Genomic DNA, 288,358 nt, shown 5'->3' on the forward strand with positions numbered 1-288,358 from the left:
TGAGTTTTTCAACTTTACCCTGTGGGTTTTGAAAAATTCTAGATTTCCACAGAAACATTGAGAACATTTAATCTTGTTCTTCCTCAAGTTTTTCTATGTGAAAAAAAAATGCGGAAGTCGAAGAACATTGCAAATCAATGTAACGTATTGTCGAACACCTTTACGAAACATTTGTCAATGTAACGTAAAGGTGTTCTCTCAATTAATAAATGCAATTTTTTCTCGTAGAGAGTATTGAAAAAAAAAATAAATTCATTATTTTTGTCAAATGAAACATTACACACAAAGCAAAAAGCCATAGGAGCAAACGTTCCCAAAATAATCCGTGGTCCTGTTCTTGCTAATCAATGTATGAAACAAAACAACCGAACAGTGCCATAGAAAGCTAAATTATTCGGTTTTTCTTTGTTAGCCCTAGTTGTAGGTAGATTTTCTCAATGACAAGGAAAAGTTTTTTCACCATCAAGCAATTTACAATTTAAGGAATAGAAATCAGACATTTCAAAGTTTGCATAAAAATTTCAATCTTAGAACGCCAGCTCCAGCACACCTCAGTTAGGCAAACCAGTTTCAACATCTTTGATCTGTCCGCAATAAAAAGGTTCTTTCCGAACACTCGTTTACTGCACAGAGTTCAACATAGCTTTCTCAGAAGATGCTAGAGTGTTGGAAGGTTTTATTAGTATTGTCTCGGATCTTTTCCGTTTGTGCCCCCCCCCCCCCCCCCCAGTACTTTATGCCCCCCCCCCCCCCCCGTTAGCACGCGTCATCACATAGTAAATCATTAGTAAAAATATTGCACGTGCGTCGGGGGGGGGGTCCAAATTATATGTGCCCACTAAGCTGGGGGGGGGGGGGGGAGGCACAAACGGAAAAGATCCGTATTGTCAATAATCAAGCTAAATTTTAAAATTTTACGAAACTCTTTTTTGTTTTTGTTAATGTAACTGATTTTTTCCCGCAGAATCTATAAATACGGATATTCAACACGGATAAATCAGTTTTGCAAAATTCAAAGCATTCCAATTTTTTCTGCTGCTAAAAATTGATCTTCTTATGAATCATATTTTTCTTTTCGTGAATCTCAATTTGTTTTATTCATTGACTAGCTCCTAGAATTATCTTATTTTCAGTGCACGGCGACGTTTTACAATTTTTATACAACTCAAATGGCCTCAAAGATCTTTCGGAAAAGCTGTTCCAGTTTCGTTGTAAATCTTGTTGTTTTTCTTTTACTTTTAAAAATCACGAAATAAAATTTATTTCCATCATTTGTTATGTTTTAACAATAGTTAACTGCACTACGAAAATTTCCGAAACTCGTGAAAAACGTATTGATCAACAATAACAATAAAAAGGAAACATTTTTTATGCAAATTGTTCAAAAGATGTGCCAAGATTGATCCACCAAAAACGTGCCGAAACAACGATGGTTTGGTCACGTCGAAAATTTCTTTGATTATATTCGTTCTTATCGTTTTAACTCGATTACCCCAAAAGATCAGCCGCTGACCAATCCGATTGGTTAGAAAAATTGGCCCAATCGTTCTTTTTCGTTCATGGCCGCAGCAAGATCCTGCAGGCAGGTCCTGCCGTCACGTGACTTCATAAAATCCTGAAATACTACGAGCAACACTCGGAAGCCTGAGTGCGTTTACGAGTCACCCATTGGCCAAGGAACTTAAGAATTATCGTTAGAGAAAGTTCTCAGTTAAAGAGCGATGCTCGGTATGATCGGTACGTGTATTTGCAAGAAGATCCTAATATATGCATTTTTCAAGCCGATTCCGAGTCATGATAACAATGCATTATCTTATGCATAAATGACCAAAATTTTGTTGTAATTTTCAGTCTAATTCCAGGTCACGAGATGTTTTAAAAATAATATAGAATGTTCTCAACGCCAAGTGCATCGGTGCAAACTCAGCTCACAATATACGTATGCTTCACTCACTTTTTTCATCATGAATAATTGGGAAGCTTTTCTGTCTATCGAGGTTTAATTCGTTTGAAAAGAATCTCAGAGAAGAAAACAATTGATAAAATGCGAGCAAGCGCTAGATATGCTGGGATACCAAAATAATGAACGAAAAACCATGCCAAAGCCAACGTGATCAGCCAACCTCTTCAATGTAAGAATATTGACTATTATGGTGGCGCCGGTGCTCGCGTTCAGTATTGTCCCGGGCCCAGGATTTACCCATAATTACACTCTTCCACTCTTTTCCCCACTATTTAAGCGAGTGGAAATTGCTTTACATCCTTATTCTCGCTTAATAACGGTGGAATACAGGTGGACACCTTGGTCCGGAGTAAGAACGAACACAAAATTTTGACGATATTGTTGTTTAAGCAGCGATTAAATGACTGACGCTCGACGCTAGAAGTGCTCACAATAGTCTGAGCAGAAGAAACACGAACTGTATTGCAACAAATTGTAGTAGGATATGAAGCAGCGTCAAAAAGGCGAGATTTCTGATGGCTTTTATAATGGCTTGCTTATCACTCCTCGAAACCAAAAGAAGTATCTCCCCCAGTAGGCTCTTTGATCCTCACTCTTTCATGCAAAACTGTAAATGAACCAACATCTCTTGTGTTTTCTTGTTCGCTCTTCTGGATTAAGGTTGGCTTCTCGGAAAGAATTCCAATGGTTAACTTATATGTTTAACTGTTAATAACATAATGGGAATTCAATATGTCAATAAACATTTCACCACTAAAAACCGCAAATCACAGTACAATTTTTTGCGGTGAATTTTTGTAAAATTTGCGTTTTTTAGCGGGAAAATTTTTACTTTCACCGATTCCTCTTGTTAGAAATGAATTATGCTTTTTCATAAAATGAACATAAATATTTTAGCGCTAAAAATCACTAATATTAAAATCACCAATAAAAACCGCAGATTTTTCATCAAAATTTGCACGAAAATTTCACCTAAACACTTGACTACTTTACCGTCATAATTTACGGTCATAAATTTCGTACAGTGAATTAACTTTTTCATTTTTTTTATTAAAAAAGAGGCAGCGTCCCTACTAATTAGGCTGAACCGTTTGGTTCACATTAACTCTTTAATTTCACAAAAAAATACCTTAATAAACATAAATTTGGCCTTAAAGTGTAGAAAATTCCGACAAAGAAAGATTTGTCTTTCGGTTATTCTTTTGCAGCTCAACCCCACAAAATAGCAAAATGGACTGTGTAATTTGGTGATGTGCATGGCCTCATAGATTCTGCCAAGGTCGACAACAGAGCTCAAAAAAGTTATTAAGTTAAATTTTAAATTAAAATTAGATCTGAAAAAAAAACAAAAATAGCACGTATTTAAGATACCTACCTATACGAAAAGATAAAACAAAAAATTAGACTAGCTAAAAATTTTTTACTTTATCTGAATATGATTAGATCTTAGATCCGTATCCCGGACATGACTGTCTATTTTCATCAACATGTCATGAGAACCGAGTTCATCAGATGGAGGTCAGTGATTGTTAGAATTAATTTTCAGTAGGTGGGAGAATTCAACTTTGGACATCTGATCGATAGGTCAATAAGATAATGATAGCGCCAAGTCAAAATTAGAAGTTTAATATCGTGGCCATTACTTGCCAGTATTCTGGCCAGTATCATGGCGTATCCAGATAGCAAACGAGTTCGTCAGGTAAGTTTTCTGAAACGTTAATAAGAATAACTTCTAAGTTTCTTGGCTTTCTCTCGAAACCAATACATTTTATGTAAATATTTGGGAATGGCTTTCCCAAATCTATCTGGTTGTGTTCTATTTCTTGTTGATGATCTTGAAGGCTCTGTCTGATGATTAAGCTTGCGGTTGCTCTACATTTGATGTTGCTGCAGAAGCTTCTTCTTGAAGTAAAGGTCCCAAATCTGTGTTCAGAACATGTGGTTCTGATTGGGGAATGGTTTTCTCCACTGATGGTTGAGTGTTCACGTTGTCCTCATCTAGGCTCGCAATTTGATTGTCGGTCACAAGTATAGTTGAGTTTTCAGGTTGTATGAAAGATGTGTTTAAGCCCTTTCTATTGATAAATATTGCAGGAACCGTCTTCATATTTTCATTGGCCTTAGAATGGGTTCACACAACTCAAGATCTGATATTGTTGATAGCCTCACTCTTCGTCCCAGAAGTAACTCTGCTGGAGTTTTTCCCATCGTCTTTAAAGTGTTGCCATGTGTCATCAGTGCCCTTTGCGGGAAAGCCCCAAATGAAAGAGTTAGATTGTGACCCTGCGCATGAAGTGCCCGCATTATTGTCTGAACTGCTCTTTCAGCAAGTCCATTAGCTCTTGGATGACAGACGTGTTATTTCATTTTCCTAATTTCCAGTGATTCACTTCACCATTCAAGATCACTACATCGAAACTCCGGACCATTGTCAGATTCTAACGTTTAAGGTATTGCGAATCTTGTAACGATTAAACTGAGATATGATTTAACTGTTTCTAATGTTATACTTCCAGTGGGGAAAGCTTCTATGCAACTTGAAACCGCAACAACAATTACTAATATTTTTCCTTGATCCTTAACATGTACGCGCGGAGCTGTTCCCAAGCGCCAACCTCTGATCACGTAGAGCCTGTTTTTACCAGTATAGGCCTGTTTGTTTGACAATTCTTACAACTATTTAAAAATGTTGAACGTTTTGGGTAATTCCAGGCCACCATGCTCCCTTTATGACCAGTGCTTTGATTACATTCTTCTCAGTATGTGTCTCATGTGCTTTTGCTAAAATCAAAAACTTGAGTAAAACGGAAAGAAAGAAAGCAAAACAAATGCTGTTGATTGCGAAGCACACCGATCTATGTCAGATTCGTCTTTGCCGAAATCCATTCAATTCAAAGCATCTGCGTGGGGTATCTGCACTCCTGGTGTCTACTTCAGTTTGAAGTCAAAGCCCATTTGAGCTTTCGCCCATCATGTAATTCTAGCTGATGCTGTATTCGGTGCTAAGAGATATTTGAGTGGTTTGGGGTCTTTCTGCAGGGTAAATCGTCTCCCATAAAAATTTTGTTTCAATCTAATGACCACAGAGAAATTTGCTTTTGCTTCCCGTGCTATTTTTGAGTGATTTCACTTAGCTGGAGTCATTTTCCTCGCGGTATATTTTGCTGGATATCCGTCGTTCGAAAAGAGCCGGCCAACTTCTTTTTCTGAGGCCTGAGTAGTTACTATGGCTCCTTTCTGTAAACTGGCTGTACAAGCGGTCAGCAAATAATTCGCTTTTTATGTGACAGCATTTTAGTTGTAAAACCGGAAATCATTCTTCACTAGAAATTTGGTTTTCGAAATATGTTTTGGTTTGCGAAATTTCTTTTTAAGAATTTACCCAAAACCTTCATCAAAAGCAAAAACTTTTTAACCACTGAAGAGCTTGCAAACGCGTTTGCTGACTTTTGAAATGTAAGCTCTCAATTCTTTTCCGGTTTTGCTTTAATACAGGTAATTGCTTTAGTACCAGTAGTCTAAGTTTTGCTTCAATGTCCTTCAATCTAATCAATGAATTTCATTGTCAAAAACATTTCCTCGGGATTGGTAAGTGTTCTGAATTTTTCGAATTCACAACGAAAACATAGTTTTGTTCCCCTACACCTTGCATTACGACAGAATTTTAGCCTTCTCTGCAGTTACTACACTCTCTTTCGGAGAAATATATTTTTTTTGGATTTTTGATTACCTTAAACGGAGTGTCTGGAGACGTCTTAGGATCAATTCAGCTCGTAATTTTAAAAACAGCCTTTGTCGGCACATACTAAAAAAGAGTTTCGCTAGTTTTAGGTCCATTGAGGTACGGTTTGGGTTGATTTTGTCCTCTTTCTTCCCTGCGCAACATTTCGCCTCAAATGACATCATCCATGTAGTAAAAGATTCAGCACTCTATCGATCCAAGTTTCTTGATGTTCTTCCCGGGCCGAGGTGTCACCGCCATTCAACGCAAAATTATGTAAGATCAGCGGTGAATTAGACTAGCTAAAATATTTTACTTTATCTGAATATGATTAGATCTTAGATCCGTATCCCGGACATGACTGTCTATTTTGATCAACATTTCATGAGAACCGAGTTCATCAGATGGAGGTCAGTGGTTGTTAGAATTAATTTTCAGTAGGTGGGAGAATTCAACTTTTGACATCTGATTGATAGGTCAATAAGATAATGATAGCGCCAAGTCAAAATTAGAAGTTTAATATCGTGGCCATTACTTGCCAGTATTCTGGCCAGTATCATGGCGTATCCAGATAGCAAACGAGTTCGTCAGGTAAGTTTTCTGAAACGTTAATAAGAATAACTTCTAAGTTTCTTGGCTTTCTCTCGAAACCATTACATTTCCCTCAATTTTATGTAAATTTTTGGGAAAGGCTTTTTGGGAAAACCAAATCTATCTGGTTGTGTTCTATTTCTTGTTGATGATCTTGAAGGCTCTGTCTGATGATTAAGCTTGTGGTTGCTCTACATTCGATGTTGCTGCAGAAGTCTCTTCTTGAAGTAAAGGTTCCAAATCTGTGTTCAGAACATGTGGTTCTGATTGAGGAATGGTTTTCTCCACTGATGGTTGAGTGTTCACGTTTTCCTCATCTAGGCTCGCAATTTGATAGTCGATCACAAGTATAGTTGAGTTTTCAGTTTGTATGAAAGATGTGTTTAAGCCCTTTCTATTGATAAATATTGCAGGAACCGTCTTTATATTTTCATTGGCCATAGAATGGGTTCACACAACTCAAGATCTGCTATTGTTGATAGCCTCACTCTTCGTCCCAGAAGTAACTCTGCTGGAGTTTTTCCCATCGTCTTTAAAGTGTTGCGATGTGTCATCAGTGCCCTTTACGGGAGAGCCCCAAATGAAAGATTTAGATTGTGACCCTGCGCATCAAGTGCCCGCATTATTGTCTGAACTGCTCTTTCAGCAAGTCCATTAGCTCTTGGATGACAGACGTGTGATTCCATTTCTCTAATTTCCAGTGATTCACATCACTATTCAAGATCACTACATCGAAACTCCGGACCATTGTCAGATTCTAACGTTTAAGGTATTGCGAATCTTGTAACGATTAAACTGAGATATGATTTAACTGTTTCTAATGTTATACTTCTAGTGGGGAAAGCTTCTATGCAACTTGAAACCGCAACAACATTTACTAAGATTTTTCCTTGATCCTTAACATGTACGCGCGGAGCCGTTCCCAAGCGTCAACCTCTGATCACGTAGAGCCTGTTTTTACCAGTATAGGCCTGTTTGTTTGACAATTCTTACAACTATTTAAAAATGTTGAACGTTTTGGGTAATTCCAGGCCACCATGCTACCTTTATGACCAGTGCTTTGATTGCATTCTTCTCAGTATGTGTCTCATGTGCTTTTGCAAAAATCAAAAACTTGAGTAAAACGGAAAGAAAGAAAGCAAAACAAATGTTGATTTCGAAGCACACCGATCTATGTCAGATTCGTCTTTGCCAAAATCCATTCAGCTCAAAGCATCTGCGTGGGGTATCTGCACTCCTGGTGTCTACTTCAGTTTGAAGTCAAAGCCCATTAGACCTTTCGCCCATCATGTAATTCTAGCTGATGCTGTATTCGGTGCTAAGAGATATTTGAGTGGTTTGGGGTCTTTTTGTAGGGTAAATCGACTCCCATGAAAAATTTGTTTCAATCTAATGACCACAGAGAAATTTGTTTTTTTTTGCTTCCCGTGCTATGTTTGAGTGATTTCACTTAGTTGGAGTCATTTTCTTCGCGGTATATTTTGCTGGATGTCCGTCGTTCGAAAAGAGCCGGCCAACTGCTTTTTCTGAGGCCTGAGTAGTTACTATGGCACCTTTTTGTAAACTGGCTGTACAAGCGGTCAGCAAATAATTCGCTTTTTATATGATATCATTTTAGTTGTAAAATCGGAATTCATTCTTCACTAGAACTTTGGTTTTCGAAATATCTTTTGGTTTGCGAAATTTCTTTTTAAGAGTTTACCCAAAATCTTCTTCAAAAGCAAAAACTTTAACCACTGCAGAGCTTGCAAAAGCCATTGCTGACGTTTGAAATGTAAGCTCTCAATTCTTTTCCGGTTTTGCTTTAATACAGGTAATTGCCTTAGTACCAGTAGTCTAAGTTTTGCTTCAATGTCCTTCAATCTAATCAATGAATTTCATTGTCAAAAACACTTTTGGGATTGGTAAGTGTTTTGATTTTTTCGAATTCACAACGAAAACATAGTTTTATTCCCCTACACCTTGCATTACGACAGAATTTTAGCCTTCTCTGCAGTTACTACACTATCTCTCGGAGAAATATATTTTGTGGATTTTTGATGCCCTTAAACGGAGTGTCTTGAGGCGTCTTAGGATCAGTTCAGCTCGTAATTTTAAAAATAGCCTTTTTCGGCACATACTAAAAAGAGTTTCGCTAGCTTTAGTTCCATTGAGGTACGGTTTGGGTTGATTTTGTCCTCTTTCTTCCCTGCGCAACATTTCGCCTCAAATGACATCATCAATGTAGTAAAAGATTCAGCACTCTATAGATCCAAGTTTCTTGATGTTCTTCCCGGGCCGAGGTGTCACCTCCATTGATCGCAAACTTATGTAAAATCAGCGGTGAATACGGACAATTTTGTAAGAAAAGCGGTGAATGCGGTGAAATTACATAAATCATGCGGTGAATGCGGTGAAAAAAAGCTTAATTACCTGGTAGGGGTGAAATTACATAAATTCATCGCTTTGAAAAAAAGTGTCCCAATTATGTAAGATAAGCGTTGAATGCGGTGAAATTACATAAATTCACCGTTTAACTTAGTGGTGAACTTACATAAAATCACCGCTTGGAAAAAAGTTAAAATTTTGTGAGAACAGCAGTGAATGCGGTGAAATTACATAAATTCACCGCTTTACTTAGTGGTGAACTTACTTAAATTCACAGCTTAGAAAAACGTGTTAAAATTTTGTGAGAACAGCAGTGAATGCGATGAAATTACATGAATGCGTGTGAGAAGAACACTTTTTTTCAGCCCAAGTTCAGCACAATTTCAGCGCTTTTGAGCAAATGGAAAAACAAAAAAATTTCAGCACAAATTTCATACAAAGTTTTAGCGCAAATTCAGCACATCCGTAGAAAAATTTAAACGTTTTGATAAAATCAGAGTGTTTGTTATGGAGCACAGTACTGCGCCGTACTGCACCGTATATTTTTGCCAGAATAATCCTTTATTTTTGCCTAAAAAACTAAAAATTTTGGAACTTGAACATGCTTAAACTCGCATTTAGACAGATTTTCCGGAAAAAATATTTTTGAATTCACAATTTCATTTTTGCCTTATTTGTGTGGCGGAATAAAAAGGCCGTGAAGTAAGGAATTAATACGAACAAAATAAGTGAAAGTGACTTAAGTATTGAAAACTATTTGAGAGCCATTTTTCGGCGAAAGAAGTAAAGTTTTCGAGTTCGCAGTTTTAATTTCGCTTACTTCGTGCGGGAGTTTAAAAAATCTGTGGTGACAGAATAAAACAAAAAAATAGAGAAACTTTATTAAACTGTGGAAAATATTTTTAGACTGATTTTCCAGAAAACTTAAAAAGAATAAATTGTTTTTCGATCTCTGAAACCAATGCTCGTATTCGTGATCGCAGCTTTGCCATTTGTCCAATTTTCGCGTGGAAATTTTTTTGTCCTTGGGATCTTTTTTGCGAGCTTTGAAACATTTCCAAAAAATTCTTTAAAAAATTTTGCTATACGGATCGGCGTGCCCTCGCATCATTAAACAAAGACAGTAGAACCAGAAATAGGTAGATGTAGGTAGATTACAGTGATTAAGGAGGGGGGGGGGGGGAGGGGGCACACTTTATAGAACACTAACCTGGGGGCTATAATGAGATAGACCCAGAAATTTTTCTATCGGCAGAAATAGCACTTCAATGTCCTTCAGCAGATAGCACCTACTTCGCGAGTGAGCGGCCGTGCTTGAGAATCTCTAAACTACTACAACTTTTACGTGCAAACCAACTTCATCCAACAACTAGACCGTAGTTTGAATACATAACCATACATGGACCGTAAATCTCAACGAGAAAATCAATGCAGCAGAACAAACGACCAAAACTTCTACTATTTTTCTGGGAAACAATGGCATATACTTCTGGTCTCAACCCTCGAAATTGAGGGTTGAGATGCAGCAGAAGACAGCTCTGTATATTTCCCAGCGGAATCAATTTGACAAATTTTAGTTAATGTTGATAATGATGTCTATGTGGGCGAACTTAAGAATAGCTTTCACATTTAATTCATCTCAAATCATTAGACTCTATTCAGTACTGATTATCACTAACGATTCATATTCAGAAAATATATTGGGATAATTGTTTAACAGCTGGATATTTTTTTTTCTGTATCTTTCTGTCCAGGTCATAATTTTTCACAACAGGGAAATTGTGATCCATATAGATATCCGCTCCCCATTCCTTCACATTTCTCGTGCAGCAAATTAACAAAAATTAACAAACAAAATCTGGTTTAAGTTTATTTGCAGGTTATATATAGATTGAGCTTGCCTGTTTTTTAGTTGCCGTATTTTACCGAGCAATTCACAGTAAGTTATTTAAGTATACCCCCCATTTTTAAAAACTTATTGTTTCATACTCAATTTATTTTAGTTTCACTCGAACGGCTACAATAAAAAAAATTTGTATTAAAACAATAGAAGACGCTAAAGTTGAAACTTAGTTCCGCGTGAAAAAATTGTGCCACGATTAACTCCTGAATGATTGTGTTTGTAGTATACTAGTACCATGGCACTCATTTGTTGTTAGCAATCTTAGCTCAATCTTAGTTTGGTAATCCAAAACACAAATTTGATATTCTGTAGTTATAAATTTTCATATTCAATTTTAACTTTGTTATGACTCCCTCATGTTCTTGAACTGATCTCTTGTCTGATAACTCATACAAAATTCCATTTGCTTCGATTTTTTGAAACTTGTTATGCCATGCAATTTTCATTTGTTCATTTCGTAGTCTACGATCTCTCTCACTTTGCGCCGTACTATTCTCCACGTCTTCTTTGTAAAGTAGAGCTCAGCAGGGACGGTGATTTTGTCAGGGGGTGCTAATCGTAGTATGTCAATTGAGATACTTTCCTTTGACAGTATTGCCAACTTCAAAACGATCCTCCATCGCTCCCATCACAATGGGGGTTCCAGAGTTGGTCGTTCCCAAAACGGCTCTAACCCGAGAAGGGCTCGTTCTTTGGGTACTGACTGCGCCATGTGATACCTTAGTTCATAAGTTATACAATTGAAGAGCGGATGCTTGTCTGAGTTTCTAATATTGGATTGGAGGCACGAATCCACTATAAAATGTATAGCTTCAGATTACAGCTTTCAAATCTTCTATGGAATGGTATTACGATTGCAACTCTATTTTATGGTTAGGGAATGCTGACGTGATTCCACTAACAATCTATTCTCAGTCCAAAACATGAGATTTTGATGAGCAACTGAATTTAAGACTAATATGAGGAAGAGTGAAATTACTAGAATTAACAAAAATGGGATGCATGAACATATATGATTACATGACTTTAGTCGGAGGTGAAACTTTCTTCAGTGAACAGTTAAAAGTTAACGGATGAACAGGATGGTTTATGAGGGTCAATAATTAAGTACAAATTTTCATTCATCTAAAATGTATATATCTCATATCCATGAATTCGACAAAATTTGAGAACTATACGTGTTATCAAATTTGAAGTATGACATAATATAAATAACATATTTACTGGTAATGATAAATATTAAACTAGGGAGCAATGAGTGAAACAATTGTACTAAACTGGAAAAATAACATAACTAATTTTAGAGCTGGAAACGCGGTGCTTTTCCAAGCTTCAGAATTGAAGGAACAATTTAAAGGCATTTAGAGAAGAAATAAACTGAACATACAATTTTTAACAGCAAACGTGGCACGAATGAATGAAATAAAATTGAAGCAACAAACGATTAATGTTAACAATGGCATTGGACTAAAATGTACAAAGATAACAGCAAATCTATCACGAATGAGTGATGCATAAAACCGAGACAACAAAATTGAAATTAAATTAATTAAATTAAGTTAAATCGATTGTTAAATCTTTGAAGTGATTTACATTTGGTTTTCCGCATCAAAAACATTAGTCGAATTCGCGGGTCCGATGAACTGCCCACTGGTAATTCGAAAGATGTCTCTACAATTGGGGGTTGTGAAGCCTCCTCTTGAATAATTGTCGCTATGATGGGATTAGTTATTCGTTGGCGTTTTGGGATTGGTGCAGCTTCCTGGTCACTCATCAAACGAACCGAATTTTCAAAACCATATTAGTCAGGGGCACGTCGATTAAGTTTTACTTTGGATGTTGAAGGGCTAGAAGTTGATAAAGCAGCGGAAGTATTGGCAGTCGCGGACGGTTTGCGGCTTTGACTTGTGAATGGCTGAGGCTTAGCTTCCGGCTGCGAATTGCTTTGGAGATGTTGCAGTTTTCGGAGGAAACACCGGAAGTTTTATCGGCTTGTCGATAGCAAATTTTAACGTCACCGCACTGCTTTTTTTCAATTCCTTCGAATGGAAGGCGATTTTCTCCTCCGTCGTTTTATCATACGGCAGGGGGCGTCTTTGAGCGTATTGCCACAAAACAGTATTGAGCTCAGCTTTTGTGCCAAACATGGCCATATCGCTGTTTCGTACTTTGACCTCAGGAACACCGGGTTCTTTGATTACCGTAGTACTCCCGGGCGCCAACGTATCCCACAAGTCTGAGGTCTCTCTTTGATCTTTTGGTCAATTTTCTTGGCAATTTAAGTTCAAGAGAAGTCTCAGATCTTAACAGACTTGTTCTTGTCGCTACTGTATCTGCGTCCTGCATCCACTTGTGCTTTATTCATAGCTCCTTCGATGATAAGTTGCTCCTCTCGCCCGTCACCCATCCATTATCATCGAAGTAGTCCTCAACAGGGACAGTATCAGCATCTAAATAATGATTGAAGATGTTTTCATATGAGCGATTTGGTGATTTCGGAACTGTGCTTATATTGCTAAGTGGCGTGTTTGCTTTCCTCCCAAAATGTGCTTGGAATGGTCTTACATTTGGAGTCTTTTGATTGCATATACGTAATTGAGACACTTGACTTTATTGCTTCCTTAATTGTGGTTTTATTAGTTCTCTTTACTAATTTCATGCAGCTTAGTCTGCGTTTAACAGTTTGTATCAAACGTTCTAGTAATTCAATGGCTCTATGATCGTTTGGAGGTGCTGTAACAATGTAAATATTAATGTTTTTACAGAAACTTTCAATTTTATTACCTATTGAGCATCGTGCTTGATCTATCCTAATATTTCGAGGAACTCCCATGAATTTGAATATAGTCATCTAACAATTTTACTAAATTAGGTTCATTTGTTTTGTCAAATACTTCTAAGGCTGGGTATTTTGAAAAACGATCAATACATGCGAGAAAGTGTATATCTTGGTCTTTTTCACTTGTAATCGGTCCGCCAAAATCTATTTGATTTTCTTCGTTAGGTTAAGAGCAGCTTACATGTGCATGCCAATTCGAAGCTGGAATTATTCGTTTAATATTCTTTTCAAATTCCGTACACAGTTTGCACTTCGCAGCCCTATTCAGGATTTCGCGGTGCATATACGACCAAAACGCATACTGGCCAAGGGTAACCATCCCCAACCTTCGGGAATGTGTCAAGTGCAGAGACTCCAGTATGGCCTCCTGGATTGAGTTGAGTACTGCTACCCGTTCGTCCACTCATACACAACCAGACATGACGTGAAGGTCGCACCAGAATGAAAGGAGATAAAGATTTAAATCGTTGCTCATCCCTTTGTAGAATGCAATAACGTACCTGTACCTATTTCAGTACGGCGTCCTCGCTAGTGGGAACTGCCAAAAATCCCTAGAACATACAATTTTTAACAGCAAACGTGGCACGAATGAATGAAATAAAATTGAGGCAACAAACGATTAATGTTAACAATGGCATTGGACTAAAATGTACAAAGATAACAGCAAATCTATCACGAATGAGTGATGCATAAAACCGAGACAACAAAATTGAAATTAAATTAATTAAATTAAGTTAAATCGATTGTTAAATCTTTGAAGTGATTTACATTTGGTTTTCCGCATCAAAAACATTAGTCGAATTCGCGGGTCCGATGAACTGCCCACTGGTAATTCGAAAGATGTCTCTACAATTGGGGGTTGTGAAGCCTCCTCTTGAATAATTGTCGCTATGATGGGATTAGTTATTCGTTGGCGTTTTGGGATTGGTGCAGCTTCCTGGTCACTCATCAAACGAACCGAATTTTCAAAACCATATTAGTCAGGGGCACGTCGATTAAGTTTTACTTTGGATGTTGAAGGGCTAGAAGTTGATAAAGCAGCGGAAGTATTGGCAGTCGCGGACGGTTTGCGGCTTTGACTTGTGAATGGCTGAGGCTTAGCTTCCGGCTGCGAATTGCTTTGGAGATGTTGCAGTTTTCGGAGGAAACACCGGAAGTTTTATCGGCTTGTCGATAGCAAATTTTAACGTCACCGCACTGCTTTTTTTCAATTGCTTCGAATGGAAGGCGATTTTCTCCTCCGTCGTTTTATCATACGGCAGGGGGCGTCTTTGAGCGTATTGCCACAAAACAGTATTGAGCTCAGCTTTTGTGCCAAACTTGGCTATATCGCTGTTTCGTACTTTGACCTCAGGAACGCCGGGTTCTTTGATTACCGTAGTACTCCCGGGCGCCAACGTATCCCACAAGTCTGAGGTCTCTCTTTGATCTTTTGGTCAATTTTCTTGGCAATTTAAGTTCAAGAGAAGTCTCAGATCAAGGAATGGGGTTGGAGAGATTCGAAAGGTGTCTGAAGCGGGACACAGACTTGTTCTTGTCGCTATTGTATCTGCGTCCCGCATCCACTTGTGCTTTATTCATAGCTTCTTCGATGATAAGTTGCTCCTCTCGCCCGTCACCCATCCATTATCATCGAAGTAGTCCTCAACAGGGACAGTATCAGCATCTAAATAATGATTTAAGATGTTTTCATATGAGCGATTTGGTGATTTCGGAACTGTGCTTATATTGCTAAGTGGCGTGTTTGCTTTCCTCCCAAAATGTGCTTGGAATGGTCTTACATTTGGAGTCTTTTGATTGCATATACGTAATTGAGACACTTGACTTTATTGCTTCTTTAATTGTGGTTTTATTAGTTCTATTAGCTAATTTCATGCAGCTTAGTCTGCGTTTAACAGTTTGTATCAAACGTTCTAGTAATTCAATGGCTCTATGATCGTTTGGAGGTGCTGTAACAATGTTATTATTAATGTTTTTACAGAAACTTTCAATTTTATTACCTATTGAGCATCGTGCTTGATCTATCCTAATATTTCGAGGAACTCCATGAATTTGAATATAGTCATCTAACAATTTTTAGTAAATTAGGTTCATTTGTTTTGTCAAATACTTCTACGGCTGGGTATTTTGAAAAACGATCAATACATGCGAGAAAGTGTATATCTTGGTCTTTTTCACTTGTAATCGGTCCGCCAAAATCTATTTGATTTTCTTCGTTAGGTTAAGAGCAGCTTACATGTGCATGCCAATTCGAAGCTGGAATTATTCGTTTAATATTCTTTTCAAATTCCGTACACGGTTTGCACTTCGCAGCCCTATTCAGGATTTCGCGGTGCATATACGACCAAAACGCATACTGGCCAAGGGTAACCATCCCCAACCTTCCGGAATGTGTCAAGTGCAGAGACTCCGGTATGGCCTCCTGGATTGAGTTCAGTACTGCTACCCGTTCGTCCACCCATACACAACCAGACCTGACATGAAGGTCGCACCAGAATTAAAGGAGATAAAGATTTAAATCGTTGCTCATCCCCTTGTAGAATGCAATAACGTACCTGTACCTATTTCAGTACGGCGTCCTCGCTAGTGAGAACTGCCAAAAATCCCTAGGTAAATAGTTCAGTCACGTTGTTCTCGAACACCTCTTCTTTCGACAGTTCGAGATTGGGTGTGGTGAGCCCATCATTAGATGATCTCGTTGAGTTTACTGATCTCGTTGAGTTTATTGGTGTTCGACTGGAAAATTACCCGTCCAGTGGCTGCAGAGGGATTTTGTGATGATATGTTTGATGCGCTCATGATTGAACTATTAGTAGCTTGGATATGTGCTACGTTTGCAGTATTAAAGGGAAGCAACTGATTCGTACGGTATTTAAGGCAGAAAGCATTTTGGAATTGTTTATTTGCTGAGCACTTGAGACACGTGTGGAATGTGTGTGATTACTGCGCTGTGATGTGATTGATAGCTTGTTGGTTTGGTACTTATATAAATTGCTGCAATCGCCTCACGAATGCAGGTAATTGTTGCAACCGCAAATTCCTCTTAATGTTTGTTTGTAACTTTTGCATTTTGATTTGGTTGTCAAAAAATGTAATCTATCAATCCAATTTTCGCGCCTTGTAAATGTTCAATGTTGAAATCAAATGGGAATAGTCGATCTACCCAACGTGTAAGTCAACTGTTTTAAGATTGGTTGGTTCTATGTTGTTTCATGATCGATAATAATGCTATACAATCAGTGATGACAGTAGACGATTTTCCAAACAAATAATATTTTTGAAATATTCAACAGACCACACCACTCCAAACAATTTCAATTCATTAACACTATACCGTTCCTATTTTGAATTAAGGTATCGTGACGCAAATGCAACTGCATGCCAACCTGTTGGTGATCACTCTTCTAATGCAGCCCCGAATTCAGCTCTAGAAGCATCGCATTTGATGCGGGTTTCCAAGTGTGGATTATAGTGTGTATTTTCTTTGGCGTTTGCTACTTTATTAAGTGTATTTCAAGCTCATTCTTCCATTCGAATTTAGTGTTCTTTTTAGGAAGTGGTCGAAGTGGGTGACATAACGGGGAAAAATGATTAGGTATGAACTTACCTAAGCAGTGAAGAGAACCTAAAAATTAGCGTAGTTGTTTCAAATTTTAGGTGCTGTTAGATTTAAGATTGCTGAAGTTTTAGTCTCTAGTGGTGCAATTGCAGATTGGCTAAGTTTATATCCCAACCTTTCTATTTTTGTTTTGGCACTAAGGTAGATTTCTTCTCAAATTATCTTCATCGTTTTTTCAAACATTTATAGACTAACTGTAAATGATCTTCCTTATGTCACCAACTAACTATGATAGTACCGTCTAGGAAACGATGTGTATTGTGAAGTCCAACTAAAGTGTAATCCATTATTTCAAGGAATGCTGCCGGCAAGTCAGTGAGTCCATAAAAACCCGTAATGAAACGATCTGCCGGTGCATTCACCACTATCAATATTAAAGTTGCAATGGCTAGAGAATTCCGTGTCTAAGTTTAATTGACTGCATGCGTACTTCAAATCCAGTGTTGAAAGGTACCCAGTTTCATTTGATGCAATTGTCTTTATATTTTATTGTATAGTGTCAATTAAATTATCAATATTAGGCATTTGATATTTATTTTTGTGTATTGATTTATTCAGTATTTTTAAATCTAGTGCTAGTTTAACGGTTTTATCTTTTAACGGTTATAACATTTTGGTGTTTTTCGTCTAATAATTTTTTAAGTTCAGCATTTACGAAAGTTTGAAGATTTATAGGAACTCGCCTTCCTTTTTGATGTGTGGGTGTGAATTGTTTATGAAATGTAGATTCAACTGTGTGTTTGTGAGGTTTACCGATTCTGAAGATGAGACTGGGGAAATTAAAGGCTAATTGTTTCTTGATTGAGCATAGGTTTTGATCAATGTTTATTGTTTTTTTTTCGATTCTGTTGGAGAAAACTCAAGTTGTGGAAACAGATCCCGGCCAATTATATGTCTGTGACTATCTTCATCGACGGTATCGTTCACATTTGTAGCTAACTAATCGTTAAATTTCACTGTAGTACTGACTACATCAATTGTCGTGATTTTCTCATTGGAGAATGTATTGAGGTCTTGGAATGGCGGTGGCTGTGTCCAGTAGCTTTCATTACTGTTCATTACCCCCGCGTTTGCTACTTTCACTTATTATAAAGCAAACGCTCCCGGAATCCTCTAATGCTTTTGATTCCGTGTTTACGAACTGAATATGCATGTTGACTGGCCCTTTTTCTCTCAGACTGTCCCTATCTGAGATGACTGCTAAAGATGTCGTCGAAGTCGTCGTATTCTGAGTCGTAATTTACGTCGTATATACTGTGTTGTCGTATAATCGCCTCATTTTTGTTCACCTGTTCCTCGCAGTTGCAGATGTGCCGATTATTGCAGCATCTGACGATGCTTCGTCGACATTGTTGACTGTTGGCTTGGGTTTTAGTTGTTTTTTTCTCTTGCGACAAACTTTTGCAAAAAGATTTGTGACTCCACAAATTTTGCAGTTCTTCCCGTGCTGGGCAATTTTGACGAAGACTAGCTGACGAAGCATATCCACAATCTGTACAAATTCTAAGTTTGAAGTTATTGGTCGTTGTTGGTCTGGGTCTTTTCCAGGAGTTTTGAATGCTATTAACAGATGCATTCGCGAGTTGATTTGAGATAGTATATGCCGCAGCTCCCGATATTTTCAGTTGGCGTTGGATAACCATTTTGATGTTTATTGCTATTTCCTAAGCTTTCTTGGTCGTCCTTGTCGCTTAACATTTCTAGTTGTATCTCTCCGTCTTGCATATTAGCAATAAAGACATCGCGGATTATAGGTTCCTCAGGACTGCCTAGGTCAGAGTTTAGGGAAAGTTCTCGGAGACATCCGTACAAATTTTCTACCGCTTTTTCTTTGAGTTGTTGTCGTGTAAGGAATGTGTGTCGGTCAAATATGATCCTTTGTATAGTGAAGACATTATGTAGACTGTCTTAGAGATCTTTCGTGGAAATCTGAATGATTTGCACTGTTGGTTCTTGAGGACCATAAATCCGTCGGCCTTCCGTGCCTAAACTAAGGTATGTAATTTAGACGGCTTTGTTATCGCAAAATTCCTTTTGCTGCGATTTTCTGACACTTGTTATGCCATGCGTTTTTGATTTGTTCATTTCGTATTCTACGATCTCTCTCACTCGCCGTACTATTGTCCCTGTCTTATTTGAAAAGTAGGGCTCAGTAGGGACGGTGACTTTGTCAGGGGGTGCTTCTCGTAGTATGTCAATTAGGATGCCTTCCTTTGTCAGTATTGCCAACTTAAAAACGATCGTCCATCGCTCCCATCACAATGGGGGTTCCAGAGTTGGTCGTTCCCAAAACAGCTCTATCCCGGGTATACAATTGAAGAGCAGATGCTTGTCTGAGTTTCTAATATTGGATTGGAGGCACGAATCCACTATAAAATGTATAGCTTGGGATTACAGCTTTCAAATTTTCTATGGAATGGTGTTACGATTCCAACTCTATTTTATGGTTATGGAATGCTGACGCGGTTCCACTAACAATCTATTCTCAGTCCAAAACAGGAGGTTTTGATGAGCAACTGAATTTAAGAATAATATGAGTAAGAGTGAAATTACTAGAATTAGCAGAAGTGGGAGGTATGAACATATATGAATAAATGACTTTTTAGTCGGAGGTAAAAAATTTTTTCAGTGAACAGTTAAAAGCTAACGGATGAACAGGATGGTTTATGAGGGTCAACAATTTAGTACATATATTCAATCATCTATTATGAATATATCACACCCTCTTCTCTGCTCAATTTCGCCACGCGAATGAGGTAGAAAAATTCTATTTAAAAAAAACATTCCGCCAAAGGGTCAGTCGCGCAAAAAAGTTGGCAATTTTGCATTGCAAAATTCACGAAAAACTGACAGAAAACAGTTTAATCTCAGGTACAAAACTACAAGCAGTTCCACCGCGAGAAAGACGTTATTCATCGTACTGAAACTGGAGCCGATTATGCATCAAATGCTGTGATACATAATCTTCTATTAATTTCAGAATTTATCTGAAGGATAAATGTGACAGAATACTTTGCATCTAGTTTAATGAACATTGATTAACTTAAGTCATTTGCTGTAACTCGTGAGTTTGTTAGTTTTTATGGTACCCTCTAATCACCCCGCATGTATTGAACAGAAATTTCTGTCGGAAATTGCAGGGAACAAGCTACGTCTGTTCATGTGTATATGAGTGAAATTTTTTGACTACTTAAAATTTATGCTTTCCTTATCTTTTTCAAGTCGAGATCGCCACGTCATTTTTCTTGCTAACCGGATTCAAAATATAACTGAACTCAGTTAGGATTGAATCGCCCAGCGATTCAAGCCTCTAAAGTTGTTTTCGTACTCGCAAACGGAATACTTGAAATCAGAATCAACGAATTTATGGTTGCTGTTATGGAGCAGTCACATGGCGGAAACAAGGTGAAAACACCTTTTTCGATACCACTTTTTGGGAAAGATCTTCAAACAGAGCCCCTATTGCTATCGGAAAAATACAGATGCAGATGAAAAAGATTTCCCAGGTTGAGGTCGCGCTCGAAATCACCTCTGATCAGACCGTCCCAGACAAGTGGGACCTCTGATCAGACCGTCCCAGACAAGTGGGACCTCTGATCAGACCGTCCCAGACCGAAGTGACCTCTGATCAGACGAGTATGCGCTCGAAAATCATTGTGCGCTCGAAGTGCGCTCGAAGCCGCCTCTGACCAGACGAGTTCCAGACCGAAGTGACCCCTGATCAGACAAGTTCCAGACCATTGTCCAGACGAGTTCCAGACCATTGTCCAGACTAAAGTGCGCTCGGAATATTGTCCCAGACTAAAGTGCGCTCGAAATCACCTCTGATCAGAGAATTTTCTCTTTCATTTTCTCTTTCATAGACATGATAAAGTTGAAAATATTCTAAAAGAGGTATACTTTGAAGGATTCTATTTCGGCTCCAGTGCAAACAACTTTCTGTTTCCTCAATACAGTCTGTCCCCGACTGTCAATTTTTTCTCCATGACTAGTGTAACAGTCCATTGATTTTCAGCTTCTAAGCAACTGTAAACGATCAAACTTGGAGACAAATTGTCTTGAAGTACAGACAGTGCTATCTTTTCCAATCGACGGTTGTTCATGGATCAGCCAGTAGAAGAAGAATTGGGCCTTCTTCCTTGCACAATGTTTTTTTTCTGTTTTGTTGGGCAAGTTGTTGAATGCAATTCACAAATTGGGGTCTCCCGATAGAAACTCAAATGTTCAATTTTGGGGCATAACAAATCCTCAAGGTTTGTAACTTTTCTTTGAAGCAGTTTTTGCAACGTATCAGTTTTCTCTACACCCTTCGCATAAAAATCTGATAGAAGAAATCGAAGCACTACACTCTGAAGAACTTTTTGTAGATAGCAAGATGGGTAATCTCGCTTCTCCCAATCCAAACCATGAAGATACTTTGAAACCCACTGATAAGATTTTTCTTCACTCAAAGTAAGAGAATTGAATGAGTACGGAGGTGAGAATGAAAATGTATCCGTTTATTTAATGCAAGTTATGGCTAGCTCTTTCAAAATAAAACCAGATATTTTGCTTCGAAGGCCTTCAAAGTCAAGAACAACCACTTGCAGTCAACATTCCAATCGATTGAATAAACGGTTTTTGAAAGTCTAAGTATAAACAAAAAGCAATACCAGTCACATGACCAACATATTCATTTGTGACTGGACAGGGTAAAACGTATGACTAACCGGGTCCGTTTCAACCGTAATCATGAACAAAACCACAAGCGTCGTGAAGTATAGCATGCAAACGCAAAACTTTGAATTTTTTGAAATGAACGACTAACAAACAATTGTCAATCCCGATCAATCCACATGCAATTTCCAAATCGAGGTCAGGATCCAAATACAAACAAGTTGCTAAAAAACAAAAATCTTTCACCGCATTATGAATATTATTTTTGTATTCTTGTATATCTCGTGAACCCCATTCTAATCCACCGTAGCAATTGTTGTCATTGTGCACTATTTCAGAAATGATTATTTCTAGACAGTAACCCATTTCCCTTAATCTTTTTCAGCCAAATCTTAGTAATAATTCCCTCAACGTAGGGGGAAATGTTTGGTTAATAATTTGGCTGTCTTTGCATGTAGATGTTATGGTTGTCCCTGCAAGTAAAAGGTTGGGTTGTCCTATCCCATGGAAAAGGTTGGGTTGTCATTGCGCATGTAAAAGGTTGGGTTGTCCTTGCCAATGCAAAAGGTTGGAGTGTCCTCAGGACAACCCTATCTCTTACATGGGAGGACAACACCCCACCCCCCCGTCTTCCATGGTGTAAACGTTACTACTAACGTCAATTACTACTTATAATTTTTTTTACATTTTTTGGGTGTCCTTTACTGAAAATTTTAGCGTTGCAATTTTTAGGAGACGTTTCTTTTATGCAGTTTGAATATTTAGCTGACTAGATTGCACTGCAATTACTATTTTCGAAAAACAATCGGGAGTTTGCATCGCGTTTCCCAATTCTGATCATTTAAATTTTATTTCCTTACAGAAATAGTTGCATGAAGATCGCTTCGCTAATGCCTACTTAGCGTTCTAGTTGCTAATTTGAAGAGAGCGATCGATTAAGATAATAAATAGAACAAACAAACTTCTGCAAAAGAAGTAACAAGTTGATCACAGGGTACAGCAAAGTACTAAAAAGATTACATAGGGATCAGACAATATCCTGTTTATATATATGAACTGATTTTGAAAATCAGGATCAAAATGAAATTAAAATGAACTAAAAACTTAAAATTGAACTAAAATACGATATGACTTAAAGTTCCAACATCATATTCGTATAATAGTTTCTAGGAATAATCTGCACTGTATTTGTATATTCAACTTAGGTCGCTTTTAATTTGTCCGTAAAAACTTAATATGTAATTTTCTAGTAACTTTTTCAGACAGAATTAGACCCCTATTTCACTCCTAATAACAGGCAGCAATTTAACTGCTTGAAATTGCTAGTTTTGAGGTTTTCCTCTCGGGAAGTTGCATGCACGGGTTACAAGTGTTTTTTGCGTTGTCCTCAGAACTTCAAACTGCCGTGCAGTCGATATTGACAAAACTACTCAGCCAAATCCAGAGACACATAGGAGGCTTTTAAAAAAATATTAAAAGCTCGAATAAACTTATTGAATTTTCCTTTTTCGGTGTTTTGTAAAACCTCTGCGTATCTATGTATATGAACAGATTTTAAAAACCAAGATCAAAATCAAATGAAAATGAACTACAAGACTAAAAACCAAAAGTGAACTAAAATACGATGTAAAACTATTGTTCCAAAATTATATGCGTATGATATTCCCCCTTATGTGAGGAAATGAAAATGTAAAATATAAATAAAAAAAGCAAATTAGTAAGTATTCACGGTTATAGTATTTTTATTATTTTAATAGATAACCAGTTTTTTTGTGTTTTATGACATCTTCACATTGTTTGGCATCGTAAACCGTCATTTCCCTTTCGCTTAGGATGTTGGGGTGCTGATCGCACTTCCATTGCTTGCTAGGATTGCGAGGGGAGCAAGTACCAATAAAAGTTGGACTGGTGTCATTATATCCTTCCGCGCTAGGGATGTTTTCAACAGTTGGTTGTGTTTGTTGGTTGGTTTTGAGATTGTTGATGGCTACCTCTCTTGTTTTGATGTTTGCCTCGTCTGATAGACGATTAGGAACCTGAAGTGTCGCTTGCTGTGACTGAACTTTACGTTTTCTCAGTATCGGGGTTGCTAGCGGCGCAGATGACGATGAGGCTGTCGGTTGAGTAGGTGTCGTTGCCATTGGTGGACAAAAATTAAGTATTTGAGTTGGATGTGGCCATTTTTGGAAAGCTTCATCATATTTTGGGTTCCGTTTTCGAATCTTCAATTTTTTCCTCTGGCAAAAATACTGGAAGTTGAAATGTAGGAGCGGAAGAAGAAACAATACTGACGTCATCTGCTTGCATCCCAGATCGTTTTTTTTCTTCCCAAATTCTTTTTGAGCAGGTTTTTCTTGTGGTTTGCTATTTTCTGCTCCAGAGATTTTCCATTAAGTTTGGGTGGACCTCTATCTGCATTTGGGCTATATTGTTGATTTCACTCTTTAGTTCCAAACTTGGCTATATCAGTATTTTTAACGCAAAATTCTGCCTTATTGGGCTCTTTGATGAAGCTCGTAGTGGGACTTACTTTTCCAACTGTACTTCAGGGCGCAGGCACTTCGTAGAGGTCATCTAATTTTCGTTTCTGTCTACGATTTGTATTAGTTTTTCCAGCGATTTTAATTTGAATACCTCTTTGTTCTGGGAATTAGGCGGGAAAAGGCACCTGACCAAAATAGAGGATTCTCCTCGTCTTGTATTTGAGCCCGACTTTCGTGGGCTTTGGCAGTTGCGGTGCAAAATGCCCTTCTTAACCTCAACATCGCTGCACATGCCAGTATTTGCTCATTGTTCGTCAGAGTAATGATCGTCCGGGTATAGTAACTTCATCTAAATATTGTTGAATTATTTCATTATAACTAAGGTGTTTAGTATCTGGTTTTGTTGCTATTTTAGAAATTGCTGCATTTCCCTTTCTGCCAAAGAGTCCCTCAATTGTGATTTTCTGCGTTTGGTTCTTTAAACTTGATTAATGATGACCATTTGCTACGCGGAATCAATGGTTTTAATTTTATACCAATATCTGCGCATGCTTTGCACTTGCTAGTCTTTGCTAGTATATCGCGGTTAATACACGGAAAACAAATATTCTGTGCTAATATAGTGAGCACAGAAGCAAATATATAGTGAGGGCTTTGCAACACTGTGTGGGTGTGCGGAATAGACATGATAAAGTTGAAAATATTCTAAAAGAGGTATACTTTGAAGGATTCTATTTCGGCTCCAGTGCAAACAACTTTCTGTTTCCTCAATACAGTCTGTCCCCGACTGTCAATTTTTTCTCCATGACTAGTGTAACAGTCCATTGATTTTCAGCTTCTAAGCAACTGTAAACGATCAAACTTGGAGACAAATTGTCTTGAAGTACAGACAGTGCTATCTTTTCCAATCGACGGTTGTTCATGGATCAGCCAGTAGAAGAAGAATTGGGCCTTCTTCCTTGCACAATGTTTTTTTTCTGTTTTGTTGGGCAAGTTGTTGAATGCAATTCACAAATTGGGGTCTCCCGATAGAAACTCAAATGTTCAATTTTGGGGCATAACAAATCCTCAAGGTTTGTAACTTTTCTTTGAAGCAGTTTTTGCAACGTATCAGTTTTCTCTACACCCTTCGCATAAAAATCTGATAGAAGAAATCGAAGCACTACACTCTGAAGAACTTTTTGTAGATAGCAAGATGGGTAATCTCGCTTCTCCCAATCCAAACCATGAAGATACTTTGAAACCCACTGATAAGATTTTTCTTCACTCAAAGTAAGAGAATTGAATGAGTACGGAGGTGAGAATGAAAATGTATCCGTTTATTTAATGCAAGTTATGGCTAGCTCTTTCAAAATAAAACCAGATATTTTGCTTCGAAGGCCTTCAAAGTCAAGAACAACCACTTGCAGTCAACATTCCAATCGATTGAATAAACGGTTTTTGAACGTCTAAGTATAAACAAAAAGCAATACCAGTCACATGACCAACATATTCATTTGTGACTGGACAGGGTAAAACGTATGACTAACCGGGTCCGTTTCAACCGTAATCATGAACAAAACCACAAGCGTCGTGAAGTATAGCATGCAAACGCAAAACTTTGAATTTTTTGAAATGAACGACTAACAAACAATTGTCAATCCCGATCAATCCACATGCAATTTCCAAATCGAGGTCAGGATCCAAATACAAACAAGTTGCTAAAAAACAAAAATCTTTCACCGCATTATGAATATTATTTTTGTATTCTTGTATATCTCGTGAACCCCATTCTAATCCACCGTAGCAATTGTTGTCATTGTGCACTATTTCAGAAATGATTATTTCTAGACAGTAACCCATTTCCCTTAATCTTTTTCAGCCAAATCTTAGTAATAATTCCCTCAACGTAGGGGGAAATGTTTGGTTAATAATTTGGCTGTCTTTGCATGTAGATGTTATGGTTGTCCCTGCAAGTAAAAGGTTGGGTTGTCCTATCCCATGGAAAAGGTTGGGTTGTCATTGCGCATGTAAAAGGTTGGGTTGTCCTTGCCAATGCAAAAGGTTGGAGTGTCCTCAGGACAACCCTATCTCTTACATGGGAGGACAACACCCCACCCCCCCCCCCCCCCCCGTCTTCCATGGTGTAAACGTTACTACTAACGTCAATTACTACTTATAATTTTTTTTACATTTTTTGGGTGTCCTTTACTGAAAATTTTAGCGTTGCAATTTTTAGGAGACGTTTCTTTTATGCAGTTTGAATATTTAGCTGACTAGATTGCACTGCAATTACTATTTTCGAAAAACAATCGGGAGTTTGCATCGCGTTTCCCAATTCTGATCATTTAAATTTTATTTCCTTACAGAAATAGTTGCATGAAGATCGCTTCGCTAATGCCTACTTAGCGTTCTAGTTGCTAATTTGAAGAGAGCGATCGATTAAGATAATAAATAGAACAAACAAACTTCTGCAAAAGAAGTAACAAGTTGATCACAGGGTACAGCAAAGTACTAAAAAGATTACATAGGGATCAGACAATATCCTGTTTATATATATGAACTGATTTTGAAAATCAGGATCAAAATGAAATTAAAATGAACTAAAAACTTAAAATTGAACTAAAATACGATATGACTTAAAGTTCCAACATCATATTCGTATAATAGTTTCTAGGAATAATCTGCACTGTATTTGTATATTCAACTTAGGTCGCTTTTAATTTGTCCGTAAAAACTTAATATGTAATTTTCTAGTAACTTTTTCAGACAGAATTAGACCCCTATTTCACTCCTAATAACAGGCAGCAATTTAACTGCTTGAAATTGCTAGTTTTGAGGTTTTCCTCTCGGGAAGTTGCATGCACGGGTTACAAGTGTTTTTTGCGTTGTCCTCAGAACTTCAAACTGCCGTGCAGTCGATATTGACAAAACTACTCAGCCAAATCCAGAGACACATAGGAGGCTTTTAAAAAAATATTAAAAGCTCGAATAAACTTATTGAATTTTCCTTTTTCGGTGTTTTGTAAAACCTCTGCGTATCTATGTATATGAACAGATTTTAAAAACCAAGATCAAAATCAAATGAAAATGAACTACAAGACTAAAAACCAAAAGTGAACTAAAATACGATGTAAAACTATTGTTCCAAAATTATATGCGTATGATATTCCCCCTTATGTGAGGAAATGAAAATGTAAAATATAAATAAAAAAAGCAAATTAGTAAGTATTCACGGTTATAGTATTTTTATTATTTTAATAGATAACCAGTTTTTTTGTGTTTTATGACATCTTCACATTGTTTGGCATCGTAAACCGTCATTTCCCTTTCGCTTAGGATGTTGGGGTGCGGATCGCACTTCCATTGCTTGCTAGGATTGCGAGGGGAGCAAGTACCAATAAAAGTTGGACTGGTGTCATTATATCCTTCCGCGCTAGGGATGTTTTCAACAGTTGGTTGTGTTTGTTGGTTGGTTTTGAGATTGTTGATGGCTACCTCTCTTGTTTTGATGTTTGCCTCGTCTGATAGACGATTAGGAACCTGAAGTGTCGCTTGCTGTGACTGAACTTTACGTTTTCTCAGTATCGGGGTTGCTAGCGGCGCAGATGACGATGAGGCTGTCGGTTGAGTAGGTGTCGTTGCCAATGGTGGACAAAAATTAAGTATTTGAGTTGGATGTGGCCATTTTTGGAAAGCTTCATCATATTTTGGGTTCCGTTTTCGAATCTTCAATTTTTTCCTCTGGCAAAAATACTGGAAGTTGAAATGTAGGAGCGGAAGAAGAAACAATACTGACGTCATCTGCTTGCATCCCAGATCGTTTTTTTTCTTCCCAAATTCTTTTTGAGCAGGTTTTTCTTGTGGTTTGCTATTTTCTGCTCCAGAGATTTTCCATTAAGTTTGGGTGGACCTCTATCTGCATTTGGGCTATATTGTTGATTTCACTCTTTAGTTCCAAACTTGGCTATATCAGTATTTTTAACGCAAAATTCTGCCTTATTGGGCTCTTTGATGAAGCTCGTAGTGGGACTTACTTTTCCAACTGTACTTCAGGGCGCAGGCACTTCGTAGAGGTCATCTAATTTTCGTTTCTGTCTACGATTTGTATTAGTTTTTCCAGCGATTTTAATTTGAATACCTCTTTGTTCTGGGAATTAGGCGGGAAAAGGCACCTGACCAAAATAGAGGATTCTCCTCGTCTTGTATTTGAGCCCGACTTTCGTGGGCTTTGGCAGTTGCGGTGCAAAATGCCCTTCTTAACCTCAACATCGCTGCACATGCCAGTATTTGCTCATTGTTCGTCAGAGTAATGATCGTCCGGGTATAGTAACTTCATCTAAATATTGTTGAATTATTTCATTATAACTAAGGTGTTTAGTATCTGGTTTTGTTGCTATTTTAGAAATTGCTGCATTTCCCTTTCTGCCAAAGAGTCCCTCAATTGTGATTTTCTGCGTTTGGTTCTTTAAACTTGATTAATGATGACCATTTGCTACGCGGAATCAATGGTTTTAATTTTATACCAATATCTGCGCATGCTTTGCACTTGCTAGTCTTTGCTAGTATATCGCGGTGAATACACGGAAAACAAATATTCTGTGCTAATATAGTGAGCACAGAAGCAAATATATAGTGAGGGCTTTGCAACACTGTGTGGGTGTGCGGAATATATGTCTTCCAGCACAGCTTTCTCTATGACCTTCGGTATTGCAATGCGCTCGCGAAGGCAGAGAAATCAATTCTTCACGCTCATATCCGTCGACAATGAGTGTATGTGTGAACTAATTTCTTCGAGGCGGGTTTCGCCATTGCGAATGACGCAATCTCTCACCTCCTTCACGATTGCATCTTTTCCACTGAGTATGGCAAGAAGTTTCTTACTGAAGAATTTGTTGATTGTTTTGGTTAGGCGTTGGTCTTTAGCGGCTTCTAGTGTTGGTAGAAAGTGTAGCATCTATGGAAGAGTTGTTGGTAACGGGAGTTGTATTTCCTGTAGAGTTGTCCGCTGTGACTGAACGTTCCTTATTCTCAGTATTTGGGTTGCTAGCGGCGCAAATGACGATGAGGCTGTCGGTTGAGTAGGTGTCGTTGCCATATGTGGGCAAAAATTAAGCATTTGGGTTAGATGCGGCCTTTTTTGGAAAGCTTCATCATATTTTGGGTTGCGTTTTCGAATCTTCAATTTTATCCTCTGGCAAAAATACTGGAAGTTGAAATGTAGGAGCGGAAGAAGAAACAATACTGACGTCATCTGCTTGCGTCCCAGATCGTTTTTTTTCTTCCCAAATTATTTTGAGCAGGTTTTTCTTGTGGTTTGCTATTTTCTGCTCCAGAGATTTTTCATTAAGTTTGGGTGGACCTCTATCTGCATTTGGGCTATATTGTTGATTTCACTCTTTAGTTCCAAACTTGGCTATATCAATATTTTTAACGCAAAGTTCTGCCTTTTTGGGCTCTTTGATGAAGCTCGTAGTGGGACTTACTTTTCCAACTGTACTTCCGGGCGCAGGCACTTCGTAGAGGTCATCTAATTTTCGTTTCTGTCTACGATTTGTATTAGTTTTTCCAGCGATTTTAATTTGAATACCTCTTTGTTCTGGGAATAAGGCGGGAAAAGGCACCTGACTAAAATAGAGGATTCTCATCGTCTTGTATTTGAGCCCGACTTTCGTGGGCTTTGGCATTTGCGGTGCAAATGCCCCTCTTAACCTCAACATCGCTGCACATGCCAGTATTTGCTCATTGTTTGTCAGAGTTATGATCGTCCGGGTATAGTAACTTCATCTAAATATTGTTGAATTATTTCATTATAACTAAGGTGTTTAGTATCTGGTTTTGTTGCTATTTTAGAAATTGCTGCATTTCACTTTCTGCCAAAGAGTCCCTCAATTGTGATTTTCTGCGTTTGGTTCTTTAAACTTGATTAATGATGACCATTTGCTACGCGGAATCACTGGTTTTAATTTTATACCAATATCTGCGCATGCTTTGCACTTGCTAGTCTTTGCTAGTATATCGCGGTTAATACACGGAAAACAAATATTCTGTGCTAATATAGTGAGCACAGAAGCAAATATATAGTGAGGGCTTTGCAAAACTGTGTGGGTGTGCGGAATATATGTCTTCCAGCACAGCTTTCTCTATGACCTTCGGTATTGCAATGGGCTCGCGAAGGCAAGAAATCAATTCTTCACGCTCATATCCGTCGACAATGAGTGTATGTGTGAACTAATTTCTTCGAGGCAGGTTTCGCCATTGCGAATGACGCAATCTCTCACCTCCTTCACGATTGCATCTTTTCCACTGAGTATGGCAAGAAGTTTCTTACTGAAGAATTTGTTGATTGTTTTGGTTAGGCGTTGGTCTTTAGCGGCTTCTAGTGTTGGTAGAAAGTGTAGTATCTGTGGAAGAGTTGTTGGTAACGGGAGTTGTATTTCTTGGAGAGTTGTCCGCTGTGACTGAACGTTACTTATTCTCAGTATTGGGGTTGCTAGCGGCGCAAATGACGATGAGGCTGTCGGTTGAGTAGGTGTCGTTGCCATATGTGGGCAAAAATTAAGCATTTGGGTTAGATGTGGCCTTTTTTGGAAAGTTTCATCATATTTTGGGTTGCTTTTTCGAATCTTCAATTTATCCTCTGGCAAAAATACTGGAAGTTGAAATGTAGGAGCGGAAGAAGAAACAATACTGACGTCATCTGCTTGCATCCCAGATCGTTTTTTTTCTTCCCAAATTCTTTTTGAGCAGGTTTTTTTTGTGGTTTGCTATTTTCAGCTCCAGATATTTTTCATTAAGTTTGGGTGGACCTCTATCTGCATTTGGGCTATATTGTTGATTTCACTCTTTAGTTCCAAACTTGGCTATATCAGAATTTTTAACGCAAAGTTCTGCCTTATTGGGCTCTTTGATGAAGCTCGTAGTGGGACTTACTTTTCCAACTGTACTTCCGGGCGCAGGCACTTCGTAGAGGTCATCTAATTTTCCTTTCTGTCTACGATTTGTATTAGTTTTTCCAGCGATTTTAATTTGAATACCTCTTTGTTCTGGGAATTAGGCGGGAAAAGGCACCTGACCAAAATAGAGGATTCTCATCGTCTTGTATTTGAGCCCGACTTTCGTGGGCTTTGGCATTTGCGGTGCAAATGCCCTTCTTAACCTCAACATCGCTGCACATGCCAGTTTTTGCTCATTGTTTGTCAGAGTTATGATCGTCCGGGTATAGTAACTTCATCTAAATATTGTTGAATTATTTCATTATAACTAAGGTGTTTAGTATCTGGTTTTGTTGCTATTTTAGAAATTGCTGCATTTCACTTTCTGCCAAAGAGTCCCTCAATTGTGATTTTCTGCGTTTGGTTCTTTAAACTTGATTAATGATGACCATTTGCTACGCGGAATCACTGGTTTTAATTTTATACCAATATCTGCGCATGCTTTGCACTTGCTAGTCTTTGCTAGTATATCGCGGTGAATACACGGAAAACAAATATTCTGTGCTAATATAGTGAGCACAGAAGCAAATATATAGTGAGGGCTTTGCAAAACTGTGTGGGTGTGCGGAATATATGTCTTCCAGCACAGCTTTCTCTATGACCTTCGGTATTGCAATGCGCTCGCGAAGGCAGAGAAATCAATTCTTCACGCTCATATCCGTCGACAATGAGTGTATGTGTGAACTAATTTCTTCGAGGCGGGTTTCGCCATTGCGAATGACGCAATCTCTCACCTCCTTCACGATTGCATCTTTTCCACTGAGTATGGCAAGAAGTTTCTTACTGAAGAATTTGTTGATTGTTTTGGTTAGGCGTTGGTCTTTAGCGGCTTCTAGTGTTGGTAGAAAGTGTAGTATCTGTGGAAGAGTTGTTGGTAACGGGAGTTGTATTTCTTGGAGTGTTGTCCGCTGTGACTGAACGTTACTTATTCTCAGTATTGGGGTTGCTAGCGGCGCAAATGACGATGAGGCTGTCGGTTGTGTAGGTGTCGTTGCCATATGTGGGCAAAAATTAAGCATTTGGGTTAGATGTGGCCTTTTTGGAAAGCTTCATCATATTTTGGGTTGCGTTTTCGAATCTTCAATTTTATCCTCTGGCAAAAATACTGGAAGTTGAAATGTAGGAGCGGAAGAAGAAACAATACTGACGTCATCTGCTTGCGTCCCAGATCGTTTTTTTTCTTCCCAAATTCTTTTTGAGCAGGTTTTTCTTGTGGTTTGCTATTTTCTGCTCCAGAGATTTTTCATTAAGTTTGGGTGGACCTCTATCTGCATTTGGGCTATATTGTTGATTTCACTCATCAGTTTCAAACTTGGCTATATCGGAATTTTTAATGCGAAGTTCTGAATTATTGGGCTCTTTGATGAAGCTCGTAGTGGAACTTACTTTTCCAAATGTACTTCCGCGCGCAGGCACTTCGTAGAGGTCATCTAATTTTTTTCTACGAATTATATTCATTTTTCCAGCCATTTTAATTTGAATACTTCTTTGTTCTGGGAATTAGGCGGGAAAAAGCCCCTGACCAGAATAGACGATTCTCATCGTCTTGTATTTGAGCCTGACGTTCGTGGGCTTTGGCGTTTGCGGTACAAATTCCCTTCTTAACCTCAACATCGCTGCACATGCCAGTATCTGCCCATTGTTCGTCAGTGAGGTATGATCGTCCGGGTATAGTAACTTCATCTAAATATTGTTGAATTATTTCATTATAACTAAGGTGTTTAGTATCTGGTTTTGTTGCTATTTTAGAAATTGCTGCATTTCACTTTCTGCCAAAGAGTCCCTCAATTTTGATTTTCTGCGTTTGGTTCTTTAAATTTGATTAATGATGAATATTTGCTACGCGGAATCACATGTTTCAAATTCTTACCAATATCTGCGCATTCTTTGCACTTGCTAGTCTTTGCCAGTATATCGCGGTGAATATATGGAAAACAAATATTCTGTGCTAATACAGCGAGTACCGAAGCAAATATATAGTGAGGGCATTGCAAAACTGTCTGGGTGTGCGGAATATATGTCTTCCAGCACATATTTCTCTATGACCTTCGGTATTGCAATGCGCTCGCTAAGGCAGAGAAATAAATTCTTCACGCTCATATCCATCGACAATGAGTGCATGCGTGAACTAATTTCATCGAGGCGGGTTTTGTCATTGCGAAGGACGCAATCTCTCACCTAATTCACAATTGCATCTTTTCCACTGAGTATGGCAAGAAGTTTCTTACTGAAGAACTTGTTGATTGTTTTGGTAAGGCGCTGGTCTTTAGCGGCATCTAGTGTTGGTAGAAGGTGTAGTATCTGTGGAAGAGTTGTTGGTCACGGGAGTTGTATTTGTTGGAGAGTTGTCCGCTGTGACAGAACGTTACGTTTTCTCAGTATCGGGGTTGCTAGCGGCGCAGATGACGATGAGGCTGTCGGTTGAGTAGGTGGTGATACCATTGGTGGGCAAAAATTAAGCATTTGGGTTAGATGTGGCCTTTTTTGGAAAGCTTCATCATATTTTGGGAAATAATTTGGGATTTCATCATAGATTGTTAAAAGACTGTCTGATTTTTGAAATAGTTGCTACCACGAAATGTTTGTCGTACTTGGATATTTTACTCGGTTTTGCAATTGGGTTGCAAGAAATAAAGTCATTTAAACCCAATTATGCTCCTGAATTGTGTTTAATGGTGAAACTGGATGGAAGAAATCTATCAATCCACCATGAAAGTCTATTAAAGTAGGAATTGTTTGATGTATGTTCTTTAAGTATAGAAAATTCACAGATCACCGCACACAATTATCTATCCTTAAAGAACACACATCAAACAAATCTTTCAATAGTAGACTTTCACGGTGGATTGATAGATTTCTTCCATAGAGTTTTCCAAAATATATTTTGTTTCTTAGATATTAAAAAAGTCAGTACCGGAACAGAATCCGAACAGCTTAATTATGTGACCAAATGCCTAAAAAAGTTGAATATTGGCAACTTAGGTATCAACTTACAAAAATATCAGTTTTAAAAACCTGAAATTAAGGGGCGTGGGCATAAATTCATTCAAACAGGGATTTTGCGACTCGAATCCAAAACAGCATTTATTTTAGCAATTTTTCCCCAAACCAAATATCCTCAAGCGATTACGATCTTTCCTGGGATCCGTACGTTATTTTAGCAATTTCATACAAAAACTGTTACCGCTCTATCGTCCACTAAGACTTTTGTTGAAAAAATCTAACAAATCTGTCTGCGCGAAAAATCATACAAGACACTTCAACGTGATTAACTTCAAGTCAAGATTGCACAAAGTACGGCAAATAGTCATTATAATACCCAGTTAGACGTTCGAGTCTCGGAGGTAATGTTTCAAGATCTGAACTCGGTGCGTCATTAGAGCAAAACACAACAGATGGGGGGAAATCAATTGCAGTTGCCTCTCATTTCCTATATAACACTAAATAAAGTTACAAAGTTAATGAATTAGAACTTTTGGGTATAATATGGTGCATCCACTAATTATTGTTTTTACAGGAAAGACTTTAGAGTATTCACAGATCATCGCGCAAAATTATCTAAAGTCTATGCTGTATAAATATTATTTAGCCGATGGACCATAATATTCCCAAAACTTTTAAATCATTAAATCTAACTTTCTTCAGTGTTACTTAGGAAACGAGAGACAACTGTAATTGATTCTCCCCCATCTGATGTGTTTTGCTCTAATGACGCACCAAGTCCAGATCTTCAAGCATCACATTTTACTCCAACGTCTAACTGGGGATTATCATGACAATTTGCCGTATTTTGTGCAATTTTGCTCGAATCACGTTGAAGTGTTTTGTAAGATTTTCAGCCCAGAAAGATTTGTTAGATTATTTCAACAAATGTCTTAGATGATGATAAGGTGATGCCATATTCTGTATGAAATTGCTAATATAATGTACGGATCCAAGGAAAGATCGTAATCGCTTGAGGCTATTTGGGGAAGAATTGCTAAAATAAATGCTGTTTTGGATTCGAGTCGCGAAATCCCGGTTTGAATGAATTTATGCACCCAAATTGATACCCAAGTTGCCAATTTTCAACTTTTTTAGGCATTTAGTCACATAACTAAGCTGTTGGGATTCTGATCCGGTGCTGACTATTATAACACCATCTATGAAAGAAAATGTGTTTTGGAGAACTATACGTTCGCAGTCCATTGCCTTCTGGAATTCTGCTGGCATATCAGATAAACCGTAGAACTCGGTTTTAAAACTTAAGGTTATTGTTGATTCTCCAGAAATGATATTAACACTGCAGTGTTTAGCTGTATCACTATTTAAGTGTAATTAACTATATGCGTATTTTAAGTCTATGGTTGAACAATATCTTTGTTAATCATTTTGTGATTCTGTTAAATGTTGTGTTATTGAATAAATTACCATTTCTATGTTGGGCATTTACTATTTATTTTCATGAATGGATTTACTTAACACTTTAGAATCTAGTGCTAAACTTTTTGAGCATTATGTTTTTAAGATGATTAAAATTAGGTAAAAAATTTCTTCAGAACAGTTGTATAGATTATCAATGTGACCTTCTTTTTACAGTCTTTTCAGTTCTTCAGTAATTCTGGGTTGTAGATTGGAAGGTGTGGACCATTCGGTGCGTTGCAGTGTACTTTTGATGAAACTTCCATTTACGGATGTGTCTTCGATAATCAAGTTCTAGAAAGTAGCTAGGGAAACTGCGACGCGATTGCCTGCTTATTAGAATTAAGATAGAATTAAGATGTATATCAATAACTCATTTAGCCTTTGTTGCCTGGTGCTGTACTTCTGAAAGTCCGACGCTTTCGATGATGTCCATTCCTATGATGTTTTTGTAACCATAGTCCACCAGTGTTAAGAGATATGCCCAGTTATTGTATGTGACATGTTTTCAATTTCTCGATGACTTTGATGGGATTGTCACAAAAACTTTTTAAAACTTTTTCATCCGTAGTTTTGATCCATCAAGCTGTGGCAGTGCTTGCGAGCATGTTATCTGCAAGGCTTTTGGTGATTATGCTGCAAACGCTAACAGAATCAATCATTGACGTAGAGTAGATGTTGCCCAATTGCATTTTTGCGATGAGGCTCTAGTTGGTTTGCTGTTTCAATTGAAATGGCTTTAATGTACTGTTGTATGTAGAATTGTACATTGATCGTATAGTTCTCTATAGATTCTGATATAGCTGGCCGATTCTTCCTCGTCATCTTTTTCAGTAGTTTCAATTTAGTTTACGTTCATTTCATGTGGTGGTAGTGTTCGTGTTTGAGTCCGTTTTGGCTGTCTGCACATCTTTGCAAAAAATTTTAAAATCCCAGAATTGTACAGTTTTGTCATTTGCGGGTCAATATTTGCTGTGGTTGTTAATCCAACGTTGTCCACAGTTGCGACAGTTATTAGTATTGCAATTTTGGTTAGAGGTATTTGCGTTGCAATTGTAATTCTGTCGTTGTAGGCAGAAATTTGTGTTGAAATTTCGACTTTAATCATTAACAATGTTGTTTAGATTGCTTATTATCCCAGTTTTGATGATCTTTTCTCAATTTTGCGCACCCATTTTTCTATGAAGGGCTATTTCCGAAGCTTAAGAAGGTGTTACAGGTTCTTTGGGAATTTCCTTTCGCGTATCATAGCCCAGCATATTGAGAAAGAAAAATGAGCTGTCACGATTAATGAGGATAGTTTCATCTTCTAAGCTACAGCTTTCCGCTTGCTCTATTAAGCGTCCGTAGAAACTTTTAACTGATTCGCCTTCTGGTTGTTTGGAGATTAAAATACAAATCTATCATAGGTGATGTTGCGTGCTTTGGTTGGTGAAGGAACCTTCCATTGCTTTCCACAAGTTTTTCATGGATTCTTTTCACTCAGGAAGAGTGGATGTTTCCTTTTCAATGTGGCGTCCATTAGTTTCTATATAAAGGTATAGGGGACATGTGTTGTTCTGGTCGCAAATTTCTCATGGTTTATCGCCCCTGAGTATTCCAATCTCCTCAATTTTCGTACATCGGTTCTGCCAGTTTACTTTGAGTTGTTGATTTCCTACTTTATGATCGCGTTCTGTTGTTTGCGTTTGATTTTCAATGGGTTCTCCGTAGGTTGGTTCTGGTGGGAAGTCAACTCCTGCAGGTGGGCCATTCAATACATTTCCCAAATGGATGCCTTCTTTTGCCAGAAGTGAAAGTTTCCAATGTTGAGTCCATTTCCCTCACGATAGGGGTGGGGTGGGGTGACTGTAGACTTCTCCCAAAAACGGTTGATGTGATGTGTAGCCGTGTTATACGGGAGACCATTGCTGACTGAGCCATGTTATGCAGTTTAATTATTTAGTTATATTATAATTATAATTATTATGTAATTATTTAGTGTAATTATTTAGCACAGCAATTACTGTATTCGAAACTCAAGCGGGAGTTTCGCTCACGTTTGCAAATTCTGATTATTTGATTTTTGTTTCACTACAACTTAAATTGAAGATAGCTTCCCAAATGACTACTTAGCGTTCTAGTTACTATTTTGAAAAGCAATTGATTAAGATTGAATTATCAACTTATTTGCAACAAGATGCTATTCGAACCGTTAAATTTTAGGACACAGATATGAAAATCAAACCAAAAATCAAAACTTTTGACAGTATTCTATACAACTGTGCCTAAAGTCTGAGGTTCCAAAATTTCTTCTTCAGAGATTTTTAATAACGTCTTTTTATTCGTCATTGGATATATAAAAAACAGATGGTGCACTAGACAACAGGAAAAAACAAGAAAGGTACAAACCAAAAGAAAGGATTGGTATGTTCTGAGGTTTTTAAATTAAAATTGGCACCATCTTATTTGTAAGGATTGTATTTGTCATCAATATATCGAAAACTAAAAAGGGCTGAAAATAGTAAAAAAAACAAAATCTTTTCATCTTGTTTTTTTTATATCAGTTTCACAAGAAATACTAACTGTAATAAAATAAACTGGAAAAGTTCAATTGAGATTTATGGACAGGTTAAAAAATCCCGGACAGGAATAAAATAATCTTTTAAAAGAGCAAAAAAAACTGTACACCATATTTTCTTTATTGCAAATGGACAAAAGTACCTGTATTTTTTGTTGAGTAAATTGACCTAAAGACCCATGATTAGAAATGGAAACGCTTTTTTACTAGCCAATTGAGTAGCCCTTGGCTGCTTTAGGGAGCGTTATTTTGTAGGTTGAAAATCTTCCCGTTGGCAGCACATCCAATGGAAATTCCTCTTGTGCTAATTGCAACTAAAAACAAGTAATTAGACCAAAAAATTGTTCCAAAGAAGAGCATACATTTTCTTTCAAATGTTTAGAAGTGACCAAAATAAGATTTCTTCCAAGATACATTTTTTAAATGAACCTCAGAAATCACATTGGCCGCAACATGGATGATATTTAGGAGAGCAATTTTAAATCAAAATCTCTAATTTTCAAATTTATATTGGATGCTTCGTTATATTTCTCAGAATAAATCGACTGTTACGGGTTAGCTATACTGCCTTTAGCGCTCAATAATTTAATGGAAAAGTAACTGACAACAAAAACCGATGAAGAATCTGATAAAAATCATTACGAATTGCGGCTCCAAAACAACTACTGGCAAAAAACTTTCGACACATTTTGTTCTCATTCAATAACCAAATGTCAATTGAGAGAAGAGGCGACAAACTAGTTCATATAGAGAAAACCGACAAAGGAAAATAATAAAGGATAGTGCCGAAAAGAAAAAAGTTCGACAGAACCTTTGAACAAAATTACTGTGTGTTCAGGCACTTGCCCACCCAACACCTGCCAAAAACTTATTCAAAAAATGAAAAAAAAACGAAAGGAAAACGGAAAAATTAAATTTGCAATATTTATTTCAGTGAGTGCCCTCACTGACCTTAAAAGCCGTCTTTTGGGAGCAAAATCTATAAAATATACCCAAAACTAAAAATTTAACAAGAAACTATAGAGAGACGCTTAAAATGAGCAAAATTTCTAAGAAAAACAGACAAAAATTGTCCAACATTTGTTTAATTTTACTCAATTATCTTTTTTAAAAAACACCTCAAAATCAAAAACAATTATGTCGCAAAGTCAACCAAAACCCCTAAAACATCTAATCCGAACTATAGGATCCACAAATTCTTTATAAATTTGAAGAATACAAAAACTGCTAAAAAATCGTACATGGCACAATGGTAAAAATACCTCAAATTTGAATCTAAAACAAACATCAATTTTTGATTCAGATGGTTTAAAAAAGCTTTCAAACGCAATATTACTAGTTTGGGTAAACAATACAAACATGTTTGACTGAAAAAAATGGAGTTTAAACTAAAAAACTGCTTTGAAAATGCCGCATGTAATGAAAAAACTCACTGGATAACGTTTTTCACACGTACTTCCCGCTTTTTCTCTCAAACATATAGCATAAACAGATAGCCAATCTTTTTTTCAACTCTTCAGCAATTTCACCTAAACAATTTTATCGTATTTCATCTTTTATTTCCAATACACTGCAACAAATTTACCGATAAAAAAGACGCTCCACCAATACTCTTCGGGTCATTAAAACGGAAAACCATTAAGCTTCTTCCAGTCTTAAAAACAGATCACCATAACTCCTTTTTGCGTGCTAAAAAAGTGTGCGCCTAAATACTAGCCGTTCAGAGCCTGACGGCGGCTATTAATAATATACCTGGCAGATTGCCGGAACATAGCCGCAATAGACGCTTGTGGCCTTCCAAGGAGTTGAAAAACTAAAAAAAATAAGATAGACAGATTGACCACCAGTCCTTCAATAGACCACTAGACTTTTTGTGTTATATTTGGACTGCCATTTTTATGTGAGACATACGCCCTATATAGAAAGCCCTAATAGAGCTTTTTCAAAACTAATATTCCAAATCAAACAATCAAGACTCTAATACTCAAGAATTAGGGCATATATGTTTCACTCCTTAGAGAGCACAGTATTGATCTTTTACTATTAAATATTCATAAAATTTAAAGTTCATTAAGTGAGTTCAGAAGTCATTTTTTAGTGAGGTAATTCAAGCAATTGACCTAAAAGCAAAACAAAAGACGTCACGCACAAAAACTTTAACTGTCAAGCAAGAGAAGTCATTGAAATTGAAAGTCAATGGTAGCAAGAATCATCGATGGAGACGACGAATTATAAAACATAGCAGGACAAGTCTTGGTGTACAGTTCAAAGAATTTTCATTGACTAAACAAAAAACTAGGCCTAGAATGAACTATGAATGGATTGGGAAAACCATTTAGAAAACCACTCCAAAAAATTGAAAAAACAGTACAAATAAAAGTGAAATAGCTGCTTGTGAACAAAAAACCAGTACCGTGAACGCGAATTTTTGTTCAAACACTGTTTTTTCACTCTATTAGAGCGATAAAACTGCACGCCCTAAAACCACTCTCTTTTTGGCTATACTTCCTGTTTCAGCGTGACCAAAATCAATACTCCAATGTGACTTCAAAAATCATGAAAATATGTGAACAGATCTTGAAAAAAGACAGCGCCCCAATACAATTGAAATTCCTGGAATTGTAAAAAAACCACGATGTCCCCAATAATAGCCGCAATCGCTTCGCGGCTATTAAATATACCAACCTTCTTCCATGAGACATTATTCTATTCCAACTTGTGTCCAGAAGAGGTGGAAAATCGGTTCTTCTTCTTCCACTACTACAAAAAACCTGATTTTTAAGTTTATTTATACATTAAATCATTCAAAAACAATAAGACCATTAGGCATTTCCATACATTAGAAGATATATTTGCATCAACCATGCAAATTATTTTTTATGTAAGAACAATATTACTATATTTGGATCTTTTCAGTTAATGACACCAAGATATTATGACTCCAGTTTGCAGTTTCTTTGTACTGCAGTATATCACGTGTTACTTAGAGTACGGAAACACGCGCCAGTCCGTTTTAACATTCCAGATCTCTGAAGTTCCAGATTCCAAATTGCCAGATTTTCCTATATACAGAACCTGCTTTTGAAGCATGTTGATTTCGTATTTCAAGCAAGGTTACGTGACGCTGCTAAAATCACTTTGAAAATCTGACTATCATGTCGAACGGCTACGCGGTCAGGTTTTCTCAGTGACTTCCTCAGCGTCACGTAATCTATGCTTATATTATGTATATGCTCAGTACAGGACGGGTTCACTGGAAAAGATCGCAATATCAACTGTATTTTATCGCAATATCAACATAATTTATCAAGCAGTCATGCTTTTCACTTTCTCCGCAACGGCTTTTGTCACTTCAGTACCAAGTAGCGTCTCGAACTCTGGCTTGTCGGTCAAATTCTCACAAATAAAAGATTGCATAGCTCTTTTCTCTTCATCTACAGTGACTTTGGAATAGAAATTGATAATAATCTGCAGCAGTTGTGAATTTAAGTTGACCAAATGGTGTGGTACATCTGCTTGTGATGCTAGTTTCACATCCATTCGCACATTCGCCACCACACTTTCTACAAATAATTCGCAACTTTTTTCTGGTAAATGAATGATCACTTCAAACACTTGCAGAGCAGGCACCAAAACCATCAGTTCCCATGAAAAAACTCTGACGGTGGATTGGATATTAGGCGAAAACTCGGGTCTTTCCCATTATACGCCCGCATTATAGCTTAGTCGTTAGATAATCTATAGCCCCCCCCCACTCCATCATGGTAATTATACCATAATCGGGGGCAATAATTTCATGGTGGGGCGGACTATAATGGGAAAGACCCGAAAACTCTATTAGAGACTCATCGACAAAGAGACCTCATTAGGCGGAAGTTTTCTTCCAAAATTAATCGCCAATTAGGCGAAAAACGCGCGGGGGTTAAAAGAGCGTAATTACTTGTACACGCAGATCGGGAGCAAGCAGTTAAAAAAAAGAAAACATTGAATTCCAAAATGTTACACACCTTAAAAGTGTCAACAAAATGGCAATGTACAAACTCTAAAATACATAAAACAATAAGAATATATTTTATTTACAACGTTTGGAATACTAAAAACATTTAAAAAAATTATATTGGATAATTAGGAAATTAAAAACAATGAAAGCTTAAAAAAGGTCCCTCAACAAATCTCTGTACTCCAGTGCCTTTGGGTCCTTCAGATATTCCTTGAAATAGAATTCTTTCAAAAAACCTTTGATGTTTTTAACCTTATCAAGTTTTTGTCTTTGTTCATATGGAACTTCATTGTACAATTTCATGGCTTGCAGCATCAATGATTTATCGAGGAATTCCGAATTACTTTTCATAGCCAGATAAATTTTTCCCGTTCTCGCATTTTGCTTACAATTGGAAGTTTGCAATTCATTGTTGTTACTAAAAGCTGGTAATTGTTTCCTAACATATTTCATGAAAAATACCATACATCGATATTTGAGAAGAATTTCAACAGGAATGATTCTGTTTTTTATTTTTAAATCAGTCGAGCGATCAAACTTTTTTCTTTTGAAACACACTTTTATTCCCCAATTAAATTGTTTTTCTAATGTTATCATGAGATTTTTTCTGATACCAACAAGCATAAGAGATGAGTATTGAATGTGACTTAAAACAATCCGTTCAATAGTGTTACTCTGGTTTTTATAGGAAAACAGTTCCTTATATCTTTCAAGATTTTGATGCTGCACGCCATTCTGGAGAGTATTCTTTTGATCTTTTCTTTAAAGTTTAATTTGTTGTCTAGTATTATTCCTAGATATCTTACCGACGACGATTCTCCTATGTTCACATCGTTAACCTTGAGATGATACGGAGTTCGTGCTTTTTTTGATGGAGCAAACACGAAATATTCAGTCTTCTTATTGTTCATCATTAATTGATGTGATTGGAAGTAATAACATAGTTTTTCAATATTTTTTTCCAAATAACTTCTAGCTATTTTTTCATTAGTATGAGAAGAATAGAGGAAAGTGTCAACGGCGTACTGGATTACTTGACAATTGTCACTATCAATAACTCTATGAAGATCATTCACATAAATGTTAAACAATATTGGTCCTAATACTGTCCCTTGTGCCACTCCTATGTTAAGTAAAATCCAGTCGGACCCATTTCCCGAGAAAACTACTTTTTGAGTTCTGTCTTTCAAATATGATCTAATCAATTGTGTAGATGTTCCGTCGAATCCTGAACATTTCAATTTTTCTATTAGTATTTCGTGTGAGATTGAGTCAAATGCTTTTGAGAGATCGAGGAATGCTCCACAAACTGTATTCTTTTTATCCATTTCAGTTCTTACATATTCCGTACATTGTAGTATGGCATCTGTTGTGGACACTTTTTTTCTATATCCAAATTGTTTAGGTGACAGCGATTTATTTGAGATCAAATACTCATTAATTTGGTTACTTATAACTTGCTCAAGAATTTTTTGCCAAGGCGCCGGTTACTGATATTGGACGATAGTTGGTGGGATCTTCTGGGTTTCCTTTTTTATAAAGAGGTGAGACCAAAGCTTTTTTGAGGTCAGTCAGAAAAGAAGACTCAGAAATAAACTCATTTATCAGAAAACAGAGAGGCTCCGCAAGGACCGATTGGGCATCTTTCAACGCCCATGCGGGAATTTGTGAAGGACCCAAAGGTTTGTTCACATTCAAACATTTTATTAAATCATGGACTTCTTTGCAAGTAACATATTTGAAGAAGAATCTATTTGCATTTCCCGTATCAGCTGAGAACAATGTTTTATCAAATTTTTTTCTTTCGCCAAAGTATTCCCCCAAAACTGAAAACTTGAAGTTCAAAAGGTTTGCAATGTCTTTTCCGTTCGTAATAAGATCACCGAAGCTGTTACGCAGAGTGTCTATTACAATTCGTTGTTTTTCATTGTTCCTAACTTCTTGTATAAATTTCCAGCGACTTTTTTCTGTGTTCAGAGAAATAAAGTCTTTTAACAAGGAAGCTTCATTTTCTGATTTGAAATTTTTTCCAGATAGGAACTTATTTCTATTCAGGAAAATTTTCGGTTTGTCATTCCTCATAAAACAAGATTTCAATGGTGCATGCACATTTATTGCTTGCTCGACTACGATACAAAATTGCAACATCATTTCGTTAGCATTTTGTGACATCCAGAAAAGACTCCAATCTGAACTCCGAATATATTCCTGGAAATTTTCTTTAGAATAGTTCTTTTTGTCGAAAAAAGTTTTTTTGATTGGCATTTGTTTCATCATCATTTTTTCGTCTAATATAGCAACTGTTCCGTAATGGTCACTATTCAAGATGCTCTCTGTAACAAAACATTTTTTGAAGTTTTCCGTGATGATATAATCAATCAGTGCAGTCTTATTGACACTCTGTCTTGTCCCTATATTTGTGTTACATGACACCAACCGGTACGGAATAAATAGCGTTTCTAATTTTCGTTTTTCGTTCTTATTGTAATCAATATTGTAATCGCCCATTAAAATTATTCGTTTGTTCTCAGCTGCAGCACAGTCAATTCCCAGAGCCAGTTCTGACAGAAACATTTCAGAAAGGTGTTTGGTCGGGCAGTACGAAATATTTATCAAATACTTTTTTTTATTGAACTGACATTCTACCCAGATGCTTTCGAAACGGGATTCCGAGACGGTGGTAAGATCTGAACGTTCTTTAGGTTTAAATGATCTAGGTATATAGAGCAGCAGACCACCTCCACTTGTTTTGTAATGTAATGAAAGATTCCTATCTTTTCTGAAACATTGAAAATTTTCACTGCGTACTTCCCAAAAACGGATATCGTCATTCATTTTGAGCCATGTTTCTGTAAAGCCAAAAATTGTGTTTTTTCCCAAATCATCCATTAATTGCTTCAAGGTAGAGTTCTGACAAACAATACTTCTACAATTGAGGGAGAAAATCTTTACATTATTCTTAAAAGACGCGCCTACTGTTTTAACACACTCAGCATATTTCAGAACTGGCCCTGGGTTTTCTACATCTCCACATTGAATCATGATAGAAGCCTTAACTATTAAGACAAAACAAATATTTAATACACGGGAAAAAGAAATTGTAATTAAATTAAAAGCCGTTCCCGGTGTTCTATTGTTTAACACGAAAAGTGGCACCTCATGAAAATTGTCGTACACCAATTCACTTGAAGACAGAGTTCGTGAAGATAAAATAAGTAGAATAATGAGACTGATTCTCCATTTCCATGAAGTGCCTTCCCTAAACATCGATATCAAATTTGAAAAAAAAAGCAATACATCATCTCGCGTTACTATACGAATTATTAAAAATGATTATTTCCCCTGGTGTAGTAATAGGTTTGGTTGAAAGGTTTGCGTTGAAAAGAATGAAATTTATTTCTATTAAACGATTGGTTGAAACTGCGATTGTATTGAGCGTTTGCAATAATATTGTTTGATGTGAGAAGAAAGTGTCCTAAAACTGCATTCTTTAAAAAAGGTACTCCCTGCTGGTAATTAAAATGTAAATCATCATAAAACAGATAGTTGTAGTGGGGTAGTTTCATCATCATTTGATGAATAGGTAATAATTTCAAATTCATATTATTAGCGGAGTTTGCATAAATTTCAAGTTTTTTGTTGAAAGCAGATATTCGTTCATTAGCAACAGAGTTATAATTTGATGACTTGATTGGTGGGATTTCCATTAGCACTAGAGATTTGGGTTTAAATTTGTGAGACACTACTTCAACTAATTCAATGTATTCATTGAAAAGGTCGTTCACATCACGATGTTTTTGTTTTAAAATCGAATTGGTTCCATCTTGCAAAACAACAGTTTTAAGTTCTTTCTCGGGATATTTTTCTAGAACAGCTATCTTTTCTTTTGTTGTTGAACCTCTATATACGTGAATGCAGATGTCTTGCGGTATTGAATTATCATTGACCAAATTCTTAACCAAACTACTTCCAAGTAATAAATTCTCCGTGTTTTCTGGAATACTAAAAGTTGGAAACGTTCTCACCTTGTATTCGTTAATTAAATTATGTGGTACTTCCTGATCTTTTTTGTATGTTGCCTGATCACCGTCCTGTCTGCTTTCTTTGATGTAAACGCTGCATTGTATAACATAATTTTTCATAAGGTCATCTTTTTCTTCAACTTTTTTGAAAAGGTCAACATAAATTTGATAAAGTTCGCATTTAGAGAGATTCTCGAAGAATTGGAGGGATAGCATTGCGGTAGAAATGTACAATTTGTTTATTTACAGATGGAACAATATTAACAATAAGGGTATAATTCGTAAAAGCAGGCGAAATAATGTATCTAATCTAAGCAAAAATCATCTTTTTAAAACATGGAGGTTAAAAGAGCAATTCGAGTTAAAACGTAGAAGCAACTGTACAGTAAAATGAAACGTTCGCTGAAATTTCGCCCAAATTTTGCCTTCAGATAGCCCGCTATCATTGAGTTTTCGAAGTAACAGAAATGAATGAAAACAATACACTTGGAATTGTCCCATCCAAAAGACACGGTATATTTAATTTATCTTCACGTTTTCAGTCTTTCGTCTTACCGAAGCGTAATAACCGGTTGCTCCAGGTGACTTACAAAAATTCTAGTGCAATTTTTTCAAGAAATCAATACAATTCGGAGTGCCCTCATAATAAAAAGGCAGATATTTTTCCACCCGGAGCCAAAAAAGTTATTTCGGGAAACTGGGCAAAAACTTACGATAATCGAGATTTTCTCCAAAAACGACGAAGTGTAATATTTACGATATGAATTACGAAAACTCTTCTTTGCAATGATACTTTTAAAGACTGCAGCAAGACCTCTCAGGCAAATTTATACGATTATCGATGTTATCTTTGATTTTTAAAATGACAGTTATATGGGCTTTATTATCCGAAAAATCTGACTCACTTTATGGTCTATTGCAAAAAAAAGTAGGAATTTAGTGAAAATAGTTCTGTACACACAGAAACTTAGTGATTATCAAAATTGGACTCATGTCTCCAATTATGCTGAGCTATAGAGCACTGATCATTACGGTTGTTATTTCCATGTTACTAAAGCTTTATATGGAAAATTCAAGTTCTTGGTTGGGTCGTCGCTTGTGAATACAGCAAACCTTTTAAACATTTATCACCAAATTTCCAGTATCGCATTTTCCATCTTGAAAACATCATTTCATACTATCACTTTTTCAAAACCTTTGGTTTATGTCGCATGATTTTGATAAATCACCGCACTGCTGAAAAAACGTCTTGATTACATTAAAATTTTCGGATTCGAAAATTGGTATCCTTTGTGAATTGGAATGTCTAGAATCGTGCCCCAACTTTACGAACCACGAAAAAGTTGACAGTCTTTTTGGATCAGAAAAAAATGCAAATAATCCTTCTATTTGGATCGCTATTCAGGAACTGAAGAAACAAGAAACAAATACGGAATGTCTCGGAAAAAATTGCGGAAAATCACAAAAAAATGAACAAGATCCTGCCCGCCACAAAAAAGATTTGGAGATCCTCGTACGCTAAAACGTTGAAACTCGAAACTTATGAGCAATGTTCAATAAACTTATTAACATATTGGAAGAGCGTTACTATTATTCGTCAAGACTTCGAATAATTGTTGCTGCTTGAGTGTTCATATTACTGTTCTCACCGATGTCAACCTCTTGTTTGTTAAACATTTTTGCCCAATTACCACAATTTAACTGTTTGCCTATCGAGTTTTCGGCTAATATCCTACACCCCAGTTTGATAAGTGAGCAAGCAACAACAACGAAAGAACAGGTAGTGATTTGAGCTAGCAAAAAGTTATTTTGTTGAGTTGATTAATCGAGTCTGCATCAGTTCCCTATTATAACATTATATTGTCTGACAGCTATAATAAACATACACCGACAAATGTCGGAAGAATTGCTCTTGAACGACAGGCGAGGCAATTTAATTCAGGGGCTGTAGCCTAGATCAATTTTTCTTCATGGGTGCAAAAAACCTTTCCCCCGCCGGGATTCGAACAGCTGACCTCCCGAATCTCAATACTCCTGTTCGAGTCGTAAAAACCTGTAGAATCTCAATACTCCTCTTCGAGTCGTAAAAAAAGACACACACGTTTACAATAATTGCTATGAACTTCGTTCAAGAGCAATTAATAAAAGTCCACAACTAACCTGCAACAACTCCGATAACCTTTTGAATTTGTTCGAACGTAAAAACCATTTTTTCGAAATAAGCACCATTTGTTAGCATTGCCAGGGCCACAACTGCTTCATTCATCATAACGTATGACCCGTGCAACAACATCGATGAAATACTTATCGCTGATTGGCTGAAAATCACCAGCACAGACGAATCTGTTTGTCCACTAGACGCGAAATTAGCACTTGATAGAAGCACCGCTAGCAATCGATTAGATTCGTTTTTGATGTGTTCGATCGGAACATCCGTGGAAGTTTCCACAATCTTCTCAAAAAACGATTTCACACTAACACTTCTATTTTGAACTAAATCGTTGAGCAATCTTTGATTTAAGCTTTCGGTTGTTGACGAGGCACACTGGCCAGCAGCTGAAATTAGGCGAAGATTTTGAAGCACTTGGAAGTAATTTTTTGTATCCATCGGAGGCGTTTTTATAGCGCATTGTACCAAAGCATCGCAAATAGCCACGTCTTCTGAGATCACCTTTTTTGTTGATTGAGCAACCAAAAAATTCTTCAATGACAATAACGCAGAAGATTTCAAAACTAGATAGTCTTTTTCACGTTCAGAGCCACGCTCAACATTTCTATAATCAACTTCAAGCGATAGCAAAACAGGTGCTATGTATATGTACATAAGTCCAAGTTGAAAACATTTCTCGACGCTTTTTTCGTCATAAGCCAGATTACCAATAAGTAAACAAGCAGATGCTTTTACATAAACAGAATAACTGTGTGATTGCATTGAGCTAAGAAGACTTTCCAATGATCCGTCAGATGAATTTAGAATTGATTCGGCAACTGTTTTGTTCATGGAAAGTCCTATGATGATGTTGCATGCAGTCGAGTACAACTGTTCACTGTCTTCTCCAAGGTCATCTGGTGTAGCAAGAAGAACTTTGGCGCAAATTGGAATGGTACCCTTTTGGTGGAGCCTAAAATAATATTTGTAGACCTCCTTTGTCTTTATCATCCCAATGATGTCTGATCAATTTTATCATTCGATTTATTATTTCAACATAGAGATTTTTTAATTCGCAAATCTTATATTTGTTCCGACCCCTCTTGTGGGGGAAGGAACTATATACTCAAATGGGTTTTTTTTTGTTCCGTGAATTTTGGCCGATCGATATATTCGTCGTAGAGAGTTGAGACTGGTATCACCAGAGAGCTTGTCCAGCGTAGAATATGGAATTAAAAAGATTTTTTTAATTTTCGTTTTTTACAGGAAGTTATCGAGGTTTGAATTTTGAGAAAATAGAGTGAATTCCGGTGAGATTTTATTCACATTTTCCGGAATTTTTGAATAAAACTTCGCCAATTTTGCTTAAATTTGTTTTTTTTTAAAAAAAAGTTGTTGATCTTTATTTGTAAAGAGAAAAAAACATTGTAAGTTACTTTTATTAATTTTTTTGTCGAAAAAAGCTGGCTAAAAATTTCAAAATTAACTTTTTCATCAAAAACAGCACGAAATAAGTTTTTTTAGTCCAGTTTGATTAATATTACAGGAATTACAGACCCAAACACCACTAACACAATCTTTATAGACTCAAAAAGGGGCTTTTTTCCTTCAAATTCTGCTGAAAATGCTCTGTAATAAAAACTTTGCCGTTTTTTGCTAAATTTATTCGTTGATTATCAAAAACGCAGCATTTATTTTTGATTTTTTAACTAACAAAATATCAATATCTATAACATTCGAATAATTAAGTGTTCCTTACGACCAAATAGCATTAGCAGGGCAAGTTTGGACGAATCTTGAAATAGAATAATCCAAAAATATTTCGGATTGTAAACTGTCGATCTTTTTTATTAAAAAAATTTGATCTTTTCTACATTAATTAAATAACAGAACATTTCAAACTAAAGCTCACTAATGATAGATCCAATTGGCTTCCAAATTAGCTCCACATTTTTGCATATAGTTCATTACTTGAAAGCTTCTGGTCCTTTTATGGTCCTTTTAAAATACTTTTAAAAGTATTTTATTTTTTAAGTAAATAATGACTTATTGAAATTTAGCTCCATTTTTCTCTTAATTTGGTCAACTTGTAGCTTATTGCCTGCAATGAGAGAATGCTTTTTCTTTCTATTGAAATCAAATTCAATGTCTATTGCGGTTTTACGCCTTAAGTTATGGTTTTCTGGCTTTGATACTACTAGAATTCACATTCTTTTTTAACTTAAATGTTTTTGCCCATTTTTCACGTTTTCTAGTTTTGTCACATTATCACGTTATTAACAGTTCACATGTAAAATTATTGACTTTCAAAATAAGGCAAAATTGATAATCTTAAAATCCTTTAAGATATAGATTATGATTTTAAAGTCTTCGACACTACTTTCTCGAAGAACTTATTTGAATTTTTTTAAAATTTTTTCGTTAACTGTCGGTTTTACTTTGTCTTTTTAGTCGTATGAAATTTCCTGTTCATTGAGCTGGTTTCATTGGTATTTAATAGAAGAATTGATTAGCCAATATTCTGATATTGGTAGATAGCTGATGGCTTTCATGACTCTGAAAACAATTGTTTTCCAATCTTAAAAAAAAACAACACTTTTAAACTTCGCAATTCTGTTCCTTTTATTGTCTGTTTGTTATCTAGTCTCGTTAATTACACGCTAAATGTGTCAAATTTGTTGCAAAGGAAGGCTTCAGAAGAGATTGGTGTCACACAACCTAATATTTTGTAAGAATTCATTGACTTAACTGGCTTCGACACGGAAAATAAAGTAAACTAATTTTTGATTTTTGTCATGTTTGACGTTCTTTTTGCAGACGTAAGACATATTCTGGATAATTGCAATTCTCAAGGGCTTCCTTTCGAAGAATAGACAAAACTTTTTTTATTTCGTTCTGCAATAAATGGCGTTCATGTCTTCGAAATTTTTTTTTCGAAAAAAAATTAAAGTGTTACTTAATTTCGCATTTTTTTCATTTTTGTCTACTTGCTGTTTGGCATCATTTATGAGAGGTCACATAATACAGTATCGGTGCTCGCAAAACGTGTAATGGAACATATTTTGATGGAATGGCTTTACGGTTTCGAAAGCTTTTTCTGCCAAGTTTTAATTGATTTTTTGTTCGTTGTCTATTTGTTGTTCTTTTTGTAACCGCATAAAAAGTTGAATATCAACAATTCTTAATCCCTTCTATAGAAGCATTGGTAATTGTTCACCTATGGGATATTTTCATTGATTTCTAATGGTTTTCATTACTTTGAAGTTAATTGATTTAAAAAAATTAAGCGAATTTTTCAACTTTACTGTTTTTGTTGTTTATTGTCTAATTGTTACCAAGCCTTTTAATTGAGTTCTCCCATATCTTTTCTGGTGAATTACAAGTTATTTTGATTAATATCAGTTTTATCTTACGCTATTTTGACTTTGTTATAAAATTTTGTTTTTTAAACCGGATATGAAGTTTTTGATGTAATGAATTTTTGCTGTTGTTGTTTGATTTTGCTGTTCGTCTTGACTCGCTTTCTTAATTTTTGCACATACTATCAATCTAATGCACCATTTTTACTCCACCACTGAGTTAATTGCTTTCGAGGCTATGTTTTCTTTCATACACCAATTTTTTTAAACGTACTTGAATGAGTTTTTCTATGTTCCTCATTTGGTAGACAATCATGCCAAAATTGTGGATGAGCGGGGTCGGAACCTTATGTGCGATCGCACATAACCGAGTCGCCTTGTTGGTCTTAAATTTACTTGAGGCTATCACGCGATCTCGGCCAAGCCGGTAGCACTACATTTTTGAAAATGAAGCAGAACTTTAGTTTCGAGAATCGCTCTTTTCACGCTCCCAATTGTTCCGGAAGATTTTAAAATGTAACATTCTGATTTGATAATTTGATTGTTCTTAATAATCACAAAGATTTATTTAGGAATTTCTTCGACGCCAAAATGACATGCACCCTATCTTCTTTCAGACTTACTAAGGATCAACTAACTCACTTTTCATGTCCGATTTCATCTTCCATCAACAACGTTTCAATCACATTGAGGAGCGCTGTCCGATCGTCAACATCAAATTCCTCCTCACTGTTAGTCGCGTCCGTCAATCCACCCACAGTCTGCAAAACCCATTCAACACTCGAGTCGTCCTCCATCAGCAATCTTCTTCCCTCTTTGAAGTCAAGCATACGACTCAAAACCGCAAAGCCACACATTCTAACTTTATCAACATTCTGCCAAGAGTGACTTTGCAAATGGCGTAAAATTTTGATTGTAGCTGTGATAACCGATGCGCTGTTTGGAGATGTAGGAACAGGAATTGAGGACGCGAAGTCTTCTGTCTCTATTAATAGATTCTGCAGACTTCCGAAGCACACACAAATCAGATCTATCTGTGATTCTGCATTAGCTGAAAAGATATTTAAGTTTGCTGCAGACCAATGAATTGATAACTGAAAGCAAGGTAAATAGCTCGAGAAATATACAACAAATTTCCATTAGCTTGTGAGAATTAACTAAAGCCTTTTTGCGCGGAAAAACAATATCAATTATTGGAAACCAAAAAGGCCAGACATCTCTTCCTGAAATTATTTGGGATACAATTCAGCGCCATATCGAAGAAAATATCGGTTTATGGAAAATATGAATTCATGGGCATTTCAAAGTTGATAACAGTAGAAATTGTGCAATTTCTCTTAGAAACAAGGCGGCTCGTTAATGTGCGTTCGCACATGATGTTCCGACCCGAGCTCATCTACATTTTTTACTCAACCAAATGAAGAGATAACAAAAATAGATGTTTCAATTTAAAAAAAATGCTACATTTTAAGTTGATTAAACAAACTAAATTCTGCCTCGATGAAATAGCAATCCTAGGTTTCATTCATGTGACATCAATAACTCATCACAATAAGTCGTATGGCAAAGAAAACTACATCAAAACCACGAAACTTTTGAGAAAACCCATAGTATCAAAGTCAAAAAATTCTACAGCTTTCAACGGAAGGCATTTAATACGCTAAATTATGCCTAGATGATGTGACAACTAGGATGTTTGTCATTCAAAATTTATCAATAAGACACTACAACAAGTCATTCACTATGAAAACAACAACAAAAACAGGCAAAATCCAAAAGTTCGGTAGAAAATTGAGAGAAGAAAGTGTCGAAGCTATTTAAACCATAAGCTTTTTTCTCTGAAAACTTTTTCAACGATCCATTGATCGTCTTCAGTAAGCCAATGGGAGCTATCAATATTAGGATCATAATGTAAAACGATTTCAAAAGGAGCCAAAGTCTTAACATCCATTAAACTCAAAAGCTTTCATAGGAATTGAATGAATACGCTCAGCTATGCCACAATGTGAAAACAAGGTTGTTTATGATGCCTAGATAATCAATAAGACATCACAATATGTCTTATGACTATGAAAAAAACCAACAAATACAGGCAAAAACCAAAATTTCTTTAGAAAAACGGGAGAAGAAAGTGTTGAAGCCATTTAAACCATATTTTTTTCTCAGAAAGTTTTATCTATGATACTTTGGACGTCTTCACTAAAGGATGCCGTGAAGACGATCAATATTAAGATGACGTGATAAGATTTCAAAATGAACCAATAAAACGAAATGTCCAAAAAATTTTTTAAAAATTTGAAATCTTGTGGCATTGAAGACGTATAACCAATAGTTATTTGATAAAGCCGCCAATGAGATTAACTCATGTTGCAGTGGTATGAAGGAGTTCAATCCTGTTTTTACTGAGACGAACTTACAGTTCATAAAAATAAGTATGATTTACTAATTTTAAAAAACTTTCGAAAATTTATTTTCAAAGTCTTAACAGCCATTAGCTGTCCAGTTACAGCACTAGATAGGTTCACTTAGTGCTCATTAGCAAATCTATTGCACCTTTAGTCAACAAGTTTATGCCATAGGATTATAAAACCTTAGTAACACCCTCAAAAAATAAATCCAAATTTCATTTGAAATTACGAAATTTGAGATACGAGTCCAAAAAAAGACATGAGCGATCCCTTCGAAACCAATTTTTGTTCATTGGGCTTCATTTGATCGTAAAAGAGGTTTGTCATTAACGGAATTTCGATATTAAAAGTGTCTAGTAGTCTCTAGGTGACTTGAAAAAACATAAAAATTGCAAAATTTTCTAAAAAAAAGAGCTCCCAAACCTAATTCGAATTTTTTTATATATTAAACTTCCCTCTAAGACTAGAACTAGTCTTTTTTATCTCCTTTCGTCTATTAAAAACCTAAAATTGATTTACTTTTTGGCGTGAAATCTAGTTTTGAGTTAAATTTTTTCGTAGAAAAAACGTTATTTCGAACGAAAATTACGGTAAAAGTGAACCAAATATCCAGTGTTCACATGAAACTTTAAACCTCGATAACTCCTCGAAAAAAACGAAATTCAAAAAAATCTTTTTAATTCCGAATTCTACGCTGGACGAGCTTTTTAATGATACCACGCACATTTCTCTACGATGAATATATCGGTCGGCCAAAATTCACGGAACAAAAAAAAACCCATTTGAGTATATAGTTCCTCCCCCCCACAAGTGGGGTCGGAACAATAAAGACTTACAAATGAAATTCGCTGTGCTTACCTATACTGGCCAGTTTTGACTCATCGCACGCAAACTCTACTATCCAACTAGCTATGATCGGAATGTTGTGTTGGAGAGATGACTGCACTTCCAGATAATTGTAGGACAAGTTAGCCAAGCAGCGCAGAAGCGGACTCAATTCAGTTATATTTGATATCCAATCACTTGATGATCGAAGTTGTTCAACTATTTCTTGTAGATATCTGTCGATTGGCAGATGAAGCTTTTCTTGTTGACAAATTCCCCTGTAAAACTAAAACAACAACTTGAACTGGAAGATGTTCAATTGAATCGTCGAATCAATTTAACGTCCAATATTCCGACCTGATCTGAGGAACTCATTATTCTGATCTCAAGTGAGATCAGAAAAATAATAATGGACCAGATTTCTTCATATTAATATTGATCCGCCGAAATATCAATCGAGGGCAGAGCAGATTGTTACTGCAAGAAAGTTTTTTGAATTCCTTTTTCTGGGCTAACCAATACTATTAATCAATACCAATAACCAATACCAAAAACTAAACACGTAATATAAATAGCCACAGTAAAAGAAACAGGCGGCAGATTACCGGAATAGCTGCGAAAGAATAGACTTGCGTGCTGTATGATAGAGATAGAAACATACAGATATAAGTTGAAAAAGTTATCGACGCCGCTCAAAAAACTATGTAAAAACATTCAGAGATCAATTAATAAAGCTTGTTAAAACTCATTGCTCAGAAGCCTTTTCATTAGGGACCTTTTTATTACAAATATGAGTTCCTTTGACCTTAAACTAATTCAAAATAAACTTGAGTTTTAGAGTGTAAATTAATTTTTATTGAGTGAGTTAAGTCACGTATGATCAGAATCTAATCACGCAAATGAGCTGAAAAAACGTTGGCTAAATGACGTCACGCGCGCAAATGCCGTAAGTGAGAGGAAGAAGTCATTCAGAAAATTTGACGTTTTCAGCTTTGCTGTGTGAAATATAAAGAGAAAAAGAGCGTCAGACGACGAAACAAAAAACATAGCAGGACCAGTCCTGACGTACAATTCAAAGAATTTTCATTGACTAAACAACAAACTAGACCTAGAACGGATGAGTGAATTGGGAAAACAATTTCGAAAAAAAACAAGATAAAACAAAAAAAAATCAAAATCAATGTCAAAATGCCGCATGAGAACAAAAAACCACCAGCGAGAAAGCGAATTTTTGTCCCAACACCATTTTCTCACTCTACTTTAAAATTACAGCGAAAAAACTTCACGCCGCAAAATCATCGCTTTTTCGCTCCACTCCCTGTTTCGGCGTGACCAAAATCACTACTACAATTTGACTTCAAAAATCATGAAAATATGTGTACAGATCTTAAAAAAAAGACAGTGCCCCAACACAATGCAAATTCTTTGAATTGTAAAAAACCAAGAGCACCGCAATATAGCTCCGCTCAGCTTACAGCTTTGCAGCTATAATAAAATTTGAAAACGAAAAAGACGAAAGAGATTAGAGAAGGAAGAAAGAATACTATGACAGGTAGATTCATTTACTATAGATACTGTGCATATTTTTAAAAACTGTATGAAGCCTTCTTCGATCGTTATCAACTCGATATCCACAATCACAAAAGCTAAACAGAAAACATTTCATCAATTTCAACGTGTTCATTTACACTCGGCGAATTAATATCAATGGGTGGGATCCTCTAACCATCAGTAAATGCTGATGTTTAATACAAAACATCAGAGCGCTCAAAATACAAAACTATCAAAACGAAACCACATGCATATCACTATATACTAACGCCAAATTTGAATACATAAGATCAGAACAAAAGACTTGGACCAGCTTTGTTCCAATTAGGAACTCAATTACTGTTGTCCGTACCTCATATCTGCAGAGGAGAGCAACAGTTTGGAATACTTGATACTCAAACTGTCCTCCACTACTTCCAGATGCAAGCTGCTCCAAACACACTTTTAAGCTGGCCTTCATCAACTCCGCCAAATTCTGATCTGCTGGTGGAAAAGTTGATTGATCTTTCAGAGCTCCCTCGACACTCGTCCACGTGTCGTCAGGCATAGGCGTTTTCCCATTCGAAGAATTCAAAAGCTGCTTAAGAGTTACTAACAGTGAATCCATCATATTGTTCTGATCCAATTGAAGATCAGATAACTCAGTCAAAATCAACTATACATTTCAACCTAGAAAACGAAAAATACTCAAAAATCAAATCATGCAAAAATGAATTGCAGGAAATTCAATTAGCGGCAGAAAAAAATTGCATTAACTGACAAGCTGACTCAAATAGTTCTAACTAGCACTATTCTGAAGAAAAACTCGGAAATTATATCAGCAAAACCTTTCATGACCCATCATTTGAAGAAGCTCTGATATTGGTGTATAAAATTCGCTTAAAATATTTACAGTAAACAATGATAATTTGATCCGGAAAGAAAAAAAACTTGTAATAATTCATTTTAACAATATTTCTGTATTTCCTTCTAAATATCTAGTAGGTCCTTTTTGCTCCTTCATTTCAATGCAGCAACCTTCAAATACAATACGCTTCAACTCAGGCGCAATTGAAATCCATTCAGTGACAAAAGTGTGATCAATTTCAGGACAGAAACTGAAATATAATTCTTGCAAACTTGAAATTAATGTCAACATCTGGACCATATTCCGATTGCTTAAATTTTTACAATTTGAGAGACGCAACCTGAGCAGATGACAAACATTCGATCTTCTGCGTGTCAACGTAAAAGCCATCATCATATTGTAAACATTCTCCTTGAATACAGAGCTGGCTGAGAATGAGAAATCCTCCAAAAAGAGCATAGCACCAAAAGATTTGAACGCGAAAATAGTAAAATTCGTCGACCGGTTTATCGTTAATTTCTTCAGATTTTTACAAGCTGATATAGTTTCTGCATCTAGATCGTCCAAGTGGAATGATCCGAGTTCTAACTCGATTAATTTGAGAGCTATTGGTTCTAATGTAAAGGTAAGCATTCGTGGAGAACAGTTGAACATGAGTGACACTTTTGTGATGCCGATAATCGTTGAAAAATTAGGCTCCATTGCTCTTTCGGTGATCTCTGCAAAAGAGTCGCAGATTAATTCTACTTTATCTTTTTCCTTTAATCAGCTCCTGTTGCGACAAAAAAAAACCAAGTGCATAATTTTGGGTGATATAATTTGTGAACCCCCGATGAGCTATAGAAATAAATAACAGTTGCAGAAAATTAAACTTAGCCGGAAAATAGCAACTGTTGACCCGCTTGGCGCACATTAAGATTGAAACAGAAAAAGAAAAAATAGCCGGCGATGCCGGAAAAGAGCCGCGATAGACACTTGTGGCCTTCCATGCATAGAAGCAACTAAAGAAATAAGATAGACAGATCGACCACCAGTCCTTTAATAGACAACCAGACTTTTTGTGTTAGATTCGGACTGTCAATTTTATGACACAAACGGTCTATAAGGAAAAAGCCCTAAAAGAGCTTTTTCAAAATTGATAATCAAGAATTAGGGCATATAAGTTTGGCACTACTTAGATGCACACTATTCACCTTTAACCATGATGTTCATAAAATTTAAAGTTCACTAAGCGGGTTCAGGAGTCTTTTTTGAGTGAGGTAAGTCAAGCAATTGACCTAAAAGCAGCACAAATGAAGTCACGCACACAAACTTTAACTGCAAAGCAGAAGAAGTCACTGAAGTCATTGAAAAAAATCAATTCCAAGAAGTCAGGTTGTAAGAATCATCGATTGAGATGACGAATTAAAAAACATAGCAGGACAAGTCCCCAAACACAATTCCAAGAATTGAATGAAAACTTAGAAGTACTCCACCAGACCAGCAGATCAATTGAACAATGCCATCCAAAACACAAACAAAATCATCTCGAAAAATTAAACAATCAAACAAACTAAACAAAAATATACTCATTGCTAAAACTATTGAAGCTTTTACACCTAAGGCAAAATTTGATCCCTTTAAATATAACTATTTCAAAAATTTGTTCAAAATAATTTTTTGTTTTCTAAATCGGTTTAGTATTATATCCGCAATACCTGAAACAAATTCCTGGCCCCTGAAGACCGATTAACTCGAAAAAATTTTTAAAAATGGCAAATATTTAATAACTTACCATCAAACCTTGGAACCTGGCTACCCAGGTAAGAAAACTGAATAAAAGACAAATGTTTTGTTCAAAAAATCTGAAAAAAAAATGCAAATTTACCTGGCTACTCTGGTAAGAAAGACTGAATAAAAGACAAATGTTTTGATCAAAAAATTTGAAAAATCAAAAATTTCTAAAATTCGAATACTTAAACTGTTGAAATCAGATCCATTGAAACTAACAACCATTCAGCAACTTTCATCAGACCGTTTAATAGGTTTTCTGGCACTTGAGAGTGGACAAACAAAAATTGACAAAAACCTTAAAAAAAATTGCAGATTTTATCAAAAAAATGCTAAATTTTAGATATTGAAATGTTGAAAAACAATCCATTATTACTAGAAAGAATGCAGTACCCTATTATCAAACCTGTAAGGAGATTCCCTGGCCCCTGAAGCTGGGAAAACTCGAAAAAACTTGAAAAAAATTGCAAAAATTAGTATCATTTTGCGTGTTTGCAGTACCAAAACATATAGCACATAAAATGGTCATAACAATTAATTTTGTCTCACAAAAGCCCTTCATCAACTTTTAAAAACTTCAAGCTAAGACTAATCAAACAAAAACCTCTTAACACTCGAGAGAGTACTAAAGCCCACCTCGAGCCTCTAACAAAACTTAATGCCCGCTGGGCTTTACCGTTTATCCCGTTTTGAAAGATCAAAGTCATTGAAAAAATGTGTGAACACATCTTAAAAAATAAACACAGCGCCCCAATACAATTCAAATTCTTTGAATTGTACAAAAACACGATGTCCCCAATAATAGCCGGTATCGCTTCAAGGCTATTAAAAATAAGAGATAGAAATTAACAATATTTTTCTAAGTGTCAAAAAATTTTTATTTGGTGTACAAATTCTGCATATTCGTTTAGACTCGAAAATTACACTTAATGGAGCTTCTAAACTGAACGCTATTAAGCATAGTACTAATGACAGCTAGCAATCGCTTGAATGAACATTGTAACCTAATGCACTATGACTTAATGACCGGGCTTTATATGCTTATCCTGTTTCTTTTAATCTGTTGATTTTGATCTTTTGAACTTGACCGTTTTCGCTAAATTGTGTACTTCAATGCGTGAGAGAATTTAAAATCCATTCAGTTGAAACAGTGAGTGAAGTAAGTGAGAAGTCAAGCGTGAAAATCGCGACTTATGTAAAACTTAAAACGTGATCAAAAGGTAAAGCGAAAACAACAGCAGGACATGTCCTGACGTACAATTCAAAGAATTTTCATTGACTAAACAAAAAACTAGACATAGAACGGACTATTAGTGCATTGGGAAAAACGATATTGAAAAAAACAAAGCAGATCAAAAGAAATAAAAAAAGAAAACCAAAGTGAAATGCCGCATGTGAACAAAACACCACTAGCGAGAAATGGAAATTTGGTTCAAACAAAACAACTAGGCATAGAATGAACTATGAATGGATTAGGAAAACCATTTAGAAAAAAAATCAGATCCTAAAAATCGAAAAAAAACAGTAAAAAAATAAAGTGAAATTGCCGCATATGAACAAAAACCTACTAACGAGAAAACGAATTTTCGTTCAAACACCGTTTTCTCACTCTACTTTAAAATTAGAGTGAAAAAATTTCGCTCCGCAAAACTACTCGCTTTTTCGTTCTTCCTGTTTCTGCGTGACCAAAATCACTACTCTAATTTGACTTCAAAAATCATAAAAATGTGTGAACAGATCTTTTAAAAAAAGAAACAGCGCCCCAATACAATTCAAATTCTTATAATTGTAAAAAAAAGGACAGCGCCTAAACAGTAGCCGTTGAGAGGCTGACGGCGGCTATTAATAAAATCAGAGAACAATGTTACGCTTTTTTTCTTGCCACTGATGCTGGAGGGTGGGATATTAGGAGAAAGTTCGATTAGGCGAAACTATAAAGTATCTAAAAAGAAAGCTTCCCTAACAATTGACTTTACACCCTACTAGCTTACAAAAACGCAGTCAAATGTTGTCTTAATTGCAAAGCATTTGCAACACTTCAGTTTAGATCCCTATCAATTGCTACAATATTTTGCTCGAAATTTTCTACACCTCATAGTTCTCAACTATTTAAAATGAAGCAATAAAATTGCTGTCATTTTCTCCACTCCTTCCTTTGTAACTTCTAACGAATTAATTTCCCGGATATTAGGTTTGCAGAGCTGATGAGTTTTTTTAATAAAGTAAATTTTACAAGCACTTGATTAATTGGTTTTAAGGTAAAGCCAATAGTACACTAGTCACAGAGTCACGGGATTTTTGAAGTGTCGTCCATAACGTCTATGAAGGTTTTATAATAGGCTTTCACCTAAAATTCACAAATTAGTTAAATTTTTACTTATGTAATTGACATCGACTAACTGAACTTTGGCTAAAGATCGTACGCTCCACTGATGCTATGAATTGGCGGGCAAAACAGTCTAAACATACCCGGCAGATTGCCGGAAAATAGCCGCCGTTGATTCCAATAAGCACGATTGGGATTGAAAGAATAGAAGATATTGAAAAAAACAAGATTTTTGTACAAAAACATTTTTTAAGTCCGATTTATTTTGATGGCAATTCGTAGTTGAAGATAACGTACTTCTGTTTCTTAGAGAGAGGCTACAGGGGCTACTATCAATACCAATAAGCATTAGAGACGGTAACTAAGACTTATAGTAACGACGTTCAAATAGCGGGCATCTAAAATTGGGCTTTATGGGTTTATCCCGTTTCTACTTCTGACTTCAATTTTTTATACTGACTCTGTTCATTTTGAATTGCTTTGCTGAGCAACTGATGTTCAAAATCACTTTTAGCAGAATGAGAGAAGAGAGAAACTAGTCTAGAGAAGTCAAAAAGATATCACGCAAAATGTTGAAAAAGCGGCAAAATGAGGTAAAGCGAAAAATTTTTTTATTCGACGAAGTAAAAAAAAAAATAGGAGCGCTATAATAGCCGGCTGAGAAGATGAGGCGGCTATTAATCAACTAAAAAGTGGCGTAAGTTATGCAACTGTCGTAACCGAAACGAAAAAAGGCTCAAAACATTATCTTACGGTTGCTATCACCTTGTTGAAACTATCCAACAACTCGGCTTTGACTCTGAGTTTGATAAATTTCCGATGGCGACAAGAACCGTGTGCTGTTATAAATGGAGCTAGCAATTCTAGCCAAATGATCGTTTAGCAGAAAGAAAAAATTGAATTCTAGCCAAACGCTTGAAATTCACTGGCCAAACAATCTGATTGGTTGAATAAAGGACCTCAATTATAACAAATGGCGATTGAAACCAGTCGTCATTATTTGTTCATCTATGCGGTCGGGTTGTTTTGTTCACTCGTGCGACCAAGGATATCCAAATGACGATTGTTTTTCCCATACACTCGTGCGACCAAGGATATCTATGCGTTATGCTATTTTAATAAAACTTGAAATTTAATTGCTGCATTTGAAACTGACCAATGGAATTGGGGGGATTAATTGGCTTGATTTCTCATTTTTTTCTCATTCTATTGGAAGCCCTTTCGGCTAGATCGTCCTCTTCCATTACTCATCAATTAACTCTCATAGCAAAATCAACAGTTGCATAACTTACAGGTGAAACACACTACGGTACCAAAAAGCTAGTACATCTGAAGATTTTCTAAAGAGCAATACAAATACCAAATATTATAACATTTTGAGCTCATATTTGTTCTCTAATAACGCGCCAATACGCCTTTAGCCTTTTTAAGGTCTAGCAGACGGTTTGTATAGTTTTCATGCATGTTTCTCACGACGTCTGCCTTAATTTCGTTCCAAACTATACATTACCGTACATCGGTAACAAACTTTTTTCGATTTTTTTTGACAATTTAGAGGGTCTTGTGCTCGATTTTTGGGGATCGAAATTGTTATTTTTCAAGTAACGTTTGTATGCATACTCTGCAGTGGAGCTTGATTACAAGCTGAGTTGCTTTTGTACTTTAGATCATGAAAATCTGACATCTCGTAGCGTATCAACTAGGCAAACGGTCAATGAACAAAGCGGTTTAACCATCTTTTCTGTTTAAGCGGAGAAAGTGAGAATGAAATTTCTCTTAAAACTTTAAATTTCACACCCTTTTTCACGCTTTAGCGCAAATCATGCTTATGAAGGACGAATCATGCTTTAAAAGCAGAAATTATGCTATACGTAGCTTTTTGGTACCATAGTGTAAATTGTTTGTGCCCAGTCAAAGTCCACACTGCGAAAAACTGAATCAGTGGTGAAAAACACTACTTTGGTATTAGACTATCGTTTCCCGTCTCCCGTTTCTCGCAACTGTTGCTATATGAAGTGGTGAGAAAAGATTGACGGAAAAATATTGTTCAATAAACAGCGGTGTGGGAAAAATATCGTTCAATAAACAGCGGTGTGGTGTATACTGTTTTCATGTTAACCAGAGCTGATTTAATACATTACCACAGGGGGGGGGTTGATATCCCTTTCTAAAAATTATTCAACAACCCAGCCTCTCCCAGGAGTTCGATAACTTCTCGATGGCATTATTCATGTATAACAACCTATTGCCGTTTTGTCACGCGACTGTAATTCTTCACGTCTGTAACCAATTATATTGTCGTTAAATTTTTAAGCTACAGAAAAATCGAGCGAGGCAAACACGTACAATAGCTTTCAACCAAAATTGAAGACAAAAACTAAGCTTGGGGCATACTAGATCCCAGATATTATACATAACTAACTGATAGCTGTCAATTGAGGAAAACTTTGCCCAATTTGAAACCAAATCTCTTCTTCCTCATCTCTCTGATTTGTAACAAAATCAAATGTTAACTCTCTGATACTTAGACAAACAGCGCTTAGTTTCACAACTGTTTCTACAGAAATGCTCTTCAATTCCAATTTCATAACATTCGGCAAAATTGCTGGCATTGTTGAGAACAACGAATCAACGGAATAAACAAAGTTTTTCCAAGCTATGGACACTACTCTTTCGCTACGTTCGGATAAAAACGATTTTAAGGTAACTAGACACGCGGCATAACCAAGTAATGGTTTCGCTGAAATCTTGATATCTGTCCAATTTTCGTCCACCAAATCTTTTAAATACGTGCAGCAGCTTCTCGCGTGTAATTTGTCAGAGTAGTCCAGAAAGTTGATTATTTCGCATTGGATATGATAAGGCAGTAAAAATAAGAAACAATTGCAATTAGAGTTCTCCGTTTCTGCTTCTGCCATCACAATTCGTCAGAGGTGTATTCAAACTAACTTTCATCCATAACTTAAAAAATGGAAATTTAGAATCAAAGAAGATGGTATGGTATTTGTGCCCACTCATTCGATATCAACAAAACTTAAAACCCTAGGAACTTGTAAAAATTAAACTTGTTAAAAATCTGCAAAGGAGAATAATGTAGGTTGTGTTCTAATAACAATGATAGTTTTTCAGAGCCCTATAATTGAGTGCCATAGTACATCAAATAAAAAACATAGCCGGAAGAATTCCGGAATCAACTCGAATCTTCGGAACCTCACAAACAACACAATAATTGAAGCAAAAACCAATTTCTTTTAATTGAAACATTTATTCTTTGCCTCGCCACATTTAATCAAAACAGAGTAAAAACTGTCATAACGAGAAAAATTTGAGCATTGACATCATTCATACAAGCTTACATAAAAAACAATAAAGACATCATCAAGAAACCGTATAAATGAAACTGCACAGCTTCATTTATATGGTAATGAAGCAAAAATAACAACGAAATCTTGATATCGCAAAATTTAGTATTATTAGATATCTAGTGAAGTATCTGTAACACTAAAAATGCCAAAATTTTTAGGGTCCTTAAATACTGATAGAATCACAAAACTAACCTGGTATAAACGAAAAACTTAGTCAATTGATCTTGCTGCAAAGCCGCAATTGATCTTGCAGTCCAAAAAACACGTTGGGAAAACAAAAGGCAGATTAAGTTCTGAGAAACTGAAAAATTTTCAAAAAACCTAATTTAGGACTCAGGCAAACATTTAATTTCTTTCTTTGGCGTCACAGTAATTAGGACAAAAATAAGATCTACTTCTCTCTTGTTGGATATAGACAGCACGAATACACACTACGGCAAAACCTTTTAAAAGTTCTTGCAGAAAATCCTCAGTGCTACATTAGTTTAAACGAAACGAAACCAAACCAACAAAAAAATCGAATACAAATGCTGAACCATGTAAAATTTTTCTGTAAAATGAAAAAAATAGCGGGCTAAAAAACAAAAAATAAGAGGCAAAAAAACTAGTAGTCTTAGAAGAATGCAAGAATGAGACATGCTAGAGTATGGAGAACACGGACATATTGTTAAAAAAACAAAGAAACAAAACCACTAATTCGAAATTTTCGAAAATTTAAATGCAATACCAAATCATTAATTGGCATTTATGGCTTTAAATACATGAAATAAATGAAAATTCGAAACACTAAATTACTTCGATTAAATTGTCGTCAAAATATTGTTAAAACCGCAAAACAAGAAGTATTGAATTTCAAAGACTTAACGCCAAAAAATATATAACACGAATAATTTTTCAGAGCCCTATAATTGAGTGCCATAGTACATCAAATAAAAAACATAGCCGGAAGAATTCCGGAATCAACTCGAATCTTCGGAACCTCACAAACAACACAATAATTGAAGCAAAAACCAATTTCTTTTAATTGAAACATTTATTCTTTGCCTCGCCACATTTAATCAAAACAGAGTAAAAACTGTCATAACGAGAAAAATTTGAGCATTGACATCATTCATACAAGCTTACATAAAAAACAATAAAGACATCATCAAGAAACCGTATAAATGAAACTGCACAGCTTCATTTATATGGTAATGAAGCAAAAATAACAACGAAATCTTGATATCGCAAAATTTAGTATTATTAGATATCTAGTGAAGTATCTGTAACACTAAAAATGCCAAAATTTTTAGGGTCCTTAAATACTGATAGAATCACAAAACTAACCTGGTATAAACGAAAAACTTAGTCAATTGATCTTGCAAAGCCGCAATTGATCTTGCTGTCCAAAAAACACGTTGGGAAAACAAAAGGCAGATTAAGTTCTGAGAAACTGAAAAATTTTCAAAAAACCTAATTTAGGACTCAGGCAAACATTTAATTTCTTTCTTTGGCGTCACAGTAATTAGGACAAAAATAAGATCTACTTCTCTCTTGTTGGATATAGACAGCACGAATACACACTACGGCAAAACCTTTTAAAAGTTCTTGCAGAAAATCCTCAGTGCTACATTAGTTTAAACGAAACGAAACCAAACCAACAAAAAAATCGAATACAAATGCTGAACCATGTAAAATTTTTCTGTAAAATGAAAAAAATAGCGGGCTAAAAAACAAAAAATAAGAGGCAAAAAAACTAGTAGTCTTAGAAGAATGCAAGAATGAGACATGCTAGAGTATGGAGAACACGGACATATTGTTAAAAAAACAAAGAAACAAAACCACTAATTCGAAATTTTCGAAAATTTAAATGCAATACCAAATCATTAATTGGCATTTATGGCTTTAAATACATGAAATAAATGAAAATTCGAAACACTAAATTACTTCGATTAAATTGTCGTCAAAATATTGTTAAAACCGCAAAACAAGAAGTATTGAATTTCAAAGACTTAACGCCAAAAAATATATAACACGAAACAAAGCCTTGAGGGTGCAAAAAAAACACTAACAGTTAAACCATAAATAAACGAAAAACTTGGGAAAATTGGACACAAATAACCAAAATCGGACAAGTATATGTGAAATTTTATAATGTAGCCGGCAGATTGCCAGAAAACCATTGACTCGCTTGATACACATCGGGATTGAAACAGGAAAAAAAGAAGAGATAAATTGACTGATTTTTTTCTGTTTTTTTTTTTCAGAGTCCAAAAGTGATCTAATTTGGCGTGCAGTTTCAGTTGGATTCTAAACCTATACTTTATTCAGCTTCTAGACTGAAAGCTAATAAGCTTAATACCAATGTCAGCTAGCAAACACTAATGTACTTTGATAATCTAGATCTCAATGACTTAATGGTGGGACTTTATCGGTTTATCCCGTCTCTTTTGATTTTGATCTTTTGACTTTGACAGTATTCACCACAAAGCGTAATTTGCCTAGTTAAATGCGTGAAAGAATTTAAAATCCATTCAGTTGAAACAGTGCGTGAAGTAAGTCCGACGACAAACGTGAAAATCATGACTAATGTAGAACGAAAAACGTAATCAAATGGTAAAGCGAATTAAAAAAACAACTCTCGTTCTGGAGAATTTTTTAGACAAGCCACTGTAAATGGCGGCCTTATTCTTTCGCTACGAAACGAAAACATAGCCGGAAGATTGTCGGAAAAAAGCCTCCGTTGACGCACATCCGGATTGAATCGGAAAAAAAAAGAAGAGATAGAAATTGACAAAAAATTTTCCTAATTTTCAAAAAACTGTTATAATTCAATGTGCAGTTTCAGTTAGATTCTAAACCTATACTTAATTCAGCTTCTAAACTGACGGGTATTAAGCTTAATACTAATATCAGCTAGCAATCGCTCTAGTGACCTTTGATAACCTAATGCAATATGACTTAATGACCGGGCTTTATCGGTTTATCCCGTTCCTTTTGACTTCGATTTTGATACTTTGACATTGACCATATTGACTACAATGCGTAATTCAATGCTTGAAAGAATTTAAAATCTATTTAGTTGAAAAAGTGAGCGAGGCAAGTCAGCAGTCAAACGTGAAAATTGTGACTTATGTAAAACGAAAAACGTGATCAAAATTTAAAGCGAATTAAAAAAAGGAGAGCGCCTAAATAATAGCCATTGAGAGGCTGAGGGCTGCTATTAAAGACACAATTACTTCAGTTAAAAAAGGAGCGCACATCATGATTTGTTAGCGGGACGTTACCATGCATACTTTTTAATGAAAAATTGTCCGCTCAAAGATCCAAGAAGAGAGAAACAGGAAAAATCCGACAATTAACAAAAAATGAAAAACATAAGACAACTTCGCATTTGAAAGGCACTATTAGGCTCCAAAAACATTTTAAATCAATTTCAGAAAGTGCCATATCAATGCAGCATTGGTCAAAAATAACTTCTATCAACAAACAAACAATAAAAAACTTGCGATTTTAATATATACAAACCATTTTCGTTCTGTTCAAATTGTCCAGTAACACATCTGCAAGACCTAAAAAACATTCATTAGCCCTAAAGGAACAATAAACTCTTCCAAATGAAAAATTCTCAAAATTTGAAAACAATCCAGCACTTGACCGAAATGTTGCTGCAAATCAAGATATTAATATCTTCAGAACCATCCTATTGTCTCCAGAAACAATACAGCAACCCCATTTCAAGCCTAGAAAAAGCTTCACTAGACATTTCAAGCCTAGAAAAAGTTTCAAAGAATGATAAACTCGGAAAACGAAAACAACTTTCAAAAACTTTGAAATAAATAGCAAATTCTTTCAAGAAATTGCTAAAATTCTTGATAAAATGTTCAAAAAACAATTTCATTGCCACTAGAAACTATGCAGTACACTATTAATAAAGCCTAGAGGAGGTTACCTGCCACTTGTTTCAGAAAAGAAAAAACCTTGAAAAAAACTGCAAATTCTATCAAAAAATTGTTTAAACTCGTGATAAATATCCATTAAGCCATTTTTAAGACTTATAAACGATTCATTGGCCGAAAGAGATAGGAAAACTTGAAAAAATGACAAAAATTTTTAGAAAATTTGAAAACTGCAAAATTTACTAAAACTTTTTGTAATTAAGTTTGCATTACCAAAATTTATACCTCAGAACAGTTATGAATAGCATTTAAAGTTTGCACAAGACCACTAGCAGCTTAGGCAATTGTCAATTGAAGTCCTGCTAAAAAAACCAAAAAAAATAGACTTTCCCAGCAACTTCAGTACAATTAACACCTTAAAGACAACTAAAGCTAGCTGAGGGCCTCTATTTCAACTTAATGCCCGGCGAGCTTTACCTACGAAACCCTTTTCGAAAGCTAAAAGTCATCAGAAAAATGCGTGAAAGCATCTTAAAAAAGACAGTACACCAATATAACCGAAGTACTCTGGATTGCAAAAACAGGACCGCTATAGTAGCCGGCTGAGAAACTGAGAGCGGCTATTAATAATGAAACTTGCATAGAGAACTAAAAAGATTTCACGCAAAATGATGTCACACATTATCAAAACATTTTGCTCGCTGGTCAAAAATTTTTTCACACTTTTTCTCGCTCTCTCTCAAAAATGCTGCAAGAACTGAAAATCACTCGCTCTTCTCTCTGTCCTTCAAATCGTTCAGCCGTTTGAACTAAAAGATTAGTTTTCACGTGCGGCATTGACCTTTACATCCTGTTTTAAATAGAATGCAAAAAATTATCGATAAAAAATAAGACGCTCCATCAATACTCCTCTTCGAGTTGTAAAAAACCAAGAGAAGGCCAGTAACATCCCCAGCTTCCGCTTTGCGGCTATTAAAAATATTGACAGGAAAAACGGACACAAAAGAGGAACAAAAGCAACAAAAATATCACATAATGTCTGCTAGCTACCAACAATTTGATACACGCCAATAAAACACTAAAACTGTAGCCAAAACCTTTGGTTAGAAAAAATGTGTTCAAAATTTAAAGAACTGCTCTCCGAGTACCAAACGTAAACAAAAAAATACTAGCTCCAAAAAACTTTTCTCACACCTTTTGCCCCTCTCTCAGGAAGAAGCATGATCAATTCTTTTCACGTGCGGTATTTCCTGCTCCAAATACACTTCAGCTAAAACGCAATCTTTTGAGCTCTTGCCTTCCACACATCAGCCGCGTCTAATAAAGATTCGTTTCGACAAGAATTTATTCATCATTTTGTATTCAAAAGATCTTTGGATTTCACATAATAGCCTTATCCGATAAGGATTCGTTGCAACAGGAATCTATTCATCATTCTGTATTCAAAATTATTAAAAATTCACATGCAACCTGAATACTCAAAGTTTAGCGAAGATGCAACTAATATTTACAATAACAGAGACAACATAATATTATAAGCGACGTTTATAAGATTGACATGACAAGCAATTAAATATTACAAATTCACAATAGATATTGACAACGCCATTCAAAATAGGATTTGATCGTGATCATGACTTTCTCGGCCTGCAGTGCTTGAAGGTACACTGCAAGCTGGGCTTCTCCTAGGATGTGTTGATTGCTATCGATTACTTCAAATGGGTTCATCAATGGCAATTTCAGTGAAGTCTCCTAAATCAGCGCCTGAGTCAACACAGCACACTAGTGTCTTCATATTTTTAAACCGAATTGATCTGAATTTTGAACAGAAATTTTCTTTCTCAATCATACTGTGAACTATGGTCGAGCCCAAATTCAGCAGGAAAAATGAATATGAGGTTATACTTTCTTTCTCCGCTCCACAAAATTTTTTATTGAATTACATACATGTATACTAGATAAGAGCGATTGCAGAGACAAAAGAGTCAACATAATAGCAACGGGACAGTGTCCGCGGTTATTAAGTGGTTAAGAGGGCAAATCAAAATAATCCCAAGCATAACACTTACCCGTTTTCAGCTCGACTTGTTCTTGTCCGTTGAAGGTTGATGCAGTTGTCAGATGATGAGGAGGATGATGTCCATTGCTTAATTGGGAATGGGGAGGTGAGATTGAGGGGGGCTCATTGACTACCAATTTGGGTTCCACTGTCATTCCGTCAATTATGCTGTGTGATATGTCTGTAGTTGTCAGCAGGTCGTCATCTTCGTCATCAATCGTGTGCCTATCCAAGGCATTATTCCTGTTAATAAATTTCTATTTTGAGAAAAATCATTGCATAAGGAAAACAATAACCGACTAACGTCGGATGAATTGCTCTCGAACGACAGGACGGGAAATTTAATTCAGGGGGTGTCGTATAGAACTTTTTATGGCTCCAAAAAAATTGACACCAGAGGGAAATCTCACCCTCCCCGATGGTAGTCTGCTACCTTAACCACTCAGCTCTACTGGCATTGCATTCGACTCACTTACAGTCGGCTCTATTTCAGCCAGACTTAATAACTGAATAAGAGCAATTTAGATCAGACACAAAAATCATTGTTCCGACCCCACTTGTGGGGGGGAGGAACTATATACTCAAATGGGTTTTTTTTTGTTCCGTGAATTTTGGCCGACCGATATATTCATTGTAGAGAAATGTGCGTGGTATCATTAAAAAGCTCGTCCAGCGTAGAATTCGAAATTAAAAAGATTTTTTTGAATTTCGTTTTTTTCGAGGAGTTATCGAGGTTTAGTGAACACGAGGTTTAGTTCACATCGAAGTTTCATGTGAACACTGGATATTTGGTTCACTTTTGTTCACTTTTACCGTAATTTTCGTTCGAATTAACGTTTTTTCTACGAAAAATTTAATTCAAAAGTAGATTTCACGCCAAAAAAAATCAATTTTAGGTTTTTAATAGACGAAAGGAGATAATAAAGACTAGTTCTAGTCTTAGAGGGAAGTTTAATATATAAAAAAAATTCGAATTAGGTTTGGGAGCTCTTTTTTTAGAAAATTTTGCAATTTTTTTGTTTTTTCAAGTCACCTAGAGACTACTAGACACTTTTAATATCGAAGTTCCGTTAATGACAAACCTTTTTTACGATCAAATGAAGCCCAATGAACAAAAAATTTGTTTCGAAGGGATCGCTCGTTTTTTTTTTGGACTCGTATCTCAAATTTCGTAATTTCAAATGAAATTTTGATTTATTTTTTCAGGTTTTACTAAAGTTTTATAATCCTATGGCATAAACTTGTTGACTAAAGGTGCAATAGACTTGCTAATGAGCATTAAGTGAACCTATCTAGTGCTGTGAGTGGACAGCTAATGGCTCTTAAGACTTTGAAAATAAATTTTCGAAAGTTTTTTTAAAATTAGTAAATCATAAACTTATTCTTGTGAACTGTAAGTTCGTCTCAGTAAAAACAGGATTGAACTCCTTCATACCACTGCAACATAAGTTAATCTTATTGGCGGCTTTATCAAATAACTATTGGTTATACGTCTTCAATGCCACAAGATTTCAAATTTTTTTAAAAATTTTTTGACATTTCGTTTTATTGGTTCATTTTGAAATCTTATCACGTCATCCTAATATTGATGGCTACATCTTCATGTAGTGAACACGTCCAAAGGATCCAAGATAAAACTTTCTGAGAAAAAAATATGGTTTAAATGGCTTCAACACTTTCTCCCATTTTTCTAAAGAAATTTTGGTTTTTGCCCGTATTTGTTGTTTTTTTTTCATAGTCATAAGACATATTGTGATGTCTCATTGATTACCTAGGCATAATAAACATCCTTGTATTCACATCGTGGCATAGCTGAGCTTATTCATTGAATTCCTATGAAAGCTTTTGAGTTTAATGGCTGTTAAGACTTAAAATATTTTTTTATTTTTTTTAACATAAATCAATCTTAAGCTTATTTTCGTGGATTGTAAGTCAGTCTCGGTAATGACAGAACCGCTTTTTTTCTACATCAGCAACAATTTATCTAGTTAGCGGTTTTATCTTCTAACTATTGGTTTTTTTTACTTCGGTGCACGAGTTTTCATAATTTTTATAATTTTTGGATTTTTTTGGTAATTTTGGTTCCTTTTGAAATCGTATTACGTTATCCTAATGTTGATAGCTCCCATTGGCTTAGACGTTCAATGGATCGTTGAAAAAGTTTTGAGAGAAAAAAGCTTATGGTTTTAATAGCTTCGACACTTTCTTCTCTCAATTTTCTACCGAACTTTTGGATTTTGCCTGTTTTTGTTGTTCTTTTCATAGTCAATGACTTGTTGTAATGTCTTATTGATAAATTTTGAATGACAAACATCCTAGTCGTCACATCATCTAGGCATAATTTAGCGTATTAAATGCCTTCCGTTGAAAGCTGTAGAATTTTTTGACTTTGATACTAGGGGTTTTCTCAAAATTTTCGTGGTTTTGATGTATTTTTCTTTGCCATACGACTTATTGTGATGAGTTATTGATGTCACATTAATGAAACCTATGATTGCTATTTCATCGAGGCAGAATTTAGTGTGTTTAATTAACTTAAAATGTAGCACTTTTTTTAAATTCAAACATCTATTTTTGTTATCTCTTCATTTGGTTGACAATTAAGTCAAAAATGTAGATGAGCTCGGGTCGGAACATCATGTGCGAACGCACATTAACGAGCCGCCTTGTTAAATCAAAAGTCACTAAAGAGGGAAAGAATGTTCTCGAACAAAACTGCTGACACTTGTGAATGAGAAAATTAGATCACGCAAAATGAAAAAGTGAAGGGCGTAAAAGTCACTCGAAAAGTCAAAACGGCCATGGAAATAGTTTCCATAAAAAGACCAAAACGTTTTCAATAATTGCTTCAAACTTCGATCAAGAGCAATAAAAAAATTTTCAAAAGTACTCAACGTCAACGTCAAAAACATTAAAAGATGTGATCATACATTCTTGTCGCTGAAAAAATCATAATTAAAATAAAAAATTAAACTACTTCATTCGCAAAGCATTGTTGCATTATGATTTAAAGAAAAAGCATACACGGAAAAGCATACACAGCAGAGTGCCAGGAATAGGCCGCCACTGATTTTCATGCACCCCATATTCATTGAAACAAGAACAGAAATGATTGCAACAAAATAATAAAAATGAGTACCATTTTGATTGCACTTCGTAGTTAGGAACAATACTGTTTCTTAATGAGAGAATACAAAAACTAGTGTCAATAGAAATAAGCATTAGACCTGAATTAGCGAAAAGCATTGGACCTGAATTAGCGCAAAAACCGTGCATATAGATCTAGACTAAATAGTTTATCTCGCATCTAAGTGTGAGTCCGCAATTTTTTTAAAACGTTATTTCCTAAACATGTGCTGATGTCAAGCACTTCGAAAGAAAAATGCGAACAATGACAATAGCCTAGCAAAGTCAAAAAAATTCAATTCAATTTGACCCAAAAGCGTCAAAACTAGGTAACATGAAACAAAATCAGTCTGAGGAAGTACAGAAAAACAGGAGCGCGATAACACTCGGCAACGAAGATTACGATGGCTATTAAAAGAGACAGCAAGGATCAAAACAAAAGGCTTTTTAAACAATTTTGAATTCGAATTCTATCTTTTTTTCTATTAAAATTCTAACACCAATGACTGAGGGGGTCAAAATTTAAAAAACAGTCTTTCACACCCTCTAACTGTCACACCTCAAGACAATTACGTAATCCAATACTTAGAGACTAGGAAGGCTGCAAGAGGGCCACTCGGTCACGCAATGCCCTCTGAGCGCTATCTGTTTATCTTGTTTTTGAGGACGAGATGATGTAGGTCATACCAATGAAAGTCACTCATACAAATGAAAAGACGTCGCAGAGCTGCTGTAACTGGAGTCACCAAAAGAGTCACAATTGGACTTCTTGACGCCGCAAACAAAAATAGGGAAGACGACAAATTACAAGAACATAGCTGGCAGATTGCCAGAAAATAGCCGCAAAAGCTTTGTAGATCTGCAGTCTCAAAAAAACAGTAAAGACAGACCAAATAATCAGTCTTTTCATTGAAAGCTGAGATGTTATATTTTGATTAGGGATCTGTATAAGTTATTGCTGACTCTATTAGGTGCTTTCAAATAAACGCCATTTATGGTGACCCACTTTCACTTGATCTTATCTGTTTGAATTAAAATAAATAAAAGTCAATTTCAGAGTCAGGAAGTCATTTTTGAGAGAGAGGTAAGTCACGTGTGACCAACAATTTAATAGCGCCAATGAACAAAAAAACTCGGTCCACAGAGAGCGGAAAAGGACTTCACACATGGGTTTCAGTTCAAATTGCACGAATGAGTGAACAAAAATTGATTGTGACCTCATATGTTCGTAACAAAAATCTTGACGAAATAAGAAAACCAAGGGTAGGCCAATAATAGGCACAGCTATCGCTGTGAGCCTATTAAACATAGCTGACCAATTCCTGACTAAAATCCAATGAATTGAAATCCTAACCACCTGAAAATCTTGTCACAATCTTTGATGACGAATAAAGCACATGACTCATAAAACTACCACCCCCCCCCCCCCACACACACACACACACACGCACACACCCAAACACATACACACACACGCACGCACGCATATACGCACACAAACACACACACCCACACAAACACACGCGTCAACAGAACACAAGGAACAACCAAAAAAGTCAAAACGGATTCAATAATATTTCATGAACCTACATAGCGACAGTGTCAAAAATATAACCGTCCAACTCAGGACATTAAATATGTTTCTTTAACGTTATTCGAAAGCCCATCGGACATATCACTAAACATAGCCGTCAGACAGCCGGAAAATCAACGCCATTGACGAAAATCGGGATTGAAACCCCGTTTGAGAGTATTTACAACAAGTCCTGTTCCTTTAAACATACAAACAAAAACCCAAATAAATGAAAATATTTTGGTTTTGTCATAATATGAAACATAACCGACTAACGTCAGAAGAATTGCTCTAAACAACTAGTGAGAGCTCAAATCTACTGCAGCCTGGTTCAGTATGGGGGGTTAGAGTTACAAAATTTAGCAAGGACTTCAATGCCGACGTTAGAGGTTATTATATGTCACTATAAACATTAACAAAAATTGAATAAAAAAATTAACTAATTTTGGCATTTTCCACTTGACTTTCAGTATGAAATGCCACCACATGAGTTCAACTGCTGACATTTGTAAAAGAGAGGATTTATATCATTGTTACCAAAAAAATAATGAAGTGAAAGTCACTCCAAAAGTCAAAGCGAAATTTTGCATAAAATACCAAAACACGAATTGCGTCAAACTGGGTTCAAGAGCAATTAAGAAGTTTTTAAAAAGTAGTCAACGTCATCTTCCAAGTCAATAAAAGATGTAATTTTGATCGCCAACAACCATAATCAAAATAAAAAAAAACTTTAAAGATTTCCACTAGCGGCAAAATTACAATTAAAGACAAGCCTCAAAAATGATCTAAAATTACCCGAAACGAACGGTCCTAAGGTAAAAAACGTTAGACATTAAATGAAACGAATAATAGGATTACATTTAACAAGAGTGCAAAGACAATTTCTTGAATGATGTAAGTCATACCAATGAAAGTCACTCATACAAATGAAAAGACGTCGCAGAGCAGCTGTAGCTGGAGTCACCAAAAGAGTCACATTTGGATTTCTTGATGCCGTGAACAAAAAAGGGAAGACAAATTACGAGAACATAGCTTGCAGAATGCCAGAAGCCAGCCGCAATAGCTTCGTAGAACTGCAAAAAAAAGTGAAAAAAGACAGACCAAAAAAAGTCTTCATTGAAAGCTGAGACGTTAAATTTTGATAAGGAATCTGTATAATTTATAGCTGACCAAATAAAAAAAACAAGAGAAGGCCAACAACAGCCCCAGCTATCGCTGTGTGGCTATTAAACATAGCTGACCAATTCCTGACTACAATCCAAAGAATTGAAATCCTAACAACCTGAAAACCTTTTTTGTCACAGTCTTTGATGACGAATGAAGCACATGACTCAAAAAACTACCACCCCCTCCCCCGATACACACCCAAACACACACGCAAGCACACACACACAGACACCCACAAACACACGCGTCAACAGAACAAGAGGAGCAACCAATACAGCCAAACTGGATTCAATAATATTTCATGAATCTACATAGCGATAGTGTCAAAAATATAATCTACCAACTCGGAACATTAAATATGTTTCTTTAACGTTATTGGAAAACCTATTAGGCCTATCATTAAACATAGCCGGCAGACAGCCGGAAAATCAACGCCATTGACGCAAATCGGGATTGAAACCCCGTTTGAGAGTATTTACAACAAGTCCTGTTCCTTTAAACAAACAAACAAAAACCCAAATAAATGAAGAACTTTTGGTTTTGGCATAATATGAAACATAACCGACTAACGTCAGAAGAATTGCTCTAAACAACTAGTGAGAGCTCAAATCTACTGCAGCCTGGTTCAGTATGGGGGGTTATAGTTACAAAATTTACTAAGGACTTCAATAAAGACGTTAGAGGTTATTATATGCCACTATAACCACTAAAATTGAATTAAGAAAATTTAACTAATTTTGGCATTTTCCACTTGACTTTCAGTATGAAATGCCATCACTTGAGTTCAACTGCTGACACTTGTAAAAGAGAGGATTTATATCATTGTTACCAAAAAATTAAGGAAGTAAAAGTCACTCCAAAAGTCAAAGCGGTCAAACAAAAATTTTGCAAAAAAACCAAAACACGAATTGCGTCAAACTTGGTTCAAGAGCAATTAAGAAGTTTTTAAAAAGTAGTCAACGTCATCTTCCAAGTCAACAAAAGACGTAATTTTTGTCGCCAACAACCATAATCAAAATCAGAAAAAAACTTAAAGATTTCCACTAGCGGCAAAATTACAAAGTTACAACTAAATACAAGCCTCAAAAATGATCTAAAATTACCCGAAACGAACGGTCCTAAGGTAAAAAAAAACGTTAGACATTAAATGAACCGAATAATAGGATTACATTTAACAAGAGTGCAAAGAAAATTTCTTGAATGATGTAAGTCATACCAATGAAAGTCACTCATACAAATAAAAAGACGTCGCAGAGCAGCTGTAGCTGGAGTCACCAAAAGAGTCACATTTGGATTTCTTGACGCCGTGAACAAAAAAAGGGAAGACGACAATATACAAGAACATAGCTTGAAGATTGCCAGAAACCAGCCGCAATAGCTTCGTAGATCTGCAGTCTCAAAAAAAGTGAAAAAAAGGCAGACCAAAAAAAGTCTTTTCATTGAAAGCTGAGACGTTAAATTTTGATAAGGAATCTGTATTATTTACAGCTGACCAAATAAAAAAACAAGAGATGGCCAATAATAGCCCCAGCTATCGCCGTGTGGCTATTAAACATAGCTGACCAATTCCTGACTACAAAAAATTGAAATCCCTAACAACCTGAAAACCTTTTTTGTCAGTCTTTGATGACTAATGAAGCACATGACTAAAAAATCTAACATCCCCTCCCCCCCACACACACTCAAACACACACACACGCGCGCGCGCGCAAGCACGCACACACACACAGACACCCACAAACACACGCTACAACAGAACACAAGGAGCAACCAATACAGCCAAACTGGATTCAATAATATTTCATGAAACTACATAACGACAGTGTCAAAAATATAATCTACCAACTCGGAACATTAAATATCTTTCTTTAACGTTATTCGAAAACCCATTAGGCCTATCATTAAACATAGCCGGCAGATAGCCACAAAATCGCCTCCATTGACGCAAATCGGGGTTGAAACCGAAAGAGTTCTTATTCGGTGTGGAGTTTCAGTTAGAATCTAAAACTATACTTAATTCAGCTTATAGTCTGAAAGCTGTGAAACTTAGGCTAGTAATCGCTCTAATCAACTTTGATAACCAAATGCACTATGACTTAATGACCGGGCTTTATCGGTTTATCCCGTTTCTTTTGATTTCGCTCTTTTGATTTGACTGTATTCACTACAATGCGTGAAAGAAATTAAAATCCATTCAGTTGCTTGATTATGGAGCCAGTTTCCTTGATTATTGATTATTGAGTCAATAAGTTCTGTCATTCATTTGGCCAAGTGGCAAGACAACAAAAATTAGCATTCAAGAGACAGAAAAGTAATCGTAGAAATCAAATTACCGCATGTAAAAAGTTTGCACTCAAAAATCAAAAATCTGCTCTTAGAACAACTTCACAATCCATTTTAGAAGCAATTTGAAAATCTACGCTTCGAACTTTTTCGCTCCCATTAAGACAGACCTCAGCGCGCGCTAAATTTCTAAGGACAATTTGACTTCTCATTGACAACAAAGTAAAAAATGTGTGAACAGATCTATGAAAAAATACAACGCGCCCCAATAAAATCCAAATCCTATGGGATACAAAAACCCTGATGAGAATAATAAAGTAGTAAAGGAAAGTGACTAGAACCTCAACGGGGGGACGAACAATTTTTGCAATGCACATCTACAACGGGGTGGGACACTTTATAGGTTGCAAAAATTGTCCCCCTCTTTTTTTGACCAAAAATGGAAAACTTTTCGGTTTATTTTAACTTTGTTCAATGTGTTTACAAGCTTGACCCAGTTTTTGTTACGACTAACTGTTTGCTGCGGGGTCTGTTCGTTTGTTTAGAACACTGATATAAATTAGGCACTGCTATTGCTAGCATTGCGATTACATGTTTTGTGTATGATAAAAGTATTCAGATCCAGTTTTTCATATTTGAGAATTTACCGCTAATGGGCGTCGACACTTGCAAAAAATTTTGAAAAATGGGGTTGAAAAACTTTTGCGTTTTTTTGGCTTTAATCAATGTAAAAATGTGTGAAACATGTTTTTTGAGTAAAAAAAGTTGTCGGAAAAATTTTTTAAAATTTTGAAATTTTTGCCCTATAGGAGATCAGAACGTATAAAAATTTTTGAAAAATGGGGTCGAAAAAATTTTTTGCGTTTTTTTAGCTTTAATCAATGTAAAAATGTGTGAAACATGTTTTTTGATTAAAAAAATTGTCGGAAAAAATTTTTCAAATTTTGAAATTGTTGCCCTATAGGAGATCAGAACTTGTAAAAACTTTTGAAAAATGGGGTCGAAAAATTTTTTTGCGTTTTTTCGGCTTCAATCAACGTAAAAATGTTTGAAACATGTTTTTTGATTAAAAAAAGTTGTCAGAAAAAATTTTTCAAATTTTGAAATTGTTGCCCTATAGGAGATCAGAACTTGTAAAAATTTTTGAAAAATGGGGTCGAAAAATTTTTTTGTGTTTTTTTGGCGTTAATAAATGTAAAAATGTGTGAAAAATGTTTTTTGATTAAAAAAAGTTGTCCGAGAAAATTTTTCAAATTTTGAAATTTTTGCCCTATAGGAGATCAGAACTTGTAAAAACTTTTGAAAAATGGGGTCGAAAAATTTTTTTGCGTTTTTTCGGCTTTAATCAATGTGAAATTGTGTGAAACATGTTTTTTAATAAAAAAAAAGTTGTCGGAAAAAATTCTTTCAAAAATTGAAATTTTTGCCCTATAGGGGGGACAAAAACTTGTAAAAATTTTTGAAAAATGGGGTCAAAAACTTTTTTTTTGTGTTTGGTTTGAATCAATGCAAATAGTTGTGAAACACGTTTTGTGAGTGATAAAAGTGGTCAGAAAAGATTTTATTGGAAATCGAATTTTTGTCCTATAGGACAAGAACTTATAAAATTTTTTAGAGAAATAGGGTCCAAAATCTTTGTTGATATTCTGTCTCTATTAGATGTGATACGGTGTTAATCATGTTTTGTGCATCAACCACACCCCAACCAACACGCCCAACCCACCAACACCCGACCACACCCCAACCAACACGCCCAACCCACCAACACCCAACCACACCCCAACCGACACCCCCAACCCACGAACACACACGTCCAACCCACCAACACACATGCCCAACCCACACGGCCAGCCAACACACACACACACACAAACACCCAACCAAGCTTCAACCCAGACGCCAAACCCATCACTGCATATCAAGCAAAATAGTTGTATATTACATAGCCACAATAATGGGCTAAAAATTATTCTTTATACAAATTTTGTGCATAAGCACCGTCATATTCTAGATTATATGAAAGTACATATGCACAAAAATATGCAAAAAGCCAAGAGGAATAACATGAACGAACCAACCTTACACTTGGAGATAAATTGCTTTGAAAGTTCTGTCATTCATTTGGCCAAGTGGCAAGACAACAAAAATTAGCATTCAAGAGACAGAAAAGTAATCGTAGAAATCAAATTACCGCATGTAAAAAGTTTGCACTCAAAAATCAAAAATCTGCTCTTAGAACAACTTCACAATCCATTTTAGAAGCAATTTGAAAATCTACGCTTCGAACTTTTTCGCTCCCATTAAGACAGACCTCAGCGCGCGCTAAATTTCTAAGGACAATTTGACTTCTCATTGACAACAAAGTAAAAAATGTGTGAACAGATCTATGAAAAAATACAACGCGCCCCAATAAAATCCAAATCCTATGGGATACAAAAACCCTGATGAGAATAATAAAGTAGTAAAGGAAAGTGACTAGAACCTCAACGGGGGGACGAACAATTTTTGCAATGCACATCTACAACGGGGTGGGACACTTTATAGGTTGCAAAAATTGTCCCCCTCTTTTTTTGACCAAAAATGGAAAACTTTTCGGTTTATTTTAACTTTGTTCAATGTGTTTACAAGCTTGACCCAGTTTTTGTTACGACTAACTGTTTGCTGCGGGGTCTGTTTGTTTGTTTAGAACAGTGATATAAATAAAGCACTGCTATTGCTTGGACAATTTTTGGAACGCCCGTCTACTACGGGGTGGGACACTTCCAAAAATTTTATAGATTGCAAAAATTGTCCCCCCCTTTTTTTAACCGAAAATGGAAAACTTTTCGGTTGATTTTAACTTTGTTCAATTTGTTTACAAGCTTGACCCAGTTTTTGTTACGACTAACTGTTTGCTGCGGGGTCTGTTTGTTTGTTTAGAACAGTGATATAAATTAGGCACTGCTATTGCTAGCATTGCGATTACATGTTTTGTGTATGATAAAAGTATTCAGATCCAACTTTTCATATTTGAGAATTTACCGCTAATGGGCGTCGACACTTGCAAAAAATTTTGAAAAATGGGGTTGAAAAACTTTTGCGTTTTTTTGGCTTTAATCAATGTAAAAATGTGTGAAACATGTTTTTTGAGTAAAAGTTGTCGGAAAAAATTTTTTCAAATTTTGAAATTTTTGCCCTATAGGAGATCAGAACTTGTAAAAATTTGTGAAAAATGGGGTCGAAAAAGTTTTTTGCGTTTTTTCGGCTTTAATCAACGTAAAAATGTGTGAAACATGTTTTTTGATTAAAAAAAGTTGTCCGAAAAAATTTTTCAAATTTTGAAATTGTTGCCCTATAGGAGATCAGAACTTGTAAAAATTTTTGAAAAATGGGGTCGAAAAATTTTTTTGTGTTTTTTTGGCGTTAATAAATGTAAAAATGTGTGAAACATGTTTTTTGATTAAAAAAAGTTGTCCGAAAAAATTTTTCAAATTTTGAAATTTTTGCCCTATAGGAGATCAGAACTTGTAAAAACTTTTGAAAAATGGGGTCGAAAAATTTTTTTGCGTTTTTTCGGCTTTAATCAACGTAAAAATGTTTGAAACATGTTTTTTGATTAAAAAAAGTTGTCCGAAAAAATTTTTCAAATTTTGAAATTTTTGCCCTATAGGAGATCAGAACTTGTAAAAACTTTTGAAAAATGGGGTCGAAAAATTTTTTTGCGTTTTTTCGGCTTTAATCAATGTGAAATTGTGTGAAACATGTTTTTTTAATAAAAAAAAAGTTGTCGAAAAAAATTCTTTCAAAAATTGAAATTTTTGCCCTATAGGGGGGACAAAAACTTGTAAAAATTTTTGAAAAATGGGGTCAAAAACTTTTTTTTGTGTTTGGTTTGAATCAATGCAAATAGTTGTGAAACACGTTTTGTGAGTGATAAAAGTGGTCAGAAAAGATTTTATTGGAAATCGAATTTTTGTCCTATAGGACAAGAACTTATAAAATTTTTTAGAGAAATAGGGTCCAAAATCTTTGTTGATATTCTGTCTCTATTAGATGTGATACGGTGTTAATCATGTTTTGTGCATCAACCACACCCCAACCAACACGCCCAACCCACCAACACCCGACCACACCCCAACCAACACGCCCAACCCCCCAACACCCAACCACACCCCAACCGACACCCCCAACCCACGAACACACACGTCCAACCCACCAACACACATGCCCAACCCACACGGCCAGCCAACACACACACACACACAAACACCCAACCAAGCTTCAACCCACACGCCAAACCCATCACTGCATATCAAGCAAAATAATTGTATATTACATAGCCACAATAATGGGCTAAAAATTATTCTTTATACAAATTTTGTGCATAAGCACCGTCATATTCTAGATTATATGAAAGTACATATGCACAAAAATATGCAAAAAGCCAAGAGGAATAACATGAACGAACCAACCTTACACTTGGAGATAAATTGCTTTGAAAGTTCTGTCATTCATTTGGCCAAGTGGCAAGACAACAAAAATTAGCATTCAAGAGACAGAAAAGTAATCGTAGAAATCAAATTACCGCATGTAAAAAGTTTGCACTCAAAAATCGAAAATCTGCTCTTAGAACAACTTCACAATCCATTTTAGAAGCAATTTGAAAATCTACGCTTCGAACTTTTTCGCTCCCATTAAGACAGACCTCAGCGCGCGCTAAATTTCTAAGGACAATTTGACTTCTCATTGACAACAAAGTAAAAAATGTGTGAACAGATCTATGAAAAAATACAACGCGCCCCAATAAAATCCAAATCCTATGGGATACAAAAACCCTGATGAGAATAATAAAGTAGTAAAGGAAAGTGACTAGAACCTCAACGGGGGGACGAACAATTTTTGCAATGCACATCTACAACGGGGTGGGACACTTTATAGGTTGCAAAAATTGTCCCCCTCTTTTTTTGACCAAAAATGGAAAACTTTTCGGTTTATTTTAACTTTGTTCAATGTGTTTACAAGCTTGACCCAGTTTTTGTTACGACTAACTGTTTGCTGCGGGGTCTGTTTGTTTGTTTAGAACAGTGATATAAATAAAGCACTGCTATTGCTTGGACAATTTTTGGAACGCCCGTCTACTACGGGGTGGGACACTTCCAAAAATTTTATAGATTGCAAAAATTGTCCCCCCTTTTTTTAACCGAAAATGGAAAACTTTTCGGTTGATTTTAACTTTGTTCAATTTGTTTACAAGCTTGACCCAGTTTTTGTTACGACTAACTGTTTGCTGCGGGGTCTGTTTGTTTGTTTAGAACAGTGATATAAATTAGGCACTGCTATTGCTAGCATTGCGATTACATGTTTTGTGTATGATAAAAGTATTCAGATCCAACTTTTCATATTTGAGAATTTACCGCTAATGGGCGTCGACACTTGCAAAAAATTTTGAAAAATGGGGTTGAAAAACTTTTGCGTTTTTTTGGCTTTAATCAATGTAAAAATGTGTGAAACATGTTTTTTGAGTAAAAAAGGTTGTCCGAAAAATTTTTTTAGGTTTTTTCGGCTTTAATCAACGTAAAACTGTTTGAAACATGTTTTTTGAGTAAAAGTTGTCGGAAAAAATTTTTTCAAATTTTGAAATTTTTGCCCTATAGGAGATCAGAACTTGTAAAAATTTGTGAAAAATGGGGTCGAAAAAGTTTTTTGCGTTTTTTCGGCTTTAATCAACGTAAAAATGTGTGAAACATGTTTTTTGATTAAAAAATTTGTTGGAAAAAATTTTTCAAATTTTGAAATTGTTGCCCTATAGTAGATCAGAACTTGTAAAAACTTTTGAAAAATGGGGTCGAAAAATTTTTTTGCGTTTTTTCGGCTTTAATCAACGTAAAAATGTTTGAAACATGTTTTTTGATTAAAAAAAGTTGTCCGAAAAAATTTTTCAAATTTTGAAATTGTTGCCCTATAGGAGATCAGAATTTGTAAAAATTTTTGAAAAATGGGGTCGAAAAATTTTTTTGTGTTTTTTGGCGTTAATCAATGTAAAAATGTGTGAAACATGTTTTTTGATTAAAAGTTGTCCGAAAAAATTTTTCAAATTTTGACATTTTTGCCCTATAGGAGATCAGAACTTAAAAAAATTTTGCGTTTTTTCGGCTCTAATCAACGTAAAAATGTTTGAAACATGTTTTTTGATTAAAAAAAATTGTCCGAAAAAATTTTTCAAATTTTGAAATTTTTGCCCTATAGGAGATCAGAACTTGTAAAAACTTTTGAAAAATGGGGTCGAAAAATTTTTTTGCGTTTTTTCGGCTTTAATCAATGTGAAATTGTGTGAAACATGTTTTTTTAATAAAAAAAAAGTTGTCGAAAAAAATTCTTTCAAAAATTGAAATTTTTGCCCTATAGGGGGGACAAAAACTTAAAAATTTTTGAAAAATGGGGTCAAAAATTTTTTTTGTGTTTTTTGGTTTGAATCAATGCAAATAGTTGTGAAACACGTTTTGTGAGTGATAAAAGTGCTCAGAAAAGATTTTATTGGAAATCGAATTTTTGTCCTATAGGAGGACAAGAACTTATAAAATTTTTTTGAGAAATAGGGTCCAAAATCTTTGTTGATATTTTGCCTCTATTAGATGTGATACGGTGTTAATCTTGTTTTGTGCATCAACCACACCCCAACCAACACGCCCAATCCACCAACACCCGACCACACCCCAACCAACACGCCCAACCGACCAACACGCCCAACCCACCAACACCCAACCACACCCCAACCGACACCCCCAACCCACGAACACACACGTCCAACCCACCAACACACATGCCCAACCCACACGCCCAGCCAACACACACACACACACAAACACCCAACCAAGCTTCAACCCACACGCCAAACCCATCACTACATATCAAGCAAAAAAATTGTATATTACATAGCCACAATAATGGGCTAAAAATTATTCTTTATACAAATTTTGTGCATAAGCACCGTCATATTCTAGATTATATGAAAGTACATATGCACAAAAATATGCAAAAAGCCCAGAGGAATAACATGAACGAACCAACCTTGCACTTGGAGATAAATTGCTTCCAATCTGACTTTTTGATAACTGAAAGATATGAATATATAAACTTTTATATATCACGCTCAATCTTGTTCATCAGTTTGTGTGTTTCGCAAATAAACGTGCACACATCAGTGCTCTAACGTTTGTTTTTAAATGGCACAGCCAATCAGTTGTCATTAAATAAAACATTTCAACTCTAATGCAAACAATTACATATGCATGCATACATGCATGCATACATACACACTTACATACGTACATACATACTTACATACACACACACATACATACATACATACATACATACATACATACATACATACAAACATACATACATACATACATACGTACATACGTACGTACATACATCCAAAGGTACGTGTGAACAAAAAAAATAATGTTTGAGCGATTTTATGTACATATGTACTTCTATATGGGGATTATATGGAAGTACATGTGCACAAAAATAAACGAAAACTCAAAAACAAAAGAAGAAAACTAGCCTTTTGTATGAACGAAAGCTGTTCAATAGATGTTGGTTTGACAAATGAACAATTTTAATATGGATAGACAGGCAAGACTGAAAGCTGGTTAATAAATGTTGTTTTGACAAATGAAATTAACACTATTTACAAATATATACTTAGGTATCACGCTCGAACATGTTCATGACAACTAGTCACTCGGATATCTGAGACATGAAAATTGACCAATCAGAAAGTAGTATTTCCCATGGGCGGTCGTAGCCAATCACAGACAGGCAATTGAACTAATCTTAACTATAGTCAACGCATTTAGTTTAAGTTAAAAAATGAAAACAATTCAAACAAAAGACATTGAGCTTATTCAAGAGAAATTAGTAGTACTGAGAGGTGACTTCAATTATACTCATATTCCGCATCGACAGTTATACTTTCTTGCAGCCTGTTTATTTTTTGATCCTGAAATTGACGTAGAGATAGCCTTAAAGTTGAGACCCTTTGGTGGTTTGATTGGAAATAATAATTCACGCTTAGACTCCCTACTAAAATACAGCAAAGTTTTGAGACTTCACGCAGCTTTACACGACGCAGCAGGTTTTATTAAAGATTGCAAAGATATAGGTCCCGGATATGTTTATGCCTTCCGCTACTCTCCAATAAACAATTGTTTATTTGGTCATTTGACTGGATTACTATTTATCTTATCCGTTAAAATTTTTCACCCACGTTTGTTTCATGGTTTGGAATGCTAGAAAATTTTGCAGCAAAAAACATTGTTGTTATTGACCTTGAAGGATTCAACTTGAAGTCTCTTGGGTTCGTTGTTAAGGAACTCAGTATATGTACAAGTTATACGGATACAATATTCTTCAAAGCTCCCGTTAAATTCACAGAACTTCCAGCTAACGATCGCTTCAGAGTTCTCTGGTTGACGCGAAAGTTACACGGTCTTGATTGGGACGAAGGTGAAATACCATACAGTGACCTCAAAACTATTTGTCTGGGTATCAGTTTTAGATTCATCCGAAACATCTTCTTTGCCAAAGGTATCGAAAAGTGTGAGCTCCTTAGCAAACTCATACACAAAACAGTCTACAACTTAGAGGATTTATTTTGTCCCAGGATTTCGGAGATCTCACCACCAGAAGCAGTCAACTCTTGCAATCTTCACACAAATTTATGTAATAAAGAACCGGTGTCTAATCCTTGTGCCGAACGAAAAGCCAAAACTTTTGCGCGTGGCTCAAAAGCGATGCAGAGGGAGGAGTCAGCTACTTTGACATTATACCTGTCAGAAAGTTTGAAGATTTTTACCTGTGTTACTCCCCTCGATGATCAGCCTATAGTTATTTTCCACAGAACACGCGACCCCTGCATACCCCCACAAAACAATTGTTCTTCTGATCAACAGCAGAAAGGATCAAACTTCTTAAATAAGCCCAACATCTCAGAGCAGCACCACTATAACTCGTTATACAGTACAGCTGTTAAACGTTATTTTGCAACAATTAGTCTATCACCAGACGAGCTTGATAGCTTTAGAGCATTTCTTCCTGTTGTCGATAATTTCTATCAGTTTCAACTTTACTTGAGCAACAAGCAGAGAGCGAGAGAACATCAAAAATAATTCAGCTATGGATATGAGCAACCATCTAAAGAAAACTATTCAACCTCAAAAAGGGCAGCGCTCCCTCGCTGGAAACTATGGGCGGACAGAAAAGTACCTCCATTTAAAGTTCAAAAAAGACAATCTGAACTTGAACTATGCCTTTGTGAAATGCCCGAAGAACTGAGAGCTTATGTAATAGAACATCCCGAAGTTTTAAAAGTTTTCAAACAACCATCCCTCGGTGAACATGACTCAGTATCAGTGTGTTATAAACTAGAAATCAGAAGTCATATTAAAAGTTTTAATTTGTTTGAATTTTGGTATATGAAACAGTTGCCTGTTGAACATTCCGAGTAACTTTTTTAGGCTCTATTTGTATTGTAACTTTTATAATTTAATCTTAAAGAAAACAAAAATTTTCATAATGACTGAGGGACGAGACAGATGCCGGTATAAGTAATTTAGGTTTTGATGTCAACAATAAGGAACGACCACCCTGGCGATGCTGTTCAAATTCTTCAGTTCCGAGGTCAGAAGTTATTTTCTTTGTTCAGGTTAGCATTTTAGTGTTGATGATCATTCTCTGCTTTACCATGCTTTTCTTATTATCAGAAAGCTGTGAAGAGAAATCAATTTGGATTGCACTATTATCAAGTTTAGTTGGTTACATTTTACCTAACCCCAAGCTATGAACAAAATTATTCTTACCTATGATAGATTATTCATGTCAGTTGTGGGACCAAGTGGTTCAGGCAAAACAGAGCTGATATTTCGCATGCTTCAAGGTCACACATTTTATCCCCGCTTTCAAAAAACGTTTTACTTTTACAAAGAGTTACAACCATTGTTCAGAGACATACAACAAACCATTCCACAAATTGAGTTTATCAAATACTCTGGCTTAGAAATAACAAAACATCTTTCCAATTGTTTGTTAATATACGATGATTCATGCGAAGAAATTTTTAACGACAGAGAGTTCGTCAAAATAGCTACATCCGGACGTCATCGTAGAATTCACGTAATTTATGTAAAGCATAACTTGTACCAGCAAAGCAAGTGGTCGAGAACAATTGATCTTAATACCACGCATATCATATTATTCAAATCACTGCGAGTCATTCAACAAATCGAATATCTTGGAAAACAGTTGAATTGTCTGCAATTGATTAAAGAAGCTTATAAACTAGCAACTGCCGAACCTTACGGACATTTAGTAATCGACCTTGATCCAAAAACCAGTCAAGGTCTGCGCTTCTCATCAAAGATCATTGGACCAGATCCTTCAATTTTTTACATTCCTGCACAATAAGCAGTTATCACACCAATTACGAATGAAAAGGAAACATTTGCTTATGCTCAAGCAATGGGCAAATAGCACAAACAAGAAATCCAACCTTGAATTCAAATTAGATAGAGACAGCGACTTCATTCGGTTTCTGAGTGATTGTGTGATGAACGTATTCTCTGGAGTTGTTCCAGTCAATAAAAAAGAATTTAAAAAATTTGAAAAAACTCTGCGCACACTTTTGAACAGAAAAGTAGGGAAAACTGAACGGTTAAAACTGATTCAATCTCCCTCAGGTACCAGTCTCATCCAACTCATAGCAAATCCGTGCGTTGAATATCTAGAACAAAATGCATACTGAAGAGTTTGTGTTAATACCTAAACAGATGTATACAAGAGAGCAACCTCATATTTCTCAATTACTCAGCAACAAAAATATTCACAACCCCGCCAAGCAGATATCGCTTCTCCAAAGAAACAAGTCACCATCAGCTCCCCCTGCATCGCAACAGGATACAGAGCAACAAACTGACGCTTCAATGGATGATAGAAGTACAATAAACGAATCTATGGAAAAATCATTTACGACAGACAACATATCAACTACCAGACAAGGAGTGCTGAATGATATTAGAATCTTGAAAGGGATAAAATTTGAAAGAGCGAATAAAATACTGGAGATAATAGAGGGATCCGATTCTGTGTCTTTGGACTCATCAAAGAGATTGCTTATCAGAGGTTCAAATACTGAAGTTCTTGTTGCTACTTTTCTTTACAATCTACAGCAAACCACTTATAAAAATTCTTTCGAACATTTCAATGTATTAGCGCTTCTCAATATTGGTCCACATTTGACTTGTAACACATACGCCAAAAAGTTTCCAAATTTATCTTCTGAAGAGAAACTGCAATTTTTGGAATATGAGTCAGACAAGGAAGTTGATTCAAAATCCCGCAGAAAAAAGCAAAAGCTTCTGACAACGACGAGGGAAGCTTTGAAGAGGCAGAAGAAATCAAACCAACCAATCTCTGGGAAAATTACTTCCTTTCAAGCTAAACAGTTAGACAAATTGTACACGAAAGGCAGTGCTGCATTTGGTAGCATTGCTAATTTAAAGAAAGCTAGTGGTTTTACCAGAGGCAAAATTGTTCGCTATCTTCAGTCTAAAGCCCCCTACACGAAATACAAAAAACTCAGAAAAAGTTTCCCCCGACTAAAAGCTGTTGCATACAGAATAAACGAAATCTGGTCTGTCGACGTTGCGTATATGGATAAATTAGCCCAATACAACAATGGCGTAAAATATTTGTTAGTGGCTGTGGATATTTTATCGCGTTACTCACGAGTTCAACCAATGAAAGCTACTGCTCGGCAAACGTTTTGCTTACATTTGCAACTGAAAGCTACTTCTGAGCAAACAGTGGGCCTCTAGTCTCGCAGACCGTTGTGCCAATAACAGAGATTCAACTGTTTACCTGCTTTCCTGCTTTTTGTTTGCTCAGTGCAGGTAGGTCAGTCTGCAGGGTTATTTGTTTACCCCAGTTTTGTTTTATCACTAGTATCGCGTACTAGTATCTGCTGAAAATTGTTTACTGATTTTTTGTCATGATATGAAAATACCCAAGCTTCAGCTGGTTTTAATTCTACACTTTTTACTTTTGTTTATTTGTTTAATACAATCTTTCATCCACTTGTTTGTTCAATGTCTGAATTTTTCTGCAACGCTTAATTCCTTCCAAACATTCATGCTATGTTTGATGCTGAGATGAATCATTAGTGAAAATTAAATTAAGAACTAATTTAAAGAAGTAAACACAAAGTTCATACGTTGAAACACAGTAATCAGCCAAAAATAAAAAGTTCAATATGTACAATGAGTTTGACGAAAGTTTGTTTTGTTTAGAGCCGAGATAACTTGATCACCTTCTTGACTGGAGCGTAACACTGATTTAACGGAGGAGTTTCCTCGATGCTAACGTCATCCGAAAAGTTATTGGAAAGTAAAGGGAGACTTTTTTCAGGAGTTTTCATGTCACTAGGCGATTGAGATTGATCGAAACTCCAAAAATCTGATATCTGCTCAACTTCTTCTAGCTGTCCTAGTTGATTTTCCCAAATTTCAATGCACTCATGATCGTAGTCTGCAAAAAGTTTTCTTGTTCGCTTTGTCAATTTTTTGACATCCTGCTTTTTTGTTTGAATGGGAGTAATACATCCATAATATCGATGAGCATATGGAGACTCTTCTTGTCTTGGTGATTTTCCTGGCGTTTTTGTAAGATGAAATAAATCGTTTTGTTTTGTGTATTCAAGTATGGGTTCAATGTATTTAACTGGAACAATAAAGCTGTTTTCTGTGTGCCATAATTGAGTCTTGTCATCAAAGCTTTCCTTCACAAGGACAATATTTTTGAAGTTGTGACACATTCGCACAAGGGTTCTAGTACCTCGCTCACTTGTTTTTGCAATTTCTAAATATTCAGCAGCCATATTGCAGGTGACGGATAAACAATTGAGATGATTTTACTGATTTTCCGGATTTAAGCGGTAACAAAGCAAAGTTTTCTTTCGAAGGAAAGTTTTATAAAGACTTAACAGCAGAGTCTAAAACCAATTCTGAGAAAAAGAGAAATGAAAACTTGTTTTTATATGGTATGGAACTGAATGGAAAAGCAGGATGAAAGCAAATTCTAGAAGAAGGTTAAGTAACAAAAGACTTGCAGTAATGTAATAAGGAGCCAAAGAACTAAAGAATTTTCACAAAACTTATATTGAACAACAAGAGAGAACAATGGCGGAAAGATTGAAAAAATTGTTGCAGACCGATTTGTTTATTTGACTTAATCATTTCATCATTATTCCGTCATGTCTATAAATAGAATTATGTCATATTGACCTAAGTTGAATTGGGGTGCTCTCGGGAAATATAAATAGACTCGAGGAGGCGAGCTAATTTATCCATTGCTAATGAAAATTTGTCAGTTTTTAGATTTAAAGGTCGGGACTTGTAAAACTGTTTTCCGCTATGGCCTTTATAATGCTTGGCCCGGCGATGTTGCATTAGTGAATGGAAATTTTTAAATTGCCTTGGACTATTTGGACATTGAATGGGTCTTGATTCAGCAGGGTATATTTTTTCCGATCTTTTGAATTTCATATTTCGTATAAACGTCATAGCTGATATAGAGGAGTATAAATTTGTTTACACGCTAGGGTGGGTGGGTTTGTTTGCTCAGCTGTTATCTTGTCTAGACATGTTGGCGTGGGGTTTGAAATTGTTTACATTCCAATAAACAGTAACTTATTAGTCATTCATCATTTCAGATTACTTTGATACAGTTTGTCTCAATATATGCAACATTATGGGTAATGTTTTGTCGAAGGATGCTGAGTACAGCGACTTTCATTTGGATCTCTCGCTCAATAAAAAACGGCTTGTTAGGGCTGCTGTTAAGAATTATCATACCACTGGCACCTATTTATCCTTGAAATTGTTCAAACGTGATAGTGAACAGGTCGACTGGGATTTCAATCAAAAAATTACACTTTCGGCGCCAGAGTTTCGGTTGATATGTCAGAACATAGAAAAACTAGAACAAATGCTTGATCAACCAGTTGGCTTGATCGACTCACTTCTAAAACCGGATTCAACTGATGACTCGAAGCGTCCAGCAAAACGGGCTGGCAAAACACCGACTCAGCGCCAAAAGAAGATACCAAAAACATCTGTAATAGTCAATGAGGAATCGGAATAATTTATATTAAACCTTTTGCTTCCTGTCATTGTGTATGCATTCATAGTTAGTTCATTAGCTTTTTCTTTTTTGTTCGTTATGGTTGAGGCAATGTATGAGAACAGTCCCGAATATTTCAAGAAATTTCAAAAACGTTTCAAGTACAATATTTGTGAGACGGAACCAAAACTTGAACACACAACAATTGAAAATTATGCATATGGTTATCATTCATCTGCAACAGTTATCGAAGGTTGTACATTTGGCTCCAATCATTATCATGTTATGTATGAATTTGGTTCGCAGGATGATAATTTATTCGATTCTCTTTATGTACCCGCGGTGATACCGTGTCTCGTTAACTGTTTCAAATTACTTATTCAGCCTACGCAAAAAGACTTTGTTAAACGCGGTGAAATAATTTCACGACTTCATGTTGCTGTTGAGTACCTTTCAAAATCAACTTCTTCTTCAGTTACCAAGAACCAGAAACAACTTCCAGCACCTTTGAGTGAGGCAACAGCAAAATCTATTAGTACTTTTACGGCCAACAAACGTTCTTCTACAGTCCCTGATGTAACTATAAAACGATTTTGCTAGCTTATGCTAGGTGAACACTCCTCGACCCTATCAGATAATGGATATTCTGCTTAGTGGCCATGGGAGTTTTGTGCGAGAATCCTCAAACTCTTTCATAACCTTTCAATTTTGTAAAAATTGATCTTCAAAAAGTGTTGTTGTTTGAAATTTAAATTAAATTTTACTTCATATGTTTTACAAAAGCTAGCAACTCTAAATCATTTACATCAGGTATAAATGGAACTTTCTCACTATAAAAATAATGAACAATGTATATGCAAAAAAAACCACAAAGCTGGGAGACTGAGGATTGCAATGGAGACTGAATGTCTCTTCTATCTTCCATGATATCCATCATTATCTCCAAGTCTTCACACTGTTGTAAACGGTTGAAAATATCCTTGTAGGTAGTCAATGGTAGAGCCAATGGATTCGCAAAATATATTATTGGGTATGCATATCGTTTAGCTAACACTACCCAGTGGGTTCCAATAGAGTTGGATCGTGATGCATTAACAATAATAAATGTGTTGGTCTGCAAGTTCAGAGGATAATTATCAGCAGCATAAACCCCCCTGTATTTGAATTTGAGGTGTTTACACTTTTTCACTTGAAGATGAATTTGATCTTCGTCCATTAGTATGTGATCATGGGAAGAGCGTTTTTAGATGCGTTTCTTGCAGAGTCAATGTAGATCGTAGAGGTATTTTCCCCCAGAAAAAATATTTCAACGTTATGAGCTAACGCTGCATCGAACTTGAGTTCGACAGACAATGAGGAATTTGTGAGCTCTGGATGAATGAAGTCATGAGTTGCCTCTTGAGTGCTGGTCAGATCAAATACCATTATATTATGGTTTGCGAACTCACTCAGAGGTATTCCATGGCCATTTTCTACATAAGCTAATGCACTCATTGAATTGTAGTACAACCTCTTGTTGTCAGTTGTTGACATTGGAGTTCCAGCCGTGGCAAAACCATTTCGATAAATGGTTATCTCTCGAACCAAATTTTTGATAATGGAATGGATTAGCGGTATTGGTACCGATGAATGCTGTACCAACGCATAATGCAACAATGACTCTTCTGATTGGCTCTTTAGTGAAAATATCCTCATGTTTCCAGCTTTGTTGGCCTGTTGTAGCCAAAAATGTTTTGGTAATTACTTCATTGTATCGGTAAATTGCCGGAGTTTTCAATAATGTCTTCTCAATTGCACCTACAACATTATCTGATACCGTCATTTTCCTGACAAATAAATCAGCCTCATCTATTTTAACCTTGTAGTGTTTCGCGGGGTCCTCACTAATGACGGCAAAGTCATCGTGAGATGTTCTCATTGAAAAGCGTAAGGTAACTCCACTAACCAAATCTTTCTCACATGAAAAGAAATCAACCGCCAACTTTCCAGATAACGTTATGCGTGCGGATTGTCGCACTGTTCTTTTTCTTATATCTGATATTGCTGTTGGAATAGTGCCCGGGTTTTCCTCATACTCGTAACCCTGACATTTTAGCCAGGTTTTCTTTGCGTCTGTACCGTGAGAGAATTCAGTTTCTATGAAACTTTTGTGTGCATAGTGTCCATTAGCTGTTGAAATTTTGATACCATTTGCAGAAACAGTACAGTCGGCGAAAAGTGAATGAAGGATATTATTAGCAAAATATGGAAGATCACTGGCATTAGCATCACCAGCTGTGTAGCGCAAATCCGTTCCATCTGTTTGAAGTATTCCACACTTGATCTCCAGGTAAATTTTTTGCAAGTCAATAAAATTGTTGCGATCACCAACAACTTCAATCTCCAATGATGATCCTGAGGGCGAATAAAGCGGTCCTGTTTTTTGCTCGAATGATTGATCAAATGTTACCAGCAAAGGTGGTTTTTCAAATAAGTCTAGAGAACTGTGAGTAGCTTCAGATGGTATTACAATATTAGTTCGCATTTTTCACTCGCGAGAAAAAATCCAGACGACTCCTTTTTGGACGGGGTTTTTGAGAAATGATTCTTCTGGTTGAGATTTTTCGTTTTTGGTTTGAGCGAGGTCTCGTGTATTGTCGTCTTTTTCGTCTAATTATTTTACGACCTGATGCAATACGTGATTGAAGTGATCCACCTATTTGTTTGCGAGCTGTTTTAGCGGCTACTGTACTTTTCAGTGCTTGTTTTGCTGACTTTCTTTTGGTTGCAACTTCTACTAACTCTGGTGCTCCCTGAACTAATAAAACACGACCAATCTTTTTCGCTGCGGGCCAGAGAAATTTGCGTGCTAATGGCAGAGCAACTCTTCCAATACCTGCAGCAAGCGCTCCACAACCACTGCCTCTTTGTCTGTAGTGTCCGGAAAAATGCGGCATTGATTGAGATGCTTGTTTGCTGTAGTATGTCTCCATATCAAAAAAAATTTTAAACTGGTATTATTGGTAAAAATTCCCATTGATGCATTCGATATCAAATCAATAGTAAATTCTTTATTAATACTCATGTTCAGTCTTCGACAGGAAGGACGTTCACTTGGACTAATTCTGGTTCATAAAATTTACCTTCAATTATAACGTTGTTTGCGTCTATAAGGTTGTATGTTGGTGGACTAAGGGTGGCAACCTTGGAATACTGTGAAGACTTCGTCTGTGTAATTTTGTTTTTAACCTTTCCTAAATGTTTCGTCTGGCTTTGCAATCTGAACCAGGTCTCCTTCTTCGTAATTTGGCTTGTACTTTTTTGTGCTAATTGCTAGGGATATTAGAAACGGTTCATGTTTTTTGAAAGTTTTATTAGGCGCAAGTTGGGTAACACGATTAACACGACTGTTTATAGTATTTACAAACTGGGGCAATTGCTTAATATACGTCCAAGTCCCAATTTTCCTCCAGGTATTTGTGAATAATGTTTTTGAGCGATCGAATATTCCTCTCAGCAAATGCCGACTTGGTTTCGTTTTCGGTTGTATATAAATGAATCTCCTTCTTTTCACAAAATTTTTTGAATTCACCTTTAAACTCGGATCCCTTGTCTGTCCAAACTCTTTCTGGTTTTTTCTGTTTGATCATTTTTTGAACGCTTCAACAGCGTCTTTTGCATATGAAGCCTTCATTGGTTGCACTCTAAGGTATCGCGATAAAACATCAACAGCCACCAGTAAATATTTGACTCCGTTGTTGTGTTGGGCAATTTTATCCATATACGCCACATCGACAGACCAGATTTCGTTTATTCTGTATGCAACAGCTTTTAGTCTCAAGTTTTTCTGAATTGTCTGTATTTTGTGTATGGGGCTTTCGACTGAAGGTATTGAACCACTTTGGATCTTGGTAAACCACTGGCTTTCTTCAAATTAGCTATGCTACCAAAAGCTGCACTACCTTTTGTGTATAATTTGTTCAATTGTTTAACGTGAGAGGAAGTAATTTGTCCATGAGCTAGACGGTTGGATTTCGTCTTTTGCATCTTCAAAGCTTCCCTCATCGTCGCCAGAAGCTTTTGATTCTTCTGTTCTCGAGACTCCTGATTCTTCGTTTTCTGGTTCATCCTCAAACAACTGTAACTTTTCGTTTAGTGATAAGGCAAGAAATTTTTTTGCGTATGTATTACAAGTTAATTGTGAACTGATATCTAGAAAGGTCAGGTCTTGATGTCTGATCAAGCGATAGAGATTCTGACTCTTCTATTTTTTCCAATATTATGCTCGCTTTTTCAAACTTTTTTCTGTCAAGGTGTTTAATATCTCTCAAAACTCGCTCACTGATTTCAGTTGAAATTGTTGTATCAATTTTGTCATCTCTAGTCTCATTCAACTCATCTTTGATATTCTCCAAAATATTATCGGTCTGCTGTTGCGTGTCTTGTTGCGTGGTAGAAGGTGCTGGTGGAGACTTGCTTCTTTGCAACAGTGATATTTGTTTTGCTTTCTCTCGGACATTTTTATTGTTGAGAAGTTGAGCAATTTGAGGTTGTTCATTCGCAAAAATTTGACGAGGAATTAGCACAAACTCTTCAGTGTGCATTTTGCTCCAGAAAAGCAATACAAGGTAACGCAATCAGTTTAATTAGACGAATTCCAGAATCTGATCGAAAAATTTTGATTCTCACTTTTTTCAACTCGCCTGTCTGCAAGTTTACGTAGTGGTTTCTCGAATTTTTTTAATTCAACTTTATTGATTGGTACAACCCCAGAGAGTACGTTCATCACACAGTCACTCAAGAACCAAATGAAATCGCCCTGATGTAATATTTCTATTTGAGCCGTGTTCTCATTCCTCTTATTTGCCCATTGCTTGAGCATAAGCAAATGTTTCTTTTTCATATGTAATTGTTGTAATGACTGCTTCAGGGGACGAAATGTAAAAAATAGAAGGATCCGGTCCAATTAGTTGCGATGAAAACCGTAAACCCTAACTGGTTTTTGGGTCGAGATCAATCATCAAATGTCCAAAGGGCTCCGCAGTTGCTAGTTTGTATGCTTCTTTTATCAGTTGGAGACAATTCAACTGTTTTCCAAGATATTCAGTTTGTTGAATGTCACGAAGCGACTTGAATAATATTATGTGTGTTGTATTCAGATCAATAGTTCTGGACCATTTGCTTTGATGGAACAAATTATGCTTGACGTATATAACATGTAATTTGCGATGACGTCGTGAGGTAGCTATTTTTACAAATTCTTTATCGTTGAAGACTTCTTCACATGAATCGTCATAGATAAGTAGACAATGCGATAGATTTTTTGTTATATCAAAGCCTGAGTACTTTAGAAACTCAATCCCTGGTATAACTCGTTGCATATCTTTGAAAAGTGGTTGGAACTCTTTGTAAAAATAATAAATTTTTTCAAAGCTTCGATAAAAGGTCGAACCTTTTAGCATTCGAAATAAGAGTTCTGTTTTACCACTACCACTTGGTCGTACAATAGACATGAATACCCTGTCATGTGTAAGAATAATTTTGTTCATAGTTTGGGATCAGGTAAAATCAGGTAAAATGTAACCAACTAAACTCGATAAGAGAGCAATCCAAATTGATTTCTCTTCACAGCTTTCTGATAATAGAAAGAGCATAGAGAAGCAAAGAATGATCATTAAGACAATGATACTAACTTGAACAAAAAATATTACTTCGGACCTTGGTACTGTTGAATTTGAACAACGCCATGGGGGCCTCTCTTTGTTGTTCACATCAAATACTAAATTACTGATACCGGCGTCAGCCTCGTCCCTTTGATTCATTGGAGAAAAAAATCAATTGAAAAGTGAATTGAAACAAGAATGATATTAAATGTTTTTGAATTTTTTGAATTATTCACTGGGCAACTGTTTCATGTACCAGAACTCAAATAAATTGAAACCTTTAATATGACTTTATCTCTAGTTTATAACAAACTGTTGATGAGTCATTTTCCTCGAACGATGGTTTTCAACTTCGGGGTGCTCCAAGACATATAACCGCAACTCATTCGGCATCTCATTAGGTGATAGCTCACGTTCTGGTGGTGATTTTTTCAATCTAAATTGAGGAACTTTTTTGTCCGCCCATTGCTTCCAACGTGGGATTCGCTGCTCTTTGGGGGACTGCATAGGCTTCGGGTTTGTTTTGTTCATAGCCATAATTGAACTGATTCCGATGTTCTCGAGCTCTCTGTTTATTTTTTACGTACAGTTGGAAATGATAGAAATTATCTATCACTGGCAGGAAAGCCCTAAAGCTGTCTAGCTCGTCGGGAGAAAGAGTAATGGTTGCAAAATAACGTTTTTCTGCTGCGCTATAAAGCGGGTTGTAACGCGGTTGTTGTTCTGTGTTTGGGTTATTGTTGAGATAGTTCGTTCGGTTCTGTTGATCACTTGAAAAATTATTCTGTATTGGTGGAGAGGGATCCTGAACTCTGTTGAATATTACAATCGGCTGATCGTCAAGTGGAGTCAAGCAAGTGAATATCTTCAAGTTGTCTGACAGATAAGTTGTTAAGGTGGCCGTGTCTTCTCTGTGCATCACTTTGTGTCCACTGTGAAAATATTCTTGCTTTACGTTCCGCGCAGTGATTTGATAATTGATCGTTTGTTGAACGAAAGTTTGAATGATGATAACAGGAACTTGTTCTTCTGATATTATCTCTGAGATTCGGGGACAATTTAGATCCTCCAGATTATAAACAGGTTTTTGTAAAGGTATATCACCTTCGTCCCAATCAAGGCCGTGTAGGTTATTGGTCAGCCAAATAACAGTTTGTCTATCGTGTGTGGGTAAATCAGCGAATTTAAGCGGCGGTTTGAAAAATATTGTATCGTTGCAACTGGAACACAAACTGAGTTCTTTTATAATGAATCCAAGTGACTTGAGTTTGAAACCTTCGAGATCGAGGACAATAATATTTGTGTTTTTGCTGCCAAAATTTTCTAGCATTCCAATTCACGAAACAATTGTGAATGAAAAATTTTCACTGATAGAATGAATAATATTCCTGTCAGGTGTCCAAAAAGACAATTGTTTACTGGTGAGTAACGGAAAGCGTAAACATATCCAGGGCCTTTGTTTCGGCAATCTTTTATAAATCCAGCGGCGTCATGTAATGCAGCATGAAGTCGTAGCACTTTGCTCCGTTTCAATAAAGGATCTAGTCATGAATTATCAACTCCAACGAAACCACCATAGGGTCTAAATTTAAGTGCTATTTCTCCGTCAACTTCTGGATCTAACAAAGAACAAGCAGCTACGAAATATAAATGTCGATAAGATATGTGTGTTTAATTTATGTTACCTCTCAGTGATAAAACTTTCTCATGAATGAGCTTGATGTCTTTTGTTCCTATTGTGTTCATTATTTACTGTTTACTGAACGTGAGCGTTTAGAGTTTTTGTTTATAAATCTTTCAGTTCTGATTGATTGTCAACTTGTTTTTCTTGAAATCTGTATGTATGTATGTATGTATGTATGTATGTATGTATGTATGTATGTATGTATGTATATATATGTATGTATGTATGTATGTATGTATGTATGTATGCATGTATGCATGTATGCATGTATGCATGTATGCATGTATGCATGTATGTATGTATGTATGTATGTATGTATGTATGTATGTATGTATGTATGTATGTATGTATGTATGTATGTATGTATGTATGTATGTATGTATGTATGTATGTATGTATGTATGTATGTATGTATGTATGTATGTATGTATGTATGTATGTATGTATGTATGTATGTATGTATGTATGTATGTATGTATGTATGTATGTATGTATGTATGTATGTATGTATGTATGTATGTATGTATGTATGTATGTATGTATGTATGTATGTATGTATGTATGTATGTATGTATGTATGTATGTATGTATGTATGTATGTATGTATGTATGTATGTATGTATGTATGTATGTATGTATGTATGTATGTATGTATGTATGTATGTATGTATGTATGTATGTATGTATGTATGTATGTATGTATGTATGTATGTATGTATGTATGTATGTATGTATGTATGTATGTATGTATGTATGTATGTATGTATGTATGTATGTATGTATGTATGTATGTATGTATGTATGTATGTATGTATGTATGTATGTATGTATGTATGTATGTATGTATGTATGTATGTATGTATGTATGTATGCATGTATGTATGTATGTATGTATGTATGTATGTATGTATGTATGTATGTATGTATGTATGTATGTATGTATGTATATATGTATGTATATATGTATGTATGTATGTTTGTGTGTGTAATATTATATATATATATATATATATATATATCAAAAAGTTTCCATTTATGGTCAAAAAACATGGGGGACAATTTTTGCAATCGATAAAATTTTTCGAAGTGTCCCACCCCGTTGTAGATGTGCGTTGCAAAAATTGTCCCCCCCCCTCGTTGAGGTTCTAGTCACTTTCGAAGTGTCCCACCCCGTTGTAGATGTGCGTTGCAAAAATTGTCCGTCCCCCCCCCCCCCCCCCCCGTTGAGGTTCTAGTCACTTTCGAAGTGTCCCACCCCGTTGTAGATGTGCGTTGCAAAAATTGTCCGTCCCCCCCCCCCCCGTTGAGGTTCTAGTCACTTTCCTTTACTACTAATAGAGCCTCGCTTTCGCTAAGCGGCTATCAATCAGTCATTGTTCCGTACATACATCGCGTGACACATATAAAACCCAATAAAAGATTGAAATGCAAACAAAAATAGATTTCTTACATATTATTGCCATTAATTAATCTTCCAGGCGTTTGCGCTGTGTGGTTGTTGAAGTCCACTATAGGTATTCGCGAATGCGGATGAGAGTTTCCTCTGTCGCTGGAGTCATCCGGGAAGTCTTCGTCTCCATTGAGAAGCAGTCCCGACTCGGGCTCACAGTCGGCAACAGGGAAAGAGTTGCCATTGCCAAGGCTGGAAACAATATTACATTTCACTGAACATGAAATTGTTTATTTGTTCTTTCACTTCGCTGATTTTTATTTTCGTTCATTTATTTAAGACGCACTATAGTACAGTTGTTGACTGCCGAATTTCTCTGCTGATCACTTATAGCAGTGTTCTTTCAACCAGATTAATTATTAAATACACCGTTTCAGATAACAAAAATAGATCTTTCTTATTTTGCGTTTACAATGGTATACAACCCAAAAATGTCGGAAAAACCAATAGCCGGAGACAGAAAAATGAAAACTGATACTGAACAGAGTCTTTTCAAATTCAAACACAGAGTCTTTTCAAATTCAAACTTTTCAAATTCAAACTGATACTGAACAGAGTCTTTTCAAATTCAAACAGTTTTATCTGTGCAATAGTCATCACTTCATTCACCAACCAAGATCATCATTAACTAATGTACAGAGAGGTGGAGGGGTAGGTATTTGGGTTCCCAAATAGTTTGAAGTAAAAATGAGAAATGATTTGAACACAATCAATAGAAGTTTTTTTGAGTCAGTGTGGATTGAAATTGGTAAGCCTTTAACACAAAAACTACTCATTAATGTAGCATACTGCCCCAATGTAAATCTCTCTAACTTTTTTCTGGATAAAATGACTGTAGAAATCCCAAATGTGTATTCGTATACAGATAATCTAATTTTATTAGGAGATTACAATATAAACTTGTTAGGCACAAAAGGTAGACAGTCACTTGATATTTTCACAGCAAACAATGGGCTATGTTACGTTAATGAAACGGAGGCAACATGGACAAATGGTGAAAAATATTCGTTAATTGATCACTGCTTTATCTCGAAGAACCAAATTTTTGAAGCCAGAGTTCTAGAGTCGACTCTTGGAGTTGATCAACTCACAATAGTATATCAGTCATCATTAAAAATAGATCACAGTGATAAGAAAAGGCAGTTTTTGATACGTAATACCAAGAAATATTCAAGATCAAATTTCAATCGTGACATTGCGCTGCAAGATTGGTCGCCTATGTACCAGATAAATGAGCCGAACGAAATGTTTTTAAAATTTATCGAAATTTTTGAAAATATACTGAGTTGTCATGCACCCTTGAAGTTGGTAGAAAGTAGTACCAAAAAACAACAAAAGCAGTGGTTGACAAAAGAATTACGTGGTCTCATAAATGAAAAACACCATCTCTTTAATGCGTGGAAGAAAAACCCAAAATCAGAGATTTATAACATTTACAAATCTTTACGCAATTCAGTGAATAGAAAACTGAAAAAAGCTGCAGGTGATTACATAAAGAATTTTTTCCAGCAGCTACAAACTTCAAGAGAACAATGGAAATTCATCAAAAACGGGATCAATTCCAACAGCCAAATAGAAAAAATTGACAAATTAAGGGAAGATAGTCATTTTGTTGAGGATGACAGAGAGATTGCCAATGTTCTTAATAATTGTTTTGCGAGACTAGGATTATACAAAGGCAAAGACGTTGCTCCAAATTGTTCTTCCCTAACATTTGATGGACCGGAATTTAGCTTCCGACCAGTCACCAGAAAAGAATTGTGTAATGTTATTGATAATCTACCTAAGCATAAATCTCCCGGACCGGGCTATATACCAGCATGGGCGCTAAAAGATAGTAAACTGTCTATTGGAACTCATTTACAATTTGTCGTCAATGAATGCATAAACAAAAACACGTTTCCTAATATTTTGAAAACAGCGCATGTTACACCTGTCTATAAGAAGGGAGACCGACGAGAACCAGAAAACTATCGACCCATATCAGTCACACCAACTCTAGCAAAAAATTTTGAGCGATTACTACTTGACCAACTAACTCACCACCTAACTCTTAATGGTCTGATTAACAAGAATCAATTCGGCTTTCAAAAGCAAAAGTCCTGTCTCGATAATATCATTTCATTAACTGAAAAGATAAACCAATGCGTTGACGAAAACGAAATTGTTGTCACACTCTTTTTAGACTTAGCAAAGGCTTTCAACTCAATATCTATAGATGTTTTTATGAACAAAATAAGAAGGTATGGAATTGGAGAAAATGCAAGAATCTTATTAAACTCTTTCCTTTGTGATAGAAAACAGTGTGTAAAAAATGGGATAGCAAAATCAGATTGGGTTGTCATAAATCACGGTGTTCCTCAGGGAACTGTCTTAGGGCCTCTAATTTTTATATTTTATGTCAACGATTTCAGTGAAGCTGTATCAACGAATTGTGATGTATTACAGTTTGCCGATGATACAGCAATTCTATGTCATGCAAAGAATGAAGCAAATTTGCAGCTAATAGCTGAAGATACATTAAACAAGACAGATCAATATATGAAACAAAACAGGTTAACTTTGAATGAGAAAAAAACGGAGTTAATGGTGTTCAGGAATGAAAAATTGCCGATCATTGAAACTGTCGATTTCAAGGGACACCGATTGGAAGCATCTGAAAAATGTAGATATTTAGGTGTAATAATTGATAGGGAACTGACATACCAAAATCAACTAAATAAGGTTATCAGTAAAATGGCTTCAGCAATCAGATCATTATATTTGGTTCGTTATCAGGTACCGCTAAAAACAAGAATAAATCTTTTTAAATCACTAGTTTTGTCTCATTTAGATTCAAAATTTACCATCTTACTCTATTGACAGAATTAACAAACAGATAAACTGGGGAATAAAAGTTTGCTTTATGAAAACCAAATACGATACTGCCAGAGATCTACTTCTGGAGACTAAAATTCTTCCAGCAGAGCTCCAAATAACATGGGTGTCTTTAAATATGTTTTTCAATATCCTCCAACAAACAAGAAATCGCTCTAATAAACATTTCAGATTTTTAGAAAACGTGCCTATTATTGTAAACAAACGAACCCATAACCTTTTCTTAGAACAAAAATGTAAGTCAAAATGGAGTAATGGTTCAATTGTTCGTAACTTTATTCGAAAATGGAACACACTTCCAATTACAATTAGAAAAGAAACGTCGAAGACCAAATTTAAACAAAAAGTTACAGCGGAAATGCTTAAACGACACGAAAGAGTTCCAATAGACAGAAGGGTTGCAGGATTTAAACATATTTTTTATTAAATTATTTTACGAAAACCGAACCTTAGTTTGTTATAAATTAGAAAAAAATAATGTTTGATTAATAAATTTCTAACATGTAACATTAACCAAGTGGTTAGTTTAATTTACATGTTTCCAGATTAAAAAAAAACATCACGAATATAACCAAATAGTTTAATGTCAATCCATAAAAATTAAAATTCCATGGTATCATTTGAAAAACTGAAACGAATATTCATTTTGGCTGTTCGTTCTTATACGTAGAAGCATGACATAAATGGTCCCAATTTTCTGTTAAATGGAATATTTTCATGCTGCCTTCTCAAAAACTCCGTCAAAATATGTTTATAAATTATCACAAATCCCGTTAATCTTATGCGACATGTTAAGCTAACACATTTTGGACGCTTTTCCACAAGACCGATCTATCGCGATATTTTTCTTTTTGTTTCCCCCAAAACGAGTTGTATTGTTCCTCTGTTCCACTCAATTTGCAAGCTGCTAGAACTTTTTTCCTGAAACTTACTGAAGTCCCTAGTGCAAATGTCTTTAAGGAGCTTTAAAAATCTGAACTTTTAAGATTCCTTGATGAGGTAAAATACCAATTTCGAGTCGAAAATGATCACATTTTCTGCGCAACTAAAAATCTTTTATGCTCATTTATTTATCAATTTATATGCCGTAACTTTTAGGCAAAAAAATTTGCAAAAACTATTGAAACAAAGATGAGGGCACATTTGATCTGAACATATGCAACCTCGTTCTCAGCGGGATATGAAATCTGACAAGGCATATAGAGCGAATATCTATCACCGACCATAACCCGCAGGATAATGTTTGCACATGAGTTTCAATTGTCCATTAGGATTCATGAGGACGTTCTAAATATCTACAGCTCTGAACAGATTCTTATCTATCACCGACCATAATCCGCAGGACAATGTTTGCACATGGGTTTCAATTGTCCATTAGGATTCATGAGGACGTTCTAAATATCTACAGTTCTGAATAGATTCTTATAGCGTTATTTTTTGCATAAAACATTTGATTTTGCTTCTTTGCTTGTTAAAATAAAACAGTTCTCTCTTATCAACCTTTAATGTTAACTGATGTTCTTGCAAATAAAGATCTATCTTTAAACAAACTTATTCAATTTCTTCAGAAATGATTTCTGATGTCAATAATTTCAAAAAAATACTAGTATGGAACGCAAAAGAAAGAATATTATAGCAATCTTTTGCACGTTCCCGAGAAGTCGTTTACAAATATGAGAAAAATTAGAGGTCCTAAAACTGTGTGCCTGGGGCAAAGCACTGCAATCTGTCGGTCATAAAAGAACATAGAGCACCTGACCTTAAACAAACCGACTAGCGTCGGAAGAACTGCTCTTGAACGACAGGCGGATAAAAAAACTTTTACCCGTCGGGATTCGAACAACTGACCTCCCGATCCTTAACCAGATGCACTGACCACTCGGAGATCACGCCTTGTTTTTGCTTTGCTGCAACCGACTTTATATTAGCAACAAGCTTTACTTCGGAGTGAGAGCAAGAGATCACTCAAAAATGAAGACCGAACGCGTGAAAAAGTCACTTGAGAAATCAAAGAATGTTCCAGAAGAAAAACGCAAAATGGTCAAGCGAACAAATTGCATAAAAAAGACCAACATGTTTACAAACAAACCCGGCAGATTGCCGGAAAATAGCCGCCGTTGAGTCCCAAAACCAAGATTGGGATTGAAAGAATGATTTCTGTACAAAAAATTCTGAAGTGCCAACTATTTCGATGTCGTTTTAGAGCTGAATCTACTCCTGTTTCGTAGTGAGACCACACAAGGGCTGGTAGCAATACCAATAAGTATTAGAGATGGTAACTAAGAACAAAGCTTGAGTAATTGGCAGCTAAAATTGGGCGCTGTGGGTTTATCTCGTTTCTATTTCTGATTTCTTTTTTGATATTGACTCTGTTCATTTTGAATTGCTTTGTAACTGCTGTCTAAAAACACTTTTAGTAGCATGAGAGGAGTAAACTAGCCTAGAGAAGTCAAAAAGATTTCACGCAAAACGTTGAACAAGCTGTGAACTAAGGTAAAGCAAAAAATTTTTTTTTCGACGAAAAAAAACAGCAGGACAAGTCCTGGCGTACCAATCAAAGAATTTTCATTGACCTAACAAAAATCTAGACCTAGAACAGACATGACTGAATTGGAAAAACCATTTCTAAATAATCATTTCAAAAAAATTTAAAAACGAAAAATCAACGCCAAAATGACGCAAGTCAACAAAAAACCACTAGCGAGAAGTGGAAATTTGGTTCAAACAAAAAACTAGGCCTAGAAAGAACTATGAATGCATGGGGAAAACCATTTTTAAAAAATCCAATCCAAAAAATTGAAAAAAAAAACAGTAAAAATCAAAGTGAAATTGCCGCATGTGAACAAAAAAACCAATAGCGAGAAAGCAAAATTTTGTTCAAACTCCATTTTCTCACTCTAATTAAAATTAGAGCAAAAAAGTTTTAGGATGCAAAAACCACACGTTTTGTCACTCCATTTCCTGCTTCGCCGTGACCAAAATCACTACACCAATTTTACTTCAAAAATCATGAAAATGTGTGAAAAAAAAGACAGCGCCCCAATACAATTCAAATTCTTTGAATTGTAAAAACTCTTTGAATTGTAAAAATAATAGGATCAATATATTAGCCGGCTGAGAAGCTGAGGCGGCTATTAAACATAACTGACGAAACGTCGGAAGCATTGCTCTCGAACGACTAGTGGGAGCCCTGATCAATTGCAGCCTGCTTCAGTCGGGGAGGGGGGTGGAAGGGTTAGGGAGGGAGGGAGGGAGGGAGGGAGGGAGGGAGGGGGAGCCTAAATGGGACTAAAAAATTCAATAGTGGGCTTCAAATAACCACATTAGAGGTCAAAATATACCACTATTAAGATTTAAAGCAAAAAATGGCACCAGTTTAGGCGCACTTTTCATTTGACTTTTAGTATTAAATTGCCGCCAATTGAATTCAGCTGCTTGAAATTGTGATTGAGAGAGAATTTTAGACCACGCGAAACGCAAAAAGTCAAGGGCGTAAAAGTCACTCGAAAAGTCAAAATTGTCCAGCAAAAATTTTGCATCAAAAAAGACACACGTTTACAAAAATTGCTATGAACTTCGTTCACGAGCAATTCAAAACTAAAATACTCTGATTTATGCGGAAAAAGACTTATGCTTAAGGGATTTCACAGCTTTTGCAGGATCCACGAAAATGGCTGCAATATCTATCAATTTTCTCAATTCGTTTAGATATAGTACAGCATCTGTTCACAATTTTTGTTTAGAAAACCAAATTGTTCTCTCTCTCTCTCTCTCTCTCTCTCTCTCTCTCTCTCTCTCTCTCGCTGCGTAACAGACTGCTTTCTGCTCAACAGACTGTTTTGGTTAAGATATTCCATTTTGATTAAAAGCAGTCTCTCAAAACAGTTTGGCAAAGTATGTATGGCTGAAATAGGGCATTAATCGTTCAGGATGGCTGTTGCTCCCTTGTTGTGGATAGGTGTGACATGTTCGTGTTCATGAACACCAAAGACATTTTTGGATGAAACTTTTTTAAAAAAATTGCAAATACTTTCCAATTGGATATTTTCCTGCTTTCACTGACAAAGCATTAACAAATCTTGTGCCCTGTCAGTTTTGGTTTGGTTGTTTTGTAGATGGCGAATAAGCAAGAGCACTACGCCTTTTATAGCTGCATGACAAAGAACCGAACAAAAGGTAGTCAAAACTCAGAGGTTAATTTGCAGATGAAATTTTATATTCATCGAAACACTCAAACTCCAGAAAAAAGTGCTGCTTGGACTTAACAGATTCAACAGTCTATTAAATTTCGCCGATCCACGATGGCGGGAGAGTATGAATATTTTCTAATGTTTTTGTTCGGTCTACGGCGGTTTCACATTACTATGCTAATTTAAACACATTTCAGCTTATTTCTGTTCAGAGGCATTAAAAATTAAATTAATGGTCAATGTTTATTATTCGCTCTCAAATGAAGTTTGTAGTAATTAATTAAAAGTCTACTCAGACATAAGTCACTCTAATCACAAAACATAGGCTACTCACTTGTTGTTTAGTGTCTATTTTCTTATTGAGTTCATTTTGATCTGCATTTTTCCCCGATTTCCTTCATGGTACTCAATCTTAAACCGAATTCAGGTTTATCATAGACATATAAATGCTACTAATGAAAACAACTATCGAGTTAACATTGATACGGAAAATACCAGAAGAAAATATACACAACTTCAGTGATATAGAGTCTTCATCTCAGTTTTTTTTTTAATTAAAAAGGACTGTGTAGTTTCAATCACATAGTGCTTCGACAAAATGAGTTCCAAGTCAGTCACAAACCATGCTAACTTCAATGATATCGAAGTATCAGGAACAAACGAACGCTTGACCAATATCTTGAAGAACGATAACTACAGGTGCTTAAAGGCAACCAACTAATATCGCATGAATTTCTCTCAAACATGTGAGGGTTTAATTGTAGATTGAGTCTGTTAACTGCACCCTGTATACTCTCAGAGGGTATTTGAACTATCTTATTAAAGCCTGCAATGGATAAAAAAGAACATAGACTGCCAATTGTCGGAAAAACCACGGTTGAGGCCACTAACAGGCGTTGGGATTGAAAGTTAAAAAAAATTTTAAAAAATGACAACTCAGTTCAAGTGTCTTAAAGTGTTCTAATTTCTACAGCACTTTCCTTAGATTAGATAAATATGGCGAATCTTTTAGGTCTGAGAACAAACATACCCGGCAGATTGCCGGAAAATAGCCGCCGTTGATTCCCATAACTTTATTGGTATTAAAAGAAAAGAAAATATCAACAAAAATTGATTTCTGTATAAAAACATTTTTAAGTGCGATTTATTTTGATGTCATTTCGTAATTGAACATACTCCTGTCTCTCAGTGAGAGGCTACAGGGTCTAGTATCAATACCAATAAGCATTATAGATAGTAACTAAAACTTATGAGAACAAAGTTCAAGTACCGGGCATCTAAAAATGGGCTTTATGGGTTTATCCCGTTTCTATTTCTGACTTTGATTTTTTTATACTAACTCTCTTCATTTTGAATTGCTTTGCTGAGCAGCTGCTGTTTAAAAGGACTTTGAGCAGAATGCCAGAAGAGTGAAACTAGCCAAGAGAAGTCAAAAAGATTTCATGCAAAATTTCGAAAAAGCGGCAAAATACGTAAAGCGAAAAGTTCGACGAAGTAAAAACCAAAGTGAAATGGCCGCATGTGAACAAAAAACCACTAGCGAAAAAGCGAATTTTTGTTCAAACACCATTTTCTCACTCTACTTTAAATTTAGAGCGAAAAAATTTCACGCCGCAAAGCCACTCGCTTTTTCGCTCCACTTCCTGTTTCGGCGTGACCAAAATCACTACTCCAATTTGACTTCAAAAATCATGGAAATGTGTGAACAGATCTTAAAACGACAGCGCCCCAATACAATTCAAATTCTTTGAATAGTAAAAATAGGAGCGCTATAATAGCCGGCTGATAAGATGAAGGCGGCTATTAACAACCTTAATACCAATTAGCTGTATACTTTAAGGAACTTTGATAACTTGACGCACAAAGCCTTTATCAAGTCTTAGCGCCCCGGTTCTATTGGTTTATTCCGTTTCTTCTTATTCTGTTTTTTGACATTAAATATTTTCGAGAAAATTCACCGAGAACTCTACAGTCCATTCATCCATTCAGTTGAAAAAGGTGAGGTAAGTTAGAAGTGAAACGTGAGAGTCGTGACTTACGTAAAACGAAAAACGTGATCGAAAAGTTAAACGAATTGAAAAACATAGCTAGTCGAATACCGGGGACGACTCGAAGAATTGTGCAACACAATCTCTAAACTTATCTCACCTTCATAAGAAATATTTTTTTAAAAAGTGGTAAAAAACAAAAAAAATAAATGCATGGTAATAGTATTTAAGTGCATGGTAATAGTAGTAACTTTTTCTTTTCTAAAAAAACAACTCAATTTTTAATTCAGTGGTTTGGTGTCGGGCCGGGGTTACATCGGTGGAGATTAAGAGAGGTTTGGGGCTTATGTAGTTGGGTGAGAAGGGGCAGTAGGTGGGGGAGGTGATTAAGTGAGACCTGGTGTGAGGAGTGATTTGGAGGGAATTAATGGGGGGCTGATCTGACGCAGGGGAGGTATTTGTAGTTTGGATAGGAAGTTTGGATAAGGACAGTTTTGGAAAGAAAACTGCTAAACATGACCCTTCGACCTTGACTATTGCGAGCAGTTCCTAATTGCTATGTATTGGTATATAAGCTACCGTTAAAAATTGATGTTCGGAAACAGAAGTGATCGTTCTAAATCAGAAGTCAATAGTTCAATAAAACAAAAGTCAAAAATTCAAGCCATGGACAATCTTGCTGGACAAACTCTATAACAAAGTGATAGACATTTTATCTGTGGGGTAAATCTCAGACTACTTGAGCAGGGGGATAATATCAGTACAGAAAACTTGTCAAAAGATACCAAGGTTCAAAAAATAGCAGTAAATAAAAATGGAACCCCATTCGGACTTCTGTAATTAATTTCAAGGTAAGCAGTCACCAATTGAGTTCAGGTGAATAAAATTGTAAATTTTGCCAGATTACCCGAAAATAGCCACAATGCGATCAAAACAGATACGAAGATACAGACTGACAGCATTTTTTCAAAGTGTAAAAAAATCTTTACACAAATATACACAATTCACCTTCAAAACTGACGGCAATTAAACGCGATTTTAAAAAATCTTTTCTGCATTAATAAAACATACCCGGCAGATTGCCAGAAAATAGCCACTATTGATTGCCATAACCCAGATTGCGATTGAAAGAACAGAAAAAATGGAAAAAACTGAAGTGAGAAAACTTTTTAGTGCCAACAATTTTTTTATTCATTTTGTTGTTAGACATACTCATGTTTATTAATGGGATGATACAGGGATGATACTTCATTTTAGATTGCTATGCTGAACAACTGTTGTTTTGAAATCACTTTGAGCAGAATGTGCAAACAATGCAGCTAGCCTAGAAGTCAAAACGATTTCACGCAAAATGTCGAAAAGCAGAAAAGTGAGGTCCAGCGAAACAAATTTTTATTCGACGAAAAAAAAAACAGACACAAGAATTCCGGAAACGACTCAAAGTAAATAAATTAGCAAGTCTAACAGCCCTTATGAACATCCTCCATTATGCTGAACATTGGAAAAGAAAATACTAAATATTAAAACAGGAAAGATAGCATAAGTATTTGGCAAAAACTGATAGAGTATCTGATAAGACCAATTTAATTTGCCATTGAAAAACTTTATCTCAAGAAACCACATCGTGATATAGTTCAATGCAAAAACATGATACTAATGGGCAAATAATCTAAGAAAATCTGCTTATAAAGAGAACACCCGAGGCAAGGGAAAGATACCGGACCAAACCAAAAAATATTCTCTATAAAATCCTCTAACAATAATCACTAGAAAACCCTAAAATGCAAATTCCCAATAATTATTAGGAGAAAAATTAATTCATCTTCGGTCAGCCAGCTAATGATTGGCAAAGAAAAACTAAACAACGAAAAATGCAAAGAACAGACAACTAAAAAATAATTTTGTAGAATTTATTTCAGTGAAAAGGGCTCTGTCTGGCCTTCGAGTGTCTTAACAAGCGGTATTCAACAACAGCTGTCAATTGAATTTCTTCTGCTACATCAGTAATGCATCCCATAATCGGCAAAGTACAACAATTGCGAAAAACACAAAGATAAAAAAAAGCCAGAAAATAAATTTTGTATGATTTATTTCTGTGAGAACTACAATGTCTACTTTCTAATTGTCACTTCATAGTATCAACACCTGAAGAATAGCTCTTCGATTAAAAAGTTGATCAAGAGAAACTACAGAGAGAAGCAAAAAATCAGAAGAAATGGGCAAAAACTTAAAAAAAATAAGACGAAAATCAGCACAAATTTACGCAATTTTCTTTAACAAAACAACCGAAAACTAAAACTCATCAAAATTCAAGACGCCCAAAACTTCTGGAACACTTAACCTCAACCACAGAACTTCAAAATGCTACAAAAAAAGAAACGCCTCTGACTGAAAAAGTTGGGAGTTGAAACTAAAAAACCGCTTTGAAAAAGCAGCACGTGATCAAAAATTTCGCACGCTTTCCGAAAATTTTTTCACACCTACTTTTCTCGCTCTCGCTCTCGCTCTCTCTCTCTCTCTCTCTCTCTCTCTCTCTCTCTCAAAACGCTATATGTACAGCAAACGAATCTTTTCTTTGCTCTTCAGCAATTTGACGTTAAAAAATAGTTTTCACGCATTTCACTTCCTGTTTCAAATACACTCCGGCAAAATTACCTATCAAAAAAGACACTCCACCAATACTCCTCTTCGAGGAGTCCCAAAAATTAGGAGCGCAATAATAGCCTGCTGAGGAAATGAGTGCGGCTAATAAAAAAATCATTCCAAACATAGTTTTTAAAAATGCCGGATAATAGCCGCCATTAGTCCCCGACGTCCCCTGCATAGGATCCCATTAAGTCATACAAAAAGTGAGAAGCAATATTTTTATAGTCAAGTCTATTGACATTTAAATAAATAATCTCCCAAGCCAAACCTGTAAGAGCATACCTCGTGAAAACAGGCAGCAGCCAATATCTCTTCTTGGTTCCAAATACTTGCACAAAGTTATTCTTCCAACCAATGCCGAAGCCACGCTTTTTCTCCTCGTCCACAGCATGCATAAAAACTGGAAGTCGGAAGCTTTCGATCGTAGTTTTGTTGTTCATCAGCAAATAGATATGATAGCATAAAAGAGACATAACGCCTAGTATAAACATTGCAGCAACTAGACCCAGGAATATAACTTGCATTCGGTGACTTAGAGAGATTTCAGCTTTGCTATGAAGCTGCCAATATTTTATAAAAAAGGGGAGGTCGGTGAGCGATACGTAGAAACAGTAGACTGTAGCGTAGAATAGAAATAGGATAAAGAATTTGTAGTTTGAGAATCCGACGCAGTTGTTCACCCAGGGACAGTGATGGTCCATCTTCAGAACACACTTTCTGCATATTGAGCAGTGATGGCACCTGTCTGGCTTGATAAGTGTGCAAGGCTTGCAGTACCTCACGTCTAAATATCACACGCACACATTTCTTTTAACATTTCCCAATAAAATTTGCAAGCAATTATGAGAGCAGAAAATAATATTAGTACATCTGCAAAATTAGTAGTTTTCATTTGCAGCTCTCCACAAAATCACAGCCTTTTAAAGTATATTTTATATTTACTGTAATGGGAGCTATCCAGCCAGGGCATGAAAATGGGAAAAAATCTGGAATTATACTGCTAAATGCCAACTTAAACTAGCGCAAACAAGTTTATTTTGCTGAAAACAATTTTGGCCTAATTTTTTTTTAAAAAAATAACGACTCATTCGCATCAAACCAGTTGCTATCAAATGATCGGTGCGAGAGGATTTCGATTGTAGCCTGCTTAAGATAGAGGGAGGCGTAGGGGAGGACAAGGCCAGATCATCATCAAGATCTCCATTTTTTCGGATGCATACTGTTTACTATGCCCATCCAGGTAACAATAAAAAACCCACTTCAGCTCTCAAATCTAGACGAAAATTGGAGATAAGAATGTCAAAAACTTTGAATATACCCATCAGACTGCATTGAGAGCATTAGTCTTAATAGTCACCTCAAAACCAAACACTAAACTGAACAAAAATGAATCTATTCAGTTGCGTTCTGGATGCAACTAACCCAGGTTAATCTGTCGGCACATAACAGGCAAATTGCTAGCAGCCTTTTGCAGCACCACCTTCTCCTCCTGCTCAGTCTCACAACTGGTCAGTTGTTCCAGCAGCTGGAGAGAGAGGAAAAAACGTTTCTCTGGAGTGCCAGGATTCTGGAATATTGTACTGGCATATGACCACACAAACAGTACAAATGAGATGTGATAGAAGACCAGGTAGAGTACTGAAACACAAACAAACATAAACCAACAAATGTCGGAAGAATAGCTCTTGAACGACAGGCGAGGCAATTTATTTCATGGTTTTTTATAGATCAATTTTTCTTTATGGGTGCAAAAAACCTCGACCCGCACTAACCACTGCGCTACGAGTCACTTAATCTACCTATGCTGCAACCGATTTTATATTAGCAAAAAGCTTTACTTCGGAGCACTACAGATCACTCAAAAATGATAAGGACAGCGTGAAAAAGTCACTTGAGAAGTCAAAGAATGTTCTAGAAGAAAAGCGCAAAATTGTCAAGCGAAAATTTGCATAAAAAAGGACACACTAAAATACAACAACTGAAAGGATATTTCCACGAAAATAGATCACATACGAAGCTAGTGTTATCTTCTCCAGCAGCAACAAGGCTCAAGGTTTTTTGCCAAAACTGTGCATTGATTCCTCTGTCTTTTCTTGAGGAACAAATGCAAACCTTGGGAAACCACTTCGTTTTCACAGTCGAAACAAATTTCCTTTAAAATTTATCGTAAAATTTATCTATGGACTTTAATAGTAGTTTATATATAAGCGATTGCTGCGCTGGAACACAAGTGAAAATTCCTGATGTAATTGCAAATAATATCACAATGCAATTAACTTTTGTCGATTGGTTGATGTTATAACCTAATTTTTATTTATCATCTCATGGGCAGATCTCAAGAGGGTCACCTGACCCCGTATATTTGTCCTCTCCATTATTTTGTTGTTGAAATTATTGTAAACTGTTCTGATCTTATCATAAAGGAGAAATTCTTTCTTTTCCTAAAGAGCTCATATAAACTCCAAATTGTTTTGTCACTGATAATTGCGCTTCTAAGTCCCAATAAATAAAAATTAAAACAATGAAATTTTGCAAAAGCGTCACTCTATTTAATATAGATTGGCAAAGAATTTTCAGCTTTGAAAAATGCCCCATCTCGCAATGTATAAATCTTAGATGTTTGAAATTTTCGACTTTGGCATTTAAAAAACTGCTTTGAAATTTAGTGGCACTGGACATTTGACAGATTCTAACCTCTTTGCAGCACGTCGTCGATGGCATCTGAAACATAATACACATTCAATACTCAAAAAAGATACATGTGAAAAATGAGAGCTTTTCAGTTAACATTTCAACTAATATTGCATTAAATTAAAAGTTCAGAAGTAGTGATAAGACTTTCATGAGTTGCAATTTATCACCGAAGTTTCCACAATCTGGGCACAATATGCCCACCCACAAGTTCGTGCCAAAATTAAAGCATTACAGCCTTCGAGCGTGGACTGAAAGGTTGCAAATAAATAGAAGCCGCAAAAAAGGATTGATAACTATCATAAAAAGGGGCAAATAATCAAGAGACCAAAAAGTATCTCTAAAGAAAAAACCGAACTCTTGAGTTGAGTTGAAGATCTTCACTTAATCGAGACAATTTGAAAATTATGGATCGCATAAAGAACTAATTTTGAATGTACCAATTGATTACTGTACCGTGAAGAGTTGCAGAGGAGGCGAAGCCACTAATCAATGAGGCATTAAAGGTAGTTCTCTAATTGCTTTAGATCACCTATTAAAATAATGCTCTGACTACTCAAGCAGCCATTTTTTGGTCACTGATAAGGAAAACGGTTGCAAAAAAGTGCTCTGCTGAACAACGAATATGTTGAAACAACAAATTCAACTACACAATGAAAGTAAAACATAGCTGGCAGATTGCTCGAAAATAGCGACGATAGCTTTGCAGACTCACAAAGATAGCAAAAAAACAGACCAAAAATGAAACTTCTTATGATTAAGGCTGCGATGTCATATTATGATAAAGAATCTTAAAACTTATTACTGCTTCTATTAGCTTCTCTTAAATAACCTTCAATTAGAATGACACACTCACTTGACCTTATCTTGAATTAAAGCAAATGACCAAAAAACACGCTCCTTTAAGAGTAAAAAATGACGCACGCAATTCAGTCGAAATTGCATGAACGAATGAACAAAAAGAAGATTTGAAGTGATTGTGAAGTCATAAGGTCGTAACAGAAAACTTGACGACGAAATAAAGAACAGAGCAGGACAAGTACTGGCACAATTCAAAGAATTTTCTTTGACTAAACCAAAAATTAGACATAGAATGAACAAAAAATGGATAAAAATAGCGATAATCAAATTCAAGTTGCCGCATATGAACAAAAAATCACAATTATACTTTCAAATTGGAACGAAGAAAAATCACGCCGCAAAACAACTCGCTTTTTCGCTCTACTTCCTTTTTCGGTGTGACCAAAATCACTTCAACAACTTGATTTCCAAAGTCATGAAGTGTGAACAGCTTTAAAACATAGTCGAAAAAATTCCGGAAACAAATCAAAGAATTCTCTCCGCACAAGAGGCCCACAAGAATATCTAATTCTGAAAAATTGAAAAACTGCAAATTAAAAAAAGTTGCAGGTCACCATTTTCTGTTAAACTTGGCAATAAAATCACCTTCATACCAACAAATCTATACTCAATTGGTAGCTAAAACGCCTTCAGGTAATAGTAGAATAGTACTCTTTCCATTTCCCGAAAAAAAAAAGCAAAAAACCAAACAAAGCACGAAAAGTGGCCAAAATGGCATAGAAATCCGCAAAATAGTAGAAAAACTTTAAAACTGCTTTAAACTCTTATTAATTACTAAAAACACCCAAAACACGGTCAAAACAACCCTAAAATCATTATAGTCCATTCGAACCGATTAACCAAAAAAAAAAACAGTTAAAAAGCTGTTTGAAACAGTCGCAGGTGATCAAAAACTTTTGCTCGCTTAGAGAAAACTGTTTCACACATCAATGTCTCGCTCTCTCAAAATCAGCAATATGAACAAAAAAACCACTCTCTTTTCGCTCCACTCTACAATTTTGTCCAAAACAAACCACTCCAAATTTTTTCATGGGTTTCATCTTCCAAAATTTACTACAAAAATTACAAAAGATTTCTCCAATACTCCTTTTCGTCAGCGCCCTAATACAATTCAATTTCTTTGAATTGTAAAAAAAACCAAGGGATGGCCAATAACAGACCCAGCTATCGCTTTGCGGCTATTTATAAAAGATAAACATTGCACAATTTTTTGAAGAACCATAGGATGGTCACCTCAGAATCAATCAAAACAGTGAAAAAGCGTTTTTTCATAAAAGCAGTTAGCTTCTTGAAGTCTGCCTGTTAATATTACAAGAATCGTAAGCTATTACCAAAGACTAATAATTATTGAAGACATAACATTGGAAAAACGATTACTTTATTCGATCTCAACTCCTAAATCGCTCAAGCCTCAATTTTCCCTTTCATTTAGTTACGCAGCACTGCATTGTTAACCATTCTAAATTATGTTGAAAATTTTCGCTCATTAAGCTGATAGGTCAATCACAGAATATCCAAAATTTGCCGCAGATTTGAAATATCCATTAACTTTTATTTGAGATTATTTTGGTGAAAATTTATTTCTCCATGAATTTGGACAAAATTTATGGAGACGTTCAGCCCTCACATAGATCACTTTATGTCAGAGTTTTCCGAAGAACTTGCTTACACACGCCCTAAGAAAAGCATTAAGCACTATGAACTAAGCACTTCAATTTGATGTCGATGTTCAGAGAGGTAAGACGCCCATCACTAAAAATGGATGCAAATTCCGCGAGAAGCTAGCAAAATTAACCAAACAATTTTTTAATCAGCCATTTATCAAGTGAAAAAAAAAATCAAATTATACCCAAAGGCTACCATTGAAGACGGCTGAAACAGCAGCTTTATTATTCACCGCATGCGTTTTGCTTAATGTTGCGGAAAATAAACGCATCGAATTTCTCAAGAAAACCGAGTAAACTTCTCGGGAGATACAGGTCAATTGTTGCTTGCTCTGGCGACTGACGTACCTTAAAATGCTGATATTAATTTACTCAAGGCTGAAGACTACTATGATGTACTAAACACTTTGAATGAGAGCGAGGTCGAATCGATCGGTCGAGAAAACGATCAGGCAAAAATGGAGTTACCAAAAACAAGAAGTATTAAAACTTCAAAAATTGAACGAGACGAGTGCAAGTTATTATACAGAGAAACTTAGATATAAAGCTAAAAATGAAAACAATGACGACACATGAAACTCAGCTGATGAGCTGTAGAAACAATCAAACGTTGCTGTTTTCAGCCATTCATAAATGATCAAACAGGACGACCTAAAAAACTCCATGAGATTACTGCGCGGCAGATATCGCATAAAAAACTGCTGCTTGGAAGTTTTAAAGCGCGATGAAATTGTCGCAAGAATTTTTCGTCCCACCGATAAAATATGAAAACCAACAATATGACAAACAATATGAAAAATCAACAATAGCTTCTGCAATCGCTACACGGTTATAATATTAAAACTTCATTGTGTTGAATTTCGACTCAATATTCGATTTAGCTTTTGTTTTGATATTTAATCAAGAGCTGGGCATTGAAAAGCCATGTTAATCCAGTATCTAAACACCTTTAATCATTCAAGCATCAATTATGCATTTCTAATCAAAACAGGAAGAAATTTGTGCTGCGTTTGCAAATTATAATGAAATTATATTCGTAAAGAGCGCAAGAAATTGCCCCCCCCCATCATAAACAATTTTGCGCTTCAAGGCTTCTTTATGATCTTCCAATAAACGCTTACCTCTAACTTTCTCTTAACCGTTTGTACAATGTGATAGAACAAATTTGGTAATTTCATTAAAATCACTTAAATTATTGATAAATATAAAGTAATAAACATTAATTACGTTTTGATCAAAGTTCGTCTTTTAGAATATCAAATTCCGTCTCTGTTGCTCTTCGCATATCATCCTGCCCCTCAGAGCCCGCTGTCTGTGGCTTAATGACTGTCTTCTTTACTTTCCTTTTTCTCTTTTTAGTCAAGGCTTCGTACGCTCTTGTAATATCCACCATTCTCGAATTGAATTCAGCGATCTTATCTTGATCTTTCTCGCCCCCGTGTTTGTCGGGGTGGTACTTCTTCGCCAATTCACGATACCGTGCCGTAATCTGTTCATCAGTCGCTCCCCACTCTAGCCCCAAAATCATGTACGACTGGGTATCTTCCATGACCCTGAATCCGTTCACTTGAGTCCGCATTTCGCTTAAGAACTTATACAAGTCCGCTTTCATCTCCTGGAACACTTGCCAGTAACTGAACTGTTGTCGCTGCTTGGGTGAAAGGGGTTCCCGATCAAAATACTCAGCAACTATGTCCCGCAAATACAACCGTTCCCCTTCTTTTGTCACAACACTGACATTGTAGTACAGCATTGATCCCCATAACGCCGAGTACAGTAATATACCAAAAATCACAGCAATTAATTTCAATAATGATGCATCCTTCGGAATTACTGTCTTTCTAAAAGACCGTTTCCAGTAACTCAGAACAGTCGAAAACAGGGCACAATAACTAGTCATATCTGGGTTTAAGGGTAAAAACAAGGACGGTGCGAATCCTCCTAACGAAGCCCAGTACAAGGAGACGGTCTCATAGCCAATATTACCAACTAGATAATTTCCAAATGCCACAGAACACGGAACTACGAGGATCCAGACATATCTGTGCTCGTTCATGTTCAGACCAAAACAGTTTTCCGGGATCGCAAATTGCGCCAAGTACCCATAAAACATGGCGCATGATAACATTCCAAGAAATCTTGTTCCTCTAAACTCTGGCTGCCTATATTGCTTTCTTTCCAGAATAAAACTTTTGACAAACTTCGGGTCTAAATTTGCCTGCTTGACGTAAGATGGGATTTTCCACAAATCCCTGATGAAGGCAACTACAAACCCGCCCCCTGTAGTCCAGTAGGCAAAACCTTGATTGATTCTGCCCAGGTAAAAGTGGTGAAGCCCGGCGATTCCTCCCAGAAGCCAATATAAGTAAGCAATGAACAGTTTCTTATTTTTCCGTTTGACAGTCGCGCCTTTTTCAACTAAACCTGATTCGAATTTCTCTTCCGGTTTGTTCACATCGTTTCTAGTCTGTTCGTTGTCATTAGCCATTTTGGTGAAAGATTTCAATCGCATTAAATAATTAAAAATTATTAAAACAGAGGATAAACGTATAGAATGATATAACTAAGATTCAGTGAGAAAGAACGGCACAAATCGTCATAAAGATAACTGCAGTGCACGTTTTCTGTAAGGCTATATATCACAAAATTGAAGATGCATAAAAAGCAGGTGTTTTCTGTCCACCTGGAAGTGATTCACCCACGCTGCGGTTTGGAACTTAACGTGCATGCTCGTTTTAATTTTTTATTATCATTGTTCGCCATCCGAATTCCCCCATCTTGCATGCGTGCATTTATTGTTTTAAAAACAACTATATTTCGATTTTTCGCTATTAACTGTAAAAATTTGTAACATTTCTGGCATTTCGCAACAGAACACAAGTTGTGTCATCTATAGTTATATTAACCTAGATCGTAACACAATTGCAATTCGGCTGCCACATTTTTATGCAGTCTTGTCTCTCAATTTTAAAAGGCTAGGTCTAAAAAGGGTGTCCCGCTTTTTCACGCCTATTCATTTAACCCCCTGTCATTTAACCCCGATTTATTGACCCCTCTATCATTTCACCCCTCTATCATTTCACCCCTGAATCATTTAACCCCGATTTTAATCTTTCTATAAAACAAGGATTATTAAATTAGCAATATAATCATTTGGCCATGCCTTGCGGGCGGCCATGGCCATGCCTCAGCGGCCCGTGGGACTTGACATGAAACTATCACAACCGAACGTGGGATTAATTTATCCACTTAATTATGAGAAAACATGCCTCTAATGTCGACTGCTAATTGGCGGGATGAAATGATACAAGGGTGAAATGATATAGGGGTGAATAAATCGGGGTTAAATGATAGGGGGTTAATGAATAGGGGTGAAAAGAAGTAAAACCCTAAAAAGTGCAACTCCTCCGAAATTTTTACACAGTCAGCGACCTTAAATACAATTAGCTCAAAGTAATCGGGAGTCTTTCCTATTATAAGGCCCAGATCTGGTGTTGTTACCGTAAGGGGGCTAAAGTTCTATGTCCAACAAAGTGACAGTGGGTACTACACTGGGAAAACGGAAATCCCAGTCATGTACTTTAACTTTCCATTTCTTCAGATATTAGGGGGCTCTTCTGATATTGCTGGTCAGGTTCTCAGATGACTCACTTGATATAGAGCATAGCATAGAATATAGTTTCCAAATCCAGAAACAAATAACAAGTCAAATTACTCAGATTTGATGCAATCGAGAGCTGTTAATTCTGACCCTTATAGTTGGCAAAATCTAAACCATGAAAACAAGAAAACTTTGGTTTGGCACAAGTTTTTGGACAAGATAAAAAGGAGAAATTTCTAAAAAAATAACAGTTATTGCCGCAAATTATAAGGGTCCACAACAATCAAAGGCAACAATCAAAGGTTGAAAGTGAATGCAATACATCTAAACCACTTTGAACGGACATGTGGTTGGTCTCAAACGCAACACCACGCAAAAAATTTAGACTAAATGATTGAAACATAACCGGCTAACTTCGGGCGAATTGCTCTCAAACGACTGGCGCTTTGTACGGTTTAGTGAGGCTTGCTTTAATTGCATACCTTGGGTATAGAAAGAAGAGAGGCTCTAAGAGCCCTTAATGACCTCCAGGCGCTACATGTTTATCCCGTTTTTGAGGACGAAAAATCAAACAAGCCAAAAATTGCATAAAAAGACCACAGGAGTAAAATAATTGCTGCAAAAAGATTCCTGAAATCGAACTGAAAAATGTTACCAAACAACAGGCATTGATTTACCACTGATTTTTAACACCAAAACGTGCAATCTGGAAAAAATACGCTGAAAAAAAATTGAGATACATTGATTTTGGTTAAGCAGTCAGGAACAAATAAAAATGGAGAGAATTGCCAAAAAAGATAGAATAAAACTTCAGATTATCAACACTAGTGTCTTTAGCACACATTAGCAAATGGCGCTTTAACAAATCCTGATTTCTTCAACATCTACTTATTGTAACACTGTTCCATTTTATTCGAAGCAAAAACTAAAAAATGTATATTTTTAAAGAATTGTGACAGAACTATTCGTTTCTTCAAGGGCAGAAACCTTCCGATGAGCAATTTATGCTAGTAAGATAAAGACTCAAAATTCAAAGTTTTCAACAAATTATCGAAAAGTTTAATAAAAATTTTTGAAAATGAATACAATGATTCGACGGCATTCCAGAAGCAACCAAGAATCAACTAAGAATCGACGGCATTCCAGAAGCAAACAAAGATGGGCCTAATAAACCTGCGATCGAACAAAAATCCGATAACATCGAAGCTGTACTGGAAGTTCCGGAATAAATCGCAAAAATTGAGAACATTCGCCGACTTGGAAAGCACGACCCGAACCGCACGCGATCACGAACAATGTTGGTTACCCTCAAAAACATCTGGAATTTACAAAAAATTCTCGCGAAGTCCAAAACTTTGAAGAGTTTTGAGGCATGGAGAGTGTTTCTTTTCCCGGGCCTGAATGCAAAAGATCAGTATCTCCAGAGACGCATCCTCAAAAAACGATGAGAATTCATGACGAAGCCAGAGTACGCTAACAAATCGAGCATAATCAAGATAGTCAATCTAGAACTATTTGTTGACGGAGTCGAAGTGAAGGACCTGAGCTCTGGAGAGACTCCAGATGTCTGCCTAGAGAAAAAACGTCAAATTCTTAGCTACTATGTGAGAAGACTCATGAACACCCGAAGAAGAGTACCTTGCAAATTTTATTTCACTGAACACATTTGACATTCTTTATTTATGCGAAACCTGGTTTGACAGTAGTTTTAAAGACGGGGAGCTTTTCTTACCTGATTATCACTTCGTTAAAAGTGAAAGAGATCGTGGACAACATGGAGGAGTCCTCATTGGAATTCGCTTTTCAATTTACTTCGAAATTACATTCCCTGAGAACAAGAACGTCAGCGGCTGCTGTTTCGCTGCGGTTCACACCACCTGTGAAACCTCTTATTATTCTTTGTGTCTATAATCCTGCACGCAACTCAAATTACCTCTGGTCCTCCATCCTCTTTCGTTCTCTTCTTAGCACACTTTCTTCTAGTGTTCCCATTATCCTTGCTGGGGACATTAACTTATCAACAGTCAACTGGTACGAAACGTTGAGCATCAGCGCATACGAGCAAGAGTGTGTTGATATCTGTCTAGATTGCAATCTCACTCAAACCAGAAACTAACGCATTCTTGACGTATGCTTATCAAATAGCCCATGAATTATCGTATCAGTCAGCACATATCCGTCACCAATCCTGGATGACAGCCAATGTCAGATCAGGAACCGCTCTTTATCCACGCCATGATGTCCAATGGCTCACACAGAAGGACACCTAGAAGCCTCTAAATTCAAGAAGACGGACAAAGAGGGTATCCTGAAAGCACTGACAGAAGATCCATTCATTCTATACTGTCGGAAAAACCCTGCGCTGATGGTTCAACATTGGCGCGAATGGCTAGAACCCAAACTCGAAAACTTTGTCCCTAGAAAAACTGCATATCGGTCATCAATGCCTCACTGGACTACTCCAACCACTTCCAACGTCATCAGAAGGCTCAAAGCCGCAGAAACCCGAGCTGAGAAAGGCGTAATAACAGAAGGGCAGAAATACAAACTCGCGCAGCTAAAAGCTGATGTTGAGCGCATGTCTCAGGAGGATCTAGCTGAATATCAGGACAATCTTTTTGCCGGACGTTCAACAGAGAAAATCTTCAAACATCTAAAGCGAGTCAAAGGGGCACCTATTCTACCGCCTGTAATGAAAGTAGCAGACCAAAAAACCAGAACAGCGCTGAAAAAGGCCAAGATGTTCAATGAGTACTTCATCTCAGTGTACAACCCAAGAGGCACTTGTGAAACTGAGAAACTCCAACATTCACTAGTGTGTGACTTTGACACAAGAACTGAGAAAGTATGCGTAATACTAAGAGAGCTCGACATCACTAAGGCAACAGGTCTTGACGGCATCCCCCATGTTTCCTGCGCGGTTGCACGGAAGGGTTAGCCAAGCCGCTGTCCTTCATCTTCAGAAAAGCAAAAGAGACCGGCAAATTCCCTTAATGCATTAACCCACTGCACAAGGAAGGAGCCAAGGACATGGTCGCTAACTACCACCCAATTGCTTTGTTATCTTGAATCAGCAAACTTTTCGAGAAATGCATTTACGACAAACTACTCGAAATCGTTGAACCCGACAACTCCGAGTGTCAGTTCGGATTTCGAGGAGGTAGAGCATCCGTACTCCAGCTTCGACAAAGTGGATCACTCCAACCTAGCAGCAAAACTTCAAGCTCTAGGAGTCAGTGGTCGATTGCTCAAAATAATTGAAAGCTACTTATACGATCGAAGACAATTTGTTCAAATCGACGACGCCAAGTCATGAGAAAAGAAAAGTGACCAGTGGTGTACCCTAAAGCTCTAGATTAGGACAGCTCTCCTTCTTGGTGTACATATACGATCTTACCAAGCTATCAATGATTTGTTCGTGTGTTCCTTATGGCAGACGACAACAAGCTCTTAGCCAGCGGGGTTTCCCTTCAACGATCCCTGGCGAACCTGGAGAATTGGTCACTAGCCAACAAAATGGAGTTTTACCCAAGTATAACCAAGATAGTGATATTCTCGGAGCTGCAACCCAAATACAAGCTCTGCAACGAGTCAATCGGCGCGGTGAATAGTCACCGGGACTTGGGCCTCATAGTTACAGCAAAACGGTCATTGTTGTAACACATATCCAGAAGGCTTGGCAAGGAATACGGATCCCTCAATCTGCTTAAGAGGAACGTCTCCACCAAGCAGAAAGTTATTGCGAAGCTCAACCTGTAAAAAAGCACAGTCGTCGCTGTCATCAGCTACGCATCGCCCTGGTGGTACGCTTCAAGAGACGACATGAGGAAGTGAGAACTAGTTCAGCGTCGCGCGACGAAATGAATTCTGCCAACCATCACTGACTACAAAGAGCGCTTAGTCTTTCTGGAGGTTCTCCCAATTCCACTTTAACTTCAAATGCTGGACGTTCTCACATTGACTAAGATATGCAATGGAGCATATGATCTCTGTTGGGAGGACTTCATATCTCTGAAGGAAGGACCCAGACGAGGAAATATAAAAATTCCGAGTTGCAGAAAACCACGATTTGAGTCATCCCACAACGAATTTTTTGCTCGCACAAGACTGTTATCATTTCTTCCATTTATTGACATTACAAGTCCTATTGGGCTGAAACCATCGTTACTTCGAATGTTCTGGCAATACTTCACTGAAAACTTCAGCGAAAACAACCTTTGTTCATGGAGAATTGCTTGCAGATGCCAAAAATGTATTGGCTGAAAAACTCATTAACTTTTAGTTCGGGACGAGAGTCCCCTCAACATGTTGTTGTAAATTCAAATTATTATTATTTTTATTATTCAGCTCAAAAAACAATATTTTAAACGTGAACTGCTTGAAAATGTCGTTGAAATCCCTTTAAGAACGTTAATGATACCAGTTTTGTTGCTCTTGGGGTGGGTAGAGAATTTTCGATTTTTGGAGAAAACAGCCGCTCTCGCATATATATTCCGCCATTTCTAAGTTAATCTTGAAAAAAACAGTTTTCAGAAAAAATTTAATAGAAAAGAAAATGATCTTACAAAAGCACAATTCGATTGTGTAAGCGTAGTATGACCAGAGGACAACCGATGAGATGAAAATAACGGGGATCCATCTAAAGGCATCAGCTACACACAGAACACAACACCAGAGCCATGTCATGCACGTGCTGCGCCCTTTCTTCTCTCCCTGCATAGTTTTTAATGGTGGTTTAATTAAGATAGGCGCCTTGTTGAAAACCCTGGACTCTTCATTGGCTTTCAAGCAGTGATTGTTCGAATATCATTTAATCTGAAAATTATCACTACTAACAAATAATCCGCTTGAATTTTGATTTTAAAAGGCGTCCTTGTTACACTTTATCAATATATAAATAACAAAAAATTTGCAAGCAGTACAAATAAAGGATCTAATCTGTTCAATAAATTAAAAACTAAACTATTAAATAATAACTAGGGAGAAACAGAATAGATCTCCAATAAATTAAAAACTAAACTATTAAATAATAACCGACTAACGTCGGGCGAATTGCTCTCAAACGACCAGCGAGCGGTTGACTTCATCAGCAGCTAGCCACGGTTTAGTGAGGTCAGTTTTAGCTTGATTTGACTCAAAAACTTTTAGTTTCCTAGCCTTCTTAGTAAAAAAAATCAATTACAAAACTAATATTATAAAAATTTGCAAAATATTGCATAATTTTTAAAAAGCTTCCAGATGTTGCAGTGAAAAATGTTCAAAACTATTTTTTGTCTCTGAAGTTATGCCAGGTAATCCATCTGAAAGACTTGAAAAGCTTCGTTGGCCAGTAATGATCGCTAAACTCAGAAAAGGACAAAAATATTCAAAAAATTTGAAAACAATCGCAAAATTTAACAAAATCCTGCTCAAATTCAACATTCACAAACATTCCATTGCCTCAAGAGACTATCCAGTATCCCTATTTTAATCTTTAAATAGTTTCACTGGGTCATCGAGATCCATAAACTTGGAAAATGATAAAAACTTTCCGAAATATTGAAAAAACTAAATTTTATCAAAAAATTGCTAAAGCTGGAGTCATTGAAATAATGACAACCTATCCATTAACTCTAGAAACTACGCAATAGCTTATCATCAAGCTTTGGACGAGGTCCCTAGGACCCTGGTGCAGGAAAAAATGATAAAAAATTCAAAAAGATTTAAAAAAAAAACTTGAAAAAAAATCGCTAAAATCTGTCATATTAAAAAAAATGATAGCTATCCCACGAAAAATAAAATATTTTCAGTAACTTTATATCAAAAACTGAAAGACGTTTTCTGGCCCCTGCGTCTGCGAAGACGCGGATAATGAAAAATAAATGTCAAAAATTGAAAAAATTTGCACGTTTTGTCAAAAAAATCGTCATTTTAAAATGTTGAAACCATGCCACCAAAATTGACATTTACAAAAAGCTTGATTTTTCAAAAAGCTTGAAAATTTTCAAAAAGCTTGAAAAAATTGTGAAAATTAGTATAAAATTGCGTGTTTTTAGCGATCAGTTGTTCGAACGTAGCCACGGGGGGGGGGGGGTGGGTGGGGTGGACAGCGGGAGCGGGGCTGATGGGGGAGGGAGGGGGTGGGCAACAGTGGGGTGAAGGGGGCAACAGCGCGGTGGGGGACAATAGTGGGGGGGGGGGGTAAACAACGGGGGTGTCTTTAACCTCTAAGAACCGCCCTTCACACCATAAGTATAAGACTCCAAAACTGTTTGAGCTGAAACAGAGCTGAAAGGCTCTAGGAGCACTTAATGCCCGCTGGGCGCTACCTGTTTATGCCGTTTTTGAGGACGAAAAGTCAAAAGCGTCAGACGAAAAATCGGTCAAGCGAAAAAAAGACAGGACTAATATAATTGCTACAAACTTCGTTTGAGAGCAATTAATTATTCCCCCTTATATGTGGCATAGTTCTTGTCAGTCTCCCAAAGCTTCACCTTATGCAGCATACGATCAGTTCCATCTTCCTGCATTCGTGATTTCAATTGCTTCCAAATGTACACAACCATGTTTTCCACAGTACTTGGTCGATCTTTGAAATATTCCACGTCTAGGTCAACGTTTTTGTGGTCGAGGTTCTCAAAAACTGCATCTTTTATATATCGTTTTAAGTCTTCCAAATTCATCACCATCCCAGTCTTTGATTCCACAGTCGACTTTAAAGTAACTTCAACCTGCGCACAATATTGTATTGTTATCGTTCTTCAATTAACAAATCAAAGCAAAAAAAAGCAACCTTATAATTGTGTCCATGAAAATTAGCATGATTGCATTTGCCGTAAAACGCTTTGTTTTCATCCTTTGACAAATGCACTGAATTCAAACGATGAGCGGACGAAAAACAATCTTGTCTGGTAAATGAGACTACAGGCGCCATTTATAAATCTGTAACGTAGAAAAGGGGTTTTTACCCACCAAATTATAACCCCGTGCTATCATAGGCGCCGCCCGTGCGCAATGCTCTGTCGTTGGCTAATTGAGCGCGGTACTTGTTTAAAATGCAATGTTAAGTTAAATTATTATAGATCACTATGAAAAGTTGGTTTAAATAAATTCAGAGTTAGTTGTTGTTGGGGATTTTCAGGTTGTCCTGAGGGGATTTCTCCCTGTTGTTGGATTAGAATCTTGACCACTGATCTCGGCACAGGTGACTTTACAATTCGGGTTTTTACAACAATCCAAATTAAGAAATCCACGTCATTTCCGATGATATTGACAATCCGGCTCAATCGGTAAAAAGAACTCGTGTCGGGCTCTTTCGGTTCTGACCTTTTTGAGGTTAACGAATAGATTTTTTCTCTATTCTGTGTCACGGTTGAGGTTAGCTCTCTGAGGTAGGTTTGGTGTTCAATGAATGAAAATCTTCGCATTGGTTGGTACCCAATATCAGTTCTATCATCGTGGTAAATTAACCAAGTCAACAAAGATATGTCAGTACCGTTGATTTGGCTCGAAGCCCCAGCTTTGTCCAATCAAAGGCCTATTTTCTTTTCTGACACCTATCAACCTAGTGTCAGCCATAAATCCTGTTGAAAATCAAGTTTTAAACTAAATCTTTAACCTTGAAACCCAAGGTTTTTAGTATATTTTTTATATACGTGTGACACATACTACCCGTCTCTTAACAATAATAGAGTGTACCATTCACTCAAAGTCAAACAATATTTTCACTCACAGATCTTGTTATATGAAGGTTACACGAAAAGTTTGTAGTTTCATATGGAAATTCTGGGCTTTTCCCATTATAGCCCCCCATGAAAATATAGCCCCCCATTATGGCATATTTACTATGATGGGGGGGCTATAGGTTATCTGACCACTAAGCTGGGGGCGCTATAATGGGAAAGACCCGAAAGTTTAATTATGAGTTTTCGTCGTTCATAACTTTTTCTTTTTCTGCCTCGTCAAGTCCGAACATGTTGTACGCTTTTCGTGCCGCATCATAAGTCAGAATTTGATATGCCTGGTTGATTGGCTTGAAGAACTCTTTGCCTCCATCAGCATCAGTGTGCGTTTTGTGGTAATTTTTCTTGATCTGATCTTTTGAATCAGAACTTTTTGTCGACAAAATCTCATTTAGCGAAGCAGCCCGGTTCAGAATGTTTTTCTTCCGAATCTCGAATAAACCTTTCTCGGTGGCCTTTGTTTTGGCATTTTCAATTCTAGGAGAAAACTTTTGTCGATCAAAGGCAGAATCTTTTCCGGCATTCGTTGGCCAAATACTGGTTGTAGTGTACCAGCTGCTCAAGCTCTGACCGCAATGGCTCATTCATTTTGTCCGTTTTTTCGATGGTTCGCCTTTTTTAGCAGCATTGCCTTTGAAATTGGCCAACTCTTGCTTCAATACCTCAATGGATTGCTCCTGATGAGCATTTCTGGCTGATGCTGCCTTTAAATTTTCTCGTTACGACTCACACTTGGCGCTCCATTTCCCCAATACTTCTTTTGTCGCTTCTGTGGTCTTGTTGCAAAGGTTATCCAGTTCGTGTCAAAGCTTGACGAGGTCTTTTTGAAGTGAGGAGTTAGTACTCTTCATTTTCTCTAATTTCGAGCATTGGTTTTGCAGTTCCACTTCAGTCTGCATAGCACGCGACCGAATATTGGCGATTGCCAGAAATTATAGCGTTTTCATTTTCCGAGTCCGCGACAGACATGATTCCAGTCGGTACACACCCGGTGAAGTTTCGGAAATAACTTTCCACATTTTTGGCATGTAAAACACATATTGAACAATCTAGGGGATTGCGTTGGACGCTATATTGATTAAAAGCCCGTTTTGCTTCTTAAGTTTCTCAATAATTTCAATCGTGAACTTAAGATCTTTCCTGTTTTTGGACTTGAATTCAAGAAAACTTTTCTGTTTTTTCTTCTCTAACTCGAGTTGTTTTCTTGTCTTTTTTCTCTTCTGTTTATTGTTTTGCTCTCAAACTTGAGACGTTACCGTTTTTTGGTCTTGGTCTTGAGCTCAAAACAAAACTTTTTTGGTTCTATTGTTCTTCTTTGGTCTAGAACTCGAGAAATTGTGTTTTTTTCCATTTTTTGATCTTGAACTCAAGACAACTTTTTTTGGTCTCGAACTCGAGACATTCTCTCCTTTTTGATCTTGAATTAAGGGCAACTTCTTTTCTCTTTCCTTCTTTTATTTTTTTTAAAACACTGACTCTTTTAAGGACTCTTTTTCTTCAATCATTTTCTTTTGTTCCCGGCGTTCATTCATTAATTTGAGTAAATGATTATACATACGTTTTCCCATTACGGAGTCAAGATTCCGCAACAGTTGTTGCTAAGACGCTCCATTAATAACTAATCCTAAATAGAAGAACAATTAATGAAAATTTTTTACAATTTGAAAATTAAAGTGGACTGTTAATGCTGACACAGCAATGTCCTTCGCTTTTAACCAAATTTATAAGCTTTTGGTTTTCAGTTCCATAAAATGGTTATTTCAATTGCCAGAAAAATTTTCCCTCCGTTCTAGTGAATAAAATTTTTATGACTGTATTTTTCATCCGAATCTGTGAATGCTTCCTGACTGATAATTTCTCTACTATAACGGCGAATTAATCAGTCAAGTTGACTCTGTTTTAAGCCAGATGTGGAGACAGAGCTTCGATGCAAGTTTTCGTCACTTACATTTAAGTTACTATTCACCGACCACTGATATATCTCACGATTGAACTTCTTCAGCAATTCTTCGTATTGTTGAAAACTGTCGTCTTCTAGTTTGACAACGTTTGATTACAGCGGGTTGCATGCAGCGGTTGTGTAAATATGATACAAATTTTGTTCTTCCCTGCAAAAACGAAGTTTAGTTATTGTTGCTCCCAACTTCAAACATTTATGAACAAATAAAACAGATCCTGTTCTTTCAACTTGAGTTCATTGCTTGAGGAGCGTTTCTGATGGACCAACAATGTTTTTTGACGTTTCAATCATTGTAAGAATTTTCAGTCTTTGGATTTCAACGTTCTAATAAATCTGTTTCAATTGTATCATCATCGATTGAGCTTTTCAAATACTTTTTCGATATTCTTCTTTTCCTCAACTGTTTTTCGTTTGACCCGAGGCTAAGGCGTTAATGGTTTTTTGCGTGTTTTATGCTTTTTCATTCGATCATAATGGGCCATAATAGCCTTTCGCGTATTTTTATTTTCTACCTTGAAATTCATATGGTTTATAATTTCAACTAATGATGTATGGTCGTCTGTGGAAAAAAGTAAATTTTCTAAATTTTCTTGTTTATCCTTATTTAACGTTGGGTCAAAAGTAACACTTCTGCTCCAACTTTATAGCTTGGTCCATACCTACTGCGATCTTAAAAGGTCTTCTGTTGTTCTTAATCTACATCTATGAATTGTCGCATCAACTGATGCGTTTCTTGTGGTTTCCGTTTCATTGTGAAAACATAGTCACTTGGTGTTGCATCTATTGCGGTCTATGTTGTGCTATAGATTCAGTCTAAAAGTAGCGAGAACGGAAAACCCAGTAACACCTACGCTGGGTTGTATTTTTTACACTATGGACTGATGTTCGATAGGTCATCATCGAGAAGGGTAGAAATTTGATCCACTCATGTTGGTATTGGACTATGTATTGGGAGAGACGTTCTTGATTGTTCGATTTGTGCTTTGATTCATCGCGTTCCCTTGTGGGTAGTAGGAAGTTGTTGATTTCCTCTAAATTCCTATTTCACTGCAAAAACTACGAAATAAATTTGACATAAAGTTCGGGCCTAGGTCACTCTTTAGGTAAACAGGACAGCCAAATCTCACTATCCAGATTTCAAAAAACGCTCTTGACACAGTTTTTGTCTCTTGAATGGGTAAAGCTGCGGCTTTGTACCACTAACTAAATTGATCGCCAATAAACAAATTGTAATTGTTTTATTGAGACTCAGAAAGAAGACATGATATCAAGCCAATGTCATTGCCAAAATCTTTGCAAAATCATTGCCAAAATGAATAACTAGGTTTCCATTTTGTGTGTGAATGCTGAGTTTTATGGCTATTGTCTCTCCTTTTTAGGCCCACGTCACAGATTTCTATCCAATTTTTTACGTACCCTCTCATGCACGGTTAAAAAACGTTTCACCAGCCCTTTTAGAATGTTTTCTCAATCGCAAAGTGACCCGCGCTAGGAGAGTCATGCGCGTTGGACAATCTCTGCAATGGTACAAGCATTTGGTAAACAGTCTCAAAGTTAGGTCCTGTTTGGTGTTTACTATATAAAACTCTTTCTATGAGACAAACATTTGTATACTGAACGCAGCAATTCCATAATTTTTTGAATGCTCCATTTTTCATTTGCCGTGGTTCCGGTGTTTTTTGTTTAGAACCCAGGAGTACAGGTTTTTGAGTACTATGCCATTTTGCAGCGAATCTCGCATTTCTACTCTCTGCAATTTGTCCAACTGCTAAACTCGACTACCATAATTGGCATTGTTTTGCTCTGCGGCCATCGCAATAGGGCTAACAAAAGCTCTTTGTTCATCATATTCTGTGTTTATGCGCAACCCACAGTCAGCGTGTGGGATTTGTTTGCCCGCTCTATGCCTAATTTCAAAATTAAATTGTCCATGTTTTTCTATCCATCATGCATCCGTCTGGTTCTTGAAAACCATAGATCCGGACAAGAGCCCAGTGGTCCGTTATAAGTGTTGACCAAGAAAAAAAAACTTTAAAATGTTGCGTAAAATGAACGATTGCGAACAATTCCCACTTAGTTGCTAAATAATTCGCTTAATTTTACTCAGCGTTTTGCTTGTATATGCAATAACTCCATCCTCAGTTCCTTGTTTTTGGTTAAGAATTGCACCATTGCCTGTCAGCAAAGCATCCGTAGTTAATGCAAACGGAACCTTATCACTTGATATTCTAGAACTGGGGCATCCAGAAGCTGCTTCTTTATGTCGGTTACCGCACTTTTGAACTCTGGACTCCATTCAAAATTTTTTGACTAATTCGGTATCCTGTTATAAAGTTCTCCTGTTTTTCGGACACCCGGAATAATTTTTTGAAAATAGCCCACAAGGCCTAAAAAGGACCTGACGTCTTTCAGGGAGGATGTTTCTTTCAATCTGTTTACCGCTCTTACCTTCTCTGAGTCGAACTCGACTCCATTTTTTTTGATATCACGTGCCCCAGGAAGCTGACAAAAATTTAGAATAATCTGCATTTTGACTTAATCTTTATTCCATTTTCCGCTAAACCTTGGAAAACTAGTTCTAATCGTTTCAAATGTTCGTCAAAATTTCTTTCGAAGACCCTAACGTCATCTAGATACAATAGAGTCATTTTGTAAAAAAGGCCAGAAAAAACTAACTCCATTAATTTTTGAAAAGGTCCTGGGGCAGACACCTATCCCATAGGAAGTCTTTTTTTACTTAGAGAGGACCAGAGGCGTTTTAAAAACTGTTAAATTCTGACTTTCTTCCTCGAGTACCCTCTGGAGGTGCCCAGACAAGAGATATATGTTCGAAAAAAAACATGTTTCCTTCCAGTTAATCAATAACCTCATTAGTTTTTGGTAAAGGCCAGCATATCTTTTCTATTTCTTTGTTCAGATCATGATAGTCTATAACCAAGCAGTAGGTTCCATCCTTTTTGCTACAAGTAATGATAGTGCTTCTCAATCGGAATGTGTTGGTTCAATTAAGTTGTCTCGTTCCAAGTGTTCAACATTTTTTTCATGGCTTTTCTTTTTTTCAAAGCTCAGGTTGCCATATTTACGTCTGAATGGCACAGCATCCTTTTTAAATTTATTTTATGATAAATTCGGTCGCAAAATCTCATATCATTCGAATTTCGCGAAAATAATACTTCATATATTGTGCAAAGAGACGTCATTTTTGTCATTTCCTTACAAGGCAAACTCATTGAATTTGCGTTCACATGCTTCTCAAAATCAAACTCATCTCTATGTTTTGTATTTTTGTCAAGGCTATTTTGCTGTACTCTTGAAACTTTTACAATGTTTTCCGCGTATTATTCTTTTTTTTATATGCAATATTTCTATCCTCAGTTCCTTGTTTTTGGTTAGAAATTGCTCCATTGCCTGTCACCAAAGCATCCGTAGTTAATGCATACGGATCCGTATCATTTAAATATTAAAAACTGGGGCATCCACATGCTTCTCAAAATCGAATTCATCTCTATGATTTGTATTAATGTCAAAGCTATTTTGCGGTACTCTTGAAACTTTTACAATGTTTTCCAGCGTATTATTTTCTGGGGTTCAAAGTACAGTCAAAATTATATAAGAATTCCAGGCCCAATAATTAAGGGCTTATTTCAATTTTGGTCACTAGAAACTCACCTGTTACCTCAGGTGTAATATTTGAAGTTGGACTTGAATAGCTGTTCACCCATTTACAGGCATTTTTCCAATGTTGGCAGCTATTATATTTTTGTTGCACACTATAATCTGGCTCGGTTCTCACAGTTGCTGGTAGAGTGTGGCGCTTAAATGATTAACACTTCTTCCAAAATCCATTAAGGCCATTATCAGTTTGCCAGTTATCACCATTTTGCCAAACAAGGCCTCCACTGGGCAGTTTCTGCAACACAAATTTTTTTTGGTAGCTAAATGAAAATGAAGCCCTGCCATCTTCAGCTAGTTCTCGTCCAAATACGGGTTTTTTTGTTTGAAACGACTTAGACTCCCACTTTCAAAACAATTCTTGCATCCTTTAGATGCATAGTTTCGCTGGCCGCAGCGACGACATTTCTCTCTCTCTCAAAACTCACCGCTGTCTTTGACTGCTCGGCACGACTCTCGTACAAGCAATCTCGGCTTCTGTTCTCGTCTCCTGGTGTTGGCGATTGCGCTCTACTGTCGTAGTTGTTTACTTTATTATTAGAGCTGCTTCTGTTATAGCTATTATAGTTTCTATTTTCAACTCCAGTTTCTCATACTTCCGCGCAGAAGCTTTTTTGGCCTCGCTCCTTGCGATGAAAACTTTTGATTATCTTGACTGTTAGATTGATCAGTCTGCAATCGTAGCACTAAATCATTAATTGAAAAAGCTAGATGGGTGTCTTCATTCGGCTGGATGGCAGAAACCGCGGCTTTTTGTACTCCTCTGTAATTTTTGTGACTGCTTCAATATGTAGTGTTCTTTCTAAGGCTTTGTCTAAAGTCATGTCCGCGGCACACAAGTTCTTTCTCAGGTCGAGTTGCACCTGAATCTTTTCTATGTCTTCGAAGAATCCCCTCAGAATGAGATGTTATCTCATTGGACTCTTGGGCAAACTTGTTCAAGGCTAAAGTTTGCAAATCACCGCAAAAATTTGTTAACTTTTCACCCAGCTGCTGGACTCTCCTCGCTCGCCTCCCCAGGAAAACTGCAGGTTTCTCATTATAAAGTTGCCTGAGAGCTTTTACGGTCTCATCATTTCTCTTCCTTGTGTCCTCCAAAAGTGTACGATAGAAGTCAAGAGCCCATTTTGTAGCCTCAACGCAAAATAATGGGGCTGTTCATCAATTCTGGTTTCGGCGGCGTTTGATGTTTCTTTTCTTTGCCACTTCTGAAGTTGTGACAAGAACTCAATTATGTAACACATCTTTCAAATTCACTTGATCCCGTAAAAAGCGCCGGTAGCAGCGTTTTGAGGTCTGTCTCGCAATCCGCCATCCCTGTTTTCTTTAAAAGCTGCTGTTGTTCAAACTATTTCAGTAATTTTGCTCGAAATCCGTATTAATTGTTTGACACTCTAACTCAGCAGCCTTAAATTTTATTGATACTGTATGTTTATTGGGAAAAAAAATCATAAAACTTAAACTTCACTGATAAATTTTCAGTGAAATTATGTCGAATTCAAATACGCTTGATTTTGAACATTATTTTGTTATCGACAAATATATGTACGACCCGATTTACTCTATTCGAAATTTAAGGGAGGACTCACTTGAAAATTCGATGAGGGCAATGTAGAACCCCGACACCATGTCCAAAGTTTCTTTTTCGGTTCGTGATGTTAAGACGTCAGACTCGTGTCAAAAGATGATTTTCAAACAAAAAATAAAGATTTTTTGGAAATCAGTACAACGCTCAATATTAATGGGTGGTAGTTTTGTATTTACTTTATATCTCTGTCGCCACTATGGTAGACTCACGTGCGCAATGATCTTTGTCTTGGGCTAATTGAGCGTGGTACTTATTTAAAACAAGAAGTTTGATTGGTACCCAGTATCAGTTCTATCATCGTTTTAATATAACCAAATCAACAATGATACGTCATTTTCGTTGATTTGGCTCGAAACCCAAATTTTGTCTAAGCAGAAGTCTATTTTCTTTTCTGACACCTATCAACCTTGTGTCAGCCGTAAATCAGGCAATTAATCAAGTTTTAAATTAAACCTTTAATCTTGAAACCCAAAATTTTGGTACTTTTTTGATATACGTGTGACAATCACACTATTAGAGAAAATGTAAACCAAAACAGAGAATTCTTGAAAACAAACAACTAATGGCAATAGTAGATGAGTCAAACCAACAGCTCTGCTTCTTTAACGATAGCTCCCATAGAAATATTAGCAATTTCTTGTCGTTTAAGTGCCCTAGGATCTTGAATGCACAGGATGGAGCTCCTTAGGAGTGCGGAGCTGATTTTGTCATTAGATGTAACATCTCAGCACAGCTGTTATCTTTCTGAGCAGAAATCTTTAATATCAGTTGTTTCAGCTCTTTTCAAGCTAATAGGCCAGCTTCACCAGGTCTGCATGCGAAGACAAGTGGACAAGAAGTTGCTTTCTCGATGTCAATTATTCGTTCATATTTGTTCTTATCAAATTCTGTAAATTCTAGTTTTGCATCATTACCAGTTTTTGATTTAGGAGCACTTTTCACCTGGTTACAGCTCAAGATGAGGTATGATCTCAAAAACATGACAGTGGTCACTTAACAGATTCAAAGGAGTCGTGAATTTCTTTATGTCTCATGTGGGTGTATGATCCTTTCATACAAAGGAGGGCATGTGCCACGGTGAAATTTTCATTGCATTAGCCTGGAATCTTTCGTGGGTCCCAACGATAGCGAAAGGAAATGTCATCACTAAATTCGCTTTTAGTAAGTAATAATAATTACACAAGACTTAGGGAATGCGCAGGAAAAGTTTTTAATTTCCCAAATCAAATTCAAATTTATTAATCACTTCAGTTTGAGTTTTTTGATGTTTCTACAATCAGCACATTTTCATATCAGTTGCCAAGAACACATATCCTTCTCGTGGAAACTGAAGTTGAAATAGCCCAGATACGCTTTCGAATATTTTGTTTTATATTTACAAAACTTGGCCGTATCCGCACCGAAATACTGTCCAAAGAAATCAGCCATTTTCGTTACGTCAAAATGAAATTGCGTCAGTGGCATAGAAGAAGAAGACGATGTTATTTCCTTTGATGTTGACACATTGTGAACAAGAAACAAATTATAATTGTTAAGTGAGAACCCTCATTGGGAGCCAAAATATGCTTGAAAGACCAGAGAATTTTTGAGAGACCCAATCACGTAAAGATTATGTTGATTACGTCTTTATAATTTTTTTGACTTCATCCTAAGAATGATTTGTTTGTGATCGCTGGCGCGAAACCGCTTGAAATCCACAGCTAGGATTCCACTGCTTATCACTTTTTTGATTAGAGTAGTTTTTCTGAAAGTCAGCGAATTTGTCTGGATTTGATGTCTTATGCTCGGCGCAACGTAAAATCCTAGACTCGAAACTCGGGTGTCATTGTCTTTTCCCACGAATAATTCATTCAGAGAATTTAACGTAATTTCTTACCTCGCTACTTTCATACACAATTTGATGAGTTTATCGATATAAACTTCGTACATATCTGGAATTTGATGACTGGTAAAGAGTTCGTCGGTTGATTCTCTGGGCGACATGAAGTTAATCAATCTGAGAATTTGCTTCTGTAATAATTGAATATGTTCCAGTGATCATCATGATTTACATCTTTAAATAATTATGCCATAGTGAGCGATGGTTTGAAAGTACGCTCTGTTGCATCTCCAGAGTATAGTTTTCTCTACAATACTTCTAGCTCTTACTACAACTGATGAATGGTTTATCAATTTGTTTCTAACCCTTTTGATTTGGTCCTCGATATGCAATTTATGAAAGAGTTAGTTTATGATCAGCGTCGGTAGAACACCTAGAACAATGCGTAGGTATAGGTATCCGTTTGACGCTGGCGGAAATATTTAACTTTCATTGATGGTTACAACATTCTTTTCGGAGCCCAGAAAAAGGACCAATTGGGTTTTTCCAACTTTCAAGGCTAGTTTATTTTGTTCTAACCCGTATGGTATGTCTCCAACTTCTGTGTTAGGAGTTTCTTGCTTTAGTTATCACGCTTATACAAAAAACTAGAGAACCGATAAGGAATCAACTTCCCATTAAATATAGGTAAATCGATTTTACTTATGATAAAGATAAACAGTACTGATCCTCAGATAGAGCTTTGAGGTAAACAACCGTTGATTAATTTAAACGTTTAAACGATTAATTTAAAATTGTTCCACGCAATTGGACCACTTGTATCTTTTCGGAGAGGGATGATTTAAACCAGTCCTGACAAACACCACGTACTCCAAATCTTTAACAAAATAAGAAATTCTTGTTGATGGTTTCAAACGCTTTCCTGAGAACAACCAAGATGCAACTGAAACAATGACCTTGATTATGCCTATTATTTCTTATTAATTCTGCAAGTGCCATAATAGTGCTGTACTTCGGTCTAAATCCAAATAGTTCTGGGTACAAAAAATTGTTTTTTTTTCATTAAACTGAGAAGCCTGCGCAGAACAAATCTTTCAAAGATTTTACATAGCTTGGTAAAATCCAGACTGACCTATAATTATCAAAGGAGGATTTATTGCTTTTTTATGTAGTGGGTAAACAATTGAAGTTTAATGGAGCTGTGGAAGTTTATTGCAGTTCGCATTGAAAGACTGATCACATCTGCCAGAGGATTGAGGAGAATGACAGGACTTAGTTTGGAGGATGGAGGATGCCCCATGACTTAGTTTTAAAATCTTTGCTGAAAATGTATCTATGCCTGCTGCTTTATTTTCATTCAACAATTTTATCCCGTCGGATAATTCGAAAACAGTAGCACCGAAGAAGAACAAAGAAAGATTATTCCATTTCTTTGAATGGAGAACTTTTTCGAATTGGTTTGAATTCAAGGACCTGCAAAACTCTGCTACCATTGAAATGAATTTGCTATTGAACATGTGTACAATGTACTTTACATCTGTTATCATAAAACCTTTGTCATCCTCTAAAGGTATCTTCTCTTTCCTTTTTGTGCATCCCGTGATTTCGCTGAGATCTGTGTAAAATATCTTTGATGCTACTTTTTCATTGCCTAGGTTGTCAGCAAATATCGTTCGTATTCAATTCGCTCTTAATTTTGAGTTGATATCAAGCTTTCTTATAAGATAAATTATTAGCATTGGAGAGGGCTATAATGAAGTTTTTAATTAATTCTGTAACGACCATTGGTAAAAAAAATGCTCAAAGAAAAATGGTATCTCTCCTATTATAGCCCCCAATATGGTACACTTGGCATGATGGGGGACTAAAGGTCATCTGACAACCAGGCGATAACGGGAAAAACGCAACAAATTTTTCTTTCTTGTTCCAGTCCCCATTTTACATTGCAATCAATTGACTGCGATGTTATGAATGTCGAACAGGGGGAGGGGCAGACTTTCTACTAAGGCAGAACTGCTGAATGACAAAACCCGGCTCGAGTCGGCAAAGAACATTTCAACCTTCGATAAAGATAATTAGGATCCCCAAATGTTTTTATTGAACCCTTTACGACCCCCACCTGGGCTGACCAACCAGAGCTTTACAGTACTGAACCATTGTAAACCCATAGACTGTACATAGCCATTTTTACACTTGTACATATTATGTTCAAGTCAAAATTTAGACTGATTAGTCTACTTTTCAGAGGAAAATTGGTATTCTGTTTTTAGCCTGATTTTGATCTGTCCATTTCTATTTTCATAAAATTATCAGCTTAATTAACATTATTGTATACCTCTTGTCAACCTGAAACCATTCCGTTCTAAACCTGTTTCTGCTCTGATTGTCAGCCTAAAATACACTGTTTTTAATTTGTTTCAGCACTGATTGTCGGTCACAACACAGGCAAATTCACACCATTCTGCATCAAATCACAGGCATGTTCACACCATTCTGCACCACACCACAGGCATAATCCCACCATTCTGCATCACACCACAGGCATATCCCACCACACACACAGACACACACATGCACATACACATGCACACATGCACCACACACACATGCACACACAAAGAGGCACACACACGCTCACGCGCGCGCGCACTGCGAAAGATTAAAAACAAGGTATTTTAGGCTGACAACATTTGCTAATTGAATAGACGATGTGAATAAACACGTGAAGTGACCGGGGACATTGTGAAAACACCTGTAAAGTGACCCGGGATATCGTGAATACACCTGTAAAGTGACCCGAGACATCGTAAATACACCTGTAAAGTGACCCGGAAAATCGTAAATACAACTGTAAAGTGACCCGGGATATCGTGAATACACCTGTAAAGTGACCCGAGACATGGTGAATACACCTGTAAAGTGACCCGAGACATCGTGAATATACCTGTGAAGTGACCCGGGACATCGTGAATACACCTGTAAAGTGACCCGGGATATCGTGAATACACCTGTAAAGTGAACCGAGACATCGTGAATACACCTGTAAAGTGACACGGGAAATCGTAAATACACCTGTAAAGTGACCCGTGATATCGTGAATACACCTGTAAGGTGACCCAAGACATCGTAAATACACCTGTAAAGTGACCCGGGACGTCGTGAGTACACCTGTTAACTGACGGGGAAGGTCGAGAATATACCCGCTCTGGTTAAACAATTATGCGAACGCACCCCGAACGCTCCCCGAACGCACCCCGAACACACCCCAAACGCGCCACAGACGGATTTCGAAATATCCAGTATCAGTGAAGGTAGCAGTATGCACACAGTATGTAGTATGTATGTAGCTGTTTTAACTGGTAACGTGTCGTTACAGCTAAATGCATGCATTTTGCATTCACTTTGCATGCTTTTCTGACATGCTCAGCATGTTTCAATATGTTCAAATTTTTTACACTACTAATTTTACACTGAAATTATTCTGAACAGTCTTAATAGCTGTTTGTTTTTTTTAGGCATGATGACCAAATTTTTTTTATAAATAAGCTGTCTCAGTACTGGTTTTACAAGATAATATGGAGATACTCACGTTCAGAACTGAAATACTCTGGGTGGTAAGTCCGTGCACAAAGAAACTATGTTTTGTTATATAGCGTATGTATGGCGGCTGGAAGAAGCAAGAGTTATACGCCAATTAAAGGACGGCACAATAGCTGCACATTATCCGATGTTTATGGTTGTTGTTGTTGTTGTTGTTGTTGTGGTTTTTGTGACTTTCTTCGCAGAGTTATTAGTCCCAGTCTTCAGGTTTTTTAATTATTATCCATTTATTTCTACAGAGATGGTAATCACTGAACGTTTGCCATGTGCAAGTGTTCTTTTCAGAGCAACTTTTATTAACTAAATGCCACATGATTGCTATTGTTCTAATTTTCATACATCCAAAACACCAGATTAGTCTTAAATGATTGCAACTACAGAACCTATTATTAAATCGGCATCAATGTTGAAGCATAAGCTATTGCTAAGAGATAATTGCTATTAAACAAAACAACCGATGACCAACAAGTTAGGGTATAATTTAAACAGATTATCCGAGACATCCTATCGACCATCATCACGCTTCCTCTGCGTTTCAAAATTAATCACTTGAAATATCAGACTCACTTTGCAAATCCACACTTTGTTCAAGTTCAACTTCGGCCAATTGAAGCAGTGGCCTTGTTTACAAAAATTTTGTTCATTTTTAAGTACTTTCAGCAAATTTCACTATAAACCAACAAGTAGTTGCAGAACAGCTCTTAATTTATCAATTTGAATACATGAATTCCCTAAATTTGTCTACAGCTCAGTTCGCTCCATCTTTTAGACGACCTTAAAGTCATTTAGTCATGAGGAAGGAAATAAGAATTGACAAAAATGACAATAGGTTACACTGTTGGCGTATGCATAAAATCACTTCCTGGTCAATAAAAAATCTGTTCTTTTGACAGAAATCAACCTTAGGAAGTCTATCAACAAAATCATAATACATGCTAGCATCAGACGAGAAAGTAAAACAAAAGAGAAAAAGCGTCACAAAAAAAACAACTAGTGACGAAAGTAGAGGAGTCAATTTGACAGCGTCCCTTCTTCAACCACAGTTTCTATTGAAGTATCAACAATTTCGCTCCGCCTAAGCGTCCTTGACTCACGAATCATAATCATCATCATCGTTTTACCATTACGCGCCACAAATGTCACACAGAAACGCACTCACATGCAGCCGGTGCTGAGCAGTTTCTTTGGCAATGGTGAACAACTCCTCCTGCCACTTTTTGTGAGACCTTCTTGGGGGCTTGAGGTGTTGTTTCAGTTCTTTGCCCACAATGGTTCTCCAGTGGTTGCTTCCAGGAAGGCCCCTTGACGAGCTCAAAGTTGACGTTAGGGAGACAGTCCTCAGGCATTCTAAGAACGTGAGCCAGTCAGCTCAAGCGTCTACGTTGTATGGAGCTGTCGAGGTTCTCCAAGAAATCTTTGCCGCCCCCTCTTATCGAAACCCATCAAACTTTTCACCTCTTAGGTGCGGAGCGACCAGGTTTCGCAGGAGTAGAGAAGCACAATGATGAAACAAGCGTTGAAGATTTTGATCTTCAAGGAGCGCGGAATGTTTTTCGAGCACCAGAACTTGTCGAGGTTCATGTAACTCTGAATGGGTTGGTCTCTGCGGGATTTCTTTTCTTGGGCTAATTCGCCGTTTAGTTTGATCGAGCTCCCCAGACAAGTGAAAAGTTTGACCAGATTGAGTTGGGCGCAGTTGCAGGATAGGATGACGTCCTCTTGGTTGCAGCAAAATGCAGTGTTCTCTACGCTAATTTTCAGGCCACAGGACTTCGCATCAATTCTAAGGGCATCAAGAAGTATTGGGATGTCACCAATGTTGTCATCGATTAATGAGATATCATCAGCGTAATCTAGATCTGCCATGCTTGTATAGTCCAGACTGATACCAAACTTAACAGTTTAAGGCGCGGAGATCATGATATTGTCGATGATTAAGTTGAGAAGAAAAGAGGCTAAAAGCGACCCACTAATGCAGAGGATGGAACTCCTTAGGAGAGCCAAGGTAATTTTTGTCTTTTAATACTTTTTGCCAGGGGAATTTAAGGAGCACTTCTTTTCAACTTATATGTAAATGACTTCCCAGATCAGGTAAATTTTTGCAGTATGCGGATGAATGCTTATTGATTCATGGTCATAAGAACTCTGATAATGTTTCAAACTCTCAGCAGGAAATCATCAAAAATTGGAAATTATTTTTGTATCAATAGGCTATACTTGAATGCCCAAAAACAGATTTATTGTTTTGCAAGGTTACCCACCATTTACAAACTTGAAAGGGCTTTCAAGATCAAAGAATAATGAAAAGGTTTTTAGTTTGTTCTGATAATCAAACTCCTATAAGCAACCTATTCCAATCAAAAGGAACAGCAAAATTGAATGGTCGTGGCCCAAATGCAATCTTGAAATTTGAAATATTCAAATGTCTAGTCAACGTATCATTTCGTAAAAATAATGCTCAAACCCGAAGTTTTCCACGGATGGTGAACCAGACAGTGACCAAAAAGCAGAACTTTTAGAAGAGAGGTTGTTTCATGGTAGTCAATGAAACTGTTTTTTATAATTTGCTGTTGGTGAACCAGTTGGCAGCTATAAAAAAAGAGGACATGCTGATTTCATTATAAGTTGTAATTTCTGTATACTATACACAGGTAGTCTATAGTACAGTGAGATGCAGTAATCTAGCCGCAAGAGAATCACTAACCGAACTAACTCAATCAATGACTCTCAGTCAACTCTATCTCTGATGAAATAAATTTTTGGCACCAAAAAATAACATCTAGTTTGGAACACCCAGAACTAACTTGTTTCGTATATGAAATTCTTGAATCTAAGTCAAAGCCCAACGAAGCAACATTGTTAGAAAAGTTGTCGTCTGCTGGAAGCGCAATATCGTTATTTAAGATATTTTTTCTATTAATAATCATGTAATATGTTTTATTCGAGTTGGATTGGAGTTAAGCAACACTGAACCACTTTTGCAGGATCGTAACTATCAAATCAGAAGCCCCCTGACTAATCAAAGCATGGTAAACAAAATTTATTAGTGTCATTGGCATAAAAATGATAATTGACATCAAGACGTTCAAACAGAACTTCCAGAGCAACAAGATATCATGAAAAAAGAACGCGTCCTAGATCAGATTTTTGAAGAATTATTCTCGGCATCGAATATTCACCATCACTTTTTGAAATCTTCTGCTCAGATAACTATTTAAAAAGCCAAGCACTTTATCTTTGAAACCCAAACTTGTTACAGGAATTGGAAGTAATTCCTGATCGGGGGAGTCAAAGGCAGCTGATAGATCATGTCCAAAATAAAACTGCTGAATGAGTTATCTAAATTGAGGAGCAAGTCATTCGTCACCTAACAAGGACTGTTTCTGTAGGAAAAAATTTCCTATAGGCACTTTGGTATTTACTAAATAGACTGTTCTTTTCAAAGTGTTCAAGCATTTGCATAAAAACCAAGCATTCTAAAAGATTTGAAATGTAATTTAGGTTTGAGACAAGTCAATAATTTGAATAAGTTTTTTATCAAAATTTGCTTTCTTCAAGTGGGGCTTGGCGATGGCCATTTTAAAGGACTGGGGAAACATCCCGTCATCAACGAAAAATTAGAATGTATCAGGTGGTCGAGAAAACAATAAACCGGAGATGAATCCTGAAGTGTGTTCATGTACAGAAATGAAAAACTTATCAGTAAAGTATCGTTTTCGCTTTATCAGTATACTTTCAAAACTTTCGCTTGTCTTTGATTACTGTAGCCTCGCATTTGTTGTGATGCCTTGTACCCTAGCAATATTGAAAAATTCTATTGTCTGAAGTTGGGATTTCTAGGAAACGCACCACTTCTCTGCAGTTGCTGTTATTCTTAAATCATGTTTAGGATAACTTTGACACAGGGTCGACCACTTACTGTTGCTATCTTGATTTTATCAAGGCGTTTGACAAAGTGCCCCATTGTCATCACCTGTAAAATACGAAACTTCAGCGTTGGCAAAATCAAACTCAGGTTTTAATCGTCCTGTCTCTTTGATCGTTAAAAATATGTAAACACCAGTGAAATTGTCAGTGACTTCTTTCCAGTTACCAGTGGTGTGCTCACGGCTCCGTCTTGGGGCCCTTTTTAACCGTTTACTTGAAATTTTTTAAAAAGTTCTCTTCTTCTCATCTATGCTGATGACAGCAGGCTCGTCAACAATGATATTGAGATTTAAAGCAACTACAATTGGATATCAGCAGTTGTTCTGACGGAAAAGACTCTAACCACATAATTTTTTATACAAAAACGAAGCGCTTCTCCTGTCGGTGAATGAAAAACTAATAACTCTCATATTGATATTGGTAGCAAAAGCATTTCGTCTTCAAACAATTGTGAAGATCTCGGAATTTTCATCTGGTCTAACCTACATCGGACGTATCATACATGCAAGAAATTTTCGACTTTTGGCTTCAAATTTTTCAAAATAGAGCGGACTCTTTTGTTCAATCTGAACACCGAAGTCAAGGTCAATCTCTACAGATTTTTTTTCCTCCCTGTTTTACTTTAGTCGTACGAGGTATGGTATCCTAACAAAAGGGATCTCAAAAAATAGGAAAAATTTCAACCTCTTGTTCTAAAGTAGATCAGTTCTGAGTCATCCCAGGAAGAGCGTTTTTTGAAAACAAAGCTTCTTCCGGTATCAATTGTGCTGAAATTAAAAGATATTTTTTGTATTCAACAAACTGCTGAATGATAGTTTTGGCGTTTTCAAATGGGACGAGGTGCGTTTGAAACTCTTTCTCGGATACAGGCTAACAAAAAAACTTTCGACGCCTTTCAAATTCCCAGATCCAACCTGTAAACCATTGCCACTAAATTTTGATTCGATCATGTAAATATGCTAACTTCATTCAACTGTAAACTCACTTCGCATCATTATGAGACCTACCCTGATTAAAAAGTGTGCTAAATATGAGTTCCTGAAGCTGTTTTCAAATTAGTGGAATTGCTGTACTTCCTTTTTTAGATTTTAACTTTGTTTTCAAGTACACAATGTACTAATTAAGATTTTTATTATTACTACTACAATTACTACTATTACTACTACTGTTTGAACACTTAAATTCCATGAGAAATAAAGGAACAATGACAATAAGTACAAACAAGTTAATAGAATGCATATAAGTTTGAGCTTATCTGGGTTTATTTAATCCAGGAAATGCTGTTCGACAAAACTGTTGAAGCGGGATTTAGACTCTCTTTTCGCTTTCTGTCGTAAGTTGATGCAGCTCATGTTGTTCCTTGAGCAATCTTCTTCAAGTTGATCCATCCACGTCTTGCGTTGACCCCCTGGAGCTCGTTTAGCATATCGATATTTTTCTGTCGGCTCCCAGGTGAAGGCTCGGAGCGCTAGACGATCGTCGTCCATCCTCAGGATATGGCCAAACCATTTCAGCCGTTTAATCATGATCATTGCAGAAAGTGTCGACATACGTGATCTAGCTAGTACTTCTTCATTTGTCACCCCCTCCAGATATGAAAAACATAGTATCCTTTGCAGACAACTGGTGTGAAAGCTCTCAAGTTTCCGTTGCGTTGATTTATTCATGGTCCACGTTTCAGAGCTATATAAGACCACTGATAACACGAGAGCTCTGTATAACTTGCATTTGAGGGGAATACTAAGTTGTTTGCTCTTCCAAAGATTCTGAAAGCTCGCAAATCGCTGTCTCCCTTCCGCCAGCTTGACACTGATTTCCTTTAGGTCACCATGTTGCAAGCTCACGAAAGAACCGGGATACTTGAAAGCTTCTACATTTTCGAACTCCACTCCATCTCAATCGTGGACACTGCAAGAGAAAATGCGAGATCTTCCAGCCTTTTCTCTGCCGCAGTATCGTGACTCATGAATTCGTCGGCCTTTCCCAGTTGCGAATTTCCTAGTGCACTTCTGACAAGTGAGGCTTTTCTCTAGCCCAACAGACTTTGACGCGCTGTCTTCGACCCTCTTCGAATCCTTAGACTTGCAGAATCTGGCTTCATGCACTTTGCAGCCTCTTGCAGTGTCGAAGCGACGTTTACAACCTGAACATACACAACTATCGTCATCAGAGACCGCAGATGATCTTTTATTCGCCGTAGACACTAGATCAGCAGCCACTGACCTCTCGTCGCTGCTAACTGTCACAAGCTCAGCCTCCGCTGAACTCTTCAGTCTCAGTTTCTCACCAGCTAGTGTCTCGAACCAGCCCGCATTCTTCTTCTTGCCCACCAGCACCTCTCTGCCAATGAGTAGTCGGGATTGGTTTTCGGCCTCAATGAGAGTCCCAAAACAGCCTTTGCGGTTTCCTGTAAGAACTTCCACGTTCCTTTGAGCAATGGGTACACTGGCTCCGGGTTTTTCGCATTTAACACCCATATTCTTTGTCTTCCCAACATTGATCATTAGGCCAACAGCCTCGGCTAAAGATTCAATTCTATGTAGATTTGCTTGAACTTCGGAATCAGAGACGCCCAATAGGGCAACATCATCGGCGAAGTCAAGATCAGCAACACAGCGTCCAGTGTCGATTCCTCCTTGAACTGAATTAGCCAACACATAGTTTATCACAAGGCCAAAGAGAATAGGCGACCATACATCACCCTGGCGAACACCAGTTTTTACGTCGAACATCTGGCCCTTCTCGCCCTCTGTCTTGATGCAGCACTTGAAGCCTTCGTAACTGTTGCGGATGACATTCACCACTTTTTGTGGGAGCCCATAATTTTTCATTATCTTGTACATCATCTCGCGGTCCACCGAATCGAATGCAGCGCGGAAGTCAATGAAACAAAAACTGACGTCCAATTGGAAGGCCATGCATTTCTCTAGTATTTGCCTCAACGCAAACAATTGGTCAGTGCAGCCCCTGCTTTTTCGGAATCCGCATTGTTCTTCTCTGAGCACTTGATCAAGTGCATCTTTGCATCTATTCAGGATGATTGACGCAAAAACTTTTCCAGGTACCGAGAGCAGTGAGATTCCGCGATAGTTCCCACACTCAGATCTTTTTCCTTTGCTTTTGTATAGCGGGACAACTTCTGCTAACTTCCAGTCTTGTGGAAGATTTTCTTCAGTCCAGCACTTGTTGACAATGTCCCAAAGCCATTCAGCGATTCCAATATGCGACTTTAGCATTTCGGCAGAAATATCGTCTGGTCCACTTGCTTTACCGTTTTTCAGTTTACGCACGGCATTTAGAACCTCATCAAACCGAATTGGACCTAGGTCTATTTCAAGACTCTCGGATGCTTCCACTATGCTCAATACAGAATTGCCGCATGTCGTGGTTGGATTTAACAGATGCTTAAAGTGCTCGGTCCAACGTTCCAACCTTTCTTCTTTTGTTTTCAGAGGCTCGCCTGTGGTTGAAACTAGTTTACTTGTATGAGGACTCCACTTCCGGCATAACAGTTTTGACTCCCCAAACACTTCTTTCAGGTCACCTTTGTCTGAGTGATCTTGTATTGTTTCACTTTTGTCTTTCAGCCACTGTCTTTTGTCAGATCTTAACGCTTTTCGTACTTCTTTGCAGCAGTTAGAGAACACTAGCAGCGCCTCCGCGCTACTATGCTTCCTCAACTGTAACTCGGCCCGTTTCCTAACCAAAGCCAGCGTTTCAACTGTAATCCAGGGTTTGTGCACACGCTTTTCGGGGATGAGTAGTTTTGTTGCCGCTGCATTAAGAGCCGTTCGAAAATTTGCCCAAGATTGTTCTACGTCTTCAACAATATCGCTCTCATCAAGATAGCGTTTCACTTCTGCGCAGAAAGCTTCACGCGTGACTTCATCGCGCAACTTGGTAGAGCAGACTTTCGGTTGACTGCGTGGCTTATGTGCCACTACTTTGAATCGCACTTCGGCAATGACCATTTCGTGATCGGTGAGAGTGGTCTTTCCCCTCCTTGTCCTAACGTTGTGCAAACAACTCCTGTGCCTCGAACCGAATAAGATATGATCTAACATCTTCTTTCGCATCTGTTGGTCAGGTGGGTTAAATGTATACCGGTGCACTTACCGGTGTCGAAAACAGGTTCCACCAATCAACAGGTCATGATAGACACAAAAGGGCAACAATTTTTCTGAGTTATCATTCTCCTCGCCCATTCCAAAGGGGCCTCGGCAAGGCATGTTGACATCTGATTGTTGACCAGGTTCCGCATTGAAGTCTCCGACGAGGCAGACTCTCTCCCTTTGTTTGAAACTGGATACCAAGCTGCTCAACTGATTCCAAAAATTGTCTTTCGCTAAGTCGTCAGCTTCATTTGTGGGCGCATAACACACAATCACAACAAGGTTAGCTCGTCTCTGAGCTGCAAACTTCACATAAGCCATTCGCTCACTAACGGCAACTTGCTCAATTAAGCTACCGGCAAGTCTTTTCGTCACTGCAATACCAACTCCTCCTTGTCTCGCTTTTGCAGTCGATAGCCAGGAGTCAGTGAGGAAGAGCTTGTGGTCGCCAAGATCTATTTCCTGCTCCTCCAGTCTCGTTTCTTGCACTCCCAGAACGTCCAACTTGTACTTCTTCAGGTCCATTTTCAGGCTTTCCAGTGAACCTGATTGAGCCAGTGTCCTGACATTGAGGGTTCCAATTCTGAGATTATTCCACGGGAGATTCTTTGCACCCCTTACCCGGGACTCGGGGCCATTTGTGTTTGAACTCATTGCATTGGGTTTTAAGGCTAATATACAACTAGTCGCGCCACCAACTAGAGGACCCTTGCCTCGTTAGCTCGGTGGTACTATGCATCTGCCCTGCGGGCAGCTGCTGCACCACTTACCACGGGGACACCGCGGGGAGGGGAGGTTGGATTTTGCCGCGGGGAGGGGAGGTTGGATTTTACTACTACTTCTACTACTACTACTACTACTACGACTACTACTACTAATACTACTACTAGTACTACTACTACTACTACTACTACTACTACTACTACTACTACTACTACTACTACTACTACTACTACTACTACTACTACTACTACTAGTACTACTACTATTACTACTACTACTACTACTACTACTACTACTACTACTACTACTACTACTACTACTACTACTACTACTACTACTACTACTACTACTGCTACTACTACTACTACTACTACTACTACTACTACTACTACTACTACTACTACTACTACTACTACTACTACTAATACTACTACTACTACTACTACTACTACTACTACTACTACTACTACTACTACTACTACTACCACCACTACTGTTTGAACACTTAAATTCCATAAAGAAATAAAGGAACAATGGCAATAAGTACAAACAAGTTAATAGAATGCATATAGGTTTGAGCTTATTTGCGTTTATTTAATCCAGGAAATGCTGTTCGACAAAACTGTTGAAGCGGGATTTAGACTCTCTTTTCGCTTTCTGTCGTAAGATGATGTAGCTCATGTTGTTCCTTGAGCAATCTTCTTCAAGTTGGTCCAGCCACGTCTTGCTTTGACCCCCTGGAGCTCGTTTAGCTAAACGATATTTTTCTGTCGGCTCCCAGGTGAAAGTTTGAAGCGCTAGACGATCGCCATTCATCCTCAGGACATGGCCAAACCATTTCAACCGTTTAATCTTGATCATTGCAGAAAGTGTCGACATACGTGATCTAGCCAGTACTTCTTCATAGTATCATAGAAAAACATAGTATCCTTCGCAGACAGCTGGTGTGAAAGCTTTCAAGTTTCCGTTGCGGTGATTTATTCATGGTCCACGTTTCAGAGCTATATAAGACCACTGATAACACGAGAGCTCTGTATAACTTGCATTTGAGGGGAATACTAAGTTGTTTGCTCTTCCAAAGCTTCTGAAAGCTCGCAAATCGCTGTCTCCCTTCCGCCAGCTTGACACTGATTTCCTTTAGGTCACCATGTTGCAAGCTCACGAAAGAACCGGGATACTTGAAAGCTTCTACATTTTCGAACTCCACTCCATCTCGATCTTGGACATTGCAAGAGAAAATGCGAGGCCTTCCAGCCTTTTCTCTGCCGCAGTATCGTGACTCATGAATTCGTCGGCCTTTCCCAGTTGCGAATTTCCTAGTGCACTTCTGACAAGTGAGGCTTTTCTCTAGCCCAACAGACTTTGACGCGCTGTCTTCGACCCTCTTCGAATCCTTAGACTTGCAGAATCTGGCTTCATGCACTTTGCAGTCTCTTGCAGTGTCGAAGCGACGTTTACAACCTGAACATACACAACTATCGTCATCAGAGACCGCAGATGATCTTTTATTCGCCGTAGACACTAGATCAGCAGCCACTGACCTCTCGTCGCTGCTAACTGTCACAAGCTCAGCCTCCGCTGAACTCTTCAGTCTCAGTTTCTCACCAGCTAGTGTCTCGAACCAGCCCGCATTCTTCTTCTTGCCCACCAGCACCTCTCTGCCAATGAGTAGTCGGGATTGGTTTTCGGCCTCAATGAGAGTCCCAAAACGGCCTTTGCGGTTTCCTGTAAGAACTTCCACGTTCCTTTGAGCAATGGGTACACTGGCTCCGGGTTTTTCGCATTTAACACCCATATTCTTTGTCTTCCCAACATTGATCATTAGGCCAACATCATCGGCGAAATCAAGATCAGCAACACAGCGTCCAATGTCGATTCCTCCTTGAACTGAATTAGCCAACACATAGTTTATCACAATGTCAAAGAGAATAGGCGACCATACATCGCCCTGGCGAACACCAGTTTTTACGTCGAACATCTGGCCCTTCTTGCCCTCTGCCTTGACGCAGCACTTTCTACTGCTGCTACTACTACTACTGCTGCTGCTACTACTACTACAACTACTACTACTACTATAGCTAATAGTACTGTAACTACTACTACTACTACTACTACTACTACTAGTACTACTACTACTACTACTACTACTACTACTACTACTACTACTACTACTACTACTACTACTACTACTACTACTACTACTACTACTGTTTCAACACTTTAATTCCAAATATGAAATAAAGGCACGGTTGGCAACAAATACAAACAAAACAAGAAGAGTTATTTGTTTGGTTATTCTGTGAAGTGCTGTACGACGAAATTGTTGAAGGCATTCTTTGACCCGGCTGCTGCTTTCTCCTGCAATCTGGTGAACGATACTTTGTTTCGTACACAGTCTCCTTCGATTTGACTCATCCACGTTTTCCGTTGCCCCCCAGGAGCGCGTCTAGCATGGACGTATTGATCGGGCGGGTCCCAATCGAAGGCACTGCGGTCTAATCTTCCTGGTTCCATTCTCTGGATGTGTCCGTACCATTTTATCCGTTTGAGCATGATCATCGTGGATAGTTGGGGCATTCGTGATCTTGACATAATTTCTTCGTTCGTTGTTTTCTCCAGATATGACACACGTAGAATTCTCCGAAGACAACCACAGTGGAAACTCTCAAGTTTTCTCTCCATTAATTTCGAAAGAGTCCAAGTCTCTGAGCTGTACAGCACGGCTGATAAAACGAGTGCTTTGTACAAATTGCACTTGAGGTGCACGCTGAGCTGCTTGCTCTTCCAGAGATTTTGGAAGTTAGCAAACCGTTGTCTACCTTCTGCAAGTTTGCAATTGACTTCCTGCAGGTCTCCATGCTTGAGGCTGACATATGATCCGAGATACTTGAACGCTTCTATGTTTTCAAATTCGTTTCCGAGAACATCTTGTACTACTACTACTACTACTACTACTACTACTACTACTACTACTACTACTACTACTACTACTACTACTACTACTACTACTACTACTACTACTACTACTACTACTACTACTACTACTACTACTACTACTACTACTACTACTACTATTACCACTACTCCTACTACTACTACTACTACTACTACTACTACTACTACTACTACTACTACTACTACTACTAGTACTACTACTACTACTACTACTACTACTACTACTACTACTGCTACTACTACTACTACTACTACTACTACTACTACTACTACTACTACTACTACTACTACTACTACTACTACTACTACTACTACTTCTACTACTACTACTACTACTACTACTACTACTACTACTACTACTACTACTACTACTACTACTACTAGTAATACTACTACTACTAAAACTACTACTACTACTACAATAACTACTACTGAAACAAAGAACAAGCTGTATGAAACGCTGCTAATGGCAATAAAATTGACAGAGAGATTCTGATTTGGGAAGAAAATCTCTGATAGGTTCATTTGACTTTCAGAAGTTTTGTTTAATCAAATATCAAGATACGCAGCAGTAATAATTATGGGGTAGAATATGGTTCCATTTTCCTTGGTAACAGAATCTTCAAATGTTGCAGATAAGGCGGCGTGACACTTCTTACTGCGCTTACTTTGCAAGGATGCATAGGCTCAAGCATTTTTTAAAATGAAAATCTGTAATTTTGGACTATATCTTGTTTCATTTTTTGTATTGTGAGTAAAATCGTTTGAAAAAATTGCAGCGCGCTATTGGCAAAACTAAAAGAAATGGCAAATCAGAAAAAAATTGCAGTAAAGCCTCAGTTGTGTAAAAATACCCAGTTTTGATCAAGAGGAGAATTTTTGTTTAATGGATTGCTAATAATTTGTTTAGAATTAATTTAACACATTGCTAATAATATGTTAGAAAAATTTGCAGGAAACGTTTAATAAACTCCTACATTTATTTTGGCCATTCCCATTCAAAAATCTTGGTCTTGCGGTTGCATTGCTTAGACAAAATCATGAAATTCACGGAGCAGTTTTTATTTTAGCAAGACTTGGAAACGATGTAACTGCCAACTTTAAAAAAAGTTAACATCACATTTCTTTTTGTAATTTTCTGCAGTAGATGCAAATCCATTCACATTGGATACTAAAAAAATCATTGTGACTGTCAGTTGAAGGTTCTTCTATGATTATAGTTTTGATAATAATATTAAAAAGATAATAGTAATACTAAAAGTAGTATTAATCAAAATTTTAGTATTAATAATAATTATTATTATAATAATAATAATAATAATAATAATAATAATAATAATAAGATTAATAATAATAATAATGATAACAATAATAATAATAATAATAATAATAATAATAATAATAATAAAAATTGTAATAATAATTTTAATAATCATAATAATAACAACAAAAATAATAAAAATAATAAAAATAATAACAAAATTTATAACAGTATTATTATAATAATGAGAATAAAAAATTGAGAACCTCCGAGAAGAGCTGCAACTAAGAAACTACATGTACTACTAATAAACACTTATATCTAATTGTTATATAATAAAACTTTGTAAATGTGCTTCACTTAGACGTTTTCTCATGTGTTGCTATCCTACTAGTGATTAGTCTGATACATAACCGGTTGGTCTCTACCAAAGTGTGAAAACGCAGACGATAAAAGGCGCGTTAAAAAAATGCCCCCTGGGCTAAAGGAGAGTAATTAAACGTTTACAACGTTAGCTTTTTCTCAATCAGGATTGAGTTGAGTATAGCAAACCAAAAAAATTTTACTCCAAGAGATTTCATACGCCATCGCCAAATCGCGCAGTCCAGAAAATCTCCAATTGGAGGGCACCTGTTCCAGGAATCAGGAGAAAATCACAAAACATAATGGCGAACATGACTTGCAAAATTCAAGAATGCATTCATGGCCCAACCTAATATAGAAGTAGACAAACCACTGCGTCTAAAGCTGTCACGCAAAGTTCTAACCTACAATGCCAACACGAAAAGATGCCTTCCAGACCGAAACAGACAACAGAGCAAGACAAAAAGAGCGGAGGAATGTGAAACGCCGAAGGGATTGGAAAAACGAATGTAAAGGGATAGGGTCGAAAGTACCTCTTGTCGACAGAATCCCATGGTATGAGGCAGACCTAAGTTAAAAAAGACATCATATATCTATCACTGCAATCAAAAGCATGACTCAGCTTCCCCCACAGAGACCCACATACAATTGACAGATGCACAACAAATGAACTTGTCCATCAACTCAACTTCATCTCCAATAGACCTGGAAACATCACTTTTGACAGATTCCTACTGTTTAAATCCCAGCATCAATCTAATGAAAACCTAGGAACGTTTTACAGGCCAACGGGAAGGAAATTCTAAGAGCCAACACTAACTCCAGTTTGAATCTTGCGAGCTTCATGCGTCAAATTGGACAACCCCTACAAACCGTTGCCAAAGGAAGAGAAATCGAACCCTGTTGGAATTGTGCAAAACTCCTTCATTCTAAATCATCTGTGAAAATTGCCCAGCTGGAAATTCAATTCGCTTAGCTGCAAACAACACGGATTTTTGCCATAGTTTGAAAAGCCCAAATGCACTAACGGCTTTGCCAACAATGGCAATCATAAGGCCAAATCCAACAACGAAACAACACAAACAATCCACAACAGAACATACAATAAAATCAAATACGCCGTGTACGCCTTATCAAAGACTCCACTTTCAAGAGCTAACAGAAACAGAAGATGGCAGAGAGGCCTTAATTGAAGACACCGAAGCTGAAAATACGCACAGAAGACTAAGCAAAGGTAAACCAAATTAAACCACAGCTTTCAATGAAGAGCTAAACTCGAAAATCAATAAAGACAAAGCAAGCGAATTATGGGTCGACAAAACATCCAAAAACAAACAAATCTACTGGTTTGCAGACACAAAGCACAAAAAAGCTTCGACTGGCAACAAACCAGCCCGTAACTGCATCAAAATTGTCTCAGATTCCTCGGTTCAAACTAATAGTGTAAAATGGACACTGAGGAATTATCCAAAATTGTTCTGCAGATTAAACCGATCAAAAATCTTATAGCCAGACCAACAATGAGAGAACAATTCACTCCGGCCGACAAATAGGTAGAAGAATCCGTCTCCACCTACTAGAAAAAGTAGAAAACAAAACCTAAAAATTAACCAAAGAAGAAAAAACTATAACACTTGTACATTGTTCTGGCAAACATTTCATAAGTTCAGTAGCCACTGCGGTTAAAGGTGATAAAAAGTGTACTGGATTTATTTAAATAAAATAGCACTGGATTTAAAGTTATTTAACGATGCAATTCACAAAAATAAATACCAAATGCAATGCATCAAACAACTCACAGATGAAGTAGCAACGTAAATTTCCGAAGGAAAGAAAAAATTGTCAATTTTTTTCAAAAACAGAACTCAAATATGCTTACAGTCAAATTCCTTTGGACCACATTATATAAAATTACTGTAATATCAGCATTCTAGGATGTAAGACAAGAGGCGCGTACAGATCTGTAAATGGCTTCTATGGTCTCAAGCAAACTTTCTCAAGCACCCAACCACTACCATTAGAAGCAATTTTTGTTAGCACTATCATCTTCTCGACTATAGTCCAGGTATCGCTGCCAAATTCCTGATTACGGGTGTCATGAGCGAATTTGCATAAATCTCTATAAGCTCATCTTCCTGATCTTCGTTTTGACCCGGTTTTCAGAGTTGAAGATGAGCACTAAAATGAAATTTGTGATTCTTGTGAGGGTTCTTGTTCTAAAAGCAAATCGCTTTCTGATTTATGTTGGAGCATGAACTCAGCAAGGTTTGTGTTGGCTTGTGTTGTTGATAGCAGTAGGTGGTAGCTCTGAAGGGTACCATTAAAAGCAGTTTCAGCCTGAGCTTGAGTGGGTTGGAATTGATTGCCAAAGACAGGTGAAGACTGCAAAAAACTCATTTGCTGAGCAAATAGTCAGGTGTCGTTAAAGCCCATATAGCAGGACCGACAGCAACTTGTAAATTTTTGATGCCAAGTCTTCATGTGTTCTTCCACTTCAGAAAGTTTTCTACAGGTGAACGAACAAATACAACAGGTAAAGGATGGTGAACCTACTTTGTCAGGATGGAAGCGATGCTCATGGCAGGATTGATTTCCACTGTTAGCAAAAATTGCTGAACAATATTTACAATTGAAAACGATAGTTGAAAAACTCAAGATTCAAAAGTTAGCAGAGATAATAACAACTTTTGTAAACGTGTAACTCAAATTCAAATGGCGACATTCTTTCTATTCCACACGAGGCTCATATAAAAAGCGCGTAATTCAAACTTTCAAAATTTTCGAATTTGATTGGATAATAGGAACGGGCGTCTTATAGTTTATCCCGCATTAGTCAACTTCTATGAACATATCAATTTTTGGTGAACTAAAAGTAGCGCTTGACTTTACGTTTCCCACTGAACAACACTGACATGATGAAAGCTTTTAGGTCAAGTCAAAGTAATTTTTCATGAACTATTAATGACCTTGCAATCAAGTGTTTTCATCCTTGTTGGGGGAAGCTCTAATGACATAAACGAAGAGAAAACATTTGTGTTTCAACCCTTTATGTGTAATATTAGACTTCAGTAGCGTACCTAAAACGAAAACTTTGATTTGATTTCCTCAATTTTAAAAATCAATTATTTGAATTATTAAAAATATTCCAAAAACATCGTTTTTTGTCCACTTTGTTAATTTTTAAGTAAAAGAGATGCTTGCGATGGTTAGGATGGACAGTTTCTTTATTGTCACGGTGTTTAAACAGCTCATAAATCAACAGCCGTTTTTCGGCCCTTACCTTTATGGTGCTGATTAGCTGTTTAATATTTGGCAATTATCTCATGAAGGATTGCGTATTGCGCTTTTTTGTAGTGCAATACGCAATCTGTTGGAGCCGAATTTTTTGGGGTAATAGATTATCATGAAAAACAAAATTTTGTTTTGTTTTTTTTCAAATTTTTAGAAAAAATGTGGTTATTTTTCTATCAGATCGATAGTTCACAAAAACCACTCGGTGATGGCGTCCAAGTTTTGAGTTTTCGTACCGTCGAAAAAGTTTTATTAGTCAACAAAACGAGGAAATCACAATTTTCGTTTAAAAAATCCATTCTTTTTTCCTCTTTTTTGCTGAAAAATGATGTTTTTTAACTACTTTTAACTTTTTAGACTAACACTTGAACTTTTTAACTTTTTAACTTTTTTCACTAACACTTGAAGGTATACCCAACAGGAACGCTTTTATATTACCAGCAAAACAAGAACAATTTGATCAATAACGTTTTTTGTTTTAAAAGGAATTTATGCATTTGTTTTAAGGTTTTGTCCTAATTTATTTTTGCATTTTAATCGCTTTCTCAGCAAATTTTCTCTCAAACACTCAGAAGCTTGGTTGCTTCCTGTTTTATATTACCTTCTGGAAATGTTTGCACATGTCGATTTTGGAAGTTTGCAAGTTTTCTAGTTAAAATTATTGTTTACGTGACACAAGTGAACATGTTTGAACATGTCCATTTTTGTAAGATTCTAATTTTTAAGTCTGCAAGCTATAAAAAGATTAAAAGAAGAGTGTCAATTACGAGCTATCTACAACAGCCAGTACCAATACACACCAAATTGCAAAAGCCGAGCCATTGGGTGTCTTGAAATCGGATGAAATTGTTTGCTGCTGTGTTGTCTGAAAGTTTGAATCAGATAAAATATTGACATCAACCTGACTTGAACTTTCCAAATTGTAACAGATCTTGTTCTTCCTCTGGAAATCCTCAAAGAGTGATGAGCTTGGGGTTGCAGTAACGGTTGGGTTTGGATCCACAGCAAGAGTTGTTGGAAAACTGACTGAAACACTTGGTGGCTGACTGTCCGGTTTGGTGATGATTTGACACCCCACATATCACTCAAATTTTCTTGGGTTTGATATGTGCCGAGTTGATTCTCGAATAACGGCACACAACCGCAGTCGTATTTGTACAAGATAGGAATCACTTCTTCAGGCAAGGTTTCTTCAGGTGAAAGCATCTGTGGCATAGTTCTTGGTGGTAAATTTCCTCCAGAATTAACGATACTGCTTTTAGACGGCTCCGTTTTTTCCGGTAGGGCAGCAATAACGTTAATAAACAGCTTCGGTATCAAACAATGCTGCTAAATCTACCACAAATCGTTTTTTTCCAAACTATTCTTGGTAAACAAGAGTTCTCTCAAAAGAAATAGTAGACTCCGAAAGAATTTTCACAGTTTCGTTTTCAAGTTCGTTTCAATAGTTAACTTTTAGGTATGTGCAAAAGAGAGCAATGAACACAAGTACAAATATATGTCGCAACATGTGTTTAATTGAAACAAAGTTCGCTTTTTTTAAGACCAAACATATGATTGGAGCATAGACGTTAGTCACAACTAGTTGCATAATAAATCTCTCCTTGTATATAGCATGTGGTTTTTATTAGGCGCACTGTAGTTTCTTTACAGAGGACTTTGTTTTCACATCTACTTTTTATTGGTTTGTATGTAAATTCTGTGTGTGGTCTCTGCACTATACTATCTAGGATCACATCTGTTCTAAATTAACTGTGTTGATAAATTTATTGGTTTATATACAAAACACATGTACCTGTTATCTTTGTTCGCAAGCAGGTTCACGTAACTAATGGTTTGTAGAAGTATGGTTTTATTTCACTATAATCTCAAGTTACATACGTATAAAAATCTAAAATGAACAGTCTCAAGTACGCCGTGGGGCGTGGTTGAGACTGTATTTACCAATCACTTGGAATAAATTTAAAAAATGATGACACTGGTTTGATCCCAACTTGCCGCGCATCCTAATTTTGTAGTTATTAACATTATGTTGACTGGATGTGATAAAACAAGTTGCCCACCACGTCTTTTACTTCTTGAAAAGACACTCAGTTTCGATATTCCTGTTTCGACATTTCACAAACTGAAAAGCGTTTGGTCAGGGTAACTTTAAAAATTTGCGAAAGAACCGGAACATATGTTCTAAAGTTGTTGAAGAAAGCGGCGAAGGATCACAAATTCGAACATAGAGTTTTGTTAATTTAATTTGGAAGAGTTTGGAAATTTTGTCAAAAAAAACTGAAAAAATACGTGAAGCTGCAACGCAGGATTCCCCATCAAAACCAGCCCCAGTAAAGAAGAGAAACTTGATCAGTGTAGTAAACATGATGGAGGCAATGTTTGAGCGCTCCCCCTACTTTTTCAAAAGAATTCAAAAACAGTTCAAGTTTTTAATTGTTGACGAAAAGCCAAGATTAACAGCATTGAATAACTATGCTGTTTCATCATTTTGATTTTGAATTTTGTTAGTTACCAACTGACCATTTTCACGTTCTGATTGAGAATGCAATCGATGTTGAGACCATGAAGCCAATCAGAACTTTTGCGGTTCCCTGTCTCTTCACTACTTTCAGACACTTTTTTTCAACTTCAACGAGTAAGGAGTTTAAAGGAGATACATTTTAAAAATTACAGCTTTCAGTTGACTTTAACAACAGATCTGGAGACAAAATTGATACCGCAAATGTACGCAAGCAATTCCTTTTCAACAGCGGCAACAAAACTACCAAAATCAACAGCAGACGGTTTTGAGTCAGTGTTGCCTTTTCTATCAATAATATCATTAAATACAAAACATGGTCCTATTATAAAAATTGAACTGCGGTGAAGAAACAATTGATTTTGCGTTATGATTTTGTTTGCGGCGGATGGGAGAGGTGAATGGTTTTTTGGAGTCCTTTGGCAGTGAACTTTGTTCCATCCGTGTCGTAAAAAAGTAAATTGAGTGAAAAACAAGATTTTGAAGTAAAAATACGAATACCTGGAAGAATTGGGGTAACTGAATTTTGTAAGCGGAAGTAAACAAATGACTGAAATAACTTCAAGAATATCCTGGATATATCAAGCCAAAGAATATTATGTAAAAAACGAGAAAAATGTGAACAAAAGACTTCGTAGGCAGTAGGAACTTATAAAAGACTCCGTTTATCAGATGAAAATGGAGTCCTCATAATGACGTAATAATTATATCGTTTCTATTTTCAGTAAAATCACATGAGTTCTCCATAAAAAGTGCCGTGGGGATGAGTATAGCGAGAGATAAAAGTGACTTGTCTTACTCTTAGTATTTATATTGAAGAGCACCTGTAGTTCCAGAAAAGAGTATTTGGATAAAATGATTGACTCTCATCATTATCATTTGAATTTTCTTCGATCGGAGGTAGAATAAGGTCTTCAAAATAGGGCAAATTGAATTGGCTTCTAATTTTTTAGAAAATGAGCCAGCATGTTTGGCATGTTTGGAGAACAGGTTTTCTACTCAACAAACACCGTAGTGATTTCAGTCACGGGAGTACGGGAACAAAATACTTTTATTGTCTTTCAACGGGTAAAACTCTTGTTCTTTTCAAATTTTTCCAATGTTTTGAAATGAAGTTGGGAGAGAAAGCAGTGAATTGTTGACTTCTTTTTGGCCAGGTGGAGGTTATGATTTCTACCTGTACATATCCTTCGGAAGTGTGAAGCCAATAGTCTGTCTTTTTATTATTACACTACTGCAATCTACATCAAATGATAATTCCAATTTGTTATCGGTTAATACTGTTTTGAATTTTGATGCTTCGATGTTAGGAGCGTAATCTAAGCGTGAGTGAAGTGTTAAGAAGTGTAAAGAAAAGATGTTGAGCGAAGTAAAGGAAGAATTGGAGCATTTTGCATATTTCAGACCACTTATGTTGAGCTCAGATAAAACACAAATTGAATCGATTTTGTTTCTCAGGATCAACAAAATCAAAAATCAAATTTGACCGATTATATGATTGGATAAAGAAAAGCAAGAATTGGTTGTTTTCAAAATGAAATTAATTTCCTATTTGACAATTGGGAAACAAAAAGTTCAGTTTAAAGCGACACAGTAAAATGAAATTCTAAAAAAGAAATTAAACAAAAATACTTTGAAAAATTCAAAAAGTGGAAAATGGAAAAGAAGAAAAATTAAATAACCCAATTTTTATAGAAAACTTTATGTCGAAAACGACATTTTTCAATCAATTTTTATCTAAGTTAAACAATATTTTAAAAATTTAATTGAACAAAAATCGCTTCAAGACATCAAAAACTAAAAATCTGAAAAATCTATTGTTTCGTTTGTAAAAAATGAAAACACCAATTAATTGTTTAGAATTTTATCTAAAAAGCGCCAGTTTTTAACCATTTCTGCGCATTTAAATGAGAAAAAACCACATTCTAAAATTTTAATTGAACTAAAAATTGCTTAAAAACATCGAAAGTTAATAAATCGAAAAACGAAAATAATCAAACGAACATTTTTGGGGAAAAAATTTAAGTTAAGAACGACAATTTCGCATCAAAATTTATTCAAAAGAAAGAAAATTGTAAAAGCGGAAAATGAAATAAAGCAAAAAATCTGTGACTAATAGTTTAATCATGCGATCTTGCAAAGAAATGAGTCATCCTATCTAATTCATCATAAAAAACATTATCTTCGTAATACCCTTCGAGTGAACAACTTGGGTATTGTGCTGTGCGGTACGTCTTTGCAAAACACGTAAGCCGTTCTTAATTTTCAATGAGTCATATTAATTTTTCATTGAAGGGTTATCTTGACAATCTTCTTTGTGTGAACAGCTTTGGTATCATGCTGTGAGTTTAGTGTTTTGAAATTGTTATTAGTTAAGTGTAAAATAGGAACGGTTGATTGACTAATTTGTTTTTAAGGGATTAGCATGGTAATTCTTTTCTTGTGAACAGCTTGGGTATCATGCTGTGAGGTACATCTTTGGAAATTGACATTATTAAAGTAAAATATGGGAAAAGTAAATGACCTTACTAATTTGTTACTAAGAGATGATCTTGCTAATCACCTTCGTGGGAACAGCTTGGTTATCATGCTGAGGTGTTAGTCTTTGGAATTTGACATTAGTAAACTGTAAAATGGGAAAGTTAAATGATATTACAATTTTGTTACTAAGAGATTATCTTGCTAACCCCTTTCGTGTGAAGAGCTTGAGTATCATGCTGTCAGGTACATTTTTGAAAGTCTTTAAGCCATACGTAAGTTTAATAAATTCGTCCTATCTCATTCAACAATAAAACGCTACCTAACTAATCCCTTTCGTGTGAAGAGCTTGAATAAGTCGTACGTTACTGTACATGAGTCCTTTTAAAATATTATTAAAGGTTTATTTGCTCATTGTTTTTGTGTCAACAGCCTGAGTACCATGCTGTGAGGTTTTCTTTGGATTTTAGGGGAGTATGGGCTGTCTGATGTTAAAACATAGGTATATCTTTTTACCCCCTGTCCTGGTCACGATATACTATTGTCCGCTAAACTGGAAAACGATTCCCTCGAGATGATATGTCACACATGGCAAACATTTATATGTGGGCACCAAAAGAAAGCACAATCCTGCATCTGTTTTGTGATCGTGTGAAAACTGGTTGTTGTCTCTCAGAACAGAATTTCTTTGAAAATTCGGTTTTCCTTTTTCACAAAAATTGTTCCTCATTCGTTAAAATGAACAAGTTATGTCCAACGGTTCTCATTTCAAAATTGAAAAGCTAAATTAGGATTTGCTCTCCCCTAACTCTGATTGAATATTGGCTAACCCGGGGACATTCCAGCACAGCACTACGTCAAAATAAAGCGTTTTGTATTCTTCAAAACCATTAACAAGTTAATAATGCTAAAAACAGAACCAGCTGAGAAAAATGTAAAACAAAAAAAAATACAGCATTAGAAAACAAACAACTAACGGCAAAAATAGATGAGTCAAACTAACATCCTCCCTTCTTCAACCACAGCTCCCATTGAAGCATTATCAATTTTGCGACGCCTAAATGTCCGTGAGCCTCGAATGCAGAGGATGAGTGGGGATGAGTATAGCGAGAGATAAAAGTGACTTGTCTTACTCTTAGTATTTATATTGAAGAGCACCTGTAGTTCCAGAAAAGAGTATTTGGATAAAATGATTGACTCTCATCATTATCATTTGAATTTTCTTCGATCGGAGGTAGAATAAGGTCTTCAAAATAGGGCAAATTGAATTGGCTTCTAATTTTTTAGAAAATGAGCCAGCATGTTTGGCATGTTTGGAGAACAGGTTTTCTACTCAACAAACACCGTAGTGATTTCAGTCACGGGAGTACGGGAACAAAATACTTTTATTGTCTTTCAACGGGTAAAACTCTTGTTCTTTTCAAATTTTTCCAATGTTTTGAAATGAAGTTGGGAGAGAAAGCAGTGAATTGTTGACTTCTTTTTGGCCAGGTGGAGGTTATGATTTCTACCTGTACATATCCTTCGGAAGTGTGAAGCCAGTAGTCTGTCTTTTTATTATTACACTACTGCAATCTACATCAAATGATAATTCCAATTTGTTATCGGTTAATACTGTTTTGAATTTTGATGCTTCGATGTTAGGAGCGTAATCTAAGCGTGAGTGAAGTGTTAAGAAGTGTAAAGAAAAGATGTTGAGCGAAGTAAAGGAAGAATTGGAGCATTTTGCATATTTCAGACCACTTATGTTGAGCTCAGATAAAACACAAATTGAATCGATTTTGTTTCTCAGGATCAACAAAATCAAAAATCAAATTTGACCGATTATATGATTGGATAAAGAAAAGCAAGAATTGGTTGTTTTCAAAATGAAATTAATTTCCTATTTGACAATTGGGAAACAAAAAGTTCAGTTTAAAGCGACACAGTAAAATGAAATTCTAAAAAAGAAATTAAACAAAAATACTTTGAAAAATTCAAAAAGTGGAAAATGGAAAAGAAGAAAAATTAAATAACCCAATTTTTATAGAAAACTTTATGTCGAAAACGACATTTTTCAATCAATTTTTATCTAAGTTAAACAATATTTTAAAAATTTAATTGAACAAAAATCGCTTCAAGACATCAAAAACTAAAAATCTGAAAAATCTATTGTTTCGTTTGTAAAAAATGAAAACACCAATTAATTGTTTAGAATTTTATCTAAAAAGCGCCAGTTTTTAACCATTTCTGCGCATTTAAATGAGAAAAAACCACATTCTAAAATTTTAATTGAACTAAAAATTGCTTAAAAACATCGAAAGTTAATAAATCGAAAAACGAAAATAATCAAACGAACATTTTTGGGGAAAAAATTTAAGTTAAGAACGACAATTTCGCATCAAAATTTATTCAAAAGAAAGAAAATTGTAAAAGCGAAAAATGAAATAAAGCAAAAAATCTGTGACTAATAGTTTAATCATGCGATCTTGCAAAGAAATGAGTCATCCTATCTAATTCATCATAAAAAACATTATCTTCGTAATACCCTTCGAGTGAACAACTTGGGTATTGTGCTGTGCGGTACGTCTTTGCAAAACACGTAAGCCGTTCTTAATTTTCAATGAGTCATATTAATTTTTCATTGAAGGGTTATCTTGACAATCTTCTTTGTGTGAACAGCTTTGGTATCATGCTGTGAGTTTAGTGTTTTGAAATTGTTATTAGTTAAGTGTAAAATAGGAACGGTTGAATGACTAATTTGTTTTTAAGGGATTAGCATGGTAATTCTTTTCTTGTGAACAGCTTGGGTATCATGCTGTGAGGTACATCTTTGGAAATTGACATTATTAAAGTAAAATATGGGAAAAGTAAATGACCTTACTAATTTGTTACTAAGAGATGATCTTGCTAATCACCTTCGTGGGAACAGCTTGGTTATCATGCTGAGGTGTTAGTCTTTGGAATTTGACATTAGTAAACTGTAAAATGGGAAAGTTAAATGATATTACAATTTTGTTACTAAGAGATTATCTTGCTAACCCCTTTCGTGTGAAGAGCTTGAGTATCATGCTGTCAGGTACATTTTTGAAAGTCTTTAAGCCATACGTAAGTTTAATAAATTCGTCCTATCTAATTCAACAATAAAACGCTACCTAACTAATCCCTTTCGTGTGAAGAGCTTGAATAAGTCGTACGTTACTGTACATGAGTCCTTTTAAAATATTATTAAAGGTTTATTTGCTCATTGTTTTTGTGTCAACAGCCTGAGTACCATGCTGTGAGGTTTTCTTTGGATTTTAGGGGAGTATGGGCTGTCTGATGTTAAAACATAGGTATATCTTTTTACCCCCTGTCCTGGTCACGATATACTATTGTCCGCTAAACTGGAAAACGATTCCCTCGAGATGATATGTCACACATGGCAAACATTTATATGTGGGCACCAAAAGAAAGCACAATCCTGCATCTGTTTTGTGATCGTGTGAAAACTGGTTGTTGTCTCTCAGAACAGAATTTCTTTGAAAATTCGGTTTTCCTTTTTCACAAAAATCGTTCCTCATTCGTTAAAATGAACAAGTTATGTCCAACGGTTCTCATTTCAAAATTGAAAAGCTAAATTAGGATTTGCTCTCCCCTAACTCTGATTGAATATTGGCTAACCCGGGGACATTCCAGCACAGCACTACGTCAAAATAAAGCGTTTTGTATTCTTCAAAACCATTAACAAGTTAATAATGCTAAAAACAGAACCAGCTGAGAAAAATGTAAAACAAAAAAAAATACAGCATTAGAAAACAAACAACTAACGGCAAAAATAGATGAGTCAAACTAACATCCTCCCTTCTTCAACCACAGCTCCCATTGAAGCATTATCAATTTTGCGACGCCTAATTGTCCGTGAGCCTCGAATGCAGAGGATGGAACTCCCTTGTTCACATGTCAAGTTTTCCAAATAAAGGAAAGACAACACTTTTCGCTTCTTCAAGAAGACGTCGAAAGGCATCGGAAATTTGTTGTTGACAGATTATTATCAAACTGTTTGTATTCATCATCTCATCAGCTCATAATTTCTTGAATAGCATTTGTTTCAAGAAACAGGGAGATTATATCCCACTTTTTCCATTGGTCTAACCGTCTTGCAATTGTTTAATACTTGAGCCGTCATCGTCCGTTTTCTTTCCGGCAACAATGAGACGGTATTACTATTATGCAGTATATTGCCTTGCCGTCTCCGTGTTAGAATAAAATGGCACAAACGATTTCATTCAAGGTATCGGTGAATTTAAAGCTTTTCTTGTTTCTTGGCAGCATAAAAACGATTTCGAGCAATGTGACTGTTCGGACATTAGTGGGAGGGATACAAGTAAGAGAAGCTGATGGTAGTCTGAAAACGTATGATTAACTAACAACTGAGTAATTCAGGCATGCGTGTAAATTAACAAGGAAACATATGGTTACCCTAGAAAGAGAAAAGTATACCACCTCTCAGAAGTGATTAAATGGGAGATTGAAGTGTGTGGACCATGAATGGTAGGACGAATAAAACTACTAATTATTTTAAATAGAGCAAATCTTAGATTATTGATTTGATTATTAGTAAAACAAGTATTTGTCGAGCCAATAGTTTTTGAGACGAAGACGAAAAGAGAATGAAATTTGTCAATGATTGTGTTTGTTAAGTTTCTCTAGTTTTTTGAGAAGCCATTTGCGTTGTGTCATTAAAACCAGCAATTACAGTTATAGTGTGTATTTTTTTTGTCTGAACTGTTGAGGGGTTCTAGTCAAGACCCCGTCGGTAGTACATCTGAAGGAGTTTATGGTTGCTTTTGGCTGCACAGTAGCCACCAGTGGGCCATACTCTATATCTTTGCCTAACTGAGCGTGGCACTTGCTTAAAATGAAAAGTTAGAAGTTAATTTATTCAGTAGATCAATGTGAAGAAATGTTGGTTTAAACAAGTTAAAATTAAATAGAGTGGTTGGCTCTGATGTTAGGTTTGGTGTTCAATGAATGAATTCGATCCTCGCTTTGGTCGGTACCCAATATCAGTTCTTTCATTGTGGTAAATTACCCAAGTCAACAAAGGTATGTCAGTTGCGTTGATTTGGCTCGAAGCCCGAGCTTTGTCTAATCAAAGATCTATTTTTTCTAACACCTATCACCATTGTGTCAGCCATAAATCAGTTGATAAATCAAGTTTTAAACTAGATCTTTGACATTGAAACCCAAGGTTCTAGTACATCTTTTTTATATATACGTCTGACACTGGCACTGCCCTCTCTTTGCGAGAATAAAGTGCAACACACTCTCAAAGTCAAACGAAATGTTCATTCACTGATCTTGTTATATGAACGTCTTGCTGTAAAAAAAATTAGTATTTTCATATGTAAAGCTTATTTATCAGTTTCCGCTGTTCATAAATTTTCCTGCCTTGTCAATTCCAAATATGTTGTACGCTTCTCTCGCCGCATCATTTGTCAGAATTTGATTTGCCCGGATGATGGTCTTGAAGAACCCTTTGTCTCCACCAGCATCAGGGTGCTTCAACAGGCTCAATTTGTGATAGCGTTTCCTGATTTGATCTTTTCGAAGCAGAACTGAACTTTTTATCAACGGAATCTCATATAGCGTAGCAGTCCGGTTCATAATAATTTTGTTTTAATTCTCGAATAAAGATTTCTCAGTGGCCTTTGTTTTAGAGTTTTTGTTTCTAGGAGAGGGTTTTTGTCGAATCTTTTTTCCGCATTCTTTGGCCAAATACTGGTCGTAGTTTTTCCAGCTGCTCGAGCTCTGACCGCAATTGGTCATACATTTTCTCAAATTCTTAAATGATTTTCCCCTTTTTAGCAGCATTGACTTTCAAATCGGCCAACTTTTGATTTAATACCTCTATAGAATGCTCCTGATGAGCATTTCTGGCTGATGCTGCCTTTAAGTTTTCTCGTTACCCCTCACAATGAGCGCTCCATTTCCCCAATACTTCTTTTGTTGCTTCTGTGGTCTTGTTGCAATGGTTTCCAGTTCTTGTCAAAGCTCAACGAGGTCTTTTTGAAGTGAGGAGTTAGTGCTCTTCATTTTCTCTAACTGCGAGGACTGATTTTGCAGTTCCACTTCAGTCTTCAGAGCACGCAACCGAATATTGGCGGATGCCAGAAGTTCTAGTCTAGAAACTTTCCAAGACCGCTACAGACAGGATTCCATTCGGTACATTCCCGGAAAAATCTCGGCAACAGTTTTCCACAATTCTAGCTTGTAGAACACATCATTTTTGCTTCTAAAGTTTCTCGACATTTTCAATCTTGAACTCAATTTTTTTCCTTTTTTCCTGTTGTCTTTTGGTCTCGAACTCGAAACGTATCCTTTCTTCTGTTTTTTTTTTTGGTCTTGAACTCAAGACAATTTTTTTGGTCTTGACCTCGAAACGTTGCCTATCTTTTTTCTTTTGATCTCAAACTCGAGACGTTCCCTTTTTTTGGTCTCGAAAGACAAAATTTTTTTGTTCTCGAACTCGAGACAACTTTTTGGTCTCAACCTCGAGACGTTTCTTTTTTCTTTTTTGGTCTTGAACTGAAGTCAATTTTTGGGTCTCGAACTCAAGAAGTTTCCTTTCTGGTTTTTTTTTGGTCTGGAACTCAAGACATTTTCTTTCTACTTTTTTTGGTCTCAAATTCGAGACGTTGCCGTTTTTTTGGTTTCGAAAGACAATTTTTTTTTGGTCTCGAACTCGAGACAACTTTTTGGTCCCGACCTCGAGCCGTTTCTTTTTTTTTGGTCTTGAACTCAAGTCAATTGTTTGGTCTCGAACTCGAGAAGTTTCCTTTCTGTTTTTTTTTTGGTCTTGAAATCAAGACATTTTCTTACTACTTTTTTGGTCTCAAACTAGAGACGTTCCCGTTTTTTGGTCTTGAATTCAAAACAAAGTTTTTTTGTTTTTTCTTTCAACAATTGATTATTTTATGGACCCTTTTTCTTCAACCATTTTCTTTTGTTCTCGGCGTTCATTCTTTAATTTGATTAAATGATTATACATACGTATTCCCATTACGGAGTCAAGATTCCGCAATAGTTGTTAACAAGACGCTCCATTAATAATTAATCCTAAACATATTAACAATTTAGGAAGTAAATTTTTACAACTTGAAAAATGAGGTAGAGTGCTAAGAATGACACAGCAATTTCCTTCGTTTTTAACCAGATGTATAAGCACTCAGTTTTTAATTCCGAAAAATGGTTATTTCAGTTGCTAGAATAATTTCCTGCTCGTTCCAGTGAATAAAATTTTTATGACTGTAATTTTCATCCGAATCTGTGAATGCTTCCCGACTGATAATTTCACGACTATTGTGGCGAAATGTTCAATTTGAAATGTTCAAATGTGGCAATTTGAAACTGTTTTCATCGTGATGTGGAGAAAAAGCTGCTGCGATGCAGGTTTTCATCATTTACATTTAAGTTACAATTGAGCGACCACTGATATATCTCACGATTGAATTTATTCAGCCGTTTCTCCGTTTTGTTTAAAACTGCCGTCTTCCTTTTGACAAAATTCGATTACAGCCAGTTGCATGAAACTGTTTCGTAATTATGATACAAATTTTGTAATAGATCTGTAATCATGATACAAAATGTAAGGGTGTGCATATATCTAATAGAAGAAAAGTTCTGACACTCTAATAACAAAGGAGCTTCTGTGCAAAAAGGAATTGTTGTTATTGTTGCAACCAGCTTGGCACATTTATGAAAATTTAAAACAGATCCTGTTTTTTCAAAAAATTTTATTGCAAATTTTTCATATTTGCTTTTGTGTAAAATTTTTCTTCTGTTAAAAGTGGTCGTGTGGTTACCAAAAATTTTTGCAGGGTCATTCTTATGAAACTGCTTGATCGTTTGACATGTTTGCTAATCTTTATTTTCAAAAAAATTTTTACTTATTTGTCTTCGAAGTGTGTGGCTTTGATGAAAACAGTTTTCCAGAACCGTAGGGGATCCTTAAAATTTAATAGATTTCTTTGTAGCAGCTTTCCCCAAATTGTTCCGAAGTTAATTTTTGCACTAATTACCACATTTCCTATAAGCTTTTCTCCTTTAGGTGAAACCCACTGCACAGGTTGTTCATACATAGCGCCTTCGTGTCAATTTTTTTGCCATGAAGCTTTGACTATGCACTTCTACATAAAAGGTTTTGCTGTCTTGTCGTGAAATCGTTTTAGTTACCGACCTGATGACTTTATAAGTCCTATCCTCAAAACTTGGTATGAGAAAATTCTTCTTCTGTCAATTGTTTCTGCAAGTTCCCTCAATAAAAGGGAATACTGATTCAAGTAGTTCTGAAATTTCTGTGAGAAAAATGACATCGTCATATACGATTCTCTTTTAAGCGCAGACACTTTATATACCGCTTCATACATGCAAATATTTAGTTTTATCTCAGGCTGAACCTCAGTTTATATTATTTTTTCCATTGTTATTGGTACTCTGATTTTTCAATCACAGTTTGTACTGTGATCTAGAGAATAGATCTTTGCTGACACGGTATTGTCAAAACATAACCCTATAACTTGTTACATGGTGATGGAGAAGCAAAAAAAAACTAGCAATGCCAGATACAGACATAGTGATACTCCCTCATACGATCCTCCGGAAAAACTCGCCTTTCTTTTCAATTCTATTATCTCTTTCTAAATTTTCCTGAAACCAAACATCATCAGTTTTCTGACTGCTAAAGTACTCTTCATCTTGCTCAGTAAAGTAATTCTTTGAATTCTCAGGCACCAATTTTAATGGGCTGCTACTTTGTAGTCATTTTTGGTGCTTCGGGATCAATATTAACCTCTTCTTTAGTACATTTTGTTTTACTACAAGATGTGTGTGGTTTTTTCTCTGGTTTTGGACTTTTTGATTCTGCTGCTTTTTTTAGCGTACTCTTTAAGTTTCAACAAACTGCACCTCCTCTCTCGGCAACTTTGTTTGCCTTCTCAAGCTCTTTAGAGGTTTCTTACTCTGATTCTTTAGCTTCATTCTCAGACGTGTCATTTGTAACATTTAATGAATCGTTAGCATCCTCAGCTTCAGATTGATTTTCTGTGTTTAGATTACTTTCACTGTCTTTGGAAGATTCCATTTCTTTTTTATCATCAAAGTCTGAGCTGTTCAAATCAATTTTTTCTGCCCATTTACTGTTTTTTCCCTTTTGCTCAGGAGCGAATGACTTTTCTCCTGTTTTATGCTTTTTCAGTTGGTCATAATGGACCTTCCTCCTCTTTTTATGTTCTACTTGGAAGTTCAAATTGTTTAAAATTTCAACTATTGTGTATAGCTCTATATAAAAAGAAGTCAATTTTCTTGTTTTTTTTTAAAGTTGGGTTGGAAACTAACATTTCTTCGCCAACCTTATAGCTCGTTCAATACCTACTGCAATCATAATAGGTCTTCTGGCGTTATTGTTTGAATCCATATGTTCTCGCATCAACTAATCCGTTTCCTGTAGTTTGTTTTTTCATTGTGAAAACACAGGGACTTGATATTGCATATATTTTGGTGTGTGGTTTGCTATAGATGCAGTATATAGGTGGGAACAATGGAAAACCCAGTACCACATATGCTGGGCTGTATTTTTTACCTTAGGGATTGATGTTCGATAGACCATCATCGCTAAGGGCAGAAATTTGGTCCACTCATTTTGATATTGGCCTATTCATTTAGAGAGACGTTCATCTATTGTCCGATTTTTTCTTCTTTCAATCATCGCGTTCCGTTGTGGTTGTTAGGACGTTATTGATGTCTTCTGAGTTCCTAGTTCAATGCAAAGACTACGAAATAGTTTTGACATAGAGTTCGACCCTTGTTCACTGTGTACTTGACAGTGTTCAGCAAACACTCTTGAGACGGTTTTTGCCTCTTAGTTGGGTAAAGCTACCGCTCCATAACACTTACTGAATTGATCACCGAGACGCAAAAGGTACTTGTTTCCCTGAGACTCGTGAAATGGATCCATGATATCAAGAGATACTTGCCAAAATGGTTGTCTAGGTTTCAATTTTGCGAGTGAATGCCGATGTTAGTGCCTTAGCTTTTTAGGGCACATGTCACAGTTTTCAATACAGTTTCTTACGTCCCTCCTCATGCACGGCCAATGAAACCTTTCAGAAGCCTTCTGGTACGTTTCCTCAATCCGAAAATGACCTGCGCTAGGAGAGTCATGCAACAGTTCAAGCACGTTGGACACTCTCTACCATTGTACAGCCATTTGGTAAACGGTCTCCTCAAAGTTAGGTTCTGTTTTGTGTTTACCATACAAAGTCCCTTCTATGAGACAAAGGTTTGTACACTGAACGCAGTATTTCCATAATTCTTTGGATGCTCCAATTTTTATTTGCCCTGTTCCTGTTTTTTGTTCAGAACCCAGGTGCATATTTCTCTGAGTAGCGTGTCATTTTAATGCAAATCTCGTAGTTTTACTCTCTGCAGTTTTTCTAACTGCTAACCTCAACTGACATAATCGTAATGATTGCTCTGCGTCTATCGCAATAGCGTTAACAAAAGCTGTTTGTTCATCATCATCATCAGTCAGTTTGCGCGACAGACAGTCGGCGAGTGGCGTTGCCTGCTGCACTATGCTTGATGTCAAAGTTAAATTGCCCAAATTTCTCTGTCCATCTTGCAACCATACTGTCCGGTTCTTTAAAACTATAGATCCAGTCACGAGTCTGCTGGTCCGTTATAATTGAAAAGTTCTCACTAAGTAACAAAATTTTAAAATGTTGCGTAAAATGAACAATTGCAAGTAATTTGGCTTAGTTGCTGAACAATATTGCTGAGTTTTACTCATAGTTTTGCTAGCATATGCAATAACTCTATTCTCCGGTCCTTGTTTCTGGGTAACAATTGCTCCATTTCTTGTCAACGAACCATCCGTAGTTAATGTTGATATATACGGATCCCTATTATTTGTATATTATAAAACTGGGACATCCAGAAGCCTCTTCTTTAACTCCGTTACCGCATTTTTGCACTTTGGATTTCAATTAAATTTTTTTGACATTTTCAGTAGCCTGTTAATAGGTCCTGCTGTTTTTTCGAAACCCGGAATAATTTTTCGATAATAGCCCACAAGAGCTCGAAAGGCCCAGACACCTCTCAGGGAGGATGGTTCTTTCATTCTCTCTGCCGATCTTACTTTCTCTGGGTTGACCTCGACCCCATTCTTGGATATAATGTGCACCAAGAAGCTGACACGCTCTTAGAAAAAACTGCATTTTGATCCCTTAATCTTTAATCCATTCTCCGCTAAACGTTGGAATACCAGTTCTAATTGTTTCATATGTTCGTCGAAATTTCTTCCGAAAACGATAACGTCATCTAGATACACTAGAGCCGTTTCGTAAGAGAGGCCAGCAAAATCAACCTCACTATAATTTGAAAAATTCCCGGTTCAGAGGCTAGTCTTTTAGGAATACTTTGCCAGTTATACAGGCCCAGAGGCGTTATTAAAGCTGTTAAATTCTGACTCTTTTCTTCGAGCGCCATCTGGAAGTCACCCGACTGGAGATCTATGGGGACTATTGTAATGTTTTTCCCAATTTACCCGCAAAAAGGTTGGTTTTTTTCTGGTGTTGAAAATACAGTCAAAATTATATAAGACTTCGTTGCCCAAGAAACAAGGCGTTATCTCATTTTCGGTGACTAAAAACTCAAGTGTTATCTCAGATGTTAATTTTTGAAGTTGGACTTGAATAGCTGTTGACTTCTTTACAGGCACTTTTCCATTGCTGGCAGCTATTATTTTTTTATTGCACACTCTGATCTGGCTCATTTCTCCCAGCTGTTGGTAGAGTGTGTCGCTTAAAATGTTAACACTACGTCCTCTATCAATTAAGACCATTATCAATATGTCTTTTATCAATATTTTGGCAATCAAGGCCTCCAATGGGCTGTTTCCGCCACGCACAATTTTTACGTAGATTGCTGAAAATGAAGCCCTGCTATCTTCAGCTAGTTCTCGTTTAAACACGGGCAATTTCGTTTGAAATGATTTGACTGCCACATTACCTAGATGCAAGATTTCTCTGACAGCAACGGCGACATCTTTCTCTCAAAGCTCACCGCTGTATTTGATTGCTCAGAACGACTCTCGTCCGTCCAATCTCGGCTTCTGATCTCTTCTCCTTGTGTTGGTGATCGCGCTCTTCTATCGTATATGGCTCGTCTATTATCAATTCTAATTCTTTATAGCTATTATAGTTTCTATTTTTCTATCTCCGGTTTCTCTAGAATGTCGCTCACCTCCGGAACCTCTTTGGGCCTCGACCCTTGCAATGAAAACTTGATTATCTTGCATGTTAGATTGGTTAGTCTATAATGTTTACACTAAATCATTAATCGAATTAAAGAGTTGATTGTTTTCATTCGGATGGATGGCAGAAAACCGCGGCTCATTATCTTCCTCCTCAATTCATTTAGGGTCCAGGTCCATGATGATAAAATTGACAGAGAGAATCTGATTTGTTCACGAAGGCTTTGAAAAGTTTATTTGACTGTCGGAATCTTCAGTTAAGCACGTATCGAGATATTCAGATATAATAAGGTAGAATATGGATCCAGTATTTTGAAGCGCGGAGCACCATTCACCTAAGAAACACTATGGCAGTACATTGAGAACAACTGATTAAATGGATTTAAATTTTTGTTAGTGAAACAATTGAAAAATTTGATTTAAAAAAAAACAACCTGGTGATATTGATGCCAGACGGGTGTCTCAGGGTGTGTTCTGTCACGAATCCACTCGCTGGGTGGTAAAGACAAGATCTGCAGAGCTAACTTACTAAATAGAAAACGCTATTTATTAAGTTTATCACAACGATTTTTTTTCTTTGTTTATACAATAAAAAAAGGACCGTGTACAACATCCGGCAACGATGGATGTAGGTCGGAACATAAGGGATGATGAGTAGCATTTAGACGGATGCTGCACTACAAGCTGTTCCCCTCCAGACAGTGTAAGGACGGCCCAGTCACAAAACTAACTAACAAGTGGAGAGGAAAGCACCTATATATATATATATATATATATATATATATATATTTATATATATATATATATATATATATATATATATATATATATATATATATATATGTATATATACATATGTATATATATATATATATATATATATGTATATATCACACATAGGGAACGGGTATGGAAGGGTTGAAATAAAAATAGGATATCAAGGAATAAGCAAAGGAAAAAAAAGTTAAGCAGCCAAACACTCGGTGCAGCCTTCCCTCCTTCACGACAGCGCTAATTGAAATCTCACTGAGAGCACGAGACTTGAGGGCGCGAAACCCCATTAAGCAGAGAACACAGCTCCTCAGAAATTCGAAGCTGATTTTCGTTCGGATGTAGCTTATAGTGTCGGCGTACGGCTTTCCGCGTTTTTCGCTGATCTTGTTTGCGAGTTGTTTCATAGCGGGCAATAATGATGGCCCAGCACCGCTGGAGCAAGCAAAAACCCGTGCGTTGAAACTGCTGTGTTCGGTTTCGCGGATTCGCTCTTCGTACTTATTTCGATTGATTCTCTCGTGATATTTGTAAGAATCTTTTATGTTCGTTGGGCAGCCCTTCGCGTGAGGGTTGAAAATCTTCACATCGCAAAAATGCCATTAAAGCGGGAGCCCCACAGACCGTTTGCCTTGATGTCCAGTCGAGCGTCGTCATCAGTAGTGGTGGAATTACTCGAGAAAATTTCTCGATCGCGCGACTGAAGTTTTGGCTTTATCTCGACATCGTGGCAAATGTCATCCATCAGGTTTGCAAACACGTCTTTGATTTTGTTGTGTCCTAGGTCGGTATACTTTCTGTGGCGCAATGTAGGGCATGATTGAGGCTAAATTCTTTCACGCATGGGACTATAGCTGGCGTGTTCTTTGCTTCCCAGGTGTAGCGAGGTGCTATTCCATCACGGAATTCAGTCTTCGTGAGGTCAAAACCATGTTTTGATAACGGAAGCGCGTTAAACCAGCTAGATGCTCCTTTCTCCGAGGCCAGCTGGATTGTATACTTAATTTCTGGTAGATTGTTTTCGATTCTGGATTTTTTTCGAGATGAGTTCACGTTGCATGTCTGCTTTCTGTCTGAGACTGATCTTGGTTTGATCTAATTCACATTGTTGAATTTCGAATGAATCATTATTGAATGACGCCAATGGACCTGAGAGTTCAATTGATTGCTCATGACTTTTAGAAGGATCTTGTGGGAGGGTGATGTTAAGCCCACCCATTCTGAGAGGGAGAGAGAAAAGTTCTCTTTCCTCTTGGATTATTTCTTTGCCGACGATGTTCGGTGTGACTCGGCCAAGTCGCTCCTCCATCTTGTCCAGAACCCCGTCCATGGAGGGTGTAGTACGCGAGAAGAAGCTCAACTTCTGTTGAACCCCCTTCGTCAAACATGCATAGGCATTCTGGGGAGAGATGAGAGCAAACTGACCAAGTCTGTCCAAACTTTCTGTGTATTCAATTTCTGCATCTTTCAGGAAATACTTACTGGCCTCAGAGCTACCGATAACCGATCCCAGGACTCGAGCGCCGTGTGTGATTTCCACATTAGTGCCTGAAATCACAGTTGACGCTTGGCACTGGCCTCCTGGCTTAATTATCAACTGACACTTCGGAGGATTGACAAGATATCCGTACTTGGGACCAAGCTGAATGAGCTTGTCGAAGAGTGTCAGATATCTTTTAACTTACCGACGGCGCTACTCGTAAGCATACCATTTTTGTGTCAAGGAGTCATTGTGAAGTCTTGATATTAGGGGTAGGATTGGAGTTCCATAGCTTGCCATCGCAAGGGGATCGCCTTGTGTTGTACCTTCCTGAGACAGAATGGTCGAATTATCGATGTAGAGAAAAAACGGATGGCTATAGGAATACTGTATGGCAATATGCAATGATGGGCATAAGGTCTTCACGTTCTCTAATGCTGTTCTTCTATTCAGCACGTTAATTGCGTTTTTGGCATCAATTAGTAGAATTGCTTCGTTTTCGGGATCATCAAAACTGTGGCGAAGCGAGTGTATGGCATGTTCTATGCCGCATTTCTGGCCCAGGCACAGCTTCACGTTTCTACCGAGGGATGTTAGATCTTGCCTGATGCAGCCGACGATTATGTGACTGGTGATGCGACGCATTACTTCACCAATAACAATAGGTCTCAATCCTGGACATTTATCCAGAGCCACTAGTTGACATCCAATGTATGCAATCAAATCATCCAGTAGTATTACGGACGTGGCCAGCCTCTTAGCAAACTTGGCAACAAGCTTGCACATGTTCATGGAGGTTTGCCCGAAAGCAGAAAGTAGTCTACGCCAGTCATCGGCATCGAGACCTGAAGGCCCGGCACTGCCATGAGTCTTCATTGCATTCTTTCGAACGAGCCTGGCACTGATTTTTTTAAAACAGCGGCGTGGTAGGGAAGCGTGCTTGGATGTTCGCTCTGAATGCAGTTGGGCTCCGAGGGTTGCCTTTCAGGATGTTTGTTGCGTAAGATCTCGAGGACCGGTCTACCGTCTATGAGATCGGTAGGAGCGAGCACGCCGCTTTTAAGCTCATCCGAAATAACGCGAATAGCAATACTGATCTGACCACGAAAGATGAAATCGTTGAGCATCTTGAGGTCAGAGTGCTGCTTTTTATTCCTTGAGTTCATTCTCATTTGGATTGCCTTCGCTTCACAGAACAGTTCCGAGAAGTTGCAGCTGTGCTATTCACGCAGTCTACGCTTCATGATCTTTTTGTTTGATCCATCGTCCGTGTTCTTTGTTCGACTAAGAGTTAAGTGCGGAAGTATCATACAGAGGGTCAGAGATATATCGGATCTATCCGTGTTTACGGAAATCGGGGAGAGGACACTGTGAAGGGCTTCGGCGAACTGTTCCCCTGTCTTGTTTCTACTGAGCGTGGAGAACGAGGGCTTCCATTTGACGACCTCGCGGTATATTTTGCGCACTGTTACCGCGTGATGAGGCTGGAATTTGTCCCAAAATTTATCTAATGGTGCGGCGACGGAACGTTCTGGGTCGTGCGATGTTGCAGGATCTATTAGTGCAGTGTCGGGAACGGTCTAATCATTGTGTGGTGCCGGCGTTGCGATTGCTGTTTCGGTGGCTGCGGTGACCGCAGAGCAGCTTTTGCAGCTGAAGTGTTCGATCCACTCTTTCGCTGCCGCTAGGCCACTGCATTTCACGTGAAAAAATTTATAACACGTATGACACCACCCCTACGTAGGGGACCCTTGAAGAGTGGACAATGGGTTTGATCAGCCGTCAGGCTTCGAGCTAGGAGTGGGGAAGGCTGTACTGAGGGGGACTAGGTTAAGTTAATTACATGAGAGTAATAGCGGCATCGATATTTAACGTATTGAATGATGTTAAACAGAATAATATTGAAAACATGGTTTCCAGGAAAGGACAAGTGCAGAGGGTCTTTACAGAACAGCTTAGGCTCAAGAACATTCCTAGATGAGGATAAAACAATAAACAGCTTGAAGGCACAAGAATCAGTATAATTATACAAAGCGTAGTTAAGGGCACTAATTTTCTTATTTGTGGGGCGATTACAACTGGTGGGTATAACATTAGGAACAAACAAATTATTTGGGCTAAAATTCACAATTATGAGCTGAATGAGGAATTTCCAATGCTCTATGAAAGTTTCAATACTACTACGGTGATCATTAAAGCCAGCGATTACTACAATAGTGTTCATTTTCTGATTTGGGTGTTGATTGACAACATCACAGAGGTCTAGCAGTTTAGCACCTCGATAGAAATGTACAAAACCCTGTACTTGACCCTCGTATTTATATTTGGTACGATAAGTGCCCAAGACGAAGTCTGAGCAGCTGGAGGGAAGAGGGTTGTCATCAAAACGTCCCATTCACGGAGCCTGCTAACATTCAGAACACAAGAAATTGCTCTAAAAATGAAATCAGTTATATGGTACAACTTGATATGATGAAGGAAAATGGTTGGAATCAATACATCACTTTCACGGAGCCCGCTAACATTCAAAAACACAATAAATTGTTCTAATAATGGAATCAGTTGGAATGATACGACCTGATGTGATGAGTCGGGGTGGGAGATTGGTTCACTCGCCTACGACTGGGGTGGCGAGGCTTGAAAAGGTGTAGGTTTGATTCAGCCCAGCGCGCATACGTATTTGAAAATACAGCGGAGGTAAATTTGTTCGGGAGCTATTTAATAAGTTTATCCCAACAATTAAGATGGACCGATTAGTTTTCGCAAGCTTGGCCTATTTAATAAGTTTATCACAACAATTAGGCTACGATTATCACAACGATTAGGCTCATGATGATAAAATTGACCGACAGAACCTTATTTGTGCAGGAAGGCTTTGAAATGTTTATTTGCTGTCGCAATATTCGGATAAACAAGTATCAAGACGTGCAGATGTAATATGGTAGAATATGGTTCCAGTTTCCCGGAAATGTGAAAATAAATTTTTTTGAAATTTTGTAGTAAAAGCTGATTAATCCCCTCTTATTGTGTTTATTTTCCAATGATTCATCAACTGAAGCGTTTTACGAAAAATGAAAATCTGAATTTTTGGACGCATTGGGTCAATTTGGTTCTATTGAAACAGGTATTTAAGTGTTTATTTTAATCAAAATCAGTTATTTTAAGTTTCTTGAGCCTTAATTATAGGAAAATGTAGTCATTGTTTTCTGAGCTCCTTTCAAAAATTATCAGTACGTTTTTGTTTGCTCTACGATGAAGCTCTTCAGTTTTACGCATGAGGGACTGCGGGCGCTGAGGTGCTCTTCTGACACAGAAAATTTGAATCTATTCAACCCCATAACCCCACCCCCTCCCCCGTTTCATCGGCATGCAAATTTTCTGCGCAAATTTTTGGCGCAGGCACCCAATTTTAACGTGCTATGTAACAATACAAATACTGAAGAACACAAACAAAACATAAGTCTACTGAAGAACGTCTCAAAAGTCTTCGAGAAAGTCATCTTGGAACGGCTTTACCCCACCGATAGAAAGAACTCTCTCTGACTCCCAACACGGTTTCGGAATGAAAAGATCAGCAGTCCTTCAAATCATCCTCTTCACAGACGAACTATACCAGCAACTTGAATCGAAAAAATGCATTAACATTCGAACTCTTTATGTTGACTTCAGAAAAGCCTTTGACAAAGTAGCGCACAAAAGACTCTTTCAGAAGCTTGAGGAAATTGGCCTCGGAGGAAAGCTACTCCAGATACTCAAACGCTATCTCACAAACCGAACGAAATGCGTCAAAATTGGGACAAGCAAATCAAAGACCAGAAATAAAACCAACGGAGTATCTCAGGGATCAATTTTGGGGCCTTTGATGTTCATCATCTACATTGAGGATCTCCCCGAAGAAATCTCAGACATCCTGGCCTTCGGATACGCGGATGATTTCAAAGCAATTATCCACGGAGACCACTCTCGGGGAAATACAGAAATGGAGCAAAGCAAACCATATGGACCTAAATGTTAGCAAAAGAAAAACTTTCCTCGTCAGAGGGGATCTAGCATAGCGTGACGAGGCAGGTCTGGAAACCGTTGCCACCCAAAAAGATCTCGGAGTCGTAATGTCTCAAAATCTCTCTTGGAGCGCAAACTGCCACCATAGAACAACCAAAGCGTGGAAAGCCTTCTACACACTCAAACGAACTCTTTCGAGCAGAACCTCAATGGAAACGAAACTGAACGCGTATATAGGATCCGTGCCCATACTCACGCCTCCCAAGTCTGGTACCCGTCGAAGTCTGACATGAAATCAATCGAGAAGATCCAGCACAAGGCCACAAAGTGGATATGCGGTGGAGACGAAGAATACCATCAAAGACTCGAAACACTGAAAATACTCCCACTCTCCATGTTACTGGAAATGCACGATGCCCTCTATCTCCTCTCAATCCTAGAAGGCAATTACTACGTCCCCGAAGACAAACTGCACAAGCAAAAAGAAAACGAAACAAGACAAAAGCAGGAATTTGAACTCCCCAAACACCGACTACAGAAATCAGACAAAACTTCTTCAGAGCCACAAAGCTATACAACATCATCAGAAGAACAACGGAGAAGCCAATGGCAAAGAAACTTCTGACAGAGATGTACCAAAACTACTTCCACAGAAGCTACAACGAACTCAACAGCTGCACCTGGAGACTTCTATGCAACTGTGGACTCTGCAATCCAATGAAAAACTCTTGCCAATCGAAAACAAGGGTTTACACCCGTGGGCTCCGACCCTAAAGACCTACTACTACAAATTGTAATTGGGAGGCATAAAGAATAACGAGCAGGGAGGGGGACAGAATAGATCCGAAAATTCTGTAACGGCAAGAGGGGGGGAGACTACCCAAACCTACAGTTTATATATATTCATGTTTTCTGACCTTTGTTTTATACCTGACGATATTTGACTACCTTCAAAATTTATACATGTGCACAGGAGTTGACTGGCTGTCCCCGAGTTACGCGAGAAGAAGCTCAACTTCTGTTGAACCCCCTTCGTCAAACATGCATAGGCATTCTGGGGAGAGATGAGAGCAAACTGACCAAGTCTGTCCAAACTTTCTGTGTATTCAATTTCTGCATCTTTCAGGAAATACTTACTGGCCTCAGAGCTACCGATAACCGATCCCAGGACTCGAGCGCCGTGTGTGATTTCCACATTAGTGCCTGAAATCACAGTTGACGCTTGGCACTGGCCTCCTGGCTTAATTATCAACTGACACTTCGGAGGATTGACAAGATATCCGTACTTGGGACCAAGCTGAATGAGCTTGTCGAAGAGTGTCAGATATCTTTTAACTTACCGACGGCGCTACTCGTAAGCATACCATTTTTGTGTCAAGGAGTCATTGTGAAGTCTTGATATTAGGGGTAGGATTGGAGTTCCATAGCTTGCCATCGCAAGGGGATCGCCTTGTGTTGTACCTTCCTGAGACAGAATGGTCGAATTATCGATGTAGAGAAAAAACGGATGGCTATAGGAATACTGTATGGCAATATGCAATGATGGGCATAAGGTCTTCACGTTCTCTAATGCTGTTCTTCTATTCAGCACGTTAATTGCGTTTTTGGCATCAATTAGTAGAATTGCTTCGTTTTCGGGATCATCAAAACTGTGGCGAAGCGAGTGTATGGCATGTTCTATGCCGCATTTCTGGCCCAGGCACAGCTTCACGTTTCTACCGAGGGATGTTAGATCTTGCCTGATGCAGCCGACGATTATGTGACTGGTGATGCGACGCATTACTTCACCAATAACAATAGGTCTCAATCCTGGACATTTATCCAGAGCCACTAGTCGACATCCAATGTATGCAATCAAATCATCCGGTATTATTACGGACGTGGCCAGCCTCTTAGCAAACTTGGCAACAAGCTTGCACATGTTCATGGAGGTTTGCCCGAAAGCAGAAAGTAGTCTACGCCAGTCATCGGCATCGAGACCTGAAGGCCCGGCACTGCCATGAGTCTTCATTGCATTCTTTCGAACGAGCCTGGCACTGATTTTTTTAAAACAGCGGGGTGGTAGGGAAGCGTGCTTGGATGTTCGCTCTGAATGCAGTTGGGCTCCGAGGGTTGCCTTTCAGGATGTTTGTTGCGTAAGATCTCGAGGACCGGTCTACCGTCTATGAGATCGGTAGGAGCGAGCACGCCGCTTTTAAGCTCATCCGAAATAACGCGAATAGCAATACTGATCTGACCACGAAAGATGAAATCGTTGAACATCTTGAGGTCAGAGTGCTGCTTTTTATTCCTTGAGTTCATTCTCATTTGGATTGCCTTCGCTTCACAGAACAGTTCCGAGAAGTTGCAGCTGTGCTATTCACGCAGTCTACGCTTCATGATCTTTTTGTTTGATCCATCGTCCGTGTTCTTTGTTCGACTAAGAGTTAAGTGCGGAAGTATCATACAGAGGGTCAGAGATATATCGGATCTATCCGTGTTTACGGAAATCGGGGAGAGGACACTGTGAAGGGCTTCGGCGAACTGTTCCCCTGTCTTGTTTCTACTGAGCGTGGAGAACGAGGGCTTCCATTTGACGACCTCGCGGTATATTTTGCGCACTGTTACCGCATGATGAGGCTGGAATTTGTCCCAAAATTCAAAATTTATCTAATGGTGCGGCGACGGAACGTTCTGGGTCGTGCGATGTTGCAGGATCTATGAGTGCAGTGTCGGGAACGGTCTAATCATTGTGTGGTGCCGGCGTTGCGATTGCTGTTTCGGTGGCTGCGGTGACCGCAGAGCAGCTTTTGCAGCTGAAGTGTTGGATCCACTCTTTCGCTGCCGCTAGGCCACTGCATTTCACGTGAAAAAATTTATAACACGTATGACACCACCCCTACGTAGGGGACCCTTGAAGAGTGGACAATGGGTTTGATCAGCCGTCAGGCTTCGAGCTAGGAGTGGGGAAGGCTGTACTGAGGGGGACTAGGTTAAGTTAATTACATGACAGTAATAGCGGCATCGATATTTAACGTATTGAATGATGTTAAACAGAATAATAGTGAAAACATGGTTTCCATGATAGGACAAGTGCAGAGGGTCTTTACAGAACAGCTTAGGTTCAAGAACATTCCTAGATGAGGATAAAACAATAAACAACTTGAAGGCACAAGAATCAGTATAATTATACAAAGCGTAGTTAAGGGCACTAATTTTCTTATTTATGGGGCGATTACAACTGGTGGGTATAACATTGGGAACAAACAAATTATTTGGGCTAAAATTCACAATTATGAGCTGAATGAGGAATTTCCAATGCTCTATGAAAATTTCAATACTACTACGGTGATCATTAAAGCCAGCGATTACTACAATAGTGTTCATTTTCTGATTTGGGTGTTGATTGACAACATCACAGAGGTCTAGCAGTTTAGCACCTCGATAGAAATGTACAAAACCCTGTACTTGACCCTCGTATTTATATTTGGTACGATAAGTGCCCAAGACGAAGTCTGAGCAGCTGGAGGGAAGAGGGTTGTCATCAAAACGTCCCATTCACGGAGCCTGCTAACATTCAGAACACAACAAATTGCTCTAAAAATGAAATCAGTTATATGGTACAACTTGATATGATGAAGGAAAATGGTTGGAATCAATACATCACTTTCACGGAGCCCGCTAACATTCAAAAACACAATAAATTGTTCTAATAATGGAATCAGTTGGAATGATACGACCTGATGTGATGAGTCGGGGTGGGAGATTGGTTCACTCGCCTACGACTGGGGTGGCGAGGCTTGAAAAGGTGTAGGTTTGATTCAGCCCAGCGCGCATACGTATTTGAAAATACAGCGGAGGTAAATTTGTTCGGGAGCTATTTAATAAGTTTATCCCAACAATTAAGATGGACCGATTAGTTTTCGCAAGCTTGGCCTATTTAATAAGTTTATCACAACAATTAGGCTACGATTATCACAACGATTAGGCTCATGATGATAAAATTGACCGACAGAACCTTATTTGTGCAGGAAGGCTTTGAAATGTTTATTTGCTGTCGCAATATTCGGATAAACAAGTATCAAGACGTGCAGATGTAATATGGTAGAATATGGTTCCAGTTTCCCGGAAATGTGAAAATAAATTTTTTTGAAATTTTGTAGTAAAAGCTGATTAATCCCCTCTTATTGTGTTTATTTTCCAATGATTCATCAACTGAAGCGTTTTACGAAAAATGAAAATCTGAATTTTTGGACGCATTGGGTCAATTTGGTTCTATTGAAACAGGTATTTAAGTGTTTATTTTAATCAAAATCAGTTATTTAGGTTTCTTGAGCATTAATTATAGGAAAATGTAGTCATTGTTTTCTGAGCTCCTTTCAAAAATTATCAGTACGTTTTTGTTTGCTCTACGATGAAGCTCTTCAGTTTTACGCATGAGGGACTGCGGGCGCTGAGGTGCTCTTCTGACACAGAAAATTTGAATCTATTCAACCCCATAACCCCACCCTCTCCCCCGTTTCATCGGCATGCAAATTTTCTGCGCAAATTTTCGGCGCAGGCACCCAATTTTAACGTGCTATGTAACAATACAAATACTGAAGAACACAAACAAAACATAAGTCTACTGAAGAACGTCTCAAAAGTCTTCGAGAAAGTCATCTTGGAACGGCTTTACCCCACCGATAGAAAGAACTCTCTCTGACTCCCAACACGGTTTCGGAATGAAAAGGTCAGCAGTCCTTCAAATCATCCTCTTCACAGACGAACTATACCAGCAACTTGAATCGAAAAAATGCATTAACATTCGAACTCTGTATGTTGACTTCAGAAAAGCCTTTGACAAAGTAGCGCACAAAAGACTCTTTCAGAAACTTGAGGAAATTGGCCTCGGAGGAAAGCTACTCCAGATACTCAAACGCTATCTCACAAACCAAACGAAATGCGTCAAAATTGGGACAAGCAAATCAAAGACCAGAAATAAAACCAACGGAGTATCTCAGGGATCAATTTTGGGGCCTTTGATGTTCATCTTCTACATTGAGGATCTCCCCGAAGAAATCTCAGACATCCTGGCCTTCGGATACGCGGATGATTTCAAAGCAATTATCCACGGAGACCACTCTCGGGGAAATACAGAAATGGAGCAAAGCAAACCATATGGACCTAAATGTTAGCAAAAATAAAACTTTCCTCATCAGAGGGGATCTAGCATAGCGTGACGAGGCAGGTCTGGAAACCGTTGCCACCCAAAAAGATCTCGGAGTCGTAATGTCTCGAAATCTCTCTTGGAGCGCAAACTGCCAACGTAGAACAACCAAAGCGTGGAAAGCCTTCTACACACTCAAACGAACTCTTTCGAGCAGAACCTCATTGGAAACGAAACTGAACGCGTACATAGGATCCGTGCCCATACTCACGCCTCCCAAGTCTGGTACCCGTCGAAGTCTGACATGAAATCAATCGAGAAGATCCAGCACAAGGCCACGAAGTGGATATGCGGTGGAGACGACGAATACCATCAAAGACTCGAAACACTGAAAATACTCCCACTCTCCATGTACCTGGAATTGCACGATGTCCTCTATCTCCTCTCAATCCTAGAAGGCAATTACTACGTCCCCGAAGACAAACTGCACAAGCAAAAAGAAAACGAAACAAGACAAAAGCAGGAATTTGAACTCCCCAAACACCGACTACAGAAATCAGACAAAACTTCATCAGAGCCACAAAGCTATACAACATCATCAGAAGAACAACGGAGAAGCCAATGGCAAAGAAACTTCTGACAGAGATGTACCAAAACTACTTCCACAGAAGCTACAACGAACTCAACAGCTGCACCTGGAGACTTCTATGCAACTGTGGAATCTGCAATCCAATGAAAAAACTCTTGCCAATCGAAAACAAGGGTTTACACCCGTGGGCTCCGACCCTAAAGACCTACTACTACAAATTGTAATTGGGAGGCATAAAGAATACTGAGCAGGGAGGGGGACAGAATAGATCCGAAAATTCTGTAACGGCAAGAGGGGGGGGGGAGACTACCCAAACCTACAGTTTATATATATTCATGTTTTCTGACCTTTGTTTTATACCTGACGATATTTGACTGCCTTCAAAATTTATACATGTACACAGGAGTTGACTGGCTGTCCCCGAGTTTGCAGACTGTCCTTTAGGGGAAGGGGGCTTTCTGTCAGTTGACAGTTTAAAATACGTTTATGCTAGTCAGCCCTATTTTCAGTAGGAATAATGTTGTTCATGGTAAAACAGAATTTCAATTTTAAGTTTGAATCGGAAAAGTTGTTTAAGAATCCACACTTTATTATTTTTGATCAAGAACTACGGAATGATCGGAGGAAAATCAGAAACATGCATTATATAGTTGCTTGGTTTTTTATCTGATGGTGAAAAGTTGTATCGGCATTTTGTTAGTATTCAATAATACGTGCATATGCTTGGTAAACGTTTGTTCGCAGTACTGTTATTTTTAGTACTGACTGAAGAATAACGTCATTTTATTTAAAGAACATTGGTATTTATCCTGATGGTAATATGAACAACACGCAAACGTGCGATCAATTGCGTCAGCTTCTCTTTAAGAGGTAAACACGTTGATTACATTAGCTAAGTTCACGACAGTCATATAAATATCGAATGTTAAAAGCTGCCTTTCATTTTCTCAAAATTCTGTTGAAGTCGCTATATCTTAATTTATCATTTTCTCACGAACGTGAGCTGACAAAATGGTCTGATTTCTCCAAAATGTGAATTGTAAGTATAGAAGCCGTAATTCAATTCGGTTGATTGCCTGTTTTAAAGCTGTGCTTTGATAACTGTTTTTTTTTCAGTTGGGCTATTTGGTAAAACTGCTGTGTTAGCAGTAAAGCAACTCAGGACTATCAACTATGAATAACTGAACTTGGAAATTCTGCAGAGATGCTGCACCAAAAAAGACAATTAGTTGAACCAGTGACAAAGGACAACTCCAACGACGACCACGACCAAGCTTTGACGAATTGTGCGGCAAACCTTAGGCAATTCTATTGGCGATATTACTTCAAGGAGTGCTTTCTAATACGAAGCTGCCAACGAGTCTAGGTCGATTTATATAGGCAAATTCTCTCAGGAGAGAGAGAGGAAGTCAATCTAGCAATATAGAAACTTTTTAGAAAAGAATTTTCAATTTTAATATCAACTGACTTCATTTTAGTGCAAATAACTCTTACTTTATAAATTACACAATCGTGAATATTCACTGCGTGAGGTATTAACTTGGTTAACTGATTGAGAAGGGAGTGAATAACGTTCTTATATTATCTCTGTGCGAGTTATTGGGAATTAAAAAGCGCGGTGAAAAGTGACGGATCAGGGTGAAAATGGATGAGCTAATTGGGCTATTCGGAGTTAGTGAGGAAGACGGCAACGAGCACAGCTACGAAGCGCAGTTGATGAGCCACAATGACGGCTGTCAACATCAGGTCCAACCGGAAGTCGAAGAGGGGAATGTTGAGTTCAAACTCAAATTGGTCAATCCCACAGAGTCCAGGTTAGAGCACTTAGTTACCCAGATGAAGTGGAGGCTCCGCGAGGGACATGGTGAGGCCATATACCAAATTGGGGTCGAGGATCGAGGAGCTGTTTTGGGTTTGTGTCAGAGTGAGTTGGAAGCGAGTATGAACAACCTGAACAAGATGGCGCAGAGGTTGAATGCAGATATTACCATTCTGAGAGAAGTTGTGGTGGACCCAGTTGCAGAGACGAAAGCCGTAGAAGTGCTGGTCCGGAAGATTCCATCTGATAAACCAGTGAGTTTTAAACTGTAACTAATAAATTAGTTAGACCAAATAAATTAAATGTAATAAATTAGTTAGCCCTAATTAATTTAACTCTAACTAATAAATTAGTTAGATAGATCTTACGTTGTTGTAATTTTTTTTCATAGTAGGTAAAAAAAATGATGTGTAAAGTTTATATGGAATCGTAAAGATTTTCTTCATTCGGTGAGTCTAGGAAGCAATGAGTTATGGTAAAATTACAAATATTTGATTGGAGTTTTATTGAAATTCAATCTGTTGCTAACAACCTGGTCACTATTCAGAATCCAAATTTTTGTGATTCAAGTTTAATACAAAACGATATTTGAAGTCTGATGTATCGTTGAATTTAATATGTTGCTTAGTTCATCGACATGCGCGTGTGTGTGCTTGGGAATGTGGACTGTGGGAAGAGTAGTTTGGTGGGGGTGATGACTACAAGGCAACTGGACAGTGGAAGGGGGAGGGCTAGACTGAATCTGCTCCGACACCCACACGAGATTCAGACTGGACACACGTCCAGTGTGTGTCATGAGATCCTGGGATTTGACTCACACGGGGAGGTTGGTTTGTTTGGGCACGTTTCCTTAATTCGGTCACACATTCCCCGATTTTATGTGTAGGTGAACTATCAGAAGTCCTTTTCAGATCTTTTAACTAGTCTGAAACCTGAAGTGAAAGCAGTGCTTTTCTTCACTGATTTAGAGGATTCAGTTGGCATTGAATTTTTCACATTGTAGTTCTTCATTTTCTATAATTTAGATTTACTGATTCTATATTGACATCTAACTGAACGAAAGCCGAATCTTTAAACTTAATGAACACTTGCCAAATAACGCATAGGATCGAGTAATCCTAATTATGGTTTTAGCCTGTGGACTACAGTGTTGTGAGGAACAAGGAGGAGATTTGTGAGTTGTCCTCTAAGTTGATCACCTTCATAGATCTGCCTGGAGGTCAGAAGAGTCTGAAAACTACCATATTTGGACTGACAGGATACTATCCCGACTATGCACTCATACTCATTGCAGCAAATCAGGGAATAGGTAAGGCGTTATACTTTTTCCATTTTTGATAGTCGATAGGTAGGGTGCGTGATTCACACGCCAAAGATTGATAGTTCAATCCCCTGCCTCCGTGAAGCTGTCTGTGTGAGGATGAGCTCTTACTTAACCATAGCTTCAGGTTGACCATAGCCTGACCAATGTTGGCTGCAATAATGGTACCACGTGAAAGTTTCAGACGCAAAAAAAGCGGCTAAAGTCACCAAAAAAGAGCAATGCTGCTCATAAAAAGATCAGTCTGAAATGTGTGGAATAATAAGAAAAAGGGCAGCTGAGAACAGGCCGCTGTGGCCTAGTGCTATTCCGATGCGATTGCGCAGGAACCAAAATTAATATTATTTTTAGTAGTGTCCATATAAACTGCGTCTTACGGCGTACAACTCGGTTTTATGTCAAAAGGTCCAATTACTTTAAATATACAGTCGGGTCTTCATATCTTAATGTTATACTGCTGAACAAAACTTCTAATTTATCAAATTATCTAATCCTTTCGCATGCTATCGTTCATTTTTAATAATAGAAAATGACTTCGCTAAAATCAATCATTAAGTCGGTTAAAAACTGCAGTTGCAGAAATTGAAACAGTAAAACTGCATTGTAATATTTCAGTTGACACTACACGTGAGCACTTTGCGTTGGCGTTGGCCCTGAACATCCCCTGTGCCATTCTGATCACGAAGGCAGACTTGTTGCACCCGAGTGGACTGGATATTCTGCAGATGCAGATCAAGAACGTCCTCGAGTTCCCCGGAGTGGGAAAAATGTGCGTGTTTGTCAGCGATAAGGAGGACGCAGTGAAAGCCGCATCGTTCAACCTACGGCCAGAACAGTGAGTTTTCTATCTTTTTAAACCCTTTAAATGGACAGATAGTTGATTAAAAACAATCAAACTTTTTTACAAGTTAAAATGTTAAAATGAGAAAAAAAAATGAAAGAATGAGACATTTTTGAAATTTGTTGTAGTTGTGGTCAAACGGAGTAAAATTATGCAATTTATAATCTTGTACTCTATAACCAAATTATTGTTTGGTTTTGAACAAGGCTACTTATTAAAATCGATGCTTAATTTCATCATGATCACACGGTCGTAAATTTTAAGGGTGGTTCCCGTGTTCACAACCTCAAGCGTCACTGGACAAGGTATGGATCTCCTTAAAGTGTTCCTCAACATCTTCCCTCTGAGGAATAACAACACAGTTGATGAACCAGTCTCTAAATCAACTTGTTCTTCTGCCTCGTCTGACAGAATCCACTCCTCATTTTGTGGACTGTTTGGAGAAGATGATGAGGACGAGGCGTTGGACAGCGACCAGGAGGAAGGCGATGTCTATGAGGACGTTGTTGACGAGGAGCCGGATGCCGACTTCAAAATTGACGAGACCTTCTCGGTTCCCAATGTTGGATGTGTCGTCGGAGGAATATTGCAGAAGTAAGTTCCGTGTTATATCGATGTCATTATGCTTTTGGAAGTAAAGAATCTTTTGCCGAGTAACTGCTTAATGCTTTCAATTGTTGCTGAAGGTTTCAGAGCTAAAATTGAGTTTTAAATTTAGTTCAAGTTAATTTGGTTTAGTTAAGTCGCCGCTGTATTTCCACGTATTTTTGAACACTGAGATGTTCTGTTTAAGTTTTGCATTTGCTAATTTCCAACTAAAATCGACATTTAATAGTTCGGTTAAGGTTTACTAAGAGATTTTTCAGAAATGTGTTGGCCAAATACATGCTAAATTGCGTTGATTTCGAGTTTTTCTTGGAAACCGGAATTACTGTATCAAGCATATTAAGAATTACCGTGGAAGCCATATTTTAGGGGGTTGATCCGTCGTGGAGACGAAATGCACCTTGGACCTTATGAGGATGGAAGTTTCAGAAGGGTCAAGGTCGCATCTCTTCACAGGAGTGGAAGAGCCCCCTGTTCGACTGTAAGGCAAAACCAAACCGCAGCCATTGCAATCAAGCCCAACTACCCTGTTCGAAAGGGAATGGTTTTGCTGGCCTCATTTGGAGCTAACAATCACAGTTCCCAAACGCGAGAAAGGACAATTCAGAGTTTGAAGTTTGGTCTTTCCTGTGGAATGACCTTAACTGACGAACCTGTGACAAAGTTCCGAGCTTGTATGGAATTGGAGGCTGAGATTCTCATTTTATTCCACCCGACCAGAATCCACCAAGGATTCCAGTGCACACTGCATATTGACAATATTGTCCAATCGGCTATAATTAAGACAATAGCGTTGCCCGCTGAAACTGAGCAGTTGGCGAAGCGGAACAAAACGCAATCATTGGTTTCGGAAGAAACTGTTTTCGATTGTGACGATGGACATCATGACATGCAGTCGTGCTCGCTCCCAACGCCAACTCAGATTGTTAAGGGCCAGGTGTCTGGGCGTACAAGGGTTAGTGGTTTTTTCCGTCCTGCTTGCTCAGGGATAATTCAAGTTCATAGAATTTATCGACTTTTTTATGCGTACTAATTTCACTCGTAATTTTGCTTTTGAGTCGTAACAGAACGTTATAGAACCGAGGTCGCAGAACTGAATCTTACGAGCAGTATAAATTAAATTAAGTGTCATATTAGGGTATGAAATGTTTGTGGCAGAATTTGATCTCGATGATTTGCAAAAGAGATGATTTCAATGTTAATTATTCCAGACGATTTTTGGTGCTGTATATTGAATACACTATTATCGAATTCACGTAACCCAAATGTAGTACGATTTGCGGGAAACATTGTACGAGTTAAGTATAGGTTAAGTGACTCCGATTAATTCATTGAAAAAATCTGGCATTCGTGAACCTCGTGGAGTTTCGATATGCAAGTCAGAATTTCCAAGTGATTTTGACAAAGTGACGTACCATTGCTTGAAACGTAAACTTTGCTTCTTTGAAAATCTGGCATTCGTTTATAGGGAAATTTGGCGCTCTAGATTCTGCTGCAAGAGATGTCTGGCATTTTAAGACTTGCACATCATTGTTCCAACCATTTCAATTGTTGTAAAAATGAGCGCTCTTGTTTGGTTTTAGATCTCCTCGGGGCCTTACCTCTGCACAAACCAGAAAGGACATGTAACATTCAAATTTCTCCGACATTGTGAATACGTCAGACCCGGAATGCGCATTCTGCTGCGGCATGGAAAGACTAAAGGAATTGGGAATGTCACAAAGGTTTATCCTTTTCTCTACAAACCAGAGACGTCTGCCGCCGGGTCAGAGGAGGAAAAAACGGAGATTTAAATTAATAAATTATGCAATTTATTCAAAACTATGTGGTCAAACGGTCTAGATCAAGTGGTATGTTGATATGATCAGTGTTTATTTAAAGCAGTCATAGGAAAATCCTTCATTGCGTATGCTGCGAAATTTAAAGAAATATCTGCATACTAGACACGAGGTTCCCACCATAACAACCTTCGCAATTAATGGAGTAGTAGGGATGACCACTAGTCAGGTTTCGGGGGGCACGACAGAAAAAATTGAATTTGGATGTTCAGGTTTTATTCACTCAGGTTTTATTATTTCTTGATCTAGAATCTCTGAAGTTAACTAAACAGCCGGTTAGAGTAGTAAGTTTATAAATCGTTGACTCTATCATGACTTCATACTTAGGATAAATTCGGATCTGTTTTCTCTACCCACGCCACTAATCGACTGAGTGGAAAAAGAAACTCTTGTTCATGCTGTTAGTTATAGAGGGGGGGGGGGGGGGGGGGGCAGATTCATAAATTCTCATTCAGAGTAGAAACCCCAATGCTTTCACGCACATTATTTAACGTACTTTTCTGTGTTACAATATTTTAGCTGTTGACTAATAGTTTTTAGTGTTTGTTGCAATTCCAACTGCTATTGATAATAGTTAATTGTTCTCTCAGTTTGTATAAAGGATTTGTTTTGCTATTCAACTGAATTGAAGCTCATTTATCCTGCTGATATTTTCTCATCTACTATTGGTTGAAGTTTGACAAGAACTTCAAGGATGAAAACATGACATGACTCTCATGAAACGTATAGTCGTGTCAAAAGTTTTTCTAGCGAGAGAAGAATCTTTGGGAAGTTCTTTCTAGCGGAACAGTAACCCTTTCCTGTTTTTTCAACAAAAAGTTAACGCAAAAAGCCGGAAAGTATTTTTTGATCGATCGGTAGGATACTGAATAAGAAACAATTTCCTTTTTTCTACCCCAGCTTGGCAAGTGCCAGCAACGGTGCTTTTTGGGTATCTTGGGTTCGCTAGTTTTCAGCTTTCAAAGTTGATTTACACCCTTGCGTATATATTGATACCGAAAAGTAAATGGTAATACCAGTTTCAGAAACCGTATATTCCACTATTTACGTTTTCTTTCAATGGAAGACAGCTAATTTACTTATTACTTCACGATTCCGATTAGTTTACGGAAGTCCCAAAATTTTTGCGGATTTTATCTAATAGAGCGACATAGGAAGACGTCTTGTTAATCACTTAAGTTCACACTTCTTAGAAAACTTGCAGTGACGTTTTCTGATCTCGCTCTTACTAATTGCTTTTAAATGATTTTTGCAGCATTTTCTAGAACATCTGGTCTTGTAAAGGAAAAATCTGTTTGAACGATTTTACTTTTTAATTGCTCTCAAACAAAGTTTGACAATTATTTCTGTGGTCCTTTTTTGCGATTTGTCGGTTGACTGATTTTTCGTCTGTTCCTTTTAACTTTTCGTCCTTAAAAACGAAAAGTTAAAAGGGTCAGACGAAAAATCGGTCATCTTATAAGCGACCATCTGACGCCACGCTCAGTAAAAATCAGCGTTTGTTCATTCATTGGTGCACTTTTGACCGAAGTGCGTGCCTGACGTTTTTAAACTTACTCGATCAAGTTTTCTGTTCATTCGCGTTTCTCGGTCACAAAATGTCTGCTCTATCTCGAATTGATTTTGGAAACTTTCATTGGAGGATAGTTGATCTTAATCTAATTGAAGGTTCGTACAAAAACTAGCAATTCTTTTGTATTCTGAGACTACGGTCTATGAAACTATCGAAGCTATCTTCTGGAAAATCTCTCCCCAACTAGGTTTTTTTATAGCTGCGAAGCTGTAAGCTGAGGGGAGCTATATTGCGGTGCTCTTGGTTTTTTTTGCTTATTCATCTGACGCTCTCTGTCGTTTTACATTTGTTCACACAGCAAGGCTGAAGAAGTTCCTTTCACTAACGGCATTTGACTTCCTTTCACTAACGGCATCTCCCTCTCTCTCCAGCCAAAGTTTTTAGCTCAATTGCGTGATTAGATTTGGATCATACGTGACTTAGCTCACTCAATAAAACGACTTTTTCACTTTAAAACTTAAGTTTAATTTGAAATAGTTTAGGGTCAAAGAAACTCATATATGTAATAAAGGTCCCTTATGAAAAGGCTTCTGCGCAATGAGTTCAATGGCTTCTGGGCAAAGCTTTATTGATTTATTGCTGAATTTTTTTTCATTGATTTTTAAGCGGCTTCGATAACTTTTTCAACTTTTATCTGTCTCTGTTTCTATCTCTATTTAACGGCACGCAAGTCTATTCTTTCGCAGCTATTCTGACAATCTGCTGCCTATGGTAATAGCTATCAAGCCGCCTTTCTTTGAATGCAATTCCTTGAACGTTATTAATTGCTCGCGAACTTTTTAAGCCATTATTTTTTTGTGTCTTTTTTATGCTTTATGCACAATTTCCGCTTGACCGTTTTCTTCTAGAATATTCTTTCGATTTCAAGTAGTGACTTTTTCACGCTTGACTTTGATTTTTTGAGTGATTTGAATTGCGCGCACTTATAAAAGGTGCGATTGATGACTGCACATCGCCCGTGTAGCGCAGAGGTTAGTGTATCCGACTCTCATTGTAGTGGGCGCAGGTTCGAACACAGAAGTTTTTGCACCGTAAAGGTTTCTCTAGCCTGAGTCCTGAGCTAAATTTTTTGCCTCGCCAGTCGTTCGAAAGCAATTCATATGACGTTTTTTTCGTTAGTCGGTTCTTGTTTAATTGCTCTCGAACAAACGTTGAAGCAATTATTGTAAACTTATCTTTAGATTTCAATTCTCGAGTGACTTTTTCACGCTTCACTTATGAATTTTTGCCTTCATTCAGAAATTAAGTCTGTGGCTAAAATAATAAAGGTTGCGAGATCAAACTAAACATGGTCCGCTTAGCGTAGTGGTTAATGTTGCGGACTAATCCGAGTGAGTGCATTGCGATCCCCACCCTTTAGAAGTTTTTTTAATTTTCAATTGCTCTCACTCCGAAGTAGTTTCTTGTTCAAACAAAACCGATTGTCAGAGATACGATGACACGTCCCTGATAGCCGAGTGGTTAATAACTCCGTCGATGTGACTGAATAAGAGTCAGGAGGTCGGCGTTCGGAGCTTACCGTCGGCTAATGTTTTCGCGTGTATAAAGAAAATTTTATCGAGGCTACAGCCCCTGAATTAGATTGCGCCGCCTGTCATTCGAGAGCATTTTTTCCGACGTTAGTGGGTTTATAGTTTGTTTTTTTTTACAATCCATCAATTGGATTGTTATGGACGCCTGTCTTTTTAAAAGTTTTCATACATTTTGATGATATTCCAAGTCAATTAGATGGCAATTGTAAGTGGTGATTTAAGTCACGACGAATCGGAAGTGGAAGTGAACATTTTTTTTGGTATTCAAGAGCAAGTTCTCTTTGTTCACGTGCGACAATTTTACATATTGTTCAGAGAAGTTAATCTCGTTTTTGAATGGCATTTTGCAACAAACGGTTTTCAAGGATATTTTGTAGTGACTTCGAGGAATATTTTTTTTGGTTCTGGTGTGCAGATTGTTTTTGAAGATATCAACACCGAATCTTTCTAAAACAGTAATGCCTCCGCCATTTTCCAATAATTTTGCTCTTTGTGCGTCTTTTTGGGCTCTCCTGCTGTCTTGAAAAGATTTCATAAAATTTATTAGTTAATGATTCTAAAGGCTGAAACTTTGAATTTTAAGCAAAATTGAAGTTTACCGTTTTTTTATTTTTCAGAGACGCTTGCTTCGTATTCTTTATTTTGATGATATTATCAAATTGTGTTAGCATTAGTCAGAAGCTGCCCTTCTACTGCTTTGAAACAAATTTTGTATTGAGATCTTATTTTGAAATGTTTTGTTCTTAGTTTCTAATTGTTCCAACATTTTTTCCCTAAATTTTTCAGTTTTTGTTTTCGCATCTTAGATAAAAAGGAAAATTAACATTTTGTAGTCCTCAGAATCTGGTTTTGATTTCGTAAAAAATTATCAGAAGTCGTATTTGAAAAAGGGGGGAGCACTTTAAAATTTCGAAGGATAAGTCGAATAGGAAAAAATCCGCTCGGTGTGCTGTTTGACAGATTGCGTTGAAATTTAAAAACGGACAGAGAAATTTGTACTAAAATTGGAAAAGAAGTTTTGATAGTCACAAGTAATTTTGTACTGTTGCAATTCTAAAATTTTCGATTTTAACTATTTGACAAAAAATTTCAAAAAAATTATTTTTTTTTCTAAAAACTTCGTTCAAAAAGTTGGTTCGATCTTGTTTTTTTTTGCCGAGCCAACAATTTTGTCCGAACCAATGTTTCTCTGTATTGAACAGAAAATTGCAAAAAATTGTTTTGAAATTGTAAAACTAAAGGCAGAAGAGTGTATTTTTTTCTGAATTCTGGAGTTGTTGGGAACAATTCTATTCATTCTGTTCATCAGAACTATCCATGTATTTTCAGAACCACGGAGACGTAAAAACAAGTTTCATGAAATGAAAATTAAATCAACCAAATTCATTATTGAAAAGTGAAGATGGGAATCTTTTCTCTGTTTTAATCCTTATGTTGTCAGATCTGATCGTGCGAAATAACCTCATTGATCACCAGGCTCAAAAACCTAATAAAACGTTAATAATTTTAAACATTAGAAATTTTGAACTATTTTGAAGTTTTGAAGGACTTATGCATTTTGAAGTTGCTCTTCGAATTGATCGTGTCCAGAAGGTGGACGTTTCTGTAAATTGTAATTTCAACTTGTTTATTGATTGCGAAAGCCCTCCTATAAAAAACGAGGTGTTTTTGAAAGATGAAAAAAGTTTTCTTTCACTTAAAAATTAATTTACTATTTCATTAAAAGTACTCCGAAGCGTGAAAAACGCGAAAAGTAAAATTTACTGTTAACCATTTTTTATCTATACTACTTATTGAGATTCTTTAAGGATAGCCTTTGAAGTTGCCGTATATATTAGACACAAGCCAGAAATCTTCAAATTGAAAAATTACTTAGTATTCGCTACAAATTGCGGTTTATGCTCAAAACCAAAATTGTTTCAACTAAATTTAGCTCGTAACACATCTGCAATATTTCAAAGAAAAAAACAGATTGATCTATTATGCTCATGAAACTCAAAATTGTCAATATTTTTTGGAAAAATGAAGTTAATCGCAAATTTTAGTGTCAATTTTGCAACTAGTGATGCAGTTGCCTCTAATTCAACACCCAGTGTTGCAGATGCAATGAACAAGACATTAATAAACAATGCGAACCATGGGTAGAACCAGTTGCAAAACAGAAAATTAAAAATAATTGTGTCCAGGTTTTTGCTTGTTTGTTTGATAGTGTGTGTGTGTGTGTGTGTGTGTGTGTGTGCGTGTGTTTGTTTAGGTGTATGTATGTGAGCGTGTGTGTCTCCTGTGTGGTGTGTGTAAGAGAGAGAGAGTGAGTTAATCTGAGATAGTAAGTTCCTTCAAAAGTCACATAGAGGCAGAGTGTAAAAACTCATAAATCATTACATTTCTTACAAATTGCGGCTCTAAATTTTTTTCAATTCACATAAAAATTCGTACAGCTTTTAATTTCTTCAAAAAGAGTGAAACCGCCGAAACGTAAAACTTGCTGAAAATCCTTTATCTTCAAATGCTATTAAAGAGCCTAAAATCAAATGCTATTAAAGAGCCTTTAGGGAAAGTCATCAATGATCCTTTCTGTGTTAGACACAAGTGGAGGCAAAGAGCACAAATTGTTAGGAAAATTGAATTATTTTTTTAAATTGTGGCTTTAAGTTTGGCCAAACTCAAAATTCAGTTTTTCAATTCTCGCCGTTAACATATTTGCGAGATTTTAAAAAAATAATGCATTCATCGTGCTCATGAGAGATCCAAACTAACAAAATTGTTCGAAAAATTTTGAAGTTCTAATTCAAAAGTTTAATGACAAAATTAGAATTACTGATAGAATTGGCTCAACCTGTTCGCACCTAATTATTTAGAAAAAATGGAGAAGACCTAGTTGAACGTGACGAACATTTTCAAATTGTACTACGCGTATCTAAGGACTTCTCGTGCTAAGGAGTTCTCGCTTTTGTCTGACGAAAAAAGATGGCATTCTTTTTGGTTCAAACAGTACATGTAAATTTCTCCAATGGATATAACTTGCTTTCGGATAATGGCTTAATTTGGATTAATGGCTCTTTATTTATCCTTAAGAGTTATGTTGGAACGTAGTGTGCTACGCGCATTTTCGTACGAGCCATCTGGTTTTAGTCTCTGTCGGGTTAAACATAACACATATCGGAATAGAAGAGATTTTCTAACTTTTTCTCAGATAAGTATCGACACGTGAGAAAATCCCCAATTACTCGTAAAAAAATGTGCCATCACTTTACAAACCTTGTTTGCAAGTCCAGTCCAGTGCCCTCCTTGCCTAGTTTGATTTACAAATCAACATTGTCTTGAACATAGTTTCACTATCTGGAGCTGATTTCTGCGGATTTGCTTTATTTTTCGCGATTTTTTAATACGATTTAATGCGGATTTATTTAATACGATTTATTTAACAATAACTTTGTCAGATTGGATGTTTGATTCTATTTTGCAATATAATTAAAACTATCAGAGAGACGGTTTGGATTGGGTATTTTGACGTATTGGCTATTTTTGGCATCGGGTCATGGGTAACCCATAGGACTGTATAGTAACATATAAGAGATCTTTTCAGACATTGTTGGTGGCCCAGTTAGAATAATATTTGATTTTTTAGATGCTATAGTTGGTTGTGAGGTGAATCAACTTGGGATCCGATCCCATGCGCCTGTATTACAGGTATGTATTGGCTACTCTCATGGTGACCTGGATGATATTCCTCTATGTCTACTTCTTCCCTGGCAACCTTACATCCAACAAGACCTCGGATTCCGATGTTCAAAGTTTCAATTGGCGTGACGTGTTTTCAGCTACCCAAGCTAACAGAACATGCCTCACATCGAAAGAAGAAGAGGTACAGCTGGGCGATAGTAGCCATTTGAGAAACCTGAATGCTCTTAAACTGCTGGTAAGAGAGAAGTCAGACGAACTCCTGTTAGCTAAAGATCCGAAAGATAAGAACGGTGTCGCGCTCAATTTGCTGAGCGTGATTGCGGATTTTGTAGCAGTTGATGGAGGCAATTCATATCCTGTGCGTAACATTGGCAGGTCACCTGAAATTGAGGAGGGACAGAGAAAAGCGCAGAGCAAATTGTGGAGTCTGCAGTACCCGAGTGATTGCAAAAGTGTGAAGAAAGTGAACTGCAATGTGTTTAAGAATTGTGGTGTGGGATGTCAGTTGCATCACTTGATCTATTGCCTGTCTGTAAGGTGAGTAGCGTTGGCACAATTTTATTGTAAGGGGTCTTATAGGATTTAGAGGCGTTAATAAGATGCTTGACTGTCAAATCAGATCACCTCATTTTCCTGATCTTTTGCATATTTTTAGTTGGAGACAATTTTTTGTTGGTTTGAGACGAATTGAATTATGAATTAGTTTAACTTTCTCCTGGACTTGCCGAACAACACTAGAGTTGCTGTATAAAATCAGCATTTGTCAGAACCTCTTGTAAATAATTTTGAAGACTATTGTTTTTCTTCCTTCGATTTCGGAATGAATTGTTTTCAGCTTTGCCTTAAATAGAACCCTTGTGATTGAGTACAACCAAGTCGAACAAGACATTCTCGTAAAATGGGAAGATTTCTTTCTGCCGTTCTCAAGTTGCACTATCCACGATTACAAGGGGAACCCTATCCCATGGTCATCTGAGTCCATCAACTCTTCAGCAAACGTTCTGGACTTGCCAATGGTCGAGACATTGGATCCCAGACCAGAATTCCTGCCTCTAGCGATTCCGGCGTCAATTTTACAAGTTATTAAATGTTGCCATAGCAAACCAGATGTATGGTGGATCGGGCAGCTTGCTTCCTTCATAATGCGTCCGAACTATCGGTTACAAAAGCTAATCAAAAGATCCGAGTTCAATCTTGGCTTGCCAAAAAACCAGTATCTTGGATGCCATATCCGACGAACAGACAAAGTTGGTTCCGAAGCTAAATTCCATCACGTCTATGAGTACTATACAGCTTTGCGTGATTCCTATCAAATGCTTAAGCACAGCAAATCATTTCGAAATCTTACAAATGTTGTTTACCTCGCTACAGACGACGCCGAGGCTGTTGAAGAATTTAAATCCGATTTTAAGTTTTTCAAAATAAAAGCTGATTTGGACAGCGTTGAATCTGCAGCGGTCATGGAGCGAAAAGCCAAACGGTCAATCGCAAAAGCGATAGTCGATATCTTTATTTTATCTAAATCTCAATTTATCGTTTGCACATTTTCATCACAGTTTTGTAGAATAGCGTACGAGTTAATGCAAAGTCACGAAGCCATGGACATGTCTTGGAGGGCTGAATCTTTGGACGATATGTACTATTTTGGAGGGCAGAATGAACGTTTTTGGGAGGCAATTGCAAATCATACGTCTCACGGCGTGAATGAAATGGCGCTGAGGGTGGGAGACCCAATTCGATTGTCGGGTGACTTGAGAAATGGCTATTTCGTTGGCATAAATCAAAGAACGCAAAGAGAGGCAATGTTTCCAGCGTACAAAGTGCGCGATAAGGTCACTTCATACAAAGATACTGCTTAGGTAATCGAAGAGACATTCCAAAGACTTTTTACTTTTTGCAATTTTTGTGCAATAGATTTTTTAATAGATAGAAATTGTATTTGTCTTGTATTTATCATTTGAAGTTTATTTAAACTTAATCGACCTAGTTTTAGATGCAAAACCGATGATTTCTTAGTAATTAAAGTGATAACTTGACTTCAGTTTTTCCTCATATATTTTATAAGATGCTAGCCGAAGTTTTTTTTGCAACAAACCAGTTTTATCAAAATAAGTTTGATCTTTTATGGGTAAGGTGAAATTATTGTTTTACATTTTGTGCCACAATAAAGGTTATGGAAAAAGAATCTGAATTTGCAGTACACAGCCTGGTCGTGATTGAATCATACTGCAGATGTCGTTACGATGCAAAGTTAAATGAAATTGATTTGCATTGGAGCTTCAATAATAGATTTTCCAGTAACTCATCTATGCGGTTTTACTCTTTAGGTTTTCGGTATTTATCAACAATCGTTAAAAAAAATTTCAAGTAAGTTTTTAAAGTTCAATATTTTCCGCTGTAATCTGTAGATTTGCTATATCATATCTGAGAAATCAATCCACTTTTTGAATATTCCACTTGCAAATTTCCAGGAAAATTTTTACCACACTTCTCTGAAAATTGGTTTCATTGCTCAAAGTTTCTCAACAATCAATTCTGAATTTCTCAATTTCTGAACAAACAATTTTTGCACTAATTCTGTAAATTGGTGTTCATTCACTTTATATGTGGGTTAATACCAATTTAAAAAAAATCTGTTAAAAATATTTAATTCATAAACTGAATCTTCTTCCTGCGCAAACTTTTTATGAGTTTTCAAGAAGTACTCGGGCAAAGTTTTTTTTGATCGTATCCTATTCTGCCAACTTCAAACTACCACTCTTGGACTTGCCTAAAGAGAGAGACTTGTTTACCAGTCTCGTCCCTTCACCAACACTGGCGTTGACTACTTTGGGCAGTTTTTTGTTATGTCCGCCTTACTACTGAAAAAAGGTTGGAATTCCTCTTCACTTGTCCCAGTACTTGCGCTGTCCATGTCGAGATAGTTACATCCATGGACACCAGTTCTTGTGTGATCGAAGTTGAACGGTTTGTGTCACGTAGGGGTACACCTGCCATGATTTGGTCTGACAATGGCAGCAACTTGGGGTGGAGAAAGAGCTCCGTGGAACACCAGCTTCATTGTATCTGATCTTGCTCCCAAATGTATAAAGTGGAGATTCACCCCCCCCCCCCAGCGCGCTACAGGGTGTTATCTGGGAGAGGTTGGTACGCAGTATCAAACGCGGGTTGGTTACTATTGTTGGGACGCGTCGACTCACGGATGAGTACCTTTTGTATCATGGAGCATGCTCTTAATTCGCGTCCGCTAAAACCCGTAAGCGCTGATTTCAGCGATTTGAATGCTATAACGCCCAACCACTTTTTATTAGGAGAGTACTCTACCGGTATCCAGTCTCTTGTTGGCAGTAATGATATTGATCATCGTAAACGCCACGCTCGTGCGAGTCGTACGCTAATGCGATCTGTTCCCGTTGGATCAGAGAGTACGTACCGACACAACTGACGTTCTAAGTGGCAGACGCCTGCCGAGAAACACTTTAAAACCGGTGACTGTTTTGGGTAGTTGAGGAAACCAACCGTAGGGTTTACTAACTTACCGCTAGGATTGTAGAACTCGGTTACGGCTCCCACAGCGTCGAACGCTCCGCCGTCTTCCGTACGTCGAACGGTTCACTCGTTCGTCCGCTTGTAAAACTTGTACCAGTTTTCCCAACATCTTCTGGACCGGAGTATGTTTCTGAGTAAATAAGCAGGAATAGTATCCAATCAGAATCGAGTATTTCTGAGCGTTTAAAATAAGAAATAAATACTCTAATATACATCGAAAGCTCCGAAAAAGTGTTTAGCCTCATTTTAAGTAAATGTAACCATGATATGTACCGATTAAGGTGGTTTTCGGCTTTTCGGTTTTTAGGTTTTTGTAGGCAAATGTTGACCGGTTCTTGGCCAATTTTGACGTCAGTAACATCAGACAAAAACCTGTTGAATGAACATCAAAAAAATCTTAACGTCTGAGATCGCTTATTACTCTGGTTGTTGTAATGCTTATACGTGTTGTTGACATGACGTTGTTTTCTTGTTATCTAGAAGCCTATGATTGAATCCACCGAACTTCTGTTATTTCGTCAGATTTAATAGCAGTAATTGATCTTTCAGGTTATGACTCGTATTTAGAGCGCAAGATATACACAACGAAATTTTGTATATTTCGAAATTTTCCTAAGAGTTTCCAAATTTTCCTTCGAATGAAATGAATGATGTTCGTTGAATGATATTCGTTTCATTAGAACATGATTAAACTTGAACAAATTTTACTGGTAGATAAAAAATGATTGGATACTTTTAAACATAATTTGCAACTTTCGAAAACAACTTGGAAAATCCGTTCGAAAACAACTTGGAAAACAACGTTTTTACGTGTTTTCAGGATAAGTCGAAGTAAGTGGCCAAAGCATTTGAGGTTTTTGACAGGACAGTATAATATAGGTTTTTCAAAAGTTATGAAAACAAGCCAAAACTGAATCAAGTCGACGGGAAGTTAAACCAGCTATGACTTTGTGTTTGTTGTGGAGCGATTAAATCAATCGACAAACGTTCAGCAATGTTTTCCAGAACTTACAAAGAGAATTGCTTTAATTTTTGGACAATTCTGTTTAAATTCTGAACGCCCTCCTACATTCAGTAATGAAGTAATGAAAAGTTTGATCAGTATTAAAATGTTAGGAAATGAAATTAATCATTATATCCTTAAGATTTGACAAAATGCGACATAAAGAGTGAGTTTGTCCCTTAAGTTATTCAGTGACTTTTGGCACCCAAAACCCAACTATTTGAACTGCCAGAGACTTAACGAAATATTTAGTTACTTATCATAGGCCCTGCTGCCGACCTGTAAGGATCAATTGCCCCGTTGTGAGTTGAGCATCATAAATAGCTCTTTTTGGTTGAGGAAACTCCCATGGAAACGCTCAACTAAAGTTTTCTATACATTAAATTTTTTGATTTTTTTTTGATAATTTAGGCACACCTAGTTCTCTTAAACAATTACTTATGGAAGTTTTTGTATCAGTTTTGTACTGACGTAAATATTAATGGAGGTTGAAAAATTCTGCGCTATTTCGCATGATAATAACAAGGTTTAATTAGAGTTAGGGATAATAACTGGCATGACAGTACTGGATAAGGCAGAATTGGGAACTTTTGACGGACGCTATGAATTGTCTTCTATGTGTGGTTTTCTGCTTTCACTAATCAAAACCGTTAAGAGCCCAGCCCATTTTTTCCCCATTTTATTTCAGTGGCTTCATGTATCTTAAAATCAGTTCGACTCGATTTGAAGGAATGTATTTTTTTAATCGAGGAACATCATATTAAGAACAATCACTTCATTATTAAGAATTCTTAATTATCTGGTTTCAATGCAAAAAATCTTGGTACTTTTTTGTATAGGCTTGAGAAGTGGTTTGAATAAAAGGTGACAGCCTAAATTCCTTGTCCCGGAGTAGACCAAAAATATTTTTGGACAACCAAGCCTTTGTCTCACTTTACATCATACGACGATAGATTTTATGACACAGGATAAAAGTGCGTTACTTGAGAGAATTGCGTGAAAGCGAACTGAGGAGGAAGAGTTTGTTCCTTAAGACAGATAAATTGCTGTTGTCTTCGCCAAACATCTTAGGGTATAATTAAAACCGAGAATTTTTGACAAAACTTGAGTTACTGAAGTCAACAACAGTATCAAGCCAAAGGCGGTGTTTTGTTTTTTGTCCGGTTCAAATTTAAAAAGAGATCACGTCCAGTCGCATCGGTTTGTTTTTGACTCAATACTTCACACAAGTTGGAAAAGTATACGCGAATGAGTAACCAATTTTACAGCAATAAAGCAATGACTCATGATTGCAAACATAAGTTGCTGATTTTTTTATTAAGCGGGTATGTATTACTGATATGAATACCGTATCGAATAACATAATTTGACTGAACTGTCTATTATGTGCGCATCAGCTCTGGCACTACCGTCGCATAATCCTATTTTTTATTTTTAAAATTATGTAATTTTTAAAAGTCAGAGTAGTTTACCTTTCAGTTTGATATTCAAGAGATTTTATATAGCGCCTCCAATTTATCTTTGCGTTGCGTTTGATTCTCGCACATAAAATCTGCTTACGACATCACACTTGTACGTTTCTTGATACATGAATTTGTTGACAAATGTATCCTCACAGGCCTAACAGAATCTCACAAATCCCGAAAGATGGACCAGTTGATCGTGAATTGGTAAACTGCCAGTATAGTATTGTTAAAACGTAATCTCCATTGTAAGGAAGATGTTCTTTAGTTAATATGATTGTTATACGGCATGTAGCTCATAGAAAGAATATCAGGATCTTTTCCGTTTGTGCTCCCCCCCCCCCCCCCAAAGCTTAGCGGGTGCATTTTATTTGCACCCCCCCCCCCCCCCAGACGCACGTGCAATATTTTCACATAATGATTTAGTGTGTAATGGAAGGTGCTCTGTGACTGGGGGCGCATAACGTGCTGAGGGGGGTGTTGGTGGGGCACGAACGGAAAAGATCCGAAATTCACTGGACTAACAACACAGAATATGAATTTGGTACTGATACTTCCGTGTGCAGTTCTTGTTGGTCCTTAATTGAGTTTTTCTAGACAATTATTTTGTGTTCACCTGATTGAATTCGACTGTTGCGATCATAAAACTTTGATTTGCGCTTTAACTGGAACAAAACTTTTAAAGCCAAACCATCGATTTGTTCATCATTGTTAGCTCTATCATTGATGTTATTATCATACGTGTCCGATCGATGATCCCTTCAGAAACGGTAAGTCGCGATGTGTAAATCAACCTTGTAAGGAAGACCGAGGGTCTTATAACTAATATCCTTTGTCAGTTTCTATATAAACAGATTATAACGCTTCCTGTCAACCTGTTCTAAGTTGCTTTGTTTTAGTTTTTCGAATTTGTGTCTCAAATAGGTTCTTTTTTCGTTTAAAGTTAAAATAGACTTCAGTATCAATATAACCTCAGAAATGCTAACTTATACCTGTTCTCATCCACTAAACGTAGAAACTTGTAATTTAGGTTTGTGATAGCTGACAACACATTTACCTTTAACTTGGCGGTGCTCTATTTTTTTTGTTTTTGCGTCTCCTGATTAAAACACTTTTTGATCATCATAACCAAAAGTTCATTAATGTTTTCACTGTATATGTCCATGAATGTATTTAAACTGAGTTGTTCAACAGGATGTTTTTATTGATTATACATGCCTAATGTTTAGCTGAGAACAGTGGATTCTCAAGTTTTTTTGAGCCGAATATCATCGTTGAAACCAGGTGGTTTTTAATTGAAAGATAGTCCTTTTCTAGAGAACTAAGCCAAAAATTGTTGTTTCTTAAGCCAGCCGCTACATCGGCTTTTCAATGTTTTATTGTTCATAATTGGACACGGGCATGAAAGTTAAAAGTAGATGAATATATAAGTCGAGTTAGATAATAAAGCACGGGAACAACGATGTATATATGCGGACCTATCAAGGCTTTTCGAGCCCAATAAATATTAACCTTTTCACTCGAAATATCTAAATATGAAGACATGTTTTGAACTGCCTGGTAAAAATTAACGAGTATGTGCTCAACAATTAAATGATCACTTGTAAAATTAAGACTTCGGTTTATTTAACAAGCTAAAATTATCGCGGATTTTTTTTTCTAAGAACTAATGATGAAAATTGTAATCTCAATTTAGACACAGATCGCGAGAATAATGCTGGTACCGAATTTCCACACATCCAATTTTAAGGTCGAATTTACTTGACTTACATGACTAAGCGATATAAGGTCGCGTAATGTTTTGGGTGTCCCGCTTTTTTACCCCTATTCATTTAACGCCCTATCATTTAACCACGATTTATTCACCCCTGTATCATTTAGACACCTCTATCTTTTATAATCATTTGACCATGCCTCAGCGGCCCGTGGGAATTGATATGAAACTATCACAACCGAACGTGGGATTAATTTATCCACTTAATTATGACAAAACATGCCTTTAATGTCGACTGCGAATTGGCGGGATGAAATGATAGAGGGGTTAAATGATAGGGGGTGAAAAGAAGTAAAACCCAGGTTTTGGACCTACTCCGCTAATAAAACTGACTGTAATTTAACACACTTTTTATCAATACGTGGCCAAAGTCCGAAAAATCAAGTTTAAATACTCACATTTGTCGGACTTTTCACGACTCAGGTCTTAAGATTATTGTTGTAAGATTGTGGAAACGAGTGATACTTGGCTAATTTAGTTCAAATTTGCTTAAAATTACCTTTTCCCCACGAATACAGTATCTAATAACCGAAATGAAAGTATGTCTAATTGGTGATTAATTTTAGAAATGTTTCTCTCAATAATAATTGTTGATTAGGACAATTAGAGGTTTTGCAATTACCCAGAGCATTGTTCACAATAAAGTTGTAGGCTAATTACTTGCCACAAAACGCAAAAATCATTGAAATTTTCTTTTTTGACAATGGCATCGCAATGATGCCGTTGTCGGAAGCACGCAACTTGATTCGTATATTTCCTGTTTTGTGGACGCGACCTGGCTGAAATTAATGAAAATTGCCATTCTTATTGGATCACCATATGCATATTTTGTTGATTTGGCCGCAAGCTGACGAATAGTTGTTTGCGTTGCGTCCTGTTGACACGCTGGGAGCAAGGTTTTGAGGCCGTAACATGATAAATAATCTAATAAAAGTGATTGCTTCAGAGAAACCTGTGCAAAGAAATTTACTCTATGCAATGTCAAATTTTGAATAGTCATGTTTTTGCTTAATATTGTTTTTTATATTTTAATATTGTTTTTTTCCCAATTTTATCATCATTTATTCGTAATGTGCTTTCGCGCATAATGTTTCAATTTTTAATTGCCGCCGTCAGCCTCTCAACGGCTATAATTTAGGCGACGCTCTCCTTTGCGACTTGGAGAGGAGAATTGGAGAATTCCTGTTTTTCATTTTTAATCACTTTTATTGGAGTGAATTTTGAAGCAAGAAATGAAACGCGTGAAATTTGAAGTGGTTTGGGTGCTGACCAAAATGGAAGAGCGGAGCGAAAAGAGAGTGATTTTTTATTCATACCCGTGTTTTCGAGAGAGCGAGAAATTGAGGTGTGAATAAAATTTCTGTAATTGAGCGAAAATTTTTGTTGACTTGCGGTTTTTTCAAATTCTTTCTGATTTTCGGTTTAGAAGTTTGGGTATGATACTGTTTTATTTTTAGTTGTTTGATAGTGTTTTGTAGGTTTCTGGTAATTAAAATAAATTTTATGAAATTTTGTATGTTTTCACTGTATATGTCCATGAATGTATTTAAACTGAGTTGTTCAACGGGATGTTTTTTTTTATAGATGCCTAATATTTAGCTGAGAACAGTGGATTCTCAAGTTTTTTGAGCCGAATATCATCGTTGAAACCAGGTGGTTTTTAATTGAAAGATAGTCCTTTTCTAGAGAACTAAGCCAAAAATTGTTGTTTCTTAAGCCAGCCGCTACATCGGCTTTTCAATGTTTTATTGTTCATAATTGGACACGGGCATGAAAGTTAAAAACAGATGAATATATAAGTCGAGTTAGATAATAAAGCCAGGGAACAACGATGTATATATGCGGACCTATCAAGGCTTTTCGAGCCCAATAAATATTAACCTTTTCACTCGAAATATCTAAATATGAAGACATGTTTTTAACTGCCTGGTAAAAATTAACGAGTATGTGCTCAACAATTAAATGATCACTTGTAAAATTAAGACTTCGGTTTATTTAACAAGCTAAAATTATCGCGGATTTTTTTTTCTAAGAACTAATGATGAAAATTGTAATCTCAATTTAGACACAGATCGCGAGAATAATGCTGGTACCGAATTTCCACACATCCAATTTTAAGGTCGAATTTACTTGACTTACATGACTAAGCGATATAAGGTCGCGTAATGTTTTGGGTGTCCCGCTTTTTTACCCCTAGTCATTTAACGCCCTATCATTTAACCACGATTTATTCACCCCTGTATCATTTAGACACCTCTATCTTTTATAATCATTTGACCATGCCTCAGCGGCCCGTGGGAATTGATATGAAACTATCACAACCGAACGTGGGATTAATTTATCCACTTAATTATGACAAAACATGCCTTTAATGTCGACTGCGAATTGGCGGGATGAAATGATAGAGGGGTTAAATGATAGGGGGTGAAAAGAAGTAAAACCCAGGTTTTGGACCTACTCCGCTAATAAAACTGACTGTAATTTAACACACTTTTTATCATTACGTGGCCAAAGTCCGAAAAATCAAGTTTAAATACTCACATTTGTCGGACTTTTCACGACTCAGGTCTTAAGATTATTGTTGTAAGATTGTGGAAACGAGTGATACTTGGCTAATTTAGTTCAAATTTGCTTAAAATTACCTTTTCCCCACGAATACAGTATCTAATAACCGAAATGAAAGTATGTCTAATTGGTGATTAATTTTAGAAATGTTTCTCTCAATACTAATTGTTGATTAGGACAATTAGAGGTTTTGCAATTACCCAGAGCATTGTTCACAATAAAGTTGTAGGCTAATTACTTGCCACAAAACGCAAAAATCATTGAAATTTTCTTTTTCGACAATGGCATCGCAATGATGCCGTTGTCGGAAGCACGCAACTTGATTCGTATATTTCCTGTTTTGTGGACGCGACCTGGCTGAAATTAATGAAAATTGCCATTCTTATTGGATCACCATATGCATATTTTGTTGATTTGGCCGCAAGCTGACGAATAGTTGTTTGCGTTGCGTCCTGTTGACACGCTTGGAGCAAGGTTTTGAGGCCGTAACATGATAAATAATCTGATAAAAGTGATTGCTTCAGAGAAACCTGTGCAAAGAAATTTACTCTATGCAATGTCAAATTTTGAATAGTCATGTTTTTGCTTAATATTGTTTTTTATATTTTAATATTGTTTTTTTCCCAATTTTATCATCATTTATTCGTAATGTGCTTTCGCGCATAATGTTTGAATTTTTAATTGCCGCCGTCAGCCTCTCAACGGCTATAATTTAGGCGACGCTCTCCTTTGCGACTTGGAGAGGAGAATTGGAGAATTCCTGTTTTTCATTTTTAATCACTTTTATTGGAGTGAATTTTGAAGCAAGAAATGAAACGCGTGAAATTTGAAGTGGTTTGGGTGCTGACCAAAATGGAAGAGCGGAGCGAAAAGAGAGTGATTTTTTATTCATACCCGTGTTTTCGAGAGAGCGAGAAATTGAGGTGTGAATAAAATTTCTGTAATTGAGCGAAAATTTTTGTTGACTTGCGGTTTTTTCAAATTCTTTCTGATTTTCGGTTTAGAAGTTTGGGTATGATACTGTTTTATTTTTAGTTGTTTGATAGTGTTTTGTAGGTTTCTGGTAATTAAAATAAATTTTATGAAATTTTGTATGTTTTGCAGCTATTTGCTGAATTTTACGCGAATTTTAGCCATTTTTTTGCTGATTGTTATGCTTTACTGCTTTAAGTGAGATTTGAAAAGAATTCCATTAATTGCGGAGCTTTTGGATACTAAGTGATTAGAGTTTGGTTGTTTTAAAACATGTTTTTTGTTTTGACAAAAATGAGAAATATGACAAAAGACTTAGCAATTTTCAAATGTTTTTTTTTTAATTTTTGCAGTTTTCGTGTTTTTTTTATAATCATAGACACGTTTTTAAGCCTATTAGGAATTCTTTTCCCTTTTTCGACCAATTTAAAGCAACTGTTCGCCTAAATGATTTTTCTTGGAATTTATGTGACCTTGTAATTAAAAAAAAGTTACTCTTTTTTAGTTCAATTTCTTTTTAAGAATTTTTCTTCAAATATTTTTTTTCTCGTCAGTGGTTTATGTAGGTACTAGTCTTCTGAAAGGGTTGTTTCTCTGTCTCCTCCGACTTGTTTCAGGATTTGGTTTTTAGGAGTTTTTGGGCTCAAAATGGTGCAATTTTTTATGTTTTTTTTGTGATTTGTGTGATTAGTCTTGAGTTCACGTTTTTAAAAGCTTTGCGAGAAAAAATTACTCATTCTGACCATTTTATGAGCTATATGTTTTGGTACTACGAATATGCAAAATGATACTAATTTTCGCAATTTTTTTCAAGTTTTTTGAAAATTTCTGTCATTTTTTGAGTTTTTTTTAGCTTCAGGGGCCAGGAAATCTCCTTTAAGCTTTGATTTTAAGGGCATTGGTTTTCAAACATTTTAATGTCTCGAATTTTAGCATTTTTTTTAATAAAATCTGCAATTTTTTTTAATTTTCCTAAAGTTTTTGTCAATTTTTGATATTTGTCCATTCTAAAGTGCCAGGAAACCTATTCCACCGTCTGAAAAAAGTTACTGCTTGGTTGTTAGTTTCAATGGATTTGTTTTCAACAATTTAACGTTTCGAATTTTAAAAATTTTCTGATAAAATTTGCAATTATTTTAAGTTTTTTCAAAACGTTTGTCTTTTATTCAGTTTTTCATGCGTAATTTGCCAGATAATCTCATACGGGGTTCGATAGTATGTTATTAAATAGTTGCTAGGGGGCAATTGAATGGTTTTCAACATTTTAAAAGAACGAATTTCTATTTTTTGAAATTTGATTTTTTTTTAAATTATTGCCTATCGGTCTTTGATCCAATTAATTTTTTAAGGCTTGGAATTGGATTATTGGATAGCCTCTAGAGACACAGAAATGATTCTAAGGATATTAATATCACAATTTTAGCAACATTTCATTAAAATTTGCAATTGATTTCATTTTTTAAATAAAGTTTTGGCCATTTTCGAGTTAATCGATCTTCAAGGTCCAATGAATTTTTTCAGGCCTTGCAGATATAATATTGCAGCAATTTCAGAAACAAAAATTGGTTTTGATCTTTTTTTAAAGAGGTATATTTAAAGGGATCAAATTTTGCCCTGGGGGTAAAAGCTTCAAAGTTTTAGCAATAATTTTATTTTTTTTGTTAGTTTGTTTAATTGTTTGTTTCTCAATTTTTCGAGATGATTTTGGTTGAATTTTTGGCTGGCATTGTTCAATTGATCTGCTGGTCAGGTAGAGTTCTTCTAAGTTTTTCATTCAATTCTTTGAATTGTATTTCAGGACTTGTCCTGCTATGTTTTTTTTCTTTCTGTTTGAATCCCAATGTGCGTCGATTTTAAGAGATCATCTTTAAGATATTCTCTTGAACAAGTTCTAAAGATCCTTCTCAGCAACAATTTTTAATGTTTGTCAGAACAATAGTCATCCCGACAGAAATATGAGCTAAAATAAACTTGACATATAGGCAAGATATCAGTAAAAGATACCCAGGCGGCCTGAAAAATATGGAAAACAACTCTTCTTGAGCACAATTATGCAAATCAAAGTTCGATTCTAGGAAGCGCCCAGTTTGTCAATTGGATTAGTTCGAAAACTGATAAATTCACTTTTTTGCATTAAGTTCTATTTAAATTCAAAAAACGTTGTGATGCTGTTTTCCTGTGATTTATTGCTGATAACGGGTTGAAGATGTAAAAATGTCGATGTTTTCTGGCATTAGATAATGGGGGCAGACTCGACCATAGAAATCAGGACAAAGAACAATATACGAATTTCTGGATAAATAGTTTTTTTTCTAAACAGTTGGAACAGGAAGGAAATATCTTTTAATATTCTTTTTCCTAAATAGTATTTTTTTGTTAATGCGTATGTTCAAATTTCTTTAGTCATGTTTTTTTTTGGAAACAATAAAAAGCAATATGACTATTTGACGTAATTTTTGGTTTTAACATTGCATCTAAAATAAAACCTGTTTGGTTATAAATAAGAATAGTTTACCTTTGATTTAGTTTTTCGAGTTTTTAGAACCTGGAAATGTAGATTTATCTAAAAAACAATAAACCATTATCTCATGTAGATTCTCATAAACATGTGAAAATTCATTCAGTCAGCTGACTGTTGAAATGAGTCAGAATGTCCAATCCAGCCACAATGGAAAATAAAAATTAATTTCATTAAAGAACGGAACTGCTTATGAAAATGATCTATGATGTTTTTAATAAGTAACAATCTACTTATTACTACAGAAATTGACCAACTTTTATTTATTAACAATTGTTGCTTATGAAGTTGTGTAACAGATTCTTCAATTAAATCATTGTAACAGTATAGCATCATGTTTGGAAATAAATCTCTATTAGAAATTCAGCGATTGTGATGCTTTTTTTTAGATAGGGTTAAATATCTGATTTTCTTAACGTTTATTGATAGTTCCCATTTTCAGGCAAATAAACTAATAGCATAAAATAAATTGCGAACAAAATTATTATTGCTCCCTTATTATTGACAGCTCTTTATATGCAAACTTAAAAAATCAATGTTTCTAGTTTTTTTTTCTGTTTGGTCTTCTCACTGATTTTCATGCTGTATTTCTGAAGACGTCTATAATTTAGTTTATGAAGCCTATAAGTAAGCAAGCAGTTGAGTGAGCAACCAACATGAAATAGGATAAATTTATCAAACGAAGCATTTAGTTTAATAGCAGTGTAGTCCCTCGAATGACTCGAAAATCAACAGCTGAAATTTTGGACTGAAAATTGCACTTACGGCACGACACCAAATGTTTAGTTTAGGAAATAATAAAACGGAATCAGTAAAACTAATGCTGTCTAAATAAGTACCAATAAAGTTTAGAGGTGTTTGTTGTTTGAATAAATTTCTTTGAGTTTTGTTTTCACGTGCGACATTCCGTGAATACTCATAAGATGATACATTCTCGCTCATGGTGCATAGCTGTAAGTTTTTGAATTGCTCAATGGAAAGCTAAGGATCTTTATTGCTTTGAAGCTATCTGTTTTCTTTCATTATTAGTAAATTCAGTTTTTGGCACGTATGTTTTTTGTTGTCTTGTCATCTGTCCTCAGAAATGACACGTCACTTAGGCTTTTTTATGAGACTTCACGCTTAGGTTTTTAGTTTTCGTTTTTTTAAATTTTGTTTTTTGAGCGTACTTTTCGTTTTCATGTGGTTTTACGCACACTATTTTTTTCTCAAGATTATAATAATGTCTGAGTTCTTTGCCCGTTTTTTTCTTGTCTGTCACAAGCCATTATTAATGTCAGGCTCATCGGCTTATGAAGCATATGGGTTCTTTTTTTTAGACTTAAGTTCTCAGCTGGATTTTAATGACTGACTTTTTTTGCTCTCAGATTTTTGAATTTTGCTGTTTTTATTTTAAAGTTTTGCCTCATCACATAATCTCATTGTTAAAAGGTCATAGCCAGAAATTGAAATAGTTTTAGTCAAGTAGTGGTTGCGTCATGTGGCTAATCTTCTAATCTTTTTGAGTATTGCACCATTTGCTTTTAAAAAGTTTCGGTGATTTTTTAAATGCTACTTGTATTTGTTGTCAATGTTGTTTAGTTTGTCATTTTTGTATTGATAAAAGATTTTGGTTTTTTGGAGGTGGTTAAGAGTTTAAGATTGTTAAATCTAAATTAAAGACTTTGTGGTGCATTTGATTTCTTAACTTTGTTGATATTGTCAATTTTTACTGATTGCCCGATTTGTTACTTTTTTTCGCGTCGCCTTTCTGGCAAGCTGAAGTATTGGGTCTAAGGAACCATTGCTCAAGTTTTCGTTATTGTTTTGCGATAGTTTTTGGGAGCTCTGATTTGTTGGTTTTTTATATTGTCACCAGCACGCTCACTTGAACTCATTTGATGTTTTTTTAATTTTTTTTTCTCAAAATTATTTTCATGTTTCATTTTTCGCCCACTTTTTTCTCGTCTGTCACTGGGCAATTTTAATGTCAGGGTTTTTTGTTTTCTTGCGAAGACAAGGGTTCTTTTTTTATTGACTTTAGTTCTCAGCTAGATCTTAATGACACTGACCAATTTGCTCAGATTTTTGAATTTTGCCGTTTTTATTGTAATTTTTTTCTTACTACAGTTTCTCTTAATTAAAAGGTCTTGGCCTGAAATTGAAATAATTTTTTTAAATCTAAGTAATGATTATGTTTTGTGGCTAATGGTTTGTTTTAGTAATACAGCATTTGCTCTGATAGCTGAGGAGAGCTATTATTCGTTTGGTTTTGATATCGTCACCTGCACGCTCACTTCAACTTTCGTTTACTTTTATTCAACTTTTTTTGTTAATTAATTTGTGCACCTGTGAGAGTGAATTGCATTTGTGATCTTATTTTTGCTCATTATTGGATTCAGTTTTTAATAGTTTATGGGGATAATCTTGATTAATAATCATTATACGTGACTTACCTTAAAATAGGTTCTCCTCTCTTGGTACTTCCCGGCTTCCACTTCAGGTGTAACGATCAATTTATGGTGTCTCAATCTAACTCAATTTTTTAGGAAATGAAGGGTTTTGAACTAACAAGTCTTTTAAGTTACAAGTCAATTACATACTTTATAACATTTATCAGAAAAATAGAGCGCTTCTATATTTTTCTTTTGCTTTCATTCTTTTCAATGGTATTTTAGGACTAAAGATCTTCAAAGCTGTTGCGGCTATTTTTTTGGCAATCTGGCTTCTATGTCTTCTAAAATAATTGTATGATTGCTTTTGTGTTTATAGAGTCATGCTTTGCTGACTATATAAAGCTGCTGCTTCATTTCTGTCAAGTTGATAACATTCGAAAAAAGCGAATTCGTGCAAATTTGCACTTAGGATCAAATTTGCACTGTAAGTTATGATTTTGCCTTTTGCCTATACATGTTCCTTATTACTCTAGTAAGTAATGCTTACATACTCGACTTAAAGAAAATTATTGATTTTAATAGCGAGAAAACGTAAGTGGAAATGACACTAATGTAAGAAATTCTTAGGATTAATTGCTAATATAATTCACAAAGACAAACTATTGCTCTCCTATTTATTATATAGAAGAATATTTTTGAAGGGCAAATTTGGCTAGGCAAAGTGACTTCTGCAGTCACGTAACCATGCTTAAAACACAAAACACGCGTTTTAAAATGACGAAAGTCAGCGAAAGTCAACTTCTGGCTAAGTAGCACCTTCTGGCATTTTAACTTCTGCAGACTTTCGGCATTTTAAAATGTGAGTGTTTTAAAAAGTTATTCTTATATATGATACCAGCTCTGCATGTAATGCAATATTTTTTATACAATTTATAATGTTTGAAAATGACTATTTTATTTCACTTCCGGAACTGTGAAAACTGAACGAACTAGGAGCTAGGTGCGATTATTGCTTTCAGCTCTTACTGTGTCTCTCAGTAATCATCCTACCCAAATAAAAATCTCTTTAGGTATTTTCATTATTTTTTATTTGTCAATTTACAAATCTCATTCTTGTGCAATTTACAAACAATAAACGAGGATAGACAACGAGATCAACCGGGCGTATATTTTCATTCTGCTCCGAGTATCAATTATCCCTTATTCAACAAACAATTAAATCATTATTTTTGTTAGATGCAGCCTAATCAAATTTAAAACACTCACGTGCTCACTTTAGAATGCCGAAAGTCTGCAGTGCCAAAGTTAAAATGCCAGAAGTTGCTACTTAGCCAGAAGTTGAATTTCGTTGACTTTCGTCATTTTAAAACGTGCGCGTTTTGTGCTTTAACCATGGTTAAGTAACTATGCAGAAGTCACTTTGAAATTCTGACTTAATATCTCGAATCTCTTCGCGGTTCTCGATAAACGCCAGAAGTTCTCAGTGACTTCAAGCAGAGTCACTTAACCATTACGTAACTGCTATAACCTGTTGAGGCTGGTATAACTACGCTCATCGGTTCTATCGATAGTTGTGGCATATTTTCAGAAATTGCTTGATTTGAAAAAGTAACAAAATGGCACTTGAAATATCAGTTCTGGAACTTTTCTCAGGGATGGGAGGATACCACAGCGCTCTAACTGAACTTTCAAAAGAGCTGCCTGATGTGCACTTCAATGTAAAAGCAGCAGTTGACGTGAACGAAGTTACAAATCGTGTTTATAAGCACAACTTTCAAACGACGCAAGTGATCTCGAAAGCGATTGAAAGTGTTCCAAATGGATTTCTGAAGGGGTTAAATGTTGATTTATTGGTTATGAGCCCTCCCTGTCAGCCTTTCACACGGCTTGGATTGAAACGCGATACAGGTCATAAAGGGTTCTGACACGTGCAAGATAAATGAAAAATACAGATATTAATTTTTCTATGTGCGAATCATTGTTTTATTGCGATCATCATTACTAAATGTCGTGAATTTTTACCTGCGAAATTTGAATTTTTATTCCATATTGTAACCAATATTCGGACAACTTAGGTACTTTAGGCGAGAATAGCTTTTGTTAGCCCTCCAAATTTATTATTTGGATTCTGGTGGTCCTGTGTATTTTTGTCTAACAGGTTTCATTTTTGTCGAAATAAGATGTATTAACCGATAATAAACGACTGCAATAAGTTAAGGTGAGGTAATTAGCCTTACTATTCGTTGAAGTGCAAAGTCTACCGAAAAAAACATCAATTGAAGCTATAAAGAACGATTTTTAATTTTTGGACTTTATTTTTTAGCTTTTCGGCACGCTTCTTTGTTGTTCTTTCTGGTTAGGCTACCTTTGCTGACCGTAAGCTTGGTACTTTTGCAACCACTCCCGTCGTTACAGCAGAGAAATTTGTCTGACCCTAGCCAGTCATTCGCTTTTAGACCAGTTTGAACTTTTTTTGCTGCACCAGGGGCAAACATGTATTGCATATTGAAAGTCGTGAAATTCGGGTTCTCAATTTTGGATCGGAAGCCGTTTTAACATTTCATGAAATAGTCGTGACATTTCGCTGTGCCTTTTTGATTAAATGTTAAAATATTTTTCGAATTACAGGTTTAAGCTGCGTTTGGGGACCAATTAAAATTGACTTAATAATCTACTTTTACATTTTCCGATAACAGGATTAAAATTGCTGGGCTTATTTTTGTTTTTTCTAAACATTTTAAGAGCGCTTCATTTTAATCGAGTTTTGTGGTTTGTTTTTTGTTCCGACTCACTTTAGTGGGGAAAGAACTATATACTCAAATGGGTTTTTTTTTGTTCAGTCAATTTTGGCCTATCGATATAATCATCGTACAGAATTGTGATTGGTATCATTAAAAAGCCTGTCCAGCGCAGAATATGGCATTAAAACGATTTTTTTGAATTTCGTTTTTTACAGCCAGTTCTCGAGATCTTAAGTTTTGCGAACATTCGGTCGAATTACTTTGCTTTTCAAGTTTACCGTATTTTTTATTCCAATTTTGGATAAATGTTGAAATTTTTTAACGGTAAAGTTATTGCTTTTATCTTAAAAGAAAGAGAAGATTTGCTGAGTTGGTCGATTCGATTTTTGGCTAGAATTTGTGCTAAATTTTTCAAACTTCACTTTTTTGTCAAAAATGTGACTAAATATGCTTTTTTTAGCCCATTTTCTTTGCTTGAATTTTAGCCCAATTTGCTGGAAGTAGATACCTAAAAACTGCGGAACAATTCTTCGTACGCTCAAAAAGTTGTGCTCGTTTAGATCGCTTTAAGAATCTTCTAGAATTATAATTTATTATAATATTGCCAGTTTTTCTCTAATTTCAACTCGATAGTCTGACCCTATCGAGTTGAATTCAAAGTGACAAGCGAACTTTGAATTTTTTTAAAATTCAGCTATTTCGCAACCATATGAACAACTAAATGTTTTTTTTTGACGCGCAGCATTAGCAGGGCTGATCTTGACCTCACCAAGGGTCCTTACAGTAAAAAAAATTTCTAGATTTTATTGGGGCGCGGCCTTTTTTAAAGAATAGTATTGCACTCATAGTTTTTTATTTTATTAACTGATTATTGTTTCAAATCAGGACTCAATTATTGACAGATACCATTTGCAAAAAATGAGGCCCAGCAAACATATTACAGTTTCAGAATTAAGCTCATGGTTTTTTTTGGCTTTGGCCAAATGCTTCCGTAAAATTTTATTTATGTTTTGCGTTCATTGGTTATAATTTTGTTGTCCATTGCCTTAGTCACCTCAAGGAAAGATCCAGTTGGCCTGGTTAAGAGGTATAAGTGAACCTAGACAATGCTTTCAGTTGTCATCTAAGGTCTCTTGTCACTTTGAATATGTTTGTTTTAAGAAGATGTCGACTAGTTTTTGAACTTTTCCAATACTTTATCTTATATCTCTCAACTTCTGGCGTAGCCTCAGAAACCACAGGCTAAAACCCATTACCTGGTTGTTATCAACTAATGTCGTTACGTTTTTATTTTTAACTAAAGTTTTCTTGGTTTTGGTACTACCAGTTTTGAAGAAAAATTTATATTAATTTCGAGCATAATTGTACATTTGTATGTTCATTTTGTTTCATTGTCGAAATATCTCATTATTGGCCAGTCAAATTGAAGAAATACATAGTTTAATAGTTTCACAACGTTAAAAGGGCTCAACTGATTATGTTAATTCTTTATGTTGAGTAGTTTATGCTTTTATGGAAAGCTGAGTGGATTTTTTTCAGTTTTCCATGTGTTTGTCTTTTTTGTTTTTGTACGGCATGTACCTGATAATTATATTGTTTAAATTGCTTCCTTAAGACTTTTAATTGGACCTGTATAAAGATTCCACTTTTTAGCTAACTATTTCAATGATTTTCAAATGAATATTTTTAAAACCAAAATGAAAGATATACATTTTGCTCTCCTTCTCTAATCATGTAACTCAACCTCATTAGTAACTAAACTTCAACCTCAAGTTGTCATTTCTACGTAATCCTTTTATAGGGAGGACCTTTTGATGTTCAGATGAGAAAATGATGATTTACAGTTCTTGCAGAGAGCATCTTATAATTTCATTGCCTTCAACGCTGTGGTGTCGTAAAATTGTTTGTGAAGTTTTGGCTTTTGCCTGTATTTGTTGTTATTTTGTAGTCTTGTGACTTGGTACTTTTAATAACGGGTGCAAGTGGCTTCCTGAGGTGCTGCAAGTCAATTCATCTTTTCCAGCTAAAATTTATCCGTTATAATGTACGTTTGAAAATATTTCTTTTTGAAAACATGTTCGGATTCTCGAGCTTGGCTAATTAAATCATTTTTGCTCGATTTGTAGCTTAGTTTCTGTAAATACAGGTCAACACATGTTTCCAGTGAGCGTTTATTTAATCCTTGTAACGGTTTTAGTTTCAGACATTTGTTTCTCGGCTTTGTTACTACGAGATTTCATAAATTGTTTTTTTTTTTATATATTTGTAGGTTTGTTTATTAGTTGGTCCCATTAGCATTGCGCAATTTAACTTTTTTAATTGCCCTATTTAATGAAGTTTTTGATTTAGCTGGTATGGTCCTTCATTTTGTAGTCGTATGACGTACACTGGATAATGCCAGGTCTCAATGCTTTCTAAAATGAACCTTTTAATCACTTTGAAATTAATTGTTTTCAAAAAAATTTTTTTTGAACTTCTCCCCTTTTTGCTCTTCGTTGTCGACCTGTTACCTAGTCACATTGAGGACAGGTCCAATATATAATAATGGATCAATTTGTATCAGAGTATAGTTCAATTAGTTGTTTTAGGTTTTATATGATGCCAATTTGATTTTGTTACTAATTTTTTTTATATAGACATCGAGTTTTGGTCTTAATTGTTGTTATTTGATTTTTATGATTGTCGTTTCTAGTAGTCCCATCAACAACCAGCTCCAGCAGCCCTGTAATTTGGCTTTAAATATCCCCTTAGGGGTTTGTTGAACTATATGTTTTTCAACGTTTTCTATCGCTTCCGCATTTGGTAGCCAATTAAGTCAAGAATATCGATGAGCGCGGTCGGAACTTTGTGCGAACGCACTATTACCGAACCTCCATGTTTTTTAATACAACCAGTTCTAACAGGCTGCGAAATGGAGTGGAGCTTTTTTTGCTCAATCTTTTCCCGATTTTGTTATCTAATTTAGGAGGCCTAATTTCCGAATTTTTTAGAAAAGCTTGGAGAATTTAACTGTTGCCGGAAGCATGACTTCAATTTTCTGGTTTTTTTTGGTCGAGCTTTTTTTTATGTTTGAAATTTAAACAGCAAATGTTCATCAATAGCTAATGTTTTCCGTGAAACTGCTCAAGGGCTTTAGAAAGAGTTTAAAAATTGTTTTTTGCTATCTTTTTTTTTTACAATTACAGCCTATAGATGAATTAAATAATAGTCTTCTGATAGTGTCTGCTTAACTACGGAAACTCATACGCTCCTTGTTTTTAATATGGTGTTCACCTATGCCGAGATTTAAAAAAATGCAAAAAAAAACAGTTTTTTAATTTTTCTCGATTAACTTTGGTCATATTTTTCCAACCGAATAAGCGTCTCATTTTGTCTTCATATCTATGTAATTTGGTTTTGTCGATGCTCAATTATTGCTTTTCACTGTTTCCGCAGTAAAAATTGTGAAAAAGTATTTCAGAATTCTCTTAAAATATTCATTAATTTCTGTCAAAGGAAGTTAGAAGCAATGTATCTTTTCAACAATTGCACCCCTCGGTACCTAGTAGAGAATCGCCACCCCTTCTGTGCTATACTTTACCACAATATTACTAGGCCTACAGTTTAGATAGCCGAATATCAGTTTAAGTGCAATTATTGACCGCTGTTCACGGCCATGCCTCTCATGCGCTGTGGGATGTAATCCGGAGATCGCGGGTCGCTTATCGCGGTGAAAGTGCCCACCGACCCGTCAGTCGGAAATTGTTTTCGTTTTGTATTCCGGTTCGGCTGGTTGCCATACCATTGTTTATTTTATTCTACTCAATTTAACACAGTATATGCATGCGTGGAAAGTTGTTAGTAGTCTCTGATTGGTTAATAAATAGCTCGCTTAAATTCTATTCAAGAATAGCCCCCCTTTTGCAAAAGGGGGCAATTGTTGAAAAGATCCGAAGCAATTATTGTAGTTTTCCTGTAAAATTTTTGCTGGTTTTAGTTTTCACGTCCTCTCATTTTTACCTTCTTGACTTTTGCGTACTCACTGGCTTTTGTGTCCTTGACTTTTTGAGTTTTGCGTGACATTAGTTGCTCACTTAATCGCAATTTTGAGCAGCCGAAGTCAATTAGCAACATTTTTCTACTAAGACGATTAAAAAGTGGGGTCTTTCCCATTACCCCCCCCCCCCCCCCGCTTAGTGCTCAGATAACCTATAGCCCCCCAATCATGGTAATTATACCATAATGGGGGCTAAAATGGGAAAGACCCAAAATGTATATTTTGTGGTTGGTATTTATTGACAAAAATCGATTTAAAAACAATTTTAAAACATCGCCGATATCTTTTCATATACATGCATGCTTGCCTCAACGTTCAAATGCGCTCGCCCCCCCCCCCCCCCCCCATTTTCCATACGTTGGCATTACTTTTGTTTTTATTGTAAAAGATAATGAGATAATTAGATGAACAATTTTATGGCAATGGTTCGTACATAGGATGCGTAAGTGATCACCGGGATTACTTGGAAAGCATATCTGAAAATAAAAATCTCTGCTTCTAGAGGCTGCAAAACTCTGACAGGAGTGGGATTCGAACCCACGCATCCGAAGATACTGCGGCCTTAACGCAGCGCCTTAGACCGCTCGGCCATCCTGCCTTGGTTGTTGTTCGTGCTTTTCACGTGCATCGAATATCAAAGTTTTTGGGGTGTTATATACGACAACTTCGGCCAATTAATTGTCACAGTTCAGACAATTATATGCAATGTCTTCACACTAGTGATTTTTGGAGTCACCACATAGAAGCTCTATGGGTCTTTTTTTGTTGATCAAGCCTGTTTTTGCTCCGGTCACTGGTTCCCGATTGCAGAGGGTAGAGGTGTTGTCGCTTGCTTTGTTTGAAATGCAGACTGAATAAAGTTTAGTGGACAAACAGTCAAGATGGATCTGAATCACCTTAATTTACTTTAATTTACCTCTACTTTATGTTGAAAAATCAGGTCTCAATACCTTAAAAGAAACCTCAGTTCTACCCTAATCTATGTAACGTAACTTTAACTTCACTTTAACCCATTTAACCATTTCTTTAAACCTAGATTTATTTTATTTTTGTCGTTATTTTTACTATAGAGGTACAAGACAAATAACATTTAACCCAAATTATGGAAAAGATTATTTTAATTTAACTCAGGTCACGGCAGATAAACCTCAATCCTATTCTCCTTCCTCCTATTTATTAAATGCATGACAGTTTATAAGGCAACATGTTTAACGAAAGGCGAAAATGCATGTTTCAGAGGGCTATAAAGATCATGTGAGCTCTCGAGCATCATTGATAAGATTGATCACAGATTGCTCTCGTAAAAATTCAATGTCTCTCAAAAAGGTAAATGTCTCTCAAAAAAGCGCAGATTGCAAACGAGTCATTGACTGAATTGCAAAAAGAGTCAATGACCGAAAAATCCATATGCTAAAAGGTTCATGCGCCGCAAAAAAAAACAGGGATGCAAGAAACAGGTGGTCATTGACCGAAGAAATATGTCAAAATAATAAATAGATGCAAAAAGAGAGTTTTGCTTTTTTGGCCTTTAGTTGTGTTTTCATTTCATCGACAAAATTTTGGGTGCGAACATATGAGGTTACACTACTGTTTTTTATTTTGCTATTTAGGTTTTTCTGGCTTAGGGAGTTTTCTCATTTTTTTTTGCTTACGATGGATTCATTTATTTGTTAATTGCTTTACAACAATTATTTTTAAGCGATGTTTTTGGTTGACAGATCTGGATTTTCGATGTACTTGTTTGGCTTGTTTGCACCAAGTTTGAGGTATTAGTTATTTATCGGAGGTTCTGATATTGCTTTGAGCTGCTTGAAGAAGTTTTTATCTTACCGCCAACGCAGGTTGGATTTAGACCCTCTACTTATTTTCGAAGGCGTTTTTTGGATTATAGTCGGATGTTTCGTTCTCATCAGAACAGAACATATTAAATTTCTATTTTTAGCAGTTTTGCTTAATAATTCTAACCATTGCGCCCTTCTCAATTATTTTTGCGGAGAATTTTTCAATTATTTCATGATTGTATACAATTTTTCAGTTTTCGGTAAATGCATAAATAAAATTAATATTGGGATGCGCAGGTATGTTCGTTAAAAGGTTTCTAAAAGTTCTTGAATGAAGTTTACGTACGGACCTGCTATGTTGTGCTAAGCCCGGAACAGTAAAGAATGCTGATACGTTAGTTAGATTGAGTTTTACAGCTGAGATAGAGGGAGAAAGAGAAAAAAGACTTCATTTTAACAAATGAGGTATTCAAAAGCACGAAACAAAATTGAATCGCTTACCATACAGTCATAACAGTGATATCTTAAAAATAAAGGGGAAGATATAAAGGTTCACAATAAGGGGGGGGGGGGGAGAATTTGACTTCCACGGATCACCCAGTGTCATTCGATGAACCACGAGCATTTGCTGTGAAGATCATATTTTGTATGAGAACGAGCTTCCCCATTGAGATCGTTAATAATAACTGGATAACCGGTGAATGAATGTTTTGGACTTCATCTCCTTCTTGCTATATTGAGTCCTCAGTTTGTTTCGTGGCACCACGAAGTGTTCAAGTTGATATCTGCACGAATTAATCAAAACTTCTGCAGCTCTTGTTTTGGATAATGATTTTAAAAACGACTATTTCGTTTGAACATCTGATAAGAGATCAGCAGAGTATTTGAAATGCTAAGTAGCTGTATATGCCTGTGTCTTCCATGGAACCGTTTCAGTCCTTTACACTTTAACATTTGCGTCATACAAAGATGTTTGGTTTCGAGAAACCAAACCTAGGATCCGTAGAGTTATATAATGATATGTTGAAGAACAGGATCGATGATAAAAATCTTTAATTGATTCAATAAAATGCCAAAATATTTTCGACTATTTCAGCCATCTTCAGTCTTAAAAGAAACAAATTTACAAAACATGGGTTATGACCAATTAAGTTTAAAAATATATATAAAACAAAAGAAAAGATAATTATAGAACACTTTGCACTTTTTAATGATTCAGTTTAAAACTATGCGACAGTTTTAAAACTCTGTTTCATCCGTAGAGTTAGATGGATAAAACACAGCCGTTAAATTTTTTTCTTCGCGAGTTGAAATTTATTTTGTTACTTGACGTATTTATTGGAAGGTTGCTGCGCAAAAAAATGGAAGTTACGGCGCAAACTTTAGACGCAAATGATGGTCCTATCGATAGTTTCTTTCAAGTCCTAGGTCTGAGATGCCGGTTACACTATCGAATTCGCTCCTGCCGAGGCTCAGGACTCCATTGTGAGCTCTGCTTATGTGTCTAGAGAAATTTTTGGCCTGGTTAAAACACAAAAGATTTTCCGTTGACGGCAAGTAAAGCAAATTGATATCTTCTTGAACAGATCGTTAACGCTAAAACATAGTTTGGTGCCATCTCTGAAACAGCAGACGTTCGAAGATGTTGGTAAAGAGAGCATTTCCAGTATAGAGACGAAAACTAGAATTTCAAGATCTTGACGTGTGGTACTCCACTGATAACAGGAAGCTGAAACTAACATAAAGACTACGAACAGTAACCATCTGACTGCTTTTGCTCAGAGAAGACTTAAACAATGACAAAACTGCGACGATTCAAAAGTAGAAGGTTTTTGATGAGAACTTGAGGACAAACTGTACCATTTTTTGTAAGTAAAAATAAATAGTTCAATTTTAATCGCAAGAAAACTTTCTGAGAATTGACTGAACTTAGAAATGATTTAAACCATGATTTCCCCAACCAAGCACACCTTAAATTTATGATTATTTTGTCAAAAAAAATTCAATCGAAATTTGAGCTGTTTTGGTCAAACAATAATAATTGTTGGGTAATGGTAGCTTGATAGCATCTAAGACCATGTTGATTGGAAATCAACTTACGACTCATTGAATTGGATAAATTACCAATTATTTGCTTTTACTTTAACTGGTTAGAGCAAATTATTAGAGGAATTTTTATGCATCCATGAAATGTAAGTCTCTCGAATTTTATTTCTATTGCAGCCTCTGCTTTCGTATTCGGCTTGAGTAAACGGATTGTGACTATATTATTGTTGTTCCTGTGACCTCTACAAGATAAGTCTGTGTATTGATTGTACCACTTTTTTTTCTCTAACTTTTCCGGTAATGAATCCTGGTGTTATACTTTTCAATGCAATAAAAATTAACAGAATTGCAAATATTTTAGCATAATTACAGGTGTTTTTGTGAAATAAAAATTTAATGCATCTTTTCTAGGAAACTATTTTTTTATAGGCCTTGACAACGCTCGCTTGAAAAACTGTTTGGCAGAACTTCACTTTGACCATGAAGATTTTCGGCCGTATTGCTCTTAAAAAATGATGCACTGTTTAATTGCTTTTTGCTAATATTGTACCCGGCGTCCTTTTTTGGGGGTGTCGGTTTTAATAACCTTTGCTGCGACTTCAGTATCAACTTCATTATGTGAATAACTTTTGGCTTTAATTGCTACAAGCGATAAAAGACTACGGAAACTTCTCACACAGTTCGAATTGGTCACTCAGAAGTACCGAATGGTTATCAACTGAAAGAGGACTGATGTCATGACACTACCAAAGAAATATGGGTGCATCTGCAACAGCTAAATGGTACTATTCATGAACAAGTTATAAGTTTCAAATAGTCAATTTTTCCCCATTAGTTCTCAATTGTCAGTCATTTACTATTTTCCTCAATTTCTGGCAGAGGATTGCTAACAAATTTCCAGTCCTTCACTCAAAAATTTTAAAACGCTGATGCAAACTGTTGTTACTGTTGCTCTGAGACAAGGTTTTTTTCATTTATTTTGGAGTAGTTGATCTTGTTAAGACCCGAAGAAGAGCACTTTTGGATAGTCCGTTTTGAATCGATGGAGTATTTGAATTAGGAAATGTCTTATGTGGAAGTGAAAGTAACAGATGAGGTTTTTTGTTGGAGAATTAGAGAGAAAGAAAACAAGAAAAGGGGGCGTCGTAAAATTTTCCTTAAGCGGGAAAATGTGTTTTGTTCACTTGCGTGATTTTTACTCCGTGGCTTATTTTGTTGTACGGAAGTAAATGTGTCAGCTTATGGCAGCTTATAATGTGAATAATTTAAATTTTCTGAAATTTTTGACATTTATGAGGGTTCTCTAGCCGTTTTGTGTTTTGTTTGTGACTTTCGTGGTGACTTTGACGCTGTTTTCCATTTTTGGCCGATTATTCCGTTGTATTTTTATTCTTTTTTGTCAAATTGAATAGAAAAATGAAAAGCTGTTTACTGCAGTTGGTTTTATTAGCTACTGGCTGTGATCAAAATCAATTTTATTGCCTCGAGTCAGTTCTCGAATCTTTCGTCCACGTTTTATTTTAAAGCAGTTCAGATTATTTTAATTGTGTTTCGACGCTGTCTTTTTTGAAATCATTTTGTTGTGCTTTTAGTCACGTTGGAGTAATATAGCGAGTGATTAATTGATTAATTTTGAAGCGTGCATTGTTTTCACTATGCTTTTAAAAATGAGTGAGAAATTTTGAGCAGTGTTTTGATTTTTGAAACTTTTTTTACATCCGGCAATCTGACATGTTTTTGCTATTTTTTCTCATTGGTTCTAATGGCTTTTTGCTGCAATTTTATGAGTATCTGCCAATGGGCAGCCAATGGTTTTTATGACTTTGCTTCTATTTGTTTTCATAAAATATAAGTGAATTTTTGAGTTTGGCCCCCTTTTTACATTTTGCTGTATTTATTATTTACTCTTTTTGACAACTAGTCCCACTGTGGAGGCATAAGTGGCTTTCTTAGCTATTTTAGTTGATAGATAATGGTTTTTGTGACCTTTGAACCATGTATTATTTAAAAATTTAAGTGATATTTTGTGTTTTTGCCGTATTTGACGTTCTGCTTTATGTCTTGCCTCTCAGGTAATGAAATGTCTGCATGATATTTTATTAAAGCAAAAGTCGAGTTTAAATAACTCTATTTCATACTACCTTTTGTCTCGTGGAGAATGCTCTCAATTCGCGTGCCTTAATATCCGTAAGCGCTGATCCGAGCGATTTGAACGCTATAACGCCCAACCACTTTCTTTTAGGAGAATACTCTACCGGTATCCCGTCTCTCGTTGGTAGAAATGAATTTGACCATCGTAAACGTTACGCCCGTGCGCAGTCGTACGCTAATGCGATCTGGTCCCGTTGGATCAGAGAGTACGTACCGAACGTCGACCGGTTCACTCGTCCGCCCTCTCGTAAAACTTGTAACAGTTTTCCCAACATCTTCTGGGCCGGAGGATGTTACGTAGATCCAGTCTCGTTGGGGTTTTGAAGTCACTATCATATGATGCTGACTTGAAGAGCGCTTCCCTTCTTAACCAAGCGGTACAGAAGTTACCACCAAACATGAAAGAGTCTTGGTCGCTCTTCTTGGTTAAGAATCACTGGGTTAAGCCTACACTGCTTGACTTTAACGAGTGGCTTAACGAAAAGGCTGAGGCCCACGATCTTATGAAACAAAGCGCAATCAAGGCAAGACCTGACGATAACAGCACGTCAGTAACCAAGACCAAAACAGACTCAAAATTGTTTGCATCAAATTCACAACAAAGGGAAACAAGGAAGCAACTGCCATCTTCCACCAACACTTACTCTCGCTGCATTGTGTGCAAAGGTAACCACCGGTTATGGGAGTGTCGAGTTTTCAAGGAAAAACTCCAACCCAGAGAGCTAAGTTGGTGGCGGATAATAAACTTTGCTTTTCGTGCTTACGCGATAAGCACACATTCCGCCAGTGTCCTCAACCAGGAAAGTGCCGAACAGAAGGGTGCAATAGTTCACATAACACACTATTGCATGGAGCAGATAGTGTTTTCCCACCAAAACAGTTAACAAATACCATTCAGCCTTCTGGCAACACAGATCAAAGTAAAGCAACTACTAGTCAACAGTCGTCTAATAAGACAACAACGATGTCGTCAGTTACTGGCGTTAAGGGGCTCCTTCAGGTGAATTGCAGTTGTTCAATTCCTCCGGTTTAGATACCAAGGCTTTAGTTTTGTGTGATAACGCCTGCAGTAACTCTTGGCCGGCTGGTAGTCTCGCAGATAGACTCCGTTTGCACGGTAAAGCACTGAAGCTAACTGTCAAGGGTATTAATGCCGAAGAAGTAGTTGATTCTAGGGTTGTTGAAGTTACTGTGAAACCAAGAGAACATCATAATTTTGAATCATTTACCATCAACCCTTTCGTTAAGGAGAGTCTGAACGTCTGCTCAGATATAATTAATGTACAGGCCCTGCAAGAGACTTACCCACACTTAGCAGTCCTTGATCCCGTGACATATTCCTATAAAGACATTGAGATGATACTCGGACAAGATGTCTTTCATGCCATCCGCCCGTTAGAATACTTCTCGGCCGATGAGAAGGGTTCACCCGTTGCCGTACGCTTACCCATATGTTGGGTCTTAAGCGGTCCATTACCATCAAGTTCGTGTTTAACCTCAACGTGCTTTAAAGTGAATATCGAACATGACAATGAGTTACCAAGTCAAGTAAAGTCATGGTACGACATTGAATCATTCGGGGCAAACAAGCAGGTAGACTCACGATCTGCTGCAGACGCAAGGGCTCATGAAATCCTTGAGAACACCTCCGTGCACAATGGGCAGCAGACAACACCAAGCTCCCGAAAAATTACTTCTCCTCCCTTGTGCAACTAAAATCTCTGGAAAAACTATTGGCCAAGGATGAAGACCATAAATAAGTATTCTAGTACCATTGAGGAAGATCTAAATAAGGGGTATGAAATTGAGGTTCCAGACGCTCACAAGGTTGAAAACCGGTCTGATAAAGAGTAGTACCTACCCCACCATCCGGTTTTAAACCCGCATAAAGCGGGCAAGGTACGTAGGGTGCTCAACGGAGCAGCAAAATTTCTTGGTGCCTCGCTGAATAAGTCCTTGCTCACTGGCCCTGATCTGCTCGAAAACCTTATTTATGTACTTCTTCGCTTCCGACAACATCCATATGCCGTCTCTGCCGACATCGAGAGAATGTTTCTACAGGTTGGTGTATTACCATCAGGTCAACCATCACTTCGCTTTCTGTGGGGAGGACCCCACAACTAACGTTGTAGTGTATCAATATACGCGCCATATATTCGGGGCTAAAGACTCGCCCACATGCGCCAACTATGCATTACAACGCACTGTGAGAGACAATGCCAAGTTTCACCCCGAAGCTGCAATATCCGTCCTTGAAAACTTCTATATGGACGATTACCTTGTCTCAGTGGAGTCTCCTGAGAAAGCCGTCAATAGATCGAAGGAATTGGTACATCTCGGTGGGTTCAAGCTTACAAAGTTTGTAAGCAATGTGCCAAATCTGGCTGACCGAATTGATGGTTCTCCTCAATCTACTGAGCCCAAGGTTATTGTCACGTCAGGAGGATTCATCACATGTGCTAAGGCTAAAGTGGGATCACACTAATGACACTTTAGTAGTTAGTAGGGGTACAAGCTGCGCTATCACCAAGTCATTCACGCAGCGCTTTGTCCTAAGTCTTTTCTCGAAAGTCTTTGACCTCATTGGTCTTGTCGCACCGTTTACCGTCGGTGGGCGACTGCTCTTAAAAGACATCTGGCGTGTCACAGGACAACAATCGGATGACGAGCTCCTACAGGACATGGTTCAAAGATTTTTGGTTTGGAGTGCGGACTTACCAAAGCTTGAAAACATCAAAATTCCTCGAAGTTACTTTAGTGGACCCTTTGATAATATAGAGTTGCATATTTTCGGTGACAGTTCCCAGTATATTTTCAGTGCGGCTGCATTCTTGCGAGCCCGAGTAAAAACTCTTACGAGCGAAGAAAAAACAGAGCTTGCGTTTGTTTTGGGGAAAGCGCGCGTGGCGCCAATGAAAGAAATGACTGTCCCAAAACTCGAATTACAAGCAGCTCTACTTGCCGCTTGACTGAAAAGGGAAATTACACAAGCACTCACTGTAACTGTTAACCAAGTATTCATGTGGACAGACAGCACGACTGTTCTCCAATGGATTAACTCTAATGAAAGGCAACCAATCTTAGTTGCAAACCATGTTTGCGAAATTTTGGAGTATACCAGCGTTGACCAATGGAACCACGTCGCAACTAAAGATAATCCAGCTGACGCTGGCACGCGTGGAATGTCCGCTGAAATTTAGCAACTAAGATGTTGGGTCAAAGGTCCACATTTCTTAACTAATTAACGTTTCCCGTTCGTACCGAACAAAGACGTCATTAAAAACATCTGACTTGGCGTCAACCAAGCAGTCACTATAGAAAACACTGTATCTCTGGCTACATCTGTCAAAAACCAGATAGCTCACGTTCCTTCAATATTTCCGTTTGATAAGTTTAGTTTTTATCAAAAGTACTTGCGCATTGCCGCATACGTTCTCCGGCTTTTGTCGAAACATGCCGGATACCGTAACCTCGAGGGTAGCCTTACTGACCCTACTGAGCTTGACGAAGCCGAGCGTCATCTACAGTACTTGGTTTAAGGAGAATCTTGTGAAACCAAAAGGAAAGATCTTCTTGACAATAAATCTGTTAAAAGGAGCAGCCGAATCGCTCCACATTCACCGTTCCTTAGTCCAAATGGGCTAATCCGTTCCTCGGGCCGCATCAAGCGGTTAATGGAAGTTGGGTGTAACGTTAAGTGCCCAATCATCGTAGATGCTCGTCATCCGTTTGTAAAACTGTTCCTTGAACATATCCATGTAAAGCATTATCATCAAGGCGTTGAGTACCTAAGATAAATTGTGCAGGAACACTGTACAGTACTGAAACTAAGATCATCTTTGCGTTCCATCAAAGCACACTGCCTGAGATGCCGAGAATTCCAAGCTGTAACTATGCAACCAATCATGTCTGACTTACCTAAGGAGAGACTTGCTTACCAGCCTCCTCCCATCACAAACACTGGCGTTGACTACTTTGGGCCGTTCTATGTTACTGTCCGCCGTACTACTGAGAAAAGGTGGGGCTTCCTCTTCACCTGTCTCACTACTCGCGCTGTCCATGTCGAGATAGTTACATCCATGGACACCAGTTCTTGTGTTATGGGAGTTGAGCTGTTTGTGTCACGCAGGGGTACACATGCCATGATTTGGTTGGACAATGGTACTAACTTTATTGGAGCGGAGAAAGAACTCCGAGAAAGTATTGAAAAGTGGAGCGTTGTCTCAACATTGCAGATGAGCTCGCTCACAAAGGTATAAAGTGGAGGTTCAAGCCACCCAGCGCACCACATCAGGGTGGTATCTGGGAGAGGTTGGTACGCAGCTCCAAGCGCGTGTTGTATACTATTCTTGGCACGCGTCTCCTCACGGATGAGGTGCTGCATACTACCTTTTGTCTCGTAGAGAATGCTCTGAATTTGCGTCCTTTAACATCCGTAAGCGCTGATCCGTGCGATTTGAACGCTATAACGCCCAACCACTTTCTTTAGGATAATACTCTAAGCTTATGGTGCCGAAACAGAATAGGTCCCTCAGGGTTATGTGAGGCAATCGCGGCTATTTTCTCGCAATCGCTGTTAATATTCAACGTAATGAGGTACGTTTTTTGCTTTCATAGTCGTTTCTATTACTTATTGGAAGCTGTCATTTTTGTCAATCTGTATTTGTTTTCTTATATTGGCTGTAGGTGGCGGTCACTCAGGCCGATAGGCAAGCCAGCTAAATTTTGAAAATACCCTCAAGTAAGCCAAAAAAGTTTGGGATACCCGTATTTTAAGTGGCCCCTGGCGGGCCGGTGGGCCTCGCCGCGATAACCGGCCCGCGGTTTCCGGATAACATCCCACAGCGGGTGAGAGGCATGGCCATGGACAGCGGTCGGCTGAGGCTCGTACCCACTAGATATCTAAAAGTTGACATATTTTTGTTTCTTTGGTGCATTGGAATATATTATGCGCTATAATATTATGCGCAGTATTGATTGTAACGGTTAACAATGCATTATTTCTGATAGATTACATTACTATTACATAACTTTCAGCTTGCTTTTATGTCGGCTTACTTTTACTTCGGCTTACTTTGCGTTCACCTTGGCTGTACTGCTTAACAATTGATTTGAAACGTTTTTCAGTACTCGTGGTTCAGCGATTAAAATTCGGGATCTATTCCGTCTCCCCCCCCCCCCCCCCCAGTGTTTTTTATGACCCCCCAGTTACAAATTCTATGTTGTTATATAGCACGTTAATATGTAAGAAAATAGTACGTGCGTCTGGGGGTCATAAAAAATTCATGCTCACTAAGCTCTGGGGGCCGAAACAGAATAGATCCAAAATTCGCTGCGCGTGGTGATTGCGCATTATGTGCACTCGCTTATCTGGGGGAAGGCTTTGCGCAAACTTTGGATTCGAGGTTTAATAGTTGCAGCTGTTTTTGGAAAATATGCCTTTGTAATTATAAAAATTTGACAGGAGTGGGATTCGAACCCACGCATCCGAAGATACTGCGGCCTTAACGCAGCGCCTTAGACCGCTCGGCCATCCTGCCTTATCGAAACGTTAGTAATAGATCGCGAAATTGTCTGGTATCATAATCTCGTTGCGTTATTTAAGCAGGTGGCCGTCGTCAATCATCCAGGCATGTCGTTGTTTGTTGAAGATGAGGCAAGCTATTGGATATAGAGCTAGTAGTCTTAATAATGGCTACACAATTGTCAGAAAAAATTTTGTGATTTTGCTGATTTTAATTCTGCTGATTTGCTGATTTTAATTGCTCAATGAAAGTTGGGATCTATTCTGTTTTGGCCCCCAGTGTTTTTTACGCCCCCCCCCGTTACAAATTATATGTTGTTATATAGCACGTTACTATGTAAGAGAAAATAGCACGTGCTCCTGGGGGGCGTAAAAAATAAGCTCACTAAAGTAGGGGGGGGAACAGAATAGATCCGAAAGTTGAATTAACCACAAAATTAGCTCAATAACCACGCGACTGTTATCGCCATCGAGAAGTTATGAAGCATCGAGGCGAAGCCAAAAGTGTAATGTTGTTAATCAATTTCTGCTGTGATTAGAACAGCTCCATTACCTTAGCCGAGGTTTATGTTAAACTACAAAGTTCTGCTACTATTTTCATGTTTTTCATTTAGTAAATGGCGAGAAAAGAGTCTCTGAAAGTTTTCTTTGGTCGTTAACTATTTGCTCGATCAATAAGTTATGCAACGGTGTTACCGCAATGGGAATTGAATAATTAATATTACCACACGGTTGTTATAACCACCGAGAAGTTACCTTCGAGAATTTTGATTAAAAACGTTACGGAAATCTTAAACGTGGTCAACATGAAACTCCAATATAGATTTCTCCTCTCCGTGAGATTTATGTATTGCCGTATAACTGAAAAAGGTCTGACAACGATATAAAAATAAATATTGCCAAAGAAAAAGCTCCAAAAGATACAAAAAACGCCATTCAAAGTTGTCAAAAACGGCCTTAGTTTCAAATGCGTACTATACAAATTCTAACTTAAAACAGGCCATCGCCTCCCACCTCCCTCCAACACCCTCACACCCACCTCAACATTTTGTTTGCAATTTTAAAAACACTTTCTATATTTCTATTAGCGAAATAAATTTTGATTTTGTCATTTCTTTATTTGATATTTCTGACTTTCCTCGAATTTTATCCGGAATTCTTGTTTTTCTTTACAAGCTGTGTTCACAAATTTTTTGATGACTCTGAGCTTTCACAACGATTTGAAAAGGTAAAACCCAGGGGTATTAAGTTGCATTAGTGGTTAAGCTAATTTTGCTGGTCCTTGAAGTGCGAAATTAGCTATAGTTGACGAGAAGTCCGTTTTTGAGCCCATAATATGTGATTTTTCATATTTTTTGTCCGTTTTTTTCATTTTTTAATGGGTCTTCAATTGACGGTGTTCGTCGAAGAAGTCTTGTGGCAGTCAGAACTTCTCTTCGTTTTAATTATTTGATGTATTGTTGTTTCCAAAATAAAAAGAGTTCAAATAAATTTGATATATTTTCATGCTGTTTGAATTTTTTTAAAGCGTGAATGTTAGTTAATGGGTAGATTTTGCAATCGTTAGCTTTCAAAACCTTAGCTTTAGGAGTTATAGTGATATTGAAGACGTAAACACCAAAAGTCTTAAGAGAAATTTGAGTACTATTTTTTTTGTTTTCCCCTATGTTTTTCTTTTATGTATCAAGCAACTTTTCCGCGAGCTGCCAAGTTATCTGATTTCAAGTTCTTGCGTTTTGAATACCTTCACAAATGAAACGTCTATTTTATAATGAATGTTATTGTTGTTTTCTTCACAAGTTATGGAACTAAAAGAAATAGTTCCATAATTTCTGAATAAAACAACAATAACATCAATTAAATAATAGACGCTTCATTTGTGAAAGTAATCAAAACGCAAGAACTCGAGATCAAATAACTTGACCGCTCGTGGAAAAGATATTTGTCATATAAAAGAAAAAATATAGGCGAAAACAAAACTAAAAAAATATCAAAGATTTCTTAAATAACACAAATTTAAATTTCTCATAAGTCTTTTGTGTTTACGTCTGCAAAGTTGCTAAAACTCCTAAAGCTAATGTTTTCAATGCCAACGAATGCAAAATCTACCCAATAACTAATATTCAAGCTTGAAAAAATTCAACGAGCATGAAAAAATAGCAAATTCACTTCAACTTTTTTTGGAAATAACAATACATCAAATAATTGAAATGAAGAGAAGTTCTGACCTCCACAAGACTTCTGTGACCAACACCGTCAATTGAAGAAGCATTAGACAAATCACACATTTTGGGCTCAAAAACGGACTTCTCGTCAACTATAGTTCTTCTGTTTTGTTCATTTGGTTTGGTGGCCAGGTCGCGGTCTTTCGATTCCTTTTGCGCTCAATTTCTTTGATTGATAAAGATTTGCGTTCAATTCCTTGAATCGTTTTTCAGATTTTGTCCCGCTTTTTTAGAATTCATTACAAGATTTCTATGAAGGTGCTGCGAGCTATGGAGAGTACTCTGAGTTTACCGAATTTTTGTAATTATCATTTATATTTTGAACACGAATTTCTCCAATGTTTTTTTTAAAGTTCAAAGATTGTTTTTGAAAGAATAAGAAGTGAATGACATCAATAAACCCCATTTTAAAACGCCTTGATATCCAACTTTTGTGGATACTGCGAATCTTAAGATAATCGTTATACTGATATATAAAAAAGTTATTGTTTGGTGGTCAACAAATTTATTTTTTTTCGCACGATTGATATCATTACTGTCACCATAATTTTCTTCAATGTTGATATCGATCACCTTTCTTACAACTTCCAGAATCATCTTTTTCTATGCCTTCTGGAACAAATTTACCTTTTAACGTCACATTAATTTGTAGCGGGTTTTGGTTGATCAATTGACCATGTGCAGCTAAGTATTTATATCGCCCTGAAAATCTACAAATTAGACTTGGACACGAAATATCTATCAGTCGTATAGCAGTTAATAATTAAAGATGATTAATTGCTCTTGAACTAATTTCATAGCAATTATTGTGAACGTGTTGGTCTTTTCTTAATGCAAATTTTTCGCTTAAAAATTTTGCGCTTTTCTTCTAGAACATTCTTTGACTTATCAAGTGACTTTTTCACGCTTTCGTTCTTCATTTTTGAGTGATCTATACGCTCCGAATTAAAGCTTGTTGCTAATATATGATCGGTTGCAGCATAGCAAAATGAGTGACTCAAAGCGAAGTGGTGAGTGAGGGTGGCTATGGATCGGGAGGTCAATGGTTGGAATCCCGTTTTTGCACCCATAAAGAAAAATTGATTTAGGCTACATACCCTGAATTAAATTGCCTCGCCTGTTGTTCAAGAGCAATTCTTCCGACGTTTTTCGGTTTATGTTTAAAAAAGCCAAATTCTGGAATCAGTGTATTCGAAGACCAATTTTTTGTGGAAAATGGTTATTTTCAATGTTCGGATCTTGATATTTTAAAACTGACTAAAATGAACTAGAAATAATTTGTCAGAACCCTGCAGGAGATTCAAGATGTCGCGGATTGCAGCATGTTGTCCAATGTTTGAATCGAAAGGTGATTGCTCCTAAATGGATTCTGTTGGAGAACGTAAAAGGGTTCGAGGAGAGTGAGGCATTCGAAGAGTACAACAAGTGTCTTGCGGATTTGGGATATGATGTTACAGTTGAGTTTCTGCATCCCTTCAACTTCGGAGTTCCCAATGCGCGACTGAGGTTGGCTATTTTAAACTAAGTTGGGAGACGTTTGGGGAGTGATTATGAATTGCACATAATTGCTGGCAAACACCTCTGGGAGGTATTATATTATAGTTTCACTAAGACTTTTAAATGGTTCGATAATGATATGCTGGCGCAAACATAACCAGGAACATGAATCTATAAAACAATTTTTCCGTTTTTTTACGTACAATTATAGCGAAGAGCTGAGATTTGTAATCTAAGTGTCTATTATCAAATTTCTTTAAATCGTTGGTGGGAAACTAAATGAAACAGAAAAGGAAAGGTTAGTTGGGTCAGCTAACGTTTTTAAGCTAATTGTTACTAAAATTTCTTGCAGCTATAATTAAAGAGTTAGGATTTATTGAAACTAAACAAAAACATTTCTCTAAATTTGTTGTCAACTAGTGAAACTAGTAAAGGAATGCAAAATTTTATTGAAAGTGGCGGAAAATTTGCAAATTTATGCTAATATCAAACTTTTAAATTGCTGTGACACAAAGTTGAATTGAAATGAGCTCTTAATTGAGATTAAAAAAAGCTTATATCGTCAATTTATTTAAAAGGGTAAATTCTCTGAACAGAGAGGTTTTGGGTCAAACACTGGAGTGTTGAATCATAAAACCACAAATTTCAGATTTGTATCAAGTGGTTTTCGCTTGAAAGTTTCTCATAACGATTTTTCCATTGTAAAGAATTAATTTTTGAATTAATGAATTAAATGAATTGAGTTATAGAATCTCTATACGTGCTGTGAAATTTTGGACAAATACTGACACAAGCCCTCGATTATTATTTTCCGTTCTGTTGAATTAATCTGGAACGAAGTTCGAAACAATTCTTTTAGTCGCGTGTGTCTTGACTTTTTGATTTTTGCGTGATTCACAGTTTCAAGATGATGGCGGTGGTAGTTTACTACTAAAAGAAGAGTCAGAAAAGAGCACCAAAACGGTTTCTTTTTGTTCCGACCCACTTAAGAGGGGGAGGAACTATATGCTCAACTGGGTTTTCTTTGTGTTCAGTCAATTTTCGCCGATCGATATATTTCTCGTAGAGAATTGTGAGTAATAAATATCATTACAAAGCCTGTACAGCGTAGAATATGAAATTAAAGAGGTTTTTTGATTTTGTTTTTTTTCTAGGCAGTTAACGAGGTTGCAAATGTTATGAACATTCGAATGATATCTGTTGTTTTCGATTACATTTTCCGGAGTTTTTGCTCAATTTTTCTTGTCAATTTTGCTATTTATTTTAAAAACTGTTGATAATAGTGGACGATATTTGTTTTGCCAATAAAGAAATAGGAGGGATGCTGAATTGTTTTATCCAATATTATAGCTAAATTTTGCTAATTTGTTCAAAATTCAGCTTTTCATCAAATTGCATCAAGTAAGCTACTTCAGCCAATTTTGTTCAAATTTGCCAAAAGTAGAGACCTTGAAACTGCTTACACAATTCTGAGTAAACAGACGAGCGGTAGTTTAACTTTCAGTTCCTACAAGAGTGTTCTGGAAAAAATTGCCTGTTTTTTGCTAAATTAAAACTATCGTCATCCAAAAATGCAGATGAGGTCGAAGAAAGGCGCCATATCGGATAAATTTAGTGAATAGATTATGGTTTTAACAGCTTCGAAACCTTTTTCTCAAAATTTTTTGAATGCTTGATTTTCGGCTCGTTTCGTTTTTTTTGTTGTGACATAATCTAGATAATCACAGGTCTCAATGATGTCCTCTGGAGATATAGATGAAAGTATTTATGTATTTCAGTTGATTACTAATGCCATTATTGACCTTAAAATAATCATTTTGGAACTATTAAACGACTGCTTTTTACTCAGTTTTGTTTTTTATCAGTAACATCCACGTTTTAATGAAGCTAAAGATATTGCCCAATTGTTTTCATATTTCAACGGACGGTTTTATGTTTTTGATAATGTGTTTTCATAAATTTTATTGAATATTTCAGACTGGTCAAGGCTTGTGGTTCTTTTTGTTGTCTTTTTCGCATAGTCACTCCAAAATGAAGGATCACTAATGTTGAGTGCGACCGCAAGTAAACGCTCAGAACCATCGATATCTTATGGATTTAATGGCTTCAACACTCTCATATTTTGTTTCTGAAGGTTTTGAGTTGCAGTCTGTGTTCGTTGTTATTTCTTTGTCTTAAGACTTAGTCTCTATAAGAGGTGCAATAAGCTTCCGAAGAAGTTAGAAGATATATCATCAGATTTCAGATTTTTTTAATTGAAAGTTTGTGGTTGTTATGACTTTTTAAAGTATTCGGTTTTTAAAAAAGAGAGTTTTATATTATTACGGTCAATTTGAAGCATACCCCCAGCAAAGAAAGGTTGCATCTTCTTTCTTGAGGAAATAATTTAATTGTTATATTTGTTGTTTTTTAAATCAATAGTTTTGTGGCTCGTATAATTCAGGTTTTCATTGAAATGTTCTTGTTTTCTGAATATTTGTCCTTTTTTGAGTGTCTTTTTTTCTCTTGTGACATTACAACAATAATAACGGTTCTCATTGGTTTTGAACATGAAGTAAGTTAAGCATATAGAATGCTTCTTATGAAGATCTAATGGTTTTAACGGCTTCGACACGGTTTTTCTTCCTAATTCAGTTGATAGCCGATAATTTTTTTGATTTTAAAACAAATTTTTATTAGAAGTGTAAATTTATTTTTGAACTTTGCGATTTTGTTCTTTATTGTAGACTTTCTTCCTAGTCTTATTAAAAAACAGTCCCATGTATATTTTCTGGTGAATTACATTTTTGTGACGCTACTTAGACTTTCATCTAGAGCTTTATGAAGCTATTATTTGGAGTGATTTTGACACCTGTTTTTATCGATTTTGGTTGTTTGTCTTGACTCCTAGTCTCCTCAATGGCATGTGTTATCGGCTCTCTTTGGTGCCATTTTTAATCCGTTTTTTGTTGAAAACTGATGGTTATTACTTTGCCCCCTTTTTATTCTTGTTTTAAATGAGTTGTTTCCGCGTCTCCTTAATGACAAGTCCCAGGAGCTTTGAATTGAAGTACAATTTTGCTTGTTTGTTTTAGGTTTTATCTTCTGCTTTTTGACTTTGTTGGTGTTTCATTTTTAAAAGTAAATATTGAGTTTGACCGTAATTAAAGTTTTTGTTGTTTTGTTCTTGTTTGTTCTTTCTCGTAGTCCTATTAATGGCTGATATCATTAGCTCTAGCTCTATAATGCGGCATTATTTATTCCATTTAGTGGTAGGCGTTAAAGCATTTTTTAAACTCAGTTTACAAATTTTTTCGAACTTACTAATATCGTGATTGCTGCAGTTACTGGAGTTTTAACGCCATATAATTGTGCTTGGGTTAACTGCTATTACTGTTAGATTTTTGAGAATTTTTATTTATGATTCGTACGGCGACGCTGGCAGCATTCTTTTATAATGCTGGAGCACTTTTTGTTGCCTTCAAATAAATTTTGTAGCAATTTTTACTCGTGTTTCTTTAATGCGAAACTTTTGGATCCAGTGATTTCATTTTGGTTTTTCTCTTAATGTTTCCCTCAGTTTTGGGTGATCTTAATTATCCACAACTCTAATCAGCTGAAGACAAATGGAATCAGTGTACTACCAGAAGTCAATAGAGAATTGAGCCGAAATGAGGTTAATTTTTGAATTTGACGCCTTGTAGGTCTTACAGTGATTTATGAGCTCTAATGATATAAGGATCTTTTCCATTTGTGTTCCCTCCCCCCCACCGCGCAGATTATTGGGTGCATATTATTTGCACCCCCAGACGCACGTGCAATATGTTTAACGTGCTCTGTATCTGGGGGTACATAACGTCCTGTGGGGCACAAACGGAAAAGATCCTGTTATAATTTTAAGCACCTTCTAGAGAAATTATACCCCCTGCTAACACAGCGCAAACTGCTATAGGATCTCTCCTGTATTTTGAGAGCCATTTATCAAACTTTAATTTTAAAATTGCGAGTGGTGTAAGGTGTATTTTATATGTTTTGGTTTGAATGCTAGTAATTTTTGATAAAAAATAAAAAAAGTTTTGAGAGTTTTGAGAATCTGAGACCTTATGCGTCTCTCTATATTATTTAATCAATTGATTATCTTTTGGTTTTTATCCTTTAGAGCCATATAAACATCAAAAGGGTGATAAATGAACTTGAAAACAGACATTTATTGCTGTCATTGTATAATTGACTTTTTTGCAATATTTGTTAGTTTTTCAAAACACCCTTTTTGTCCGTGCGATGCGACGTCTCTTTGAGTGAAAAATGCTGGCTGTTTTCCTGTTTTCTGCGCGATTGCAATAGCCATAATTGAGATTAGCTCTTAAGCAGATGGAATAAATTTTCTAGCTTAATTGACGGCAGTTGAATACAAAAGGGCTAATCAAAATTGCATCCATTTTTTGTAATTAAAAATTAATTCTTTTTTTAAAAAACGTGAATACACTGTCAGTCTAAATAATATATTTTCCTAGCGCTCGGGGGGGGGGATTCGATTGAACACTGTTGATAATTTTTATAATTTTTTCAGTAAATTATCTTTTGACTGAGCAGAAATAACAGCTCGGTACTTGTTTTTGGCCACTATTTTCGTTTTTTGGTTTTTTCTGACAAAGTTTAATAGGAAAAGCTTGATTAGAAGCAATTTTTTTATCAAAATTTTTTAAACCGCAATTAAATAACTGTTCTTAAAAGATATGATTTTTTTTGTTTAAACAGGTGCTACGTATTGGCGTCACTGTCTTCAAACATACCTCCAATCAGCGATAACCAATCACTTCTCTCCGTGAGTGACTGCAAAATTGGACCCTATTTGTCCGAAACAGCCGATGTTGGGGACCATCATTTTCTAAGTCCAGAAGCCGCCAAAAAGTACCTTCCAGTTATGGACGTTGTTTCAAGAGAGTCAACCCATTGCATGTGTTTCACGAAAAGTTATGGTCGGTACTACGAGGGGACAGGCAGCTTGTTTTTTCAACCTAATATATGTGATGACGATATTGATGGCCTGAAGTCTACGCAATTGAAGGAATTAGTATTAGAAGGTCGAGGAAAATTAAGACTGTTCTCCGATTCTGAAGTGCTGAAGCTACATTCATTTCCTGATTGGTTCTCATTTCCTGATGACGTAACACGGAAACAGAAATACAAGATGCTCGGCAATGGTCTGAACGTTTTGGTCGTTAAAACATTAATTGCTCATCTGCTAAAAAGTTGAACTGGGAATTGCACAATTTCATTCAAAAGCAAGGGACATGTTCTTCAGGAAGCGCTGCTGAACGTGTTTACCAACCCGGGTCGAATTTTTCCGCCCGAAAGATATGAGTGTGGCTGCAATGGGAGGGTTTTTACGAAAATGCAGCTCAAAACTCGTACCACCCGGTTTTTACAAAATCTTTTTGAGCTGAAATGGGCTGCCAATGGTGTAAAATGATGTAAGAGTTTTGGCATCCGAAGTCCTACACCATTTTACCCCCTCTCAACAAATTACCGCCTCACTCTTACATCGCTTTACCCGCTCTGAACAAATTACCACCCTCATTCTTACTTCATTTTACCCCCCTTGTCAGCCGAATTCTAACACGATTTTACATGAATTAATAAATGACAATGAATGTCAAAAAAAAATTTGACTGGCGATTAGACATACAGCATCCGATTGTAATTTAAAACATGAGCAACAATATATACTAAAATAATAGCTAAGACAAATTTGATTGAGAAGGCTGAACACAGAGGTATCAACTCACATCAGCAGCACAATTCAGTGTCTTTTTTTGTTTAAAGAAGTAAATTGAAAATATAACCCAGGGGTTAAATATTACAAGTTTAAAATTACATAAACAAAATTAGTACAATGTTAAAAATCAAAATTAGTGGTTCCGTTTTTTAAAGGTAAAAATAACTTTGAAGCCACCAACGTTCCTTTCCAACGGTACAAGTTTGAATTGTTGGAGCAGATGCTGTTTTAACATGCGTTTAAACTTTGAGCGTGATCTGATAGTCCCGACTTCACGCGGAAGTTTATTCCATTTTTGGATGCTTCTTTTTTGTAATGATCGACTGCTCGACCTTAAGAGAATTAGCTGTTCGGTTCTGTTGTTTTTTCTTACTAAGATATTACCACTTAGAAAAAAACTCTCATTGCCGTCTGAATTCAATAGTGAAATATCATTCCTAAGTTTTGAAATACTCATCTGGCTTATTAAAAGTTCTGCAGGCAAAATGTCAGATTTGACTAAGAGATCTGTAGATCTCTCAAACTTTTTTCTCATATAGCAAACTTTAATTCCCCAATTGATTTGTCGATTAATTCGCTGCATTGCAGAGAAATTCAAGTTCTGAAAAAATAGAGCAATAAATGTTAAATGAGAAAGGACTAGGGATTTGAATAGCATCAATCGTGCTTTCAGAGGTAACTGATAACGTAAAAGGTATTTGGATCTAATCGCTGTGGCCATATTTGATAGGACTTTGTTGAGTTGTACATGAAAATTTAATTTAGAATCTATTATTATACCCAAGTATCTGCAGTGACATTGTGGTTTAATTTCTTGTCACCGAAAAACTATTGGACCAAAATTTTCATTTTCCTTCGAGACGCAAAGAAGTTCAGTTTTATCGGTATTCATGGTTAATTTGTTTTGCTTTAGATAATTATCTGTTTTCTCCAGTATTTCAGAAACACATTTTTCCAGTTCGCTGACATTGTTTCTGCTAAAATGGAAACTTGTGTCATCAGCAAATTGAATTATGTGGAAGTTTCCTTGTACTTTTTCACGAAAATCATTAATGTAGAGAAGAAAAACTAGTGGCCCTAAAACCGTTCCCTGTGGAACACCATGATTTGTTTCCAACCATTCTGAGTAAACATCATTTATCTTAACACACTGCTGTCTGTTTTTAAGAAATGAAGCAAATAATTCAACTGCACTTTCTGAACTTTTTGTATAAATTCGTTAACCTGATTGAGAAGTATACGCTCAAACAGTTTTGCAAACATTGGAGTAATTGATATAGGCCTATAGTTCTCGCAAATTTTTACGTCCCCTTTTTTGTAGACCGGACTAATGAACCCAAACAAACCGCAAATGGGTTCCGATTGGAAGCTTTGCTGCCTTGATTGCCTAAGCATTAAAAACGCCTGGACCCCGAGACTTATTGTTGTCGAGTGAATCGATGGCATCATATAGTTCTTTTAGTGTAACTGTTCTGAAGCAAAACTTTTCCCTAACTTCTATGCGAGAAATATTTGGAGCGCTCACATATTGTCCATTGTATAAGCCTAGTTTTTGAAAACTTCTTTTGAGACAATTTGCAATATCAAGTTCATTTTCTACTTCTGTTTCACCATCGACTAGTTTGTCTATAACGGGACACTCCCTTTCTTTGCCAATTCTTTTTTTTTGATGAAACTCAATTGTTCTTTACTTTTTGGTAGTTCTTTGAAAAATTGTTTGCCAAACTCGTTTTGGGCTGTTTTTAAACGCTTATTAACCAAATTTCTCTGATATTTGAAAATAGTATGCGCTTGCTCCGATGGGTTCTTTTTCCAAATATTAAAAAGTGTATGTTTTTTATTGATTTCTTCTCTCAGCTTTTTTGTCAGCCAAGGTTTTTCAGCAGTTTTTCTTTCTTGTTGAAAGCGTTTTGTAAGTGGGGCGTGGAATTCTAGAGTAGTACTGAAAACGTTTATGAAAACATTGTACATGCTATTTCCATCTTCACATTGATATAAGTTACTCCAGTCCTGATTTGAAAGATCAAGACTAAATTTATTTGCATCGAACTTTCTTTTGTTTCTACTGATAAAACTTTGCTTCCTGTTTTTAGGTTCAACAAGAAAATTAGTAGTGTATAAAACAGTCAAGTGATCCATTTCAACTAATGGCGAAAAAATCTGACCATCTTTAATTTGGTTTTTGCTGGAAAACCCATGATCGATTAGTGTTACGCCTTGGCTGGTGGCTCGTGTTGGTTTTTCTGTGTTTAACAAGGTAAGGCCGGAATTACTCGCAAATTCATCCAATAAAGTGGATTCTCTTTTGTTGAAATAATTGAGATTATAATCGCCAAAAAGCAAAACTTCGTCAGTGATTGAGTACGCCGATGAAGTCTCTGATGTTAATTCGTCAATGAAATAGTTTCCCAAGTTTTTATTTGGACAATACGAAGCATTAATTAGGATTTTGCTAACCGATAGCCCAGATTTTTCTACCCATAAGGACTCAAAAAAGCTTTCATTGAGTACATTTAGATCATTTCGCTGTTTTGAAGATATGTCCCTAGGAACCCAGATGGCAACACCCCCACCCTTGTTTACTCCTGTCTTTGATGACCTTGATTTTGATTAAAATTTGTGTTTCGGACTCAAAAAATTCTCTGTATAAATATCTGTTTCATTCAACCAAGTTTCAGTTAGGATCACTGTTGTGTTTTGAGTCAAATTTGTCAAAAAACCAGTGAAAAAGTCATATTTGTTTTTTAAACTGCGTGCATTGAAAAGACAAATGTTTAGATTTTTGCAATCTTTTGTAACTATGTCTATCAGCATGTCCGATTCACGAATGTGAGAATAGGGACCCGGATTTAGATGAATATCACCGCTTAGGAGCAAGCGCATGAAGTGTAAAAGAACTATTTTGCAAATACTCAAAAATCGAAAAAAGCGGAACCTAATTTTCACATTATTATAATCATAATTTTGGTTGTGTGACATAACCGAATATATAAATTTTTCATTTGAAGTGCTAAATAAAAAAGCAAAAACTATTGGTTGGGAAATGCTAATTTTTGCTGACAAAAAAACATTAAGTCACACAACTAAAGGATTGATTAAAAACGCTGAATTTGTCGCAGTGCAATGTTGTTTTGTGACACAGTAATATTATGCTGCTGATAATAGCTCCGAATACTCTTGACAATTTTTTGTACTCCAGCCAAATTTAAGTGAACACCATCATTAGATATTTCGGATGTTGGAATGTTGCATTTGAAAACCTCTACTTTTGTCCATTTAAATGTTCCGTTTAACTCCAAAGCAATATTTCCTAGTTGCTTATTGAGTTCTTCAATTTCAATATTATTCGATTCACGCCCATAATGGCCATTTTTAACTTGTGGAGTTTCAGAAAGTAGAACTCTGCGAGGTTTCAACTTTTTGATTGCTTTTGTAACAGTTTCACATAATTGAGATGCTGCGGCCACCCTCGAAACACCCTTATCTATACTATTATGACCCGCATGAAAAATGAGTGATTGGCATTTTGCTCCTGACGAATACTGTTCGACTGTTTGTCCCAAATCAATAATTGTTGCAGAGGGATAGAAATGAATCCCAGTATCATAAGAATTATCAGATTGTCGTATTTTTTTGTATGTGCTGTCTGAAATTATAAGATGTTTAGTGTTTCTGTTAATAAATTTTGGAAAAAACTTTGGTTCCGACGGATCCAAAAAATTTGTTGAATTTTGAATATTGCGACCCATTAAATTTTCCAATAGCGAACTGTTCTGATCCCGTAAATATGCGACTTCCGATTGGAATTGATCAATCATTCGACACTGGTACGCGTTTGCATTATCTTTCAATTCTATCTGCTGCTCTTGTTTTTCAATGACATGGTTTTGTTCTGAGATCGTTTGAGCTTGTTTGTCGATTAATTGTTTCTGTTCTTGTACGATTTCTTTTTTTGCTTTAACTGTTTTCGCATGTCCTCGATGGTGTTTGTAAGTCTTGAAAGTTCATTACTCAATTCAGTTTTAGTCTGCTGAGGCATTTTTAATCAAAACTTTGGTTGGATTTCGATTTACGCAGCAAATTGCATTTACCAACTGTTCTGCTCTTTGACTTTTGCTCTTGTGTGTAATCTAATTCAGACAAATACTATAAGGCACGTATCCCTAAAAACTGTTTTCTCTCATACACTTATTTAGAGCGCAGGCGAGTTCATGGAACACATTCTTGGTCACAAGGTTGCCGTCAGGATCTTTGCAGCCTTTCCTTTTACACAATCTTTGATGGAGCTCCAATTACCGCATTTCCGAATTAATGAACTGTTATTTCTCTATGATATTGGCTAGCTTTTACTCTTTTCAATACTGTTGAGACGACAATTTTCGGTCTGTTGGGGGAAATCTTTTTTCAGTTGTCGGAATTTCGCTGGCGAATTTTATTTTGCCAATGATAACTTTCAGCAACTCCCCAGGATTGTCATACAGCGAAAGATTGTTTCCTCCCAGAGGCACAATGAAATTACGGCAGCTCTTAACCGTTTTAGGAATTTCGAAAAACTCTTTAACTCTGCCTTTGGAAAGTGAAAAATTCTGACAATTGTCAATGCAAAGGTTCTCCGCAATTGAATTGCCCAGAAAAACTGTTTTTTGCCAAATGGTTTTTTAATATTTTGGATGATAAATTCTAATGGACGCCCTGTCGACTTGTACTTGGTCATCGGAGAAAGCTTTTTCCAATCTCCTCAGAGGATTTACATCAGATTTATTGACACAAGTTTCACCGATTTGATGAAATCTGGAAATTGTGTTATACGCCGATTAATCGCTTTCATATTTCCTCCGTCTCAATTTTTAAATGAAACTTACTCGCTTGCGATGCAGGCAATGTACCCGCAAAACCGATAAAAAAGGATCAGAAATTAACTGTTGCATTAACTCTGATCAATACTCTGGCTTACATTTTTTGCTGTCATTTTTTTTTCTGATCTGGCACTTATACGATGCAGGCAAGGCATCCGCAAAAACCAAAACAAATAGGTCTAATAACATTTGCACACAATTATTGCGGAACAAACTTAAATTAATGGTTTTTCCTGAGATTTAGGTGAACACAAACACTGATAAACTTTATAGGAAGCCTTCAATTAATTGAACAGCCAATCAAAATGGCAATGAATGTCAATAAATCTTGACAGCCAGTAAGACATAAAGCATTGAATTGTAATTTAAAACTTGAGCTACGATATGTTTTACAACAATGGTAAAGACAAATTTCAATGGGAAGGTCAAACAAAGAAGTATTAGCTCGTCAGCAGTAACAATAATCAGTCTCATTTGTACATCAGACAAACAATATATGGCACTGAACACTCAAAACTGTTTTCGATGGAATAACGGTAGTCTCGGCTAGCTTTCAATTTTCTCAACACTTGAGACAAAAACTTTCGGCATGTGGGGGAAAGATTTCATTCGGTTGTAGATCTGGCGATTTTTGCCACTCATAATTTCAGGCAATTCAACTGGAACGGCATACAGCGAATGATTATTACCGCCCAGAGGCTAAATCTATTTACATTAGCTGTAGCTCTTAACGCTATCAAGAATTTCGCAAAAGTCTTTAGCCCTGCCACCGGAAAGTGAAGTAGTCAGACAAGTGTCAATACAGAGGTTGTCCAGAATTAATTTGCGTACAATTACTGTGTATTGATGAATTGTTCTGTGAAAATCTGGCTTGTACTTGGTCTTCGGGGAAAGCTTCTTTTAGTTTCTTCCGAGGATTTACAACACAATTGTTGACATAAGTTTCAGCAACCCTTTTTGTTCACTGTTTCAAATAAAAATTGATGAAGTCTTGAAATTATTCTACGCAAAACACCTGCCATCATATTTCCTCAGTCTTATTTTTCAAATGAAACTGAACATTATGCGATGAAGGCAAAGCACCCGCAAAATCTAAACAAATAGGTCTGATAAAATGTGCTTGAAATCTATTGTGGCACAGACTTAAAATAAAGGCCTGTCTTGGTATTTAGCTAAGAAAAATCGATAAACTTTATAAAAAGCCCTCAATGAACGGCTAGTCCAAATGGCATTGAATGTCAAAAACAATGGCAGGCCATAGGACATACAGCATTAAATTGTAATTTAAAACTTGAGCGACGATAGTTACTACAACAATGAGTCGGACAAATTTAATGAGAAGATCAAACACAGAAGTATCAAGTGATCAGCTGTAACAAGTTTCGTTTTTTAACAAATCTTAGTCAAATATTTTTATTAGAATCGTCGTAGGTCAATTAATTGCAATTTAATAGAGCAGAGGACAATCGAGTTCAAAATAGTTTTGTGAGAAATAATAATCGTATAAGACTAAACTGAAAATAACAAGTCTACAGTTTTACTGACTAGTTTCGTCATAGAAATGGAGGTGTCTCGGGAGCTTTTTTTATTTTGATATCGGAAGGAGTCTTTGATCCACTTCACCCTTAGTTTTTCAAAAAAAAACAATTTTTTCAATGTTTGTGCCACAATTAATAATTTTATTGAATTGAAGTGAAACGAAAACCTTCGTGTATGAGTTAAAGGTTTTTATTGATATAAGAGCAACTGATAAGGATTCAAGAATCCGAAAACAAAAATGTTTGTTTATTTGCACAAAATCTTGAAGACGGCCATTGGAAAATATGATTTTGTTAAAAATCGGAATCATTACGCTCTGGTTACGCATTACTCCCCTCATTTAAACAAATTATTGTTTTTAGAATAGTAGTAGGTCAATTACTTTGAATTAGAATGAGCAGGGGACAAATATTTTTCTAAGAAATAATGCTCGTTTGGACTGACTTGAAAATAACAACTCTGCTGTTTTGTGACTAAATTAAATTGGAGTTTCGCCATACGAACGGAAGTGTCTTCGGACCTATTTTTGCTCCTTGTGTATTTGAAAACATATATGCTTTCATTCTGTATCCACATGCGTCTTTGATCTACTTTATTTTCACTTGTGTATAGACTTTTAGAAATCACCATTCTTTTAATGTTAGTGCCTCTATTACTACTGTAATTCAGGTGATGTGAAACAGGAACCATTGTATATTGGTTTGAAATGTATTTCTTGTATTTCTTGATTGTATATTTTGTTCATCTATGACCAACAGAAACGGATAAAAGAATCTGAAAACAAAAATGTTTTTTTTTTAATTGCGCTAAATCTTGAAGAGAGCATTTGAAAAATGTATTGTTGATGAAATTTCGTGCCCCAATTGATACAAAATGAGTTGCTGCAAAACAAGAACCGTTTCAGCAAGCCTCGACATTTTTTGGTATTGTTACTAAAAAAATACAAGTATGAATTACCAAGAAATTAGTTAATATAAGTTAATTTTACCGTATCAAAGTAAATGCAAATTTTTACCTTAACTCAAGCTTCGGTAAAGTTATAGTAAACGTTACAACAGTTTACTTGAACTCCGTTAAAGTAAATTAACCTTAATCTTTTATGTGAAATTTCTCATAATTCTTCTCATTGTAGTGCACTCTTATGTCACGATTGAGGTCAGGGGTTAATTCCTGAAAATTTCTCCCATTGGAGCCCACTCTTACATCGCAATTTTGGTCAAGGGGGGTAAGTCCTCAAAAGTCCTCCCATTGCAGCCCCAGTTTTACATCATCTTCAGACCCCCCTCCCGACCAAGTTCCCCCACCTTCTTACATCAATTTACCCCCCAGAGACAAATCCCCCCTCCCCCACTCTAACCACAAAATCGGAGGACTTTAGGGAGGACAATCAACCCAGGAAATGAACTATCGTAAGGAAAACCGTCATAGAAATTTGTTGGCAGATGTCACTTATTTTTATGATGATTCTTAAGCAATTCTTGCTAATGAGGTTAATCGAAACGAAAAAAAAATGTAAACTTGTTGTCTCAGAACTTTGAAAACTAATTTTCGTAAAGTTTTCTTTTAAAGCATTTTAGTAATTAAAATTTTCACTGACGCATCTTTTCTGTTCTTAGAGTAGAATGCTACAAGGAGGTTTGGTAACATGCGTTCCAGATCCTAGTTTTCATCAAATTTACGTTCACGAAGCTACATTGGGCCTTTTTTGAACTTAGGACAGAGTACCCATGGAGAGCTGAAGTGAGCGCAAAAAAAAACATTTCCAGACGGCTTTCTGACGTGACTTGCACAAATGTTTACTGTTGAATTGCACAATGAAAATAGTCGGCTGATCACCCAAAACATTGGATAAGAAAGAATAGGAAACCATTTAGTAAGGTGACCATGGGACAAAAAAAAAAGAAAATGGAGATCTTTTCCGTTTATGCCCCCAAGCTTAGAGGGTGCATATTATTTGCAACCCCCAGACGCACGTGCCATATTTTACATAATGATTTACTGTGTAATGACACGTGCTCTATAACTGGGGGTGCATAACGTACTTTAATCCATCGATTAAAAAAACAATAAAAAAGGCTGCAGGTTATCATCAATTGATTATTTTGTTTCTTGTTTCTGAATTAAATTGTTAATGAGAATCATTTATTAATACTGAAAGTTTCAAACATTATAAACGATTGATGTTTCAAATGAATCAATTTCTATATTTAACCAGACTGAAAAGACGCAACGAAGGGAAAACGAAATGAAGACTTTATCTGCTCCGAATCGAATAATGTACTTACTTTTCATAGAAACATTTCGTGTTTAAGTATTTAAATGAATCGACAATACAATGAAACCAATTAAGAAGTTAGTCTTTGCCTCAATACAAGAAGTTAGGGTCTGTCATCTTTTATGAACAGAGAAATCACCAAAAATTACCCTAACTAGGGGCAGTACAACATACTCAAAACAAAATGTCCATAAAAAATTAGCTCTTTGAGCTTCCCCTATTTTCAGCTAGGTACCAACAGATCATAATTTTTCGGATCTTTTCCGTTTGTGCCCCCTCCCAGCTTAGTGGGTGCATATTATTTGCACCTCAGACGCACGTGCCATATTTTTACATAATGATTTACTATGTAATGGCACGTTCTCTGTAATTGCATAACGTACTGTGGGGGGGGGGGGCACAAACGGAAAAGATCCCATTTTTTTCAACCCAAGTGATGAAAAAACCAGATTTTGTATTGAGAGAGAAGCCAAATCAAGACAACAGTCAAAATAAAGCACAAATGAAAAATATTACAGACATATTTTTCTCACTTCATTAATGAGTACCAAGAAAACTGTTTCATGCCCTCCTACAGATTCTCATTTCTTGCTGCTAGTATTGCTCCTGAGTATAGCAAAACATATCAACATATCCGAAAAATAATTTCTCCCGGATACACTGAAAATTATTTGATTTGTGATGAGTCGCAGATGACGTCTGATAAAAACTGGTAAGTGCAGAATTTTACAAAGCCCACCCAATGGTTTTACGAAAATAATCGAGCCCAAAAAGTTTAATAATCAATTTTGATACCTTATTTTTTCTATAATCACAAGGTTGCGAAAAAATATGGGTAATGTTTTACTATTAAACATAATTTTGCATTCGCAGTCCTGTTTTAATTGCTTGGAAATTACGATGTGTCCAAAACACTTATTTTTTTGTTTTTTAAAGTTGCATCTTTCTCGGTTTTTTGTACTTTATTTTCATAAACTTTGCAATTTTTCTGAAAAAGTTTTTAAGAGCTACCAGAACAAACAGACGTCTTCATCTCTCAAACATTTTTCTTCTTTTACAGATCTCAAAAAATTTGCAGAAGAAATTCATCTTTAAAAGTTAAAAGTTTGCGTGTTAGCGTCAAATTTTATCAAAATGGTTAAATGTTGGCGGTAAAAATCTCTCATCCCCCCCCCCTCTAAAGACGCAATTTGTTACTCATTTGACTTCTGAACACAGTCGAATCTGTATGGAATAGAAAAGCAGTTATAAGCTCAAAGGATACTCAAAAATGAAGTTAAGAGACTGAATTAATAGAAATGAGAAGTAATTTTGAAAAGCTGGACAAAATTTTGCTCAAATATTTTTTCTTAAAATTTTTTTGAAATTTCTTTATCCGTGAGCACAAAATTTCAGACGATGACGAGAGCACAAATATTAGTCTGGGATGCCCTCAAAAAAGTTGCAATTGAAAAAGTCGAACAATAATAAAGTGGGGCTGGCATAAAGTTCTCTGCGAGAATGTGTAATCTTTTTGCTAATTATATCAGTGAGGGATATTCTTTTGTTTGTGAACTGATTAATAGCCGCCTCATCTTCTCAGCCGGCTATTATAGCGCTCCTATTTTGTTTATTACAATTAAAAGAATTTGAATTGTATTGGGGCGCTGTCTTTTTTAAGATCTGTTCACACATTTTCACGCATTTTGAAGTCAAATTGGAGTAGTGATTTTGGTCAGGAAGTGAAACAGGAAGTGGGGCGAAAAAGAGAGTGGCTTTTGCGGCGTGAATTTCTTAACTCTAATTTTACAGTAGAGTGAGAAAACGACGTTTGAGCAAAAATTCGATTTCTCGCTAATTGTTTTTTGTTCACATTCGGTAATTTCACTGTGTCTTTTACTGGTTTTTTTCGATTTTTGGCATCGAATTTTCTATATGGTTTTCCCAATCCATTCATAGTTTCTAGGCTCGTTCATTCTAGGCCTAATTTTTTGTTTTAACTAAATCTTCTTTTCTCGCTAGTGGTTTTTGTTCACATGCGGCATTTTGACGTTGATTTTCAGTTTTTTTTCAAATTTTTTGATCTGATTTTTTTGGAAATGGTTTTTCCAATTCACTCATAGTCAATTCTATGTCCAGTTTTTTTAGTCAATGAAAATTTTGTATTTTGCGTTAGGACATGTCCTATGTTTTTTTACTTCGTCGTACTAAGTGTTTTCGCTTTACCTTAGTTCACTGCTTTTTCAACATTATGCGTGAAATCTTTTTTAACTTCTCTAGGCTAGTTTCACTCTTCTCTCATTCCGATTTAAGTGTTTTTAGACAGCAGTTGCTTGGCAAGGCAATTCAAATTGAAAAGAGTATCAAAACGAAATGCCCGTCACTCAAACATTGTTCTTAGTTACCATCTCTAATGCTTATTGGTATTGATACTAGCCCCTTTGTTGTCTCCCTATGAAACAGGAGTATGATGAGCTCCAACATTGCATCAAAATAATTCGTATTTCAAAATTGTTTGTGTACAAAAGTCTTTTTCATTAATTTTTTCTTTTCTTTCTATCCCAATCTTGGTTATGGAATCAACGGCGGCTATTTTCCGGCAATCTGCCGGGTATGTTTTATTTTCACAGAGAAGATTTTATCAGCATAAAAGAAGGGGAGATCGAAATATGTGTAATGCAGCAGAACTTTCAAGATAATTTATAAGATAAATTTCAGCAGATTTGTCAACATAAAACTTACGAACTTGAATAATTGCTGGTGCTATACTGTTAAGCAACACTGCCAATTAATTAGGCTTATCGTCCATGAGCTACGCAACTCAAGCCAGCTCTAAGTCCAAGAATTTGGGGTACGCTCAGGTGGTAAAAAGTGCGGTGCCCATCAATAGAGTCTGGCAAGTCTACTAATTCGTGGATATTCTGACAAGGGATCCTTCTAGTGTCTGCACAATTTATTGAGAACTTTGCGTACAATTGGGACAATTTGTTGAGAGCCCCGTTAGAACCCGGGTGGAGATGTTAGCGGAAAATTTTGTACTAAATGCAATGAATGTGCTGAAATTATGTAAGGAATATGCTGAATGTGTTTAGTTTTCGGCGCTGAATGTGCTGAATAAAAATATTTTCAATCTATTTCTTACAAAATTTCAGCTCATTTTTCAGCACATCTTATACATAGTTTGAGTACTTAAGCAAAAGAAAGATTCCCACCACTTTCAGAACATTCCTTACAGAAAAACTTAACGTGCAATTTTATTGCTCGCTATTGCTTATAAAGTAGTGAGCATTTACGCTCCTTCATCTTGCAATCCTGAAGAGCCACTAATTAGTCAAAAATCTCCATTTTTTTAAAATGATTATTTACGTTTTGGAAAAAGCAACTGAAATGCGTTACATTTTCATCAGGTCTAACGGAAAGAATACAATTTTACTTAAGCTACCTTAATTGTTGTGGCAGTGTACTCAAGATGCGATAGCTGCTTTGATTTAAGCGTTGACAAAATTCTTAAGTGTTTTGGCGGTTTACCAACTGTTAAGTTGAACTGCTCTGGTGTAATTCCCTAGGATGTTTATATGTGTACAGAAGCAGAAAAATTTTCAATTGACAATTTTTCAAATTGTGATCAGAAAGCGTTGAAAATGCGTAAGATCAGTGTTGAAATGGTACAATTAATGCTGAAGCCCTTGAAAATTATGTAGGAAATGCGCGGACAGTCGCTGAAAAAATATATTTTTCAGGGGATTAATCTTCATAATATTCCGCTTAATGAATTGACAAGTGCTGAAATTATGCAAGAAGTGTGTTTAAAATTGAACGCGTTAGGTGGATTTTTTTGTCAGAGTTGTCCGCTGAAAAGTTTTTTTTTCAGCGGCTGTCAGCGCAATTCTTACATAATTTTCAGCGAAAACCTCGAACCGGGGAGCCGGTCGGGATAATGCAAAGATTCAAAAGTATTATTACCGAACGGCTGAAGATACCATTCTTTTTTATGAAAATTTCCCCCACTCTAAATGCCGATCAGAACAGACTACTCTTAGGTAACGCAGTGAATGACCCAATCTGGTGTGTACCCTCTGAGTAACCCGACTGGGACTAGCCAGAACTGGTTAAGACCAGGCACATGACCCAGCCCTGTGGAAATGAATATAGCTCGCAATGAAATGCGTCACATATTCATCAGGTCTAACGGAGGGAATACAATTTTACTTAAGCTACCTTAATAGTTGTGGCAGTATACTCAAGATGCGATAGCTGCTTTAATTTAAGCGTTGACGAAATTCTTAAGTGTTTTGGCGGTTTACCAACTGTTTTTAAGTTGAACTGCTCTGGTGTAATTTCCTTGGGGTTGCTTTTATGTGTACAGAAGCAGAAAAATTTGCAATTCACAATTTTTCAAATTGTGAAAGGAAAGCGTTGAAAATTAGTAAGATAAGTGTTGAAATGGTAAAATAAATGCTGAAACTACTGAAAATTATGTAAGAAATGCGCGGACAGTGGCTGAAAAAATAAGTTTTTCAGGGCATTAATCTTCATAATAATCCGCTTAATGATTTGACAAGTGCTGAAATTATGCAAGAAGTGTGTTTAAAATTGAACGCATTAGGTGCATATTTATGTCAGATTTGTCCGCTGAAAAGTATTTTTTTCAGCGGCTGTCAGCGCAATTCTTACATAACGCTTAGCTAACGCAGTGAATGACCCAATCTGGTGTGTACCCTCTGAGTAACCCGACTGGGACTGGCCAGAACTGGTTAAGATCAGGCACATGACCCAGCCCTGTGGAAATGAATATAGCTCGCAATCTAAAATTCATTATCAATTATGTATGTGGCAAAAAAGTTGGCCGAATAGCTTATTTTTAAAGCTTAGATGGCATTTTTTTCGAAGAAAGAAACCTACTCTGGCCCACGAATTACAAAATGAACAGAACAATTTGAATTAGATATACCTCAAAAGTGGCAAAAAATAAGGAAGACCTTTTCCCCTTTTTTCTGCTGTAAAATATCATTTTTCTTATGCGGTGTCGGAAGGCGCCATGTGTTAGATATATCAACTAGGTTCTGCCTTGGAGTAAAAAAACTTAGCGTGGCTTACTTGTTATATCCAGAATTGCTCCACACGGGGGGGGGGGGGGGTAAAGTTTTGGTTATGGCCGTTGTTTCAAGTATGCGTTTTAAAATTTGTATCTCCTAGCATGCAAGACTTCATAATTCTAATAAACAACTCATTTGGACAATATTTTGTCTCTCCTGCATTCATATTTTTTCTTAATTTTCTTACGTTGCCTCGAGTTCAAAGGCTAAGTGAACAACAGCTGTTCAGATCACGTAATACAATCCACGTATCTATTGATGAATTTTTCCACAGAAATTCTCCATTTTCCCATCTCATTTTCCATTAATTATTTATCATTATCTTCTATTTACCTGCCATGATAACATTATTGGCCGAATGCACTCTAAACGCCACCCTTTAAACATGTATGTTTATGGCCATTCAAGCGTTTTAATTATAATCACACAAATGATCAAATTAAATAAACGAGTTATTCAATCGATCGAGTGAAACGATTCGTATAATTCTCCATTTAAATAAACTATGGTTATAAAACTTCAAAATACGGCGCATAATATCATTTGGCCATTATGGCATATTTTGATTATAACAGTATCTTCAAAACGAAGAAAGTTATTTTTGTTTATAAATTCTATTTTTTGTAATACGAAGTTGATTAATTTTACCTCATGTTCCATTTTATGTGCAAAAAATTATTTGCTAAGATATATTTTGCCGATTGTTCAATCTAGTAATAGAAAGTATATTACATCTTTTTAGACGAACTTATCTTCAGAATTACGTTAAAATGTACAGCATAGCATGCTGGTTTTCGTATGTGAGAACAACTGCGAAAATTATCTCAAACTTCAGTTGTAATTACTCAAAAATTTGAACTTCTTCATACACTTCAAGAGTTATCATAAACATTTATTCGCAACATTGCACCGCAGACAAATTCACAATCATTTACAGACTTCATAATTTTATTTTTCTTCAAATATGTGGTACGACTATACGACCGTTCAGCCTTCGCCCAGAGGTCAGTGATACCTGACTTTTTTTTAGTTTTTGGACCTTTCCCTTACTTTTTTTGTTTGATTCGCTTTCTTGAATTTGTTATCGCACAGTGTTTTCCCCAACAATTTGCAAGTTGACATCAAAAAGCAAATGACTACTCATTATTTTAGTCACTTAGGATAGCCTCTGAATAATATTTTATTGGATTTGAACACCTTTTTGTCTTACAGTCTGGCAAGAGACGAGAAGACACGTTACAATTTTTAGACTCCATTTCATTGAACTGAATTCATTTAAACACTTCAAAACGGTTCGTCTTTTTTTGCGAAGGAATTGAAATATAGCCTACCTTATTTTTGTCTTTTTTCTTGCTTTTGCGTAAAAAGTATGCGTTTTCAACTATGCGTAAAAGGTCAAATTTAAAATTATTTTGTGGAAAAAGTATTTTTTGCCGGGTTTCTCAAAAAAAAAATTTGGCTTTGCTACAAGACAAAAACCTTCCGGGACAATTTGTTGAAGTCGGGAAAAAATTTGGTCTCAAATATTCAAGAAGTGGGCCTTTGATTGATTAATAAGGTTTGTTGGATTAAGTAATTTCATTCAGGAACCGTTTGTAAAGTTTAAAAAAATTAGCTAAGACTAGCAAATTTATTTCATTTTTATTTGTAGCAATTATATACTACTGCGTTTAATGCGCTTTTGAGATTTTGTTATCGGACAGTGCTGGCACAATGAAAGGCCAATATTTTCGGTGAAAATTTGCAAGTTGACAGCAAAAAGCAAATGACTACTCATTATTTTAGTCATTTAGGTTAACTTCTGAAAACTTTTTTTCCGTAAAATCAGGGTTTTAAATATAAATAATGTGGTTGACAAGACGGTGCGTCCGAGTTTTTTATTTCAAAATTTTCAATATCCGTTTGACAGCTAGAAGAAAGGTCTTGATAGGTCTTGATAGATTCAATAGGTCTTGATTGCAGAAACAAATTTCCGTGGAAATTTATAGTTGTTATTGGGATAGCTCTTTATAGCGAAATTTAACTTTTGTTATAAAATGCAGAGATAAAATATCGCGATTCATATGATTTAGCCATGCAATTTGTAAAATCTTACAAATTAGAATTTGACATACAAGATATTTGTGCCAGATATTTCCATAATCCCGTTAACATTTTTCTTGTAGTTTTCAAGTTACGAATTAAAATTCAAACGTTTTCATAAGGTCGATTTTCTGCCTAAACTGAAGAAAAGTAACGGAAAGATAATATAATGTTTTAATGTTGCGGTGGGACTCATTTAAATTCGAAAAAGTCGACATAGTTTTCCTTCCGTACAATTTTGCCGTTCGTTCTTTTGTTGTTGTTTATACTGTGGTAACTTCGGAACAGGAACTAAAACGTCGAATATTTCAAGTCTTTGTTTTTTTAATAATTTCCGACAAAAGAGGAAATGCTGAGGAAATGAAATAAAATTACTTGAAGCATGCTTCTTCTATTCCTCCTCTTTATAAGTCATTATACCTCCTCTTTTTTGTGCGATTCAATCCCAATTCCTGGGAACAAGTAAATCTCAGCCAATATTGAACGTTTTGCATCCCAGTTTTCTCGTGTTTTTGATATCATTTTCCATATTATTTGATTATCTGTACTTCTACGCTTGGGTCAGGTCCGTCAAACTGGGTTACAAACAATTCTTGACAAAATATTTAACTTATAATAATAATAATAATAAATTGTTTCCATCAGTCAATAAGTAGCTTCACAATTACCTTTACAAATACAATCACATAATTGACTGTGGGAGAGCACTATTGGGCCGATGGCCCGTTCTCAAATGTCTCATTCAGTTTATCTGGATGAAAGTGATTCAAAATGAAAAAAAAAGAGGAAGCACTGTTTGTCAAGGTACCATTAAACCTAGCAGTAAAATCATTATTCTGGTTTTGGAACATCTTTGAGTTGTGATATTAAATCTCATACAACAGTCTGACTATGTCCTCATTACCCAAAATATTATTATCTAGAAATTGATGAGAAATTTTTTGTTTCGTCATTAGACATGTTTTCAATCTTTTCAATTACTTCATCATCGTAACCTAGAAGCATTCTTAAGACCTGCCTTATTCTAACTATTATTGAAAAACTGTAAAATAGATTTTTACCTACAGTTATGTGATTTCAATCAACCGCTTGCTTTTTTAAGGCAGTTTTGCATTGAGAAACCTTTTGAAATTGGTGAAATATTACATTGTCCCCTTATGTTTTTTAGTGTTTGCTTCAGTACCTCATAGGCATGGAACTCTGATGCTAAATAGATCCTATGTTTTACTCTTTCTTAATTGCTTTCAAACGTTTTCGATGAAAAATTAACCGCACGATACGTTTGACAACTTTGTCTATTTGCCTAATTGTTTTGATTGTTGTTGACCCGTATATCAAGACTCTGTATTTTACTATTGGTCGTATGTCTGTTCTAAATGCTTTTATCATCTGTGATTCTCTCAAAACTTTTCTCAGTTTATAAAAGATAGAACAATTCGACAAAAGTTTTGTGACCACAAGTTTTGAGTGCTTTGAGAAACGCAGTTCATTATCTATCGTGATGCCCAGGTATTTGAAACTTTGTTTTTCCTCAATTTCAGTGTTTTTTTATGAATGTTCTGGACACTGCATTTTTTGATATTTTTTTTACAAAAAACATTCAGCGTTATTTTGTTTTTTTTGTGAGCCAATCATTGACGTTATCTATTGCTTTGTTGTGATCATCGTCAATTTTCGATGCAGAACTTCTGCTCTTCACAACAGTATCATCGGCGTATAAAATTACATTTTCTGGGACAAGCCCAAGTCATTCATGTAGATAATAAACAAAAGAGGGCCAAGAATTGAACCCTTTGGCACGCCTAGTTCTATAAGCTTCAGTTTGGACTTTTTATCTCCAATTAAGGTATATTGCATTCGTTTGGACAAATATGATTTTAAAATGTTTTATATTGGAGCACGTAGACCATATCTATAACACTTTTGCAGTAGAATGTTGTGATCGACAGTATCAAAAGCTTTCTTTAAGTCTAGAAAGGTGAATTTGGTTTTTTCGCTGTTGTTGTGGAGATTTGATCTTATTTCCTCTATTAAGGCTGCAATAGCAACTGTGCTCTTCCCGTGTCTGAAGCCAAATTGTGAATCTGAGGGATTTTCAAAAACGTTTAGGTAGTTTTAATTTCGATCAAATATAATCCGCTGAAAGACTTTCCTTATAAATGGAAGCAACGAAATGGGCCTAAAATTTGATGGGTCATCTTTATTTCCATTTTTGAAGAACGGTATAATTTTTGCAATTTTCAATCTCTCTGGGTATTGTCCAAGTTCTATGCATCTGTTAAACAATAGTTGTAAAGGAGCTGTTAAACAGTCAGAAACTTTTTAAACGAAAAAATAGTTCGAATCATAGCAATCAAGGCTAAAATGGTTTTCACAGTTGTTGATAGCGTACTTTACGTCATTTTCAGATATCGATTTTAGAAACATACTTTGACTCTGGTTTTCTATCGTGACGGCACTTCTTGTTTACAATTCTGCATTTAATTTTTTCCCAATGTTTGAGAAGAACTCGTTAAATTCTTCTACTTTATTTTGTGAGCAAAAACTTTAGAGGACTCTGAATTGCCGGCTAAAGAACTATAAAGCTGAAAATATGTTTTTTTTTCTGTTTTTGTACCGAACCGGTTTCAAGTAGATTTTGATAAAAAAAGTTCGTTTTTTAGATCTGATGAGCGATTTAATGTTTTTACAAGTTTTTTTTGAAAATTTTGTTAATTTGTGGACTTCCAGTTGCATCTGCCAGTTTCTTAAGACTACGTTTTTTTGTCGCTAAGCTTTTAACCTCATTGTCAATCCAATTTTTGTTCTTTTTTCGTGTACGATATTTTTCAGGGAGGTGACTGTTTAATGCTTCAGTGAGCATTTCGTGAAATTTTTTGAAGGCGTTGTCTATTAACTTTTATTTTTTGAAAGCGTTGTCTATTAACTTCTATCAAACGTGTCAAGATGACGTGTCTCGGTTAGGTGTATCAAGCTAAATTTCAATTGGAGTAACTTTCTTTGCATGTTCAGAGGCAGGTGGCGTCCCGGATGGTGTAGTGTATTCTGCCACGATTGAGGAGGTTCCTGATGAAGATGATGAAGCATTTCAGGGTAACTCCTTGGGGGTGCCCGGAAGTGTTCCCCGTCGACATAGTCCATCCATGTTTCTACAATCAGGTGAACAGAAAATTGTGATCTACCAGAACCCTGAGATTTTTTAATCTCTCCGATTTCCTCATTATGCTACATTTTACAAGACTTTTATAGGTTTGCCGAATAAATAATAAACAGGCTTCCGAATAGTCCAGGACAATTTCTGGATAGTTTTCATCAGCATCTTGGATGGCAATTTCTGAATCAATTAATCAGCAAATCATTTTTCCAAATACTGGTGAGCTACGATTCTGAGCAGATATTTGTGTTTTTGTGTATTTGAGATTTTGACGATTTAATTTTCAGATTCTGTAGCTATCAATTATTATAGCCTTTAAATTCCAGAGTGTAGTAGATATTAGTAAGGTCGGCCGCTAATATGATCACCGGTAACACTATAGAAAATAATAACTATCCTGCTAACTAGATTTCTTAGGTCCTAACATACTTACAAATGAACGCAGACGATGATACTGTATTTAAATTTTTATCTCAGATACCTATACGGGAGATATGTCAATTTCTATTGTGAATTACACATCATATTTTTTCAGAAGATTATTAAAATCAATTTTTTATATTTTCAAACTTAGATTTTTCCATCGAATCAGAGGAAGTATAACAACCAAAGAGGCTTTTCATTAATAGGCTTCCCGAGTCGAAAATAGAAGTTAGTATTGTAAGATCTTGCTCGATTCTTACAAGAAATTGTTAAATCTTACAAGATCCTTATAAAGTTAATTTTTTGTTACAAGATTCTTAGAAGATTAACTTTTTCTTGCAAGATCTTGCAAGATTTTTTTGAAAAAATAGCCTAGAAACCTAGAATTCTAAAGCCTACGCGCAAAAAAATTTTTTCTGTGACGCAATTAGCTATTAATTATTAAGCATGGTAGAACTGAACATGTTTTTAATTTTTGATCAGCTTCGTCTTTGATCTATCTCAGTTTCAAATTTCAAATTGATGAGCTGTTCTGTTCCCATATTACGTTTAATTTTCTCAAGCAGCCAGAAGGAAGGCACTCATGGTGAAGAGGATAAAAAGTAAGATACCATTTCATGTTCATTTTCACTCGATTGGGCACACATCACTTCAGAGACTTCGGTTTTTCCCATCCCCCCTCCACGCTATTATGTTCTTCCAGCGCCCCTGCCTTTAATTAATATTGCGCTGATTTGCGGCATTTGGCGACAACGTACAGAGACATTGTACAGTTAGCAGTTAGTATACTTGTTCCTTTGTCGCCAAAATCCACAATGGAAGGCTCTTACTTGTATTAATTTACGTCTAGTGGAATTCAAGAGATAAAACGGTCCAAATCGTCTTTTTTGTGTGGTTGGGGCGCTGGCTTGTAGTTTCAGTGTGACCGGAATGTAAACAACGTCAAAACGATAGTTTATCAGTATTTTTGCATAGATGGGCTCGGCTCTTAGGGGAAAACCGAAGCAACTTTTTGAATTAGATTCACCCTAAATTGTTGCAATTTTTCCTGATTATAGTTATAACTTTATACTGCAAATTTATTGACTTGTTATTTAGATAATGATAATTGGATATTTATGGTTATGATATGGTATTGACTGTCATTACTCGTAAACCTAGTCGTCATTATAGAGGTGTTGTAGTCAAAGTAGTCAAATTAGTTGTACCTATGAATTTGTATTGATAGAAAATCCTGATTGACGCCCTAGACAAACTCCGACGCTTATCTTGCAAGATTCTTGCAAATGACGCTTATCTTGCAAGATTCTTGCAAATGACGCTTATCTTGCAAGATTCTTGCAAATGACGCTTATCTTGCAAGATGCCAGATCCGGACGCCTATCTTGCGAGAACTTTACAAGATCTTGCTAGATAGACGTCGAAAACTCTTAAAGAAAAAAGTGCGAATTTAAAGCCCGATTAACTCAAAAATCATGTTTTCTTATGAGTTCTTGCGGTAGGTGTTTTTAAACAAGAATTTTAAATTGAGTTGGCCTGGGGAAACTGTTGTGGAAATTGTAGGGGATTCGCTTTTTTCAAAATGCTTACGAAATTTACAAATCTTTTATGACTCAGAGCCTGGAAATGGCGTTTCTTTCTCAATGATGCGTAATAAAAAAGTAAAAACTTGAACAACCCGAAAGCCGACTGGCATATATAAACCATTTTAGAAAACCTGTTGGAACAAGAATTTTGTTTTAAAAAATATCAGAAAACTGTGGCTTAAGATGGAATTATTTCTGACAAAATTGTATCATGTGTTTTCAGTTAAATAATGTTATTTTACTCTTTGTAAATAATGTTATGTGAATTTGATCTGAAAATTTGATTTGTACATCAGATTTTAAAAAACTGACAAAATATTTTAACATAAATACTATACTCTGAAAAGCGCTGAAAATAATAGCTCAAAGCTCTTCTTTAAACTATGCCGCGTAAGTAGTAAGTAAATACTGTCTCAAGAGAGGGGGGGTTATCCTACGATACTTAAACATGGAATAATAGGGGTTATCCTAGACGGAAAGGGATTAACTTTCATTCTGTACCAGATGTGACTATTTCCAAGGCGGCAAACTTGTTTTCGGTCAAACAGCCAACTTTGTTCTAAATTTCGTTCCGATAAGAGCTGCAAGTGAACAATTTATTGAAACGTATTTTAGCACTCATAAACACAAAATTTACACGGTTAGGAATTCAAAAGGCGCAATTTACGTAGTTAAGTACAATAAGTTTATTGTCTGCGTGCAACTTTAAATGCTGGTTCTTCTTCATAATCGCTACTACTACTTTCACTGCACTCATTAGCTTCATAATTAATGAATGGGTTAGGGGAGGAAGAGCTGGAGCTGGTGGTAGCATCGAAATCTACGATATCATCGCTATCAATATCGTCCTCGTTAATAATACTTGTCATTGCAAATCCCGGGTCAGGTGTTTCCCATTCTTCCGGGCTTTCACTTATTGTTGTATCCGGTACAACAAAACTATTATTATGGTCCCAGTTTGGACTCGAATCTAGGAGAAGGTGAGCATAATTTTCTACATTTTCGTAGTCCCACTCTACTTCATCGCTATCCCAAGAAAAATCTTCGACTCGGCAAAGATCAATTTTATAGTGGCCGAATGGTAGTGTTTTAATTCCCTCGTTCAAGATGTGGCGTTTATTATCAAAAGCAGAGAGACATATTTTATTCGTTGAAACCGTTTTTAGAACATGCTTTTCCGAAACAATCCTTGTGTTTTCAGCGCGCAGTGTACTACCAGTCACAAGTGTATTATTGTAGTCTGCATGTCGAAGCAAATTTTGGGCTGCTCTTGTTATTCCTTCGGCGGACATTTTTCGGTTACCTATGAACAGAAAAAAGCAGTCAAATTATGACAATCATACAAGGTTAGTTGGTACTTTGTTAGTTTTTTCTTGAATCATTAAACGTAAAATACTCACTAGTGGAAGTAATGCTGTACAGCTTTGGCTTCAGGCATATAAACTCTTTTATATAATCCCCAGCAAATTCGTCTTTGAATTTTAAGACGACGCGCTTATTTTCTTTGCTGTAGAATTCGTGATCTTCTGGGTAATTTGAGAAGTCGAATTGATCAAGAACATTGCTCTCCTTCAGTTCACGGTAGAGATCTTCACAATTGATTCGGTATAGCAAGCTATCAGTATCACTATAAAGTAATCGACAGTCAAATGAAGATCGCATTGTTCCATAGTGAAACTGATACATGTAGTATTTCGCTAGATCAAGTATTGTGGCCCCTACTTTAGTTGGTGTATCCCAATAGATCTTTCTTGGGCGGGAGGAGAGAGCTGCCATGTTCTCGCCAAACACTTTGAATTTTTCAAACTCAAACTTGCTTACTATGGTTAGGGTTCGTCTTGCGTCTCTCGTAAGCTCGATTTTCATCCGTTGACGTTTCGATTCGCAGTTTTCCCATAAACGGCGTTGTTCATTAGTTTATAGAAACTCTCCTCAAATTTATTCGAAGCCGCTTGTCTCTTCTCACTGTTCAGGGTTATATAGGGTGTTAACCAATTGTTTTGAGTAAACTGTAGCACACGATGCATTTTCCTCACGACTAATCCCAAGTTAAAATACAGTTTCAACAGCTTGTAATGCAGCACATAATGGTCTTTGTCGAAGAAAGTCTGCAACAGTTTTGGAACTTTTGAGGGGGGTAAGTTATGACTCTCTCGCAAATTCACTTGGTAGTCACTGAGCCAGTCATCCTCAACAATATTTTTCGATGGTCCGAGGGGGAAGTCCTGATGGTAATCGTGTAGACTTGCTGGATAATGCAAGTCGACTTCCACGAAGTAACCGACAGGGTTATCATCAGGACAGTTTAGTATCTCAGCCAGTGTAATATCAGAGTTAAGCGTAAAATCTGACTGAGGGAGTTTTTCATTTTGCATGACGCCACCGTATAGGTTATTGGCGTCCACGCAGAAGCCAAATGTCGAGGGTTTTGAAGATTCGTAATCTGGTAAATATTTATTTTTTGCTGTAAACTTTCTCATCTCGTAGACTGAACATACTCCCCCACGTACTGCTCCTTCTATCATATCGAGGTGCTCGCGTTCTGTAAGCAATTCGACCTCCGCCTGGCATATTCTCAAGGATGCTTCCTTAGCCATATTTGGCAGTGTGTAAAAGTGCATGCAATCGAGTTTGTAGGTGCAGAAACTGAGCTCTCTGTGGAATTCACAAACGCATGCGAGAAGAGCGCAATCGGTTTTCAGGTATGCATCGTGGTAGTCTTGTAGAGTTTGGCAATTCAGAGTGTTCCACATCGTCTTGGCGTGGTTCAAGTTTTCTTGAGTTATTGTTACTGCGTTTCCTTCTAAAGTGTTACGCCATTCATTAAGAGGCGGTAAGGATTTTTCGCTGAACTTTTCTCGACCGCTAACATATGAATAGGGGTAATATCCTTTTTGCTGCAGGAGCTTCAATTCTGTTGAGGATAGGTTAGGAAAGACAGAAGCAAGTATTCCAAAACGATCTCTTGGTAAAATGTCAACGAACTTTTCGAGAGACGAATTCATCATTTTGAATAAATCAATCAACCTCAGATTTTCATACTTTTTGATCACTTTTCCATCATCTAGGGTTATGGTCTCCACGAGTACTCCAAAATTCATGGAAATGTATTTTTCATCAGTAGACGGAATTACACTTACAGTGGTCGTTGGCTCACAAGATTGGAGGGCTAAACAAATGTGATGAAGGTCATAATTTTGTATATTATGACCCACCACAGGGGTAAAGTTGACGTTCCTTCGTGCTCGATTGCTTTTTTCATGAGCCCAGCCAAGAAATTGTCCGCTGTAGTGGCAGTGATCCAGATCAATTGATGATTGTTCATCATTATCGTCAAAGGCTTCGTTACATATCCAACATTCGCTAGCTGCACTTTTCGGATACTGGCTACGGTCACCTCTGAAGAAAGGAAAAGCTCGTTTGCGCTTGTATATATCCTTGGCTAGTGTGTGTAACATGTTTACAAATTTAGTAATGCAATCTTCAGAGCTGTCCACGTGGAAGAAGATGAGTTTTGTTGAGAAGTGATCAATTACCGCAAGTGAAAACCCACAGGACTCGTGTTTTTAAATAACTCTGGTGTATGAGTTGTTCCCGTGGGGCGTGCATCCTGCTACTGGATACAAGAAGGATTCGAAGTCAAAGTAAATGACTGAGGGAACAAACCAGGTAGCGGCCTAGTTTTTGAATTTATATAATTTTTTTTCACGGAGCTGGTAATCGAACAACAGCCGGCGCATTTTCACAGCAGGTTTCCATATGTGCGGTAAGCTTTGCAAGGCCTTCTTCACACAACCAGAAACAATTTCGGCAAATATGAAACGCAAAGCGAAATTTGGTATTTCGGAGTTGACAGACTACCTTAACCAAGTTGGTAATCAACACATAATGGTAACAGTCTGCTTCGTATAAAAGCAAAAGATCCATTGTGAAGTTTGAGACAAACTTTGACACTCTGAGTGGAATTAAGTCTCTACCATCATAACCAAAAACGTTGATTCGAACTTCATTTAGATTTTCGAACTGATTGATGTCTTCTAGCCCCATGGGCATATCGAAGTGTCCAGTTGGTTGATGAAGGTTGGCTTGCTTGTACGTTTCGGGTGAAGTTTTGTCTGTGTTGTAGTTCCTTCCTGGTCGATCTAAGCTAATGTTGTTGTGCATATGATATGCAGCAATAAAGCAGTAAAGGAAGCAATTTGCTTCCTCATGGTTACGAATATTAAGTAAACCGCGGCAATTTTGTAACTTTGATGGTAACGCAATGTAAGACAAGCCAGTTATAGGTCGGTAACGGGCAAAGTTCACAATTATTTTGATAACTTTCTCAAGCACCCAACCACTACCATTAGAGGCAAATGTCGTAAGCACTATCATCATCTTCTCGACCATAGTCCAGAAGGTCTTACTGCTAAGTCTCTGACTATACACCGGTGTCATGAGCGAATTTGCATAAATTTCAATAAGCTCATCTTCCTGATCTTCGTTTTGACTCGGCTTTCGGAGTTGAAGATGAGCACTAAATTGAACTTTTTGTGATCCTTGTGAGAGTTTTTGTTCTATAAGCGAATCGATTTGTGGTTTATGCTGGAGCATGAACTGAGCAAGGTCTGTGTTGGCTTGGGTTGGTGATGGCGGCAGATGGTAGCTCTGAAGGGTACCATTAAAGGCAGTTTCGGCCGGCGCTTGAGTTGGTTGGAATTGATCGCCAAAGACAGGTAAAGAATTCAAAGAACTCATATGCTGAGCAAATAATCTGGTGTCGTTAAAGCCCATATAGCAGGACCGACAACAATTTGTAAATTTTTGATGACAAGTCCTCATGTGTTGTTCCAGTTCAGAAAGTTTTCTACAAGTGAATGTACAAATACAACAGGTAAAGACTGGTAAACCTACTTCGTCGGGATGGTAGCGATGCTCATGGCGAGATTGATTTCCTCTGTTTGCAAAAGTTGCCGAACAATATTTGCAATTGAAAACCATAGTTGAAAAATTCAAGATTCAAAAGTTAACAGAAATAATGACAACTTTCGTAAACATGTAACTCAACTTCAAATGGCGAATTTATTTCTATTCCACACGATGTTCATATAAGACGCGCGCAATTCAAACTTTCAAAATTTTCGAATTTGATTGGATAATAAGAGCGCGTCCCCGCTTTAGTCAACTACTATGAACATATCAAGTTGCGTTAACGTAAAGTAGCGCTTGACTTTACGTTTCTCACTGAACAACACTGACATGATAAAACTTGTTTGTTATTTTCGAATTATTAGTACAATATATAAAAAGATTTTTTAAAAACCAGGGGTAGGTCCTTTTAGTTATTAGTTCTATGTGATGTAAGAAAGCATATCAATTGCAATTTTTTGATTTGCTAACTTTTAGGTTTAGTCAAAGTAAACTTTTATGAATTTTCAATGATCTTTCAATCAAATATTTTAATCTTCTTCATTTTCATAGATAATATGCTCCAATGACATAAGGGTAGAGGAAACATTTGTGTTTGAATCCGTTAGATGTAATATTACACTCCAGTAGCCTACATAAAAAGAAAGTTTTGATTTGATTTCCATAGAATTTTTGAATAGTTTTGCAAAAACATCGCTTTTTTGTACACTTTGTTAAATTTTAAGTACAAAGGATGCTTTGGACGGTTATCATGCACAGTTTTATTACTGTCACGGTGTTTGAACAGCTAAAAAATCTACTAAAAGCAATTGAAATATTCATTTTTTTTCGCTTAATGTTGCAAAAAAAGCGATTTTTGTAGTTTTTTTTTACTGTAGATGCCGATGGGTGCGTCTGACGATGTTGGTCATCATAACCAAAAATGCTCCCCGGGCACTAAAACGCAGGAACCGACAAGAAAAAATCCCTCAAATCTTTTGTAACCCAATAGTGTCAACCCAATAGTCGGTTTCATCCCAACTATCTGTTGGAGCCGACTTTTTTGGGGTCAAAGGTCACCATGAAAAACAGAAAAAAATTTTTTCGTTTGTTTTTAACTTTTTTAGAAGAAATGTGGTCAATTTCTTTATTCATATCGGTAGCCCACAAAAAACAGTTGGTAATGGCGTTCAGGTTTTGAGTTTTCGTATGTCGAAAAAAATTTATTAAGCAAAAAAACCGGAAAAATCTCATTTTTAAAAAAAATCCTTTCTTTTTTTCCTCCTTTTTGCTGAAAAAATGATGTTTTACTAGTTTAACTAACACCTGAAGGTATACCCAACAAGAGCGCTGATATTATATCAGCATACGAAGAACGATTTGTTAAATGAAGTTTTTGTTTGATAAGGACTTTATGCATTTTTTGAAGCTTTTGTTCAAACCTAATTTTACATTTCAATAGCTTTCTCAACAAATTTTCTCTCAACCAATCAGAAGCTTGTTTGCTTCCTGCTATATATTCGAACACGTTTGAACATGTCCATTTTGGAATTTTTCTCCCAACTTTGTCTCACTAAACAGTACTGTTTTTGTCAACATGTTTGAACATGTCCATTTTTGTAAAATTCTGATTCGAAAGTCTGCTAGCTATGTAAAAACATTAAAAGAAGAGTGTCAATTAGCGAGCTATTCACAAAAGATAGTAACACAACACACCAAAGTGAAAAGGAAAAACAATTCAATATTAAATAAGTTGTTAGAGGTCAAAAAAGTCCATTAGAGAGTCTTCTTGTTTTCGTTTTTTTGGTGCTGCGCACACTACTGGAGTTTCCGAGCAATTGGGTGTCTTGACATCGGCTGAATTTGTTTGGGGTTGTGGTGTCTGAAAGTTTGAACCAGATAAAATGTTGACATCAAACTGACTTGCAAAATTGTCAGAGATCTTGTTCTTCCTCTGGAAATCCTCAAAGAGTGACGGACTTGGGGTTGGAGTAAAAGTTGGGCTTGGATCCACAGCAGGAGTTGTTGGAACACTGACTGAAACACTCGGTGGCTGACTGTCCGGTGAGGATGGTGATGATTTCACACCCCACATATCACCCAAATATTCGTAGGCTTGATATGTACCGAGTTGATTCTCGAATAAGGGCACACAATCGCAGTCGTATCTGTACAAGATACGTCTCACTTCCTCCGGCAAAGTTTCTTCAGTCGAATGCATTTGTGGTATAGTTTTTGGTGGTAAGTGTCCTCCAGAAGTAATGACACTGGATTCAGCCGGCTCCGTTTTTTCTTGTAGGGCAGCAATAGCGTTAACAAATAGCTTCGGTATCAAACAATGCTGGTATGTGTACCACAAATCGTTTTTTCTTTTCTGTTGTATCAGAACGACAAAATTTTCAAACACGGTTTGGTAAACAAGAGTTCTCTCAAAAGAGATAGCAGACTCCGAAAGAATTTTCACGGACATTGTTTTCAAGTTCAATTTCGATTCAATAGTTAACTGTTAAGTAAGAGCAAAAGAAAGAAATGAACACAAGTACAAAATTCTTTCCCAACATGTGTTTCGCAAGGTTCGCCTTATCTAAGACCAAAAAAATGATTGGAGCATAATCGCACCTAGTTGCCTAATATATTTTATATAACATGTGGTTAGCCACACTGTTGTTCCTTTACAGAGGAATTTGGGGTCACATCTGTTTGGTATTGGTTTTATGTAAATTGTGTGTGGTCTCTTCACTATACTATCTAGGGTCACATCTGTTCTAAATCAACTTGTATGTAAAATACATGGGTGCCTACACTAATAATGGTTAACTATCTCCCACACAGAAGTGTGGGTTGTGGTGATAAATTTATTGCTTTCTATACAAAACACATGAACTTGTTATCTTTGTTCGCAAGTAGGTTCTGGTGATTTATAGAGGTATGGTTTTAATTAACTATTATCTAAAAATGAACACAATTACAAAATTCTTTCCCAACATGTGTTTCGCAAGGTTCGTCTTTTCTAAGACCAAACAAATGATTGGAGCATGGACACACCTATTTGCATAATATATTGTATATAGCATGTGGCTAGCCGCACTTTGGTTCCTTTACAGAGGAATTTGGGGTCACATCTGTTTTGTATTGGTTTTATGTAAATTGTGTGGTCTCTACACTATACCATCTAGGGTCACATCTGTTCTAAATCAACTTGTAATATATATGGGTCCCTACACTATTAATGTTTAACTCTCTCCCACACAGAAGTGTGCGGTTGTGTTGATAAATTTATTGTTTTATATACAAAACACATGTACTTGTTGTCTTTGTTCGCAAGTAGGTTCTGGTAGTTTATAGAGGTATGGTTTTAATTAATTATTATCTAAGGTCACATACGTATAAAAGTCTAAAATGAACAGTCTCAAGTACGCCGTGGGGCGTACTTGAGATTGTATTTACCAATCACTTGGATTTAATTAAAAATATGACGACACTGGTTTGATCCCAACTTGCCGCGCCTCTTAACTTCGTAGTTATTTACAATATGTTGACTGAAAGTGATCAAACAAGTTGCCTACCATGCCTTTTACTTCCTCAAAAGACACACAGTTTGGAGATTAATATTTCGACATTTCCCAAACAGAAAAGCGTTTGGTCAGGGCAACTTTAAAAACGTACGAGAGAACCGGAACATATGTGTTTCTAAAGTTGTTCAAGAAAGCGGCCGAGGATTACGAGTTTGAACAGAGAATTTCTCTGACTCTAGAAGAGTTTGGAAATTCAGTCAAAAAAGCAGAAAAAATACGTGAAGCTGCTGCAACGCAAGATTCAAAACCACCCCCAGCAAAGAAGCAGAAATTTGATCAGTGTAGTAGAGATGGTGGAAGCAATGTTTGAGCGATCTCCCAACTATTTCAAACAATTTCAAAAGCAGTTCAAGTTTTTAATTGCTGATGAAAAGCCAAACTTAACAGCTTCGAATAACTATGCTGTGTGTTCTCATTTTGAGTCTGAATTTTGTCAGTTACCAACTAACCATTTTCACGTTCTGATTGAGAGTGCAATGTTGAGAACATGAAGCCAATCAAAATTTTTGCAGTTCCCTGTCTCTTCACTACCTTCAGACACTTATTTTCAACCTCAACGAGTCTGGAATTTAAAGGAGATACATTTTCAAAATTACAGCTTGCCGTTGACTTTAATAACAAATCTGGAGAGAAAATGGATACAGCAAATGTACGCAAGCGACTTCCACCCTTGACAAATCTACAGCGGTCACTAGCGGAATCTCAAAAACATTGGCGAGATCTACATCAATTGTACCACAGAAAACAATTCTCAATTTTGTATGTTCTACAATTTCTTCGAAAACTCAAACTGATCAATTTAGTAGTGAAACTTTAAAAAGAGTGGAATCAATTTTGAGTGGTCCTCATTCTGGTGCTTTTTGTCAGATTATGGATATATTTATGAGTGGTTTTGGAAAACTAAACATTGATTCTGATTTACTATTTGTTCGTCTTGTAAATGAAGAAAAAATTCAGTTTAAAAAAAAATTTATTTCACAATATTAGTTTTGTTAGAGCATCATGTGAAGAGCAAAGCGAATCAATTGAAAATCACTACAATTTACAATTTGTCTATCATCAAATATTAAATGAGCAATAAAAATACAAAAGAGTCCACACAATTCTGGGTTTTGACCTTGAATTGGTTGGTTTTCAAGTAATTGGTGAAACTGTACATTATTTTTTGCAAGTCGTTGATAAATATTCTTGTAAGAAGACAAGGATCGTCCAAGGGGATCAGCAAACAGAAGATGGTCGTTCTTTTTACAAATGAGGAGCCAGTGCGTGCCAGGACTTTGAGATTTTGACGCATTTACTATTAAAAAAGTATTTGATTTCAATTTTGAAGGAAAATTGTCTGCTGCAAATACACCTCGAAATTTGTGCTTTAGTTTTTGACATCTCTGAATTAAACCATTAATATCATCTTCGTCCATCATCAGTTTGTTAGAATATGATTTTTTGACACTCGTCGCGCAGTATCAACAAAAATTGTACTAGCTTTTTCTCCAATAATAAAAATTTCAACGTTGGTCGGTAACGCTGCTGAAAACTTCAACTCGATAGATATGGAGCAGTTTGTTAGCTCCGGGTGTATAAAATCATGAGAAGCTTGTTGGGTGCTAGTCAGATCAAATACCATTATAAAATGGTTGGGATAGTCTGACAGACTTATTCCGTGTCCATTGTCAATATAGGCTAAATCCGATATTGTATTAAAATAAAGGCGTTTGTTATCAGTTGTAGATATTGGGCTATCAGCCACTGGTAACCCGTTGCGATAAATATATATATCTGTTCCAAGTCAAATTTTTGAAAATGAAAAGGATTTTGCATATTGTTGCCCAAAAAAGCTTCGTTCGTATTGAGACAAATTGCTAGTCTTCGGATTGGCTCTCGTGCAAAAATGTCCTCTTGCTTCCAACTATGCAGACCAGTTGAAGCCAAAAACGTCTTGGTCAAAGTTTCAAAGTAGGGATAGGCAGCAGGGCTAGTAAGCAAGGTTTTTTCAATGGCAGACACGACCTCGTCATTCAATGTCATCTTGCGAACGTACAAATTAGCTTCAACAATTTTCACCTTGTAATGTTTTGCAGCATCATCCGAAATGATAACAAAATCATCAATAGATCTTCTGAATGCAATACGAAGAGTTACACCACTGAGCAGATGTTTATCACATGTGAAAACCGCTACTTTACCATAAAAAGTGCATTCTGCTGACTCTCTGAGTTTTTTCTTCGAGCAATTTCACCTGCTTTTATTGCAGATGGATCTTCTTCGTAAGAATAGCCTTGACATGCCAACCAAGTGTTCTTTGCGTCTTTGTTATGTGAGAACTCAGTTTCTATAAAACTCTTGTGTGCGTAATTTCCATTTAGGGTAGAGATTTTTAACCCGTTGGCTGACACTGTGCAGTCAGAGAAAAGTGAATGTAGCACATTATTGCAAAAGTATGGAGCATCGGTTTTAGCAGTGTCAGCAGTAGCTTCCCCGTCATATTTGAGATCAGCTCCCGAAGACTGAACAATTTTGCATTTGACTTCCAAAAAATTTTTTGTAAATCAATAAAATTGTTACGGTCACCAGTTACCTCGAACTCTAACATGGGTCCATCAGGACTATAAACAGGTCCCAATTTTTGACAAAAACTTCCATCGAAAGTCACCAAGAGCGCCGGCTTCTCAAACAGATCCAAAGAGCTATGGGTTGCTTCGTTTGGTTACAGGTTAGCGATCATATTTAACTTGAGAAAAGAAATCAGACCGACTTCTTTTTGGAACTTTTTGTTTTGAAATGACCAACTTTTGTTTGGTTAATCTTTTTCTTGGTGATTTTTTTGAGCGACTCCTAATCGTTTTTCTTTGTTCCCGAAATCTTGCTCCCCCTGTTTGTTTTTTAAGAGTGTTGCTTATTGTATTTTTGAGTGCTTGTTTGGGTGATTTTTTACTGCTGACAACGTCTAGCAGCTCTGGAACACTTTGCTTTAAAAGTTCTTTTCCAATACGTTTTGCAGTAGGAAGAATGAAACGTCGAGCTAGGGGCAAAGCGACCCGCCCAATTCCCGCAGCTAATGCACCAAAACCACTGCCTCTTTGCCGGTAGTGGCCAGAGAAATGTGGTAAGGATGTTGCTTGGTTAGCGTAATAAGAGTCCATGCTAATTGGAAAATTTTTTGAACTGAAGGGTTAAAATGACTTTACCGGTTCCCGAAAAGGGAACCAATTCTCCCGTTTCTGTGCGGAGCTCAATCGATATTGATTGTATGGTGTTTGATAAGAGTTTTTTGTAATCTAAATTGGAAAAAACAATCCGATGAGTTGGTTCAAGCTCGCAGACACTACCGTTTTTCAGACGTTGTTTTGAATCAATGACTCGAAGCAAGGGGGCTTTTGTATCACCGACGTACTGGTACTCAATAATGTTCGTATATATAAAAATTAAGTGCTTTCACGAGCAAAGATCAACGGGAAATTCTCCATAGTATGCTGCCGTTTCATCACTCTTCATAAGTCTGTTTGATGTTGCGCTTTTCATTTTGTACCCTATGTGTACTCCACTGCCATCTGGAATGCCCGAAAAACCAATAATGCTGGGAATTTCTTTACTGGGAAAAGTAAATCCTTCATTTTTCCCCATCAAAATTTTAAACTTTCCAGTTTTCTTGATCTCTCTGAATGAAAAGTTTGGTAGTCCAACAGTTCGTTTGATAGTAGTTAGTATGTCAACAACTGAGTTATAAGTTCCTGTCATGATAGAGACAATTTTTCACCGTTATACGGACGAGAGATCACATTGGCTTCGGTAGCCCTTTTCTGGCTGTCTTCGTACCCTTTTAAGCTATATACTACCATGTCTCCATTTACAATATGCTCAATTTTTGTGGGGAAAATGATCTCACTGAGAGCTACTCTCCAGTCACCAGCGAGTTGAATTTCATCATTGAAAAAGTTTCGAAATGAACTGAGAGTGTTAGAGTCAAAAATTTCCATTGAAGCAGATGAAATAACATGCACAGTGAATTCATCGGTGAAACGGTTTTCAATCATTTTTCTCTACACGAACAAGCTGTAACTCTGGTTGATAAAATTTAACTTCAATTTTTTCACCGTTTGCATCAATAAGTGAATACGTTGGCGGATTGAAGGTTGCTAAGCTTTCTACTTCAAAAACTTCGTCGGTGAAAGATTGTTTATACCCTTTCCTGAAGGCTTCGTCTTTTTTGACAATTCTAACAAAATCTCCAACGTAAAATTTGGGTCTCTGAAACTTGATTGTTTGAGCGCTCAACGAGACAAGTCGTGGATCATCCTTTTTAGTGACTTTATTTGGAGCAAGTTTGGTTACTCGGTTGACTCGTGAATTAATTGTTTTCACAAATTGATCCAGTTTATCTATGTAGGAGTATGTCCACTTTTCTTCAAGGTACTTGTAGATAATGTTTTTTAGTGACCGAATGTTCCGCTCTGCAAATGCAGACTTTTTTTCACTAAAAGTGCTGTATAAATGAATTCCTCGTTTGTTGCATAAGGTTTTGAAGGCTCCAAGAAACTCTGTACCATCATCAACCCACACTTTTTGTGGTTGCTTGTTTTTTATCATTTTTTAAAAGGCCGAGGCAGTTTCCGTTGCATACTTTGTTTTTAAGGGCTCCACACGAAGGTATCTGGAAAGACAGTCGACCGCAACCAATAAATATTTAACACTTCTGTTGTATTTTGCTAGTTTATCCACATAAGCCAAGTCAACGGACCAAATTTCATTTATGTCTTTTACTATTACTTTAAGTCTGGGAAATTGTAAACGAATTGGGCGATTTTTTGTAAAAGATGACTTGGTTTCCAAGTATGTCTTAACTTTACCAAATGATAATTTGCTTTGTGTTTTTAATCGCTTTGGGCTTCCAAACGATGCAGGTCCCTTCAAATACAGTTGGTCCAACGTTTTTTTCTCAGAAGAAGTAAGACCATTTTTGCTGTTTGGTCTCTCCTTCTGCCGTCTTTTTTCTTGTGCCCGTTTTTCTTTGGTTGGTAACTTGATAACCGCTTCCTGATTGTCCTCGTGGGCTTGCAAAAATTTCTTCTTCGCTTTCGGATGCTTCCAAGATCTGTTTGGCATAAGTATTCGAAACTAAATGAGGTGGAAGATCGAGAGCTAATAATGCTCGAGAATATTTTTGAATGTCAATTTTCTTTGTTGACTGCTGTGTGTTATACAAAAAGTTGACGCTTTTAAGCCAAGTGGTTGGTTATCAATATGAATGATACCACCTGGATCTTCAATGGATATTGTCGGGGATTCTAATATCTTGTTGAGAATGATTTCTGCTCTTCCGATTTTATTTTTCTCCATCACTCCGAAATTTCTCATTTTTGACTGAAACGTTGTAGTTGTACTTTTTTTGACAATAGGTTCAATTTCACTGTCATCACTCATCGGCTCCTCTTTTTGCTCATGATCTGTTTCAACATTTATGCTGGGTTCTGTCTGGACTGCTCCATCCTCTTTTTCACTTTTTTCCGGATTTTGTAACATGTTTCTTTGAATGAGAGACAATTGCGTGGCTTTCTGTTTGTAGACAGGATTGTCAAAAATTTCACTTTTTGCCGGTTGTGTTGACATGAACATTCTTTTGGGAATTAAGATAAATTCTTCAGTATACATTATCACTTCCTCAGATGAAGGTAACACGAGAGAGCAATACCTTTCAAAAGAACCGTGTTTTTAGCAAAAATCTGCCTTTTATTTTTTAAACTTGTTTGTTTAGATAAAAGTTTTTTAAATGAATTTCCATGTCCTTGTATTAATGTCTTCTTGACGGGAACGTTACCGTTGACAACATTAAGCAAACACTCGCAAAGAAAGTTAATAAAACTATTTGGTGCCGACTTGATTAGTTCTTTTGACTTTATGTCCGATGTCTCTAACATTCGCCGCAGCATACAAAGCTCTTTCTCTCTCATTACTCAAATTGGTTATAACAGCTTTAGCTGGGGGAAGGTAAAAAACGGATGGTCCTGGTGGAACAATATTGGAGCAGTAACGTAAAACGTCCGATGTTTTTGGATCCAGATCGATCAGTAAATGACCAAAGGGTTGTTTGGTTGCTAGCTCGTAGCTATCTTTCAAAAATTGCGTGTTATTAAGCTGTCGACCAATTAAACCAATCTGTTGAATGTCACGGGGTGATTTAAATAAAATGATGTGTGTTGTATTAAGATCAATAGTTCGTGACCATTTACTTTGTTGAAATAAATTGTGTTTTACGTAAATTACACTAATGTTTTTGTGACGTCCTGCTGTAGCCAATTTCGAAAACTCTTTGTCGTTAGAAATCTCTTCACATGAATCGTCAAACACCAGCAGACAGTTTTCGAGCTCCGATATCAGATCGAAGCTTGAAAAATTGGTAAACTGTATGTTTAATTTTGCCTCTAGTGACTTAAATTTGGGTTGTTCATGTTGGTAGAAATAAAAAATCGAGAGGAACTTTGGAGAAAAAGTGTTTTCGAGTAACATTTTGAAAATAAGCTCTGTTTTTCCACAACATGACGGACCGCAAACAGCCATAAACAACCGGTCAGTTGTTGAAATGATTTTATTCATAATTTTGGGTTGGGAAGAGCGTATCCAACTGTACAAGAAAGAAGAGAAAACCAAAATGTAGACTCTTCACATTCAAGCTGGAAAAACACAAGTTTTACCAGAGAAACAATTATGAGAAAAATTATAATAAAAACTTGTGTAAAATAAACAACTTCTGATCGTGGTATCCTTGAATTACAAAACCTCCATGATCGTCTTTCATGGTGATTATCATCAAACACTAAGTCAGTTATTGCCCCGCCTGTATCTAACTGATCCTCTGCTCTACTCATTTCAAAATAAGTTTTTTTTTTAAAAAAAATAGGTAAATTTGGTTATTTCATTATATAAATTTCATAAGACACAAATTGTGAGTTTTGATTATCATTGATAAAAGTAATGGTGTAGTTCGCATTTACTCTGTCAGTTTTTTCTCTGAAAACAATTGACCGTACGTTGTTCTTTTCAATTCTTCGTCTTATTTCAGCTGGAAGGCTCTTATCGTTCAGTGACATCAGAACTGGTTCTGCACGCTTGGGCATAGGTAAAGGGGTTAGTTTCAGCTGTCGCATTTTCTCTTCCAAACACATGGTACAATTGAAAGTACTCCAAAAGTGAAAGGTATTTCTTGAAGGCTTCTATTTCAGCACCAGTACAGACAATTTGCTGTTTCCTCAGTACAGTTTGACCACGGATGTCAACTTTTTCCTCTTTGACAAATGTAGCTGTTAATTGATTTTCATCCGCTATACAACTGTAAACCACCAAATTTGGGGACAAGTTCACTTGAAGTAGAGACGATGCTGCTTTCTCGGACCGTCGATTCATTCGTTAGCCACAGGTAATAAAGTGTAGCTTTTTTTCTTGCAGTGTTGATTTCTTTGCCGCTTAGGACAGGTTAAAATATGTAAAATACAAATTGGTGTCTCGTGAAAAAATTTCAAATTTTCAATTTTTGGACATAATAAAATCTCTAAATTGATAACGTCCTTTTTAAGAAGTTTCTGAATTGTTTCTGTTTTTTCTGTTCCCTTCGCATAAAAAGTTGCCAAGGGAAATCGAAGTGCTATGCTTTCAAAAATTTGTTGCAAATAACAATATGGATAATCTCCACTCTCCCAATTCAAACCATGGAGATATTTTGACACCCAACTGTATGATCGTCTCTCACTCGAAGACAGTATGTTGAATGAAGTTGGGGGTAAAAATGACACAGTATCGCAATAATTTTCTGTCGAAACAGCTAGTTCTTTGATAATAAAACCAGACTTTTTATGTCGAAAGCCTTCAAAATCAAGAACAACTGGTCTTGATTTCAACATTCCAGCAAACTGAATAAATTGCTTTTAAAAGTCTTTACATATAGACAGAAGGCAAGTCCTGTCACGTGACCAAGATACTCGTTTGTCAATGGACACGGTAGGACATACGAATAGCCCGGCCCTTTTTCACTATATTCAAAGACAAAACCTGAAGCGTCGTGAAGTATAGCATGCAACCTCAAAATTTTGTAAGACTTGAAATACTTGTCCAGAGACGAATTATCAATACCAATCAGTCCACCATAGGGTCTCATTTTCATCGCAATATCCAAATCAAGATCAGGATCCAAGTACTGACATGTTGCCAAGAAATAAAGAAACCTTTCACCGTATTGAAAATAATCCTTTTTCAATTCCTTGTAAATTTCGTGAATAGCTTTCAAATCAACCGTCGCTAGAGTTGTCATGGCGGAAAAATGAGTTTCAAGGCCGCCTAATCCCCTTAATCCCTTTCCGTCTAGGATAACCCCCTATTATCCCATGTTTAAGTATCGTAGGATAACCCCCCCTCTCTTGAGACAGTATTTACTTACTACTCGCGTACTCGTTAAAACTGAAGCTCTTATATTTATGTATGGATTTCATTTTAATTTTCATTATATGGATTTGTTTTGAACAGACCCGTTAATCAAAAATTTTAAACCAATTTAAAGATCACAACGGCACATTTTTTAATCAAATTTAGAATTGGAAAAAATTTTCCATATTGTCTCACCGATCCATGTCATCAATTTTCGGTCAACACTTATACTGATTTTTAAACTGCCTCCCATAGATTCTTCTTTCAGTTGATGTCACCTCGTTTTCACTATTTGTTCACTCTCGATTAGTTGTGATATATGCATCATTGATTTCATTGTCACACATTGTCAACTCTGCTATATCTTGCTTGCTTTCCAAGGAAAGTAGTTAAGTTTTCCCGAGCAGCAACATTGTTTGACATAATTTTGCTTCTTAGGAAAAGGTTGAATAAATTCTTTAGCAGGCAAGCGTCATTTCCGCTCACTTTCAAATCGAAAGTAATGAGCCCAAATAGAGGATAGAGGTCCTAAAAATGAGTGCAAAATAAGCGAAATTTATAGCGGAATGCGATGTAATTTCTGTCCTTGGAATTAAATTTTGCAAAATTTTGTGAGCAGGACGAGGAAAAATTAACGACTCCACCAAAATTTGCTCGACTGAGTGTTAAAAAAAATTTAGAAGTCAAGACAGACAAAAGAATTTTGTATGTCAACTGAGTTAACTTTTACTGATAGTGAAAATCAAAACAAAATGATTTCAATAGCCATGCTTGATCATAGCCATAGATTTTCAAATTGAAATGTCCATACTGAAGCTCGACATTTTTGCTATTGATTTTACTAATCTTTGCCGTCTAATTTTAACCTTATTTTGTGAGCAGATGACCACAACCCGGACAATTTCCAGGCTGGTCCTCAGCTGCCCTCCTGGATGGCACATTCCAGGGCAACTAGCAGAAGAACTAGTTTTGCAACAGCAGCGGGAATTGAACGAGGGGACGACGTTGAAGATGATAAAAAGAGCACAGCCACTCATATTAAGGTAGAAATGTAACAAATGCTTAAAAAAATTGCCTTAATTAGCTACCATTTGCAATTATGTCATTATTATTTCCAGAATTATGCCGAATAACAAGCAATTTGTGTCACGAGTCGGAAAAAAGTTTCGAAATAAGATGTTTTATCGTTGCACGATTCATAGTTTAATAAAAAAAAATCATAGATTCAAATTTGAGTATAAGCAACTTGATTAATCTAATGGGATGTAGGGTGTATCTATAAAATAGATACGAAATACGGGTCCATGGTATACTGCGTCTTTGCGGCGATAAATAACTGGAACATGATTCGAAAGAGCGAACCAAAAATTAAGACCCAGACCACTTCTTCAAAATCATAGGATAACACTCAGGCAAAAAATTATCGGGTCATAATTCTACCACTTAAACCCTGAAGTTAAAATTTCACTGTCTTTGTAAGGACGAGGATCCAAATGCTCCAATATTGATTCTTCAGTTTTGATTTTTCAATGGCCAAATAGATGATTTGCAATTTCAGGGCATTCCAAAACTTCAAATCATGAGACCAAACGACGCCGTGGCTGCAAACAGTGGGTTAGCTGTGACCAAACCAGATGAGGAGAAGAAAGAGAAAACTAATAGAGAGTCGCCATTGAGGTACCGAAATTGTTACTTTGTTCCTGTTTTTCTAAGTGATTAATACTATTGTTGACAATATTGGGATCTATTTCTCTAGATTTTTTTTTTATTTTTTTAAAAAAAAAGTATGGAAGGAGAAAAAAAGAATATTGTAATTGAGCGAGCTTTTTTGAAAATCTTGTACGGCGTCTGAAAACAGGCTTCTAGCCTAATTGACGTACGTGAGTATGGATTGTAACATACTCAAACGAATTTATTATTCTGTTCCCTCCATTACATTTTTTGTTGTTGTATAGCACGTTGTTTTGTAAAACATAGGGATCTATTCTGTTTCGCACCCCCCCCTTAGCTTAGGGGGTATATAACTTGTGTGCCCCCAGGCGCACCTGATAATTTTTACATAAAAAGGTGCTATATTACAACACATAGGTTGTAATTGGGGGAATAAAAACATTGCGTGAGTGGGCGAAACAGAAGAGATTCAAAAATAGCACGTGCTCCTGGGGAATAAAAGTTATATGCCAACTAAGCGTGGGGGGGGGGGGGGGGGGGGGAGAATAGATCCCATTAATGCGACGCCAAATAGATGTTAAAACGTTCTTCTACTAAGACCTCAATATCACTGTTTTGCTCGACTGAAATTTGTTCAGTTAAAGAATTGCTCTCGTATCAAAATGCCTTCCTAATTTCAGTTCACTTGTCATTGTGATGTACTGGTTGCGTGACTCTGCTTGAAGTCACTGAGAACTTCTGGCGTTTATCGAGAACCGCGAAGCAGTTCGAGATATTTCAGAATTTCGAGTCACGTAACCATGCTTAAAACACGAAACACGCACGTTTTAAAATGACAAAATTCAGCGGAAGTCAACTTCTGGCTTTTTAACTTCTGGCACTGCAGACTTTCGGCATTTTAAAATGTGCACGTGAGTGTTTTAAGCAGTTTTCAATGTGGCAGTTTTCGATAATTGTTTTTAGTTATACCTGTACCTCTCTAAACTCGAAGGCAAATTGAGTACTGACTCAAGACACAATTTTTGCTGAATTTTCTCTTAACTCAAAGCCAACTCAAAAGTTCATTCTAAGTTTCCTCTGATTCAGAGGAATTCAAAATATATTGTTTCTGAATTTTGCTCTGATTCAGCGAATTTCAGAAGTACAGCAGGTATTATACTGAAATCCTTCTGATTCGGCACCGAAAATCAAAGTTTCTCTGAAAGTGTTCTTATTCAGTACTGATACTCACTGAGCGTTAAGTGCGAGTGGCGTTTTATAATGAACAGATTGATATTCTTTAACTGGTTTTATAAATCGGTAAAATTGGGTTAACATCTAAAAATAATTTTGAGGACGAGAAACCCAATCAATTCAGTCGGCCGATGGGCTCCTTACGGAAATGGCTTGCAGATCAAAATTTTTTAAGAATATGAGTTGTTTTTAGGAAACTATTCATACGAGATCGGTTGTTCAAGTTGTGTTATCTTACAATAAACAGTCGATATATCTTCATTACTGCGTTGGAAATATTCTTCATTACAATTTACATTATCTTACTCTCTATCAGTATTGTTCTCGCATGTCTCGAGTATTCTGCTCAGACAACTGGCAACCTTGCAGTAGCTGGAATCGTAATCTGGTTCTCGGTTATTGGGATCTATAACGTCCTTTGGATCCTGGCTATGGTTCCATACGATAGTCGGACTAACTCTAGGTGCAATTTGGTCGGGTTCTTTGGGTCCATAGCGTTGATTGCAGCGCATGTTATTCCGCTTTTGGTTGACGATGATGATGATAGAGGCAATAATGATGATGATGATCATGAGAACATAACTGGATGGATTTCTGCAGGTTAGTTAAGATTTGGAGTTTGGATATTATGACAATGTTTAATGCAAAAATGCTTCTGGATCTATTCTGTTAGTAGTGGATAAAAGTGGGCTTACAGCCACCAGCCCAATTTGTCCCATTCCTACATATGAGCCAAATTGTACTGGTGGCCGGAACTCCCCTTTTATCCACTACTTCTGTTTTGCCCCCCCCCCCCCCCAGTGTTTTTTATGACCCCCCCAGTTAGAAATTTTATGTTGTTATATAGCACGCTACTATGTAACAAAATAGCACGTGCGCCGGGGGGTGATAAAAAAATTCATGTTCACTAAGCTGGGGGGGGGGGGGGACAGAATAGATCCTAATTGTCCTATTAACATTGCCTGGAGTGAAAGTGAGGTACTAAAATTTCCAATTTCCTGAAACTGACCAAATGCTTGAAGCACAATTCTATGTTTTTTGTGTGAGAAATGAGTTCGAAATGAAATGCCTCGCATTTTTTACTGAATTGAATTATTGAATGTTTTAGCCAAATTTCGTTAGCGCCTACTAAACTCAGAATTTGTCAAAGCTAAACAGAATGGTCATTATGACTCGGATCTTGCAAAAAGGACATTAAATTGTAATAGGACATAATAAAATGTTCACTAAGCTGGGGGGGGGGGGGCGAAACAGAATAGATCCATGCTTCTTTTAACATCATGAGAAGAACTCAATTATTCAGAGTTATAGAGGATCTGGTCTGAAATATCGGTTGGTTCCTATATAATACAAAAGTAATTTTGAAAAATGACAGTTACCAATTTCCTAGTTTGATTTAGCCATTGACAAAATTGACTGAGGGTTCCTTCCTCAGGTGGATTTTCAGAAAGTCCTATTCAGCAAACTGCGAGTTCTGTACCTTTTTTGCAAAATTTAACTGAATTTGATTTTTATTATCACTCACTCACTCAATAAATCTTTTCTCCTCTTCATTTTTTGCATCAAATTCTGGAAGTATTCCGTCTTTTCCCATATTTGAAAATTAGAAAATTTTTTAAATGAATAAAAACTAGACTACAAAATGACGTTTTTCTTGTTTTCACGGAGGTGCATAAATAAAAAGTGAAAATTTTAGCGAACTAAAAGGGCCTGCCTTGCACATCTTTTCCCTAACTTTTGAAAAAGCTTTGGAACAAAAAGAAAGTTTCACAGGTCATCAGTGATGTGGAGGTCTAAGAATTGAACTTTCTGACTTTTTAAAATTTGTTAGCACATATACTCCTTATAGTTTTTTTGGAACGTTCCTGAGACTAGCGATGTCTAACCGCCCACCTCAAATTATATCAAGTCAGTTGTTTCA

General features: G+C 36.6%; 8 protein-coding genes and 2 non-coding genes across 14 annotated transcripts in view; 4 read left to right on the top strand and 6 right to left on the bottom strand.

Moving 5' to 3' along the window:
* Window positions 1-40,848: 40,848 nt before the first annotated feature.
* Window positions 40,849-181,490, bottom strand: LOC142358299 (uncharacterized). The gene is made up of 6 exons (XM_075409753.1): window positions 181,473-181,490; window positions 56,744-57,060; window positions 54,874-55,126; window positions 52,250-52,658; window positions 48,260-49,221; window positions 40,849-41,640 (listed from the first exon to the last, which is right to left on the bottom strand). Exons 2-6 carry the CDS (start codon window positions 56,999-57,001, stop codon window positions 41,384-41,386), a joined length of 2,139 nt encoding a protein of 712 aa, XP_075265868.1. The 5' UTR covers window positions 57,002-57,060; window positions 181,473-181,490; the 3' UTR covers window positions 40,849-41,383.
* On the bottom strand, window positions 69,905-181,561 carry LOC142358407 (palmitoyltransferase ZDHHC20-B-like). Its single transcript, XM_075409840.1, has 8 exons — window positions 181,532-181,561; window positions 126,808-127,057; window positions 116,120-116,146; window positions 114,848-115,063; window positions 113,708-114,209; window positions 101,725-101,916; window positions 70,647-70,879; window positions 69,905-70,329 (listed from the first exon to the last, which is right to left on the bottom strand). Exons 2-8 carry the CDS (start codon window positions 126,959-126,961, stop codon window positions 70,292-70,294), a joined length of 1,362 nt encoding a protein of 453 aa, XP_075265955.1. The 5' UTR covers window positions 126,962-127,057; window positions 181,532-181,561; the 3' UTR covers window positions 69,905-70,291.
* LOC142358507 (dnaJ homolog subfamily C member 22-like) lies at window positions 119,794-121,705 on the bottom strand. The gene has a single exon (XM_075409928.1). The coding sequence runs from the start codon at window positions 121,151-121,153 to the stop codon at window positions 119,876-119,878; it is 1,278 nt and encodes a 425-aa protein (XP_075266043.1). The 5' UTR covers window positions 121,154-121,705; the 3' UTR covers window positions 119,794-119,875.
* LOC142358555 (6-pyruvoyl tetrahydrobiopterin synthase-like) lies at window positions 128,532-129,155 on the bottom strand (the record flags this gene model as incomplete). Its single annotated transcript, XM_075409952.1, has 2 exons — window positions 128,532-128,952; window positions 129,015-129,155. Coding segments are annotated over 2 exons (429 nt in total), but the record flags the coding sequence as incomplete, so codon positions are not given.
* A 7,789-nt stretch (window positions 181,562-189,350) lies between the features above and the next one.
* Window positions 189,351-195,304, top strand: LOC142358561 (GTP-binding protein 2-like). The gene is made up of 8 exons (XM_075409966.1): window positions 189,351-189,516; window positions 189,594-190,550; window positions 190,925-191,122; window positions 191,431-191,605; window positions 192,233-192,452; window positions 192,723-193,052; window positions 193,434-194,019; window positions 194,648-195,304. Exons 2-8 carry the CDS (start codon window positions 190,122-190,124, stop codon window positions 194,855-194,857), a joined length of 2,148 nt encoding a protein of 715 aa, XP_075266081.1. The 5' UTR covers window positions 189,351-189,516; window positions 189,594-190,121; the 3' UTR covers window positions 194,858-195,304.
* Window positions 195,305-201,598: 6,294 nt separating this feature from the next.
* Window positions 201,599-203,727, top strand: LOC142344774 (alpha-(1,6)-fucosyltransferase-like). The gene is made up of 2 exons (XM_075396698.1): window positions 201,599-202,228; window positions 202,527-203,727. Exons 1-2 carry the CDS (start codon window positions 201,681-201,683, stop codon window positions 203,548-203,550), a joined length of 1,572 nt encoding a protein of 523 aa, XP_075252813.1. The 5' UTR covers window positions 201,599-201,680; the 3' UTR covers window positions 203,551-203,727.
* A 15,775-nt stretch (window positions 203,728-219,502) lies between these two features.
* LOC142344778 (tRNA (cytosine(38)-C(5))-methyltransferase-like) lies at window positions 219,503-253,660 on the top strand. Of its 3 annotated transcripts, none has more exons than XM_075396712.1 (4): window positions 219,503-219,818; window positions 239,710-239,920; window positions 244,649-245,038; window positions 253,479-253,660. In XM_075396712.1, the coding sequence occupies exons 1-4, from the start codon at window positions 219,527-219,529 to the stop codon at window positions 253,600-253,602; spliced, it is 1,017 nt and encodes a 338-aa protein (XP_075252827.1). In that variant the 5' UTR covers window positions 219,503-219,526; the 3' UTR covers window positions 253,603-253,660. The 3 variants fall into 3 exon arrangements, with proteins under 3 accessions (XP_075252827.1, XP_075252843.1, XP_075252834.1); XM_075396728.1 differs by having other exon boundaries at window positions 244,649-245,009; XM_075396719.1 differs by lacking the exon at window positions 253,479-253,660 and having other exon boundaries at window positions 244,649-245,284.
* Trnal-aag (transfer RNA leucine (anticodon AAG)) lies at window positions 225,204-225,285 on the bottom strand. The gene has a single exon. It is a non-coding gene; the product is annotated as a tRNA-Leu (tRNA).
* Window positions 236,124-236,205, bottom strand: Trnal-aag (transfer RNA leucine (anticodon AAG)). The gene has a single exon. It is a non-coding gene; the product is annotated as a tRNA-Leu (tRNA).
* A 6,052-nt stretch (window positions 253,661-259,712) lies between the features above and the next one.
* Window positions 259,713-288,358, top strand: part of LOC142344792 (uncharacterized) — a 58,941-nt gene continuing 30,295 nt past the window's right edge. The window contains exons 1-6 of one of the 3 annotated variants that reach the window (XM_075396740.1): window positions 259,713-260,418; window positions 264,509-264,655; window positions 265,637-265,675; window positions 284,416-284,576; window positions 285,092-285,210; window positions 286,631-287,037. In XM_075396740.1, coding sequence (XP_075252855.1) covers window positions 260,379-260,418; window positions 264,509-264,655; window positions 265,637-265,675; window positions 284,416-284,576; window positions 285,092-285,210; window positions 286,631-287,037 — 913 coding nt within the window. In that variant the 5' untranslated portion in view covers window positions 259,713-260,378. The remainder of the gene's footprint in view (window positions 260,419-264,508; window positions 264,656-265,636; window positions 265,676-284,415; window positions 284,577-285,091; window positions 285,211-286,630; window positions 287,038-288,358) is intronic. The other 2 variants (XM_075396748.1, XM_075396758.1) reach the window with 2 other exon arrangements.

This window comes from Convolutriloba macropyga, chromosome 1, assembly GCF_964194025.1.
Source record: "Convolutriloba macropyga chromosome 1, txConMacr16.3, whole genome shotgun sequence".
Lineage (NCBI taxonomy): Eukaryota > Metazoa > Xenacoelomorpha > Acoela > Convolutidae > Convolutriloba > Convolutriloba macropyga.

Coding starts and splice junctions, on each gene's coding strand:
- LOC142358299 (XM_075409753.1), bottom strand. CDS start 57,001: ATGATGGATTCACTGTTAGTAACTCTTAAGCAGCTTTTGAATTCTTCG. Junction 55,127..56,743: donor CTCTCCTCTGCAGATATGAG/GTACGGACAACA, acceptor TTGTTGTTTTAG/TTTTACAGGGGAATTTGTCA. Junction 52,659..54,873: donor GTCAAAACTGGCCAGTATAG/GTAAGCACAGCG, acceptor ATATCTTTTCAG/CTAATGCAGAATCACAGATA.
- LOC142358507 (XM_075409928.1), bottom strand. CDS start 121,153: ATGCGATTGAAATCTTTCACCAAAATGGCTAATGACAACGAACAGACT.
- LOC142358407 (XM_075409840.1), bottom strand. CDS start 126,961: ATGCAGGGAGAGAAGAAAGGGCGCAGCACGTGCATGACATGGCTCTGG. Junction 116,147..126,807: donor CACAATCGAATTGTGCTTTT/GTAAGATCATTT, acceptor ATTATGTTTCAG/ATGCCATCGACGACGTGCTG. Junction 101,917..113,707: donor CTGCTGCCTGTTTTCACGAG/GTATGCTCTTAC, acceptor TATTGTTTCCAG/CCTTGGCAATGGCAACTCTT.
- LOC142358561 (XM_075409966.1), top strand. CDS start 190,122: ATGGATGAGCTAATTGGGCTATTCGGAGTTAGTGAGGAAGACGGCAAC. Junction 193,053..193,433: donor GTCGGAGGAATATTGCAGAA/GTAAGTTCCGTG, acceptor GCCATATTTTAG/GGGGTTGATCCGTCGTGGAG. Junction 194,020..194,647: donor AGGTGTCTGGGCGTACAAGG/GTTAGTGGTTTT, acceptor GTTTGGTTTTAG/ATCTCCTCGGGGCCTTACCT.
- LOC142344774 (XM_075396698.1), top strand. CDS start 201,681: ATGCGCCTGTATTACAGGTATGTATTGGCTACTCTCATGGTGACCTGG. Junction 202,229..202,526: donor ATCTATTGCCTGTCTGTAAG/GTGAGTAGCGTT, acceptor AATTGTTTTCAG/CTTTGCCTTAAATAGAACCC.
- LOC142344778 (XM_075396712.1), top strand. CDS start 219,527: ATGGCACTTGAAATATCAGTTCTGGAACTTTTCTCAGGGATGGGAGGA. Junction 239,921..244,648: donor GTTCCCAATGCGCGACTGAG/GTTGGCTATTTT, acceptor TTGTTTAAACAG/GTGCTACGTATTGGCGTCAC. Junction 245,039..253,478: donor CTACATTCATTTCCTGATTG/GTTCTCATTTCC, acceptor AACTATCGTAAG/GAAAACCGTCATAGAAATTT.